This window comes from Macrotis lagotis, chromosome 1, assembly GCF_037893015.1.
Source record: "Macrotis lagotis isolate mMagLag1 chromosome 1, bilby.v1.9.chrom.fasta, whole genome shotgun sequence".
Classification (NCBI taxonomy): domain Eukaryota; kingdom Metazoa; phylum Chordata; class Mammalia; order Peramelemorphia; family Peramelidae; genus Macrotis; species Macrotis lagotis.
This window is the reverse complement of record NC_133658.1, coordinates 423326903-423615260: the sequence shown is the minus strand read 5'-3', so window position 1 is coordinate 423615260 and position 288358 is coordinate 423326903. Positions and strand designations below refer to the sequence as shown.

At 37.9% G+C, this 288358-nt stretch overlaps 1 protein-coding gene across 2 annotated transcripts; it reads left to right on the top strand.

Moving 5' to 3' along the window:
* The first annotated feature begins 123886 nt into the window (after window positions 1-123886).
* On the top strand, window positions 123887-261826 carry BCL11B (BCL11 transcription factor B). Of its 2 annotated transcripts, XM_074213047.1 has the most exons (4): window positions 123887-136260; window positions 136753-137121; window positions 170829-171044; window positions 252145-261826. In XM_074213047.1, the coding sequence occupies exons 2-4, from the start codon at window positions 136881-136883 to the stop codon at window positions 254154-254156; spliced, it is 2469 nt and encodes an 822-aa protein (XP_074069148.1). In that variant the 5' UTR covers window positions 123887-136260; window positions 136753-136880; the 3' UTR covers window positions 254157-261826. The 2 variants fall into 2 exon arrangements, with proteins under 2 accessions (XP_074069148.1, XP_074069149.1); XM_074213048.1 differs by lacking the exon at window positions 170829-171044 and having other exon boundaries at window positions 123887-137121.
* Window positions 261827-288358: the final 26532 nt, after the last annotated feature.

The following is a 288358-nucleotide window of genomic DNA, read 5'->3' as shown; positions in this document are numbered from 1 at the left end:
TAAATAAAATATTATTATATTATTCATATCCTTTGATTCTCTATATACCACTATTAGGCTTGTAGCAAAAGAGATCAAAAGCAGGCTGAAAGGACATATATGTAAAAAAATATTTATAGCAGTAGTTTTAAAGGTTTAATTTTGGTTGTAATGAGAAAAGTAGAATTAAAATGTGTGCTTTTGTTGTTTTTGTTTTGTGAATTAGTTATAGGTTTGGCAATTAATGCTTTTTTTTCTGAGTCTTTCCTATCATTTCTTAGGTCTTAATGTTTGCTTACTCACCTAGCAAAGCTCTTATTGCAATGAGCTCTCTTTTACTTGAGTCTTAAGTATAATCCAATTTCTAGTCACTTCTTGCTTTTTTCCTTTCTTTTCTCTTGTCCCATGCAGCAGACCTGGACTTTTTACTTTCATCCTGTATCTTAACTATCTTATGATCCTCCGATGCTGTAAAAATTCATTTGATTTACTTGATTTGTGATCTAATCCAAGGATTTCATATGTGGTAAAATATCTAGACCTGTTTAGGTCCAAAGAGTCCAACTAGAGGCATTTAGTGGGAGTTACAGGAAAGTACACATTCAGCTCAATACACCGAGTATATCTTAACACAACCATGTGCCAAACAGTGAGAGACACTAAAAGAAGAATAACAAAGAATTTCTTAACAACTTGAATTGTTTATGGACTGATAAGAGCTCCATCTATAGAGGTCTTCAAGAATCTTTTTGGGAGATAGTATAAAGAATGGACTTTCAAACTCTATGATACTATGATTCTAAATAAAATAATTCTCTTCCAACACACACATGCATGTATGCACACATGCATACATGTATCAAGCTTGATTCCACTCATTCTGCTAATGCTCCTTCTATGTTCTCCAAATTTTTTTAACCTTGCTTCTCAATACTTCTATTACTGTGGAAGTGAGGAGGGGAGAAGAAAGAATGCATACTAATGAAAAAAACACTAATGAAAATGTTAGAGTTGTATGGGATCTTAGCTCTCATGTAGTTCAAATGATTTCTAGCCCAAATGTCATCTCTTCCGTTAATTCTTCCCTGATAACCCCTCCCTTCCTGTCCACAAAAAATTAGAAATGATCCCTCAATCTTTAGCTCTTACTCACATATCTATTGTAATCTTTATCACATTCTGCCTAGTATTAACATGATTTCTATATGCCTTCTTTCTTTCTATTAGATCCACTTAATTAAATCAATCATTTTCCAGTCATGTCTGACTCTTTGTGACCCCATTTGAGGTTTTCTTGGCAAAAATAATGGAGTGGTTTGCCATATTCTTCTCAAGCTCATTTAATGATGAGGAAATGGAGGCAAATGGGGTTAAATGACTTGCCCAGAGTCACATAGCTACTAAGAATCTGCTCCATCCATTTAATTAGAAAATGTCAAATTGAAGGGTACTTTGGAATCATTAAGAGTAGACTCATAGAGCTAGAAGAGGCCTTAGGATTTCACAGTTGAAACAACTCAGGTTCCAAGAAGAGTCATATTTTATTCATAGTCTTATAGTGTGATGGTGGCATAGCTGACTTAAACTTCAACTTCCAAGGCAGAACTTTTTGCCACTAGAACAAAGTGCTTCAAATTCTAAGTTAATGAAGCAAGGACAGTATTTTATTTTTGTATCTTTCTCAGAGATAAACATAGTAGATAAAATATACATATGCATAATAGGTAATACATGTATCTACATAGTAGGTAATATAGGCATACACATAATACATGCTTACACATGGTAGATAATACATGCATATACAGTAAGTAATATATGTATATACATAGTAGATAATACATGCATACACATGATAAGTAATATGTGTATACAGATGGTAGACACTATATACATACATATATAAAGTAGGTAGTATATGCACATACATGGTAGGTAAATTTGATTGGGTTGAATTGAAACTTTATAGCAGGGATTTCCTTAGAATTTTGAAGTGGAATTAGCTTTCAGAGGTCTTTGCCCTGGCTTCTATACAGTTACACACCTTTTTTTCCTTTTTTCTTCCTTCCATGGTCCTGTAATACAATTACCTAGAAAAGAGACCCCCACTAGCCACAGCATTTCTGACTCAATAAATAGGTCAAATCTATCACTTAGATGTTAAGAAGTGGTTTGATCACCACTCAAGCCAATCTGTGAAGGAGCTTATTCCTTTTCCTTACTTCCTTTTCTCATGTACAGCTAGGTCCTGATTAGTATGAATCATAAAGCTAATAAATCTTGAATCCAATTAGCAGTCATGGCATTATTTGAATACACACTGAATATTTCCAAAGCCCTGGAACCAATTACCATTCTTTACATAATGTTAACTTAGAATAGTGCTCAGGTATGAATTATTTCTACTAATCAGATCTTAGCCATATTTATCTTTTATTCAGCCCTTGTTATTTCTTGTTATGAATCTCTGCAACCTTAGATAAGCTACCCTTCATCTTGAAGTTTCCATTTTTGCATTGGTCAAAGGAGCTAAGCTTATTTCTAAGGTTCTTTCAAGTTCTGACTAGACCTAGATAGCAAATGACTATAATGTGGGCTGAATAGAACACACACATATATTCTTTCCATGTTTCTGGTTGGGGTTAGTTTCCAGTCCAAGTATAATTAATGATTAAGGATGTTGCTTTGTTAAAAATGAAGAGTCCCCTAGCTGCTTATTATTATTGTTCTCATAGTGACTAGGTAATAGTCTCAGAATAGTAATATCTTTTTTTTTTTTTTTTTTTTGCAAGGCAATGGGGTTAAGTGGCTTGCCCAAGGCCACACAGCTAGGGAATTATTAAGTGTCTGAGGCCGGATTTGAACTCAGGTACTCCTGACTCCAGGGCCGGTGCTCTATCCACTGCGCAACCTAGCCGCCCCCAGAATAGTAATATCTTAAAACGTCAGTTTTATTGTCGAGAATTGTCGAGAATTATTTTCCTTAAACCATTCAATCCCCTTTTTTACTATTTCCTCCAATGATACTTCAGTATGATACAATGATATTTCTTTGAATTAATCCAAGACTTCTTCATTCTCTTATTCTGATTACTATCCTGATCCTTTTCTGGGATAGTTCAAAACTAATCAGAATGATGAGTCTGTAGTGTGAGTTTGAAATAGTTAGGCATCCAATAAGAATGATATAGATAATAATATCTAGCATTTATATATTGCTTTAAAATTTGCCAGGTGATTTACAAATATCATCTCAATATTATCTACCCTGATAGGTAGATAATATTCTTATTGTTATTTTACAGAGGAAGGATCGAAGGTAAATAAATATTAAGCAACTTATCCAGGGAGTCACATATCTAAATTTGAATTCAGGTCCTCCTATTTCTAGCACTCTTATTTACTGAACCACTTGGCTGCCTAAGTATAAAGAGTTTTCAATATGGGACTTTGTTTCTAATTATTATTTTGTAACACGTAGCCAGACAACTATGTGATGCAGTGGATAGAGAATTGGGCTTGGAGTCCGGAAGGTCTGAGTTTAAATCTGTCCTCAGACACTTAGTATCTGTGTGATTTTGGGTTAATCACTTAACCCTGTTTGCCTCAGTTTCCTCATATGTAAAATGAGTTGGAGAAAGAAATGGCAAACCATTCCAGTATCTTTGCAAAAAAACCCCAAACCAAACCCTAATTGGGTTACAAAGAGTCAGACATAATTGACCAACAATATGTAACCCCAAGAGGGAATGGGACATAAAGGAAAAAAAGAGGGGAGGAAGGGGTTCCATGTTTTTCCACACTGGGGAACATCATTCTACATTTTAAATGGTAATAAAAATTTATAGCTTTACTGTGATATTGTTAACAAACACATTCTATTAAGCAAAAATTGATGAAATGCCTATGGTGTCTAAGGCTTTTTGATTTATTTGATCCTGTTTGTTTGGTCAGAATAGAATCCTCGATTATATTGACATGACATGACATAACACAGCATAACATAAATATATTTAAGATTTAAACCTGTAATTTCACCAACATATGTAAACTCCTTCCACCAACTCAGATGAATGATTCTGAAGTTTATACCCTTAGAGACTTGATGGACTAGAGAATTGAAAAGGTTAAGTAACTTGCCTAGGGTCGCAAAGTCAGAATATGTCAGAGGTCTGTCTCCCTGAACCTCTCTATCTACTATGCCATATTTTCTCTCATAAAATAATATTGATCTAATAATCTGATTTGTAGAGATGCTCTTTACAAATGCAATTTCTAGAACACACTGTGGCAAAATGTGAGAACTGTCTGTATGTAATAATCCCTTAGATGCATATGGAATTTTGCAGTGCACAGAAGGTTATCTTAATATTGAATTTAAGCCTCACAACAGTCCTGTGAGATAAGTAGATTGGTACTGATCAGATCATAAACTCTTAGCTCTGGAAGGAATTTTAGGCATTATATACTGCCTCATTTTACATATAAGGAAACTGAGGTGGAGAGAGAGAGAGAGAGAGAGAGAGAGAGAGAGAGAGAGAGAGAGAGAGAGAGAGAGAGAGAGAGGAGGTGCTTTCTAGACATAAAAGACATTATGAATAAGCACAGAGGTGGGGATGGCTAGCAGGTCTTTTTGGTTGAAACATAGAGTGATTGTAAGTACTGTGAAATTGGTCCAGAAAGACAGCTTGGAACTAAATTGTAAATGGTTTTAAATGGTCAAAAGTGGAATTCATATTTACATGATGGGTAAGCAGGACAGGCATTGTGAGGATCAATTTAGAAATTGAGTTTCAGAGAGATTCTCCATTTTCCTCAAGTCACAAAAGTGTTTGGGGTCAAATCCAAGACTCTAACCCAGGAGTCACTGTTATAGTAATGGAAAATGTGGAGGATTTGAATCCTCCATGCAAAGATTCCCAGCTCTAGCTCTGGTCTCCCTCAAGAACTTGAGTTTCATATCTGTAATTGTCTATTGGGTATTTTAAACAGGACTATCTAGCGACATCTTAATCTTTATGTGTCCAAAGCTGAATGCATTATCTTTCTGCCCAAATCCTCCACACTTCTAGACTTCAGTATTTTTGTTATAGGCACTGCTATCTTCCTTGGTTCTCACTCTGGTTATATTGGCATCATCCTCATCTCTTCTCTCCATCCTCCACTCACTCCTCAGTCTCCTCACCCCATATATCCAATCTGTTGCCAAATCGTGCCATTTCTACCCTCACAACATCTCTTACATATGAGTTCTCTGCACTCATACATTTATCATTTTAATTTAGATTCATCATGTCTTGCTTAGATTATTGCAATACCCTCCTTAATGGCTCTCTCTGCCTCAAGTCTCTAATGACTCTAATCCATCCTCCATACCGAGGCCAAAGTTGTTGCCCTTAATTGCAGATCTGACTACATGACTCCTTTATTCAACCATCACCAGTGGTTCCTCATTTCTTCTAGGATCAAATACAACTCCTCCCTTTAGGTTTTAAAGTCCTACAAAACCTGGTCCTGGCCTACCTTTCCAATGTCATTTGGACATTACTTTCCTTTCCACACTCAGCAATCTATCAAAGTTCTTCTCTCTGTTCCTTACACACAACATTCCATTTTTAATCTCTGGGTCTTTATACTGGTTATCCTCCATGTATGTGATGCACTCAGTTATCTCCACCCCATAAGGTTCATTTCTTCCTTTCAGAAAGCATCTTAGAAAGCATCTTTTGATTTTCCTGATCCTGCAATTGCTAGTGTCCTGTATCTGAAAATGCCTTGTATTTAGCCATTTTATACATACTTGTGTGTATATTGTATTTGTTAATATTTATGCTATTTATTTTTATATGTAATTGTTGTCTTCCACGTTAGAATGTAAATTCTAGTGAACAGAAATATTTTCATTCCTTATATATGTAAAGCCAGAGCTTAGTACAGTTCCAAGCACATAGTAATCATTTAACAAATGCTTGCTGATCAATCCCAACCTTGCCAGGATTTTGGACAAATGACTGAATTTTTCTGGGCCTCAGTTTCCTCACATATTATAGAAGGGTATAAACTACATAGTCTCTGAGGTCTAGCCTCAGTCTAAATTTATAATCTACAATTATTTATTTCCTTAATCCCAGACCATATTCCTCTTTACTTTTGCTGCTTATTGACAGAAAAGAATTTGAAAAGTGACAGTGAAGTTCCCATGTTAGGCACTCACAGCTTCCCTATAAGGGTCCAAAGCCATGTCAATAACCTTTCAAAAATTCTTCAGGAAAAGGCCATATCTACAAATTGGGCTCTTTCTACAGCAATGAGCCATGCTCTTACAACTTTTATAGGAATAAAACACGGAGGTGACAAGCAACTTGGATGAGTTGAAATGTCATTGTAACACCCTGGAATCCCATCTCTGTAGAGAATCTGGTGCCAATAAAGGTTGCCCAGAACTATTGGCTGGAAATTAAGGGAGGTTCCTTAATTGGACAGGAAGCCAACACTTCCAGAGAGGCAGCCTGTAAAAGGGGAAAGAACATTAGTTTTAGAGATAGGAGACTTATGTTCCAATCTCAGCTTTTCTATATGCCAACTCTGTGACTTTAGGGAATTCACTCTAACTCTCTGAGACTCAGTTTCCTTATTTCTAAATTGGGGATTAAAAATGACTGCTTTTCTTACCTCATAGGATATACATACACTTCTCTGGCATTTAAAGCCCTTCATTTTCTGGCTTTGATCTACTTTTCCAGACTGATTTTGTAATACTCCCCCTCATACTCATTTTATTTCAGTCAAACAAGCCTATTTGTTCTTCCCTAGAGATGACCTTCCATTTCATACCTCTGGATCTTTGAAGAGGCTGCCCACCACTCTTAGCATGTGCTTCTTCTTCATCTAGACCTTCTGGAATCTTTGGACTTCATCAAGACTAAGCTCAGAGGCTACCTCCTACACAAAGTCTTTCCATTTCCTCAAAATTGTTGGTGTCCTCCTTCAACTCACTTTATTTTTTACTGTATCATGTATTTTGTAGTGACTTATGTCTGGGTATGTTGTTTCTCTTAAATTCCTTGAGAGCAAGGAATTCTTTTTTTTTTCTTTTTTCTTTTGGTCTTTGTAACTCTCCTCCCCACCTCCAATCTAATACATATCTGCATCCCCAGTCAGGGTTTGGAATGCTTGTTGAGTTGGGATTGTTATAAGGAATGCCATCTCTTTTCCTTGAGTTTTTCTTTTCTTGTATTTAAAATCTGGATCACAGAAACTCATTAGCAAACTCTTCAGAGGTCATCTAGACTAACTCAGATCTGACAGTACTCCCCTCTGTGATACACCTCACCACTGGAAGGTTTACCAGACTTGGCTTGGAGTAGACAAGGAATTCATTATTTTCTAAAGGATCCCATTCCTCTTCTAGATACTTTTAGTTGTTATGAAGTTTTTCCTTATGCAATTTGAATATTAAATAGCATTCTGCCATTAAATAGAGAAAACACTGTTATCCTAATATTCCTTGCCCTCTTGACCTTCTGTCATTTGAGACCTGTGAATACCCATCCCTAAATAATTCCCTCCACTTGATTTCTGTGTTTCTGCTCCTGAAATTTAATTTCGCAGAGCTTAATATCACTGGAGAAGTAATGCAATTGATTTGATTTCACCTATTCATGGTACATAACTACAGTCCTGAAAGCTGTTGAACCAGTCATCCCCTCCCCCATAGAAATTCTTATCTACCACTGATCAAATTCTTCATAGCAACTGTTCTAAACCTTTTCTTCTTTCCTCTTTTCTCCTCAATTCCTCATCATTCACATTTATTTCACTGAGAAAAATTGAAGATATCTAAAATAGACCCTCCTAGTTTCCTATTCAGATTCCTCAAACCTATTTAGCATTGTCTTCCCTTCTCTCCTCCTTTCCTAGGACATAAGAGATAAGACCTTTTCTCTCTAGCAAAGTTTTTCCTCTTACCTGTGTCCTCCTTCATATTTCCTCTGATCTTTTTTTCAGAATTTGTCACAATTATCATTCTCTCTCTCTCCCCCCTTATCATTAACTCTTTCCTCTCTGTCTAAAAACATGATTATATTTCCCCAATCTCTTTCAGAAAAGGTTTTCACTGACCTTTATAGCCTAGCTAGGCACCATCATATTTCTCTCTTCCCCTTCAACTTGAAACTTCTTAAAAGAGTTGAAGTATCTCCTCTTCTCAACCTTTTGCAATTAGACTTCTATTTCCACTACTCTAATGAAATAGTGTTATCCAATGTGACCAATATCACAAAATCCAATGAGCTTCCCTCTCCCCACCCTTTATGCAACTTTTGATACTATTGACCACCCAGTACCCATTTACATGGTGTAATGGATAGAATGCTGGACTGGAAATCAGGAAGACAACTTTCTAAAATCAAATCTGACTTTAGCTTGTGCAGATCTTTTATAGATCTTCACTTACTAGCTTGTGATCTTGGGGAAGCCACTTAACCCTGTTTGCCTCAGTTTCCTTATCTGTAAAAGGAAATGGCAAATCACTCCAGTATTTTTGCTAAAAAAACCTCAAATGGAATCATCAAAAGTCTGAAATGACTGAACAACAACCAATGGATACTTTTCCCTTCTTTAATATCTCTTAGTTTTGCTCCTAGCTCTTTAAATCTTGTCCTCTTTTCCTAACTCATTACCTTCTTCTGATTCTTTAATGTAGGTATTTTCCAAGGGTCAATCCTTAGCCCTTTTCTTCTCTTTTGACAACCTCATTCACTCTCAAGACTTCAACTATTATATTAGTGTCTGCCCTCCGAAATTATGTTCAATTATTCTATACTTATTACTTATAGCTACTTTATACTTAGCTATTTGTAAGTTGTCTCCCACATTGAGCTCTTGGAAGGCAAGGAATGAATCCCTCCCCCTCCCTATTTCTTTGTGCTTCCAATGCTTTTACAAGGCTTGGAACATAGGAGATATTTAGTAAATGCTTGTTGACTTGACTCTTAAAATATATCTCTCTAGTTCTGACCTATCTTCTGCTCTCCAGATATTCATTACCAACTAACATACAGAACATTTCCACCTGTCTATCCCATAAAAACATCGAACTCAATATGTCCAAAACAGAACTCATTATCTTTTCTCCTAAATAAGGTCCTCCTTCTGTTTCCATAATTTATGTCTGTGGAAGCACTGATCACCTGTTCTCCCATGTTCATAGCCTTCAGGTTATTTTTGACTCTTCCCTCTCCTTCACCTCTATAACCCATCAATTATCAGGTCTTTTGAATTTCAGCTCTACATCTGTCACATTCATCCCAGCCTCTCTATTCTCACTATCACCACCCTAGGCACTGGTTTCCACCCATGTCAATGAATGGAGTGACCTTATCACATGCTTCTCATCTCTGTTCTCTCCTTCCTCCAAGGCATTCATCACACAATGTTAAAAGGATCTTTCTTGTGTAGTCACAACACTCCTTTGTTCAGGAATTGTTAGTGGCTCCCTATTGCCCAGTGAGAAAAGACCTTTGCCTGGCCTTTGAGACCTTTCACAGCCTACCTTTGTTGTTCAATTTTTTCAGTTGTGTCTGACTCTTTGTGACCCCATTTGAAGTTGTCTTCACAAAAATACTGGAATGGTTTTCTGTTTCTTTCTCCAGCTCGTTTTTCAGATGAGGAAACTTAGGCAGAGTTAATTGATTTGCCAAGTCAGAAAACTAGTAAGTGTTTGAAGCCAGATTTGAATTCAAAATGATGAGTATTTCTGAATGCTCCATTCACTGTTCCAGGTAACTGTCCTCTGGCTCTCTCACCTTCCTAGTTAGGTGTTATCCCATACCACACACTCAACACATTAGATAAGCTGGACCACTTTCTATTCCTCAAATATAGTCTTTATTTTGCTTACATTATTCCCTATGCTCACTCTCCCTTTTGAATCCTCATTCACCCCTTAAGACTCACCACAAAAATCACTATTATCATATAGCTTTCCTTAATTCTCTAGTGGGCAATTCCTTTTTTCTTTTAGCCTTGATTCTCCAACTCTTATCTTCATATTTACACTTCAAAATATACTAGAATGATGTCCCTTCCAACAGACCTAACAACTCACTTCCTATAATCTACTTCTCCATCCACCTCAGTCACATACCAAAATGACCATACTCTTGATCTTGCCATCACCCACAAATGCACCACCCCCATGCTTAAGAATTTTGAAATTTCCTCATCTGACCACTTCTACTGGCTTTCTACTTCTTCTGCCTTTTCTTATATAATCCTCTTTCCACTCCCATTTCACTTACTACTTTCACTGTTCTCAAACACACCTTGTATTTTCCCTTCTCTTTGTCATTTTTCTCAGCTAGAAAGTCGTGATTCCCCTCTCTACCTTCCTGCCCAGCTCCATCTAACCAAATCTTGAAGGGTCAGTTAAAATCTTCCCTCATGTAGGAAGTCTTCCCTAACCTTTCCAGTCCTCACTGTTCTCTATTCTTCATCAGTCCTCATCAATAATGACTGTTATTCATCAGACTTTTATAGTAGATGACAGGTACCTAAGCATGCTATCCTTTTTTGTTGTTGACATTCTATTTAATGTAGATATTTTTCAAATTTTTAACTTATTTTTATCATTTTTTAAATTGAAATTTTATTTTTCCAATTACATGCAAAGGTAGTTTTTCAACATTCATCTATTTACAAATTTATGAGTTCCATACTTTTCTACCACCCTTTCTTCCCTGCCCCTCCCCATGGTGGCAAACAGTTTGGTAAAAGTTGTATATGTACAACAGTGTTTAAAATATTTCTATATTAGTCATGTTGTGAAAGAGGAATTAGAACTAAGGGGAAAGAAAAAAATATGAGAAAGAAAGGAAAAACATAAAAGAAGTTTTAAAAAAGTGAACATAACATACTTTGCTCTGCACCTAGACACAATTGTTTTTTCTCTGGATGTGGATGGCATTGTCCATAGCAGAGCTCTCAATGTTGTCCTTGATCTTTGAGCTGCTGAGAGGAGCTACATCTTTTATAATTGATCATCTCAAAATGTTGTTAATGTATGTAATATTCTCTTATTTTGCTCACTTTACTCAGCATCAGTTCATACAAGTCTTCCCATGCTTCTCTGTAGTTCAACTACTTATGATTTCTTACAAAACAATAGTACTCCTTAACATTCATATATGATAATTTGTTCTGTCATTCCCCAATTGATGAGCATCCTCTCAATTTCCAGTTCTTACTGCTACCAAAAAAGGTACTATAAATACTTTTGAACATGTGAGACTTTCCCCATTTTGTATGATTTCTTTGGGATATATACCTAATATTGGTACTGCTAGATCACAGGGTATGAATAGTTTTAGTGCTCTTTGAGCATAGTTCCAGATTGCTCTCCAGAATGGTTGGATCAGTTCACAACTCCACCAACAGTGCCTTAATGCCCCATTTTCCCCACATATTTATCATTTTCCTTTTTTATCATCTTAGCCAATCTGATAAGTGTGAGGTGGTACCTCATAGTTGTTTTAATTTCCATTTCTCTAATCAATAATCATTTGAAGCATTTTTCATCTGAAAACTGTCTATTTATATCCTTTGACCATTTATCAATTGAAGAATGGTTTTTAATCTTATAAATTTGACTAATTTCCTGTTATATTTTAGAAATTAATCCTTTATCAGAAACACTAGCTGTGAAAATTGTTTAGCTTTCTCTATTCCTTGCAATCTTGGCTGCATTGGTTTTATTTGTGAAAAAAAATTTAATTTAGAATCATCAAAATCATCCATTTTGCAATTTGTAATGTTCTCTATTTCTTGTTGATCATAATTTCTCTCCCTTTCCATAGATCCAACAGATAGAGAATTTCTTGTTCTCTTAATTGATCCATAGTATTACCCTTGATGTCTAAATTCTGTACCCAATTTGGTCATATTTTGGAATATGGTGTGAGATATAGGTCTATGACTAGTTTTTGCCATACTATTTTACAGTTTTCTCAGTAGTTTTTGTTGAACAGTGAGTTCTTATGCCAGAAGATAGTGCCTTTGGGTTTATTAAAAAGTAGATCACTTTAATCATTTGCTACTGTTTCTTTTGTACCTATTCTAATCCACTGATCCATTATTCTATTTCTACCAATAATAGGTAGTTTTGATAATTCCAGCTTTATAATATAGTTTTAGATCTGGTATAGCTGGGCCACCTTTGCATTTTTTCCATCAATATTCTTGGCCTTTTGTTGCTCCATTTTGTTACTATTTTTTTCTAGCTCTGTAAAATATTTTTAGTATTTTGATTGATTTTGCACTGAATAAGTATTTCAATTTGCATAGAATTGTCATTTCATTATATTATCTCAGCCTAATGATGAACAATTGGGGTTTTAAAACTGTAACTAAGGTCTATGTGCTGTCTTCTTGCACATAGATTTTTTCAAATTTTTAATTATTTTTATCATTCAAAATTTGAGTTCCAAATTTTCTCCCTTCTTGCAATAAGAGAAAGAAAACAATATGATATCAGTTATACATATGAAATCATACTAACATATTAACCATGTTGCCAAAAAATGCAAAGTAAAATAAAGTGAAATAAAGTGAAAAAATTATACTTCAACTTGGACTCAAGAGTTCGTCAGTTTTTTCTTTGGAGGTGGATAGAATTTTTCATCATGGGCTCCTTTGGAATTGTCTTGGTCTTGATCAGAGTAGCTAAGTCTTCCACAGTTGATCATTCTTAGAATATAACTGTTACTTTGTATACAGCTTTCTTCAGGTTCTACTCCCTTCACATTGAATGAGTTCTTATGAGTCTTCCGAGGTCTAGAAGCCTTTCTTCTTGGCATTTCTTATAGTACAATAGCATTTCATCACAAAATATAACACAACTTTTTCAGCCATTCCCCAATTGATGTGCATTCCTTCAATTTCCAAATCTTTGCCACCATAAAAAAGTACTCAAAATATTTTTGTATATATAGCACCTTTTCCTTTTTCTTTGATCCCTTTGGGATACAGACTTGGTAGGGGTATTGCTGGGTCAAAGGAATGCAGTTTATAGCCTTTTAAAAAAAATTGTTTCAAAAATCTTTCCAAGAATGGTTGGACTAGTTTACAGTTCTACCAATAGTGTATTAATGCCCCTATATTTTTATATTTCCTCAAGCATTTGTTATTTTTCTTTTCTGTCATGTTAGCCAATCTGATAGATGCAAGGTGGCACTTCAGAGTTGTTTTAATTTGCCTTCCTCTGATCAACAGTGATTTAGAGCATTTAGATAGCTTTGATTCTTTTCTTCTCAATATATCCTGCTTTTATGCTAGACTGTGAACTGTTTGAGAGGAGAGACCCTGTCTTATCTTCTCTCCCTGATGCAATGGAAGTAGAACCTGGCCCAGAGCAGACCCTAGGAGAGAATTTCCAGACTGATATACAAGCCCTAGAATACTTTGGAAAAAAGTTATTCTGCACATTCCTTCTGCTTTAAGAAAGAAACTTCTTTTAGTGAGGTCCTTATCCTAGTGAGTCTCTTGAAATCATACATTTAGAACTAAGGTACATCAAATTCAGCCCTCACATTTTACTATTGAAGAACTGGGTTCCAAAGAAGTAAAGCAATTTGTCTGGGTAGACAGGAATCAAGCTCAGTTTTTCTGAATCTAGATTCTGTGTTCTTTCCATTGCCTCAATGCTACTTCAGAGTACATATGTGTTTTGCAGTGGTCTGTGCTGGGTGGTGTGGTAGAGTGCTGGAACTGGAGGCAAGAAAACTCTTCTTTCTGAGTTCAAATTTGGCTTCTGACACTTACTAGTTGTGTTACCCTGAGCAAGTCATTTAACCCTGTTGGCCTTAGTTGCCTCATCAATAAGATGAGCTGGAGAAGGAAATGGCAAACCACTCCATATCTCTGCCAAGAAAGCCCTGGGGTGATGAAGAGTTGGACATGACTGAAAAACAACTGAACAATAAGAAGTGGTTCTCTGTATATGTATCTGCAAGAATGTCTGTGTGTATCTATGTATGCTTGTTTATATGTCCAAATATTTATATATGTTTACATATGCCTTTGTATGTCACAATATTTATGCATGAATTTTGTTTCTGTAAATGTATGCATGTTGGTGTGTTTGAGCACCTGGGTTCTCTTGTTCTCTTCCCCAGACCCAGATCTGAATGTAGAGAAAGGAACTTAGATAACCTATGAGATCATCTGACTACTATCATAAGGTCTATCTTTGACCTTTAAGGAAAAAAATCTATCGTACTTGAAAGATGGTTGGATCTATGAAATTTTGGACTGGTAAGGCAAAATCTGTGCTGTGTTGTAATGTGAATTGTGAAAATAGTCCAGTTTGAACAAATGATAAAAAAGTTTGATTATAATGAATTTCTAGCTTATGGAGGTATTTACTATAATGATAATAATAACAGCAATGATACTAACATTTATGTCATGCCTATATGCCAGACACTATGCTAAGCACTCTAAAAATATTATTTCATTTGATCCTCCTAACAATCCTACAAGTATTTTTAATATTCCCATATTACAAATGAGGAAACTGAGGGAACAGATTTTAAAGAATTTGCCCAAGATCATGTAACTAGTAAGTATCTATAGTTGAATTTGAACTCAAGTTTTCTTGAATTTAGATTCAGTGCTCTATCCATTGTGACATCAGCTGCCCCTAGTTTTTCTTTAGATTTTATGGTACATATTACTTTAATAAATGTTTCTTGTTATTGATGATGATGGCTATGGGGAACATGTTATAATTTACTAAACCTGATGAAAATTTGGGTGACAAATTTTCCAAGTTTTGGATAGCTTGTTGCCTGGGGTCCACTTGTTTTCTCCCTTTAGCTTGCTGTATGGACCATTTAGCTTCTATTAACCAGAAGGAAAATTATGAAATAGAGGGTCACACTCTAGAATCAGGAATACTTGGATTCACATTTGGTCTTAGTAACTGTGTGTCTATGAGCAAGTTACTTAAGCTTTCTGAATCTCAGTTTACTGATCTATAAAATAGGGTGGTCGTGAGATAATGAAATAATGTGAACTCATGTTCATACTTACGTGAATTATAAAGATATTGGATTTTTAATCAAAGGACATGGGTTTCAAAATTCTGACTCTAACTTTCTCACAGTACAGTATCTCTCAGGTCTCTTACAGTTTGAAATTGTATCCTGCTAGTGTGTTATCTCTCAGGCCTCTTAGAGGGCTAAATTCTATCCTGCCAGTGCATTATCTCTCAAGTCTTTTACAGATCTAAATCCTATCCTGCCAGTGCATTATCTTTAAGATCTTTTACAGATTTAAATCCTATCCTGCCAGTGAATTATCTTTAAGATCTCTTACAGTTTTTAATTGTAGAATTCCTTGCTGTGATAGGGCTGGAGCACTGGGCTTATGATCAGAAAGACCCTAATTCAAATTTGTCTTCAGACACTAATTGTGAGATACTTCAGAATGTCAATCAATCAATAAACATTTATTTAACATTTACTATGTTCCAGGCATTATGCTAATCCCTAAGAATACAAAAGGAAAAAAAGACAGCTCCTGCCCTTAAGAAATTTACAATCTAATGGGAGAGCCAGGTGCAAAAAACATACATATACAAAGTAACCTATATAAGGATAAATAGGAAATAATTAATAGAGGGAAGGAACTGGAATCAAGTGGGCTTGATGAAGGCTTCCTGTAAAAGGTAGAATTTTAGCTGGGATTTCAAAGAAGTCAAGAAAAATCAACAAGTAGAGCAGAGGAGGGAAAGCATTCCAGGCTTGGGGGATAGTCAGAGAAAATGGCCAGGTTGGAGAAATGGAGCATCATGGAATAGACAGGAGATCAGTGTTACTGGATCAAAATGTAAGTTGAAGGGATAGCTGGGTGGTTCAGTGGATAGAGCACCAGCCCTGGAGTCAGGAAGACCTGAGCTCAAATGTGACCTCAGACACTTAATACTTACTAGTTGTGGGACTTTGGGTAAATCACTTAACCCCATTGCCTTGCAAAAACTAAAAAAAAAAATTTTCTTTTAAAAGACTACTTATCAGGGCAAGAAGACTGGAAAGGTAGAAGGGGACTAGATTACATTATAAAGGACTCTGAATGCCTGGCAGAGCGGTTTATTTTTGTTCCCAGAAGCAATGGGAAGCCAATTAACTACTCTGCCTCACTTTCCTCAACTGCTAAATCATAATAACATCTATGTTTCAAGGTCATTGTGAGGATAAACTAAGGTCATAATGTAAAGGAATTAGTGCAATGCCTAGCACTTATCTTAATACATACTTATTTCCTCTCCCCCTTCCCCCACAGCAAATAAAGAATTTAAAGAACTTTGTAATCTGTAATGTAACTTTGTCTTCACTACAAGATCTATTGTCTAACTGTTTTCATAGCAAGATTTTTCTCTTCCCTATTCCCACTAAAATGCAAATATTCTTTGATCCAGCATTATTTCAATATACTCTAAGGAGGTTAGTGACACAGGGAAAAATCCTTTAGATAGAAAAATATTTATTTATTGTTCAGTCATTTTGAACTCTTCTTGAATCCATTGGGAATTTCTTGGCAAAGTTGCTGGAATAGTTTGTCATTTCCTTCTCCAGCTCCTATAGATGAGGAGCTGAGAAACAAAGGGTGAAGTGACTTGTCCAGAGTCAGAGCTAATAAGTGCCTGGGGCCAGATTTGAACTCAAAAAGATGGATCTTTCTGTCTCTAGACCTTGTACTCTAGCCACTTTGCCATCTACCTGCCCCAAAATATTTTTTAGTAACAGTTTTTTGGTTGTTGTTGCAATGATCTGGAGAGAATGTGCATATTCATTAATTGGAGAGTTACTGAATCTTTTTTGCAGAGGTGGGAGATGAGAATTAGAACACTGCACATTCTCTAAGACACATTTGATGTGTTGATATATGGTTTTGCTGACTTGCTTGTTTTCTCTTTCCTTTTTTAATTCTTTGTTATAAGAAATAAATATCCAGGTGGTGAAGTGATGGGAAAAGAAAAGTATTAAATAATTTAAAATTATAATTTAAAACAATTCCACAGTATGGGCACTTGCTTCTCCACTGGTACAAATCTCAACCCCCTGTGCACCTTAGATCATCAAGAGCTGTTGTGGTTGAAAAGTTCCCCTTTTAGGGGTGGCTAGGTGGCGCAGTGGATAAAGCACCAGCCCTGGAGTCAGGAGTACCTGGGTTCAAATGTGGTCTCGGACACTTAATAATTACCTAGCTGTGTGGCCTTGGGCAAGCCACTTAACCCCGTTTGCCTTGCAAAAACCCAAAGAAAAGTTCCTCTTTTGGTGTCCAGTTGCCTGGCAATGAGTCTCTCTGACAGTGACATACTGTTCCTTAGACCACAGACTCTTCATCAAAGCCTTTTGGTATGCCAGGTCTGTCCAGAATTTGTGTTCTGAAGGCACCTTAAGGAGGCCAGTGTATCCGCTGACCACATCATGATGGTCACTGGAGAGGGAAGGCTCCAGAGGACTTCCAAATGTCATATGAGTTCATTCCTACTGAGGTACAAATATTAGAATCTGGAGGCTTGTCCAATCTTCTCATTTTACAAATGAGAAAACTGAGGGTAAAGGACATTATGTGATATTCTTGAGGTCACATCAGAGCCAGGAATTGCACCTGAGATCTGTAACTACAAGAGCTGATAATCTGGTATAGTAGGATGGTAGTAGCAACTTCTCATAAAACATTACAAAAATAGTACAGATTTGTAATACACATACATATATAACACTGGACATACACACACTCACATACACACACACACACACACACACACACACCTACATAGAAAAGTGGTGACAGATCAAATTCCATAAATTCATCTCCTGTCTCCTCAAGTTGCACCTTCATTAAAACCCAGGCACCCCAGATTGAAGCTACCAACATGTTAGTACTTGATTGAAGGCATTAGCCGAGTTCCCCATATAGCCTGGATTCCAGACAAGACTGAAGCCCACTTTATTTATGTCTAGTCCCTGCATAAGATCTTTCCATCACTCAATTGTCTATGTCTAAAAACTAAAGAGAAAGACTCTTTGAAACTGACGGCTGGGTTTTAGGAGCTACAAAAGTAATAATTGCTGGTATGCGTGCCCCTTGCCTCCCCTTCTCCCCCGAGACATTAAAATACCATTTGAAATGTCCTGGAGAGTGGCAAAAAAGCTCTTTGTATAATGAAGATTAGTGGGTTTTTTCCACCATTGGTCTTGGGTATTTAATTTCTTTCTTTCTAGAAAGTGGTGCCTCTGAGAATTCCCAAGAGAAGACTTGGTTCCTTCATTCAGGGAGAAATATGAGGGTGGGGGTAGAAAGGGTCCCTGCTTTAATTCAAAAGATATAGAGCCTAGGTTCAACTCTGCCACAAGTATGCTTTAGTTTCCTTCCCTGTAAAATGAGAGATTTGAACTGAATAAAATTTGGGGTAGCAGGTGGAACTAGACTTGTTATTTCATAAGTGAGGGAAACTCTTCTTCCTAATATGGTCAACGTTTATTCTGCAGCTGACCATCTTAGAAACTTATCTGGGAAACTAAGGGGATGAATGACCTGTCCAGAGTCTCACAACCATTAGGTATTAAAGTTAGATCTTGAAGTCAGATTTCTTGATGTTGATGGCATAATATATTAAGCACTGCACTTCAAGTCAGAGAAATGTGAGTTCATATCCTACCACAGACACTTCCTATCTGTGTGACTCTGGGTAAGTCATTAATCTTCTGCCAGTCTTAGTTTCCTAACCTACAAAGTAGCTATAATCATAGCATCTATTTTAGAGGGTTGTTGCAAAGATCAAATGCAGTTTGTAAAATTCTATGCAAAGCATTACTTGCTTTTTGCTTCTACTGGTATTACTTTACACTACCTCTCAACTCAAACAATACCTTGCGTTTATTAAAAAACCTTTTTAGCTGAAAAAATTCTTGCAGCCCTCCTATAAGGAAGATAGTGCAAATATTATTATATATACTAAAGATGAAGAAATTGAGGCAGGGGAATTGACCTTGCCCAGTTAGCTAATAAGATCTCAAGCCAAGATTCCAGTCCAGAACCCATGATTCCCAATTCTCTGAAAAATGCTGGGATGCATTTTTAGTATATAAAAATTCCCTTCATTTGATTTTTGGAGTTTTATGATTTGGGCATTGAGGGAAATTTCAGTGTCGATCTTAGGTTGCTTTCAGGTTCTAGTTAATGCTCTTATAGTTCACTTCAATATTTTGCCTACTTGTTTTGGTGACACAAAGTTCTATAGAGTAATATTAAGCTTTGTAGCAATCCGCAAAGATAAGTAGAAAGGGTACTCATAATAGAGCATGAAAACCTGGGGTCATGTTCCAGTTCTGTCCCTTGATAACCTATATAACCTTGGTAAAATCACTTAATCCTTCTCTTTCACATATTCTGTTTTCTCACTTGCAAAATAGGGGTAATGATATTGGTTTACCTAACTCACAGGGTTCTTTTGAGGGGAATTACTTCAGCTATCAAGTGCTATTTTAGCTATTACTTACTATCAGCCTGAACGAATTTAAGTGCTCTCTCTCTCTCTCTCTCTCTCTCTCTCTCTCTCTCTTTGTTTCTCTGTCTTTCTGTCTCTCTCTGTCTTTCTGTTTCTGTTTCTCTGTATCTCTCTGACTCTCTGTCTCTGTGTGTCTGTCTCACACATGCATGGGTACACACGCATGTTTGTCCTTCATTCTCGAAGAGGAATGACATCAGGGAGGTGATGCCATGACAAGCATATGAATTGGATTTGAGTGAGGGGGGCTGTGCTAAGTCACCAACCTCACTCTCTCCTCCAGAGCCAATTGGGTCCAGTGGTCAGATAGGAATCAAGAGGACTAGAAATGACCTTAGATGCAGGCCAATCAGGGTAAAGTGACTGGCCAAAGGTCTCTCAGCTAGGAAGTATCAAGTGTCTGAGGTCAGATTTGAACCCCTGTCCTCCTGATTCCAAGGCCAGTGCTCTCTCCATTTCACTAGACACACACACACACACACACACACAAACACAAGGTCATACTGTTAGAAAGCATCAAAGATTATAATCTAGTTCTTCTGACTCCAGAGTCAGTGTTCTTTCCATGTTACCAATTGCCTCCTTCTTCCTCACTTTTCCATTTTTCATTCTTCCACCCTCCCATTTCTGAACATAGCAAAAATATTTGGCTGAAACCTTAGTTTTAGGCTGCTCTCAAGATTAATAGGCTAATCTTGTAATAGCCAGAGAGACTTGGTAAATGTTAATCTTGGGGAATAAAGCAATCAGTTTTTAGTGGGGAATCCTCCCTGGTATTGGTTAGAATAGATACTGTTGAGATTCCTTCCAATTCTAAATGTTGTGCTTCTGTCATTATGCATGTTTTAATGGGGGTGACCCTAAGTGGTAGTAGAAAGAGCAAAGAACAGTGAGATGGAAGGTTCTGGATCATGTGTCAAAAATCTGGAGAATAAAGACTGAATTTAACCTCAGGAAAGATCCTCCCTGATAATCTATTTGCCTTAAACCCTAGGATAATTTTCCTGTCCCTTTTTTCTGCCTATCTTTCTCCAGATTAAACAGCCTCCACCCTTTCCCATGACTCTATATTTCTGGAAACATATGAAAATCTTACATTCAGAAGGCATATTGCATTAACGCCTCATTAGGGTGACAGCTGACCGATGATGCATGTGGGTGATGCATCATGGCACCCTGCCCTGAACTGATGGGATGTGGGTATGATGCACAATCTGGGGAAAATCTGCAAGACCACATCTTTAATGAAAAGAGAGTAGTAAATTCCTTAGAATTAAAATAACCAGGGCAGGTACCAGGGCATTTCAGGAGAGTGGCCTAAGTGCTCCCCTCACAGGCTAAGCCTAAAATGACCAGCTTCCAAGGACTTTAGGAGGGGCATTTCAGAAGTCAGTCAAAATCCAAGCTTCATCTACCGGAAAATTTTCATTGGCATCTGGCACTACAGAAGGGGAAAAGAGAATGGAGGAAGGGGAAGGAAAGGGGGGGGGCATTGCACTTCTTTAGACTTCCAATAGGAAGGACAGCTGTGGGGTTCCATAGTCTTTATCACTCAAACATTTATCCATCCAACAAATAATTATTGAACACCCACTTCCTGCTTGGTGCTCCATGATACATAAAGATGAGTCAAACACAATCCCTGCCCTTGAAGAGATTATAGTCTAGTTGGTGTGTATGAATTGGACAGACATAGTGTAGAAGTGTAGAAGAAGGAGGTGGGAATCAATATTAGCTTTGACTTGGCTAGATGTTAAGTAGTAGAGGGCTTTGGACAGTGGAGGGGATTACAGCCTAGGAGAGCAGAACTGTATAGGAGGGGCAGTGAGACCAGTAATCAGGATGTAGTGTAGATTACATCCAAAGGAAAACAAGGGTGAAAAGGGAGATTGTAGTCAGAATGTGAAGTGATTGAAAGGCAAGATCCAGATTGGGGACTTAATTGAAGTTGAAGCCATTTAAGTATCCAACAATGACCATCTGCCAAGTGATCTCTGTGACTAGCATCTGCCAAGTTCTTCACCTCTTTCTTAGCTCATGGTCTTCCTTTCCAATAATCTTCCCACCATTACCCTGAGTCTGTTTTGTCTTCTCTGTTAGATTGGAAGCTTCTTGGAGGGAGTAACTTTTGCTCTTGTTTGTGTATCCTTAGGTGCCTAAAATAGTGCCATATACAATGTGCTTAGGAAATGTTTCTTGATCAGTTGAGTCCTTGGTGATCTCAGTGAACCAAATGGAACCCCAACTTCATGGTTCTATGATGACTTAAGGGTGCTGGACAATAGAGAGCTTTCCAACCTAAGAAAGTGATGTGAGCAACAACCTTAAAGTACAAACCTTAAAGTGTTAGTTATTATTGCTATTATTATTAAAAAGAAGACAATTCCTGTTTCCTAGAGAATCATCTTCTAATTGGGAAAGAAAACATAAATAGGAGAGTTAAGCTGTGTCTGTGTTGGGGAGAGGGAGGGTAGAAAGACCTCTGAGATCCTAAGGGTAAAAGCTATAGGGTCATTAGTAAGACCCATGATACCTTAAGAAGGGGAGAAGGGGCCCTTAGTGTTCAAATAGTGAGGGAATTGTTGTTCTCTCTCTGGCAAAGGAGAATGAAAATTCAGTTTCTAGTCTGGAGGAGAAAAGGGAGAGAAAAGCTTTTATTCTACCACCAGAGTGGTCACAGCCTAAACCCTATTCTTCCAAATGGTTATACTTCAAATAAATCTTTGCATCAAATACCACTGCTAAAAAATCTGATAATATATATATATATATATATATATATATATATATTATATATATGAATGAAGTTGATGCAAATCAGTGACTAATGACAGGGGGCATCTAGGTGGCATAGTGGATAAAACACCAGTCCTGGAGTCCAGAGCCATTTGATCATGGGCAAGTCACTTAACTCCATTGCCTTAAATAAGTAAAATTTTTTTAAATGACCAATGACCTAAATTTCCCAAAAGATAAATGATTGAAGAATTTGAATAAATAGTTTCAAGAGAAACACTGTTGGGGGCAGCCAACTCAACAATTATGAGATAAAGGAGGCTAAATAAATCCGTTGAAAAAAGCTCTGAGGAGGGGTGGCTAGGTGGAACAGTGGATAGGGCACTATCCCTGAAATCAGGAGTACCTGAGTTCAAATCTGACCTCAGACACTTAATAATTACCTAGCTGTGTGGCCTTGGGCAAGCCACTTAATTCCATTTGCCTTGCAAAATCCCCCCCCCCCCCCAAAAGCTCTGAGGGGCAGCCTCAGACATTTAATAATTGCCTACATATATGACCTTGGATAAGTCACTTATCCCATTGCTATGAATAAAATTTTTTAAAAAGAGAGAAAAGTTGGGGTGGCTAGGTGGCATAGTAGAGGGGCGGCTAGGTGGCGTAGTGGATAAAACACTGGCCCTGGAGTCAGGAGTACCTAGGTTCAAATCCGGTCTCAGACACTTAATAATTACCTAGCTGTGTGGCCTTGGGCAAGCCACTTAACCGCGTTTGCCTTGCAAAAATAAAAAAAAAACCTAAAAAAATATATAGAGAGAAAAGTTGTGATTTTCACTGGCCATATGAAAACAAGTTCCTAAGCACTAATAAGAAAAATGCAAATTAAAACAATTCTGAGGTTTTACCCCATATGTTGTAATTTGGTCAAGGTGATTGAAAGAAATGGAAGTTCACTCAGGTATGACTTTCTCACACTGAAAGACTACAGCCTGAGACTGTAGTCCCTTTCTCCCAGAAGCTCCATGTAAAAGAAAATGTCCATGCCAGGCATATCTTCCTTTCTTACTGGGTTCCATTTTTGATTCTCCATTTTGACACATCTCTTGGCTTTTCAGTTTCTTTTGTTATCTTCCCCCATTAGAATATAAGTCCCTTGATAGCAGGAACTATCTTTTTTTTGTCTGTTTTTTTGCTTAGTACAGGATTTGACATATAATAATTGTTTAACATATATATATATATATATATATATATATATATATATACATATATAAATGTTTGTTGTTGAGCATGTTGTTGGAGGAACTGGACTGAGAGAAAAGGTGTAAGAAATATTGATGAAGTTGTTGACTAACAAATCTATTTAGTCTGGTTGGCTTCAGGCAGAGCTGGCTTCCCATGGGGCTCTGCTTTTCCCTCCCCAACAAAATCCCTAATTTCTCCCTTTTCTTCTCCTGACTAGGAACTGTATTATCATTCCCCTTTGCCAAAGGGGACAAGAATTCCTTCACTACTTGGACACTAAGACCCTTTTACCCTTTTTAAGATATCATGGGTCTTGCCATTATTCAATAACTTTACCCTTAGGACCTCAGGGTCTTTCTATCCCTCCCTACCCCCAACCCACACAACTTAACTCATATATACATACATATATGTGTGTGTGTGTGTGTGTGTGTGTGTGTATGTGTGTGTGTGTACATATATATTTGTTGTCTTCCCCAATTAGAATGTGATTCTCTTGAAAACAGAAAATTTTAATAATAATAATAGCACTTAAAAGTTTGCAAAATACTTTATAAATATTATTTTATTTTATCATTGTAATATCCATGTAATATTTTGATTTTACAGATAAGAAAATGGAGGCAGATAGAAGTTATGTGCCTTGCCAGTGTCACACAGCTAATAATTGTCTGAAGCCAAATTCAAATTCAGGTCTTCCTAAATTCAGGTCCAATGCTATCCACAGTATAACCCAGCATCTCTTATTTATCTTGAGAACTTAACATAATGTTTCACATAGTGGAAGTATTTAATAAATGCTTTTGATTCATCAATTCTGGGGAACAATTTGGATTTATGCAAGAAAAAGGACCAAAACCTGGAATCAGAAAGATCTGAGTTTAAATTTGGTCTCAGACTCTATGATTCTGGGCAAGTCACTTAATTTCTTTCTGCTTCCATTTCCTCATCTGGAACATGTGGATTACAGTAGCTCCCACCTCTTAGGGTTGTTGTGAAGACTGAGATAAAGATCTGACCCATATTTCCTTTCTTTCTTTCTTCCATTATACTCAAGAAAGGCAAGAAAGTTCTAATAAATCCCCAAATGTTCATTGAACTTTTGTGGCATCAAAGAATTGATAACAAAAATTGGGTGCCTATTGATTGGAAAGTAAGTGAACAAACTACTTTATGAATATAATATTATTACATTAATATATATATATATATATTGTTTCAGAGAATTCAAAGAAACAAAAAAGACTTACATGAACTGATGCAGAGTAAAGCAAGCAGAAACAGAATAACATATACAATGATTAAAATAATGTACATTAAAAATCACACTCCAAAAAGAAGCCAAACTGAGTAATTAAAAAAAAAAAACCCCAATATTGGTCCCAGAGTAGAGATAATGAAGTATATTTCTTTCTTTGTCAGAAAGGCAAAAAGTATTATAGGGATAGAATATTGAATACATTTTTATATCCAAGGATTATGTCAGTTATTTTTCCTGAACTCTTTTCCTTTATTATAAAGGATAGTTCAATGCCAGAGATATCATTGGGGCAGAGAGAGATATATCTGGAAATGACTGTCATGTCAAAATCAAAGAGTATCTATCCATAAAAACTTCTTTTTTGCATATTTCCCATATATGGAAGCTTAGGATTCCTCTCTCTGACCACCATCTCCTGTCTTCTACTTCTCTTACTCTTCCCATATATATTCCTTACTCTTATCCAACTGTTCTCTCAGTCTGTTAATCCTATTCTAGATTTATTTTCATCCTTTCCCAGTCTTATTCCACATTTGACCCTTTGATAATTCTCCTTGTCATTCTCAAAAATCTTTGCTCTGTGTTCCCTTAACCCTCTGGAGTTCTTTCATGTTAATCTTTGACCCTGGATAACTCTCGTCCTCTTCCATTATTCATACTCCTTTGATGAATGCTGATAGAGCAAAAGAAACTTGTGTCGACTGGGTCCATGACAGATTCTTGCTGACCTCAATTGGACTTTCTCTGCTGTACAAAGTATTTTTATTCCTCTCTTATTGAGTCTCTATCACATTCCCCACAACAGCTGTTCCAAACCTTCTCTCTCCACAAGCCTGAAACTCCACCTCCCCCTTTCACTGTCAGCAGGCAACCTTATCTCCTATTTTATTGAAAAGATCTGAACTACCACCAATTCTGCTTCCAACTTGGCCCCTGTAGCAATCATCCTGGGGAGCAAATCTTGTGGAGAAGGGCCTGCTATGCCTGCCACCACCAACACAACCAACTGCCACCAAAGGAGCAGGCAAACCAGCCTAATTGAAGCAGGAAGGCATCCTGAAGGAAAGAAAGGAAGAAGCATGTGCTAGTTGGGTCAAACCACTTCCACCATCTTGACTGTCCCCCTTCAGACTTTGATGGAGGCAGCCCAAGTACAAGAGTCCAAGAGTCCTATATTGGTAGAATTCTTCACACCCCTTCTTCCATCTCAGCTGCTGTAGCAACTCTAGAGGGAAGCAAACTTTGTGGAGATTTGACCTGACAACCTCCTCTGTGGATGCTGCAGCCGCTGCCTTCTCAATAGCCACAGCTGGAAAAACCCTGGAAAGGAGTTTTAACCACCAAAGTCCTTGCCACTGTCACATTGCCCAACATCAGAAACAAATATAGTTTTTGCCAATGGAAATGACATTAAAGAAGAGGCATGGATATATGATTGACTGCTATACCTCAACGTTCATTAGATCTTTCCATCTGACTTACTGTTGAAACCTTCTCTGGCTCTCCTTGTGAGAATGTGAATTCCATGAGAACTGGACTGTCTCACTTTTCTATTTTTATCCCCAGAACCTTTGCCCAAAATAAGTTTTCAATATGTACTTTTTCATTTGTTTGGTCATTGTCTTCCTTTACTTCTTTACTCTCTCAGTATCCTCCCCATCCTCTATCCTCTCCAATCTCAGAGCAGGAGGTATCCCTCCTCCTCCACCTTCAGACTCCATCCCATTACCTCCTCTGTGTCTTGCTCCATTATTCATGTATCTTCAATATCTCACTTTACTGACTGCTTTCCTCATCCCATAAACACATTCATGTTTCTCCTTCTGAAAATCAAATTCTTTTCTTGATCCTGAGATTCCTCATTCTCTCTGTCTCTTTCCCTTTGCTGTCTATCTTTTAGAATGGATGTTATAGTCACTATCTCTACTTCTCTACCTGCAATTCACTCACTCCTCAATTTGCTGAAACCTATGTTCTTTCCTTAGCACTCTATGAAAACAACTCCCTCCAAAGTCATTCTTGTGACCTTTCTGCCAATAAGTATCGTTGCCTCTGTGCTACTCTCTTCTTCCTTGATGTTCCAGTTGCCACAATAAATACCCTGGTTCAGGCTATCATCTCTTATTGTCCAGATTATTCAGTCATCCAATTGCTCCTCATCCTATATTTTCCTTCCCCAATCTCTCTTTCATATCACTTATAACGTAATCTTCATTATTCATGTTCAACTAATGTAGCTCCTCTACTCAAATCTCCATAGTCTGAGTCTAACCTTATCTTTTCATACTCTTTTCCTTACTACTTTTCATGTTCTCTACATCCCTGCTAAATAAATCATCCCCCATTCTTATCTTGCCCTTGTCCCTCTCCATGCTTTTTATTTACTATACTTGTAATAGATTTTACACACACATATGCACACAGGTATTTCCTTTAAGATCTAACTTAGACCACATCTCATAACCTTTTCTAAGCTAATGTTCTAAGTAGTGAGAACAATCACTTCCTACTAAAATTTCTCAAAATATATTGACTAGGTCTTTCTTCTGCAACACTAACTATGTGGCATAGTGACCCTGAAGTCAGAAGGACCCAAGTTCAAATCTAGCCAAAGATACTTACTAGCTGTGTGACCTTGGGCAAGTCACTTAACCCTTACTGTCTTGCATCCAGTGCTATCTCCAGTCAGCCTGATTTTCTGGCCACTGGACCCAGATGACTCTGGAGGAGGAAAGTGAGACTAGAGAAGGGAGCACCCCCTCTTTCAAATCCAATTCATGTATATATCTTGACATCATCTCTCTGATGTCATGGTCTTTGAGAATGAAGGACAAACATTATCACTTATTTATGTATTTATTTTCCTCTTATTAGAATATAAACTCACTGAAGTTAACTCTAGCATTATAACTATCTTTGAATCCCTAGAGCCTACTATAGGTATTGAATAAATATTTGTTGAGTAATTGAATGAAGTTCTGTTGAGTGTTTTGAAAAACTCAAAGCTGTGTTTTTGGAAAGTTGATCTGACTGCCTCCCTAGGTGAGGGAGGTTATTTCAGCAATTCAGGCACAAGACAGCAGTCATACACTATTTTCTCAGATTGCCTTGAACAAATTACCTTTCTTTTTCCTACCACAGTTATCTTTTTCATTTTTTTATTTTTCCAATTATATGTAAAGATAATTTTCAGGATTTATTTATGTGAAGTTTTCTCTCTCCCATCCTTCCTTCTTCCCATCCTAGAATGGTAAGTTATCTGATATAGATGACACATGTACAGTTTTGTTACACATATTTCCATATTAGTCATGATATGAAAGAAGAATCAGAACAAAAAGAGAAAAACTATGAGAAAGAAAAGGCAAAACATAAATTTAGAAAGTAAAAATAGCATGTTTTGATCTGTATTCAGATTCCATAGTTTTTCCTCCAAGAGTAGATAGCATTTTCCAATGCAGGTCTTTTAGAAAGGTCTTTGATCACTGCATTACTGAAAAGAGTTAAGTCTGTCATTTTTGATCATCACACAGTGTTGATGTTAAGGTGTTCAATGTTCTCCTTGTTCTGCTTACTTTATTCAGACGTCAGTTCATGAAAGTCTTTCCAGTGTTTTCTGAAATCTGCCAACTCATCATTTCTTATAGAGTAGAAATATTCATTCCATTATTTTCACAACTTGGTCAGTCATTCCCCAATTGATGGATACCCCCTCAAATTTCAATTCTTTGCCAGCACAAAAAAGAGTAGTTATGAATATTCTTGTACATGTGGGTTTTTTCCTATTCATTTGTGATCTCTTTGATTTAGTAGTGGTATGACTGGATCAAAGAGTATGAATAGTTTTATTGCCCTGTGGGCATAGTTCCAAATTGCTTTCCAGAAAGGTAGGATCAATTCACAACTCCACCAACAATGTTTTAGTGTCCCAGTTTTCCCACATTTATCATTTCCTTTTTGTCATATTATGAGGTCTAGGTCCCAATAGAATAAGTTCATGTTCATTTACAATGGTGATGGGGAGAGAAACTCAAGTAAAAGGTCCTGAGGTGAGTAAAGATTAGCATGTTCTTCAAGTTCTCTGGTCAGGATTAGATCAGTACAAAATATGAAAGGGAATATGAGTATCCTTTTTTGAGAAAAATTAAGCCTGGACCATAAACCAATTTACCAGATTAGAGTTCAGAGTTATAGGAGTTATAATTGAAAAATAGGAGAGCAATCTGGGAAGCAGAAGCAGTGCAGAAAGATTCTTACTATTTCTAGAAGATGTTGATTTTCTAATCAGCCTCCCTTCTCCAGTAATGAGCCTCAGTTGGTACTAACATGGTACCTAAAGTCCCACTGCTTAGATTCAGTCTAAGGAGATTTAGATAATCCCATAGTATCAGTCTCATTGATGGTGTTATAGCCACGCTCCAGATTGTTTTAGAATACCCAGCTCCTTCAAGTCTCTCAATGATTGTAGTGTATATGTGCTGTTCTTTCTCTCCATTCTTTGGCTCCATAAGCTCCTTCTCTTTTTGACTGGGTTTGTCACTATTTGAATAGGAATCTATTTAGATTGAAGATCCTGGACTTTTATAGACCTACTTATCTACCTTATGAACTTATCTCTTTCTTCTCCTTATCTAGTATTCTGCCTAATGAGACTGTGGTCTTTACTATTGAGTGAAAATACTCAGTTCATCCTTGAATATGAGCCTTCTCTTTGGTCTTCTTGAAGTGCCATTTCCACATCTTTCCAACTACTCAAATCTTCAAAGCCCTGCTAAAGTTTTACTTCCTATTGGAAACTTCTGACCACTCTATCCCCTTTGATCTCCTTTCTTACCCATGTTGATATCCAGAATGATAAAATTTGAATAGGAAAAGACTTTAGGATTATCTAAAAAAATTCCCTCTGCAACATACACAATGAGTGGTCATCCAGGCTTTCTAGACTGTCTTTTACTGTGGTTTTTTTTTTTTTTTTGTAGTAACCTAATCACTTAGCATAATGCCCAGAACATAGTAGGGGCTTATTAAAGATGTATTAAGTAATTGATTAGTTACTTAAAGAGAAAAAGTGGAATGATAGTATGAAAGGGCTCTGGATCTCAAAATAGATAACCTATTTTCATATCATGACTCTGCTATTTATAGCCTGTATGATCTTAGTCAAGTCACTTATTTTCTACGAGAGTCATCTGTAAAATGAGGCAATATGGGATGGTGGATAAAATGCTGGACCTTGAAAACCTAAGTTCAAATCCTATCTCAATTCCTAAATAGCTATGTGACCATGAACAGATCATCTATACTTTCTGGATTTCAGATTTCTCATCTATAAAATGAAAGGTTTGAACCTGATGGCTTGCAAAGTCACTGCTCTAAATCTATCAACTCATTAATATATATGATCCCCTCTAGGTTTAAATCCAATAATCCTATCACCATAATAAAAAGGCAATTTAGTATGTTATGACAACTCAGACCATTATTAGATAGTACTAGTCCATAGGAAGGTCTTCCTTATGTTAAGCAAAACTCAACTTATTCCCTATAGTTGCCAGCTTTGGCATCATACAATCTAGCCCTTGACCCTATATCTTGTTATGTAATTCTTTAATTCTTGCATATATATATATATATATATATATATATATATATATATATGCTGATTTTCTTCCCTCAGGCAGATTGTAAGCTCATTAAAGGAGTCTTGTATCCCTTGCAATTTCCAAAAGGTACACAATACTCACAGTATAGAACTTTATTGATTCATTGGTAGAGAGGGGTGTGAAACTGGTTTTGGTATCAGAAGATTTGAGTTTCAGCTTCCACACACATTAACATTGTGATAAAGGCAGCAAGTTTACACAGTGGATAGAGTGCTGGGAATTAGGAAGACTCATCTTGCTGTGTTCAAATCTGGTCTAAGACTCTTACTGTTTGTCTCAGTTTTCTCATATGTAAAATAAACTGGAGAAGGAAATGGCAAACCAGCAGCTTTGCCAAAAAAAAAAAAAACCCCCTAAACCCAAATGGGATCAGAAAGAGACAGGTACAATTGAGCAACAACAACAAAGGCATCAAGTTGTACTAAATGTCTCTAAGGCCCTTTCCATAGCAGGTTTCCTGGTTGGGGGCGGGGAGGATTTGGAGCCATAAGTTCAAATACTATCTCTGTCATCCCTTTTAAATCAAATCTTCCCCTCTTCTAGACTTGTCTATTTGTGTTGAATAAGGGATCAGATACTCATCTAATCAGATGTATAGCTTAGGTAATCTCAGAGTAGCCTTATCATCATAGAGTCATACCTGGTTTAAAAACTTATTCTTTTGCCACTGGGGTAGATAGAGACACTGTCAAAGTATCCAAGATATCTTTGGAAGGAAAAATATAGACACACAGATATATTCCCCCAGGTACTACTCTGCCAATCATTTTACTAGTAAAGAGACAATAAGGTACTTCTCAATTCAACAATACTTCCTGGAAAACCAAATCATGAAGTTTTGCCCTCTCCAGAGGCTACCTACCCTGCATCTGATTATCACTTTGTGAATGACCCAAACTGCCTAAAATTCACCCAAGTGTGGTCAGACAATTATCAATTGCCAATTGGCAATAGGCTTTCCTTCTTTGCATATGTCAGCTATACCAATAAATCCAAGTAATGGAGCCAATTTTGTTGGTGACCCTGGCCATGGTGCCAAGTGAGCCCTGTTGGCTGGATCCACAATCTATTCAAACCATGGTGCTGACACTCTCCTCTTGACCTGTCTTGTTTCCAATCAGAATGATTTATTGTTTTGGCCCATGATGCTGATTTTCACTTCATCTCCCAAATTCTGTTGTTGCTCAACCCTCTGACCTACTTTACTGTGATATGTGACTACTCCTTTTTGCTTCTGGCCCTTTCAGTCTTGGTTTGGGCTGGCCCAGTATTAACCACTCTGACACAGGTAGAGGCCTGTTTCCAACAATGCCCCAAGTTACCATCAATCAGCTAGTGTGGAGTCTGGACAGCAATGGTCCTCATTATGCAGACCCATGATGAGAACTCCATAGCTGGGCAAACTGGACAGAACATGCACGAAAAGTAGTAAGCATGGAAAGAAGATAAACCAGTTTTTAAGGAGAGAGAAAATTAATATGGTTGTTTCTCAGATTCCATAGTACAGTCTAAATCTTCTTTTTTAAAGATAGGAAATGTCAAATTCTCCAAGTGAATACTGACATCATTGGGAAAACAGAAGCATTATATTCCATGCCCTTAGAAAAAAACCAAAAACATAAATAAGAGATCACTAAAAGAAATATGAAATTGACCTTTCTTTGGCACTGGCTTTAGTATGCTGGGGAACATTTTCTCCTGACCTCACCTGTCTGGGACTTCATTAAGCGGCATGGGTTTCCAAGGCTTTCTAGAAGGAAAAAGTATTGGCCTGGTTGCCTAGAATTTGACACTCATGAAGCCAATATGATAATCATAAGCCAGTGTGATAATCAGGCAGAAAGAGCTGAGAATGACTAGATTTGGCACCATTAAACTTTTCATTTCACTTTGAAAGTCTGATTCTTTGGAAATCATTGAATGTTAACAGGAAAAAAAAATTCTAATATATTCTTCTTCAAGTTTCTGGTCCTTAAAAGCTGGCCTCAGATGGTGGAATTGTGTGCCAAGGGAAAAAAACACTCAAATTTGGGTAAATAATAGGCCAAACAGGGAAAAGGAATACATAAAAAGTGATCATTGCTCACCTAGTGCTTTTTCTCTTGTCTCTGTGGGTACATGTGTGTTTGTGTATGTTCATGTGTCTGTGAGTATTTGTTAATTGAACTGAAGTATGCAACTTTGTAAACCTTAGATCTTTATATAAAAGTCAGCTCTTCTTAGGGTGGTCTGTCTGTGTTTGCATATGTATTTATATGTATATATGTGTGTATGTGTAGGATATGTATGTTAACCTACAAGAACATGCTTATTTGTATGAAGATAAATTTTTAAATTAAATATGAATCTTTAGTTAAATAGAACATGCATTATCCCCTCCATCCAGGATTGGACTGGGAACACAGTAGGCACTCAATAAATACATATTAGTTGATTTAATTCAAGAAATATTATTGGAATGATTGAATAAATAAATAGTTGAATACCACTAGTGCTATACAATGAATCTTGTCTTATCCTTGTCCTTGGAAACTAAACAGAGCACAGAATTTTTATTAGTGTCAAAGTTAGGATAGTGCATGTAAGTTTGGGTTAGATTATAGAGTAGGAAGTCAAAACAACAATTCTTGTGTGTTTGTCTATGTGTACATGTCTACAATCATATAATGCTAAACCTGAAGAGACATTAGATGTCATCTTCTAAAAATCTTCTTTCTATCTTTCTCTCCCCCCCGCCTACTTGTTTACACATGAGAAAATTAAAGATTGGAGAGGGGACATGACTTACCTTAGATAATATAACCAGTTTGTAGCAGAACTGGGATGTGGACTCTATCTTGTCTCTCAGTTTTGAGTTCAGGTATGTGTATGTCTTCAACTTCAGGCTCTGCATGTCAGGAACGGGGTGGGTGGGGTCCATCTGGGTATAGCAGTGATGAGATTCACATTATGACAATATGCCAACTAATTCTGGATGGATATTCCCATCATTCCTTTGGAATCCTGCTCTCTCTTAGTTGGAAGAAGCCAAGTCATGCTGCTGCATTAATGATTGAAAACGCCTTCCAAAAAGACCTTTAAATGCCTTCGTGGAAAGGAATAAGTCTAATGGTGAAAATTTCAGGCACTAGACAGGTCAGTTTGGGAGGGAAAGGAAGGAAGATCTTTTTCACTGGACAATTCACTTTACATCTCTGAATTCTCTCAATGGTAAGAACCAACATTAATGCAAAATCTGTGATGTTGAAAGATCTTATAAAATGACTTATGTAGTACTCCATGCTCATTTGGTCCCTACCATAACCCTGTGAGGTGTGTGTGTGCATTTAGTAGATGAGTTGGGGGGTGGGGAAGAGCCAAGATGGCAACAGGAGAGGACCTTCTCTCAGTTGCTCTGGAGCAAAACTTATAAACTAAGGACTCTATCCAGTGAGGCAATTCTCCAACCCAAGGTAACCTGGAAAAGAGCAGAAAGGCTCAGCTCTACCGGGTCAGAGGAGTGGCCCAACAGTGGGGTAGCCTGCCAGAGTGAAGGAACTTCAGCCTCCCAGAGGCAGCCCCAGGGCACTGGGAGCTGCAGCTCACAGCAGTGGGGGCAATTTCCTGACCTACACCCCAGGGAGCACAGGCACAACTTGGGGGAACAGTGGGGGTGGGGGAGTGGGACCTCTGCCAGAGAGAGAATGTGAAGCCCAGCCCTCAGGGCACACAGCAAACAGCGTGACCATGGCAGCCCAGATCCAGGAACCAGAAGCAGGGGGAGCCAGTAAGCCAGAGCCCCCAGGGCATGAGCATGCTGAGCCTAGGGAGGAGTGAAGAGAGACTGCTGGACTCTGTCCCTGGAACAAGACTCTGGGGCTCTGACCACATTCAGATCCTGATCACAGTCTAGGCTCCCCCAATAGAAAAGCAGCACCCCCCCACCTCAGCCCTGTGGCAGAAGGGGGGGCGCTTATGGTCATTCACAGACCAGGAGGGAGGACAGAGCTTCACACACTGAGATCCTTGTGAGGGTGTCCCAAAAGCTCAGGAAGCACCCCCAAAACAGGCTCAGGCTTGGAAAATGAGTAAGCAGAGAAAAAAGAGGAACACCATTGAGAAATACTTTTCCTGTGATCCCAAGAAGAATCAAAACACTCAATCCGAAGATGAGGAGGTACAAGCTCCTGCATCTAAAGACTCCTAGAAAAACAGAAATTGGGCTCAGGCCATGACAGAGCTCAAAAAAGACTTTAAAAATCAAGTGAGGGAGATAGAGGAAAAATTGGGAAAAGAAATGAGAGAGATGCAGGAAAAATATGAAAATGAAGTCAGCAGCTTAGTCAAGGAGATCCAAAAAAATGCTGAAGAAAATAACATGTTAAAAACCAGCCTAGGTCAAATGGATAAAACAGTTCAAAAAGTTATTGAGGAGAAGAATGCTTTAAAAAGCAAAATTGGCCAGATGGAAAAAGAGATAAGAAAACTCTCTGAGTAGAACAAATCCTTCAGACAAAGAATAGAATTCAGGGAGATTGAGGAATTTACCAGAAATCAGGAATCAATACTTCAAAACCAAAAAAAATGAAAAAATTAGAAGAAAATGTGAAACATCTGATTGAAAAAACAACTGATATGGAAAACAGATTCAGGAAAGATAATTTAAAAATTATTGGAATACCTGAAAGTCTTGACCAGGAAAAGAGCCTTGACAGCATTTTCAAAGAATTATTACAGGAAAATTGCCCTGATATCCTAGAAGCAGAGGGCAAAATAGAAATGGAGAGAATCCACCAATCTCCCTGAGAAAGAGATCCAAAAAAAGAACCCCCAGGCATATTATAGCCAAGTTCCAGAACTCCCAAGTCAAAGAGAAAATATTACAAGCAGCCAGAAGGACACAATTCAAATACCATGGAGCTGCAATCAGAATCTCACAGGACTTAGAAGCAACTACATTAAAAGCTCATAGGGCTTGGCATATAATATTCCAGAAGGCAAAAGAGCTTAGAATGTAACCGAGAATCAACTACCCAGCAAAACTGAACATCCTCTTCCAGGGAAAAAGATGGACTTTCAATGAACCAGGGGAATTTCAAATGTTCCTGTTGGAATGACCAGAGCTGAACAGAAGGTTTGATCTTCAAATACATCTTCAAATACAGGACTCAGGCGAAGCATAGAGAGTGGAGGAGAGGAAAATATGAGGGACTTAATGATGATGAACTGCATGTATTCCTGTATAGAAAAAATGATACTGATAATACTCATATGAACCTTCTCATTTAATAGAGCAGATAGAAGGAGCTTTTATAGATGAAGCACAGGAGAAAACTGAATTTGAAGATATATTGTGGTATAAAAATGGAGTCAATAGATAAAAGGGAAGTGTAATGGGAGAAAGAAAAAGGAGAGGAGGAATAGGCTAGGATATTTCATATAATAAGATTTTTCTTTATTGCAATGAGCTATTGCAATGATATGGAAGGGGGGAAGGTAAGGGGGAATGAGGGAATCTTTGCCCTCATCAGAGGTGGCTAGGAGAGGAAACAGAATATATATATATATATAAATATATATATATATATATATATATATTTATATATATATATATATATTCAATAGGGTATAGACATCTGTAGTAAGAAGGAGAGAAGGGGGACAGGGGAAGGAGGAGTATGTGAGTGATGGAGGAGAGGATGGACCATGGTGGGAGAGTGGTCAGATATAACACATTTTCTTTTTTACTTCTTACAAGGGGCTGGGATTGGATGACCTGTCTGGGACCATAGGGCTGGGTGGATGCTGGGTAAGGGGTGGTATGTGGGTTTGGGGCCTTTTGACCCCAGGGCTGGGGATCTGTCTGCTGCACTATTCAACTATCCAACAGCAGGGACAGAGTGAAAGGAGAGAGAAAATATAGTTCATGGTAGTAGAGAAGTAGGAATGGAGGGAGTTGCGATCAGCAATGGCAATGGTGGAAAAATATGGAAGTAACTCTTGTGATGGACTTATCCTAAAGAATGTGATCCACCCATGACAGAGCTGGTGGTGTTGGAACACAGACTGAAGCACATTTTTATTATTATTATTTTTCTGGGGGGTGTTGCAGGGCAAATGGGGCTGGGTGGCCTGCCTGGGGCCACACAGCTGGGTGATCATTGGGTGTCTGAGGTTGGATTTGGACCTGGGTGCTCCTGGCTCAAGGGCCAGTGATCTGTTTGCCACCCAGTCACCCCTACTATTATAATTACTATTTTATTTTATTTTTGGTCTTTTTTGGGGGTTTTGTAGGGTAATGGGGTTGGGGTGGCTTGCATGGGGTCACACAACTGGGTGATTGCTGGGTGTCTGGGGTCGGATTTGGGTTTGGGTGCTCCTGGTTCCAGGGCCGGTGCTCCATCTACTGTGCCACCTGGCCATACCTACTACTACTACTACTACTATTATTATTATTATTTAATTTTAATTTTAATTTTTTTCTCTCCCCTTTACTTTATCACTTATGTGGGTCTATACTTTCTTGGGGGAGGGGGCATTATGTTTACTTTAAACAAGAATATTTTAGTAATGTATAAAAACATTATTTGTACCAAATAAGAATAAATAAATAAATTAATAAATTAAAAATACAATAAAATAGATGAGTTTAATTAACAGATTCAGGAAAGTTCAGTGACATAGTAAGACTCCTGACTAGATCCAGACTTTTGACTTCTTGTCCTGTTCTGTTTTCACTGCACTATACCATTAGCTAATAAGTAGGAAAGTTCTTTAAAAACTTGAAATTAGAATGATGCTGACATCATTCTTCCCTCCTTCCCCTTTCTCAGATTTTTTCCCTTATGTGATCAGGACTTGTGTTCTTGATAATATTTAATACTTAAAAGATCTATGATGTACCACAGTAATTACACTAATGAAGATCTCTGTGCCTTGGTAGATAGCTCTTCATGAGTTGTTGTGGTCCCCAAATTTGTCCTTCCAATGGCCAATCATCTGGCAATGATCCTCTCCAAACCAAGTTGAACTGGCACAGTATCTATCCCTGGAACTTACTCAGAGCTGTACATAACATCTCAGATGTGGTCTGAGACCAGGGAAGATAAAACAGAATTATAATTTTCCATATATCTTTCTGGGCTGTGATTTTTTTTTAACACAGACTGGGATTGCATTTGTCTTTTTGATTTTAACATTCATATTTTTTCAAATTACATGTAAAGATAGTTTTCAGTATTAGTTTTTGTAAAATTTTTAAATTCCACATTTTTTCTCCCTTCCTGCTTTCCCTCTCTACTCCCCAAGACAGCAAGCAATCTGATATAAGCTTTACATGTACAATCATGTTAAACATATTTCCACAATTATGCTTCTTTTAATGTTGTTTAAGACCATGCTTGATTTCTTGATTGACACACCATGTTGTTGACAAATAATGAGCTTGTAGTCCACTAAAACCCCAGATCTTCTTTCAGATAAACTACTGTCTAGCCATGCCTCTTCCACCCAATAATTAAGGTTGATTTTTTTAGCCCAATTATAAGATTTTACATTTATCTCCATTCAGTTTCATCTTATTAAAGTCAGTCTGATGTTCTAGTCTGTCAAGATCTTTTTGAATTCTGACTCTATTTAATCTAGTTAGCTGTAATTCCCAGCTTGGTGTCATCTATAAATCTGATAAACATACAATCTATGCTTTTGTCCAAGTCACTAGTAAAAAAAAAGTTAGATGACACAGGGTCAAGCACAGTTCTCTGAGACCCTCCATTAGGGATTTCATTTCAATTTGGCATTGATTTATCATCAACTAGGCTGTAAGTTTAGCCTTTCAAAGGGCTTCAAAGCCACCTGGTTGTATCTATCATAAAAAAAATATTATAGATTTTGTTAAGTGCATTTGTTAGAGTTCAAATTTAGTATGTTTATGGCATTTCCTTTCTCTACCAATTAAATAACCCTATCAATAAAGGAAATCGGGTTAATATGGCATGATATGTTCTTGGCCATAACATGCTGGGTCTTTGTGATTGCTGTTCCGTTTTCTAGGTTCACTAACCATCCCTTTCATAGTATGTTATAAACTTTTTCCAGAAATTGAAGTTCAGCTAATTGTCTTAGAATTCACAAGAATTCTCTTCCATTCTGTGAAAATAGGACATTTGACTTTCTCCAATAGGACTACCTCTTTAGCTCTTTGTGAATTTTTTCAAGACTTGATAACTGAAGATCAGCTGTTACATCTGCATCCTTACAGTATAGCCACAACCTATGATGTATTTTCTTTGTATTATGTAGCTAATTTATTCTATTTGGATAGAACATAGGGTACTGGAAATAGAACTGAACTTTAAAAGAATCAGAAGAACTATGTTCAAGAATCAGAGAATCTGAAAGCTGCAAGAGATATCAATGTCTCTAACACTAACTCAGTGTGTGATCTTGGGTAAGTCACTGAAAGTGTTTGTGTTAATATTTCTTTATGAAAAGTGATGTTTGAACTGGGTGATCTGCTAAGGTCCCTGGAAACTCTGAAATTTTATATTTTCCTGTTTCACAGCTTTCTCAGAATGTTATGATTCTAGAAGAGAAAGGAGTCACATTCTATCTTCTCACTTATGTTGAATATCAATTTCCAACTACTTTATTCTCTTCTCTTCAGTTCAAAGACAAAGAAGACAGAAACAAAATGAGAATTCAGTTTCTTTCATTCTTTATTATTATTATTATTATTATTATTATTATTATTATTATTATTATTAGACTATCCACCTCAAGGAGTTCACCTATTCTTTATATCATATTTTCTACTAAAATATTTTTCCCTTAAAAACTCAAGTTTTGTTATGAGTTTTTATCTTCCACCAAGATTAGCCCATTATGGGCTAAGACTCCTGACCCTATTCTTATACCAGAGTATTGAATTTCTCCTGTTACCTGTCTTTGGCTCCCTCTTCTCTACATTAAAAAAAATTCTTAATGAGTAGTTGAGTTTACTATACATCCACATCAGTATCTTTAGTCTAGAACTCATTTTATTCCTTTTCAGAATCGTTTGTGTCTTGAAGACCTCCCCACTAATCGAAATCCACTATCCATTAAAAGGACTATTTTCAATGAATAGTGTCATAGGTGCTTATTTAGGTGAGGGCACTGGGCTCATATGTCAACAGGGGCAGTGCCTTAGGCTGTGTCTCTAGGAGTGGGATTGAGTTTGAAAAGAGACACCTACCTTCTCTAATCCCGTTCCCCACTGTGGTCAGTTGTAAACAGTGTAAAAAGTCTCCTTAGAGAAGGAGGCACTGTTAGTGACTAAAATCTAGTGAAACTATGAACCAGTTTGAAGGTAACTGAAAGGCCTCAAACCCACTGGTGAGTTAGGGGGATGTCTGTTCAATGGGTGGATGAGAACAATTTGTTCCAATGGCCATGAAGGCAGTTGAAGCAGACAGGTACTGTGGATTGCCTAAAGCTTTGTCAGGCGTTGAAGACACCACAGTCATCTACTATATCCCAAGGTATCCTGGCCTGACTTTTGTCCTGCCACTAGAATGTGATGATTCTAGAAGAGAAAATGAGGCTGACAATTTTGTGCAACTCTGGCTCATTGAAATTCAATTCACACAGAAGTCAAAATAGCACCCTGTGATGTCATTGTTCCTTTTTGAAAACAAGGTAAAGGTAACTGATTCAGACAAGGTCTGAGATAGTAACATATTAATTATTCTTTTTATTCTTCTGAGTCAGTCATCTCCTGAAGAGAGAAGTGAAATCTCTGTTCTGGACTTAGCCATAACCTATGGTGTATTTTCTTTGTATTATGTAGCTAATTTATTCTATTTGGATAGAACATAGGGTACTGGAAATAGAACTGAACTTTAAAAGAATCAGAAGAACTATGTTCAAGAATCAGAGAATCTGAAAGCTGCAAGAGATATCAATGTCTCTAACACTAACTCAGTGTGTGATCTTGGGTAAGTCACTGAAAGTGTTTGTGTTAATATTTCTTTATGAAAAGTGATAAGTTTGAACTGGGTGATCTGCTAAGGTCCCTGGCAACTCTGAAATTTTATATTTTCCTGTTTCTCAGCTCATTTGATTTATGTTATAAAATTCTCTGCTCTAAATTCTATGATTCTCAGTTCCCTTCCTGCCCTAGCATTCCATGTGCAATGATATTAAAATCTCTTCCAGCTCTGACAATTTATGGTCCCTCTCAATTCTGTTTTGATACTGGATTTTTTCCTTTTAGTTATAAGCGCATCTTTAATTGTATCTCTATTTATTGGGTGAATAAATTGAACCACACAGAACTGATATTCTCAAAGTTACAGAAGTAGCAAGTAGAAAATTTAGACTATAAGTGCTCTTTCCTCTAAAATGGCACTTGAGAACTTGCCCATATCGACTCCATCAGCAATATTTTTCTTTAGCATAGAGTCATTGGTTTTCAATAAGGGATGAGGTGCAGCAGAACATTTTTTTTTAATATATCACACCTATCCATTAGTGTAGATTGCTCTCCAACCCCTACTTTCTCATTTTATTAAGTTCTTATGCATGTTTTACTATGGGACACTCCTAGACCATCTGTCCAATGCACTAAGGATCTTCCTTTGTTCTTCTGATAGTCTGTGAAGCATTCAGCCTTTCCCCACTAATTATCTCTCATTCTCCAATATGAACAGCCCACCCCCTTTTTTCCCTCATCATATATTTCTGTGCCACCTAGGCTGTGATTTTTCTGTAATTATCCTCCAGTGTTCCATTGAGTGGTGATTCTGGGGCTGTGGTGTGTGATTCTAAGGTTGTAGAAGACTGACATACGGTATACTTGATAGTTTTAGGCATCTTAGTGCATGAGGGTTAAAGATATGGCTTAGGGAGTGTCAACAGGAAGAGAGGATAAAGTAATGAAAATACATGGGAATGGAAACATCTCTTGCTACTTCATAATTCCTTCAAGGTTCCATGTCAGGAATACTGTTTTATCTTTTCCTGGCTACTAGGAAATAAATAAGTCATCTTCAAACCGACCTGAAACTTATGACCAATAGGGAGGAAAGGAAAAGTAGCCTAGTCTCTCCCTTTCTTTCTGTTTTTTGCCTCTCAGGAGTTGTAGCTTCCAATAATGTATAGATTTTGTTGGGAAGAGAAGAAAAAGAAAAGTCAGATTTGACATATTTTGGAAGTCGATGTTGCACCCTGTAGGTTGGAGGCAGATCCAGCAAAATACTTGTTCACTTTAGAGCACATTTCCTCTGAGTCTTCATTAGCATTTAACATTTGAATCAAATTATAGATTCAGAGTCCAATTCATTGAAATAAATCCTCGTTCTGTCTCGGCCGGTACAACATTTGGCACAAACTCCAGATAGGAAGTCAGACATTACAAGGATGGGAAATCAGTTATTACATGGAGAGAACAGACGCAGCTGGGACTTAGGGTGGGGTGTCCGGAGGGGTTGGGGGGGGGCGGCAGAGAAAGAGTTAGAGAATAAAAGAGTGGGAGAACTGGAACAGATCATCTAGCCCAGGCTCTTCATTTTGTAAATGAGGAAATTGGGCTTCAGAAAGGGAAGGTGTTGTACCCAAGGTCATACAGCTAAAAAGTGACAGTCCTTGGATGTGAACTTGGGTCTTTGACTTCAAGTTCAAATGTTGATGTGGTCCAAATTCCCATTTGAAAGAGCAGGAAAAGGATAATATTGCTAAGTTCACAGAGATTTTACCCAGGATTATGATTAGGGGTGGGGGTAGGGTGGAGAATGAAAAGAAAGGGAAGCATTTGCTCAAATGATAAATATTCAGAAAACTGCACTTTGTTGAGTTTTGGTATTGAGAGTAAGGAAATAAATTACTTTTAGTAAGGAGAGGATTCATTTTTCAATTGACAGACAATGACAGGAGACCCCCATGCAGAGGTAACACTCACATATCCTTGTCATCTGCAAATTTGATCCATATTTTCATCCAAGTCTTTGATGAAAGTTTGAATAAAATAGAGTCAGTGATGGAATTTTTGGGCCATCAGATCTATGGTGATAGAACAGCTCTTTGAAGCTAAACTAGTTCAACCACCTCATTTTGCAAATGAGGAAGCCGAGACCAAGAGATGTAAGTGACTTGTTCGAGGTCATATAGGTAGTAAATTTCAGAGCCATCATTCAAACTCAAATTCTGTGACTCCAGAACCAGGGCTTTTTTCATTATATCTCACTATGCTAATTGATAGGGAATTTTCTCCTTGTGTAGAATTAAGCAATGCTCTCATTTGCAGAAGGGAACTCAGAAATGGGGAAATCCATTTCCAAAGTAGCTAGGAAATTCATGAGATGAATCCAAATATTTTCAAAGTTTTAGAAGGAAGAAAACAGACAGTTCCAGGACAGTGCCAAACCAAAAGTTAAACCTTCAAATTAATGAAAGGTGAGTGGAAAAGAAAATGCAACATATGGGAAAAGAAACATTTTACTTATTTCACAGAGCTGCCAAATACCACCAGACCTTTTCTGAGAGAATATCAGAGGCCTGAGCATTAATTGTGGGGGAGTCATTTCCTCAAATCTTTTTCTTGTGCTCAATCTTCTCAAGATATAACTCCTATAAAATGTAATCATAGGATCACATAATATATGCAGATTTGGAAAGGATATTAAAGTGATCTGGTCCAGTCTCCTACACAAGGAATGACTTCCTTCTGTAGCAACCAGAATAGGTATTTCTCCAACCTCTAAATGAACCCTTCCAAATGAAAGGTCACTTTTTTTATGTGACATATTCCACTGTGAGACAGTTAGTTCTATATGCTAAAAGGTTCTTTCCCGTACTAAACCAAGCAATTTCTCTATTACTACTAATCCTTACTTCTAATTTCATCCACTAGAGTCACACACTTACTATTCCTATCCCACAACAGCCCTTCAGATTTTTGAAGACACTACTTTTTTTGTCTTAAAATTATTAGTAACTCCCTGTTGCCCTCTGGGTAAAGTTCAAGTTTCTTTACTTAGTCCTATTTTACTCTAGCTCTAATATAATCTAGTAGCATCATATCATTCCAATATTTTCTCATCTTATTCCCCTCCTTGAGCTTTATATGTTAGCTATTGAACTGCTCTCTATCCCCTGAACATATCCCATACTCTTGTTTTTATGCTTTTATTCACTCTGTTCCTATTTCCTCTCCTTTGGATACTCTACTGATATGAGAAGGCAGACATGGCTCCAGATTCTCTTTGGACCTGGCTCCAGAGAAGAGATAGCAAAAGACTCTCTTTAAGGAAGGATGAAGAATATGTCTCCTCCCTTAAGTCAACTCTGTCCGTTTTCCTACAGGCATGTAGTCATCAATTAGAATAGTTTAATGAAAATGCTCTAGGACTGACCAGGAAGCTGGGGTAAAGATGAAATGTTGCTTGCTCTTTGTTCTCGAAGAGGACCAGAACATCAGGGAGAAGACACCATATCAAGCAAGTGAATTGATTTTAAGTGAGGAAACATTGTACAAAAGTTACCAGCCTCCCTCTCTCCTCTTTAGCCATCTGGATCCAATGCCCAGACAAGGATCAGGTCAACTGCAGATGGCCCTGGATACAGTGGAAGACCTTGGTCTTTTTTAAGTCAACGTCTTTAATAGGTCTCAATTTCACTGAGGCAACACCCATTCAGTGATCAAGGTTAGCAAAGAATGGCCTCTTTTACCTAGTCTGAAAAAAGCAAAATGCAAAAATGAGATAAAGGCAATTCGGTAAGGGAAGGCATTAACATCTGGAAGAAGAAGGGAAAGCCTTTTGCAAAAGATGGGATTTGAGTTGAGTCTTGAAAATAGCCAGAGAAATTCAGTGGTGGAGGTGGGGGGGGCATTCATGTAGGACACTAGTGCAAAGACTTAGAGATGTATTTGCTAAACAATAAAATAAGTATGTGGAGGGAAATTAGGTACAAGAAAAGAAGGAAAGGAAGAAAGGGACTAGGTCAAGAAGAACTTTTAAGTGTTCATGGACTTTTTTATTTGATTCTGAAGATAATAGAGACCGTGGAACTCATTGAAATGAGAGGAGTAAGGTGATATGGCCAGAGTTGCTCTTAAGAATATTCATGTTGGCAGCTGAGTGGATGGGAGATTAAAACAGGGATAGCCATGGAGCAGGAAAAAAGTTTAAAAAACCATTGCAGTAGTCCAGACAAGAGGTGACTATTAATCAAACAAATTGGGGTACATGAATGTGATGGAATATCACTGTGCTGTAAGAAACCATGGAAATAAAGAATACAGAGAATCTTAGAAGAGCTATATAAACTGGTAAAGCAAATAGAACCAAGAAAATAATATACACAAAAGTTATTACAATGTAAATGGAAATAAGAAAAAGAACAAAATCCAAATTGAATGTTATATAGTTATAATGAATAGCTTCACCCAAAGAAGAAATGAGAAAATGTACTTTCTTCTCTTCTTTACATAGGTGGAAGACAATGATTGTGAAATATTGCATCTACTATTGAGCTGTTTTGCATCTTCTCTTTTCCTTTTTTTATTCTTTGATACTAGGGATGACTCCATGGTATGGAGAAAGGGTAGTACTAACTGCAGAGCCTCTTCCATAGAGAGGTACTAGATCTTTAAAAAACTATAGAATCTTGAGAGACTGAAAGTTTTGTGGACAACCTGAAGAGACTATTAATTGTGATGACTGAAGAGAAACCATGAGAAAAAAGAAAAAAATAATGAAGAAACTTCTTTTCCTGAGAGAACTGATTTTACCCCTTAAATCATTAATAAGTAAGATTATTCTTCAGAGATGCCATCTTGAGAGTTCAGTGGTAGGATTGTGTTCCAGAAATGACGTCAAGAAAAAAGGTTATGGTTAGTTATCTTTCTCACAGCTAAAATATTGTAAATAATTACCATTGCATTACTTTATGTTACATTATTAATAAATTGCCAGTACTGTGGATGCTCATTTAAGCCTAGAAGATTAGGGATTTTGATAGAGAGATGAGCAACTGCTTATGGCAAAATAAATAGCATTTAATAAATTGAGTTGATGTCTTTAGAAGAAACTGATTAATTAATGGGAAAGGTTGCATTTTTTAGTAATTAATAAGGAACCATCCAAACATAGCCTGAAATACTTTAGAACTCAGGATGATGAAAATGTATATGATAATAAGTCAACTAGCAGACTGAAGGATAACTACCCCATGTAGGTAACATAAGAGAATAATTGACTATCAAACCCTGCTTCAATTATTTTCCATGAATTATTTTAAAAATCTCTTTCTTTTTTATTCTTTATTATAGGAGTGACTTTCCCAGTAAGAAAAGAGATACATTTGTAAGTGACAGTAATAGATATCTATACCTATCTATCTGTCCATCTGTCTGTCTATCTGCCTGCCTACTTACCTACCTACCTACATATCAACCTCTCCACCTCTCTCTCTCTCTCTCTCTCTCTCTCTCTCTCTCTCTCTCTCTCTCTCCCCTCATCTACTCCTGCCTGGAACCCCTTGTTTTTCAAAAATTTTCTATGTTTAGAATATTCCTTACTAAAAACTTACCCCCTTTGCATTCTAGCCAACTGGCAATTCCTTGCTTCTGATATCAGAGATAGGAAACCAGTGAGACATAATTGGACAAAACCTTGCTTTTACCTATAAAATTGGTCCTGATCTATTCTGTAGTGTTGGTCTATTGTCTAGGGTATGTCCCAAGTGTCATCAATGCAATCCAAAAGGATTGATGGGATTTTGAAGAAGGCCTAGTACCAGGTAAGAAAGTACTAGATGCAGGGAAAGAGTGAGGGATTTAGAGTCAGAGCACCTAAGCCCAAGCCTCCACTTTTCTGGATCTCAGTGTCTTTCTTAGTATAAATCATGGGGTTGAACTAGATGACTTATAATATCCTTTCCAATTCTAGTTTTGATCTTAAGACTCTTTGATCCTCTTCCTCCTCTAACTGTGACTTAGAAATTGTCTCACCTGAAGTTGGGTGTTGCCCCATACTGACTCAAAGGAAGATATAGCCTGTTTCCTTTAGCAGCTCTGATTCACTTATATGCTTGTCTCTCCACAGTCTATGATCCATGAGGAATCTTTACCCTGACCCTTTTCTCTTTAAGCTCTTATTCTTCCAAGATATCTCCAGTTAGGCCTTACATGAATTAAAGTGGACCTGTAATAAAAGACCTTAGAATTTCTGACTAGTCTGACTCTTCTTTGAAAAATGTTTACTCAAATATACTACAATAGACTAAAAAAAGAGCATTACCTCAGATTTTTATTTCTGATAACCTCTTACCCCTCTGCAGAAATGAGAAAGAAAACCAATCATCCATCATTTAGCAAATTCACATTGAGCACCTCCTGTGTTCAAGAACCTGAACAATGGGGGAACATAAGTACAAGGCCCAGTCCTTGCCTTCAGGGAGATCACTAAAAATATAACATACTGAGTAATGAGGGCCAGAGGTTGCAGACTCACTAGCCTGGAGTTCTCACACTACACCCAAAGCTCCAGTTTGGCCAGATTGTAGAGGACATGTGTGAGAAAAGACTGAAAAGATGGTCTGAGGTCAGATTGTGAAAAGTCTTGAAGATCAGGTTGAAGCGTCCAAACTTTATTCATTAGTATATGGGGAACTTCTAAAGATTTCTGAATAGATTAGAGAAAGGCCTTGGGTGGATTAGTCTAGCGGTGATGTGAAAGGGAAGGAGGACAATTGAGGAATATATTAGTCAAAGAAAGGTGAGATGGCTTAAAGCAAGGCAGAAGCAAGAGAAGGAAAGAAAAGTGGAGAGAGAGAGAGAGAGAGAAAGACAGAGACAGAGACACAGAACCAAACAAAGAGACAGACACAGACACAGACAGACACACATACACAGAGACAGAGAGAAATTTTGTCATTTTCCAAGCCTGGAATGGGATTCAGTAACTTGGTCAGTCTTAAATGTTGTCACTTATGACTAGTCCCTGAGATGAATCATCCTGGCCAGGGGACTGTGATTCCTGTCACTTAAGTCTGTGGGCCTGAAGGTATTCACCTGGGCATTTTAGGAAAGTGAATTTTCAGAAGGTAGTGTTGAACTACCTATTCAATACACAAGGAAGGAGGTGGTAGTTTAATTGTACATTGCTCTTCTCAGACAATAACAGGACCGTTCTCTTCATTTCAAGGGAATACATTTTTAGGAAACCACAGTGACAAATGGAAGCACATATTGTTTTCCTACAAGGAAAGTATTCCAGTGAGAAGACTGTAGACAATATCTTAGGAGAATTGACTGACCAAGTATTGTGGCACATGCCCTGGAGATTCCTGTTACTGGAGCGCTGAAGCTGGTTAGATTGAACTTCTGAAGGGAGAAATTAAGAACCTGCATGAAGTCTGATCCCAAGTTATGAGTCCTGGGGAGTGGAGAAACACAAGGCAGTCTAAGGAAAAATGAAAAAGTCCAAGGAGGGGAAAGAAATGAATGGAGTAAGTTGAAGCTTTTGTGCCAATAAGCACTGGAATCAGATTGGCCACTGTACTTTCTAGCCTAGGCAAGATAGATATACTCAATCTTGGGGAAGAAAAAGAACAAAAGAAGGTTTGGTTGAAAGAACTGGGGATGTTTCACTTGGAGAAAAAAAGACTTTAGAAGGATATGATATTTGCTTCCAAGTGTTTGAGGAGCTGATAAGTTGAATAATGGTAGTATCTCACATTTATGATGATATAAAAATACTCCTTAGGCAGCTAGTCAGAGCCCAAAGTAAGATCTGAGTTTAAATTGGGCCTCAGACACTTATAGTTATGTAACCCTGGGCAAGTCACTTAACTTGTTTACATTGGTTTCCTCATCTGTAAAATGAACTGAAGAAGGAAATGGCAAACATCTTTGCCAAGAAAACTCATGGGGTCATGAAGAATCAGACAAACTGAAATGACTAAACAAACATAAAATCCTCTTTGTATAACTATCCTGAAAATAATTGAAATTATTTTATCACGTCCATTTTGCCATTAAAGGTTCATAGAGGTTAAAGTCTCAAAGCTATAAGTAAAAGAAACAAGATTCAAATCCAGGTATCTGATAACTCCAATAACAACTGCCACAATAAGTATCATCCTCATCATCATTATCATCATTACAATAACAGTGAGCACTTTAAGGTTTGCAAAGTGCTTTATATAGGTCATCTCATTAGGTCCTAACAGCAACCTTGTGAGGTAAGGGTCACATAGTTACCTGGTTTTCTCCATTTGACAGACAAGAACATGAGATAAATGATTTCTCCAACATTATAGAGCTAGGAATTCTCTTAACCGGCCTCCAAACAGAAATCTAATTCCAAGTCTAGCACTATGTATTCCTCACAGTGTTTCTTGTTTTCTTAATTTCACTAAGTCCTACTCAAATTTTATCGATGATGAATCCAAAACCTGCAGAGTGGAGATGACTTGCTTAAGGTCCCTTTTGTATAAATTTAAGAAACAAAAAAAAAAAGAATCCTCTTTTTGAAAATTTGGTGCTCACTCTGTACTCTGTTTCATCTTACTCTTAAACTTCAGTTTCCTCATCTGTAAAATTTGGAGATTAATACTTTTAATACTTATTGTGTTGTTTGAAGGAAAGCAATTTGTAAATAATAAAATTCAACATTTTATGTGATTTATTCTTGAGTAAATATTTTTCAAATTGATTTGAATTGGACCGAAGGGATTTTCCAAGTTCAAACTATCTTCTCTTAGTGAAGTATATGTACCTTTCTTTATCTTTCTAGGAGGCTCTCTTTCTGCTTCCTGGAGTCCCTGCACTCGGTTTTTTCCAGGAGTTCCCAGATCAGATGACTACAGGTAAGCATCCCTCTCATCTCCCCCCAAACCAGCCTCCTCAGCTTGCCTGGAGTAGAAAAGTCAACTCTTGTCATTTGCAGAACTCTGCAATGTCAGAAGATGGCAGCAGTTCATTCATGCATGAAGCAAAACCTGCTCATATCCTAAAAAAGGTCCTTCTGGAAAAGTGAGGCTTGTTCAGAAAACAAATGAAGCTCTGGGCCAGTCTCTTCCCCATTTCATGACGTGAGGCTTCTGGGTGTTTTGACAGAATGAAAAGCCCTTTCTTCCCCCATCTTTTATAGCTGTTTCTTCTTTGTCATTGCAGTGGTGACGACATCTCTGAGGACAAAGAGAAAAGTGCCATTTGGAGCTGTTTAAAAACAAGCTCTTTCAGGCCAAGGAATGAATGTCCCCCAAGGACTTCAGTCTTTTCTGAGGTGCTTTTCAAACACTTTGATGCTTTATATGACAATTTACAGAACAATGGTATGTTAAAGCTGAAAGAATTAGCAAAGGAAGGTTGTTCAAATACTCGAGCTGAGAGAGGTTAGAGAATATACTCAAGAAATGTTCAAGCTGGAAGAGACCTTGGAGGTTTTTTAGACTCCTTACTTTTACAGAATAAGGAACAATTGCCTAGAAAGGGCAGGTGACTTGTCCAGGTCTCAGTTTTCTTGTCTGCCAGGGCTAGCAAGATGTTTTTTACACCACATCATGATGGTAGATAGAAGAGTTTGGAGACCGGTTAATGGTATTTCAGTTGTCTGGAAGAAGGAGGAGGAGTGCATTGTGGACAGAGGAGGGTCTTCTTCAAATCCTTAAAATCACACATTAGATCACTTTCTAAATGGGTAGACAACATACTATGTATATACAAGATATACAATATAATTTTTGTTTGTTTTTTTTTCAGAGGACTAGTGCCTCTGATGTGAGGACTTGCTTAACCTTTTCCACATCTGCTCATCCACCTTTGGTGTCTACCTGTCACCCAGCTCTCACCTGTGGCATCAAAAAAGTGTACCATGTGAAGTGATCATACTGTGGTAAAACCATTGCGACAGATGGGTTAAGCCAAGTTCAGGATAATTGACAGGCCTCAGACAGGAAAACTGAGACTAATACCCATTCTCCCATTGCTTTGAGACCTGGACGAGTCACCTGCCCTTTCTCTTGAACTTATACACAAGTTTATTTTTCTATATGAGTTAGGAGGATATGAAGACATCCCCCAGTAGAACAGGCAGATGAGGACAATTTTTTTCCCTAACAGCCATGAAGGTGGCTGAAGCAGGTGCTGTGGAGTTAGAGTTTGGTCAGACTTTGAAGACTCCAAGGATATCCACCGCATCCCAGGCCCCTGACAATGTCTGGACTTTTGTATTACCACTGGACTTTAATGACTCTGGAAAAGAGGCTGCCAACTTGGTGCTGTTTCACTTTAATCCAATTCACAAGCAAGTCAAGACATCACCCCATGAAATCATTGGTCCTCTTTGAAAAATGAAGGATGAACAACAATAGCAACAATGTAAGTGGGAATTTATCTTAGAGAGAATGGGCTATTTTGGCAGGGAGTGAGGGGGAGAGATCTGGAAAGGCCTCTACTAAAAGACTACCAATGGCTCCCTATTTCTTGTTGAATACATTTCAAGACCCTTTATAATTCCTACCTTTCCAGTCTATCTCATATTACCTTGGATCATCTGGAGTTAATCATGTGTATAAATATGTGTGTGTGTGTGTGTGTGTGTGTGTGTGTGTGTGTTTTCCTTGTTCTCTTGGTACCTTTACCAAAGGCACTCCCAAGCCTGAAATGTCCTCTTCCTCTCCACCACCATACTTGTTGACATTCTACCTACTTCAAAGTCCGTTCAGGTATTACCTCCTTCTTGGAACTTTGCCTGATCCTTACTTCTGAAAATGAATATCTTGCCTTGGTAGTTTTAGATCATTTTAATTCATTGAACATTTGTTAAGTTCATTACTACATTTCTGTTTTATATTTTTGCACAAATTCTTGTGGATGAAAAGATAGAAATCAATATGGTCCCAATCTCAAGGAACTTGTAATCTAATAGTTTAATCACATAAATTTTGTTCCCTACTTTCTCATATATTTATTACGCTCCACACTGATCTATCAGAGAAATATTAGAATGTAAGCTCTAGGATGACATTATATATGTTATCTTTGTAGGAATTCTGGTGCCTAACCACGAGACTGTAATGCATTCCACATTAAAAGACTTGGACTCTTTTCCAGTCTTTGCAGATGAGCCACTTAATTTCTATGTTTGTTTCTTCATCTGTAAAATGGGGATAATAGTGCATGTACTACCTCCCTCATGGGGCTATTGTGAGATTTATGAATATGAAAGTGCTTTCTAATCTATAAACTGTATAAACATAAGAGCTTCTTACTTGTCTATCTACCTGTAAGGTTGGCTCTGTCTAGACAGGTGAGTGACATTGACATCGAATGCTCCACTCTCCTTCCAATTGACATTGGTAATAACACCATATTTCCCTAGGTTCTAGGAAATGGAATGAGACAGCCCAATTAGAATAATTCTGAGGCCTAATTAGAAGCCAGGTATTGCTTGACAGTTGGAAGCTTCCTAGATCTGCTCCCTGGATTGATTACCTACATGATTGATTGATAGGGAAGTGCCAGCCGGCTCCCAGGAATGCTCTCTCAGAGAGTACTTGATGTCAGGTGAACAAAGATAATGATAGACTCACAAACAATGCCAGAAGCTCAGAGTGTGAATGAAGAATGATGATTGTGAGGAAAGGCTTTGGCACTTCTCAAGCTGACTTGCCAGCAGTGGCATTTCAAGAATGCCACCCAGGGTAAGATGCTCTTGACGGAAATTGGAGATTGCTGCTGGGATGCCATTTTCTGGGCTGTGTGTGGAAAGTTAGGACAGCAAAAACAGATCCCAGTTTGTGAATGGTAGATTAGGACTAGAACCCAGATCTGTTGACTTGCTCCAATCCTCATTTTCCACTGCAGTAAATGAATTGGTTAAAATAGCTGCTTTTCCATAAGGCTGGTGTTTGGAACAATTGTGGGCTCTGGATAGGAACACAGACTCGAGCTTGATTGTTAAGTTTCTGTAAAGTTCATAAATTAAAAAAAATTGAGGCATCTTCATCTCCATCTTCATTATTAACCATCTAGATCATTCTATTTGAACTCATATACAAGTTTATTTTTCCATATTTCTCAGATTTTTCTTTCTTTCTTTTATCCTTTCTTTTTCTGACTGCCTCTGCCCACCTTCCTCTTCCCTATATTGCAGAGCCCTGGGCCTGGAGTCAGGTAGTTCAAATCTGGCCTCTAACATTTACCAGCTGTGTGACCTTGGCCAATTCACTTAACCTCTGTTTATCTTAGTTTCCTCAACTGTAAAATGGGGATGATAATGATAACATTGACCTTCTAGGGTTGTTGTAAAGATCAGATGAAATGATTTCTGTAAAGATTTAGCACATTTCTTGGTCCATAAGTACCAATTAAATCCTTGTTGTTATCCAGTCATTTCAGTAATAGTTGACTCTTCATGATCCCATCTGGAGTTTTCTTGACAAAGACACTAGAATAGTTTTCTTTCTCCAGCTTATTTTATAAATGAGGAAATTGAGGCAAACAGGGATAAGTGACTTGCCCAGAGAGACACAGCTAGTGAGTGTCTGGTATCAGATTTGAACTCAGGTCAGACCCAGTTACTCTATCCACTGTACCATGTAAATGCTCTGCTACATATAAATATTAGCTATTATTATCCCCATATCTCATGACCTGAGGAAGGGATTGGGTCCTTATTAGCAGGGAATAGAAATATTTGATCATCTTTAAGACTCTTATTAGAGTCCAATTACAGGAGATGATTATAGCTATGGACTCTATCAGTTAGAAGGGGTCATAGAGACAATTGAGTTTAATCCCTTCATCTAACAGATGGAGAAACAGAGGTCTAGAGAAAGGGAGTAAGTCACCCAAGTCCAAGGTGGAGGTGGAACAAGAATTCAGGTCTACTGCCTCTTAGTCCAAAGCACATGGTTAGTCCCCCACAAGCTCTGATAACCAGCTTCCTGGTCCATCCTATCTTGCTGGTCTTTGATCTGCTTCTCCTCCCCCTTTTCTCCTCTGAACAAAAAGGAATGTACTGTGGTCAGAGAAAAGTAAAAAGATTTAGTAAAGTCCCTTCTGATTTACTTCATTCCTCTGAGCATTTTTCCAAGTGTCAAACAGTGGTTTGGGAGGTAGGAGATTCAAGTTGTGGTCATTACCTCACTATGTAACCCTGGATAACTCATCTCTCTGGGGTTTAGTTTCTTTACCTGTCATATCAAGGGTGTGAAATAATTCAGGGATTCTTAACCTGGGCTATGTGAACTTAGATGGGAAGATAGTACCTTTATCTTCACTAAGTTCTAACTGAAATTAGTCATTTCCTTCAATTATTTAAAAACTTTTTTTGAGAAAGGATCATTGGACTTTACCATGACATTCACAAAAAAGAAAAGATCCCATGGACTAAATGATTTTTAATTGTATTTCCAAGCCACATTCTGAATTCTACAATTCTCAGATGGCATCCAGTTCTGAAATTTTACAGTTCTGAAATTCCAAGGTCCTTTCTTGATCTGATGTTCCAATGTTCTAATATTGTCTGCTTCTAAGAATCCTCCTCACTCTGATACTCTGAGTCTATAATTCTAGAACTCTTTTCTTGACCATTCATAAGTTGATTTCCTGTCACAGTTTACTTCCAAAGATCTCTTCAAATAAGAGGATTTTCTACTGTCCTTGGCTAGGGAATGTGGTTGATTGGTCACCAGTTTGATTTCCTCTTGTTGATGGAGGCAGGTGAAATGACTACAACTTATATTAATTTCTTTCCCCTAAGGAAAAAAAAAACTTAAGAAAAAAACTGTCCCACTAGTGGATACATAGAAGTTAAAAATGAGTAATCTTTAACATCTGACACTCCAGCCTGTGGTGTTATATAGAGAACCAGCATGGTATGGCAGAAAGGACCTAAGGTTTGTAGTCAGAGTTCCTAGTCTTGAATCCCAAGTTTTACCTAGGCAATTTTGGGCTATTTCTCTAATCTCTCACAGAATTATTGTAAAATAAAGTGAGTGGACTATATCAGGGGTGAGGAACTTCCAGTCTGGGGGCCATAGTGTTCTGGTGTTGCCAAGGCAACCAGAGGCAGGACTCAAAATTCAATAAATCTAGTACCTTCTTAGGGGTGAATTAAATGTTTGACTAAATATAGCTTACAAATGTTTTAAAAATTCAAATGCCCCTTGGCAGAAAAATGGTTCCTCATCCCTGGACTAGATAATCTCTAAGTTACCTTCAAAATCTAAATTCTGTGAATCTATGTACTCCTTACATTGGAAAGCCATCCCTACCCATCTTTGTTTTCTGAAATCCTACTCTTCCTTAATGCCTTGTTTGTAAAATCTGAGTCTCTGGGTTGTTGTGAGGTTCAAATAAGTTAAAGCATGTTGTCATGGTAAAGATTCCTATAAATAGAAACTATTGTTATTCACCTTTTTATTTCCCTTGCTCGGTCCCTGGCATCATTTGTCTCTTCAAAGAGAAAAATCGGAAACTCAAATAGATTCATATACAATCAGAAATTTTCGAGAATAGAATGTCATATCTGAAAGGATAATAGCTGCAAAGTATCTTATAAGCTATTCAAGCCCCTCACTTTACAAATGAGGAAATGAAAACCATGCAGGTTAAGTGACCAGCCAAAGGTCACCTAAGAAGTAAGCATCAGAAATGAGTTTTGAACTCAGGTTCTGTGTTTCCAGAGTTAGTCTTTCCCCCCTCAACTACCTAGAACAATGGAATAATGTTGAAAGGGACCTTGGAGATTACCTAGACGAACCACAATAAATGGTGCCCTAGTTGTGTGATATATCTGTGTATTTGCATGTCATGGAGAATGAAGAGGCATGTGAGGTCAGGACCCTGGTGGTCTACAAAGTGGCGAGAAAGCCTTCTTCGGGATTCTTCCATCTTCAATTTACAGCTTTACCCTTTCATTGCATAACAAAGAGATGGAAACTGTGCTGGGGAAGGAGAAAAGACATTTAATGAATAGCTTACAGCTCAAAACTTAGCCATTGGCAGTGAGTGAAGATGTCACATAATAGAAAGTGTCGGCTTTTTTTCCCCCTTCTTCATGAATCAGACCCATGAACTTGAAAGTGACAGAGGCTGACTAGCTATTAGCAACGTTCCCCTGGATTCTGCATGAATATAATTATTGTTAAATAAATGCCTATTGTATCAAGGTGCTGGGGATAGGGAACATGAACTTTTTTTTACAAATTTCTGCAGTTTAAGGATGTTGCGAAAAAACAAGAATAGGAAATAACTGGCTGAATCCAGCCCAGGTGAAGCTGAGTCATTAAGTTTTAATGCTGGGCCCTCTGTTTGCTTTGTATTCCCCATTTTAGTTCTTTGGCCATCTGAGGTTAAAGATTACTGACAATAAATGTGTCTGACATCATGACCTTTGGCCGGGCATTAGAAGTCATAGAGATCACATTTTATATGACATCCTGTGATGGTGAAAGTGACTAGGGTGGGAACAAAGGTGGACGCCCTGTTTTATTAATATTAAGAGGGACAGTCGCTCTTGCCATGGTAATTAGGCCAAAGGGGAAAAAAATTATCTTTTATCAGGAACCTGGGCTTCAATGTGGCATTGTTGTCAGTCGACCTGCCTCTCGGATGTTTCCAAGTCAAAGGCCTTGGTGTGGATGGAGAGTGGACCTGGGGAGTGAGTCAGCATGGCAGAGCAAACACTTCCAACTTCTGTTGCACTTTTCAGATGGGATAAAAATCAACATTTTATTTTCCTCTGAAAAGTAATTTGAATTTTTTTTGGTGAGTGAGAGTCAGCAAAGGAAACTCAGTGGATTGATTGAAGACCTCTCTCTACTTTTCTGAGCAAAAATAGTATTGTTTTCTTCAAACAGTTTGGAAATGTTCCTTTTTTTAAAGGGTAATAATTTGTCCTGGTCCTTTGATTTGTTTAGCATTGAAGACACCAGTGAAGACTGGAAAAATCCTGAGACATGGAGTCAAGAGACAAGGACTTGAGGATCCACTAATTTACTGGGTCATCTTCAGTGAGTCATGTTCCTTTCTTGGGCCTCAGTTTCTTTTTCTGCAACATGAGGAATTGGATTAGATGATGTTAATGGTATCTTCCCACTCTAATATTCTATGATAAAGATCAATGAAAAGTCTTAAGTCTGGTTAGTCTGGAAAAGAGAAGATTCAAGGGAGAAGCATGATAGATATGTCCAAACATTTGATGAGAACAAAGGTGGAATTGGATAGCAAAATATCTCCCATTCAGATATCAAGAACATCCTGTGGAGGGGGGCAGCTAGGTGGCTCAGCAGATAGAGCACCAGCCCTGGAGTCAGGAGGACCTGAGTTCAAATCTGACCTCAGACAAGTAATAATTACCTAGTTGTATGACCTTGGTCAAGTCACTTAACTCCATTGACTTGAAAAAAATTAAAAAAAACTATCCAGGAATCCTTGAAGAATATAACCACAGAAATAATTCATTGGAAGGGTGTGTGAGTGGATAATGAATTCTTCTACATTTTGGAGTCTAGATACTTGTGTTTGGGGGAGGGAAGGGGAATCATATTGATTACATCAAGTCCTAAGATATTACCTCCTGGATAAGCTCTATAATTACTTTAAAAAGTTTTGTATGTCCATTCACACAAGAAGGATCATGAATGAAGAATGTCTATTGTCCCAATTTCAACATGCATTTGGATGGATACCTCATAGAACTTGTCCAATAGTGTAAATAGCTAGGATACAAATGGACAATGAGATTAGCTTGGAGTTGAAAATAAGGAGAGAGAACTGGAATGCTTTTAGGAAAGCACAAAGCTCTTTAACTCATCTTGTGTTTCATGAAAACAGAAGTCAATTTTTTAATGCTAACATTTCATTGGTTAACAATCTGGCAATTAGATATAGAACACCATTGACTCTGAAGAACTAAAGATGAGTATAAGGAGATATGAACAGGCAGCAAAATATAACCAATAAGAAACTTGAAAGAATAAGAATATGTCATCATAAAAGGATACCATCAAGGAATTGTATGGTAAGAGAAAGGTAAGCCTCCAGCATGGTGGGTAGACCCACTGTGTTGGGAAAATATGAAAAAGTCACAATGAGCAATATGAGGTTGCTGTCTATAACACTAATAGGAACTCCCAAATCATGGAGAAGATCAATTGGATTTATTCTGCTTGGCCCCAGGGATCAGTACTAGTACTAAGAGATAGAGCATGTAAGACAAACTTCCTAACAATTAAAGCCATCCCAAAGTGAAATGGGCTGCCTCTAGAAGTGAGGGATTTTTTTTTATCACTGGATTTGTAGACTGCTTGTCAAGAATTAAAGTTCAAGTATTCAGTAGATTGTAGTGCAGTGGGTAGAGGGATTGTTCTGGAGTCAGGAGTTCAAATCCAGCCTCAGACACTTACTAACTGTGACTCTGGGCAAGTCACTTGTACCTATTTGCCTCAGTTTCCTCATCTGTAAAATGAGAAGGAAATGGAAAATCTCCCCATTTATCTATGCCAAGAAATCCCAAAATGAGGTCATAAAGAGTGAGACACAACTAAAAAATGACTGAATAGTGACAAAAATTTGGTAATTTAGATTATTCTTTAAAATTTCAAATTTCATGATTCTTAGGTCTTTTTTTATTTAGTTCTAAAACATGATGGGTCTCTAATTATAAGATACTTTTCAGATTTGCTATTTAACAATCCATTTACCATTCTATATTCTAAGGGCTCTTGGTATATTGCTTTCTGGCTGAATGACCTTGGGCAAGTAACTTAACTTCTAGAGTTTAAGAATAAAAATGGTCTTTTTTTTATCACAAAGGATAGCTGTGAGAATCAAAAAGAAAGTCAGCATGGCATAGAGGTAAGCACATTGATTTGTAGTATTTTCCTAACTCAATGGCAGCTGTTTGGCTCAGTGGATAGAGTTAACTCCTAGAGTTCAAATCTGGCCTCATATTTGGCCCTGGGCTCACTTAAACCTGTTCATCTCAGTTTTCTCATATGTAGAAGGAAACCACTCCAGTATCTTTGCAAAACCAAACCAAACCCAAAACCAAATGGGCTCATGAAAAGTCAGCTACAATTGAAAAATAGCATGTACTTTGGAATCTATATGCACACAAATGTGTATATATATGTATAAACCATAGAATACATTTTTTACATATGTATCAGATAGAAAACTGATAAATGTGGAAGTCCTTTCAGAATTAGCTTTTGGTATATAATCAATCCATTAACTAGCTTTAGTGAAGTTAAAAATCAAAACTCATTTTTTAAAGAGTAGAAAACATTTCATACAGTTAAAGAAGGTTCTGAAAACTGGGAAATGGATAAAGTAAAGACATTGGTTTTGATCTTGATTTTACTATTATTAGAGCAAAGTACCTTTTTGGCTATATTTTTCAGAATGGTTGGACCAATTAACAGCCTCAACCAATAATGCTTAAAGGCAGTGTTCTTGTCTTCTTATAGTCCTGACAGCTGTCATTTTTATCTTTTCTAATTTTTGCCATATGTGAGATGGAATCTTGGAGTTGTTTTCATTTGAATCTAAGTATTTGTGATTTGGAGCATTTTTTTCAAATGTGGTTGATAGCATTTTTTTAAATTTACCAACTGCCTCTTCCTATTTTATTATTTATCTATTGGGGGATCTATAAAATCTTCATAAGACTGATCTGTGAATATCTCAGTGGCATCTTTGAGGAAAATATGATAAGGGAATACTCTCACAAATTATTTTCTATGACAGATTTTACACTGACAGTCAAAAAACCCTGTCTTTTAACATCAGTATTTTTTAAAATGAGGCAGCATGGCAAAGTGATTAGAAGAAGGATGAAGAAAATCCTGGGTTCAAATGCTGTTTCAAACACATACTAGCTCTAGGAATTAGGGAACTTGCAGAACAATATATAGAGTTGGAAAGGTTGGACAAAGGATCTGACTTGATTCCAGCTATAGTAGTGACTCCTGCCTGAAACCAGTTAGATGTTAATTTTCAACACCTGTGCAAACAGGTAGCAGATGCACCACCTGATCAGCCAGGTAGTTACTGAAACTTGAACATGGAAAGGCAGTTGATCTCCCTTATTTCTAATTACCTCTCTGACCTATATTATTGCTAAGGGTGCATATCTCATTGTAGTCTAAATAAGAGGGACTGTCCTATTGCTCTTGGGGAAGCTTTCATCCTAATCAAGACCACAATACTGAAAGTCTCTTGTACAACTGGTCTACTTTACAAGGACTTTGCTGGATTTTCCTTTTTCTAGAGACTTGGATTCCCTCCTCCCTGCCTTTAATTTTTTCCTTCTATAACTTTTAATAAAAATTATTTTTGCTGTTGTTGTTCATCCTTTGTTCTCAAAGAGGACCAATGACAACAGGAAGGGAATGTGCTGACTTCCAAGTAAATTGGATTTAAGTGAAGTAAAGCTAACATTTCTTTTTTACTATCTTATAGTGTGTCCCTTGTTGTCCTGGGGCTTCCACAGTTTGAACCCAAACACTTTATGGGCAGCATAACCGACTGAAAAACTAGGCACATAATCTCTCATTGCTCCCAGAGAACACTTCCAGACATGAGTTCTTAATCTCCAATAACAATAGTGAAGGAAGTTGATTTGGGTCCACATCTCTTCCTCCCCCCCCTGCAAAAGATTCTTCCAATAATGTTATAGAGATAAATGTATAAATGGACATTAAATTGGACTCAGACTTAAACAGAAGGAGGAGAGTGGGCTGGATTCTTGTCATTGAATTTCAAAGTCCCTCTAATGACAGTATACTTTAGTGTCCCAGAAACAATGATCCATTTTTTAAAATGCCAACCTTTTATCTATATTGTTATATGTAAGACAGAAAAAATAATTTCTGAAGAACTGAAATTAATATCACACACAGGGCAAAGGGAAGATGCATGGCTTGCATGAACTGGCTGTAACATAAAACTAATTTTAAGGAATGGGAGCAAAGATGTCTTCAAGGAAATTAAAGTTAGGAAGAAAAGATGGGCTGGCCAGTCATATTGCAAGTGCACTCTTATGATGCCAGGAAATAGTGAGGAAAACCTCCAGCACACTGAGTGGACTCCATGTGGTAAACTTATAGGAGGATATTGATAAGAATCATACAAAATGGGAAGGCATGGATGGGTTGAGGTCTGTTTTTTGGAAAAAAGCATCCAAATCAATAGAATCACAGATTCATTTGAATGTGAGTTGAATAATTAAGATGGATGCTTCATGCCAACATATTGAAGAATATTTGTGAATGCCCTGATTTTTGTTTGTTTAGAAAGCAAGAAAACAAGAAAGCAAAAAAAGAAAGAGAGAGAGAGAGAGAGAGAGAGAGAGAGAGAGAGAGAGAGAGAGAGAAAGGGGAGGAAGGAAGGGAGGAAGGGAGGAAGGGAAGAAGGGAAGGAGAAAGGAAAGCAAGAAAGGGAGGAAAGGAGGAAAGGGAGGAAGGAAGGGAGGAGGGGCGAAGGAAGGAAGGGAGGGAGGGAGGAAGCAAGGAAGGAAGGAAGGAAGGAAGGAAGGAAGGAAGGAAGGAAGGGAACAGACTGTTGTCCTTAGGACTGTGACCCTCACTTAGTGAACATTTGAAAAAGAAATCAGTGATTTTAAGGGACCAGCATTATTTCCTTAAGAACATGCCATGCTGACTAACCTCATTTCTTTTTTTGATGGGTTATCTAGCAGGAGAGTGCTGTAGATATAATTTACATTAATATATTATATTAGTCATCATTTGACTAACTGTCTTTTGCTATTCTCATGGACAAAATAAAGAGATGAAGACAAAAGTACAATTCAGTTATTTGGAACTAGTTTAATGGCTGCATGGAAAGAGTAGACTTAATGCTTTTGGTGTCAAATTGGAAGGATATTTTTGGTGGAGTGGCTCAGGGATCTGTATGTAGCCCTAGACTGCCTATGGCATTTTATTAATTTTATAGATGATACAAAGTTGGGTGGAATAGCAAACATCGAGAATGCCATGATAAGTCAGGATTCAAAATGATCTTGACAGGCTAGAACATTGGGTTAAATTGAAAAACATGGAATTTAATAAGAACCAGGTTTTATACTTGAATTTAAAAAAAACCAGCTTAATAATTATGAGATAAAGGAGGCTGGATAATTCAGTTGAAAAAGATCTGAGGTTTTTAGTGGATTGCAAACTCAATATTTGTCAACAGTTTGCTGCGTGGAAGCTAATAAATCAACATATGAATCAAAAGGCTAATACAATCTTAAACTATATTTAACAAAAAAGTCATAGTATCTGGAACTAGGAAAATGACAACCTCAATGTACTCTGCCATAGTAGAACTACAGCTAGAGTATTTATTTCTTTTTAAGCTCCACATTTTAGTAAGGTCACTTATAAGCTGGAGGGGGTCAAGAAGAGCACAGTCAAAATGAAGAAAAATCTTAAGTTCATGCTAAATGAAAATCATTTGAAGGAACTGGTATTGTTTAGCATGAAAAAGAAATCCAGAGTGGGACATGTTACATGTGTGGAAAGGGAGTTTGACTTGTTCTGGTTGAATCTTGAGGAAATGAACTAGGAACAATGGGGAGAAGTTGGAAAAAAAAGTAAATTTAAGTAAATTTAAGAGTTGAAGTTAGGAAAACTTCTTAATAAGTGATTCAAAAGTGGAGGAGGAAACCTTGGAAGATAGTGGGTTCTTTCTCCTTGACGAGCTTTACAGAAGCCAATAAAAACAACAAAAGCTAAATGTTGATTTGACAGTTATAAGGACAGTTAGGTGACACCATAGTGCATAGAAGGTCATATGATACTGCAGGAGTCCCAAGGAGCAATGGAAAGGTTTATAGTGGGTCTAAGTAGGCTGCACAATATTTTCAACAATGACTTGCTCTTAAGAAGAGGCATAAAAGACATGATTGAGGAATCTGTTTCTGAAGAAAGGGTCGAATGGGTCATATGCTGAGCACAAGAGCTGGACAGCCTGAATATTGTGTTGGTATAGTCATCTCAAGTGCCCCAGGTTTTAGGGGCCACTTGGAGGATCATAAGCCTCCCATGCAACAGGTTGCTTTTGCTCTAGACAGGCTCACTCCTCCTGCCACTCTTGATCCCTTTTTCCTGGAATCTTTCATTTCCCAACACGTGATTTTGCCAGTTAATTCCTGCTGTTGCTATGCTAGGAGATATCAGTCAAATACATCGGATATGAACTGAAAGAGTCATACCTCCACTACCTATTACCTGGGTGACCTGGGGCAAGTCTCTTAACTTCTCTGGACCTCAGTTTTCTCATTTTTAAAATGAGAGAGGATGCTAACCTTTTCAAGCTCTAGATCTTATTAGCCTGAATGAAACCCTGCCCCTTTCTTTAAAACTCTGTCCCTCCTCTGTGTTGCTGAGCTGACCTACTATGTTAAGCACAAAGGATCCAGTTGTCCCCATACAGAATTAATATTATTTTAATATTATTTTGTCCTTCATTCTCGAAGAATATAATCAGGGAGGTGATTCATGAAAAGTTCATAAACTGGAAAAGAGTGGGGGGGGGGGGGGCTGTGCTAAGACACCAGCCTCACGTCCTCCTCTAGAGCCAATGGTGTCCAGATATGAATCGGGACTACTGGTGATGTGAGGTAATTAGGGTTAAGTGACTTACCCAAGCTAGCAAATGTCAAGTGTCTAAGGTTGGATTTGAACTCAGGTCCTCCTGATTCCAGGGTCAGTGCTCTATCCACTGTGCCACCTGATGTACCACATGATGAGAGCTTGGCATCACCAGATTATTCTAGATTCTAAGAGTTACCTTCAGCAGGATCATGAACTCCCTTCTTCCTACATAACCTGAAGATGATTTCCATCCATTTGAAGGAATAAGCATGTGGTAACCACCCTGTTGAACTCTGTCTCTATCTCCTTTCTACTCTGTCTTTGATTGGTCTTGACCTTGGTTAGCTTTGATGGCCTCTGCTCACCCTTAGACATCTCATTTTGAGTTGCAAGACTTTCCTTGTGTGAGTTAAAGTGTCCTTAGAATAAGCATCTACTGCTTCTTCTACTGCCAATCTGTTTCTTCTGAAGAAAAAGCTCTGTGTCTCCAAAGAAGCTACAAATGTTAAAGATCCCTGGTTTCTTGAAGAGAGTAAAGAAGTTGAAGAATATATTACCAGGATCTTGGGTAAGTTCTCAATGAATGACTTTTTTGGAGGGAGATAGTCAAAAATGGCTCAAAAGGGCTTTGGTTAAATGGGCTACTATTGGGCTAGCCTACTCAGATGAGATCATGAATCCACTAAAATATCCACAGAAAGGTGGGTATTTTATTGTTATAACTATGTTGACTTTTGCCAGTTATGAAATAAAGAAGTCACTTGGGCACCACATTAATAGGAAAATATGAACTTTTAATTTTTATTTAATATTTAATTTTTTATTTAATATTTATTCTCATTTTGTACAATTAATGTTATTTTTACATTAGTAAAATATTCTTGTTTAAGAGTAAACAAGATACCCCCTCCCCCCCATAAATATAGACTTGCTTCAGCAATAAAGTAAAGGGGAGAGAAAAAAATGAAAATAAAAAAATACTAGTAATAATTGTAGGTATGGCCACGTGGCGCGATGGACGGAGCACCAGCCCTGGAGCCACGAGCACCTGAACCCCACTGCCCTGCAGAAACCACAAAAAAGAAAAAAAATGACCCAAAATAAAATAAAATAGTAATAATAGTAGGGGTGGCTGGGTGGTGGACAGAGCATTGGCCCTTGAGCCAGGAGCACCCGGGTCCCAATCTGGCCTCAGACACCCAAGGATCACTCTGCTATGTGGCCCCAGGCAGGTCACCCAGCCCCATTTGCCCTGCACCCCCCCAAAAAATAATAATAATAAAAAATGTGCTTCAGTCTTTGTTCCAACACCAACAACTCTGTCATGCATGGATCACATTCTTTATGATTAGTCCATGGCAAAAGTTACTTCCATATTTTTGCAACGTTGCCATTGCTGATCGCAACTCCCTCCTTTGGTATTTCTCTACTACCATGTACTTTATTTTCTCTCTCCTTTCACTATGACTCTGCTGTAGGGTTGCTGAGTGGCACAGCAGACAGATCCCTGGCCCTGGGGCCAAGAAGCCCTGAGTCCCCATACCACCCCTTAGGCCCAGAATCCACCTGGCCCTGTGGTCCTGGACAGGCCATCCAATCCCAGCCCCTTTCAATAAGTAAAAAAGAAAATGTGTTACATCTGACCACTCTCCCCCCATGGTCCATCCTCTCCTCCATCACTCACATCCCCCCCTTCCCCCTGTCACCCCTTCTCCTTACTCCGAATGCCTATACCCCATTGAGTATATATATGCTGTTTCCTCTCCTAGCCACCTCTGATGAGAGCGAAGTTTCCCTCATTCCCCCTTGCCTTCCCCCCTTCCATATCATTGCAATAGCTCATTATAATAAAGAAAAGTCTTATTATATGAAATATCTTGGCCTCATTACATTTCCCTTTTTTTCTATTAACTCCATTTTTACACCATATTTTATCTTTGAATTCAGCTTTCTCCTGTGCTTCAACTATAAAAACTCCCTCTAACTGAGAAGGTTCATATGAGTATTATCAGTGTCATTTTTCTATACAGGAATACATGCAGTTCATCATCATTAAGTCCCTCATATTTTCCCCTTCTCCTCCAATCTCTATGCTTCACCTGAGTCCTGTATCTGAAGATCAAACCTTCTGTTCAGCTCTGGCCATTCCAACAGGAACATTTGAAATTCCCCTGGTTCATTGAAAGCCTATCTTTTTCCCTGGAAGAGGACATTCAGCCTTGCTGGGTAGTTGATTCTCGGTTGCATTCCAAGCTCTTTTGCCTTCCGGTATATTATACTCCAAGCCCTATGAGCTTCCAATGTAGCTGCTGCTAAGTCCTGTGTGATCCTGACTGCAGCTCCATGATATTTGAACTGTGTCCTTCTGGCTGCTTGTAATATTTTCTCTTTGACTTGGGAGTTCTGGAACTTGGCTATGATATTCCTAGGGGTTGGTTTTTTGGGATCTCTTTCTTGGGGGGAATCAGTGGATTCTCTCCATTTCTATTTTGCCCTCTGCTTCTAGAATATCAGGGCAATTTTCCTGTAGTAATTCTTTGAAAATGATGTCAAGGCTCTTTTCCTGATCATGACTTTCAGGTATTCCAATAATTTTTAAATTATCTTTCCTAAGTCTGTTTTCCATATCAGTTGTTTTTTCAATGAGGTATTTCACATTTTCTTCTAATTTTTCATTTTTTTGGTTTTGAAGTATTGATTCCTGATTTCTGGCAAATTCATCTATCTCCCTGAATTCTATTCTTTGTCTGAAGGATTTGTTCTCCTCAGAGAGTTTTCTTATCTCTTTTTCCATCTGGCCCATTCTACTTTTTAAAGCATTCTTCTCCTCAATAACTTCTTGAACTGTTTTATCCATTTGACCTAAGCTGGTTTTTAGCATGCTATTTTCTTCAGCATTTTGTTTTATTTCCTTGACTAGGCTGCTGACTTCATTTTCATGTTTTTTCCTGCATCTCTCTCATTTCTTTTCCCAGTTTTACTTCTAACTCCCTCATTTGATTTTCAAAGTCTTTTTTAATCTCTGTCATAGCCTGAGCCCAATTTCTGTTTTTCTTGGAGTCTTTAGATGTAGGAGCTTGTGCTTCCTCATCTTCAGACTGAGTATTTTGATCCTTCTTGGGCTCATTTGCAAAATATTTCTCAATTGTGTTCCTCTTTTTTCTCTGCTTGCTCATTTTTCCCAGCCTGTGCCTGTTTTGGGGTGCTTCCTGATCTTTTGGGACACTCCCACAAGGGTCTCAGTGTGTGAAGCTCTGTCCTCCCTCCTGGTCTGTGAATGACCATATGCGCCCTCCTCTGCCAAGTGGCTGCAGTGTGGGGGGGCCCTGCTGCTCTTCTGGGGGGGCCTAGACTGTGATCAGGATCTAATGTGGTCAGAGCCCCAGAGTCCTGTTCCTGGGGCTGAGGACAGAGCTCTGCAGTCTCTCTTCACTCCCCTCCCTAGGTTCAATGGGCTCATGCCCTGGGGGTTCCAGCTTACTGGCTCCACCTGCTTCTGTTCCTGAATCAGGGCGGCAGAAAGACCTTGCTGTGTGCCCTGAGGGATGGGCTCCATGTGCTCGCTCTGGCAGAGGTCCCCCGCTGTTCCCCCACTTTGTGCCTGGTGCTCCCCAGGGCGTAGATCAGGAGACTCTCCCGCTGCTGTGAGCCCCGGCTCCCAGCGCCTTGGGGCTGCCTCTGGGAGGCTAGAGTTCTTTCCCTCTGGTGGGCCACCCCTCTGGCGGGCCACCCCTCCGACCCCGGGAAGCAGAGCCTTTCTGCTCTTTTCCAGGTTACCTTGAGTAGGAGAACTGCCTCATTGGGTCCCTCTGTGGGTTCTGTCTCTGGAAAGTTTAGTTAGAGTCCTTAGCTTATGAGTTTTATCAGAGAGCGCCTAAGACTCGATCCTTTCTTGTCACATCTTGGCTCTGCCCTGAAAATATGAACTTTTAGAAGGACATTATCAATTCCAGAAGAACTGTAAGGAAACAAATAGATCTTGAATTAGAGGAAAACTGAACTTTTTCATATAATTGAATGTAAAGCAGGCCCTTGAAAGTGAACAGTGTAGTCTGCCTATACATTAGTATCTCTCAATAGAAAGTGCTCTTAGCATAGAATTGATAGTGCTATGGAGTTGATGGGTCCCCTCAATGTGTAGTCTGACCCACTCATCAGAGTCTTTATAATGCAGAATTTCTCAGGATAAGGAACTGGGGGAATACTAGATAGAGGCTTTTCAACCAAGTCAGATTCTTAGAAGGATGCTGAAAGGGTAGGATGTCCTCAGTTCAAATACAGTCTCAAAAACTTACTAGCTGTTGTGACCCTCAATAAGTCACTTAAACTCATTTTCTCATCTGTAAATTGGAGATAATATTAGTACCACTTAGAATCTTGTGAGACTCAGTGAAATAATCATTGAAAAAGCATTTTGGCAGTGTTTAGCACACAAAAAAGTTCTAAGTAAATGTTACTGTTGTTATTGTTATTATCATCATAGCTCATACACGATGTTACTGGGGGGGGTCTGGTCTTGCAGAAGGTTATGAATAAGTGTGATATTATAGTAATCCCTCCTTAGGTTTGTATTTCTAAAAAAGTATAAAATTCATGAAGAGCTAACTAGGTAAGCTAGGAAATGCAGAGGGTAGAGCACTGTATTTGAAGTCTAGAAAGTTCAAATACAGCCTCAGATCCTTCCCAACTGTATGTCCTTGGGCAAGTTACTTAATCTCTTTCTGCCTCAGTTTCCACATCTGTAAAATGAGAATAATAATAATAATAATAGCATCTTCCTCCTAGGGTGGTTGTGATGTGAAAATGGAATATTTGTAAAGTGCTTAGCAAGTCTTCAAGTTTCCCCTTTAGATGGCATTCTGGCGAGTCTCCATCAATTGATACTGCTCTTAGCAGATACAGGATACTCACATTTCTAAGTCTGGGGAATACAGGAATCTGCCCAGTCTTGACCCAGGAGGAGGAAGATGGCTGAGATCCCAGTGGTTTTTTAATGGTTCTAATTAAAGACATTTATAAAATAATTCTGATTGGTGATCAACTCTCTAAGTTTATAATAAAAGGAAGTATCAATCAAAACTTTAGTTTCCTAATAGTTTCTTCTGCTGTTGAACTTCTTTGGACATCTCCATCATGCCTTCTTCAGGAAACTTATCACTGGAAAATCTCATTGTCCTGCAAGATTGAATCTTTCTGTATTTATACTCATATCTCTTCAGTACTCTTAGACCGCATCCTGGCCTCTAAGAAAAGGGCTCAGTACAGTCTTTTCCTCATTTCCCATCAGTTACATTACTTTTAGATTTCTTTGAACATCTTCATCATTCCCTTCTTCTCCCCCTCCCCTTTCAGTTTCCTTTTTATTTTTGTTTTCCCTCATTATATTTTAAGAACTTTGAGGGCAGGAACTGTCTTTGCTTTTATTTGTATCCTGGCACTTACCCCACTGCCTAGGATGTAGTAGGTGCTTAAAAATGTTTAAATTTATCAAATTGGTGGTTAGGTAGCCTGATGGGTAGAGTGCTGGGCTTAGAATCAGGAAGACTCATCTTTCTGAGTTCAAATCTGACACCAGATTCTTACTAGCTATGTGACTCTGGGCAAGTCACTTAAACTTGTTGCCTCAGTTTCATCATCTGTAAAATAAGTTAGAGAAGGAAATGGCAAACTACTCCTTTGTCAAGAAATACCTTTGCCAAGAAATCCCCAAATAGGTTGCAAAGAGTCTGATATGGTTAAACCACAACAAATTTATCATATATGAAACACATATCTCATTAGAAGTTACTTAACATCCATTTGATGAAATGAGGATGTGGTAACCACCTTGTTGAACACTATCTCTATCTCTCTTTACCAAATTTGGGAGACTCATGGATCATTGCCAAATTATAACTCAAATAACTACTTAGTCACAAATTAGAGGCTTAAAACAAAATGAAGTTGCTCAACCTAAATTAACATACTTATTCCTACTTGGAGATCCACTATGGAAAATCTCAAATATCCTTTGATCTGTCTCTGCCCAAGAAGAGTTCAGGTAGCATTTTAAAGAATCTTGAAAGAGAAATGATATCTTAAAATACATTCTGAGTTAGCATTGTAAAATTTGTTGATTAAGCAAATTGTTTTCTCATTCCTTCTAGGCCTTTCTGAGGGAAACAACTGGCCCATCCAGAGGTATCTCTATATCAGGAATCTCTTGAGTGAAAGAGTACTTTTTAGGGATAGACCCTAGTCTAATTTCATGCAGATAAAAATGGTAGATTGACCTTTAATCCATTTACCTAATGAAAATCTTTTTTGTGCTTAAATCTATTACCTACCTTTCCAGGGGACTTTTTCCAGGAGTTTGAAAAGGACTTTAGGTGAAAAGAATTCCTTAATATGTCTAGAGAAATAAAAAATTAGTAACATGGTAGTAGCAGTAGCAGTGACAGTAGTAGTAGTAGTAGTAGTAGTAGTAGTAGTAGAAGTAGTAGTAGTAATAGTAGTAGTAGTAGTAGTAGTAGTAGTAGAAATAGCAAGCAGAAAGATCTGTTGTTATGTCATCTTTGTTGTTGTTTTTTAATAGTGAATCTCAGATGATAATTGCCATTTCATGAGGTGTATCAGCCATGCTCCCCTCACTTTAATCTCACATCATCTACATTGCTCCACTTCTCATTTCCCAAAAGCCTTAGCCTTGCAAAAACCTCCTACCTCTTGTAGCTTCCACTTGCTCCCTTCAATCCATCACACAGCTACCAGAATAAGTTTTTTAAAGGACCTCACTTGAGCTGTGAGCTAATCCAAATATTCTGGAGAGTAATTTGGAATTATGCCCAAAGGGCAACAAAAATGTGCATACCCTTTGATCCAGCAATGCCACTACTGGGTCTATACCCTGAAAAGACCATGAAAAAGGGTAAAAACATCACTTGTACAAAAAATATTCATAGCAGCTCTGTGGTGGTAAAGAACTGGAAATTGAGTGAATGTTCAACAATTGGGGAATGGCTTAATAAACTGTGGTATGTGTATATGATGGAACATTATTGTTCTCTTAGAAATCAGGAGGGATGGGAATTCAGGGAAGCCTGGAAAGATTTGCGTGAACTAATGTTGAGTGAGATGGGCAGAACCAGAAGAACATTGTACACCCTAACAGCAACCTGGGGGTGATAATCAACCTTAGTGGACTTGCTCATTCCATCAGTGCAACAATCAGGCACAATTTTGGGATATCTGTGATAGAAAAATACTATCTGTATCCAGAGAAAGAATTGTGGAGTTTGAACAAAGACCAAAGATTATTACTTTTGATTTAAAAAAAACTCATCTTATTATGTAATTTTGCTATCTCTTATACTTTATCTTTTCCCTTAAGGATATGATTTCTCTCTCATCACATTCAACTTAGGTCAATGTCTGCCATGGAAACAATGTAAAGACTAACAGACTACCTTCTGTGCAGCGGTGGGGGTGGGGTGGGAAGCAAGATTAGGGGAAAAATTGTAAAATTCAAATTAAATAAAGAAATATTTTAAAAATAAGTACCTCACTCTCCTCCCAAAAACCTTCAATGGCTCCCATGCACTACTCAGTAAAGTGTTAAGTCATAATGCTAGCATTCACATCCCTTCACTATTTGTCTCAAACTTTCTTTACTAATCTTACAGAATACAATTTTCCTTTGTATTCTATACAGACAAATTGAGCTGCTTACCATCCCCTAATATCATTCTTCCCTCTGAAGCTTCTGTTCTTTTTGCACATAATTTCCTCTTACCTGAGACTCCTCATCTCCCATCTCCACCTGTTGAAAACCCTAGTTCCTTCTAAAGCTCAATTTAAGTACTATAAGGCTTTCATGAAGGCATTGCTCAATTCCCCTGCTAGGAAACAGTATTTTTCTCCTCTGACCCTTCAAAGTAACCTCTTATGGACATTTCATCTGCCTCTTACTATACTTATGAGAGTACTTTTCTTGTTTCTCTTCTTAGACCAGAAACTTCTTGAAATCAAGTAAGTACTACATCATTTATATTGTATACCTATAATTGAGGACCTTGTACATTTGACCTTGATTCAAATTAAACAATTATTAGGTGTATATTTATTGAATTTAAATTAATTGAGTTTAAAAATACAGAAAATGATGGTTCAAGAGAGATCAAACCAAGGATGAATGATTGGGAATCCTGCTTCTTGTTATTTCAAATACTGTGACTTCTAATACATGCAACTACTTCACTATTCATTATTCCATCAACTGAACCAGTCAAGATCCAACTGTATTTCATTTTATTCTCATAAGAACCTTGGAAGGTGGGGGGGTTATTGTTATCCTCATTTTAAGTTGAGTAAACTGAAATTAAATGACTAATCCAAGATCATATAGTTAGTAAGTGTTTGAGGATACATTTGAATTCAGCACTCCCTCACTTCATGATCAATCCTTTAGCTATTATACCACCTAGCTGCAGAAACATATAAACAACAATCTCACTAAATGAGAAGGTATGGAAAGGTTGGTGACTTGCACTACAAGAGGAAACATTCATCTTCATGAAATCATGGCTCCATTGTAGTATTATAAGGTAAAAGTGTATGGTTCCTTTTGAAGTAATCAGTTTCCCAACACCAGAGGTCTTCAAGTGGAAGAGCACCATGTTTAGTCCTTTACAAATATTATTTCATTTGATCTTGATGATAATCTGGCAAGTTAGATGCTATTATTATCCTCATATGACATTTGAGGAAACTGAGGCAATCAGAGGTCACAGAGTCACAAAGCTACTAATTGCCTAAATGATTTTCTAGCTCTAAGATTCCAAGACTCTGTGGAGGGTTCAGTGCCTGGATCAAAAATGGTTTTGTCTACCTCCCTCTGCTCCCTCCCCACCACCTATGCTATGGCATGGTTTCCAGTTGGAACCTATGGGGCTTGTTAGTTCTACACATTCTTCCAATTATAAAACTCATTGGATTCGGTACTCTTATATTCCTGTTCCTCCAGGCTACATCCCAGTCTCCTGACTCTTTTAGTTCTATTATTCACCATTATTCCCCAAGCCAAAAGCCCCTTCCCCATTAGCCTCTGCCATACTTTCATCTCCATCCAACCCTTCCCCTCCACACTCTCCCAACTCCTGTCTGCCCCACTACTAACCCCTTTCACTGAGTGCTTTGATAGTCAGGCTTTATTGCAATCAAATAACCCAAATATCATTCCCTTTTCTCCAAGAGTGCCACTGCTTCCTTGCTTTAACCAAAATTTGGTATTCCTAACAGCGTCATTTCCTTTCTACTCCAATGGAATTTTTTATTTCTCCATAATTTATGAGGGAATAACTTAATCCTTTTTTCCTCTCCAGTACTACTTTTAGATTATAGTTCTTCCGGTCATCTCTGAGCAATCTCTCTCTCTCTCTCTCTCTCTCTCTCTCTCTCTCTCTCTCTCTCTCTCTCTCTCTCTCCTTTCTTCCAGGACTTGAAACCTCTCTATCTTTTGGTCATAGTCCTTCCTTTTTTTTTTTTTTTTGAGAAAGGATGGTTGTAGATATTAGAACTGAAAGGAAACTTTGAGAAAATCTAATCTACTCCCTTCTCCCTCTTTATATGGAAAGAACCTGAGGTTCATAGAGATTAAGTGATTTTTCTCAGGGTCACACAATTAGTAAATTTAAGAGGTAAGATTTCAACCCTGGTTTTTCCTTGCTCCAAGTCCAAGGCTGTCAAGCATGCTCGACTGCCTTTGTGAGAGGCCCTCCTACTTTTCAGAATTATCATTCTACTTGTGTTCTTGATACTCTATCTTGTGAAGAAAACTCACTTTCAACCATTTAATTCAGCTGGTCCCAGATCTTACTTTATATTTCTAGTTATCTATGAGGAAAGCAGAGCCTGCTCTAAACCTCCCTCACAATTACTGTCACTACCTGGACTAAAACTTCCCTGATCACCACTCCACCTGAGGGCATGTTTAATTAAAATTACTGATAATTTCTATCCCTGCTGGCTAGCAGAGTGTCTGGCTCATAATAAAAACTTAATAAATGCTGCTTGCTCATTGATTGCTTCTTACTTCTTGGGCCTTGCTATATCAATCATCTCATATATTGTATACAATCTTCAGTCTCTCCCCTTTGTTAGTCTAGAGCACCTGGATTCAAATTCTGCATCAATGTTTATTGTTGAGAAGCCTTTGGGCATATTATTTGCCTCTCTCAGCTTTAATTTCCTCTTCTTTCAAAGGAAGAGACAGCTTTTGAGATTCCTTCCAGATTAAGATCTATGATCTTCAAAAACCTCAAAATGCATAGGAATTGCAGAGTTGAAAAACCACAAATTCAACCTTCCTTTGGCCCTGCTGTCTCTTTGAGTTTATACTCCATCTCTTTCTTTCCTTCAATGGATCAAGGATCTAGAATGAAGGGTCTAGATCAAAGATGTAGAAAGAGCTTTCTACTCTGTCTCACTCTATTTTCTTCTCCCCCCCCCATCCCTTACTATTAAACTTTCTTCCCATCCTTCTATTGAATCTGCTATCTCAAAGGCTATCTTTGACTTACTAATTCCCAAATCCAATTACATTTTACCTGACCTTAGCCTGTGATCTTTGTGTATTTGACATTACTAACCACCTCACAGGCTGCTAGGTGGGGCATCAGGTCTGGAGTCAGAAAGAACAGAGCTCAAATTCAGCCTCAGATGCTTATTAACTGTGAGATCCTGGGAAAGTCACTTACCCCTGTTTGCCTTGGTTTCCTTATCTGAAAATGAGTTGGAGGATGAATGGCAACCACTTAAGTATCTTCTGAGAAAACCCAAAAGGGGAGACAAAAGTTGAACATGACTGAAAACGTCTAAATAACAACAATAAACCATTTAAAACTGCTTTCTGACTTCTAACAACATTGTTCTGGTTCTCCCTTTTATTTTCTGAATGTTCTTTCTCTTTTCCATTCCATTCTATGAATGTAAGCATTCCTTAATGCTCTATTATGGTTTCTGTTCTGTTCTCATCCTACACTAGCACTTTCTTTCTCATCTCTATGGATTTGCTTACCTTTAATTTTTTTCTTTTTCTAATCCATCCTGCGTGGTCAGATTAAGTCCTCTAATACATAACTGATCATATGACTTCTGTGGTCAAAAATCTTCAGCATCTTTCCCCTGTCTTTAGAATAAAGTCCAAACTTCTAAGTATGCCATTCAAAGCTGCCTCTGCCCTTACCCTGAATCATATATACTCTTTCAAACATACAACTTATTTCCTTTCTTTAGTTTTGCTAGAGTAATGGAGTCTTTCCTCTAACCTATTTTCCATTTTTCTGTTATATATTTGTTCTTCTTGTTATCTTTGCTCACAGCATGAAGTAGTAGCAAACACCCTGGATTTGGAGACTGAGGGCCAAGATTCAAATGTTTGATGGAAATGCTTTTGTCTTTTTTTTTTTTCTTGTATTTTTGCAAGGCAATAGGGTTAAGTGACTTGCCCAAGGTCACACAGCTAGGTAATTATCATGTGTCTAAGGCCAATTATTGTGTCAGGACCTCCTGCCTCCAGGGTTGGTACTCTATCCACTGGGTCATCTAGCTGCCCCTAATATTTTGTCTTTTAGTTGAAAATTAACATCCAGAGGAATGGGTTAGGAATAGAGATTTAGATTTGGAAATAAATTTAACAAACATTTATTAAGCTTCTGTATAAGTGAAGCATTCTGTTAAGCTCTGGCAGTTCAAAGAAATTCAAGAAGATAGTCCTTGCCCTCAAGGAGTTTATAGTCTAATATGAAAGATAATTGCAAACAACTAAGTACAAAGTGTATGTAGGATAAACTGAAAATAATTGCAGAAAGAAGGTACTAACGTTAAAATATTTTCCCCTGATGCCTAGCTACAGATTTATTGAAATTCCCATCTATAATTTCTTCATCCAAGAATTGGGGGAGAAAATTTTTTTTAAAGATTTTATTTATTTTGAGTTTTATAATTTTCCCCCTGATCTTACTTCCCTCCTCCCAACCCCCCACAGAAGGCAATTTGTCAGTCTTTACATTGTTTCCATGGTATACATTCATTCAAATTGAATGTGATGAGGGAGAAATCATATTCATAAGGAAGAAACATAAAGTATAAGAGATAGCAAGGTCAGACAATAAGACATCATTTCCCCCCCCTAAATTAAAGGTAATAGTCCTTGGTCTTTGTTCAAACTACACAGTTGTTTCTCTGGATACAGATGGCACTCTCCTTTGCAGACAGCCCCAAATTGTCCCTGGTTGTTGCACTGATGGAATGAGCGAGTCCATCAAGGTTGATCATCGCCCCCAAGTTGCTGTTAGGGTGTATAGTGTTTGAGAAAAAATTTTTTTAAAGTATCTTTATTATACAAGGTACTGTAGTAACCACTGGAGATACAAACATAAAAATGAAGGAGTCCCTGTCCTCAACTAAGCTTATAGTGTACTAGAAAAAAAACCAAAATGAATACAGAAGGGCAGAGTCAAGATGACAGAGTAAGAAGAAAATTTTTACTCAGCTCTATCAACACACCTCCTTGATTAACAACCTAGAAAATTCACCAAACTAAATTCTAATTTGGAAAATCAAGAAAAAGTCTTAGGAAAATATGACAGAAAGGTCTTTGGACATTGTTGGGAAGGAGGACCAGGACTTCTACTCGGTGACAACAGAGTGGGACCAAAAATATTCCAGCTACTAGAATTAGAAAGGGAAGGGAGATAGAGCACCAGACTAGGAAGCACTGAGGCTTAGTGCTTAGGATCAGGATTGGGAGCCTTCTGATAGCTCTATTAGCCATTACCCAGTTCTGAGGTTCAAATCCAGGGTAGAAAGGGGCAGCCATGACCAAATATGGGTCCCTAGTAGAGTTCTGAGTATAATTCAGAACATCAGTGTGACTAATCACAAGAACAGAGCAGTGACTTAGGACTGACTTTTAACCCAAACACAAACCTGCAGTGGAAAAATCAGGGGAGGAGACCAAGACCAAGAGGCACCCAAGCAGGTCAGTGACTGGAGTTCAACAACAGTCTCCTGAAATGCAACTATGTAAAAGCCAGCAGATCCAAACTGGGTCAGGAACTTAGAGAGTTCAAATCAAGAGGGCAATGACCAAATTTCTTCCCAGATCATGACACTTTGAAGCACTGAAGACTGAGTTGTGAAAGCAATAGAAACTCAAGTCAGAAAATCCTTCCCCGCCTTCCTACAATCAGAGTCTGAGAATTGTGCAGAACCCAAACAAAAATAAAGTCCAGAGTCAAGAAATGAACTGGAAGAACAAACAAACAAACAAAAAGAACCAGAAAATAAAGTGCTACTGTGATAACAGGAAAACTCAGAAGAATACAATGATGCGAAAACATCTGTGAACAAAATCTCAAAAAAATTTTATGGTCTATGTATGTGATGGAACACTATTATTCTATTAGAAACAGGAGGGATGGGAATTCAGGGAAGCCTAGAAGGATTTGTATGAACTGATGCTGAACGAGATGAGCAGAACCAGAAGAACATTCTACACCCTAACAGCAACATGAGGGTGATGATCAACCTTAATGGATTTGCTCATTCCATCAGTGCAACAATCAGGGACAATTTTGGGGTATCTGTGATAGAGAATACCATCTGTATCCAGAGAAAGAATTGTGGAGTTTGAACAAAGACCAAAGACTATTACCTTTAATTAAAAAAAAAAATCTATTAGCTCAAAAAAAAAATAAAATAAAAATAAAAAGGACTTAAGTCCAAAAAGAATTCCCAGTAGATTTAAAGCAAGAGCTAAAGAAAAAGAAAAAAGAACAAAAAAATTAAGCTCAATAATAGTGGTAGAAGAAAAAATGGGGGAAGAAATGAAAGTTTTTCAAGAAAGTTATGAAAAGAGATGAACAATTTGGCAAAAAAAGGTACAAAATCTTACAGAAGAAAATAAATCCTTAAAAATTGGAATTGATTGGGGTGGCTAGGTGACACAGTGGATAGAGCACTGGCCCTGGAGTCAGGAGGACCTGAGTTCAAATCTGGCCTCAGACACTTAATAATTACTGTGTGACCTTGGGCAAGCCACTTAACTACATTGCCTTGCAAAAAAAGAATTGGAATTGATTGAACAGAAACTAATGATTCCAGGAGACATCAAGAAATAACAAAACAAAAACAAAAGGCTGGAAAAGAAGAAGAAAATATGGAATATCTGTTAGGTAAAACAACTGATCTGGAAAATAGCTTATGAAAATATATTTTAAGATTAATTTAAAAAATCTAGACATCAAATTAAAAAAAAATTATAATGACAAACTGCCCAGATATCTTAGAATCAGAGGGCAAAGTAGAATTTGAAAGAATGTCTTGTTACTTCCTAAAAGGAAGTCCAAAAATGAAAACTCCCAGGAATATTATAGCCAAAATCTAGACTACCAGATCAAAAAGAATATACAAAAGTAGTCAGAAATATAGAATTCAAATATTAAAGAGATACAGTCAGGATCACAGAAACTTTAGCAACCATAACTATAAAGAAATAGAAGGTCTAGAATATGATATTCCAAAAGGTAAAAAGATCTAGAAGCACAACCTAGAGATATCTGCCCACCAAAATTGTTTATAATCCTACTAGAGGGAAATGAATATTATGAAATAAGACTTCCAATAATTCCTTAAAAAGACAACATATGGGGGCTGCTAGGTGGCACAGTTGATAGAGCACCGGCCTTGGAGTCAGGTGTACCTGAGTTCAAATCCGGTCTCAAACACTTAATAATTACCTAGCTGTGTGGCCTTGGGCAAGCTACTTAACTCCATTTGCCTTGCAAAAACCTTAAAACAAAACAAAACAAAACAAAACAAAACATAGTTGGATGGAAAATCTTATATTCAAACACAAGACTAAAGAGAAGAATAAAAAAGTAAATATGAGTGAGATATCATAAGGGACTAAAAAAGGTTAAACTGCTTAAATTATTATTTAGGGAGATTAAAATTTTATTATCATCAGAAATTTTAGAGGGAGTCTAATTAGACTGAGAGCCTGGGTATTCTGTTTGATTTCAAAAGAAGAATTAGAGGAATGCACTGAGAGAGGGGGAAAGAGTGAAGAAGAATGGGAAAAGTTTTCTCACATTAATGGGTGTTCAAGCAAGAGTTCATACAATGAAGAGGGTTGTGAGGAGGGAGCTAGCTCATTTTCATCTGATCTGGTTCAAGGAGGGAAAAATATACACAGATGGGTATTGAAATACATCTTACCCAACAGAGAAGTACAATTGAAGGACTTAAGAGAAAGGAGGAGGGAGAGTAAAAAGAAAGGTAGATTAAGAGAGGTAGTGGTGAGAAACAAGACAGACTCTTAAAGAGTTAATGATAAAAAAATGAAGCATAAAAGAATATAACAGAGTGAAATATAGTTAGTAATCATCTGTCAATGTGAATGGGAAAAATTTAACCCCTTTTCTTCCCCCCCCAAAAAAGAATAGGATAATATAATGGATTAAAAACCAAAATCCAGCAAGATGTAGTTTATAAGAAATATATTTGAAACTTAAGATATACATAAAGTTGAAATAAAGAGCTGAAGTCAATTTATTATGCTTTGTCCAAGGTAAAAATGCAGAAGTGTCAATCATAATCTCAGACAAATGAAAAGCAAAAAGAGTCAAAGATACCATAGACAATTAATTAATATCAATACTATACATATTCACCATATGGCATAACAACTAAATTCTTTTTTTGGGGTTTTTTTTTTTTGCAAGGCAAATGGGGTTAAGTGGCTTGCCCAAGGCCACACAGCTAGGTAATTATTAAGTGTCTGAGACTGGATTTGGACCCAGGTACCCCTGACTCCAGGGCTGGTGCTTTATCCACTGTGCCACCTAGCCTCCCAACAACTAAATTCTTAAGGAAAAGTTAAATGAGTTATAGAAGAAAATAGACAATAGAACTATTATCTCAGGGGACTTCAATTTACCCCTCTCAGACCTAGATGAATTTAATCATAGAGGAAGCAAGAAAACAATTAAGGGGATGGAATTTTAGCAAAGTTAGCTATAATAGACCACTGAAGAGTACTGATTAGAAATAGAAAGAAGCATAACTATTTTTCAAATGTGAATGGGACTGTCTCAAAAACTGACCATGTAAGGTATTAAAAACTTCACAAACATATATAAAAAAACAGAAATAGCAAATACATCATTTTCTAATCATAATGCAATTAAAATTATATTTAATAAAGGACCTCTGAAGCAAAGATTAAAAATTAATTAAAAATCTAGTTAAAATTATTTGAAAAATCTAAATAACAATACTAAAATTTGGGTAGGTCAAAGAATAAATCATAGAAACAATAATTCCATTAAAGAGATTGTCAATGAGGCCACATACTTAGAGGAAAATGTGTCTCTAAATGCTTATATCAATAAGAGGAATGAAGGAAGGAGAGAGACAGGCAGACTAAGAGTCAGAGAGAAAAAAAATCAATGAAATAGGTATATAATTATAAAAATTGAAAACTAACAAATTAAAAAGCTTTAGTTAAACATCAAAATAGGAATCCTAAAAACCGAAGGAGAGATTAACAAAATTGAAAGATAAAAAAGAATAAAACTAGAAGTTATTTTTAAAAGTCTGAATAAAATCAATAAATTATTGACTAACCTGATTTTTTTTAAGGAAGAAGAGAACAAAATTACCAACAATAAACTGAAAATGCTAATTCACAACCAATGAAGGTGAAATAAAAGCAATTAGAAGTTATAATATATATAATAAAAATATCAAAAATCATGTGATTATATCAATACATGCAGAAAAAGCCACTGAGAAATTGCAACATGCATTCTTGTTTTTAAAAAAAATTAGAAAGCACAGGGATAAATGGATCTTTCCTTAAAATAGTAAGTGATAGCTTTCTAATGCCAAGAGCAATTATTATGTGCAATGTGGATAAGCTAGAAGTTGAGATCAGAAGTGAAGCAAAGCTGTACATTATCACCATTATTCAGTATTGTATTAGAATTGCTAGCTATAGCAATAAGACAAATGAAAGATATTAAAGAAAAAATATAGGCAACAAGAAAATAAAACTATCACTCTTTGCAGATGATTACTTAGAGAACAAGGGATAGTCAACTAAAAAAACTAATTGAAATAATGAACAACTTCAGCTAATTTGCAGTATATAAAATAAACTGACATAAATGACATAAATTTCTATGTATTACCAACAAAACCTATCAGGAAGAAGTGGAGAGATTTCATTTAAAATAATTACAGATAGGAGAAAGTACTTGGGAATCTACCTACCAAGACATACACAAGAACTATATGAACACAATTCACAAAACATTCTTCACACATATCTAAAATAACTGTAGAAATGAAAATTCCACCTAAATTATTTTAGTTATTCATACAATATCAATCAAATTACCAAAGGATTACTTATACTTGTAGAGCAAGAAAAAAATAACAAAATTTTTCTGAAGAAAAGAATATCAAAGGAATCAGTGAGAAAAATGGAAAAGGGATTTAGCAATATCAGATCTTTACTACAAAGCTGTAATCATCAAAACAATTTGGTGCTGGGCAAGAAATAGGGATCAATGGTATCAGTTAGGTTTATAATATACAGAAGCAAATGAACACAAAAACCTAGTGTTTATAAAGCAAAAGATCTCATCTTTTGGGACAAGAACTCACCACTTGACAAAAACTGTTCAGAAAACTACAAAGTAATCCAGTAGAAACAGGCATAGATCAACATAGACTAACATGAGCTCAATCATATTAACAAAAAATGATAACAAAATGAACCCATAAAGACATAAGCAAATTAACCATAGAAGGAATTGCCTGTCAGATCTATGCATAGGGAAAGCATTCATGACAAAACAAGAGATAAAGAGATTCAAAGAAATAAAATGGATGATTTTAATTATATAAAATTAGTCTTTGACAAACAAAACCAATATAGCCAAATTTAAAAGAAAAGTAGTTAAATGGGGAGAAAAATCTTTGCAGTAAGTTACTGTGAGAAAGATCTAATTTCTAAAATATATAGGGAACTGAATCAAATTTACAAGAATAAGAGATACTTCCCAACTGATAAATAGTCAAAGGAATAGGTAGTGTTTAGAGAAATAAATCAAAGCAATCAATAGCAATGTGAAAAATTCTAAATCACTAACAATTAGAGAAATGCAAATTAAAGGAATTCAGAGGTACCATCCCATACCCATCAGACTGGTTAAGATGACCAAAAAATTAGCAATGTGGATATGGGAAAATAGATAAACCAGCACACTGTTAGCTGTGAACTAGTCTAATCATTCTGGAAAATTGTAAATACCTTTTGATCCGACATTACCAATAGTAGATCTATGCTACAAAGAGATCAAAGAAAAAGAGAAAGGTACACATGCACAAAAATACTATAGCAACTCTTTTTGCATTAGCAAAAAAAAAATCAGGAAATGAGGGCATACCCATCAATTGAGAAATGACTGAACAAGTTATGATATATAAATATGATAGAATGCAACTGTTCTATAAGAAATGATGAATGAGATGGTTTCAGAAAAACTTGGGAAAACTTTTATGAATTGATGTAAAGTGAAGTGAGCAGAACCAAGAAAAGAATTTATACAGTAACAGTAGTATTGTAAAGATAATGAACACTGAAAGACTTACAGTAATTAATATAATTGTCAACTATGATTCCAAAGAACTCATGATGAAGCATACTTTCTAATTCCAAACAGAGAATGGATGGACTCAACACATATTGAAGCTTATTTTCATTTTGATTCTTTTTTTTGCTAGAACATTGATAGTCTGGAAATTTTTTTGCCTAAGTATATATTTGTGATGAGTTTAATTTTTATTACCTTTTCAATGAATGGAGGAGATGGGGAGAGAATTCGAAATTAAAAATTAAATTAAATTTTTAAAAAAATTATTGAAAAATTAAAAATAAAATGAATACAAATAATTATAATATAGAGTAGGGAGCAAAAAGAGCAGAAGAGAGAGCAGATCATATGCTCCAAAAGTATTTGAAGCACAAAAAAGCACTAAAAATTGCAAGGTTCAGAAAAGGCTTCATGAAGGAATGGCTACTGGGTTGAGTCTGATGAAATTTAAGGATTTGAAAAGTGGAGTTGTGGAGAGTGAACTTTAGCTGCTGGAAGAGCATACCTTGGAAAAATTTATAATATATTTGTCTTGTGCACATGTTAAACTTCAACAGAGCTCATCAAGGGATTGTGTTAGAATCTTTGAATTCAAACAAATCATTTCCTGTCCTTGGGCTTCAGTTTCTATTGTTGGAATAAGTGATCTCTCAAATATCTTTCAGCTCTTAATATACTGTAGTTTTAAGGGCACCTTCTAGCCAGGAGTGTGCTAGTAAACATATAATAATTCTCCTCTTCCTCCAAAATAAATAAAAATACCCAAGACACTTTAAATTTAATCTGCATTAAATTGCATTAAAGTGGTTCAAGTACACCGCTGCTTCTAGCCCTAATATTTTTTGTTCAGCAATTCTAAGGTCACATATGGTGTGGATTGCTCCTAGGGAAGCTGAGGCTAATGGGTCTAGAGTTGGGGAGTTCTGATCTTCCATAGGTAAAGCCAATTTGAATATGCATGTTTGGTATCAAAATAGTGATCCCCCGCTGAAGTGAGGGTGTCACGTCATAGTGGAGCAGCTAGGATAGAGCACCTGCCCCGGAGTCAGGAGGACCTGAGTTCAAATGTGACCTCAGATACTTATTATTTACTTAGTCATGTGACCTTCAGCAAATCACTTAATCCCATTACCTTGCAAAAAAAAAGGAATAAATGTATCCAGATTAAAAAAAAAACAGATTGAAACTCATGTGCCAATCAATAGTGGGATAAGTTTCTGGCAGTTTTCTTCCATCATGGACAAGTAGGGAGATGCACTCTTCAGAACAAAATAACACTAAATGCCTTCTTGCATTCTATGACTTTACTTTTGGGGAGAAAGTTTAAAATGGAGTAACCAGATCTGGGAGATCTGGAATTTAGTAAGGAAACCCCCTCTAGTATATGTAAGGAATTTAGTATATGTCAGCGGTGGTCCTTGAATCAGCCTATTCCTAACTTAGATACCTTTTGTGAATGATTCTCTGAATTATTGGGTATATTATGCTAATGTATGAGTTGTAGCCCTAGAATCAGAAAACCTGGTCCTATGTCTGGCTCTGATGCAAACCCTGTGTGTAAGACATTGGGTAAATCCTTCTGGTAGCCTATCGCATTCAATTGCCTCATCTGTAAAATAAGAACTCATTATGACATTTGTAGCTCTAGGATCCCATAATTGAATGTATCCACACTTTCACTGACCATCCTAAAGACAGGACATAAGTATCTTGGGAATAGTGTTCAAAGAAGGAAAAAAGGGTAGTAGGAACCTTATTGTTATGGAGCATCACCTGGAGCCCTTCTTTGAACATGTTTGAGCTTCTTAAAAAACCCAACAGATCCAAAATGGAAGCATCATTATGACTTCATTTTATTTATACTTTGTCACCAGAAAAAGATGAAGATTTCTCTCTCTGGGGATTTTTTTCTTTAGCTAAATGATGATTTTTCTTAGTTAATATTCCTTGGGCAAGTTTCCATTGTCTCTCTAGGAATTTCCTTACCCTCTAAGTTTTTTTGCGCTCTTATCAGATTTCAGAGTGTATGAGCTAATTATGTTTTCTAGTGTCTCTTAAGCTTATTTACACCTTAGAGGTTAGAATTAATATAAGACAATTTGTGCAAAATACCTGTAGAGGATAGGAGGCAGGCCATATGTTTTTGACAGAGAAGAAAGCTCATAGCAGTCATCAGTCAATCCATCATCTGCCTTTTTTCTCCAACTTCACTCCATGAAGAGCAGTGGGATGCTCTGAGCAGACTGGTCATACCGGAAAACCATTAGGAGCCTGAGGCAAGAGGACTGGGTTTGGAGCCAAAGATTCTGAGTAAAAATTTTGAGGTAAGGCACTTCTCTCTTAACCTCAGTTTTATTAGCAAACTAATTAAAAGGGGATCCCCATTGATAATATGAGGGATGTACCTAGAAGGAAACTGGCAAGACCCTCTCTAATCTTGTGCTTCCTGAATGAGGTGGTGAGTCCTGGACAAAGTTAGCTCTTTAATAAGGCAGGAACTCACTCCCCTTTAGAACCAGATTGTGGATGATTGATTGATTTAATCCTCTAGTTCATACTTACTAGTAATGACACCTGGTCTATCCACTTGGAATTAGACTTTAAAAGGGAAGGAAGAGACAGATGAGGTGCTGAAAAGTTAGGGACAGACCAGAGACTCATACTCAAGACTTTTTTAGGCAACCACATGGTTGCAGATTTAGACCATAGCAAAGTTACACTTGAAGTTTTAGGATTCAATCTGGGAATTATAGAAGAGAGCATTTATTTGTTAAATGTTTGCAAAACACTGCTCATGTTATCACATTTGATTCTCACTGAGAGGTTGGTGTGTTATTCTTCTCATTTTCCAGGTGGGGAAACTAAGGGGTTAAGTGAATAGTGCAGAGTTTCATGGATAATAGGTGGGATTTGAATTTTGGTCTTCTCTATCTGGTTGTGACAAAGTGATAGAAGGGCTTCTAGATTAACTATAATACCAGTAAAGGAGCTCCTGGATTTTGTTGAATTCCTCCATTTAGAGAAGAGTAGGAGAAACTAACATAGACGTTCATACCACAATTGCTTCATCTTCCTTTCTTTATCTTTTTGAACAAATGGAAGTTGAAATTAATAAGTAGTTGCTGAGCATTTAGTCTTGATCTATGCATATCATGGAAACAAATGTAAAGACTATCAGACTGCCTTCTGTTGGGGAGGGGGAGGGGGAAGGGGAGGGGGAAATTGTAAAATTCAAAACCATACAAAAAAAAGATTGATAGAAACTACTATTGTATATAATTGGAAAACAAATAAAATATTTATATAAAAATAAAAAATAAATGGCTGTTGACAAAGTCTCAGTGTTGGCAAATCTGATTTGTTCCCTGATATTGAGTTATGTGTACTGTACAGGACTGGGAGGCAGGTTAAGTCTCTAGAAATCCTGAATGCTTTCTAGGTGTGGGGAGACTTAAGTATAGATAGTATTTTAGAATTTATTATAGTGGTATTATTAATATTAGTATGTTAGTATTGTCTTAGTTTATAACACTGAGGAATATATGGGTTTGTAGCTAAGATGAACTTCATTGGAGGATTTTCTAAGTACTTGTCCCTTGAAGGACTAGAGGAGGGACAGTTAAAAATTAATGGTAATACTGTGAATCTAAAAAACTGTATAGGTCAATGAGGAGCTAGAGGCTCACTAGAGAAGACAGAAGAGTTATTCACACTATTCATTGACTCTAGTGTGAGTTATTTGTATTTGGGGAAAGTATAAATAAAACTTGCCCAATATTTAATGTTTTGTTAGCCTAAATACTTGCATAGTCACTGAAGGCCCTTCACCTTTTCTGTAACAATCTATGGGACAGTTAGGTGGTACAGTGAATAAAGCACTGGCCTTGTATTCAAATTCAGCTTCAAACACTAGACACTTGACTTACTAGCTGTGTGACCTTGGACAAGTCACTTAACCCTGATTGCCTCACACCCAGGACCACCCTCAGTCATCCTGATCCATATCTGGCCACTGCACCCAGATAGTTCAGGAGGAGAAAGTGAGGCTGGTGACTTAGCATAGCATCCCCCTCACTCAAATCCAATTCACATGTTTGTCATGGCATCACCTCCCTGATATCATGGTCTTCCTAGAAACTGAAGGACAAACATTAGCAACCTATGGGACAGTTAGGTAGTGCAGTGAATAGAGTACTGACCTTGGAGTTCAAATCCAGTCTCAGATACTTGACACGACTTACTAGCTGTGTGACTTGGTCAAGTCATTTAATCTGCTTGCCTGGCATCCAGCGCTATCTCCAGTCATCCTGATTCATATTTGGCCACTGGACCTAGATGACTCTGGAGGAGAAGGTAAGGCTGGTGACTCAGAATCAAATCCCATTCACAAGTTTGTCATGACATCACTCCCTAATGTCATAGTCTTCTTCAAGAAACATCATCAGCCATCTAGCTAAACTGTGATGTTTCTAGGAGAAATTTTGGGAGAAACACAAGGCAAGGAGATTGTGAGAAACAATAGTCCCTTCTTTCAATTGAACTCAACTGTGTAACTGATACATTTTTGGGGGATTTTCAGGCAGAATGGTTTTACTAAACTTCTGCATCCAAGGAATATGTAGACATGTAGAATGTGTAGTATTTGCAGCAAGGCATTTGATAATCTCACATGTTACCTGTTGATGTGGAAAATATGGGAACCCTGAGGAGTCACATGGAATAGGAAAAGGGTTTTGACAGTCATTGCACTGCCATTTTGGCATGCTAAAATGTCATTGAGCTGGAATATTTAAGCAAAAAGAGGATGACTATTACCCAAAATATAAGAATAGATGCAATCCTGTTGCTTTTTGGGATAAATTGGCTTATGGAGGGGGGCAAGAGAAACTTAAATCTTTTGAGTTCAAGGACAGGAACAGCTGTAGCTGTGTGGGTAATGCAAGGACTTTCCTTCCTTCGTCATTTTTTGCACTTCAGTGGTGTGATGATTTGCTAGTAAAGAAGAGGAAGCAATTATGGTATGACTGTTTTAGTTTTTCCTATTTCACATGTCCTAGATAATGTGACTATGTTTTGGTATTTGTCCCAGAGGAGCAGCATACCGTGGAAGGACAAATATACATTGATAAAATAATTTTAAAATCTTTAAAATTTAAATAGAATAAGTAGGTTGCAAATGAAAATGATTTTAATTGTCTTTGCATCTCTGAATCTTAGCAGAGGGCCTTGGGTAGAGAAATATATTTCATAGAAAAAAATGAAGAGAGGGAAAGATGTTTAGGGATATGGAGAGAATAAGAGAGGATGTAGTAAGGGTGGGATTAGTCAAAAGCAAAACAATTTCTTAGAGAGGGGCCAGAAAGAAAAAAGTAAGAAGAGTATAAGAGAACAGGAAGGAGAGAAATACACAATTAATAACCATTACTAGGAATGTGAATGGGTTGAACTTTCCCATAATATGGAAAAGGATGGAAGAATGGATTAGAAATCATAATGCAACAGCATATTTTTTTATAAGAAACAAACATGAAGTCAAAAGATATGTACTATAAGGGCCTGGAGCAGAACTTATTATATATTGCAGTTGAAATAAAAAAGGTAACCATCATAATCTCAGACAAAACAATAACAAAAATAGACCTAATTAGAAAAAACAAACAAGGAAACTGTATTTTGCTTAAAGGTAGATATAGACAATGAATTGATACCAATACTGAACATATGTGCACCAAATAACATAGCATTTACAGTTTTAAAATAACAGTTAAATGAATTACAGGGAGAAATAGATAGTAAAACTATAATAATGGGAGAACTCAATATACCCCCCAGATAAATCTAACCCAAAAGATAAACAAAAAAAAAAATCAAAGATCTGAAAAGAATTTTAGAAAAGTTACATATAACAGGCTTCTGGAGCATATTGAATGGGAGTAGAAAGAAATACGCTCATTCTCATCTGTGCAAGGTATATTCATAAAAATTGACCATATTTATGAGGACATAGCAATGTGACAAACAAATGTAGAAAAGTAGGAATATTAAATGTTGTTTTACCAACCATAATGCACTAAAATTACTTTCAATAAAGAATCTTAGAAGCAAAGATTAAAAATTAACTTGAAACTATATAACTTAAAACTAAGTGGATCAGAGAACAAGTAATAGAAATCATTAATAATTTCATTTTAAAAAATGCCAACAATGAGACAATGTACCAAAATTTTTGAGAAAGTCAAAACAGTGCTTAGGAAAACACTTATCGTCACTAAATGAAAGAAAGTATAGATAAATAAATTGGACATGCAACTTAAAAAAAAAATCCAAGAATTCTAACCAATTAAAATTTAAAAGATCAAAGTAGTACCTAATAATGACTAACCACAATTCCAAAGAACTAAAGATAAAACAGGCTTCCCCTCTCCTGATAGATAGCGAATATTGAGATTTTTTTTATATCTAGTCATTTTCAATGGGATTTATTTTACTTGATATACAAGGTTCTGTTTTTCTTGCTTTCATAGTGGAGTGGGAGAGGAAGTAGGGAGAGATGGCAGATCTTCATGAAAATAAAACAAAATTGTATTTTAAAAAATAAAGTTATATGATCACAGATGAACACATTAATATTCCCTTGTTATGTAGAATAAACAAAGGGAAAATGATAACTAGATTTTTTTGTTTTATTCAAGGTATGCCTTTTATGTGTATGTGTTATGTGCAAGTATGATACAGCAATACTCAAAAGTTATTTAAATGAAATATTTAGGGGATTTTAAAAAAGAAAATCTTCACAGAATCACAAAATCATAGAATTTGAGAGTCAGAAGGAACCTCAGCAATCACATACAAAAGAAATCTCTACTGTATCATATCAGACAAGTAGTATAATATATACTGAAAAGAGGTCAATCGACTCCAATTGAAGATTCATAGTAATAAGAAACCCACTGTTTCAGAAAGTAGACTGTTCTATTTGTTAGAAAGTCCCCCTTATATTTTATTACTATGGCATGTCAGAGCTGGAAGGAAGCTTGAAGTCAAAATTATGGACTTCTAGTCATCCAATCCCTCATTTTTCCAAACTGAGGCTTAGAGAGAAGAAATGAAAAGTAAATATCATACAATATGTCAATGGTATAGCTAAAATTAGAATTTAGATCTCCTAATTTTTTGTTCAATATTCCTTCCATTCCAACATGCTAGAAATACACAGAATCACTGAATCTTGGAGTTGTAAAAGTAAGTCAGAGATTTTCTAGTCCAATTCACAGATGTATTCAAATCCTCTCCATAACACCCTGTCCTCCCCCCAAGGGCAGTCATCCAGGCTCCACTGTCTTTGAAGGCAGCCTATTCCATTAATTAATTAATCAATAAACATTTATTAAGTGCCTACTATGTGCCAGGCTCTCATTAGAAAAATTTCCCTTCATTTAAACCAATATTTGTCTCTCTGACACTTCCCCCTCATTGCTCCTTGTTCTGCCCTCTGGAGTAAGTGAAAGTAAATCAAATCCCTCTTCCACAAGGCAATGCTCTAAATATTCAATGATGGTAATTAGATACTCCTTAAGATTTCTCTTCTGGCTTACTATCCTCAGTTTCCACAACTTATTCTGTAATAGTATGATGAATAGTCCACAAGATCCAGTATGAAACTTTAAGGATTTACTTAGGTAGAGGGTAAAAAAGAGATGTTCTTGGCAGGAGAATCAGAAAAACCAAAAACAGAGATCAAAATCAGCATGGCATGAGGAATGAGACAAGGAGGCTTGATGAGCAAATGCTTGCTGCTGAGGAGTAGGGAAGGATGGTTTGACTAGGTATAGAAGGGCAAGATTACAGATTACTGAAATCTAGGTAGAAGATGACTGCGTTTTTCACTTAAAGAAAGTATTTCTGCTATGGAAGCAAGATTTAACTGTCTTCTGATTTCCTTTTAGATTCTCTTAAGGCTATGTAACTCTGAGTTTGAGGTTTTATGCAACAGGAAATAAGGATTCAAAGAGGGAAAGGGAGGGAGGGGGAAATTATAAAATTCAAAGCTTTGCAAAAAAATGTTTGATAGAAACTACAATCATGTATCATTGGAAAACAAACACAATATTTATATAATTTAAAAAGCAAAAAAAGAAATAAGGATCCATTGTAGTATTTTGAGAGGAGAAAATAGCAGGATGGAATCTTTAGGGAAGACATGGCTAGCAGCTGACTGAAAAATATTTTGTATAGGGGAAGGTATTAGAAAGAGGGAGACCTATTGGTTTATTTCAAAATCTAGGCAGGAAATAAAGAGGTTAAATAAAATTCCTGGCTGGTGGACATGTAGAGGAAAGAGCAGTAGGGATAGATCACCAAAGTCCATTGTAGGTGCTTTGAGAGACTGCCACAGAAGACTCAAACCAGTCATTGGTGCTAAAACAAAACAAAAAACCCAAGACAAGCCTACAAATAAAAGCAAGAGGCCTTGGGGGTGGTGGGGTGGAGGAGGCACATTTTAACACATAAAGTTTTTTGAGGTTTCATTTGTCATACTCAGGAACAAAGGAAAGGAAGGAGAGATAAGTTTATATTGGGATAAGTTACCTGAGACAGAAGACTATGACCATAGTGGGAAGAAAGAGGATAAATAGCCATGTGGGAGACTTGCCTTGGATATTACACACAGGTTATGTCAGACACTGTCCCTTATCCCAGTTCCATTCAAAATATATAGGTTGACCCACATAACCATATAGTTCAGGATATAGAAGAGAATAATGTATTCTCTAGAGAGAGATGAGATCTCTCTCAGGCCCATTTGTTTGGTATCCCAACTCTGATGTTAAAATCAGGCAAGTGGCCATTAGCTAGGAAGCTGGAAGTTCCTAAAAAGAGAAAAAAGGGGGAAGTGAAGGTGAGGAGAGGGGGGAATCAATGAGGGTACAAGCCTGGAAGGAAAAGGAAACACCTAGAGTAGTGATAAGATTGATACAGGTTTTTAACCTACCGAAGAAATAATCCAGAGGAAGAATGTATAGAACTTGGGCATCTGGAATTGAGGAGAGTGAAAAGTCAAAGAAAACTTCAATGTTTCAAACATGAGAAAAATGCAAGTGATGTGAAAAGAAGCAAGGTTACTGGGAAAGTTGGTTAATCTGGGACTGTGCATGTGTTGAGGAAAATGATTTTTGGACATGGTGAATTAGAGGTAACAGCAAGACATGCAAGTGGAAAGGCCCAGCAGGTAATTAGAAATGCAACAATGGAGTTTAGAAAAGAGGTCAGAACTGGATGTGGCAAATGGATAGAGCTATTGTACCGTGTCCCCTAGCAGCTTCCCTTTTTCTCCTGGCTCCATTGGAGGTTAATGACTTAATTCAAATGGTAGAATTTTAGGCAGACCATTGGAGGAGATTTGTGAAGTTAAGAAAGCTTTTTTCAAGTACCTCTAAAAATCATACCAGGTAGGCTTTGCTCATGTGTAAAATGCTGTAACTGCATATATATATATATATATATATATATATATATATATATATATATACATATATATATGTATATATGTAAAATCACAAAATTTCTAAGATGATATCTCAGAGGCACCTAGTCCAAATGAGAACCTGAAGTTCAAATCTCTTCTACATTTGTACATTTGAAGTTCAGTAAACCTCGTTTTCCTAAGGCTTCTTGTTCATATGCTGTTGGATAGCTCTAATTGTCAGGAGGTTCTTGCTTATCTTGAATCAAAATTTGCCATCCTGTAACTTCTATCCATTAGCTTAAATTCTTCTCTTTGGAGTAATTTGTAATAAATACATTCACTTTTGCACATGAAAGCAGGGCAAGAAGTAGCATTGAACATGTCAATTATTTGACAAAAGATGAGTCACTAGATGATAATGATAATAATGACTAGCATTTATACACCTGGATGCTATGTTTGTCCTCACTGAAGGCTTCTGATAACATGACTGAAAACATCATAGTAAAAAGCATGGAGCAAGCACACAACCTTGTTTCACTCCATTGGTGACTGGGAAAGCATGAGAGCATTGTCCATTATCTAGAACCTGGACAAACATACCATCGTAAAATTGATGTACAACATTGAAGAACTTCTCCAGGTAATCAAATTTTGACATAATTTTTCAAAGGTTCTCATGACTGACAGTTTCAAAGGTCTTGGTTAGATCTACAAATATTGAATATAGATCTCTGTTCTGCTCCTGGCATTTCTCTTGGACTTATCAGGCAGCAAATACCATATCAACTGTTCCTTGACCCTTTCTGAAACCACACTGGCTCTCAGGTAGGTGACCATCTATCAAGTGAAGGATCAGCTTATTAAGGAGGATTCTGGTAAGAATCTTGCCCACAAGGACTAAGATAGAGGACTGCTGTGCCCCTCCACTCCACCCCATGATTGTCACAAGACAATCTTTTCCCTTTATTTTTATAGATATGGACAATGGAGACATCTCTGAACTCCTGGGAGAGTTCTTGTCATATAACCTGGAAAATTTCAGTCATCTTTTGTAGGAGCAATAGACTCCCTCGCCTTATAAATCGCAGTTTGAATAAAATTAGTAACAGAGGTTTTGCCACTTAAAAGAAGCTTAATAATATAATAAAAACTTCTTCCTCGGGTATAAGTTCAGCTAGGGAGGGATTTTCTTTAACCTGAGGAAAACAATCAATGGCTTCAGCATTAATTGATCATAATCTGTTGAGAACACTATATGAAAGTATTTTGTCCATCTCATTTATCAAGTCCTTCTCACTTATCAATGTGGCTCCATTAGCTCTGAGTAGTTGAGATGCACCAGAGATGCCTTCAGGGCATCATAAAAGTGCTTTGGATTGTTACTGTCAGCATAAAACTGAATTTCAACTGCCTTCTTACTGAATCAAGAATCCTATATCTCTTAAAGTTTTTCTTGTATTTTCCTTTTGATGGAATTAAATGCTGCTTTCTTAGAAATGAATGAACTATCCTTCTGATTTAAAGCCTGAATGGTTCTTGTTTTTGATTTAGCAGCTTATGCATTTCCCCATCATTTTTATTAAACCTGTCTTGATGTTTCTGACCAAGCTGAACAAATACAGGGCTGTAACACCAAATCTCTGAAAGCTGCCCACATCTTTTGTGCTCTACTGTCTCCAACTGTATCTTGGATCAACTTTCCCTCCAAGTTAGCAACAAACTGTTTCTGATCAGAGAAGCCACTCTAATCTCCTGACATTAATTCTTTTGGTAGTTATTTTACCTTGGGGATGCCACTTTTGTTGAATGAAAATACTGAGCTTGGAGAAGATGAATCTATGATCAGTCCAGCACTCTGCAACACACAGTACATTCATCACTATTGCATCTCTTCTCCTTATAATTACATAGTCTATTAGATACCAATGTTTGCTACAAGTGTGCATGCATGATTTGTTTGCCATTTGGTAAGCGGAAGACTGTTTATGTTAAGAAAGTCATGAGATTCATAAGTCTTTAGTAGGTAAGCAACCATTGTTAATGTTTCCAAATCCATTCCTCCCAAGGACTCCCTTTCATGTCTGATAGTCTGAGCCTACTCCAGAAAAACATGCATCAGTAAGCTAGGCTTCATTTGCCCTCCTTGTTTTTATCAGTGCTGCTATTTGGATATGATACCTGCTGAATTTTCATGCAACAAAAGCTCTTTGTCCTTCAGGTCTATTGGATCTTGTGCTATCTATGAGTGTGTGTACATTCTTTGTGCCAATGGTGAGTGGAAGCTTCTTTAAAGAAGTTTTTGTACGTTTTTTAATGTGTTTTGATCTTGGGGTGGGATCCCTGCTTGTCATGGTAATCAGGTCAGGGTTGAGTAAGCAGACAATTTTTAGGGCACCTTTTCTAGCCCCCTTCTCACAACAGGAGGCAAGCAATATGATCTTTAAAAGGCTGCTCAGGGCAACCAGGGAGCTGTTGCTTCTAGTGAGAAGATGACCCTATGGCCTGGGTGGTCTGTGTGAAGGTACAGCTCCCTGTGTTTCCATACCTGTTGCTTTGTCACTTGCCTGTAATCACAGGATTTTGAGATAAAAATGGTAAAATGGTATGTATGATGTCTTTTGATTCATGTGAAAATTGGATTTAATTGAAGGCAGGGTTGCACAAAGTTGTAGACCTCATTCTTTCTTCCAAAGTCATCACAGTCCAATGACAAGACAGAATCAAGACAATGAAGGCTCAAGGTGAGTGGATGACTTTGGCTTCTTCAATGTCTAACTAAGTTCTAAGTGCTTCATAGAGCCTGCTTCAGCTGCCTTCATTACTGTTGGAACAATTAGTTCTCATCTGCCCACTCCACCAGGGGAAGTCTTCACATGTGATAGATATCCCTCTAACTCACCAATGTCATTAGACCTACTCAGTTACCCTGAAGCTGGTTAGTCTGTCTGCCAAAATGTGTGTGGCTTCCATACATCCTACAGTTTCTTGGAGCCACAGGTAAGAGTTTGGTGGATCAGGTGGACTCCCAAGGTTGAAAGTAACCCTGAAAAGAACTCAGGTAGTCCTCATACCAAAGCTACTAGTCTTTTCTGATTTCATACTATCCTTCTCCCCCACCAAGTACTCAATAATAATAGGATGTTGGAGCCCAGATCTCCTAGATAGAGATAGAATTAGCTTCTTTATCCCCCTATCATGTTGTATGGTGTGATCTTTTTTGATTGATAGCAGGAACAGGCCTAAACTGCCCAAATGGGAAACTTTCTTTCTCTGCATAGTCCAGAAAGGAGGAAGGTCCTCAGCCTGAGGATAAGTGCCATGAACTCATGAGTTTGTCCCTCCACCTTTTACTCTGTGACCCAGAAAAACAGTGTTGGAGTTTCATTTTGGTCTGTTTAGGTTCATTTGTCCTTTTTAGTTCAGGTACATGTAGAAGAAACCCCACACAATCCAGAATTAAGGCATGGGGATTTCAGTTTGGAATTACAGCCAAGTAGACCATCATGGGAGCCCTGAGAAACCAGGGTACCTGAATCAAGACTCAGGAGGACTGTGGACTTAGAACTTGGTGATGACTGGACTCTAAAGAACTGAATTAAGCTATGAACCTGTTGCCAGAAAATGTGGCCGGCTTAGGTTTCAGGGGTTCAAGTGAACATGAATTCACTTAAAAGATCAACTGTGACCCAGAAGAATTTAGGGAGAAAAAAGTTTTATTACATGTTTCTGTGAGGCAGTTGGAATCCACTGATGACCTAAGGAGATTGACAACAGCAACAGGATCAGGAGCCACCATCTTGGGATAAGCAGTAAAGAAAGATATAGAGACATGAGAGATTATCTGGGGTATCATTCTCCCCAAGAGCAGACTAGCCTCCCAAAGTGAGACTGCCCTTCAAGTGAAGAGTAAGCTTTTAAAGGGATAGGAAGATGAAGTAATTAGGTATACATTGATGGAGGCAGGGATTTACCTAGTCCTTGCTGGGGAGGGGCAAGGTACTTTACTAAAAAGTTCATTGACTTCATCTCAATGAGATGGGGGGGTCATATTAATGTAAGACTAGATCAAATCATTGTTTTATCAGCTCAGAGGGAACAGATTAGTTATAGAACATATTTCTTTGTCCAATGTTTACTCCACTACAAATTTAATCCCTTTCTCTAACCCCTTGAAAGATCTGAAATAAGAGGGAATTATATCGACAGATTGTTGCGTGTTTACTTTTGCTATATCTTTGAAGTAAAAATCCTTTTGTAACTCCTAATCTGACTATTAGGTGGCAAAATAGAACTGGGATGTAAGGGAGTCCTAAAATTGGGGAAACATCATGAGTGGAGGCCAGAACTAAATGGAAGAGAGACTAAGCATCTCCAAATCCTCTTAGGGTACTGGGATCTCTGAGGCAAATTATAAGACACTTTTTCTTCAGATGGTAAGTGCTGGTCTATAAGTCCTATTTTACAGGGAAGGAAACCAAGGCTAAGAGAGCACATACTCAACTAGTAAGTGTATCAGGAAGGATTCTAACTCAGGTCTTTGGACACAGACTCCAACAGGTTCTCTGACATTATTGAACCTCAGTTTCTTCATCTATATAATGGGTACAATGGATAAAAATATTTGCCTTACTCAATTCCCTGTGTTCCAAGGAAAGAACTTTGAGAATCTCAGAGTACTATAGAAATTGAACACTGGGTTTTTTTTGTTTGTTTGTGTTTTTTGCTCCATGTGAACTCTCTTCAGTTATTTAAAGATAGCAATCTTGTCCCTCTCTTAAATCTTCTCTTCAAGTTACTGTAGGCATTCCCCTGGTTCCTGACACAGCCAAAATTGAAAATCCGAACTTGGATTGGGAAGTCATTCCATCCCCCTTCTGTGAAGATCTGTATTCCTTTATCTCCAGGAGTAGTCGATTTATAACCCAGAGTTAAGGACAGTCCAGAGCCTATAGACTTGTGTTTATTCAGAGGCCATAAAACATTCTCAGCTCTACACCAATCTTCAGAAGGGTCAATAGAGCCCCAACAGCTGTCTATAGATTAACCTGGGAGGCCTGCTTTAATCTATGCAGATTCATTGACAAGAATTATTCTTAAGAGGAGAGATGCCACTAATTCTGAAAGCTACAGAGAAAGGCAGAGGAAGAGAATGTCATCTGAGCTGCCTTAATCAGCCATGATTTCAGGGGAAGGGAAAAAAAAAAACCCAATTCTTGTGTCATTTCCCAGTACTTGTTAGGGAGCCAGACACTCAGAAACTCACATTTGCCCTGACAGTGAAGAATAACAATAAGCAGAATCTGAATACATACATAAAGAATGTTTGGGAATGTTTTGCCTTGTAATACCAGGGTGGCAAAATCGGAATGTTGATCCACAGCTGTGGTATGGCCTGCTACCCCCTCCTTTCCCCCCACCCCAGGAGACCTCATTTGCGGGGAGTACTGGGGATTGAGTTGTGCCAGCAGCGCTCCCATCTCCAACTACGAACGAAGCCTGTGGCGTCCTTGTAACTGACAGGGTGCAGATTGACAAGCCCTGAATGGAACCTGGGCAGCCCCAGAAAGGCCAGGCCCAGTGGGTGGCACACTGGCCAGGAGAGGGAGAGTCCATGGAATGCCCTTGATTTTTACTTCTCTCTGAAGACTTATCTTAAAGATATGGGGCCCCTCCCCACTCAGGGTGTGCCCTGGGTTCCCAAAGGGAAAGGGAAAAAGGCCCAGAGAAGATGGAGCAGGCTTGCTTCTCAGAGGACCAAAATATATGCATAATTCAAAATCCTACTCAGAAACTTCCCCAGAAAGTTGGATTTGGGCATGTAGCTCATTTATGCATTGATGAGTCTCCATGGCAAAAGTTCCAGCTGGGAGATTTCTCCAAGGCCTCTTGCTTGTGTAAGACTGTTCCTGAGCCCTGGAGGAATCACACAGGATATCTTCCCTCTGTTAGGTGTTTGGCATAAAAAAAAAAATTGAACCAGCAAACAAAGCGACCTTCCAAGGACTAGGAGCATCCTTAGGAAATCAGGAGGTTATAGAAGGTAGAGGTCGAGGATTTTCCAGTGAGGAGTAAATTACTGGACAGATAATAGAGCTGAAGAACTTCATTTTTCACCACAGAGACGTTTTTTGGGGAAAAAATTTGTTCCTTTTAACAAACATTATATCTCTATTATGAGCATGGCAAAATATAAATTGCAGAGGATCCTCTTTTCAATAGGCAAGTGAAGCATTCTTCTTAAAGGAAGATAGCTATGGATCTTTTGAGGAAGCAATTATTTTATAAGCACCTAATAAGCACTTCAGTTTCCTCTTGCTTGTTTAAGCCTGAATTTTCACATAGTGGATTTGTTTAAAGTGGGACTCACCATTAAGACAATGAATTTATTATCTGAACTTTGCATATTAAAGAAAAATTGTCAATTTTTTTAAAGTCTCTGTAGAATGGGTAAATGATTCCTCATTTCCCCCAATGAAAGAGGTTAATTGGGCAATGGCATATGACAAGAGCAATCAGAATAATTTAATTTAATGATAATAATTTAATAATGCTAATAGCAATATTATATCTGAAAGCTACCAAAATCAAAGAAAAGATCAGATGACAATAAAAAAATTTAGTCCCTACCAAACAAATACCTTTCAAGACATGACTGATGGCTAAAATTATGTCAGAAGCTTCCAGTCTTTCAGAGACTGATAGATGGGAAATCCTCATACCACTATAAGGTATCCTTAAGAATGCAGACAATAAACTGTACTGGACCAGACTATTATCAAAGACCCAACTGTTGCCCATAATTACCCTGATATAACACTTATCCATAAAATCTTAAGAACAATATTTTTAAACATACACACACACACACACACACACACACACACACACACACACACACATATATATAATATATATATATATCTCGCCATTCCAAATCCTCATCATCTCTAAGCTATGTATAACTATAAAAAACCATTTGAAATATAGACCTAGAAAAATAAAATGAACTAGGAATAGGATGAAATCCATACCATTCCCTTTATCCTGGCTGCCACTTGAGTTGTGCTGAGAATGCTTTTAGTATACCCACAGAATATAACAATACAACAACAATACTTTAAGTCAACCACAAATAACAATTATTTTATTCACTTGTCCATAAAATTGTCCATAAAAGAGGAGAGTCATAATCTGTCTCAAGATAATAATTTCTATCCAAATTTCATCAAATCAGATGAGAAAGATGATTTTTAAAAAAATAATATTAATAACTGCTGTTTTTTAAGTGGCATAAGAATAGTTTTCAATTTTTCAATGTAATGATGCTTTGAACTCCTAGTTGTGGAAAAAATACATGTTAAACATATTTGCTGGCTAGAATTAGGCATTAATATAATTAAAAACTTTCATTTTTATTGTTTTTTTGAGCAATTAAAAAAACTTTTGCATGGCATATATTGTTTTATTTACTCTTTATAGCAACTCTAGAGGTAGACACCAAAAATACTATTAGCCCCAATTTCTGGATGTGGAAATCAAAGGCTCAAATGACCATTTGTGTGAGGTCATAAAACTAATAAGTATCACAGGTGAAATTCCTATGTGGACACCTTCTGATTCTGTAAATCTTTCTGCTAAACCATGCTGCCTCCCTTCTTGCTATCTAGAGTCATAGAATTTCAGTTAATCCAACCTCTAATCCTTTACAATAATACTATCCAATAATAGAAAATAACATTTTCATAACTAGCTTAATAAGTGCCATTCTTACTACAATATTGTGAGATAATGTGTTTATTGGTGTGTCTGTCTTATAGTTTAAGAAACTCAGACCCAAGAGATGAAGTGACATATTGCAAGGTCACAGGTAAGGTCGAGAGAGAGAGAGAGAGAGAGAGAGAGAGAGAGAGAGAGAGAGAGAGAGAAAGAGAGAGAGATCTGAAACCAATCTAAAACCTGATTCCCAGGCCAGTGGTCTTTCCATTGCATTATTACTGCCACTCAGCGTGCTTCCTTCCATCATCTCTGACTAGTGATTATAGAACTATTGCCTTAACACCTCTAGTGACTAGTGATTCACTATGTCCCAAGGCAGCTCAGCCTATTGTTAGATAGTTCTACTTTTTTAGCTTCTCTTCCTAGTGAGAAGGTGAAATTTGCCCCCTACCAAGTGCCCCACCCAGTTCTCTCTGTTCTTTTAGCAAAATGTTTGCTTCCTCTTTCCCAAGACAGCCCTTTCCATATTTGAGGACTGAAAGCTAATCTTTTGTAAGTCCACTTAAATTTCTCAAAGAGCGTCATAAAATTCTCAAATCTCAAAACCAAATGCAGCTTAATTTTTGCTTTGGTTTAATAAAGTCTGGGCAATATGTAGCACAAACTAAATGTGGCTATACAAATAAAAATGGGAATAGATGTAAATGGAATGACAAATATGCAAATCTATTTTGTAACTTTTACCATAAGGTGAGGGAGAGGTCTGCATAAAAGAAAGACACAGGTGGATCAAAGTGAATTTCAGTAGATTCTAATTATACCAAATTCTGTTGTTAGTTACCAAATGGTTCTGACAAAGTTTGACAAAGGTCTCTTAATGCAAAAAAACCCCCAAAAAACATTTTCAAACTTGAGCCCAGTCTGGCCCAGAGAAAGGATCAGAACTAGAAAGGAGGGTATTGGACTGGAAAAATGTGAGCTTTCATTTACTTAGGAAAACTGGATTGAAAGAATTAAGGGACTCCTGGTCCTTTAAAGCCTGGCTCTAAATTAAGTCTCTGTTGAGGTCAGTTCCTCTTCTATAAAATGATTAGACTTGGAATCAAAGAAGAGATTTTTATTATAATTTTCAATCATAGAAATTAAAAAAAAACACCCTAACATGGCCCAGATTGTTTTCATAGACTCTTTGGTTTTCAAAGACTCTATGCCTGTTGTATAATATGACCCTGCCTCAGTTTATTCATTTCTAAAATGAGAGAGTTGTTCTAGATAATCACAAAAGGTCCTTACCACGGTTTTAATATCTTTAATTTTATAATTCAAAGGATTTTCCAGTTAATGGTATTCTGTGTTAGAACATGTTTCCTTAGGGTCCAAGGACCTCATTGACTCTCACATTCTGTTCTTGAGTTTTGAACTTTTAGAAATGAGAACAGTATAGCTTTTTGGGCAGATCTTGAAAATTTTTCTTTTTCTCCATGGTAAGGAAGAGTGAGAGGCCATTGTTTTCTCCTTTTGTTTTCCCCTAGTTTGGTAACTCAGTTTATTTCAATTTTCATTTACTTTACAATGTTAAAGTGCTTTAAAAAATCATGCAAACAAAATTTTAATTATGTTCTAGTCATATTTGCATGACATTTCTCTATATAACCAAGTCTTTAGGTCAGATATAGAGTTGACTGTCACAGAGGGAAATATTTGTATGAAATGAATATAAACTTGGTTATGGACCCAATACCTTTATCTTTTCATTCTTTATTTTATTTCAATCCAATTTACATTCAATTCAGAATCATACTATGTGAATCCAATATTGCTCCTGATAGGGTAAGCTACTCATTTAAAGTTCAATGATAACTTCTTGACTAATTGGATTTTTTCATTGCCAAACAGTTCAAACAATAGATTTCCTTTAATTTACTTAGGAAGAAGTTCCATGTACCAGAATACAAATTCCCAGGGGGAACACTGCATAATGGGAAAAGCCCCATTGGATTTAGGCTCAAAAGTCTGAGATTTTAAACTTGGCACTGCCCATTTACTTACCTGAGTAGCCTTGACCAATTATTTAACTTCTTAGGAATCTTATTTTATTATTACATAAAATGGAGATAGAAATCTTGCTTTGCCTATCTTGCATATCCATTATGAAGATCAAATAAGAAATATTATTAATAAGTTTTATAAGGCTAAATCCTTATAAAGGATGTAAAGATGTGTTCTCAGACTTTTGCTATAGAATGACTAGTACCCAAGGGTTATATATACTTATACTTAATTATCTGTTCAAGATAGCAGTCCATTCCAAATTATGTATTGTCATACAAACTCTATGTATAGATGGAATAGATCCACCAGGAACTAATGATTAAGTAATATTTAGCTAGTGGGGGGGGGTGTTTAGGGTTACCTCCTTTAATCCCATCTTTTCCTGCTAATCTGGGTTCTGCTAATCCTAAATTCTTCTGGTTTCAGTGATGGGTCCTCTTCTCTTGGTAATCTCATCAATTCCTATGGATTTAAATCTGGGATGGAAAGACCCTCAGGATTTTTTGGTCAAAACAGAATTAATTGCTATTTAAACTACTCTGAGCTATCAGAGCCCAAACAAGACCAAGTGAGGCTTGGGTTGGGAACTATTGTAGGCCAATCAATGAGAGCCAGAGTGACTTGGGTTTAAGGCATGTTCCTTACAAAAGAAATTTAGCCCAGAAACCCTAAGATAGCTTGTGAGGTTTTAAATAAAAATTTATATTCCTTTAGGCAGAGCACTTACAAATAAAGGTATGATTCCTTATGTGGACAGAGGGAAAGGAGAGGAAGAGAAAGAGGAAAGGAAAGAAAAATGGAGGAAGGAAGGAAGGAAGGAAGGAAAGAAGGACATCTTAATTTTAACATGTCCAAAACTGAACCATTATCTTTTTTCTTAGCCCTCCCCTCCTATCTTCTCTATTAATATACTAGGCAACACTATTCTTCTAATCCTCTAGGTTTGCAACCTAGAAGTTATTCTGGAATCCTCACTATCTCTAACTGCCATTCCTAACCCCCATATCCCATATGTTGTTAAGGCCCATTGATTTTTTTACAGAATACTGAGTATTCTCCTCAGCCATGACCTTGCAATGAATTACTTTATTATCTCCTAATTATATTTCCTTATTAGTTCTTTATATTTATTCTCTAGCTTCACTCCTAAAATTAGGGAATGTTTTTGAGTTTGTAATTAAAAAATCTCAAAATACTTTTCAAGTAACATATCCTACCTATCTTTTTAGTATATTGATCCGTGATGGTTATAACTCAAATATACAATAAAGTAGAAAGCAAGGCATGAAATATTACATCAAAATAATGTAACAAAATAATGCATTTTGTAAGTAAACAATGAAACAAACATAGAAATTAGAAGCAATGACAAGAACAACATTCAATTTCAATACTAATAAGAATTTAGTGTTACAATTAGTATCATTTAATACAGTGTCAATCGATAAACATTTATTAAACACCTACTTTTTACCTGAAATGGACTGAGGGTTGAAATGTAACCTGCTGAGTTTAGGTTTTCAAATATAAATTCACATAGGAATTGAACAGATTGAGTCCAATGGAGATCACTAAACATGTATAACTAGAAACCAAAATACCAAACTAAAGAAAGTCAAAAAGAGAAGCAGCATTTTTTTTAAATTAGGCTACAAAATTTCAATTGGAAAGGATCAAAAATATATTTTAAAAAGAAAACAAAGTTGCATGTCAAAAATTATAAAATTCAACAGGCAAAATTTCATCCCAATAGTAGAAAGATTATTAGGCTAAAATAATCTCCAAAATCAAAGCATCCAAGAATTGAAACAGAATAGAAACCAATAAAGTATAAAAATTAAAAATAAAATGTTCAGAGTGGGGGGGGTATCTACAATGCTTGTAGAAGTTATGTTGGAAAATCTTGCTTAAAAGATTCAAGAGAGAAGCAGCTAGCAAATTATTAGAAATTTTTTTTTAATTCCTAGACAATTTCACATTTTGTGCTTCTAGTAAAATGTGTTATGAAAGAGGAAACTATAGTCAGTAGGAATGGTCAAGTAGTTACCCACTCCTGGCTGACCCTCATTCTCTGCCCCAATGTCTCCTTCCCAAATCTTCTTTTCAGATTACTTGCCTTCTAATTATAACTCTCAGGCATTACCCCTGGGTGAAGGTCTCTTTGTGAAACCTACCAAGGAAGGATCCAAAGAAATCAGAAGCATCCAAAGAAACCTCCATGGAGAGAGCTGGCCTGAGTTCTCTTTTCCTTCTTCCATCATGATTGTTAGAAGTAGACTTATTAACTCTAATTATTGGTTCAGATTCACTTCCCATTTCTCTGTTTTTGGAAACTTATCAAATAAAGAATAAATAAAATCTCTTGTTCATTTCAAGCCCCCAACAGAAAAAGCCTAGCAAATAGAAAGAGAATCTCTATCTCTCTATCTCTCTGTCTCTGTCTCTCTTCTCTCTCTCTCTCTCTCTCTCTCTCTCTGTCTCCCTCTCTTTATATTAGTGCCTATATAGGCCAGCCACTGAGCTAAGTACATTACATATGTTATCTTATTTGAGATCCTTACAACAACCCTGAAGAATAAGTGCTCTTATTATTTCTATTTACAATTGAAGAAACTGAGGCAAACAGAAGTTAAGTGAAATTACCCAGGGTTACATAGTTAATAAGCTCCAGAGGCTAGATTTGAACTCATGTCTTCCTGAGTTCTATCCATTGTAATTCCCTACATTAATATGGGTATATATGTATATATGTATATACATATATATATATATATATTGAAATACATCTCTCACTCTCTGTCTCTCTGTCTCTGTGTCTCTGTGTCTCTCTGTGTCTCTCTCCGTCTCTGTCTCTCTCTCTCTCTCTCTCCTACATTTAATCCCTTAAAGGACACTGAAAACAATGAATGATATCTGATATATCTTAGAAGGATTAGTTTCTTTTTAAAATGGAACACAGAAAGAGTATGCACACTTAGACAACAAGAATTGTACAATCAAATTTATTTCTTATAGAAATAGGAAAGGTATAAGAAAAACAAAGGACTCAATGGAAATCCCTAGTGCTATTCCCAGCAAGCAATGGGTATGGCCCTCCCCAAGCAACCTTTGTTATTCTGTTATTTTGATGTCTTAAACTCCTCTTCTCCTGATCCAGACCAGTGCTTCTTTTGGGGGCATTGGTGGGCACTGGTGGAACTGCCCTTCCCATTGCCATAGCTTCTCCTGCAGTACTGGCACTGCAAGGCTTACAAAAATCAAAGAGTTCAAAGAAAGAGGAGAAGGACCCATTTGTACAAAGATATTGGTGGCCCTACTTTTTATTATAGTAAAGAACAAGAAACAAAATGGATCTTTCAATTGGAGAATGACTGGCAAATTGTGGTATACACAAAAATGAATGTAATGGTATTATACAATGAGAGATGACAAAAAGGACAGATTCAGGAAAAAAACTGGGAAGATTCATACAAACTGATGCAGTGATATGGACAGAATCAAGAAAACCATTTATGCAATAACTAGAACAACATAAAAGAAAACAACTTTGAAAGATGTAAGAATCCCTATTAATGAAATGACAAATCTCAATTCCGGAAGATGAATGATGAAGCAGGTTTCCCAGCTCTTGACAGAAAGATGAGGAACTAGAGGTACAAGATGAACCTTATATTTTTTGACAAACTCGGTGTGTTCATTTGTTCTGTTTGACTACACTTGTTTGTTACAAAGGGAAGCTTTTATTTGGGGAGAAATAGTTGTGCAAAGAAATTGGTGGATAGTGAAAATAATGTAAAAAGGAGAAAAGAAAATCAAGTGCTGATGAAATAAGAAAAAATATATAGCAATTATATATATGTATATATAAAACAATAACAATTATAAGTTTAAAATACCCAAATTAACTATAAAGGACATATAAAGAAAGATGTATCCAAATAAACAGATGTCTAGAATAGATATCTGATAAAAAGACGCATAGAATAATTTTAATATACACACATATGCGCACACATGTGTCACCATACACATGTATATATATGTGTGTGTATATATACATATATATATATATACATATATATATATATACATATATATATGTGTGTGTGTATATATATATATATATGTATATATATATATATATATACATATATATATATATATATATATATTTGTGTATATATATAGCCATCTCTAGGGCAAGGAGGAGAGAGAAAAAAGAAATCCATATGATAACTTTGTTGTACATTTTAAAGTAATAGCAAACTACATAGATTTATAGTATCATGTACAATCATCTTTTATATTATACTATATTATAGAAATGCTTTTTATTCCATAAATTAAAAGTAATATAAAATTTTAAAAAATAACAATAGTCAAAGGAAAGGACATAGGCAAATAGGTCAGTATTGATACTATTCTGTTAAATTGAATATATATCTGCTTATAATCAAGATAATGAAGAATTCTCTTTTGCTGTTCTTTGTATTTGGAAATGTGTATATTAAATTCATGCTTAAAACATTTAAGGAATGTAAACACTTTGATGACAGAGACCTTTTTTGTTTTTGTTTTTGTATCAAGAATGCCTTAACAGTGCACTTATTAAATATTTGGTAGTTAATTTGCCTTATACATGTCAGGTGCTTATTACATGTCAATTAAACAGAAATGATTATCATAAAGGGACTTGTGCTAGAGGGTCGGGGATTATATTCCTTCTCATCCCCCCCCCCCCCCAGGAAAAGTGAGCAGAGATCTGATATTTTCTATGTTAGGGTCAACTCATCTTTAGGACACAGCCATACACAAAGACTTGCATAGCCTTTGTCAATGGGAAATGTGGAGTTGCCCTTTTAGGGAAGTTTCATTCCTTGGGAACTTTCAGTGTTTAGAGTCAAGAGTTGTCTTCAGAGAGACGGGTAGGTGGTGCAGTAGATAGAGCAGTCAGGAGTACCTGAGTTCAAATCTAGCCTCAGACACTTAATAATTACCTAGCTGTGTGGCCTTGGGCAAGCCACTTAACCCCACTGCCTTGCAAAAACCTAAAAAAAAAAAGAGTTGTCTTCAGAGCTTGGTTAACTACTTAGAACATGAGATGTGGCACCTTTGAAGGTAAGTATTAGTTATGATCAGTGCTACTGAATACATGGATCATTTTCCCTAGGTCTGGAATGAGGAGATTTGGTTAGAAATTTTTAAGAACGGTTTGCAGTTTCAAGACCATTTGGTGAAGTACCGTGCTCCAGATTACCAGACAAAATTTACCGTAATGCCCATCCAGACTATTGATATAGTGCTTGCCACGGGAAAAGAGGGTGCAAAGGAGGCAGTGTGGCGTTGTGGGAGGAAGGCCAGACTTGGATACAGGCATTAGGGTTGAATGACATTGAATTAGGTTGAATTCTCTCCCTTTGAGAAATAGCTTAATTTTTCTGGGCTTCTGTCTTCTCATATTTCAAATGAAGGTCTAGGACTAGCTGACCTTTAAAATCCCTTCCAGTTCCAACTCTTTGATCCTATGAATCTGGACAAAGTGAAGTGGAGGTTATTATTGGCCTGTTACTGAAATAGCCTCATTCTTGTGCTTCCAGGAACTCTATCCAGGCCATCCTTCCTTCACACTATTGTGTGTTCTTTTAAGGGGAGCCCTTATTAAAACTACATCTAGAGATTTCTCAGTAATTCTATGCTGAATTTGTGCCATTATAGTCAGAGAGTATATGAAAAACTTGGATCCTTTAGAGTCAGATCACTTCCAGGAGGAATCTGGGATCCATGTCAATCTGGAGCATGTCACTTTGTTGGGAGGTCCCTTTCTCAATTTTTTCTTTTGTTTTTCAAAAAGGTATTGATCATTTGTTGTTATCTTCATTTTCAAATATATTGTTTCCCTCTCCTTATCCTCTATGCATTGAGCCAGGCCTTATAACAAAAAAAATCTATTTAAAATAAGGGGGGGGGAGAAGCCTTTCGGCAAAACAAACACTGTACCACACTCACAATTCTTCCTTCTCTATAGGAAAGGGAGGGAGGTTCATTTTATCTTTTCTTCTCTTGGGTTGGTCTTGGTCATTATTTATTATGTAATATATTTTATATTTTTGTTCTTTTGATTTATATTGTTGTGGTCATTATGTATATTGTATTCCTGCTTCTGCTTACTCCAGTCTGTATCCATTCATATAAGTCTTGAATTAATTTCTACACAGCATTTTACCATATGTCTCTCTGCACATCCCCATAATCCACTTTTTTTTGTAGTTATGTTGCAAAAAGAATCCAACCTGCTGTCTTTTTGTCCTTATAAATCCATGGGCTCCCTGTTCATGATTGCCTATCTTCTGTAGGCTTGTCGATTTTCTTGCACTGCTTGTCACATTATTTTTCTGAATGTTTATGTCAAGGTTTGGGAGGACAGAGGTAGACGAAGTGGGGAGAGACATTAGTTCTTAGAATCACTCCTCTGCTTCTTCCCGTGTTTTGAATATTTACTACATGTTTGCTGTTTTCTCATCACCTAGGATCTACTCTGGTGACCAGGATTTCGTAAAAATAATTATAAACGGTTCAGTAAGTACATTAGTCATTTCTCTTAATTCCCTAAGCTGGATACTTATCACCCGGAGTGGCTGCTTTCTTGGATTTACACGGTTCCCAAATGTTATAATCACTATGCCTGAACTTCATCAAGAGCTATTTTCAACAGATTCTTTCTATTTCCAAATTTCTCAAATTACTTTCCTCGTCAAAAATGATTTTTTATAAGGTGAAATTTTGTGGGAATGGTATTGTGGAACAGATGCTGGAATGGGAATTGGGAGAGCTGAATTCTTGTCCCATGTCTATTTTAAGCAGTCCTGGACCCTGCACCATACATACAACCTGGACCCTTGACCATTCACTTTTCTTTTCATGTCTTGATTTTTCAGATCTATAAAACAAAGACCCAGAAAGGCAACCAGGTAGTCCAAGAATACTAGACTTCAAGCCAGCAGAGAATTTATTCAAATCTTGACTCACTTACCACCTGTTTGAGCATGGACAGTCACACTTTATAAGCCTCACTTTCCTCATCTGTAATATGGGTATAATAATATGTGCACAACTTAGGGTTTGTGGTAAACCTTAAATGAAGTACTATACATAAAGAACATTTTTTTAAACTGAAAATAAATCAAAGTAAGGATGGGATGATCAGAACGTTTAATTCTAAGTCTAACATTTCATTATTTTAAAGTCTCTCCCTATGCTGACATTCTACTTTATTTTTCTAGGATTCCTTATTTACAGAGGTCTGTGGAAACTCATTTTAAGTGGCTGTCTATAGCTGATTGTTTAATTTTCAGTGTGTGCATTTGCTTGAAAATCATCACAACAAAACTAATCATTGTTGTTTTGTTCATTGTTGAACCTTAATACTAATAATGCAACTTAATCTTAAAGGTATCCCTTGAATAAATTTTGGTTAGAATTCTATTTTATTTTATTTTTCCTATTACATGTTGTTGTTTTTTTTGCAAGGCAAACGGGGTTAAGTGGCTTGCCCAAGGCCACATGGCTAGGTAATTATTAAGTGTCTGAGACCGGATTTGAACCCAGGTACTTCTGACTCCAGGGCTGTTGCTTTATCCACTATGCCACCTAGCTGCCCCCAATTACATGTTATGAAAGTTTTTTCAACATTCATCCATTTTCCTATTTTTAAGTTACACAATTTTCTTCCACTCTTCCTTCCCCCCACCTCCCCTCATTGGAAAACAGTCTAGTGGATGTTGGACATGTATATTTGTGTTTAACATGTTTACATATAAGTCATTTTATGTATGATGAATTAGGATAAAAGAAAAAGAAAGAAAATCATGGAATAGGAAGGAAAAAACATAAGAGAAATTATAAAAAAGAGAACATTATGTTCATTCAGATTCTTAGGCTTTTTGATTTGTTTTTTTTTTTCATCTGGATATGAATGACTGGCATTTTTCATAGCAGGTCTCCCTGGGTTATCCTAGCTCTCTGAACTACTAAGAGAAGCTGCATTCATCACAGTTGATTAACTCCCAATATTGTTGTGGTTTTGTTTTTGTTTTTGTAAGGCGATGGGACTAAGTTACTTGCCCAAGGTCACACAGCTAGGTAATTATTGTGTCTAAGGTAGAATTTGAACTCAGATCTTCCTGATTCCAGGGTCAGTGCTTTATCTACTGCGCCGGCTAGTTGCCCCCTCAATATTGTTGTTAATGTGTACAAATATTCTCCTGGTTCTGCTCCCTTCTCTCAGCATCAGTTTATGTAATTCTTTCCATGCTTCTCTGGAGTCCAACTATTCATAGTTTCTTATAGAACAATAGTACTCCATAACATTCATATAACATAACTTGTTCAGTCATTCCCCATTTGATGGGTATCCTATCAACTTCCAATTCTTTGCCATACAAAAAGAGTTGCCACAATTATTTTGGAACTTATGGGACTTTTTCCATTTTTTATTATTTCTTCTGGATAGAGACCTAGTATTGATATTACTGGGTCAAAGGGTATGATCAGTTTTATTGCTCTTTGGGCATAGTTCCATATTTTTCTCCAACACTGATTATTTTCCCTTTTTGTCATCATAGTCAATCTAATAGGTGTAAGGTGGCAATTTGCATTTCTCTAATCAACAATGATTTGAACCATTTTTTCATATAATTACAAATAACTTTAATTTCTTCTTTGGCAAACTTCCTGTTCATATCCTTTGGCCATTTATCAATTAGAGAATGACTTGTAATCTTATAAATTTGATACAGTTCTCTATATATCTTAGAAACCAGACCTTTATCAAATTCCTAGCTGTGAAATTTTTTCCCCAGCTTTCTGTTTTCCTTCTAATCTTGTCAGCATTGGTTTTATTAGTGAAAAAACTTTTTAATTAGATATAGTCAAAATCATCCATTTTGCAATTTATAATGAATAATTTTTTGAGAGCTGATTGTTAAACATTTATCAGCACACTGTTTCTTCTAGCTTTCAGATTCTGTGATTAATATGCCTCTAAGAAATATACGGTGAACAGAAATACAAAATAAGGAAAGAGAAGCTCACACAAACATACAAGAGTGTGTCAGAAGAGAGATGCTAGTCAATCTAGCCTGAGGCTAGATTGATCTTACTTGAGAAGTTAGCACTAGGGAGAAAGGGAATAAGGTTTTTCATTGATCTTATCAATGATATATTCACTTGTTTTGAATTATTGGGTTTGGAGTGGGGAGAGACTGTTTCTTTACTACACTTGTCAGAAATCACAGGATTCTAGAGTTATAAAGTTCAGCAGTCATTCAACCTAACCCATACATGAAAGGAATTCCCACTATACAATAGCCTAGAAGTTTTTCCCTATTGCTGTTTTTTTTTTTGTTGTTCAGTTGTTTTTTTTAGTTGCATCCACCTCTTCATGACCCCATTTGAGGTTTCTTGGTAAATATACTGCAGTAGTTTGACATTTCTTTTCTAGCTCATTTTACAGATGAGGAAACTGAGGCAAACAGTTAAGTGGTTTGTCTAGGATCACACAGCTAATAAGTGTCTGAGACCAGATTTGAATTTAAGAAGATGAATCTTCCTGACTCCACTGGCACTCTATGCCTGTGGAATCACCTAGCCAACATCAAGTCTAAATTTGCCTTTTGTGTCCCTTCTACCCATTGCTTCTGGTTCCATCCTCTTGGGACAAACAAATTAATCCCTTCTTCACATGACTCACTTTCAAATACCTGAACAGCTCTCTTAATACCCTGAGTCTTCTCCAACCAAATCATCCATATTTTCTCTAACCAATTCTCAAAACCAGTTGCCATACTGACTGCCTTTCTCTAGACACTCTTGAACTCATCAATGTCCTTACTAAATTGTGATATCTAGGATTGAACATAGTGATCTAGATGGGGTCTATTAAGGGCGAAGGCAGTAAATCTTTGACTCCCTCCCCCATTCTTGGAAGCCATGCCTCTCTTAATGCAGTCTAAGATTGAGGTAGTTTCTTGACTGCCACTGCTGACTCATGTTGAGTTTGTGGTCCAGATCATTTTTGAAACACATTCTAACTTTGAAGCTGAAGTTATTAAGTACTTTGGGCTTTACAAATATTATTTCATTTGAGGGAGTTGTTATTATGATCCCCAGTGTACAGTGTATAGACAGAGGTTAAGTGACTTGCCCAGAGTCCCACAGTTACTGAGTATGAGCAACTGGATTTGAACTCAGATCTTCCTACCTCCAGGCCCAGCATTCTGTCCACTGCACCACCCAGCTGCCTTACTAAGTAAGACTTTACATTTATCCTTTCTGAAGTTCATCTTATTAGAGTCAACCTAATACTCTTGAATTTCAGGAATTTTTTAGATTCTATCCATTATGCAATGTGTTAGTTGTCATCTTAAGTTTTGAGCTGGAGAAGGAAATGGCAAACCACTCCAATATCTTTGCCAAGAAAACCCAAATGGTGTCACAGAAAGTTGGACATAACTGAAATGATTCAATGATAACAAAAAAGCATTTATATAGAGTTTTGAGTTTGTAAAGCATTTTACAAATTTTAAGTCATTTGACCCTCACATTAACCCTAGGAGGTAGGTGTCATTAAGATGCCCATTTTATATATTAAAAAATAGGGACATCAGTTAATCAACTTGCCCACAGTCACACAGTTAGCAAGTGTGTAAAGTTTTTCTGATTGTGCTCTATCAGCACCATCTTTATTGTTCATAGTTTTCCTTCATCAGCTTCAATTCATTCTGAGCTTGAGAATTCCCTACACTATTTTTACAAGAGTATGCCTGGCTTTTATTATTCACCCTCTTGTTCTATCTCCTATTTTCTACACATTCCTTTTTTTTTTAATGTAAGTTAGGTGTTGAGTTCCCTTTGTATTCACATTGGTCTTTTTAGATAAATCTTTTTATTTTGGTCTTCTCATTGTTGAAATCATTTGCCTTTGTGTCTTCAGAATTTCATTCTCCCATCTCTCATTTCTTCTGGGCCGACTTCCTTTTTAACACGGAAACTCTAGTTATTTTCCCCAAAATTCTTTGAAAACTGTTTTCCCAAAATTTAGGTTACATATCAGACTATCATTAGTTTTCCTTTACTATAACAAACTCTAGGAGGGGGCAATTATTACCTCCCAGTCAGTTATTAGGATTTATTTCTACTTTGACTACAGTTTCTTATATGAATAAGATTCAGGATAGAATTTCCCCTTGTTGGTTCCTCTACCTTTTGAAAGATGAAATTATGGTCAACAACTCCACTATACCCTCACCCTTTCACCATGCCTCCTATCTGTTCATCAATTTGATCTCCTCCATCAATTTGCTTTACTCTCTAATTATTCCACTTACATTTTCTTACTTATCTTTCCTTGTCTTGCCAAATATCTTCTTCTTTTAACTCAGAGGGCTATTGTAGAAGAGATTCATCTTTTTTTTGTAAATGCAATAGATGGACTCTGAAGTCTCTTTTAACTCTGAGATTCTCTGAATTTGAGGAGGGTCTATCTCTCTGTTTTGTGGATGATGAAATCCAGATTTAGAAAGGTAAAATTATTTTCCTTTGGTCACACAGATGGTGTCTGTCACAGACAGTAGTTGAGCTGAGGTCTACCAACTCCAACTCCATTCCAATGGAACATATACCCTGATCTTCAGAATTCTGCCAAGGGTCTACTTGTAGCATTCTCAGCTCTTAGAACAAGTTTTATAGTCAAGTTCTTCTCAGTATTAATAATGAATAACCTTGGCTTACAATAACATTTCCAGGTGATGCCAGTTCAGGCAGGCAGGAAGGGGAAAAATAACCTACTGTAATACAAAAGTGAATTCCTGGGAAGAGTAGGTAGGTAGAATAAAATCAATTCTGAAGTCTCCGTCTATTCCAGGAGTATCCATTGAATGCATAATTAAGTCATCTGTAATTATCAGTTTGAAGCTGCCTTGGATACCAGGGCCCCAACTCCTTAGTTTACTTTACAAATGTAAAGTTAGAATTGTCAGTATTCTGTAAATGTTGCATAAATGCATCATATGTGAAAGTGACTGAAGATGGGAAAGAAGGGGAAGGAGATTGAAGAGGCATTTATTTTTCATTGAGAGTATGTAAAAGTAGCATACTCTTGTGACCTATGGGTCAGGCCCTGACCCCTGACTTGGCAAACTAGGGTTAATTACAGGGGCCTCTCTTTCATGTCCCAACCCAAGAGTTTTCCCAAGAACATCAGAATCTGGCTCATTTTACTTCTTCACAAAAGGCCCTACCTGCCCCCACAATATTTTGAAATAATGTTAGACATGGCAACAACAATGATAATGACAATGATGACTAGAAGAACAATAATGATAATGATAATTATGATATCACTTTAAGATTTGCAAATTGCTTTATAGATATTGTCATTTGAATCTCATAAGAAACCAGGGAGACATGTGCTATTATTTTTTGAAGATTAGGAAACTGAGGCAGCAGAGATTAAAGTGACATGCCAAGAGTCACACAACTAGTAAGTGTCTAAGGCAGGACTTACCCCCAGATATATCTGACCCCTGCATACTTTCTACTGGGCCTGTCCCAGGATACAAGAAGTCCTTCTAATCTAAACCTTAGAACCCTTCCCAGAGGTTCAGTTCAATCAAAATCCCTGAAAATTCACAGTATCAGTTCATGAAGTTCCTGCATTGTAAATATAATCGAGACTAAGTTACTAGTCTAGAGTCAGCCGTTTTCTTCTGTCTCTGGTATGTCAGTGCAAATCCAAAGACCTGCTCCCATGTTTCTCCTGCTCCAGTGTCCTATAAGGGCCTTAGTTAATTTGGTACCAACTGACTAAAGCTCATTCTCTTCAGTCCAAACCCAACCTCATTTCTATCCTCTTTGGGCATGGCTTCCATCAGATGCATGGGTGCCTCCATTTCTAAGGTAAAATGGTTGGTCTTAGAGTCAGAAAACCCAGATTCAAATCTTAGCTCTGATCCTTAGAAGTGGGACAAATTTGGTTTTCATTCAAACTTTCTTAGCCTGATGATAAATAATAATAATAATATTTATTTGACAGGGTGGTTATGAGGACCAAAAGAGAGAGAGAGAGAGACAGAAAGACACAGAGAGAGACAGATACAGAGAGAGACAGAGAGAGAGAGGGAGAGAGAGAGAGAGAGAGAGAGAGAGAGAGAGAGAGAGAGAGAGAGAGAGAGAGAGAGAGAGAGAATATGCAAAGAGCAATGAAAACTTTAAAGTGTAATTAAGGTCATCTATTATTTATTGTCCTTAACTTTCTCACACGATATTTCTAGTTGTTTTGGCCTCTTTCTTACATGATCACTGATTTAGAAGAAATTCAATTAACATGTAAAAAAATATAGAAATACACACACATGCATAGTCTCCTGATTCAGTGATCCAAGCTTTCATTTGGTGTACACACACACACACACACACACACACACACACACACACACAAACACAAATACAAGCACACGAATATGTATATGCTATCTATCATCTATCTATCCATCCATTCATCTTTCTATCTATCTTACTATCTACCTATCTATACATCTATCACTCCATCTTTATCTATCTGTCTGTCTGTCTATCTCTATCTATCATCCATATTATCAGTAGATAATATATTTTTATGTGTAGGTATACCTATGTATTTGTCTGCATATAGATGTAGACAGACATACTACCACATTATGCATAACTCACACTTGTGCATATACATACACAGAAAGACCAGTGCACACAATGCATTATACACGCATCATGTTCACAATATGTCATTTCACACATGCAACATACATATCACAATGTACAATGCAGGTGTACATAAATAATCACTTTAACAACACATTTATATGTACAGTATTTGTGTGCATGCCTATATAGACATATATATCCATATATACACAGAAACATTATTAATATACACACATTGTTCAAGTCTAGACACAATACATAATATAAAATCACATATCTATATAGTATATATTTCATACATATATTTATACAAAATTATATATTACATAGTATACATGCCATATACAGACATAAACATATAAACAGACATATGCAACACAATATATACAAATGTATGAATATACACATGCATATATTACATTTGTTATGTATGATAGTTTGAAGTACATGACTTAACAACCCAACTTTATTCAAGCTTTCTCTCTTCCTTAGCTGGGGCTGATTTTTTCATAACCAACTAGTACTCACATTGTCAAGTCAGGGTACTTCCTTAAAGGAACTGCTAAATGACTACAAATCACTCTCAATGAATTAAAAGTAACCCTGATATGGGGAAAATACATGTCAACATTCATGACTACAGCTCCTAAGCTCCTACTAGTGTGCTTCCAATATACACAAATAATTCACAATGACAACATTAATTCTTGAACATGAAGTATTCACTAGACAAGAAGGAAAAATAAGAAAAATTGCAATATAATATTTGCTAATTAGAAAGTAAAAACAGGAATAACAGAAATATGAAATTCTACTCATAATCCAGGATCACATTCTCAGGATCTAGAGGGCACAGGGAACTTACAAAAATTCAGCCTCAAGGAACATGAGTAAGGAAACCCATATGCTCAAGGAAACTCAAGTCCTGACTGCTGACCTATAAGTCTATGTTCTTTTCAGGAGACTGTCTGTATCTCTCATCACCAGCTGAGTGAGATCACTCCTTTTCTGAGTCTTTCTGCTAATTTGTTATTCAAATAAATTACATTAGAGAAGGGTAGCTTTTATTCAGGTTCTTTTAGTACGCTTTTCTGAGGGTCTTATTATTATTATTATTATTTGGATCCTTGGAATTGTCTATGCTACTCTTTGACCAGTGTTTTTCTGTGTTTCCTACAACAATGGCTGGCTATTCTCTGCCTTTCTCATTAAACTAAAGGTCCACATAAGAAAGAGACATTATCACATATAGGGGTCTGTACGTATATACATGCGAATACACCATCAGACAATTTATATGTAGTACAAGTATATATAGAAATGCATTTTTGCATAAAGATATATATAGAGAGAGACAGTATAGCACAGTTGACAGAAGATTGACCTTAGAGTTAAGAAGACCTGAGTTTAAATCCCACTTATGACACATATTGACCATATGGTCCCAGACAAGTCACTGAGTCTTAAAGTATGTGTAGCCTGAGGTACCAAGAGGTGACTTTTACTGAGAAAGTGTTGTTCTGCATTAGTTGGGAGAGTTTCCTCACTAGAGTTCCCTTGATGATTGAAATAAGAAACTCATCATACTTGCCTTTCAAGAATTTTTTAGTCTCTCCCATCGAACTTGATACCTATTTCTTCCAGCCTCATGTCACTAGAAATTTAATAAGCATACCTTCTATGATTTTATCCAAGTCACTGATAAAATGTTGGCCATGACAAGGACAAGGACAAGGACAAATCTCTCGGGTACTTGTCTTGGACTTTTGCAACCAATCCACAATCTACCTAACTATATTATTACTTAGCCCATGTCTTGTTCACAATGATTGTGATCTTTGTCAAACACTTCACTAAAAATTCAAATATCCTATAATCTTCAGCATTTTCCTGATGGACCAATCTGTTATTTTCTGAAAAAAAGGAAATGAGGATAGTGTGTAACTGTTGGATTTTGATGGACTCATGCTGGCTTTTAGTGATTACCATTTCCTATTCTAAGTGCTCATTAATAATTCTGTTAATAATATGTTCTAGAACTTTGCCAGGAATAGAAGTCAAGTTTACTTGCCTATGATTTACAGTCTCTACCCTCATCCTATTATTTAGAACTGTGTCTTTTCCTCTTCCCCTAAACTTATCTCTCCTGTATGTCACATTTTTGAAATCAGCAACATATATTTAATCAGTCGAAGTTATAGTTTATTTACCTTAATTTACTAACTTAAAATCATTGAACACATCTAAATGTTGCTTGACTATCTTCACTTATTTTGAGTATCTACTTTCTGTCAATTCTTTTTGTTCTATTCTTTGTAGTTTAATGATAATCCTCCTTGGAAGAAGTGGAATCAAAATAAGATTTAAGTTGATTTTCTTGTCCATTATTATCACTCTATTCACTCTGAGTAGGGGTCTCAACCTTCCTTTATAAACTTCTTGTACAGTATGTTCAGTTGTCAGGAAGAAATAGTTCATGTGATCATTTGGGAGAGAAATGACTCTAAATTTATTTATTTCATTTTTTTCAAGCTACTCCAATTCTGTTTTACTCACAGATCATAGTGTCTTCTTTGAGGTGGGCATACCATGCTGGACAATTCTGTGCCCATGTTTTCCATGTCTCACAATCAATACCAAAGTTCTTCAGAGAGACCCTGAAAGGGTAGACGTCCCTGAAAAGGACAAATATGGAGGAGATGTTGGAAAATTGAGACACTAGTGCATTATCGATGGAGTTGTGAACTGATTCAACCATTAGGTAGAACAATTTAGAACTGGGTCCAAATATTTTTGGCAGCTCTCTTCTGGTGGCAAAGAACTGAATATTGAAGGGATGCCCAGCAATTATAAAATGGCTAAACAATCAATGGTATATAATTTGTGATGAAATAATATTGTTACATAAGAAATGAGAAGTTAGATTCTCTCAGGAAAACTTGGAAAGGCTTATATTAACCAATATGAACCAATACAAAGTGAAATGAATACCACCAGAACATTGTACTCAGTAACAGCAATATTGTAAGATGATCAACTTGTATGACTTAGCTATTCTCAGCAATAGAGAACCAAGGCAACACTAAAGGATTTATAATGAACAATGCTATTTGTCCCCAGAGAAAGAACTGATGGAGTCTGAATACAGATTGAAGTATATATTTTTTTACATCCTTTGTTTTTCATGGGGATTTATTTTGGTCCTTGTTTTCTTTGTAACAGGACCAATAATAATGTTTTGCATGACTACACATGTATAATCTATATCAAATTGCTTACCTTCTCAGTGAGGGGGATGGAAATGGAGGGAGAGAATTTGGAACTCAATTTTCAAAGATAATGTTGAAAATTATTTTTACATGAGATTGGTGAAAAATAAGATACTAAATTTAAAAAAAAAAAGAAGTATTCTTGCTTTACTTTTTCTGACCTTAGTGTGAGTCCTTGCCTTGAGTGAGTTCTCTGTAAAATTGTCTTTTGGGCAAATATATATTTGGCATTCAAACAATGAGGTCAGCCTATTGAAGTAGCATTATCTGCAGTAGGGTTTGAATGCTTCTCAGTTCAACTCAAGAAAGGACAGGAGTGATCTTTCTTGTCAGTACCTTATCTTGTCAGGTGATCTTCAGAATCTTCTTAAGACAATCCAAATGGAAGCATTTTAATTTTCTGGCATGGTGCTAGCAGATTGTCCAGGTTCCACAGGCATACAATGAGCTCAGCACAAGGGTTTTGTAGGTAGCTTAATAGTTCTTTTCTTCAGAATCATCAATGGGTGCATCAACCTCATCATCTATATGGACACCCTGGAAAGTATGCTGCCAAGATAAGTAACTTTATCTACAACATTCAAAATGATATATTGTATACAAAAATATACAATATATAATGTATATTATGTATAACATATTTTATGTGTAAGTTTATATGGATACATTTATATACACACATACTCATACACACACACACACACACACACACACACACACACACACAAACACACAAACATATATACTAACTGGCCCTTATGTACTTTCCATCCCTAATTAATTGTCCATTTTTCTGTAAGTTAATTTAGGTTACAAATCAAACTCTTGTTCTCAGATGGCATTTTCTTAGCCACTCTACTCCACCCCCCCCCAGCAGTCTACCTTTCTCTTCTAATTCCTCTACCTTCAGTTTGTAGTATTGATCAAAAGACCTGTTGCACCTAAACTGCGTCTTTAGCAATACTCCTTGGGTCTATTCTAGGATCATTTGTCTCCACCAATAGTGGATTGGGATTATCAATTTTGATAAAGCTCAAGTAGCTATCACGTCTCCTGAGGTGTCCCTATAAGACAGTAAATGTCAGTCCATCAAATTGCCACTTTGAGATCATTCAGGAGGAAATCAACAACCACTGCTATACCTCAGACCTATGCTGAGGATGACCTCTTATCTCCTGGCTCTGGTGGATTATATCAAGGTTTCTTAAGACCTAAGAAAGTTCTTTTTCCAGAGATGGCTCACTTCTCCCTTCTGCCAGAAGATCTTCATATCTGCTTAACTCTGTATGTCCAGTGGTCCTTTTTCTTTCCTATTTTCCTTTGTCATATTTTTACCTCCACTCTCAACATCTAATAAAGATAAAAATTCCCCTCTGTTTCACATTAAGCTTTTTCTTCTTTGTCAGCTTCTTGAAGTATTTCTTCCATATTTTCAAGGAAGTTTCATTCTCCCTAATAACCTATAGAGGAGATATTCCATTGTTCATCCCTTTCAATTCTCCATTAGAATGGAAACCAACATGACCTCTGGGCATACATAGATGTTATTGGATATCAACAAGCATAGAAATAGCATACACATTCTTACACCATTACAAAATTCTCTTTGTCTTCCATACTTGCTTGAAGCATATCCTTAGTCTTTATAGTGCCGGGGATTTTTCCCAATAGCTTCTTGGCTCACCCCTATGGCTAAGTATGGTAGCAAATTGCCTATTTACTACATTTGCATATTCTTCTGAGAACTGAATCACTAGGGTCTACAGAATAAGTCATTTATATATTTAAAGGTGATTCCTACATTTTCTGGTCAGTGTGATCTTCCCATCAGTTTTTAACCAACAGTTACTCATTCCTGCCATTCCCTAAGGCAAACAGAAGCTAGTCTTCAAGCAGAAATCTAATTATTTAATTAGATCTATCCAGAGATATGACTAGTACAGTATAATGGGGCTGTACCTCAATGCATCAACATTTGGTGGGAGGGAACACTTCCTCCCCATAGCAGCTGTGGTTCCTGTAGCACACATTGGGGTCTTTTAGCAGTTTGAGATACCACCTGCTCCTCTCCTTCCCCCAACATAGGGAGAACTTTTTCCAAGGGTCTACTTATTCCATAAGTATTATTCCATAATACACAGAAGTTATGCTTTTCCCCTTTCCCAAAGCTATTTCCCTTTTAAAACTTCTTTTCTGCAACCTGTAATATGTAACCTCCTATCCTTATCCTAATGAATTTACATTAGGTACAGTTATAGATAGGTATGATTCTGGAAATAACCACCTTGATTTTCCTTTCAGCTGATTTCCAGATTCTATTCTTCCCTAGTCACAAGGCCCTATGTACCTGCCAAGGGGTAAGGGGACAGTGAGGTTGAAGACATTTAGAAAGCAACTAACACAAGACACCAAACCATGACATACATGACATGACATAAACATAACAAAGCAAACATAATCTTATTGAGGTAAAAATAAAATTATCTAATTAATCCTGCCTAATTTTTTTCTTTTTGTTTTCTTTTCCTTTTTTTGCACCTTGTAAAAGGATCCTTGGCCACAACGTTATCTTTATCCAGTGGGAAGTGGGCAAAATTAGATTACCAAAATAGATTTATTTACTGAAAAAACAAATAGGATCACCATGATATAAACAATTATGACAAAGAGACAAGTTAAAATCCAGTTATCTAAGGAGATTTAGATTCCTTGTTTTACATTTGGTACTGATATACAGATATCTCAGAAACTTCCCTGCCTCATCCACTGGGTTCAGGTGAAGTTTAATTTAAATAGAAGACAGAAGCAGGCACAAGATGCAAGAACAAAAGATTGATTTGTGTGTATTTTGGTTTACTCATATTTTTTAAAGTTTGCTCCTGATTTCCAATGTTTTTCTATACTTCTTTGATCACTAGATTCTCAGTCCCCTCTTAGGTAAAAGGGGGGCAGATTTAGATTATTTAGCAAAAAGGAGTATAAATAAGAACCTAAGAATTAACTACAAAGAATACAAAGACACATGACTAAATCAAATAATCTAATTAGATTTATGTCTTTAAAAATAAATAACTTTCCACTGATCTTTAGCTACTTATCTCTAATTCCCTGACTATTAGATTCTCTGTCCTTGCTTGGTGGTCAATATTGGTGCTGGGATGTGGTTGTGACTTGATTTACTTAGCAGACAGAAGTTGATACAAACACATACATAATATAGAATCATGTACGAAAGTTGGAAGGAATCTTAGAATTCAAGTAATCCACTCATTTTATAGATGAAGAAACTGAGACAAGAGACATTAAATGACCTTACTTAGAGTGACAAAATTAGTAAGGTGTTTGAATCCAGGTCCAAGTACACTTTAGTGTACCATACTGCCCTTCAAGGTATTTGATCTAAGGATGCAAAAGTAAATATAATTATGCAAGGAGATAACATAATTTTTTTTTTTACTTTGCTACTGATATCCAGATATCTTCCCCTACTTTTCTGGATCCCAAAACTCTCAAAGTTGATCCCACAATTAATCCCATCTTAAATGAAGTTATAGTTTCCATATTTTTTCCAGTCCAATGCACTCCTGATCAAAATCTTCCTTATGTCAAAATTCTCTCTTGTTGCATTTAAACTCATTTACAAAACAATAGGTTAATGTATTCATAAATCTATTCTCTCTCTCTCTCTGTTCTTTAATCTTTCTTTCTATGACCTTCTCCCCTTTCCTAATGACTTTGTTTTCCTTGCCATATACATATTTCTGACTTTCCCCCTTATGTCAAGTACAAATTATTCATATAAACTTTACGTATTTGTCACTAATGTTTTTCTCTCTTAGTTTATATTTTCCCCTTAATTTTTTTCTTATTAAAATATTAAATTTTTTACACATATTTATTATCTTTTCCTTTCATTCCTCCTTTCCAGAAAAATTTAACCCCTCCTCCCCCTTAATAAAGATGTATACTACAGCAAAACAAATTCACATGTTGGTCACATTCAAAAATGTATTTCTTCTGCATTTTAAGTACATCACTTCTCTGGCAGGGGGTGGTAGTGTGCTTCTTCTTCAGTTCCCTGGAATTATGCTTCACCTCTTTTATCACTCAATTCATGACCAAATCTAACATCAATTTCACCTCTAAAATCCTAATTCTACTCCTTTCTCATCCTGTCTACTGAAGGTTTTCAGTGGGTCTTAAAAGTTAAGATACAGCTTAGGTTGTTGCACTCCCAAGAGCCCTCATAGGCCTACAAAAATCCCCTCTATATCATCAGTCTTGGCAAATTAGATTAGCAGAGAGAATCCCCAGTAGCACAGGGTTTTGGGGAAACTGTGAAAAAAAATGAGGCTAGAGAAAGTGAAATATGACTTTTTTTTTAACTTGAGAAGAATTTGGAATAAAGATGGATTTAGGATAGCCTTAGGCTTGGATGCTCTTTGGCAGAAGTGACAAATATTCAGGCAACAATCCTATGTGCTACTGAACCATATGAAAATGTAATTGGAATCTATTTAACAAAATAAATACAAATAAAATAGAACATCAATAATGTTAATATGTGGTTTTCTAAGTCAATATGCAGCCTGCAGGGTTCCTTTTGTAGTGTTTAGTGACCCCTTTCTTGTTAGAGTTTGACAGACCTGCTGCTGCTTATTCTAGCTTTACCATTTTTACTTAATTGTTCAGTCATTTGAAACAAAGATAGCTTACTATTCAAATATACTCAATTAATTCAAGACTATGGAAAGGACCTTAATCTGGAGTGTCAAGACCTAACTCAATAACTGTATGAGCATAGGCAAGCCAGTTAACCTCTAGTTTCTCTTTCCTATACCATAAAAGAGAGAGAAAAGTTAGGGATAGGCATGTACAGAAACTATTCCATAAGGTCATTGGGAAAACCTTAAACCTTCATAGAAATTCAATTCTTTATTGATTTTTAAATTTTTTCTTTTTATTTAAGGTAATGAGGTTAAATGACTTCCCCAAGGTCATGCAGTTGGGTAATTATTAAGTGTCTGATGTTGGATTTGAACTCAAGTCCTCCTGACTCCACTCCAGGACTGGTGCTCTATCCACTGCACCACCTAGCTGCCCCTCTTTAGTGCCTTTCAACCCAAAGGTGAGTCACATCTCAAAAGTGGTGCCACAGGATTCTGATCCCTATTCTTCTGCAATGTCTATAATGGTGGAAAGTAGGATGAGGAAGAGAGGGGTAAAGAACATCTGTGTTCTAATCAATATTTAACAACCAGTCTGTTATATTTTAAAAAAATTTAAATAAATAAATAAATATATAAATATATATGGGGTCTTTCCCTCCCCTGAAAACCAAGAATAGAAGCCATCAGCTAGGAGCTTTGGGTGTTGCGATCTCTTCTTTGTTACGGAGAGAAATTTGTAAGAATTTTAGTGGATTATTTTTTGAAGGGGGGTATGGGGGGGAACAGATTTAGGTTGTGTTCGGCTTTAAAGTGAGATGACTTTTTGGAGGGAAGGGAAGAAAGCTCACTTTAATTTTGCATCCTCCCCATCTTTGTGGGAACATAAATGAAGATTCAACCTTTGGTTAAATTATTATTTAAAGGGAAAAAATTGTTTTACAACCAGATTTGAGCTTAATTTATTTTCTTTTCTTAAAAATAAAGGTACTTTAGGGTAATTGACATTTTCTTCTTTTACCAAGGAGTAACAATCACAATGTCTCCCCCTTTTTTTCGGGGGGGAGGGAGTTGAAAAACGTCTACCGGTAGACATCAATCTAATTTCAAGAGAATTCTATCCCCCCCCCAAGTATTTTCTTTATGATTGCTTAGGTTGTTTTTTTGGGGAGGGGGAAAGGTGGGGGGAGTTGTGGAGGGGTGGTGGTGGGGATAATATGGCTTGTGGTGGAGAAAAGCTCGCCTGCATTTGTGTGTAAGGGGGAAACATTTGAAGGAAGAAGCAGGTAGGTTTGCTCTCAATTTCATCTCTCTTCTTGATCGCATTTCTGAAAAGTAGTAAGAAAGCAGAAGGGGAAGCCGAGTTACTAAGCTTACAGTGATGGTTGTTTGAAGGCTGGGGGAGGAATAGAGGGCAGGACACCTCCAATTCGTTCCCCCCCCAACTCCCTCATCCACCCATCCATCCACCCATCCATCCACCCATCCATCCATCCATCCATCCATCCATCCATCCATCCATCCATCCATCCATCCATCCATCCATTCATCCATCCATCCATTTATACATGCATCTGTATTGCTATCTATTTATCTATCTGTCTATATCTCTCTAAAACTGAGGGCGGTAGTGGGGGAAGAGTTTGGGAAGCAATGTATGGAATGGAGAGAGAGAAGATCAGATGTAAGGGGTGGGAGAGTCAAAGGTGGAGGAAAGGAAGCAATGTAAGGCTTTTCTATCGAATCTTCAACAGAGAACAGAATTATCTGCAGACTTTTCTGAGGGGTGTTTCAGGGGGGAGAGAGTAGTCGAACCAGTTTTCTGGAAGGTTATTTATTATTAAATAGCAGCCAGTCTCTGAGTCCTGGGCTCACAAGGGAGCTGGGAGAGAGAAGGGCAGGGGGAAAACGGCATGAATCTGATACTGTTTTCTGGGCTCTGCATCATTTCATGTTCAGCTGTGGCTCTTTGACATCTGAAGGGAGAGAGAATTGCATTCAGGGTGCAGCAGTTTCTGCCAGGCAAAGGCTCTGTTGTCACTGCTCCACCGAAGTTTATTAGTTTCCATGCTATGGGGGTTCAAAGAAACATTTAGATCTTCTTTGTGAAACAAACAACTGAAATTGTAGTTCGTTTTTATCTGTTAACTTGAATGATTATTTATAAGCTAGAAACTCATTGGCCTATGTGGGCAGTCACCAGGCTCTCCATAATGATGCAACCTTGGATAAATGAGAATAACTGTAAAAATAAGAAGGGGACAGTAACTTAAATAGCATCTCTAGTCTTTGCCCAGAAGTTATTACAGTGAAAGGTTCTATAATGAGCTAGTTAAATTTATAGTCAGTGAGAAAAGGTATGATAGAAGAGAGAGGGTTGTGTGAGACGCTATTTACCAAAACATTAAATTCTAGTTTGTTTTAAAATGTTTAACTCAGATGAATATTCTTCTGAAGGCAGAGGGCTTTAAAAAAGAAAACACCATGAAATACCAGTAACAATAGAGAAAGCCAACAACCAATGAGGTATTTTAACAGTTGTGGGGGTAGATCAAAGAAGGATCTGTGTGATTCCTTCTGCCAAGAATGTCCAGCAATAAAGTGAAATTTCTTGAAGTAAAGAAAATAGCTTTGGTGCCTCATGAAGAAACTAGAATGCTTATGGAAAAATTATATAATCTATAGTGGGAATTTTTTAGCCACCAACTAATAGGTTTCCTTGGAAAGATGGATCATTATCCTCATGAATTATCATTCATCCAAAATAGTTATACATTGAAAAACCTGGGATTTGAAGCCCCAGAAAGGCAAGTTGTTATAAGTATATGACTATATATAAATATAACAGCAACAATAATAATTATATGCTGCAGCTCAGAGATGATCATGTTAACAATTGTTTTCTACCCATAAGCATATCTCTGTTTAGTCTATTCATAAGCCTTTCCAGAATAGCACATGCTTTTGAAGAATTTCTCATACTGGATTTTAGGAGAAAGGAAGTTTTTACAATTTTCCTATAGTCTTGCAGAAGGGAACTCCTATGTGGTTAAGGACATGATTTTTAAAATAGTATAAAGTAATAAAATATGTTCATATAGGGCACTATTCGGGGAAGAATTTTTTCCCCCCTTTTAATTCATACCTGAGAGGTAGGAAACATACTTGGGAAGTTTCTAATGTTATTAAAGGGCATTTTATCAGTGAGTGAAAGGAACAGAGTTTTTCTCATAACTCCATAGTTTTCAAGGCAATTGATCTCTAAAATATTTAACATTGAATAGTTTTTTCACCCAAGAAATGCAGATTTTCCATGATACCTATTAGGTTTACCTAGAAATTCCTAGGGGAATGTAAGATTTTTGAATCAAAATTATGTCTAGAGTGATGGCTTATCGACACTTTATGGTGTTGGACAAAGCCAACTTTGGATGCATTTCATAATAATTATCTCTTAACATGATTGATCCTTGTTAAATGGTACAAATTACAGGTATCAGTTACTGCCTTCCAATGACACCTAATCTGAACTCCTTACCAGAATTTTGTTTTTAAGCTCATGGATATTTTAGATTTGAAAAAATGTCTCGGACTAAGCCTCTGTGTCCCTTTCACATTTCTCATCTCGATCGCTTTGCATTATGTATTGCCTGTGATCAAATACTTACCAAAATAAACTTTACAGGCTTTTCCATAGTTGAATTGCCAACCCAAGACTCAACTATGCCCTGTGGCTCTAACTGACGGGCAATGACAACTAGGGGGAGCTCATAGCCTGTCTCATGGTAGAAGATGGTGAAATAGAGCTTGGTGTATTGGTGGTTAGGATACAATAGAATTGAAAATAATGGCTATATCGGAGGCAGTTTGCATTGCTGCAGAATGTCTTAAGTGTAAAGTTGTAATATTGATTTCCATGCAGAGATCTGTGTGGGCAAAATGAGAGTATAAGTTTGAGAAATCTATTTTCAAACAATCATTGATTTGCAAGACTGTGCTCACAGATGAGCTTAAAAACAATTAAGATTATTATTATTTTTGATAGCATGTTTCCCTAACAACCTCACAATTTATATCCTAAAAATTCCATAATCCTATTAAATAATCAGACTAACAATAATCATTAATCATTGTCTGGTCGGGGTGTAGTAAATAAATCTCTCAACTACAGAGGCATACTATACATCCATGTTTGTCTGCTATACATAGCACAAACATACTGGAGAGGAAAGCATTCCAGTGTTCAGTAGTCAGAAACTCAGAGTAACTTACTGAATTGGAAATTCCCTTTATATCAAATTTTATAGTATGTATGTTTTCACTTCTAGTCACTATGCAGTGATTCTGTCCTATGGAGGACAAGATGACCAATTCCCAAAAGATATAAAATGCAAAGTCATATAATATACAAAAGTTTCTATGGAATAAGGTATAGAAGTTGCTTAGTCCATAGAGGACTGCTGTTCAGTATATGGGGCCACCTTTGCAGCATGGCACTATTTCTTGCCTAAACATATAATTTTGGGCTTTGATCTCTGGTTTTCTGGATACATAATGCTTTCTTCTTGGAATCCAAGAAATCCATCAGAAAACAGCAATCCTTAGTTTTCTGTTAGAGCTCAATATACGGGCAGGGGAGGTTATACTGTCACAGGAAGGAGTGCTTTATTCTAACCTGAAAGAGAAATAAATTAGGTCAGACAAAAGACTAGGGCTGTCATCAACTGTAGAAAGAGCCTTCACTCTTGAGTACAGAGGGCTAGCAATTTATCTGATGATTTCTCTACTTCATTTACTGTTTGAAGTAGGGTGATTGTAAGCATATAGAGAGACAGCAGTCACGAGTCCAGAAATGAAGATGTACAGTCCCCCCAAATCCTGAAGAGATCTGTGTCCCACAGGCTCTCAAAAAGCGTTTTCTTTGCAGAAATCCCAAACCTCTCCCCTGTGGTCTGTCTCATTTCCACAGCATTTAACTTTTCCCAGGAGAAGCCATGAAAACACAGAACTAGGCAAAGACCCCTGAGATGGAAATATGGTTTTTAAGAATCCTATTGAGGGACACTGAAAAAGGAAGGCGGGGGCAGAGGGGAACTGTGTCCGTGGCCTGGTCGAATTTCTACTTAGAGGAAGAATAGCTTGTCACTGTTAAATGAGCATCATGGAATTTTTAAAGCTGGAAGAGGTCCTAGTATCCTCTAATCTCAGAGCCGGAAGGGACCATAGAATCAGAGAATACATATGATTCAAATAGGTAGGGGCCTTAGCATCATTGAACCCACAGAATAATTATAACTTGGTGGCGACTTAGAATTATCGGATGTGAAAGCTGAACAATATCTTAGAACACGGACTCTCAGAGCCAGAAAGTATCTTAGAGATCATTGAATTCAACGGCATTTACTTATGGGCCTGGAGTGGTCAAGTTACTTCACAGTATCATGACCAACTTAGTAGGAGATCTGGGATGCCATTCCAAATTCTCTTTTTATTATAATGTACCATGTCCATAAGAGCTCTCTGTGCTGGCTCTTCGACCTCACCTTCATCCAGAACTGTCTGAGGAGCTTGGTCTCTGGAGGTTAACAGTAGTGTCACCTATAGGCAGGAAAAGAGGAAAATAAATGATCTTTGGGGACTGCCTCATACCACCCGGTAAAGTTATTGATGCAATAAGAGTACCTTATAGGGTCTGTGTTGCTATGTGGTGTTAGATGTGGATACAGTTATATATTTTTAATGAGGAGGAGGAAAGACATCAATAACCGTCTGCAGTATTGATAAATGTATGATTCATTCAGCTGCTATTATTATGGCATCTTCATCTCTCAACATCGTTTATTTACTCTCATAAAAGGAGTCTGGGCCACAGGTAACTCAGCTGCTACTGTAAAGCTCTACCTCCCTTTGTGGGTTCAAAATATGCTGCAGCCTGTGAACCTCAGTGAGGTTTGGTTATTCTGGGCTCCCCATCTTCCCATCCCACCCCCCAGAAATGCTGTGGACCATCTACTCTGAGCAGCAGCTTTTCCCAAGGCACCTATAAAAAGTGCGGAGAGCAGACTATTAGAAAACAAATGGAAGCTGAGGGACACACTTCATGTGTCTCATGCACGTGTCAGTGAGGGGGGTTAGAAGAATATCGTCATTTTACTGGCAAAAGTGACACCAGATCGGGGATTTGATTAATGATGGCACATTCATAGGGACTTAGTTCTATATTTTTGACATATGCAAGGCTTTTGTGGAGTTGCTACAATGCAAGAAATTCATGTTGGATTTTTTCTTATTTTCTTTTTCTTTCCCCTCTGAATTGGCTGATGATTTTGCCTATGTGGCTTGAACATACTCAAGATAATTTGCAGCATAATATTAAGGCACTTCAAGGTGGGGGTGATGGTGGAGAGAAAATAAACCCCTCTCTGTTTTACCTAACATTTTAATGACCCCAACCACCAAAGCCACAGAAATACAAATACATTTGATTAATGTACTAATGTATTCCTCAGTAAGGCAGCATCCTTTAAGGGAAAAAAAAAATGACTCAAGAAAAGTTGAATGCCAGCGTTCACATAATTAGCCCGGGCTTTGGAAGTCGTTTTCACTTTTAAGAAAGAGGCCCCTTCGAAGAGCAGTAATGTTTAAATCCACTCTGGAGATCAGAGGCTTAAAACAGGTCACCCTATACAGGGCTGACTTCTCTGGCAGTGGAGAGAGGTCGGGACTTGGGATCTTGTACCAGGAGGGCTTGCCTGCCGCTACAGTCACTGCTGCTGTGGCTGAGTTTCTTTTTTAAAAGAATAGCATTAAATAAAACAAATCTAATTCATTTGGCAACAAAGGATGCTTTTATATCACATCATCGAAAGCTCTGCTGTGGCTCTGAAGATTTAGAGCTACTTTAGTTTTACAAGACCTGCAGAATGTATTTAAAGGCTTCCTCAGTAGTAAATCTCTCTCTCTCTCTCTCTCTCTCTCTCTCTCTCTCTCTCTCTCTCTCTCTCTCTCTCTCTCTCTCTCTCCCCTCCCCTCAAAAGCAACTAGTATATTTATCAAAACATAGGTCACACCTCTCTGATGCTTTGTTCTTACAATTTTATTAAGTAGCATTTCAGTAATGGATTCATTAATATACCTTTTCAGTCTTTCTGTGTTTCTCCCCTTCCTTGAATTTGTTGAGACTCTTACTCTTCTTCAATTTCTGAAAAGAGGGTGGTTTGGGGCATGAAGGGAGGCTGGGTCCCCAAAACCTTGGGGAGATTTGGGGGGTGATTCTCAAGAGGGAGCTTTTAATGTACCAACTTCAAACTAGAATTGGAGGAGACATTTATTTGTAGGATCTATCTCACCCTTACCACTCTCTCCTCCCATTTCTCTCTTGTCAGTGATGTTTTAAATTTAGTACATAAAAAGGACTACTTGAAATAAGTTTTAGACCCCTGACCCCAGGTCCTTCTTAATCAACTTACAAACTGACCAAGATTGCCTCTGTTCAAAGGGTTCCCACTCTGTCAAAATAATCATTTGATTTGACTGCTTTCGGGGGTGGGTGGGGGGAAACAACAAACCAGAACAACAAAAAAAAAATCAATTAGCCAAACTCTTTGGTGCTGAGCCTCTCTCCTGGATGGCTGCCCCAGTTTAACAATTTTTTTGAATTTTCAGTTTTCAGAAGTCTGTCTTGTTTCATGGGTGTTCTTTGCCTAGGGCCTGAGTGGAAAGGCCTTGAATCCAGTCTGTTGTGAGGGCTGAGGTGTGAGGAGCTTCCTTGGAAGTGTCTCAGTGTGGGAAGAAGCTTGTCTCCACTTCCAATGGATCAGGGCCATGGGTGTGGGTGCCAGGCCTCTATCTTTTCATAGGGCACCCAAGGAGATGGCTAGGAGGGAGGGGTTGGCAGGGCCAGAGAGCAGATAAGGTACAGAGCAATGTCTTTTGCCCTAACTCCTGTGGTTACAACTGTCCTTCTCCTCTCTGTCCCACTCCTCCCCCCCACTTTCAGAAATAATTGAACCCTTGCACCAATCAATAAGATGCCTCACCCAGGCCTTCTGCTTTTGAACCTGGCCTGTTAAATGTGTGGTTAACCACACTGGGTGGACAGCTCTGTGACCAAACAACTGCAGCAAGGCTGACTGGTCGAGGCTAGGCTGTGGCTAAGGAGGACTTAGATCTTTTGGTTGGATACTTTGAGTTTTAAGACTTCTGTAATGATGTAAGAAATGCTCTAAATATACATTTGTTTTGTGTTTCTTGCTCTCCCTCTGTCTGTCTCCATGCGAGCCAGTTATTTGCACTGTTAAGACAACTTTATAAAAATCTGCCGTCACTTTTTGAGTCATTGATTCAGAAATTATTCCCACCACACACATATACACGCTCACTTACAAAAAAAAAAATTGATTCTTCCCCCCCATCCGCTGTGATGTTCTCTTGGATACAATGAAATTAAAAATTGATGGCATGAGCTTAGAAAGTGTTGTGCTCAGTTGAATGTGAGACTGATATGGCTTAGGTACCTGATATTATTCTGACCCAATGAATTTTCCCTTTAGAGAAAAAAGAAGGAAAAAAATCAGCTCCCCAATTCTTGGTAAACATGGGTTGTTGGGTTGATGGGAGCTTTCAGAGTCTTAGAATGCCTTTTCGTAGGAAGCAGGTGTGAAATCTTTTCCTTTAGAGTTTGCTGGCTTAGCATTGCCCAGCCCAGGCCAACCTGGCCCAGCTTAGTCTGTAGACAGAGGCAGGCCAGCTCCGCTCTTCTGTGAACAGGATGACACATTACAATGATGATGACATTGGGGGCCACTCATTTTAGCAATCTATGGGTAGCCAGTATCCCCTACCTACCAAAAAAATTAATTTATGTGCACATTTTCTCTGGATTGTGTTTTACCCATTAATGATGGGAATTTGGATTTGAATCAAAGCAGAAGAAGAAAGCTATCAGGGTAGCAAAACAGAGCTGCTGCTCGCTATGTAGTGAGTAGGTAGTGCTGGCCGAAAGCAGGGCTTTGAACAGAGGACAGTCTTTGAAGTCCCACTTTCTGAGGTAGGATCTCTGTGGATGGATGCAGAGGCAATTCAGAGATGGATCAGACCTGAAGTCCGGAGAATACTAACTGAATAGGCAGGGCAGAGGAGAGACTGTGGCATATGATGGTGCTTCCCGGGATTGCTTGTGTCCATGTTGCACAATGTTGGGGTGGGGTGCTCCCAGACCTCTCTAACCTGGGCTATTTATTCTCAGTTGCCTAAAATTCATTTTAGGATAGATCAAACCTGACATTGGGAAGTTCTATCTTAGAATCACACATTTGCTATTTTTCTTTTTCATAAAGTTTATGGTCTTTGTTTTTGAATTCTCATAATATTCAAACTTATTCATAGATTTTTTTACCATTTTGGAGGGGGTCAAGGTTGTCTTTGTACCCCAAAAGGGCACATCAAAGACCTAGCTTTGTTGTAACTTGGACTTTTGCCCATTCAGATCTCTTGAAGATTTTCAGGTCTTAGAAGTCTCTTTTTTCTTCCCCACTACCACTCCCATGCCCATATTTTTATATCATATTGATTTAATTTTTAAATAATGTTCACAATATATATTTTTATTATTACTGTTAATAATATGAAGTCCTGAATAGCAAGTTATTGTGTTGGACTGAATTTTAGGGACCTGGAAAACAATTTTTAAAAAAAGGAAACCTCATTTTTCCTCCTTATTTCCAAAAAAGCAAGGGGGTTGAAACTTTTACTGGATTCAGCAGCATTAATGTCCAGGGGTATCTTGGTACCGGTGCATACTCCTGAAAAGGGGGTTTCTGTCAAAAACCGTGAACAGGTCAAAACATGCCCAGATAGAAAAGACCCATATTCATTTCAGTTTTTTTTCTTTTTCTGTGGTCTTCTGCTAGCCCTGTGATTATGGGCTGACAGGGAGTGAAGCTGTTGGAGTCTAAATCATGCACCTGGACTTTGAGGAATAGTAAGATGGGTTTTGATCAATTATAGACCTCCAAGTATCAGGCAATGAGTGAAAAGGGGTTCCCTCTTTCTTAGGAACTATTGGATTTTGCTTGGCCTTTGCTAAGGGATTGGAAAGTATTGTTTTTTCTTTTCTTTCCTTCCCCCCCTTCCCTTCTATTATGAAAAGCATTCACACACACACACACACACACACACACACACACACACACACACACAGACACCCCAAGACATCTAATACAACAATCAACAGCCAAAGGAAATGAAACCATAGGGTGTCTATATTGAGAGTGTCTTAAAAATTTTTTTTTTTCAAGTTAGAGCTCTTAGGCCTAAACCAACGTCCTGCCTTTACCTGTTAGTTTACATGGATCTTTCGAGTTTGATGAGGGGGTCGTTGAGATGGGTCCATATCTGGCTGTGTCCCATGGGAATGATATGTGCAATAGGACCTCAGAACATAACCCATGTGGCCTTGGATTCAGAAACTCTTTCCTCTTTCAGGTGAAAACCTGACCCGTAATGTCATACTAACATAGTTGATGATGTATACAGGGTTTCGCTTTGCAACTTAAAAGTTTTTCATCTGTTTTCTTACCAATAAACACACATCTAAAAAAACCCCAAAATTTTTGTCTCCCCTTCTACAGTCTCTCCCACCTTACCCTCCCACCTGTGACCAAAAAACCCTGAAATTTTGGATTCTGTTTTCTGTGCCCTAGGTTGTGAATCTTCCTTCAAACTTTGACTTTTATCTATGGAACTGAGAGAGATTAGAGATATAGATAGCATATTCTTTACAAGGCCAGACTAGATACTTGCTGACTTGAAGCAAAAATTAGAGTATAATATAGTTAAAAATCTTTTGACGCTTTCAGACTCATTTACTTCGGATCTTAAGAACTTACTGCATGAAGAAAGTGAAAAGCTGATTTTCTGAAAGGCAAAGGCTGCCCAAAAATGAAAGAATACCAGATGTTTCTACTCCCCGAGCCCCCTCCCTCCCCAAAAGTGCCGTTACCATGTCCTTAGCAAAAGAGGAGAGGAATATTTTTGAATAGGCATATGTGAACTCTGCTAATTTTTAAATTAGCCTGTGTTTTTCATGAATTAAAAAATGAATTTGAAATCATTTAGCTGAATCTCTTAGCAGGAACTTAAATCTGTTAGGAATTTTTGGTACTTCTAATCTAAATAATAAATTGTGAAATGGGAAAAAAAGTTAATGAAAACATTTCTCACACCCAGATGAGATGATGAAATCAAGAGAAAATTTTAGTTTAGGTCGGAGAGAGGCCTAAGAATCATAGCTTAAAAGACATACATATATTTAAGCTTCGATTGCTTCCCACAGAGGTGGCATTTAAACCTGTGGCAGGGTTTTTTTTTTCCCTGCTACCTCTCTTAACCTTATAGTTTATCGTTTTTCTCCTTTTGACTCTCCATTTCATTTTGTCCTTTTTAGCTTTTTATTTTTTTAGTTCATCTCTTTGTGCTAAAAAAATATTTTGACATCCTCCTCCTATCTATTAGGGATCCTTCTCTAGAAATAGTGCACAATACATCCTTATATTTCTAAAGAACTGTTTTCACAGTACTCTCCTTTGGCTCTGAAATTATGTATATGTAATTGGTAATTAAAGGTGCGAGCTTTTCAATATAAACAATATTGCTCAATGTTAGATCGTTAAAGGGAGCAGAGGCACTAAATAATTACCTTTTACATTCTGACAAACTGTTCACAGAAATCTACTCTCCCTAGCATCACTATTCAGCAGAAGGGTTATGATTACATTTTCAGTATGGCAAAGCATCTTTTCATAAAATAAATTGGTAAATTAATTATGTAGTATTGTCTTCATACTCCCTTTAAAGTAAACTCTGATTTTTTTTAAGGCGTAATTAATGGTTTCTAGAATGTGTATTGTGTTTGCTGTTTAGTTACCTTGTAGATTTTCTTTGTTACAACTCTGCAGACAGCAACCTTTTGGTATGGATTTCTTTGCCTATATGATATTTTTGTATTTTCACATTTCTAATGCATTTCTCTATTTATCTCATTGAGATCTTAGCTCAGGCTTCTCTTTGCTTCTATTCAGCAGAATCTTGAATTATACTTTTCTTCTTGCTATAAGACACACACACACACACAACCCACACTCACAAAAAACCATTTATCTCCTGTTTGTGATACACATACACATTACACACGTAGATGTGGACTGTTGGGGAAGCTTCCCTGAGGAAGCTTGTGCTGCTATCAAGGGAAATAACAGGCCCGTGATTTATTTGGAGGATGGGAGATGCCACAGAAATTTTTCCTTGAATTATCTGTTCCTTGGCTCTGACCATTTAATAACTTCACAGCCACGGAATGCATTTTTGCCATCATCTCTTTTCCCTACTCTTTCGTGGTTTCCATTCTTCTTTGCTAAATACTGAATGGTTTAAAATTTACCTTGCTTCTCTGGTTTCAGACCTTTGTGTAGTTACCCCGGCTGTCAGAACTCATACACCTTTTATTCTAATAGAATGCTAATATTTGCATTTCTAAAATTCCAACAAAATCTCAGATCCTGAGGGGATTATAAAACCTTTTTGTGTCCCCTTTGTTTCGATATGAAATTTTAGGCTGCAAAGTTTAAACATCTTCCTTAGGTGGCTTGTTACCTTTTTAAGATCTTCATTATCTTCAAACTACTTTTTTCTCCCTTCCCCCAATCATCTAAGAAGCATACATAGATGAATAAGGCAGAATAAAAATGCATTTTTTTAATTCAACAGATATTGATAATATATACCTACTATTTGTGGCCTAGAAACATGGCCTTCTGTATTAGAAAATAAAACCAACTTAGGAAAAATAATTCAGTAGCAAGCTGGTAATGGTTGGGACAAACCAGTTAGGGAAATAAAACTCTGACCAATAATTTGCAAGCAATCCAACCCCCCCACACACTTTTTTTTTTTTTTTTTGGCAAACATCTTGTAATTGTTCTTGCTGCCCTCTGAGCTCTGTCGACCTATCAGAGTAGTCTGGCCATTCTGCTTCTGTTTTCTGTGTGACAGCCTGTCCTTAGGTAGGGAATTTTGGGAAAGGTGTAGGGGATGGTAAATTAAATCAATTTCCTCATCTGTAAAATAAAGATAAATAGTAAATACCCCTCCCTACCAAGAGTTGTTTGGGAAGTATATCCTTTGTAAATCTTGAAGCAATGAAATAATAGGCATAGGATCTGGATCTGGGATTTCATTAACACTGGGGACTCTCGGTGAGGAAATTTCCTTCACCATTGTAGAACGTCATTTTCTCTGCAACCACTACTCTTAGAAGGCTGCCTAGAGCCCTGAGTGGTTAAGTGACTTGTCCTGGGTCATGGGCTATTCTTTGCCAGAGGTAGAATTTTAATCTTGCTTTTCCTGGCTTTAAGGCCAGTTCTCTCTCCATTCTATCATACTAATTAAGAATAATAATTGTTAAGATTTATATAGAACTTACTATGTGCCAGTTACTGTGCATATAATATCTTTACAGATATTATCTTATTTGGTTCTCATAACAACTCTGGGAAGTAGATATTATCATCCCCATTTTACAGATGAGGAAACTAAGGCAGACAGAGAGGTAAGTGATTTGCCCAGAATCATACAGTTTAATAAGTGTCTGAGACTCAGGTCTCCCTGATTTCAGAACTGGTCCTTTATCCAATGTGCCTCTCCAGGAAGAATAATAGGGATTTAATTATGAATATCAAGAAGGCCAAAACAAGTGGAGGCTACTGGAGACCCAAACCTGATAAAATATCCCTGGGCTTAAATAGGTTTACAGGATTGCCAGAGCCTTTTGAGAAGAAGCCAGGGTTAACCAGGGCACTGTAACATTTTAGGAGGATGGCCATCCTTTTCTAAGCAGTTTTGTTAGTTGGGGCGGTGTCTGAATTGGGGATGGAAATAAAAGGGAAAATAAAGGGAGAGGAGAAGCAAGCCTTAAGATCCACACTTGTGAGCTTCCACTTTTCCTAGTTTGATTGTTCAAATGTGTTCGAGCTCTTAAGCCCATCTTTTTTCTTTCTGCCCCCCCTCCTCCCTTTTCCCCCTTTCTCTTCTCCATGTTAAGCAGAGGCTGACCATGTGGAAGCCACCATTGTCGACGAAGATGAAGGTCTTGAGATAGAGGAGCCGAGTGGCCTCGGGCTGACCACAGGTGGGACAGATCCAGACTTGCTGACCTGTGGACAGTGTCAGATGAACTTCCCCTTGAGAGACATCCTGGTGTTTATAGAGCACAAGAAGAAACAGTGTAGTGGGAGCCTTGGTGTTTGCTATGAGAAGAGCCTGGATAAAAGCAGTCCCCCCCCTTCGTCACGCTCCGAGCTCAGGAAAGTGTCAGAGCCAGTGGAAATCGGGATCCAAGTCACCCCGGATGAAGAAGATCGTCTACTGACGCCCACAAAAGGAATTTGTCCGAAGCAGGAAAATATTGCAGGTATGGCATGCTCCCTTTTCCCATCCTCTGTTAAGTACATGTTCAAAGGGCACTCTCCCTATAATACATGTACCATGAAGTAGAAGCAGCCCCCCCCCCCCCACCAAAGTCTATGAGGGCCACAGTACCGGTGCTTCATGTCTGCGGTGGTTTTGTCTGACTGGGTCAGCGACCTATGAGAAGAACTTCCAGGAGCTTTGGAGTTGGTCTGTTAAGGAGCACCACGAGAGTACCAGGTGTTTCAACATAATTACCCGGAAACTTCCAGGGACTCTTGTTTTCTGAGGCGTCCACTCTCTGCATTGAGCCCTCAGGAAATGATGGGCATAGGGTTCAGAGGAGATAATTAATCTTATTATTTTTTTGGTGAGTGGCTTTCTCTTTGTATTATAATCTAGTTGACCCCATCACAGCTGCCAGAAGTAAAAGATGGAGTGGGAAGGGCAGCATGGAAATGGGAGTAATGGAACTGGTCCCAGCTTTTCCATAAACTTGCTTAGGCAAGTCATTTCTTCACCTTGGGACTCAGTTACCTTCTCTAAAAAATAGTTGGTTTCAATCAGGAGGTGATGTCATGTAATGGGAAGAGCTCACAGGTTCATGTCTCTACTCTGTCCCTCAGTAGCTTTGGGTTAAGTCAAACAGCCTCTGTCAATCTCAGTTTACCCATCTGTAAAATTAAGGAGAAGTCTATCTCTAAAATTCCTGGACTTCCACCATGGTTCAGGAAAGTGGGATGTACTACCCTTTTACCCCTTGCCATCTTGGAGGCCCACCTGTATGGTTTTCCCTGTGTATACTCTACTATATATAGCTTCAGTATATGCTTACCTTCTTTTTGGCCTGCTTCCTCTCAAAAGTGTGGTTTTTGTGAGAAGTGCCTCTTTCTCTGTTAGCTTGCTACTTCCTTCCGAGCATCGAGACGCTCCATTCAAAGCAATAGATCCTTTTTTTGAATGCTCCTATCTCTCTTTGGTGGAGTCTATAAAAAAAATCCCATTTACTAGAGCAAACACTAGCTGTGACCTGGTGGGAAGAACCCCAGATGGGGAGTTCAGGGGTCTCTTGCTGTTTACTCTGCATGTCACCATGGGCAAGTCACTTTTCCTCACCAGGGGCCTCAGTTTCTTCATTTTTAAAACAGAGGACATTTTAATAGTTCCCTTCAAGCTCTAAAGTTCATGCTCTTATCAATTGTATTTTCATTATTACAGTGAATAGAAGAAGATTGGGGATAGATAAGAGCCCACCATTTTTTTTTCCATTGCTATGTCTACACTGAACCTAGAAACAGAAAAAAATTTTCTTTTACCTTCTCATGCCTTCTTCATGTGCTTCTCTTGGATTGGTATTTTCTGTACTAGTCACTGATCAAGGGTAATCATACTCTGTACCTGACTATCCACTTGTGTGACCCTAGGCAAGTCTTTTCCCTCCCTCCCTTCTCTGGACTTTATTTTCTTCTTCTACGGAATGAAGCAGGTGGACAAGATGACAACTCTAAGGGTGGCTTCCCCTGCTGACATCCTATAATTATGGGTTCCTTCTAGCTCTAGGTGCTGGGACTAGATGAACTTGCTGGCCCTGCTTTTCTCCAAAAGATAGAGGTCTAGAGGATATAAACTTCTGGGTTCATTCCACCAGTCTAGAGTTTTTCAGAGAGAATGCTTGGACCACATTGCACTAATAAGGGCATAAGATAGAGATGGTGACCTGATTTCTTCCTCCAGTGACTCCCTGAGGTACAGAGGCTGTTCTTGAAAGTCGGAGAGCAGCCAGTGGTAATTTTACTCTTTGGTGGAACCACTACTTCCTTTGTCTAGTATTCTGTTAATTCTGTGCCTAGTCAGTCAAAGGGGATTCAAGAGCCACTATTTGCCGAGGTCAGAATTCAATGTTTGTTTATTTTCTAAAAAGTTCTTTGGATGTTTTGAGATAACTTTTTGCCACTAATTTACCTGTTCTTTCATGTGGTGTGGTGAAAAGTTGCTGGAATAGTAATCAAGAGACCTGGTGTTCTGTTCCTAGCTTTGGGACTTTGTTTTTCTGGGCCTCTATTTATTCAGTAATCACTGGACCAGATGCTTATCCAAAGTTCCTTTCAGCTAATAAATCTCAGATCTTCTTGAGGGTGGGGTGAGGACATCAGAATAGTGGGGGCACAGAATTTACTGTCCTAGGATGAGAAAGACCAATGAGAGAGCTCTCACCCTTTTCCCAACTCTATAGAGATCAAAAGGAAATTTTTATGAGAGGCACTTAAAATACAAAAATAAAAAGTTATTTTGGGTAGACTTCCTGAACATGATATGCAGATAGGAATATCTGTGCAAATGTGGCAGTGTCTTCTTAATTAAGGACCAAACTGTTAGATGAAAAAGGTGGGGTGGCTTTTTGGTTTTCCTGTTTCCCCCCTTCCTTTTCTGCACTTAAAAAATCAGAGGAATAGTTATCAACAGAAGTACAGAATGCTTTACACTGTAGCCAGGCAAGGCAGTCATGAAATGTCACAAGAAGTCTTTCCTTAGAAAGACTTTAGTGGGATCTACCTAGACACAGATTTATCTCTCAATAGAGAGGTTTTCTGCATTTGCTAGAAAAATTAGAACCTAAATTTAACACTAAAGGTATTTCTCAGTGAGAAGTCATAGATCATTAATGTTAGATTTGTATAAAAAATTACCTAAATATGTTTTCATAAAAGAAAACGATAATTTCTAAAGAAGCTTTATCCCAGCCCTTAATTTTTTTTTGTTTTAATATTGCAGCACTTTACAATGCTTTATGAACGGCAACAGATATTGTTGGCCTTTCTGCACTGCAACAGGGCGAATGGATTTCTTTATTCCCAAAGAAATATGTAAAATAATCCCTTAGAAGTATAAAGGGAGATATGTTTGTTCAAAGCATTTAAAATGTTCGTTTAATCAAAAGCACCAAATACAGTACATGCTGTGGCAGCCGAGGAAGACCGTTACATTGAAATAGCAAATTCTGGTCTTTCTCTCTCTCCTTTTCCCTTTTCCCTTTTCCCTTCACACTTTTGGAACCAACTAATTTTTTTATTTATTTAACAAAAAGGAAAGATTAAAGAATAAAACTTCAGTGGCTCAAATGTATAAAGTAATTTAATATGGTGGAAGCATTAATTATTTTAGCTTAATTGAATTCTGAGGACTGCAGTAGTTGCATTTTTGTAGACAAGCCCTGTTTATTATTTCTCTGTGTAGATTAACAGTAAAGGAAACACAGATAACTTTCAGTTATTTATTGTCAAATAAATGTGTCAATTCATGTGTAAAGCAAGCTGTTCAAAGATAATTGAGTCTTTATATTTTAAGAGGGAGACTGGAAATCATAGGCGATGGGCTGCTTTGGCTTCTGGAAATACACACAGCTGCTGCCCAGGCCAGGCGGTGGCTGCCCATGGTGCTGCTGGCTGCCCCCTACCCTTCTTGAATTTCTGTGAAGTTTTCATTTGTTGTACTGTGACCTTGGGAAAGTATGTCCTCTTCCTCAGTCTCAGTTTCCTCATCTGTAAAATGTATAAGTTGAACTCGGTGATCTTTAAAGACCTCTTCTGGCTTTCACATTCTGTTCTCTGATTGTAAGGGCCATTACTAACAGTCTGTGATTTTCCTATTCCTTTGGCTCGACAGAGGTATAATAATATGAAGCCACCCAAACTTCTGGTAATGGTCTCAGCTACCTAGAACCTGTATCATCCTAAGACCTCCTGGTGGCAAAAAATCCCTTGGACCTGGCAAAAACTCTTTGGAGCTGGCAACTCACAGCTGGTATTATGAAAAAGTGCCAAAGAATAGTTCCTCCAAGAGAATCTGGGGTGCTGAAATTATGCTGTTAGAGATATAAGGGGCTTCTTTGAAAGTGAAAATATCTCTTTGGATAACAGACATTTTACTGCTACAAGACATCCCACTTAAGTATGAGTATGTCCATTGCAAATAATAGCTGAGAGCTGGGCACTAAAGAAATGGGAACTTTGATGGGAGTGTATAGTGGGAAGGACCCAGTAGGAAAAGCTATCGTTTTGGAGTGTTGGAAGTTGTCTGGGTGGCAATTTGAAACTGGTGAATACCTGGAGTGGCAGGGGTTGTACACATGCTGAAGATGATGGAAAGCACTGAAGATGGAGTTTGCCATCTTCTTAGTTTTTCCCAGGTGCAGTCTATCATTTTGGGGTCTTTGGAAAAGATCCACAATTAGTCCTGTCTCTGGAATCTCATTTTGTCGAATGAATGAATTTGCTATTCCACAAGGATCATTTTTGTGGGGAACTAAGCATCCTGTTTAAGGGATTCCAATCTAAAAATTGTTGATATAATTATTATCATACTTGGCCACTGCAGTACCTTCAATCCATGTTTTCTTTAAAAGCAGCATTTGAAATGCATATTAGATTGGCCGTTGGGGAATCTGGGTTTGAATCCCAACTCAGCCATTTAGGAGCAATAGACAGGATCATGGATTAGAGCTGGAAGAAATCTTGGAAAGCATCTAGTTCCACCTGTTCATCTTACCTATACATATCACTTAACTTTTTTGAGCCTCATTTTCCTTATCAGTAAAATAGGGATAATAATTGTGGCATATTACTGTGAAGAAAGTACTTTGTAAGGAGTTCTAGGTATGATGGAAATGTGGGATCATCATTATTATTTTGCCCTGAAAATTATTTTCTGAGAAAGTCGAATGGGAATATCTATGACCTCTTTCCCTTGATCCAACCTCTCTCTGAAGTCCTGATCTTATTGACTGTGCTTGAAGCTATCTCACTATCTATTGGCTCTCCATTTTTAGAGGAGGACCGATTAGATCTCAGGTTTTGAAAGAAAATGTGCATCTATGAGATGAGCTTTGACTTTCATAAGAAGGACGTAGTTTGGGATTCAGTGTTGGCTTTGGAGGACTTGCTCCTGTGATTTTTCTAACTCAGGTAATTCCTAGTCTTCACTTATTAAAATGTACAGGTCTCATTGACTGAGCATATTACCAATATCTGTGTTGGAGACTGAAATTTATTTTACATTTATCCAGCTCTTTTGAGAGACGACCACCATTTTGGTTTTCCCCCTCTCTGGAACTCATCTCTAAACAGAAGGGATTGGACTAGATTCATAGATCTTTTCCAGCTCTATTCTCCATTTCTATGAGTCTTTGCATTAGTCCCAGGGCAGGACCACTCCACTCCCTCCACTTCCAGTTCTGTCTTATTATTACTACTATTATTACAATAACATGTGATACTGGTTTAGTGAAGTTTAAAGTTGGTGGCATGGTTAAAGCTTACAACAGTTCTAAGACTTTTGGGACAACCTGGTACATAGAGGACATGGAAGGGGAGTGATATTTAGGTTCTAATTCCAGGTCTGTTGCTAACTGGTTGTATACGTGCTGCTTCATTTCTGTGGGCCTTAGTTTCCCCAAATCATAAATGAGAGAATTGGACCAGACAAATTTTAAACTCCTTTCCAACTCTAATGTTCTATAATTCTGTAGGTTCTGTTAATATTCTGGGGAGTTTTTCTCTCTATAAAACTTAACTTTGGGTCCTTGAAGAAAAATCTCTTTTTAGTTATTACCCCTAAGACATATTTCCTGAAGTTTCACATTATACAGTCACCCTAGGGAATACTCTTGATCATGGGTAATTTTTTTTTTTGCCTGGTATCATTCATTCCATAACCAAATGAAGCTATAATGGCATGAATTAGCCAGCAACTGTCAATCACGGTTTTGACTTCCTCCCCCCCCAGAAATGTCAGTTAACTTGGGGATGTGCCGGAGACTCAAAAGTGACAGGAGGCTGCTTCTCCACCATAGGCCAGAGGTGGAAGTGTTCTTCTGTGTCCTTTTCTCAGTGTTCCAGACTTCTAAATAAGTCTTCACTTGGAACTGGGGTGAGCAGTTCTGGGGAGTATTATGGAAGCCATTCTTAGAGAATGTAGAGTGACTTTAGATGTCCACCAGCAAGTGGGATTCTGTGCTATAGACACTAGAATCTGCTGTCATTGAACTCAGTGTGTTTGAAGAGAAAGATTTCCTGTTAGCCGTAGGATTTAAATGCTATAACCCTAGCTCTGTGAATGCTCATTTTGGGTCTTAAAGAAATTTTTTTTTTTTTTAAACTAAAACCTGCCAGTGAGAAGAACTAAATTGCATGTGCTGCAAACTAGAAATACACACTACTTCAGGTTGCCTTGAAATAAATGAATTTGATATATTTAGAATTGTTATTTCCCCTCCAAATTAAGATTAGTTAAATCCATGTGTGTTGTACAGTTGATTGTTAACTCCATGGCGTGGGTTATCGTTTTCTTTTTTTTTCCCTCTTCCCCCAAATCATGACAACTAATTATTTTTGCTGCCTGCACTGAGGCATTTATGTATACTCTGTGTTCCACCTAACAAACTTGCTGCTCTTATTTAACTTTGGGGTGCTCGTGGCCAACATGGGTGACCCTCTATCGCAAAGAGAAAGAAAGACATAAAAAAGAGAAATCAGAGGACCATGGATCTAAAGCTGGAAGGACCTCGGAGGCCATTTGAGAGAGGAGGAAACTGAGGATCAGGACTTTAGGGCTACATAAATAGTAAGGATCAAAGTTTGAGGTAAGGTCCTTGTTTGATTCATCAGATTATCAAGTGAGGTTAGGGATAGGAGTCCTTGGATACCATTGCTCTGAAAAATAATGCATTCTCGTTGGGTATGCTTTGCTTCAAGAAAGTCATCCACATGGCACAAGATGGTCCTAGGTGTCCAAACTAATAAAAATCTTTGCTGAGCATCTCTGCATTTTTTTTTTAAAAAGAATGCCTTAGAAGTTGAAAGTGTCCATCTTAGAACAGGCTTTCACCTCAGAAGGGAATTCTGTCCACAAAATCCCTGATGGGTAGGCGGTAATAATAACAAAAGTGTTTGAAACTGTACCTTGCCCTTTCTATAAGTTACCTCATTTGAGTCTCCTAGAAGGTACCAATTACCCTTTTTTCAGGGACCAAAACTAGGAGGTCAAATAGTTTGCCTGTGGCCAGATTCCAACCAGACTCAGGACATTCTTTCCCTATGCCACATAGTCTTCACTTGAACACCTTCAGTGAAAGGAACTCCCAAGGTTGCCCATTCCTTCATAGGACAGCTGGCTTCCTTGTAATCTGCACAGGATAGCATGAGATCTGCTTCAGTGGGCCAGCGGGCAGTCTGTGAAGAAGTGTGACACTGGAGCAGTGGGTTATAGTTTCTATTTTTATTAGAAACATTTCCCTTGGCCACAACATGATTTCGATTAGGCATTGTGCCCGCTGCCTCTGCTAATGTGCATGGGTGGTATAAAAACTTCCAACAGTCATTCAGCAAAGAAGGAGCAGAAGCATGGGCAGGATAGAAGGCAGACAACGGGGCACCCAGGGAGAAGTAAACTTGCAATTCTTTCTCATCTCTTAGCAAAAGGTTAGTAGTTGACTTGCAGTCTTTATTAGCTGTTTGACAGTTACCTTTTACTAATTTTCATGCCTGACTAATGCAAACCAACCTGCTTGGAATTGAGGAAGAGTGGGCTCCTAGTGCGTTGGTGGGGCCTGCAATTAACAGAGCAGCTTGTCACCTCTGCACACCTGGATTGAACTCTTCTCTCAGATCACTGGGGGAAAAATTAATCTAGGGAGTTTGTATTTTTAATATTAGCTTGAATTTGGATACTTTTTTGCAGGCACTTTTCCCTTCTGTTAACTCATTCCATCCATGTAAAAATCTAGTGTTGTGTAGCCCAAGTAGGTATGATGACAACATTTATAGATAAAGAAATGGAGGCAAGTATTTCCTCATGTATTCCTCAAAGTATTCTACAAGGATACTGAACAGCATCACATAGGGGAAGTGTGCTAGACCTAGTGTCAGAAAGACCTGGGTTCAAATCCACTTTCAGCACTTATTATTGTTGATTAATTGTGAGGGCAAATCACTTCATCACCCTGTTAAAGCCTATAAGCACCAAGACTGCAAGGCTTAAAATCCTTAGAGGGCCATGAGAAGGTCAATTATTATTATTATTATCATTATCATTATCATCATCATCATCATTATTATTATTATATTGATGAGAGAAGAGGAAACTGAGGCTCAGAGAGATCATATAAAAGTCTGTAAAAGAAGTGGTATCTGGGACAACTAGGTGGCCCAATGGATAGATCACTGACCTTGGATTTAGGAGGACCTGAGTTCAAAACAGGCCTCAGACACTTGATATTGACTAACTGCATGACCTTGGTCAAGTCCCTCATTGTCTGTCCAAAAAAAAAAGTGATACCAAGTTCAAATGAGTTAATGGATAGGAAACTATCCTGGTCACACAAATATAATTATAAAAATTAACTCAAATTGCTAGGTTTGATGGGAGTTGGGAGAATGAAGAAGTTGTTGGGGAATGAAATATTTGGAAAAAGATATCCTGAAAGTAAGTTTTAAAAAAAATGAAATAAAAATTGACTTCTTTGGCTTTTTTTTTTTTTTAGTTCCACAACCTTATCAAGAGTCTCCTGAATTAAAAAGAATCACATGCAGGCTTTGAACTCAGGTTTTTGCTGACTTCTATGTCCAACACTCCCAATTGCAGCCTGCACCAAATTAAAATACAATTGGGAAATGATTAACAAAAAAAATAAAACATAGATATTATTGTACTTTAAAACTAAGTCAGTATGCAGACTGTAAAAATGCCTATCCTTACCTATTAGCAGTGCCCATTTCTATCTGAGTTTGGCCCTACTGGTGTGTAGTAGAAAGAACAGTGGCTGAAGAAGTAGTAGACATGGGCTTTAGTTACTCATGTCCTTAGCAAATTACGTGCTTTTTTTTCTGGGCCTTGTTTGTAAAATGAAAGGGTTGGAGTAGATGATTTCTAACATCACTTTCAGCTCAAAAATTCTTAAAAATAATGTTAAAATAAAGCTGGGAGAGGGAATTCTGAATCTTCCAAGCTTCAAAACAGTTGAGATTTCCAGGAACAATCGGTGATCATTCAACTTGCTGGTTTATTTCAGCTCCTTTCTGAAACTTTCTCCAGAGGTCTCAGTTATGATAAGACCTGGCACCAGGAAGACCTGAGTTCAAATCTTACCTTAGACACATACTAACTGTGTGACCCTTAGTTGAGTCACTTAGCCTCATTTTCCAAAATGTGAGTAGTATTAGAATCTATATAGAGGGCTGTTGGGAGGATCAAGGGAGATGACATTTGTTGAGTGCTTTGCAATCCTTAGAGTGATATGATTATCATTATTATTGTTGTTGTTAATTGTTTTTTAATTCCTTTAGCTGTGCACTCAGAGTAGAAACATACTTTGATGGGAGACTCTTAGTTGAGGTTCATGAAATAAATGCCTTGGACACTTGGAGAGATTAGATTGAAGTAAAAACACTTGAGAAGAAAGAATACCAACTGGTCTAGTGATGCTATGTTGATGGAGTATTTACTGGGGAGACTAGTGCACCAAAAAGGGTTTGATTACAAGAGGCTAGAGTAGCAACTACTTCCTTATTTTTCCTCTTTGTCACCTAAGACCCAGCCCAATGTGTAGAACTTGCTAGGCATTCAATAATTGCTTACCACCCATAAGGAAGGAAGCAATTTGAGAGAAATACAAGATGGTAGAAAGTCAGGTTTTCAACAGGCTGGGCAAGTCTGATGGGAGTTCAGAAAATGAAGAGGTTAGTGGATTTAGGAAAGGCATATTAAAGAAGGAAGGACTGAAGCCTCATTAAGAAATCCAAATTTAAAAAAGAGACTGCTTTAATGACCTATATTGATTGAATTGAGGCTAGCAGCTTGTTTCTGGGTTCATGTCTCATCTCCTGGCTTGCTCAGCAGTCATGATTTTAAGCACTCGAGAATAGTTGTGTCTTTAGGCACCAGGGAACTGGTGAAATAGCTCTCTGTTCAAGAACAAATAAATAATGCCCCTCAACTTGGTGAGTGGTTGACTTTGCCATGGCTAGAAGCTACAGCTTTGTTGACTCCTGTCTGTTTCCAACCCCTATCATGAGGTGGTTCTTACAGTGGGGGACTCTGGGAGAAAGGAATCATTTGTATAGTGAGAAATACAAACTTGAGATGGAGTGGAGGGGATGTTTGTATATTCACAGACTTTGTGTCCACTTATTCACCCCTTCAATAAACATCTATTAAATGATTTCCAGGATCATAAATTTAGAGCTAAAAGGTCATCTAGTCTCCATACAAATACAAGAAGCGAGAGGCAGAGAGTTTATAAGGGACTTGTCCAATGCATTGTCCTGTGAGGTAAGATAATTTAGGAATGAAAATCACAATGTCCTGTGAGGTAAGAGAATTTAGGAATGAAAATTGCAAATGGTCTCTACCTTCAAGGAGCATAATGTCGAATAGGGATAATAGGAGAAATGCATATGCTACTGATTAGAATATGAGAAATGTCTAAGACCAAAATGTTGTAGGATCAAAAGAGATGACACTTCCCTCTTGGGAGGGAGGTGGGGTGTGATGAAGGCTTCATGGGATAGGTTCTATGTGTGATATAGTGGAAAATCAGGGCAATTATTCAGTAATCAGATGAATTGGACTCAGCTCTCCTTCCCCCCCTCCCCAATAAAACACTTTGGCCAAAATAGCCGGAAAATTGTTTATGCAAAAGTAATTATTTTAAATGAACCACCTGGATAATTGCCTCCCATTCTCTGTTCCACATTGCAGGTGTGGACACAAGTCTGCAAGCTCTCTCCTCTTCAGTCTCTCATTCTCTCTCCCCCTTTCACACACACACACACACACACACACACACAGATACACATGTATGTATATATATATAATATATAATATATATATACACACATATATATGCATATCCTGGGAGGAAAATGAGCAAGTATGGAAACTACCAAATACAAACACAAGAATAAAGAGTGTCCAGAGACTTCTAATATGTGTACTGGGCCTTGGGACTTTTTATAAAAGAAAGTGAGGACATTTGTCCAACTCAACTGGAGGGTATTGAAATATTTTTTTCCCTCCTGATTTTTCAATGCTTAAAGTATTCAAAGCAAACAGTAAAAGGACCCTGGAAAGAGGAGGTGAAAGCTGACTATGATAAAAGTTTTTTTTTTTTCTTTTTCATTCCATCTTACTCCTCTCTTCCCTCAGCTCCACTTCAGGGGTAACTGTGGCTTTTTTTAGCAGAGTTCCTTTGGATGACCGTGTGTTCTTCATAGTATTTTAGATCTCTGAGTCTTCATTGCTAACTTCTTGGATTATTCCCCCCTCCCCCGCCATCTTCTAAACAGTTAGGGTGTTAAAGTCAGGAGGGAAGTGTTAGGGAATTCTTCACAATTAGGCTTGGAAATTGTTCCTATTCTCCTTCCCAAATTAACATATATACATTAATAAACAATTAAATGTTCTTTTCTGCACATTGATGATGTCATGTAACTCATACAACTTTGAACTGAAGTAAAAATTTCTTTAGTCAGTAAAAAAGTAATATATCCTTTCCTCACCTGACTTTTGATACGGGGGAAAAAAAGATCTTTATGCTTTAGAAACAAATAAGCATCCAATAATTCCACTTTAGGAACTTAATTTAGTTTTTTTCAGAGAGGACTAAATTTTATTGGTTAGTCTTTTCATCCAGAAGATTGAAAATGAAGTTGTTTGAGTGTAGGAAAATAAATATACTATAAAGTTTATATTTGGGGGATATTGTGACATTTTTTGGTGAAACTGCATTTTAAATGTGGTATCCCTGTGAGTACATGGGTGAAAAGTCATTGCTAAAATATCATTAGAATAAGTGAGATTCCTTCCAAGGGGTTGGGGCGCTCTTCTTGTTCTGGTGAAAGTGACAGCTTACAAATCAAACTGGGACCTTTCTTGGGATAGAAATAACAAAACAGATCCCAAGTCTCCTTAGTGGTGGAATGGCCCCTGAGGTGAATTTTCTCTTGCTCTATTACTTTGGACAAGTCATTTATAATTTCTGGCTTAAGTATCCATTCAGTTAAACGCTGTACAAAATCCAGGGTTTTTTAGAATTGAGTTTTTTTGATCTGTTCAGTTTTTGCATAAAATAACACACAAAGAATTTTTTAAAAAAGCTCTTTAATAACCCCACCGACTAAAAGATTTTCAAGATCACTTTCCAGGCCTGGTATTCCACTTTCATATTATTTTATAATTATATCTCCCCCCCCCCCCCCCATGATAGTGACCCTGGGCAAGTCACTTAAATCACTAGTTAGTCACTCAGGGGTCAGGGTAATTCTCAGATTATAAATTGTTTAGGTGCCCATCTACAGAGGGGGCTCCCTGTCCAAAAAGTTAAAAAAAAGATTTTGTAAATCTATGAATTTGATAAATCTAATCTCTTCTGGTGAGGGGAATCCTAATTTGCTAGAGCCAGTGTAAGGAAATCTTCATGGAAAAAGGTAAAAATACTCTGGGGAATTAAAAGCCACTAATTGGGGAGACAGCTTTTGCCCGCCCAACTTTAACCCCTGGACCACCACAGCGGCCAGAAGAAAAGTGGCTGTCTTTATCTCAGCTGCAAAAGAAACCCAATAATAACTAAGGATTTAGGGGCCTCTAGGGGAGCCTGGAAGTTCTCTGCTCTGGCAGGGAGAAGGTGGAGGGAAGAGAGTATAATGTTGTCTTACAACCTAGGGGCCTCCACCCAGGAAACCTGGGCAGGCGTTTTTTTTCTTTTTCTTTTTTTTCTTTTGGGGGGGGGTGGTACCTGCCTTCGGGAAAGCGCCTTGCAAAGCACAGCTCCCACCAGTTAAATGGTGGATTGTTGGTGGCTCGGCCTTAAAAGGAAGAAGGGGTGAGGGGTAGGGGGAAAAGTAATAATAAGAAAGAAAAGGGAAAGAGGGGGGAAAGGTGGGTGGGGTATCTGGGGATTTGGTGTCTTAAGCTAAGGAGCTAAACCGGAAATCCCAGAGATGTAATGAAAACAAAACGGACTTTTCACTCCGGCGGTGGCATCCTGGCAAGGAGAAGGCTTTCCAGAGCCAATGTTTTCATTGTAGGTTTTTCTCGAGAGAAGTGGTGGAGACAAAGCCTTAACCCCTTCGCAGGAAACTCTGGCTGGGGCAGGAGGTGGGCAAGGGGGACTGGCTTTCTCCCAAACCCCCCCGTCCCGTACCCCCCCAACCTGGAGTATTCATTGCCGCCCCTCCCCCCCGCCCCCGACTATGGGAGACAGGGATGCAGAGGGAAACCCTTTCAGAAAATGCTCTTTGGCGGGGGGGGGTCTTAAGGAGAGGAGAGATGGATCCAAGGAACAAAAAATAACTTCTTGTTAGGACAAGGTAAATATGCTCTGGTCCTGCAGGGCATTCAAATAAAAACCCGCGCAGAGGACAAACTCCTGGAACTTTCCTTGGGGGTAGGAAGGGGCAGGAGAGGCTCCCCATCTCCACCGCTTGACCGGGTAGATTTTTATTTTCTTATTTCCCCCTCACCTTTTGATCATGGCAAGCACTTAGCATCACGCGCCTCCCTGGCGCTCTCTCATTAGGGGCTTTTATCTGCAGTATGTCCCCAGTCCCTGGCACTGTCCCCTCCCCCTCTCCTCACGCCAAGGGCAGTATCGCCTTTCTATCCAGAAAGCATCTAAATCTAGCCTTTAGAAACACAGGAGCAATTAAAATCATTAGACACCTCCTTCCTGAGGTCCTAGAATCTCAGGTCCAGCCCAGCCAGTTTTTTTTTCCTTGGGGTTGGGGGGGGGAGAGAAGGATTTCAATTCCATGCATAATCTGGGGACATAATTGGCCAGCTGCTGTAGGGTCTGCCTGTCTTGCAGCTGACCTTGGTCCTTGCGTCTGGCCTCTGAATGAATGTTTGCCTTCTTTCTCCCTTTGACAGCTTCCCGCCCCCCTCCCCTCCCCGCCACCTCCCCCTCCCCGGGCCCACGCCTTTCTCGCTCTTCCCTTTGCACCGTTCCTCCTTTTCTCCAGGGGGGAGGCGGGGGCTAAGCGTTTTTCCCTCGCTCCACTCCCTCCCCCCCTTTTCTCTTGCTACATTTGTTTGGGAGGTGGGGGGAGAAGAATTTATTTTTTTTTTAGAAATTATTTCACCCAGGATTTGCTGGATCACAAAACAAAATCACCAAGTCTCTATTGGGAAGGGGAAACAGGATTACAAAATGTTGCCACTACACATACACACATATATCATATACATGTATGGATGTTTATTTACAATATATTTAAATACTTCTACTGATAGAAAAAAGAGAAGTAAAAGGAGGAGGAGGAGGAGGAGGAGGAGGAGGAGGAGGAGGAGGAGGAGAAATATGGCCAGATTGGGGAAAACTGGAAGAAAGGAGAGCAGTCCTGAGAGCCATGTGGCTCCAGTCCTGGCTAAGTGTCTCTTTCTCTCCTTGAGCCCCCATGGAGGGGAGGGGAGGGGGCGGAGGGTCTCGGTCCAGCAGAGAGGGTCTAAAGAGAAGTTTTCTCTGAGCAGTTTACAGCCCTCCTCCCCAAAGTCTCTTTCTTTACAGCTCCACCCCCTCTTTTCTTCCCCTCACCCCAACCCTTTCCACCTCCTTCCTCGGGCAATCTCACTCCTGGCTCAGGGCCAGACCCTTCCCTTCTCCTCCTCCCCCCCCCCCCCCCCCCCAGTCCTGGGTCTCTTGGGAAAGGGGTTGGGGAGGGGAGAGGAGGGACCTGCAGACAGCCGGCAGAGATGGATTGAGTCGGAGTCGCAAGTTCAAGGGCAGGCCGATGGCTGGGGGCCTCTTCCCCGGCCCCCCCACCCGCATCCGTCTCCTCCACTCCTGCACACCCAGCCTTCTTTCATCCATAAGCAATTCTCGGGTTTAACTAGAATTTGAAGACTTTCTGATAACTTTGCAAGTGTCTCCCCCAAGTCCTCCAGTAGTCGTCCTCATCCTCATATACACATCACACACGCATATTCGTATACACCCATGTAGATAGGTAAAAGATGTCCACTTTAATTTCTGGTAGCGATATTTCCCTGGGGATGCACCTGGGGAGAGGCCAGGTGCTTCCCTCCTGCCCAAGGGACAAAGAGAGGCCAAAGTTAAAAGCTAGAATTGTACCTAGTTTCACCACACCCCCTCAAAGCCAGCAAGGCATAGCTTCGCCACAGCCCCTGCTCACAGCTCTTCCCCCACCCCCTCCATCTTTTAACCTTAATAACTTCCTTCCGAAGCCAGGTGAGGGGACCTGGGAATAGTGGTTGTGATCTCTGTCTTCGGTATGTTGTCCGGGGCGGGGGAAACGGTAAAATGACTTGGTTTTTTTTTTTCCTACTCCTCACGCCCCAAATTAAAAAGGGAGTGAGGTGGAGAGGAGTCTGAATTTCTGGAGGGAAATTCTGATGCTAGGATTTTAAAATACTCAAGGACAAAAGTGTTTCCCCAATTGTGTGGGGATTGAACCCTCCAAAAGAATTTGACAAAAGGCACTGTGGAATTACAGGGAATTAATGTCAGTTTCTCCCCCCCCCTTCAATTCTTATTTCTCTTACAATCACCTCCCAAAGAGAGAATTTGTATGCAAATGGTCACCTTGCTAGGAGTTTCTTTATATTTTTTGCTTCCTAAAGATCTGCCTCAAATTGTTGTTTAAAGGCTCAAATAGGTCCTTAAAGACCAGAGAAACAGTGGTTGTCTGCCTCCTCCAGCTCTCAATGTGTCTACCACAAAGCTCTTAATTTCTTGTTCAAACATTTCTCCAAAGCTGTTACTCAGGAAATAAAAATGTATGCTGTTTGCCTATAGAAGATTAAAAGTTTACCTTCACTGTGACAGCTTTTCTAGGCTGGGGTTAGAACCATGTCTCTATTTTCTTTTATTGAGAAACAGGTCTGAACCAAACAGAATGGATTTGGATTTTTTGTTGTTGTTTTTTCCAAAGAGGTGTGGGGTGCCAAGGTAGTTTTAAAAAATAGGTATATGATTCAGAGGAGAAGCAATATCTTCATGCTTTTATGCTCCCGTCTGAAGTATGCATAAATAAAAAAGCATTTACATGCATTGAGATAGAATTGGCAGAAAAGAAATTATTTATCAAAATGGAACTTTTGGTGACCTGCAGAGAAATTTAAAGATTGATATTTTTTTTGGTGCCCTCTTTTTTAAGGCCACACACAGCAAAAGTAATTTCAGCCTAAGAAGCTTCCAAATGTTTATGTGTGCCCAAAGAAGGTTTTCACATCTTCCTCTGGCTGTGCATGGATTCCCTAGGGTTTCATTTATAACAATCTAACAAGATAGAATCTGCCTTTGAATATCTGTAAATATGGCTAAAGATCACAAAACTCTACTCATAATTGTTTAAGACTAAAAGGCAGAATTTAGTGTTTGATTAATGTTTATGTTACAACATTCCTTTACAGAAAAGGAGATGGAATGGTATTTTTTTTTCTTAAGGAGCACTGTCATAGGTTTCTTGACTTTAATATTGAGAGAGATGAGTAATTTTAGATTTTTGGAGACTATGGCAGGGAGGAATCCTAATGGTTCACCTTTTGATTGAAAGATAGGTATTGTGCACTTAGTTGATTTAATGGATATTGTATTGATGATGAAGACAACCTATCCCTGGTTTTTAATTTTGATTGCTTCAACAGAGATAAAAAATCTACTCATAACTGTTTCCTCTGGATTAGGGTTAAGGAATGCTGAAAAAATAGTAGAAAGATGTTTTTTGGATCTGTTTGGGCCTAATTTGGGAAGAACTAATGGAGAGCCATTAGGGCATTAGATTCATTTATGCAAGAACAGATCTTGGTGTTCTAAGGGATTGGTTAAGAGAAGCTCCTGAAAATGTCAAATAGACCCTCTTCCCGGATGTGTGTGGTTCTGACAGACTGAAGAGTCAGGAAGTCAATTCAGGATTACCTTGCTTTCATGCACCAGATGTATTTCAGAAAAGTTGTGGGCAAATCGGGGTTTTGTCAACTGAACCACGTTGAAATGTGCTTAGAAGCTTCACTTTTTAAACTAAAGAAACATGAAGAGAATCCTTTTTTGGCCAGGTGAAGAAACCTTCAGACAAACCTGAATTTTATATTAGGGGGGCCTCCCTGAAAGGGTACTTCTTCACTTTAGCAGAAGACTGTTGTATTTTAATCTGGATTATAGAGGTAGGGAGGAAGAAGGCTGGGAGTGGGAGTGGGCAGACACATTAGAAATTGAGGTATTGATGCCAATGGACAGCTATCGGCTGTCCTCCTGTCTCCTCTGTTGTGGTATTATGATAGAAGCTAGCCTAAGGCAAGTGACTTTGTCTTCCCCCACCCAATTTCTTCATCTACAAAGTAGGGACATGACTGTGTTTACTTCTAGTAACCACACAGATAGGAAAATAAACCAGTCTGTAATAATGAAAGGATTGCTCATTTGAAAGGCATCATATATAAATATAAGCTATTATTGTATTCTTCACACCAGGGAAAGTGTGTGTGTGTATATGTGTGTGTGTGGGGGGGATGTAGTTTTTTCCAAGGTGAAGGGAATCATATTACCTTGTAAGGAATGTCATATCGAAATGCAAGCTGTATTAATTTTAAAACCACATATTTGCAGGAGTTGAAAGGACTTGGGTTTTCCAATATCTATGCTTTATAGAAACCTAAGCTACTGCCCGTACTAAGAGGAAATACTCTTTTCTCCTTTAGTAATACGGCTTTTCCTCTTTTGGTTAAATTTCACTTACCTTAAAGAAATGGGAGAGAATGAAATGCTGAAATAGATGGAACTCTGGATTTAGAGGAATCACTTAAACCTTTCTGGCCCTCACTTTGTTCATCTGCAAATAGAGATGATAGATCCACATCAGTGGTGTCAACCTCACATTAAAATAGGGGCCACTACTAACCTGTACAGAAGAATCCCTGAGCATTGACTTGGAAAACCACACATATTTTTCTGTTTTTAAATCAATCTATCAATGCATTAACATCAGATAGAAACTACATTTTAATTTAGGGATGACCTCTAAGGTCCTCGCTTATATGAAAACAAGCCAGCATAGTGGAAAGAAAAGGGGACTTTTAGATTTAAATCTCACCTCTGATACAGAACTCAGTTTCCTCATTTGCAAAATAAGGTAGCTAGATTAGATGGCCTTTGAGTTCCCTTCCAGCTCTCTCAGTTTATAATCACTATGATTACTTGTTCTAAAACATGAGCTCATCAACCCCTTTAAGGACACACAAAACCTAGCAGTAAGTTTGAATTGTCATCAAAGGGACTTTGCCTTACCAGTGATCATTAACAGTGGTATTTTTCTTTTCCTCATTCTGAAAATACCAAACAGAGAATCAACTTATATTTTGTATTCCTTTTGTTACCTGAAGAAAGGCATATTGGAAAAAGAATTTGGTCTTATGGTAGAGATATTAATTTATTCACCTAAATATTTTAGTGTATGAGCCATCCACAATCTGTCTCCAACCTACTTTCCAATCTTATTTCATATTACCCCTCTTCATGTAATCTGTAGGGGTCTGTTCTTTCTTTCTTTTCTTTTTTTTTTCTATCTCATCATCTCTCAGATATAAGCAGATTTCTAGGAGATACACGTTAGATAAATACTGGTATATTTAACTCTTCTCCAAACCCAGAATTCCATATCCTTCCTTTCACTTTTGCAGTGTCCCCAGGCCTGAAATGCAGTCCTTGTTTTTTGCCTCTTAAATTTTCATTTTTTTCAAGGCTCTGCTCTGTGCTTTCTACCTGAAATCTAATTCCTTCATTTCTTTCTTCCTCTCTCTCTTCCCAAATTAACTTTTATGAATTTTTCTTTATCTTTCCATCCCCAGGTCCTCGACAATTTCATACCAATAATAGATTCTTAATAAATATTTCTCATGCTGAATTGAAGCAAAACCTATTCTGTAAGCTAGAGAACAGAGCTGAAGACTTAGGAAATTTTATATATTTTTTTGTCTTCCCCTATGCCCCTTACCCCTACCCCAACAGAAGTTATTTATCAGGGTACAGGCATCACATCTGGCTAGTATGAAAGACTTTTTGCAGTAGAAGTCCATAATGTAATGTTGAATCCCAGTGGCCTACCTTTAAAAGAAAAATGAAGAACTATTCATTGAGACTGACTTTGCAGACCATAAATGCTTCGGGTTTTTTGCCGTATGTTTTATACATAGATTCACTTATAGTTGTTATGAAATAAGACTGTTTTCTTAGCCAGTTGCTATTCTTCTAGCAATATAGGTCTATTGGGACTGAAACCTCAGGTTGGAATTTAGGTAATTTTTTTTCTTTTTCTCTTTCTTTCTCTTCTTTTTATTCTTCTCCAAGCCCCTCCAACTGTCTGTGCTTAGGAGGGGCCTGCTTCAAGTAAGATACCCATATACCCAGTCTCTGTGCTGCCACTTTGTAGTTTCCTCTGTGGGCACAAAGCCAATACACATCTCCTGCTACTTAATTGAATACGGATCTAAGTAAATTTCACTTGTGAACATGTGACTAGCTAAGGAAGGCAAAGGAATATTTCATCTTCCTCTGTATTTATGATTTTGGGGGACTTGTAACCTTCAACCTAACTAGCCAGACTTCTGATCAGGATGCCGGTACTGTACCTCCGCCTAAATCACGTGTTACAAAACACACACACACACACACACACACACACACACACACACACACATCAACTGAACTATGGCAAAACCATGTACCGCCCATGTAAATATTGTTTGTATGAACTGGGTCTTCTGTCTTTTGTTAGTGGCAGATCAGTAATTAACACCAGATTAGTGCAGCTTTCTTCTGATACGTGAATTCATTTTAGGTTCAAAAATACTTGCGTTCTCTAAAGCCGTGTGCCCGAATACTTCAGAATTTACCTGAATTTTTGATCTATAGTATATTTTTTCTTCCTTGTTCCTGTCCACATTTTCCCCAAATGTAAGCAGGTTTCTGCAGCCCTAGTGCAGGAGAACCACGTTAAACACAGCTAAATAAATCATGTTTACTCTTGGCGTTCTTAGTAGTGAAAAAATCTGTTGGCTGTTTTTACTTCCTTATTTCTCAGCATTTGCTTCCTACCTGTTTTTGAGCACATGCCCAGAAATAGCAGTTTTGTCAAATGAGGGGATTATGCCAACCAGCCGTTCTCTCTGCCAAGGGAACTGCTGGATTGCAAAACAATGACGTTTTTTTTTTTTTTTTAGTGACACTGATATATATTTTTTCCCAAAGAAATTAGGATATAGAATAAGGGTATTAAATGTGCTTTAAAGAAGATCCTGCAGGACAGGGACATAGAATGAGACGTGACATTTCCCAAAGGCAGGTTTTCAATAATGTGACCTGCTTTGTGGCACTTGAAAAAATTATTTTTTTTTTCTGTTATGAGGGCTGAAAGTCAGCTAACATCACCCAGGATGAAGAGGAGTCCCCTTGGTGGTATCTGCTGGCTGATCTTACAAGTCTTTGGTCTGAATGTGGTTCTCCTGACACCCATATGAGGGAGACCTAGGTCAGGGTCCATTTGAGTTTAGCCTCAAGGTCTGCCTTCCCAGAATTGATATTTGGGGTGATTTTAGATGACGATAGATATTTTTTTGTTTGTCTATTTAGTTTTCTGAGGCTTGCAGTGTTGATCCTGTTTTGAGGCTGAATTCCGCTCCAGATTGAGAGAAAGAGTTGAATTGTTCCATATTGTTTATAGGGTTTGTTTTCTTTTAAAAAGGCATGTACTATTTTGAATGCACAGGGCCTGTTCAGCTGCCTTTCTGTGACCTAAAAACTTGATTCTCTCATTGAGCCAGGTCCTTACAACCAATTTCTAAAATAAAAATATTTCTTGGATGTTGGTGCTACTTGAATGCAACTGTTTTTGAAACCTGTTTTAGGAACAACATGCTCTGGTATTACATTATAACTTCCATCTCTGTGGCAAGGAGGTAGTGAGTGGGTCCTTATCAGCGAAGTCTTTCACAGCTCTTAGACTGAATCCATTTCTTTGCAGGCTTGGGGACCTTAGTTCCAAGCTTCGTTTCATAGGAAGAAGAGGCCAAAAAAAAAAAAAAAATTAAAGCAAAATCAAAGTCAGCGTGTTATGATTCCCTCACATTTCTAAGGGGAATACTCTGGAATAGGAATGATATTTCCATTGAGGTTTGCACCGCCAGTTGCTTTAATTACATTAAATAGTGGTGTAAACCTCAGCTGAATGTAAACGGACTTCAGCAGGAGTCGTTAGCATAACCATCCTGAATCGCAAGGAATAATGTTACTAGTGTTAATGTGCTAACAATCTTTATTAAATTAATCCTGTGAAGTGTTAATTTTTACAAATTTTGTTGTGTGCACATTGTAAGTCACCAGTGCTATGTGGAAATGATTGGAAATGCATTGAGGTATTGTGAAAAAAGTGAGAGAGAAGGTGGCTTGCCTCCTGTCTGCATTAAAGGAAGTTGGGGATTTTTGCAGTCAGATTCTACCCATGCTGAAAAGAGACTCATGATATGGATATTAAATGCCATCGAAATCCAGAAAACTGGGGTTAAAAGGACTACTTTGTTGAAAGTAATTACAGGTCTGTTCACTTTTTTCTTTTTTTTTTTTTAGTCAGTGACATTTCAATCTTGACTTGAGAAGTAAGAGGCCATAGAAAGATTTTGTTCCTGTGTGATATAAAACAGTGAGCCCCAGCTAGACTCTCCACACTTCCATCAAAAAAACACTGGCATTTATTTTACTACAGTACAAAAGGTAAATTGATTATAATGCCCTGACGAAGGCATCTCTCTCTCTCTCTCTCTCTCTCTCTCTCTCTCTCCCCCGCCTCTCTACCCCTTTCTATCTTCCCCTCCATCTCTTTCCTCTTTTCTTCTCCTTTTCTCTTCCTTTTCTCCTCTCTTCTCCTCTTCTCTTTTCTCCTCTCTATATCTTTTTCTCTCATTTCTTTTTATTAACCAATGGTCCACTACTCTTCTTGCCTTCTTGAAACCAAGTTCATTTCTATTACTTCCATTACAAGAAACCCTGCTGGCCTCCTTGATTGAGATTTCTTTTACTGCCCAGGTAGACTCAGAGGGCCTAGCCCCATAAAGGCTTGATGACACCAGGTTCCTAAAATCGGCACTTCCATCTGCACCTGAATTTTTGATCTTTTCTTGGTTGTTTCATGCCTGAGTTGTTGCAATAACCTCTGTGCCTGGGTATTCTTCCTCTTTTTATACTCCTTTTATTGTACTGTGCCGAATCATTTCCAGCTCTTCATTTTCCAACAGCTTTTTATTTATTTAATTACTTTCATCATAGACCCCCTTCACCCCCCCACCCCCCACTAGATATTTCATGGTCTTGGATTGGATTCCCTGAGTCCTCAGAATGGCGACACCTTTCCATTCATTCATTGGTTGATTTTTTTCCATATCCCTCTTTGATGACCCAAAGGTATAGGTAGTTAGGGATCAAATTAATTATTCCTTGACACACTTTATTATTTTGATAGCTCATAATCAAGGTGCAGCTTCTTACACTTAGTAGCTGACAGAAAAAAATAATAGCTGACATTCATTTAGGGCTTTAAGGTTTACAAAGAGCTTTACATAAATTATTTAATTTGAGCCTCAAACCAATTTTGTGAAGTTAAGGGTACTATAGATGTTTTCATCTTCATTTTATGGATAAGGAAATAGAGATGCAGAGAGGTAAAAGACACTTGTACCAGTTAATAAGTGTCTGAGACAGGATTCAAATTCAAGTCTCTCCTGACTCCAGGTTGTTACTGGTTCCCTTTCTTCTTTTTTTTTCCTCTTTTTTTTTTCTGGATAAGAGCCAATAATAAAAAATATCCTCTGTTAAAAATCCAATTTTGTTGTTGAATCAATCAGTTAATCAATGTGGAAGAAGCTCTTTTATTTCATATGTGTTACTGTTTCTTGTGACTCCAGACTTTTAATCCTGTCATGTTGTCTGAATTAGGCAGTCTATATAATCAAGGAAATCATTTAATCAACATTTTCTCAGTTTACATGTCAAACTAGTCTTGAATTCTGCTGAAAAAATATAAGTGGCCTACAGGATCTTGGTCTCTGTGTTATTTTTCAATTCTCCTCCACTAAACTCCTAAAGTTTCACTGACTTATCCTATTGTCTCTGACTATTTAGTCTATCTAGTTTGCAGATTAAATTTTTAATCCAACTATGACCACTTTAAAAATATGAATATTACATACATGAAATATTATATGTTAAGAAACAATGCAATATCCTTGAAATTCATGGAGAAAGGACCCTAGTGTTGTTGGTCTCATGGAAAAACCTTGGACTGGAAATCAGGATGTTGGATTCTAAAGTCTGGTTTTGATTGTAACTAGGTTGTGTGATCCCGGACAAATCACTTCTCTTTGCTAAATCTTATTTTCCTCATTTGTAAAACAAAATGGGACTGGATTAATTTATCTCTTAAGGGCCATGAAGAGAGTACTGGGCCTAGAGTTCAGATCCATCTTCAGATACTTTAGATTCACAGATAGGTTCCTCATCTATAAGATAGACCCTGCCTCTAGAGTTATTTGTAAAATGTTTAACAGTATCTAGCATCTGGTCAAATGTTTATTTCCTTTCCTTGTTCCTTCCCTTCTTAATCTAATATGCTTTGCCCTGAGACTCCAATATTTAATAAGTCTTATGATGGGTATTAGGGAAGGAACTGTAATTTTTTGGGTTTTTGTTATATCAGTTTTGTCTGTGCTGATCAGATTGCTAATATATCTTCTCTGTCTCCTGAAAGGAGTACATAATGGTATTAAATTTGAAAATATTTTTCACATCTGAATTTTAGGGATTTTTTAGTTTCCTCCATGATTATAGTTGTTTCGTAGGCAACTTCTTCTGAAGCCTCAGCCCTGTACTGTGTCAGGGTGGTGGGCACCACTTTTGGGGCCCAGATTGCCTTAATGTGGATTCCTATTTTCCCCATCCATCTCCCAGTCTGTAACCAGGCCTTACATTTTCAGGCAGGTGGAAGAGTGGTTCTGGTGTATTTAATCGTCTCTGTTGAGTCAGCTCTTGTGCTAGGGACTTCCCCAGGAGATGGCAAAGTGCTCCCTTTTAGGGGTCCTGGTAGGTTGAAGTTGTCCCTGAAAGGAAATTATCTTAATTTTCCTTTTCAGATTTGAGGTCTGAAAGGTCTGACACAAATATGAGAGTGCAGCTCCTCTTATCACTTTTCAGTTCACTGGATTTGAAAGCCCCCTTAGTTTAAAGTGTTCCTCCAAATACAGGCATCACTCTCTCTGATTTTAATTCTCCTTTTGCCATTGTCAACCTGAAGAAATGTAGATTTTGATGATTTTTAGGATGTCAACCGACTGTATTCTTTAGATGACCTAAAAAAAAAAGACCAAATATACCAAAGAGGCTCCAGAAGATTTATACTTTTTGTGTCTAAAAAAAATCTGGAGACAGCTGCGATGAAAACCAGTCCTATTAAAGCCCAGCGACAGGGTGCACTAGTGAGCCTTTAATTTCAGGAGGCACTTTCCTTGCAAAACCCCCAATGGTGGAAATAAAAATGTTTTTGCATAGTATTGTCATATGCACACTTTTGAATTGGGATATTTTCCTTCTTGCTCTCTTTTTTTTGATGCATTAAATGTGCAGTTAGAATGCAGAAATATTTTTAAATGTGATCCATTTGGACAGATTTAGGAAATAAGAGGTTTGGGGGAGACAGTCTCATGATAGTAACCAAACTGAACCTCTAGAAAAGTTCAGTGTCAAATCCAAATCCTAGGGCAATATCTTCCAGCTTCCAGGGCATGGCAAGCTGCTGAATCTTTTGCCTGAGTCAAGCAGCTGATGTTTCAAAATGTGATTTTCAAGAGCCTTTGGACTAGATGTCAGAAGATCAGTTTTTTTTAATCTTGGATTTCTCAATAACTCCAGGTTAATTTTTTTTGTGGTCTCTTTTTTCCCAAGTCTCAGTTTTTCTGTTGTGTAAAATGGGGACAACAGCAGATGTCTTATCTACTATGCAGGGTTCTTGTATCACAGGACCATGTACTCAGTATTTTAAAAAATTCTTCAGCATCAGACACGTGTAAAGTATCATAATTGTTAATAATTGTTTATTATGAAATTAATAAGAATAATATTTGTTTTGTTGAATAATGATAATGATGATAATAGCCTGATCTCGAGGCCCAGATAATTACCCATCTTCATTCTAAGATAAGGTACTTCCTTGCTAAAGTGCTAGCAGAGTTGCCTTTTTAATGGTCCCTGACCTCTTCCTGCTAACCAAACAAAAAGGAGTGACTTCAGTGTAGGTCGCTCAGGTGAACCTATGAGGTTTAGCAGGTGATTTTCCAAAGGAGCCTATTGTTAACCCATCCTGGTAATCTGAGAGGGTTGTTGTTACTTCTTTTAATGGACAAAGACCATACCTTTTACAAATAGCTATGAGTAAATTTTTAACGAGGTTTTAAAATATGTTTTCATATCTAAAACATGACCCCAAAGGAAATCTTTACAGTCAGCTATGTAAATCTCTTGCGGCCCATCTAATTTTTTTCATTGCTATCTTTACAAGAAGCATGTGCTCAACACCCCTCAACCTACCAAAACACAACAAGGAAGCAATTCTAATTCCGAAACACACACACACACACACACACACACACACACACACTCACAGACACCGATGTTTAATAGTATTCAGGAAGTGTAAAGTTCAATTCAACATTTTCTCTCATTTTGTAGCTCTGAGACTGTAGCAATAGAGGTTATCTAATACAACTTCTGAGGACCAGATATGTAGGGAGATGAGGTGAGACATGTTGGAAAAAGAAATAGAGGACTGAATTAAGGATATGTACACAGTTGTACCTTCTAGGGTAATGGCTAGGGGGAAGGAGGAAGAGGTAAGAATTGAGAATTTTTTAGTGGCTTTTTTAGAATGTGACTGGAACAGTATTGCTATAGCCTGTTTCTATCTGTCTTACCAATTCTACTCTATATCTTAGTGGAAGATTTACTTCTTTAAAAATTCTCTGATTACTCATTCATCAAATATTTAAGTACCTACTAGGGTACAACCCAGTTCTTAGTCTGGGGATTACACATATATATTTTGAATTTTTCTCATCTCCATGTTTTTATTTCTGTTCTTTTTTTTAAAAAATGCTCAAATCATGGCAAAACAAGGGTCACTCTTTGTTAGTACCCAGAGCCATGATGTTAATTAAAAAAAAAGTTAAAAGAGATGAAGTGATGTCTTAATGGTGAAGGTAAAGGATTGTATATATTTAAAGAGTCAAGTCTGCAATAGCTCTGAGATTCAGCAACAAAGAAGTCAGATGAAGCATCCACCCTCCCTTCCCCATGAAAAGAGAGATAGAGAGAGAAAAAGGCAAATGATTTGAAGAGCTGGGTCTTGTCTGAGAAGGAGGTGCCCAGTGCCTGTCTTATTTTAAGGTAACACTCAACTTTTTTTTTCCACATAGGAAATTGCCAAAATGGATGTCATCAGTTGCTAATTAGATGTATTTTAACTACAGGATCATTTTACCAGCTAATACTGTTATTATGTGCTTCAATGTGAATCCTTAGTGGAGCTATTAAGATAGGAAAGTGTGAACTTATCAGACATTTGGTGAAGGTTCCTGGGTTGGTATAAGTACAGTTCTAGAATTCTAAGAGGGACCTCCAGTTTCACCTCCTCCACTCCACTCCCCCTTCCCCCCCTCACCTGGAGGAGAATGAGTTCCTTGAATCAACCCTATAAGCCCTTTAGAACTTGGTCATCTTGGGTATTTCCCTTCCTTTCTTTCCTTCCTATTCCAGACTTCTAACCTCATGATGGTGCAAGCCCTTTACTTGTTTGCAGTTTTCTTGTCTTTATAGATTAAGGAAAAGCCAGATATGAGGGTGGTGGGTAAGAAGAGGAGGGGCTTATAGCATCAAGGGACCCCAAAGCTAGAGCTAAACAGTGGCATGATCATTCAGTTTCTCTGCCCTCAGAAAAGTTTTATTTCCAAAGTATTTGCAATTCATTTCTAGACTGTTCTCTGCAGGCCGGCGGAAAGTTTCGAGTATCTGCTTCTCTAACTGGGGACCGACTGTGATCATCAGTGTCAAACTAGTGATCAGTGAGATGGATAGTAAAGATTAAGAGATTCAAAGATCCATTCTCTCTCTCTCTCTCTCTCTCTCTCTCTCTCTCTCTCTCTCTCTCTCTCTCTCTCTCTCTCTCTCTCCCTCTTCCTCTCCCTCTCCCTCTCCCTCTCCCTCTCCCTCTCCCTCTCCCTCTCTCTCCCTCTCTCTCCTAACCATCCTCCATCAGGAGCCAGGGCCTACAATCTCTTATCTTCATCAACCCAGGGAAATGGCCTTTATTTCTTTCCCATTGGGGGAAAAAATCCGGAATCCTTCCTCCATGCGATCTGTACATTGTATCCTTCAAACTCCTCCCCCCCTACCCACCACCCATCCTCACCTCAGTTTTAGTGCATGGTATTTTTATCATCTTTAAAACAAAGTGGCTGGCAAAATATTTAACGGATTAGAAAGAAATGTTTTTATTTTCTCGAATTTGAATTGGGTTATCTGCCTATCTTGTTTATGAAATTTTGTGCAGTTTTTCCCTGCACAGACTGTGTGACTCTCAAATCTTCCCCAGCTCCATTTCCATATTTCTGCGTGCTTGTTCTTTGTTAATCACTTGGCAAGCGCTTATTTGAATATTAAAAATTTCTTTAATCATCAAAGGCAGGAGCACAGCTTCATGAATATTCATATTTCTTCTCCTCAGACTGGATTCTAGTTCATTACCCTGCAGTAAAGCCAAACAGTCATCAATCCCGCTCATTACAGCCGCTGGCGTTTTGATTGGCTGCCTGCTGCTGGTAGCTTTCCCCTTTTTTTTTCCCCTATGAGCTGTCGTGTACCTGCCAACAACAAAAAAAATATCAACAATGCAAGAATAAATTTCTCTGGTTGAAAAACAACTTTGCAAACTTGTCAAATAGTCCTCATTGCTTCCCCCCTCCAAAAAAAACCCCCCTAAATAAATAAATAAATAAATAAGAGAGAAACTTGAGCTTTAGAGATGAATATTTGTCAAGAGAGTTGACGTAAGTTTCATTTGCATAATGACTTTGTACTTCTGCATTAATAAAATTTGCATATGAAGCCATGTTAATTACTCCTGATCATGCTTTTTGCATTCATGCATAGTAATTTTCTCCGACTTGTGAGAATTAATGTCTTGGCATGGGGGGAGGGGGCTGAGAGGACTGTCAAGTTTCAGTACCAGGGTCCTTTGCTTACTCTTTTTCTCCCTCACAGTATCTCTTTCCCTGATCTCGGATTCATTTATGCAATATCAGGAGGAATCCTCAGTTTTAAATATGTTTCAATTTAAAGGTAACTTATGGCAAGAAAGATATATAATACATATAAAAATATATGTTAAGAGCTTAATTTTGAACACATGTGAACCCTACATCACATCCTTTTCACCCCTGCCTCTCTCAATCTCTCCTCACATCCCTATCACCTTCCTTCTTCCTTCTTCCTCCCCTCTCCCCCCCCCCACCTCCGACTCTCTAGATGAGAAAACATGATCCGGGAAGACAGAAGATAATTCAGTAGGAAAAACCTGAACATTCAGCTAAGGGAAATTACTGTGCTGAGTTTTCCCAAATCCTATCAAGCAATTGTCTGTTATGTGTGTTTCTATGTATGTGCATCCACGCTTGCATCTGTAGTTGTGGGAGTGAATGAATGAATTGTTATATACGTGTCTGTAATATCCTGGTAAGAAGGGAAACAGACTACTTCTTGTAGTTGAAACAGGTGAATTTCTTTTAAAAATAAATTCTTACACTTTCCCATTTTAAAGTTCAACTGTTGTTGCTTGTATTAGTTGTGTTGATACCTAAACATGATGAAGAGAATGGAATAAAAATGATTGGAGAAGAAATAAGACCAAGAAGGGGAAAAACAAATGCAAAGCTAAAATGAAATCGAGTCTCTGTATCCTATCCTGTTACTGTCTCTGGCACAGATTTCTGATGACCCATAGGATAAGCAAAGCAAGCTCGCACATACAGTGGGAGGAACTGGTAGAGATATACAGAATTCTAAAATTGATTTTTTGGGGGGTGTACCATTAGCCATAATGCTAGTTAAAATAAATTATATATATATATATATATATTTCCTAATATATTAATATTAGATGTGTTTGAAAAGAAAATCACTGCCTTCTCAGATCAAGTCTAGAATTGACAAGTCCATTGGCATAACTGGCATGAAGATTCAGAGTGAAGGCAAAAATCCCACTTCTTATCTCATGGTGGTCTGAGATTATATTCTTTTCCTTGTTCATGGAGCATGGAAGGAAATACAATGATCCAGGGATTCTCCTCCAGTTAAGTGTTGTCACAACTAACATCAGTGAGAATGGTCCTTTCCAACCTTAAGAGGGTCCAATTCAGATAGTTAAGGGACTCTTCTTGTCTGGCTTTCTCTCTTACTCAGTGATCTTAGGTGAGGGATTTAACCTTGTTTTGAGATTCAGTTTCCTTCTCAGTAAAATGGAGTGTGACTCTAAGATCTCTGAACGTCCTTCCAGTCTTTTCATTCTCTGGGTCTGTAATTCGAAGGTCCCTTACATTTCAGCTCCAACCTTCCATGTACCGTGATAATTCTAAAGCCCAATTGTTCTATGATCCTCTGGGGCTTGGTGTGAACCCACATCAGAAGGGGAGTACTTTCTTTGTATTTGTATCCCTAGTACTGTAGCATAATGATAGGGATATAGTTGACATTTAATAAATGTTGATTGATTGATTAATCATTTTCAGTTCAAATGAGAAAAAGAGAACTTTGGCAATCGATGAATATTGGAATAAGGTTGAGAAATGATCTCAGTTGTATTGCTGTTTCACTGGAATCTAACACAAGTCCAAGGAAGTGCAAACTGATCTGGCAATATCATTCATAAAGCATTAAAGTGTTTTTATCATCATTATTACAGGTGATTGTTATATGTGTTTTAGCTTGTGTCAGATAGCAGAATAATCTCTTGTCATTTCAAAAATGAAAAAGGAACAATTTAATTTATTTCTAACCTCCATGCTCACTTGCCTCTAGTAATTCTTTTCCTGATAGAAACTTATTTTTAGTTCACTTTGCATTTGTGAAAATTGTCCACCAAGGTTGGAGATGGTTCAGTAACTATTGATTTTTTCAGTTATTAACAATGATCAAAGAGACAGTGACAAAGAAAGCCATCACCTGGCCTCTAAATGGATGGGGGCATTGATGGTGGTACCCAGAGAGGGGGGGAGGAATTGAAGCTCAGACTGCTAGCTCTACAGGGGCTAAGCATTGTAGGGAATAGCCAATCCCCTTTTGGTTTTCTGGGTATTTGCTGCCTTCCCTGGGGCTCAGGCCTGGCTTTCACTTTCAGATATGGTTCTATGTTCTATTTTGCTCTTTCGGGCTTGGCTACTGTTCAGCAGGTCCCTCCCAAATTCTGACAGCTTGCCTGGCAACACCCACCCGTCCACAGCCCAAACCCTAGCTGTCCCTTTTGTAGCATACTGGATGAGCCTCCATTGCCTGTGCAGTCATCTCAGTATTAAGGTTGCAGCTCATCAAACTTCCTTCAATTCAGGAGATTGTTTGTCAGACGCTCCAGAAGGAAGTCTTCACCGAGCACCTACTATTTGCACGAATGAAGATAATGTGCTCTCAAGTACTCAAAAGACCTTATAGTCTTTAGGAGGATTTGGATTCAAAAGTGTGATCTTGAACCTTTATGGACCTTGGTCCTTAAATGTATGAGAGGCTTTGATCTAGAGGAAGACTCTAAGATCTTGCTCAGGACTACCGTTCCATATCTTCTGTGATGGTTCTATGACAGATCTTAGATTCATGCAACTATTTAAGATATAATAAAATATTGGAGAAACAAAACCACACTGGACCAGACCATAGGGCAAGTCACTAAATTTGTTGGGACTCAGGAGTTGGACTCTATGACTCTTAAAATCCCTTCCAGGTCTATATCTGTGCTACTATAATCATGATTACATGTGAGTTCAATGTGATTCCAGGTGCTATGACTGTTCAGAGGAGAGTGAGATTTATGTGAGCTCTAAGAGATCTTGGAAGGCTTCATGGAGGAGGTTATGCTTTGGACAAAAACTTTGCAGTTTAGGCTGAGGTTAAATAATTCCACTTTTCTGTTGGCCCAAATTCTGGTTGCTGTTGGCCAAGAACACCCTGTACAGGACAGTTCTTTGGTTAAAATATGGGGACTCCGGGGTGTTGGTGGTGAAAGGGAGGAATCATATAGTGTTTTTATCTTCATGTGTACCTGAGAGGCCCCAGAACATTACTCATTCTTACCTAGGTTACAATGCCAAACAAGTTCCCTTTTGGCAAGGTGGAGTAGTAGAAAAAACAATGGATTGAGTATCAGAAAAGCTGAATTCAAAGTCTGGTTCTACTTCTAGTGACTCAGTCAAGTCATTTGTATCATTCTGGGTGTCACTTTTCTTATTTAGAAAATGTAGGGGTTGGACTAGATTATTTCTTAAAATTCTTTCAAACTCTAACATACTATGGCATTTTAGGATCCTTCCAACTGTAACATCCTGTAACATGATTGTATTATACTTCTAGAAGGGGACCCCAGAATACCATTTTATAGAGGTCAGTGTGATATCTTGGGAAGAACTTTAAGTTGGAATCTGGGTTATGACAATTATTCCTTATGTGACTCTGGGCCAGCTACTTGACCTCTTTGGGTCTCAGTTTCTTCATTTGCAAAATGACGGTACTGAACCAGGGAGCCTTTTAGTTCCTTTCATCTCTAAGTCCATGATCTGTCAGTAAGACCCTACATCTTCATGTTCACCACAGTTTCTAGTCACCAGACTTTGTGGCAGCTGGTCTGGGTCGAGTTTGGTGGCACTCACCGGATCCTACAGTGTGTTCTTAGAGAGGAGCTAGGAGCCAGACTAACATTTTGGGAAACATTTGATTTCTGTTTGCCTGGCATGGGGTTGTGCCCAAAATATAATGTGGATTTGGTGTCAGGGACAAGGATCTCTACCTGTTTGTGTAGTGAGATCATACCATTGCACATCATCCCAGGAACCACAAAGGGATGACTTCTCTTTAAAAAGGGGACCTTGGCCAAATGGTCCTAGTTCCAGCCTCCCCTCCCCACCCCCCAGTCTTCCCCTGGCCCACACTTCCATGATACTCTGGAGCTCAAGTTGTTCCTCACATAGGGAATTGGGACTCTTCACTTGTGGTTTTGGCAAAAGCTTCACACAAACATTTTGCCCTGGTGGTCTCCTAGCCATTTAAGATAAATGACAAAATCAAATGCAGTCTTTGCAGAGTAGAGAAAATTTTGGATGTCAGACCATGGATAAAGCATCACCCATTTGTTCCCCACACATAGCTGTCAATTCAACACATACTTCTAGTTCTTTGGAACTGGGACTTTTGAGAAGGGGAGAGGCTACATTGACTAATTTTGATTAGATCAGAATTAGAATTTTGCTGATTTTAATGGGACTGGGCTTTGGGGGTGGTCTGGACATGGTTCTTAGAAGGACTATAAATTTTGTCATCTGGGTGATTCTGGGTCTGTTTCTTCACCAGCTTTGTGGGGATGAGAAGACTATGGAGAGTTTGTCCCCCCACCCCCCCAGGCTAATGTACAGGTGGATGGTGGAGGAGTCACAGCTTTGAGGTTCTTTGAAGGGGGGGGGTTTGCCAGTCTTTTTAAAGGTTTTCTTAGGAAAGCAAAACCCATAAAATGAGGCATGCAAAATGCCTGGCTGGAGTCAAACACAATGGGCCACCAAGGCTTGATTCTGGGCAGTTGGGTTTCAGCACCTCTGGGGAGCCTGTCAAATGGCAAGGGCTTCCATTTTCTCTGTGCGGGTATGTGAGGTCTGTTGTTGGTTGGCAGCCCTGCCTGAGGAAAGTCAGCCAGCCAGCCCAGTTTGGTGTCAGTTAAAGGCATTAACACAGCCATAAAATGAAAATTCCCTTTAGATTTGGCCTTTCCAAACCTTTCTGATAGCTCCAGTTTTCAACAGCAGTGTCTCACTCTCAGCAATTATAAGTAGCTTCCTTGGTCCTTTTTCATACAATCTTCCCCCACCCCAACCACTCCCCAACCCCCTCACTTCTTAGACTTTTCACAGAATGCTTCAATTTTAGCTCTGTCACTAAATAGTTGTATGACTTGAACAAGTCATTTTCCTCTCCAGCCTCAGTTTCCTTATACTTTCTAGCTCTAAAATCTGATGATCTTCCATACCAGATTCCCTCAAGAGCCACTTGGGGCTCCCCCTTTTCTCTTCTCCCTACCCACTGACCCTGCAGAAATACATTCATTTCTTCTGGGTAGGTGTGCCCATTTCTGCCCCTCCTTTTCTCTTTTCCCTACCCACTGGCCTCTGCAGAAATGTATTCATTTCTTCTGGATAGATGTGCCCATTTCTGCTCCCCCTTTTCTCCCTACCCACTGGTCCCTGCAGAAATGCATTCATTTCATCAGGGTAGGTGTGCCTATTTCTGCCAACCCCGTTCCCATACCCCAATCCATGTAAAAAAGAAGGTCCCTGACTGACCAGTTTTTTTCCTATTGTTTTTTTCTCCAGGGCCTTCCAGGCCTGCCAAGCTGCCGGCAGCTCCCATAACTGCCTCCTCCCACCCTCACACATCTGTGATTACGCCACCTCTCCGCACCCTGGCCTCTCTCCCACCCTGCTTTAGCCTGCCCTGCTGTGCTGGCCATTCAGTCTCAGTTGGTGGGACTCAGGCTGAGAGTCAGACTGAGACTTCAGGCACATTTGGATGCCATTGTCAGTTGTCAGGTAATATAGAACAAACATTTTTTTCTGGTGGGGGTGGGTGGGGAGAGGGTGGAGTTGGGGATGGGGAGGTGGACAGTGGCGCTCCTACTCAAACTTCCATGATTGATGCCACACACATACAGTGGGAAGATTTGAGGTCTTCTCTGAGGTGTGTTGGGGGCAAGGGTGGAGCCAGGAGTAGGTGAAGCACCCCAAAATTCTGTGCTGGAGCCGAGAAAATGGGCAGCAAAGCCATGCAAGCTAGTGAACTGACACTTCCCTCCCTGATGCTCTCAGACATCATCCATGTGCACCTTGAGTACCTAAGCCTGAGAAGCCTCCCTTGATTGAAAGGATATCCTAGGGTTTCTCTGAGCTGTCTAGTGTTCAATTTTGTTTCAACATTTATGGAGCACTTACTACATACAAGTTGGATTGTTGGATAGTTTTCATAACCAGAGATCTTCTTTTTGTCCATTCCCCTGGATGCCCCAGCCCTTCTCCCTGTGGTCTTCAATGTTATTGGCATTAAAGGTTGTCTTTGAGTCTCTTTTTGAGCACATTTAAATACTACTTGCTAGCTGTGTAGCCTTGGGTAAGCCACTCTCCCACATCCTGGACTCATTTTACTCATCTGTAAAATGAGGTAGGTTAAACCAGATCATCCCCGGAGTTGCTTCTAGCTTTGACAGTCTATGAATAAATGAATTGAAAGTTTTTGTTTTGTAGAATGCATCGCACATTTGCTTTGGTATCAAAGTTTCTTTAGAGAAAGATGGCATAGAAAATAACCAGACCAAAAGGTGAATGGTGATAGCTATTAGGTCATCCATTGTGTGGCATCTCCCTTTCCCAGGTCCCAGTTGACCATTAATGGAAATCAGTTTGTATTTGAGAGCAGATCAGCCAAGTGTCCCAGGTCTGGGAGGCTCAAACTAGAATAAGATATAAATGAATCTCTTTTCATCAGCATCTGGACTGTTTTGTTGCAGTGTCTGTGTCTTTATGGCAGTGTGAAATAAAGGTAGCCCCATCCAGGAGCAAAGGGGTGGACACTGTCACTTCCCCACTTAGCATCTCTTTGCCTTTTGACAGTAGCACAAGCATAGAACCCAGTGGGTAGGAGAGCCCTGAGAGAAAGGGGAAGATTTAGTAGGTTTTAGAAATGACTGATGATAGTCAATGAACCTTCTCCTCTATCTCCAGAGAATGTCACATTGTGAAGGAGCTTGAGGTGCATTTGAGAAGAAAGGTCTAGCTTTGAATCCTGACTTTCTCCTTTTAGAGTTTTTTCCTGCAATGGAAAGAGAGAGTGGTAGATTTGAAGCCAGAAGGCCTAGGTCCAAATGCTTTTATTACTTGACCTTGGGCATGTCGTTTAACTTTTCCTTGCCTCAGTTTTTTCATCTGTATCAAAAAAAGGTTAGATTAAATGACTACTATATTATATGACTTAAGTAGTGCAGATGTAAATCTTAACTACTAGGTGGAGAGAATATGGGAATTGAAGTCAAGAAAACCTGAGTTCAAATCCTGCCTAAGACTGCTAGCTGTGTGACTCTGTCCTCATTCATTCTTATCTATGAAATAGAGATAATAATAACAGCACCTACCTTCCAGAGATGTTGTGAGGATCAAATGAATGAATATATGTGGAGAGCTTTGTAAATCTTAAAATGTTATATAAATACTATTATTAGTAGTATTATTCATTTTTTTGGACCTCAATTTTCTCAAATCTAAAATGAGGAATTGAACTAGTTGTTTTCTAAGTCCTCTTCCAACTGTAAACAATTCAATGAGTTCATGAATTAAAAAAAAAATTTCCAGGTAAAGATTTCTTTCACTATATACATCTTTCCTTCTTTCTTTCTTCCTCACTGTCTCTTTTTCCTTTTCTTTTTTCCCTCACTTCTTTCCTTTTTTTCGCTCTCTCCTTCCTTTTTGCTTTTTTCCTTTCTCTTTCTTTATTTTTATTCTCTCTGTTTCCTTCTTTTTCCTTCTTTCCTTCCTTTCTCCCTTCCTTCTTTCTTTTTTCTTTCCTTTTTTCTTTTTGCCTTCCTTTTTTCCTTTGTTTCTTTCTTATTTTTATTTATTTCTTTCCTTCCTTTTTCCTTCTTTCTTGCCTTTCTTCTTTCATTCTTTCTATTTTCTTTCCTTCTTTCTTTCCTGCTTTTTCCACTTTTCTCCTTTGCTTCTTTTTCTTTCTTTTTCCTTCTTTCCTTCCTTTGTTTTGTCCTTCTTTCTCTTCTTTTTTTCCTTTTCCTCCTTCCTTCCTTCCTCCCTCCCTATCACTAACTGCATGTTTGCCACAATGGATGGAAACCATTTAAACTTACCCAGTATTTCAATGGAAAATAGAACTTTCAGATTTCTAAGGCATTTGTCAGGGAGTTCTGGAGGCTATGATCTCTGTTTTGTAAGAGCTTTGGAACAGATTACCTCATGTTTTTATTTTTCTTAATTAGAGAAACAGCCCTATCAAAGTCCTGATTTTTCTCTTTTTTCTTCTGACATATTGGTGTGATAGACAGTGGATGGAGAAAAGGTGAAAGTAAAGACTAGAAATAGTCAAGGAAGAAAAGTCTTAAAAATTTTTTAAATTTTTATTTTTTTAAATTAAGTCTTTAAAGAGAATGTTAGTAATGACTCACAATTATGTAATGATTTGAAGATGAACCTATTATTATCCCCATAAGAAAAAACTAATGATCAGAGAGATTTGGTTGTTTCTTGTACTTCATTATCAAAGAAGTGCAAAATGATATCACTGGGTTAGAGAATTTTTTTTTTTTAGGTTTTTGCAAGGCAAACGGGGTAAAGTGGCTTGCCCGAGGCCACACAGCTAGGTAATTATTAAGTGTCTGAGACCAGATTTGAACCCAGGTACTCCTGACTCCAGGGCTGGTGCTTTATCCACTGCGCCACCTAGTTGCCCATGTTAGAGAATTTCTTATAGAGTTTAGAAAGAGCTGGCATCAGAAGTGATCTTCTCTGATCCATTAGAGTGGAAGCTCCTTGAGGGCAGGGACTGTCCTTTGCCTTTTTTTTCGTATCCCCATGGCTGTTGATACATTGACTCAAGTCCAGAGCTCTTCCCTCGGCAGCCTACTGCTTCAGCTCAGGGTGATCTGTGGTGTAGGTGCATTCATTTTTAACTTTCTGGTTTTATCCACTCAATTTGGGGAATGCTCTGTTTACCAAGTGGGTGATGCCAGCTCTGTGAGCGAGAAAGATCTGTTATGATGACTTCCTATAATTATTGCTGCCGTCTATGCTACTTAGAGAATAGACTGTATCAAAGTGTTCTCTAACTGTTTATGACAGGAGTTGGTCAAGTTCTGCTCAAAAGGAACACGATCTCCCTTTGGAAAGAAGGCTTGCATATACTTAACCTTGTGTTGTCTTCCATCTCTGTTTGAAAGCAGACCGCCTGCTGTTGGGGAGCAACAGAGTCTAGCATCCGGCCAGTACCTCTGCTCTTGGTGGAGCTTGCACCCCACCTGGGCCAGCCAATGTCAACAATACCCAACTGATGTGGTTTTAGCTTGGGAGTTTTACTCAGTTCACATCAGAAAAGACCTTAGTTCACTTTCCTCCACTGGCTTCTTAAACCTTGTTTCTTTCTCAGCCAGGTTTGAGATTTCTCAGAAAGCTAGTCCTTTTTAAAGCAAGACCACCAAACAGTTACCCTGCCTAACTGTGGATGTTGGGGAAAGGGTAGAGTAAGAGACCTGAATTTAAGGCAGATGTCTTGTGTTCAAAGACTGGCTGTTCCTTAACTAGTTTTATAAATTTAAAAGGGCCAACTAAGCATCTGCTATTATTATTATTAGCTGTGTGACCTCACCTTATTTCTCAGGGCCTCACTTTTCTCATCTTTAAGAAGAGATGGTTGGTCCAGGTCATCCGTAATTTTCCCTCTAGCTCTTATGAACTTCCCAATGCTGTTTAGCTTCCCTGATATCATTAGTATTTAAGGCTTAGTATTTAAGTCAACTTGTGCAACACCCTACCAAGACCTGAAAGCTGAGCAAGTAAAGTTATCTACAATCTTTGAGGCTTTTGCTAGTTACTCCCCAGGACGGGAAATTGTCACAGTCACAGTAAGGAGGGATCCAGGATGCGGCTGCTATAAGCTTTATTGGACCGCTGCCTTTCCTCCTCATTTCTGTTTTTAATTGATTGCTGGGCTGCTTCAATAGTTTAGTATAATTAGCTTTCCTCCCTCCTTTTGTTTTCCTTTAAGTCAGCCTGGGACAGAGTGCTGCTGGGCGATATTTTTTTTTTTTGATCAATTTAAATACCTGAAAATATTCTATTCCAGTGGTTTTTGTCCCTTTGTGATTTCTGTCACTTGAATTGGGCTGTTTGCTTAAGTGTTTTTAGTGCCTGTGTAATTAGTAGTTGGAATAGAGTCATTAAATTTCTAGTAACCCCTGTTCAGGATATGCAGTCTGGTGTAAAAAGAGAAGGGGGCCACTGTATTTGCATCCTTCGCCCCTTTTCTTATCAGGATGCATTGAACCTCTCTCTTCAAATTAATATAGAAAACCCCAGTGTAAAAAATGCTTCACATAGGTTAATTGCATACCCATGAAATGTAAGCAGTTATTTATAGAAGGGTATGATTTTATGGGAGAGAGCAACATAGGTATGAGTGTACATTTAGCCTGCCATTGGAACATTTTCTCAGTCCCCCAAAACAAACCTTTTTATGGTGAAAGGGGGGTTTTACCTTTTGAAATATTTCATTCTAAACAAAAATTTGTAAAAACAATTTGGAACCTGAATTGATTCTCCTTCCTTGGGAAACAAATTTTGCCTCGATGGGCTGTGGGAGTGAGAGAGAGAATAAGAGACCACATTTTATCATAGATATCCTTTGTAATCCAGGCAGGGTTTGTCCTCTTCTGGATTTGTGTTTCCTCATCTATCAAACTGTGGATAATAGGATCATGGATTTAAAAGTAGCCTTAGGCAGAATCTAATCCAGCAATTTTATTTCATGGATGAGGAAACTGAGGCTCAGGTTAAGTGACTTGCTCAAGGTCATGTGGGTGCTAAGTAGCTGAACAAGGGAATGACCTTGGAGGACCTCGAAGTTCAGGTGGCATCTTTTCTGATTTGAGGTTCACTTTCAGGCCTGGCATTTTGTGTATTGTGAGTCTGAGGCACCATTCAGCTCAGAAGGCCTTATAAAAGTCCTGGAATTCTATGTCCTATGATTCTAAGATCCTTTCTAGCTCTGACATTTTATATTCTGTGATTTTTAGGTTCCTTCCTCCTCTGACATTATAGGTTCTGGTATTCTTAGAGCCTTTCCAGCCTTGACAGTCTCTATTCTATGAATCAAAGTAATTTTCTAGCTCTAACATTCTAGATTCCATGGTTTTTTTTCAAATTTTATATTTTAGGATCCTTCTCATCTCTAAAAATTCTAATTAATGTTTGTTCTCAGTGTATATGGTTTATAATATACAAACATGAATCTGTCTTGCTATGTATCACATGAACAGTGCTATATGGAAAAATTTCTTATTATTCACATTTTTAAAACTACCTCTGAGTTCTGTGTTTTTGGTTGTTAGGAGATGATAAAAGAAATTGTGAAACTTCATTGTATTTTTTAAAATCAGCAAATGGTCATCAGCCAAAGTGATTAATAGATAGGGCTATGAACTTTAAGGTCTAATACAAGAACACACAGGATTCTAGCTCAAGCAAGCAGACGTGTTTGCATTTAATAGTAGGAGCCAGTTTTAGTCATTAGTATATACTAAAATCACAGAGCAATCTTGTAAAGTTAAATTCAATTTACTTTTCTACTGAAATTGTGCTTACTGTATTATTTAACTAGTCTGGGGTTTCTTGGCATGAGTTGAAGCAACAATAAAGATAAAAGAATACCTGTAAGTAAATAGTAGGGTTTAACAGTAGAATATAGTTTTTTCCTCCTTCAATTATATCCCAGTGTTCATTTTGTGTTGGTTTTATAACCAGAGCCATCCAATGGGAAGCAGTGGATTAGACCACCCTTGATGTGAAAGCTTGATGCAATTAATACAGTCTGTCTCGAAAGCGGCATTATTTCAGAAAGTTCTGTGTTAATGATATGGTGTGTGTTTTGAGCATTTCATGCTAGAAGTGAGTTGGAGTTTCATTTCGGACTGGGTTTGATTAACACTGGAGGATCAATGGAAAGCAAACCGGGGATGTGAGTGGAGATTGCAGACTCCTCCAGACCCAATGGCCTCACTCATCAAGTCCCTGGACAATGCCTTGTCTTTGCTTCTCTCAAGACGGATGTCAGATCCACCCAGATTGGGCTTTAGATCCTCCTTTGAGTCATAGGGAGAGGGGGGGAGATGTGTGTGTGGGGGGAGAAAATATGTGCATGTTTAAAGACAAAAGAAATACATCAGCATTGAGATCATGGCTAATTATTTTTTTCTTTTTAGCGTCTTGCAAAATAATTTTTGTTGAAGGATCTCTCTATTGAAATGATTATTTGAAACTATGACATTTCATGAATTCATTTGAGAAATATTTCCTGAGTGCCTACTATGTATAAGACCTTTGTCTCCTTATCATGGGATATGCAAAGATGGTCCCTGCCATCAAAGGGTTGTACCCTTTGGCAGGGGAGAGAAAACAACAAACATAAGTAATTATAAGGGAAAATTTGGAAGTGAACTAAGAGAAGTACAGAATGCTGGGGAAATTCAAGAGGAGGATAAATCTCTTCTGGTTTAGTAAAGGATAAAAGAGGCAAAGGAGGAACCTGTATATCAGAGAATGCTTCATGAATGAAGTGGCATTTAACCTGGCCCTTAATAGTTTTCTAACATTTACTTACTCAGTTAATAGAAAGGTAAGGAGTGTGTGTGTGTGTGTGTGTGTGTGTGTGTGTGTGTGTGTGTGTGTGTGTTTGTGTGTGTGTGTATCTGTGTTTCAGTGTGTGCATTGTGCTAATTATGTATGGTATTAATAAAATACATACATACATACTTATACATATTGTCATGTGTGTGTGTGTCTACCTTTCTATCAAGTAAATAAATATTAGGTTGGGTAAGACCCAACTTAAATGTTACCTTCTTTATGAAGTCTCCTTAGATCAGGGGTGGGGAACTTTTTTCTGCCATGGGCCAAAACTTAAAAATTAACCTGCTATATTTGGTCAAATATTTAATTAATTTACCCCTAAAACGATCCTAGGTTTATATAATTTCAAATCCTGCCTACAGTTACCCTGACAGCACCATGCCACATGACTGGATGGTCCCCTACCCTGCCTTAGACAGATAAACTTTTAGCTGCATATGTATGTATGTATTTGTATTAGTGTATATTCTATTAATTGAATAAATAAATGTTAGAAAACTATTAAGACTCAGCTTAAAATTTCTTTTTCTTTTATGCACACAATACTATATTAAAAGTTGCCTGATCAAGGATGCTTCAAGAAGTAACAAATTTACTCTTCAAAAACAATTGAGTATAGTTCAGTTCAAATCAGTTAACATGGGCACAGTGCTAGTGGAAGGCAGAGATAAAAGTTTAATTAATATATAGTCCTTGCACTCATGGAGTTCACAATCACCAGACAGAATTAAATCTAGTACAAAATCATGCACAAGCAGTAGCACATAAGCATTCATTAATTATTATTAATTATTATATCAATTCCTATGTTGAGTGCTGAGAATAACAGGTCAAAAAAATAACAAAAAAGCAAAAATCCAAGGTCCTGTCTGCAAGCAGTTTACATCCTAATGGTGGAGACAATTCATAAAAAAAAAAAAAAAGAAAAACCCGACATATATGAAAGATAGTTACAGGATATTAAAGATGTGTAAAAGAAAGTGTTTTATGAAATGTATGAAATAAGTCATTTCTAATGATGGGAGATCAGGAAGACTTCTTGGAAGAGGAATTATTCAAGTTTAGCTTTCAGAATTAAGCAATAATTCAGCAAGCAATATTATAAGATGCAAATATTCCAGACATTAGGAGCAATGACAACAAAAGGAATAGTGAGTAGTCCACATGCTTATAGTATAGGGAGGAATTCTATGAGACAAAACTTGGAAAGGTTGGGTGTTATCAGATTGTGGAGGGCCTTGAGAGACAGGCTGAGGAATGAAAACTTTTTGAGTAAAAAAATAATAATAATATCTAAAATGTATCATAGTATTGGCAATGTGACAGGTCATATGCTGTGCTTTCTAATTATTTTCTCATTTGATTTTCATAACAACCTAGGAGATCAGTACTTTAAAAAATTTTTTTTCATTTTTCATTTTATTTAAGGCAATGGGTTAAGTGACTTACCCAAGGTCACACAGCTAGGTATTTATTTAAGTCTTTGAGTCTGGATTTGAACTCAGGTCCTCCTGATTCCAGGGCCAGTGCTCTATCCACTGTGTCACCTAGCTGCCCCAAACGGTGCTATATTTAGCCTCATTTTACAGTTGTGGAAACTGAGACATATAGTAGAGGTGAAGTGACTTGCTCAGACCAGCTAATAAGTGGTTGAGGTCAGATTTGAACTTGAGTCTTTCTGACTGTAGCCTCAGGAGTGTATCTGCTGAAACATCTACCTTGTCAATGACTTAGCAAGATCATTGCATAAAGAATGTGAGGATGTGGGGCAGCTGGTGGCACAGTGAATAGAGTATGAGCCCTGGAGGTAGGAAGACCTGAGTTCAAATCTAACTTCAGACACTTAATACTTATCTAGCTCTGTGACTCTGGGCAAGTCACTTAACCCCATTGCCTTGCAAAAAAAAAAGCAAAAAAAAAAGGAGAAAAATGTTAGGATGATATGAAGGCTATGAAGGGAGAGCCACAGGAAGGAGAGAGAGTGGGAATGATTTTGAAGACCTCATAAGAGGACTCCTGAATTAATCCAAAGGCATTTTTGCTAATGAAGGTCTATCCTAAAATGGTCGCATTGGGGTGAGGAGGACAGAGATGCAAAAGAAAGAATATAGAATGTATTCTTTTCTAACTCCCCTTGCTTCTTGAAATCACAGGCTGCCACCAATCATGCACCAGACCGATTTTCTTCAGGTGTTCTTTTCCTTGATTCATGAAGCAACCATAGATGGGCTGTAGGATGCATACAAGGGGATTGTCATGTATAATAAAATCAACTTCACAGGGTGATTTTAGGTGACTGGCAGAACAAATGAGGAAGACCCAGGCATGGGAGCAATAAGAGATAGATATCAGATTTTCAAAAGGACATTAATAAACTAGAGAGATGAAGAGAGGGCAAGCAAGATAATAATAGTGTTAATGATAATGTTAGCAAAAATAGTAATAGCTAGAATTTATATAGCATTTTAAAGTTTGCCAACTGCTTAACAAATATCTCCGGAGAGCGAATATTATGCCATATGAAATTTTGGTTCAATGAATTGGTGTGACCTCACCTGGAGAAGGGAAAATTTAGGAGGACTTACTAGCTATCTTCAAATGTTTTTGTTAAGAAAAGAGAGTAGATTTTCTTTACTTGATTCTGGGAGACAGAACTAGAAGGATTAGACAAGAAGTAGAAAGAGGCAATTAAATGTTGACCAATTAACCAATAAGCATTGATCTCCTTTGTGGGGCAAGAACTGTGCTAAGTGCTAGTGATATAAAGAAAGACAAAAGACAGTACCTGCTCTCAAGGAATTCCCAAATGTAGACTTGATCTAAAGAAGAACTTACAGTTACAGATATCTGAAAGTAAAATGAGTGATCTCTCTTATTGGTGGGTTCTTCCTTACTAGAAATCTCAAAAGGGAAAGATACATTTAAGCTATGTTAAGAGGGAATTCTTGATTAGGTATGGGTGAAACTAAATAACCTTTCAATATCATATGATATTATATGATTAGGAAAATAGAATATTCAAGATTTAGAATTTGGAAGATGCTTCAGAAATCCAACCAAGTCATTAGCATGCTGAGGTCTAGGAAGCTTGAAAGACTTGTGCAGAATTTCAGAGGTTAGTAAATTAGCAGATTCAGGATTTGAACTTGGTTCCCCAAACTCTAAATCTAGAATTCTTTCCCCTTCCCATAGTACCTCTCATTTGGAAAAAAGATGTGTGCGTTTTAAGGAGGCAATATGGTATAGCCCAAAGGCTTGGGAAGTTGGAGGCAAAGTTTTGAGGTCCAACACTTCTCTAATAAATCGAATTTATTATGTTAAAAATTATTTAGCTTCCCTGAATCTTAGTTTCTTTGAGTGTAAAGTGAGAGTTGGGGGGATATTGGATGGGAAGATTTCTAAGGCCCCTTCCAGATGGATCTGGTATCATGTATGGTACCAAAGTCCTTTCCACATTTCACATTCTGTGTTCTCTAAGTCTTAAGCCCAGCTCTGATATCCTATGGACCTCCATTCATTTCTCAAAGTCAGATTCTCCTATCTTATGACTCCGACATTTCTAAAAATGGAGATGGTTGGCCAGAAATCACTGCCACATATAGAGAGTTAACTCGATTTAATTTCACTATTCTGAGGCTAGACCCTTCAAACATTCCAAGTGCAGGGCAGAATCAAAGAATTCTGTTTCAAATACATACAAGATGTTGCTGTTTTTCTCCTCTGACAGGAGAAGCATTTGGAAATGCAGTTTTTTTTATAGCTGTCTTAAAAAGGAGTTTGGATGTTTAGCACAGCTGGTGCTCATTACATTATGCACTATCAATAAAGTAGCATGTGTAATTAATTTTTAATGCAGTGCTATATGCAGTGCTTTAAAACAGTTACTGGATGGGGAAAAGCAGCAATGGTCACCGGCAGCAGAGATGGTGAATTGTTGCATGTCGCCTCTCTAAAGGAGAGCAGAAAGTGATGGACAAGTAGGGTGGATATCCCTTCATCAGAAACCTGCTTCTTCAACCCTCACTTCTCTCTGGAGTTTGAGGCCCTACCTTGCCAGCTGCCTCCTGGAGGTTTCCACGTGGCTGAAAATCAACTTGTCTCAAACTACACTTCACCATCTTTCTTCTAAACCAACTTTGTTGATGGCTTGTTATTATTCCCCATTTCTGTCACACCACCGATTCAGTATCCTGTGTTCAAAGCCTCTGGGTTATCTTTGATTCTCCTCTCTCTCTCACCTCTAATAGGCAATCAGTCCCCAAGCTCTGTCAATTCTACCTCTGAACTATCTTTTCCATCTGTCCCTCCTCTCCATTCTCACAGCTACCAACCTGGCTTTAGTTTTCATTCCATCTTGCCCATTCTGTTGGAATAGTCTTTTAACCAGAATCTGTCCCTCAAGTCTCTGACTCCCTAAATCACCACATTTCATATTTATATAGCCTGTCAGGAAGCTATTCCTCTGCAAAGTTCTTCTTCAAAAGAACTTTAAATGTAATTGTATACACCCATACATATAAATATTCATTCATTCAATTTACTTATTTTATTTCATTTATTCATTTACTTATTCATTTAGTCTTATAATGCAATTCAAACCCCTTTTCTTTTTCCATGATGATTTCTTTGAGCTTAGGTGGGAATGATCTTTCTCATCAGAACATCACATTAACATTTTGTTGAACCTCTGTCACAACTCCACCATTGGCCTAGAAGACAAGAACTTTGGCCCTCAGTTCCTCAGCTTCACCATACCTTATAATAATGATTCCTATTCTTTTGGGACTTCTGAAATCCTGTGGTTGAATTGATTTCATGACACCTGTACACCTGCTGGAGCCAGCTCTAGTCTTTTGGGGATAAGTTGGCTGTTAAATTTTCAGTCTGAGCATTTGAGGTAGGAAATAGAAAAATGCTACACATGTGGATTACCTAGACTTAAGAAAGTGATAAAGTGTTAATAAACATAAAAGTATGTCATAGAGACCTTTTTGGAGAAGGGAGGAGATCTGGTTATTTAATAATTGAACAGAATACTCCTACCTTCATTTCTAGATCTTAAGATGCACAGCATTATAATTTTTTTACTTTTCTAACCAAAAAGAGAGAGAGAGGATGACTTATATTCATCATATATATATATATATATATATATATGCATACATATACACAAATGAGTCAAGTGAAATGTTGAGAGCCCATGTCATATGTTATTGAATTGATTGTTGTCAGCCAGATAGGTCTTGCATTACATAATAAGGTAATAGATTTGAACCCAGATCATATGATTTTTAGCTCTAGCACTCTTTCCTCTATACCCTTCATCAGGAGAAGATCTAAATGATGTTAAGAATCCAAAGTCAGATGGTGGAGAGAAGAGTTTCTGGAACAGAGGAACAGAAGGTAGAGACTTGGGTACAAGGATGTTATCTTCTCTGCAGGTTTCAGCCAGTTGTAACCAAGGGTCTGACATTCCCACATCTCTGATCTTTTGGTCTTTGGGTCAGAAGTCAGTGTAGAGTTTCTACTTGGTTTGCAAATCATGCAACATATTGACAGGATTGTGCTTTAAGATCAAAGAAACCATTACATCATATCATGATCCTCTGATGAATCAAGTTCTCAGTCACTGGGAACTCTTTCCATTATAGTTCATCACAGTCCAATCCAAAAGTCTCTCTTTGGTAGTCAAAGCCCCTTACAACCTACCCCCAAGTTTGCCACTTCCACTTTTCCAGTCCTCTACCTAATATCCCACCCCATTCACTCTGCCATCCAGTGACACTGCTTCCACACTGTTCAGTGAACAAGAGACACCATCTCTAGGTCCTGACCATCTTCACTGGCTGTCACCCCATTCCTGAAACTCTTATCTTCTCATCTCCATTCTCTGGCATCCTTTAAGTCCCAGCAAAATCTAACCCTCTAGAGGAAGCCTTTCTCAATCTCCCTGATGATTTTGAAAATTTATCCTGTTTATTTCTTGTTTGCGTGATATCAATTTCATTAAATAGCAAGCCTCTTAAAGGAAAGGATTTTCTTTTGCCTCTCTTTGTATCTCTGGCCTTCCTCCTCCAAGCATTTAGCACTCTCTGGCAAATAGTAGGTACTTAATAAATGTTCATTGACTGACTGTCAATCCCATGGTTTCTTCTTATCCTGTATAATTCTTATATATGTCTTTTCTTAAGCCCTAAATAAAGGATCTACTCAGCTCAGTATGGCATCTTTGATTCCAGGGAAACACTTGATGTCTAATTGATGTCTTGTATTTTCTCCATAAACAGCCCTCGCTGCTGTATGAAATAAATGTTTGATTTTTTAAAAAATAATAATAGCATTTATATAGCACTTTAAAGTTTCCAAGGCAGTTTTATAAATACCATCTCATTTTATGGTCACAACAGCCTTGGAAGTTAGATGCTATTATCCCCATTTTACACAAGAAATTGGGACAGATAGAGGTTGTGACTTGTGACAGAAGTTAAATGACTTACCTCGAGTCTCACAGCCAGTAAATGTCCGAGACAGGATTTGAACTCAGATTTTCCTTACCCCAGATCCAGGGCTCAATCCACTGCGCCATCTTCTTCCCTCCAGCTGATAAAATCAATTTTACTTAAAGGTTAAGGGGGAGAATATTCTAGCACTCCTTGATATCATTGGAGATGCCTCAAGGGTATTGCCAGACCGTTTTTGGTAAGATGTCCCAGTTAACCCATGAATCTAAAGTATTTCAAGTCTCTGTTTCATTCATATTTCTGTAATTCCAAGATTGACTTGTTAATGGATTGGGCTCTCCTTGAGATAATTTTGACTTTGAGGCATCTTATCATTAATTTTTGTACTGGGGCTACTCGATGAAAATAGTAACAGTCAATGGTTGTTTCTGGTCCAAAGGCTATTCTAAATAATCAATATGGAACAAGGACCCTCTGGTAAGAGCAATAGGATATATTTTAGCAAGAAACACAAATAACTGAAATTATATTATCTATAAATATATATATATATATGTATATATATATGTATCAGTCCATATTGAGAGTTTTGTGTTTTTTCTCCTCTAATGGTACAGACTTATTTTTGACTTTACAATTATTTCACTGAATTCATCTGAGAGGTACATACATATGGTCTTATGGACACCCATATGTCCATAAGAGACAGATGTATTTTCCTCAAATTTGCATACCTTGCTCAGAGAGGAAGTGGAAGAATTGCAGCATTGAACATGCCATCGTTCACTCAGAGTAGGAACAGATGTGGCAACACATATTCTTTCTGAGAGAGAGCTGAGTGAAGAGGTCAGTAGGCTAAAAGAAGATAGAATTGGCGCAAGAGATAGGAATAGAGCCAGGAATCCATCTTAAAATAGTTGGGTGACCTTCAGCAAGTTAGCTCAACTTTGAGGCTTCAATTTCTTCATCTTTCAAGTTGGGGAGTGGAGATTAGATTTGACTTTCTTGGTCCCTTTCATTTCTAAGATGGTAATTAGGAAGATGCACAGCATGGTTTCTTCTCCTATGTAGACAAAGTCAAGAGAAAGCTAATGGTGTAACTTTTGACAAGTCACTGGAACAAAGTCTTCCTCATTGTAAGGTGTAGGGTTTTGACTAAGTGATCTCTGAGGTACCATCTAGCCCTAAATCCTATGATCATTGCCTCTTTTATCTAAAACAAAACCTCTTCTTAGTTTCAGTCATTACAAAGGAGAACCTTGGTATTAATGAACATAAACCCTTAGGCAAATGTGTCATTTTCATCCAGAAATCACAAATCAAAGGATCTTAGAGACCACCTGGTTCCCTTTATAGTATCCCTAGTAAATAGTCTATCCACCTTTGTTCAAAGGCATCTAATGAGAGGGAACCTGTTCCATGGGCTCTAGAATTTCTTTTTTTCATTAAAGTAAAAAGCTTCCTTTCTTCAACTCCCACCTATTAATCTTAGTTCTTTCCTCTAAGCCAGATAGAAGAAATATAATTCATTTTCTAGTCAGACCTTTAAATGATTGACCACTCCACTTCCATCAGGTCTTCCTCAAATTGCCTGTTATTGAGGTCCCTCATCATCATGTTTAGCTCTCTGGAATACTCTCTAGTTTTATCAATGACCTTTCCAAAATGTGCCACCTAAAATGAACATAGTATTCCAGTTATAAGACCAGTCACAGCTTAAAGACTCATTCATTCTGTACATAATTTCTTTATTTTTGTAGCTTATCAAACTGTCTATGCCTGTTGAGTTTACAATTCGTTATAATCACCAGATTTTTTTCACAGAAGCTAGTGATTGGCCCTGCTTTATTTTTGTGAAAGTTATTTTTTTAAACAAAGTCTCATCTGTTTCCTCCTTCTGTCTAAGTGGTTTGTAGTCAACAAGGCTGCCTCAGTGTCTCCATTCATTCATCTTCATCCAGCTTTCCTCCACATTACTTCTCATCTTATTTAGTCCATATCTTATGTATTTGTTTATAAAAGTTTCTGGATTTTGTCTTCCCTGAATTACTGTGCATTTCTGTTGCCATTTGCCCTATGTTTTACCAATTGTTCCTCTGAGGTATCTAGCTTGATAGTTATGTGGGTACATATCTGACAATGCATATCCAATTTTTATGTCTTTGCACTGGTCATTCTACAAGCTTAAAATATGCTTCCCTCTTCCTACCACATAATCCCTCTCTTTCTATAAGACAACTCAAATAGCATCTTCTTCTACATGATAACCCCCCAGTACTTGTGACTTCCCTTTCAAACTACCATTTTGCATGTATTTTTTAATATTTATATCTGTGTCTCATATTTTGATATATATATCTGTGTGTATGTCTGCATATATATATATATATATATATATATATATAAAACACATATTTATATGTGAGATATAAATACTTGTCTCCTTCTTTAAAAAGTAAATTCTTGGGAGCACTTTGGTGGCACAGTGGATAGAGCTCTGGCCCTGGAGTCAGGAGGACCTAAGTTCAAATCTGACCTCAGACACTTAATAATTACCTAGCTGTGTGACTTGGGCAAGTCACTTAACCCCATTATTTTTTTTTTTTTAGGTTTTTTTGCAAGGCAAATGGGGTTAAGTGGCTTGCCCAAGGCCACACAGCTAGGTAATTATTAAGTGTCTGAGACCGGATTTGAACCCAGGTACTCCTGACTCCAAGGCCGGTGCTTTATCCACTACACCACCTAGCCGTCCGCTTTAACCCCATTATCTTAAAAAAATAATTTTTAAGAAAGTAAATTCCTTTCAGGTAAGGATTTTTTTCATTCTTTGCACCCCCCCCCCCAAGAGATTAGTTTGGTATCTTCCATATAGTAGACACAATCAATGTTTATTGATTGCTTGATTTTATTTTTTCCACTCATTTTAGTTTGAAACATTTTATTCAGATTTGCAAAACTCTATATTTTAAGCAACAGTCTAAAAATACAAATCCTATTTCAGACTTAACTTCTTAAACTTTTATAAAATTCCAAATATGCTGCAAATGGACAGCAGTGATAAAAATAACACCTGTATCCCTAAGGTATTAAGTTTTTTTCCCAGGACTTCAAAATCCCTCTCAGGATTTTCAAGACCTCTTCTTTTCCCTAAATGGATTGTGAACATTATATAATAGACAAAACTTGCCCTCATCACAATCCCAAAAGCCTATCATTTCAAGATTGGAAGAGTATATTTTCCCTTTTTTTAAAATTTTCTTCAGTAAAATGTATGCTTTCCTTGAGGGCAGGGTCTAGATTTTTTTTGTCTTTGTGTTCCCAGTATTCTAGTATAGTTTCCAAGATCAGTGCTTAATAAAAGTTGTTTGGTTAATTGGATGCAGACTTAGTTTGTAATTGGGTGAAGCAGGCCCCGCCTAGGAGTACACAAATAATCCCTTAGGCTTCTCTAACCTTTGAAAGTTTATAGAGGGCTTTCCTAAACATTATCTAACCTGATCCTCAATGCATTTAGTAGAACTATATTCATAAATGAGTTTCTACTGTTTTGTAGAGAAACTGAGGCTTAGATAAAGAGACTATCAATAGTAGTCAGGGCAGCTCAAGGACTCAGATCCAGGTCTCCTAATTCTAGAGGCAACACTGACCCAGGTTTTCTCCACCAGTCTGCTGAGGATTTCCTTCAATAGTTTGGTTTTCATGTAGGCTGGGGGTCTTTTGGAGGAGGGTAGGAAAACCCAAAGAGAACCAAAACTTATTTTCTTATATTGTATCATAACATGTAGTAATTAATTATCTTATTAATAGTTAGTTAATCAGTGGATAAAGGAAATTTTACTTGTGAATAAGAGAGAGAGAGAGAGAGAGAGAGAGAGAGAGAGAGAGAGAGAGAGAGAAGGAAGAAGTGAGAGAATAAAAAAGAAAAAGAAAGAATATGATATTTGATATACATTTTGATGCTGAATTTTTTTTAAAGACCATTATCACTATGATCCTTGACTTATGAGTGCCTGATGATATTAATTCACAGTAGAAGGGCTGGTATGGGAAAAGGATTTAATTATCAAATAAGTTCTGAATCAAGTTTTATGTGGGCTGTGTGTCATAAGAGTTTTTTTAAGGATCATTTGGAGCACCGGCCCTGGAGTCAGAAGTACCTGTGTTCAAATCTGGCCTCAGACACTTAATAATTACCTAGCGGTGTGGCCTTGGGCATGCCACTTTACCCCATTGCCTTGAAAAATCTAAAAAAGAAAAAAGAAAAAGAAAAAACGGATCGTTTGGAAGATTTTTTGTTTATTGGACCATTTTATTTAGGGTTCATATGGAAAATTCACTGAATGTTGACGATTTTCATTATCTTATTATTTATTAGCACCTCTGGTATTAATGATAACAATAGTAGTTTACCTTTACAATTTATAAAATGTGAAGTAGATGGTTCAAGTATATTCACAGATGAAAAAAACTGAGGCTTATTGAGATGATGGCAAGCCACCAGGATGGTGAAGACTATGAAAATCAAGGCAAATAAGGATAACTTGAAGGAAATGGGGATGTTTAGTTTTTGGAAAAGGGAAGGGTTGGGGATGAACTCACATAAGCATAGGCTGTCATTCTCTGTTTGTAGGTATTCCATATAGCATTAAACTTGGTCAGCTTGACTACCATGGACAAAACTTGGAGTAAAGGCAATTTTAGACTTGATATAAGGAAATGTGTCCCAGTAATTAGAGTCATTCCCAAAGTGGAATGGGCTGCTTTGAGTGGGGTATTCCCCCTCTCTTTTCAAACCCTCCATAACCTAGTCCCTTCCTACTTTTCTAGTTGTCTTCTATCTTCCCCCTACTCCCTGCCCAGTCATACTGGTCTCTTTGATCTTCCTTAAATTCAATACTCTTATCTTTCATCTCTTATTGTTCAGTCATTATCACCACATCTGACTTTTCATGACCCTATTTAGGGTTTTCTTAGCTAAAGATATTGGTTTTACCATTTCCTTCTCTATCTAATTATACAGGTGAGAAAACTGAGGCAAATAGGATTAAGTGACTTGTCTAGAGTCACACAACCAGTGAGTATCTGAGGCTAGATTTGAACTCATGATGATGAGTTTTGCTGACTTCAAGTCTGACACTCCATTCATTGTGCCCCCTAGCTGCCCCCTCCCAGCTTTGCCCATTTTGAATAGTTGCTCTTCATGCTGGAACTCTCCATTCTCATTTGTACCTCCATGCATCCCTGGCTCGGCTAAAGTCTCACCTTCTACAGGATGCCTTTTGTGATCTTCCTTAATGCCTTCCCTGTATTGATTGTCTACAACTTATCCTGCCTGTATGTTGTTTATATAGAGTTGTTTGCCTATTGCCTCTGTTGCTAGACTCTGAGGTCCTTGAGGGTAAGGACTGTCTTTGGCTTTTCTTTGTATATTCAACACTTGACTCAATGTCTAACTCATGGTAGGTACTTTATAAATATTGATAGGCATTCACAAATACTTAATAAGTCCTTTTTAGCATTTTTTAAGACTGCCTGATTGTTTGACTATTTGTTGGGGATGTTTATATAACCTGGAAATTCCTTCCCACTCTGAGATTTTGTGCTTCTATAAAATGAGCCGTTCACAGTCACCCAGTTAACAAGTGCCAACTTCTTAGAGTTGGAATTTGAGCTCAGACTTTTGTCTCCCAAGCACAATGCTGTTTCCTTTATATCTTTTCAATAATTTAAATTATCCTATAGCTTTACTTTTTCTCCACTTGAGAAATAATTTTCATGTCTTTGAAAATCTTAGATGTTCTATTTATTTATTTGTTTGTTTGTTTGTTTGTTTTGGTAGGGCCTTTTTTAAAGCAACAAAACATATTTGACTTTTCAGTTCCAGTAGTGTGGGATTAAGTGTGGAAGAGTTGGTGTGTGGTACATATTTTGCAATCAAATCCAAGTAGTCTAAACCATGAAATATATTTTATCCAAACATAATCAAGGATGGTCCATTTCACCCATAAATGATGAGAGAAGACTGTGAGAAACAGAGACAGACAGAGTTCCTTTATTTTAAAATATCTATACATTCACTTGTTACTGATACCTTGTATCTTTGGGGAGGGGTATGATCATGGGTTTTGGATTGTACAGTCTGTGACTCATGAAAATACAAACTATATAGATTTTTTTTTTTACTTTGACCTGTTTGTTTTCCTGTTCATTACCTCCATTTAATGTGCTGAACCAGAGCTACAACCCTGGATGATTGTACTCCCCTTTGGGTGCCCTCTACCAAATTATCCTTTATTTTTCTGATACAGGTGGGAATTAATGCAGGAAAGAACAGAGCAGATTATGTAGTGAAAAGAATATCAGGTTTGAAGTCCAAGGAACTGCATTTTATTCACAACTCTGCTACTAAACAACTGTGTGACTTTGGGCAAATCTCTTAACCTCTCTGGTCCTCAGCTTCCTTAGATGTAAAATGAAGGGTTTGGAATATATATATATATATATATATATATATATAAAACCTTCCAGTCATAAATCTGTGATCCTTTGAACACAAGAGAACTGGCCAAAGATCCTTGAAACAAAAGCTTCCATTTAAAAAATTCAGCCAAAGGAGGCAGAAATCTTACGATTTAAAGAAAAAGGTTAATGCAGTAACTACATCACATATCCGTCTGAGACAAGGGCATTTGGAATCTTTCCATGAAGCTGTACTTTAAAAATTATTGTCTTTGCTAATAAGAAGCCAAGGCTGGACAGAAATTATCCTATTTGGTGTCCCAAGTCCTCATTTTTTAAACAATGTGTGTGGGGATTTTTATTTGTTTTGTTTTTGTCTAGGCAGTGATTTCATCTGGAAAGAGAACCCCCAGTGTGGAAACTCCTTCTACAAATGTAGATAAACAATTCACCAGGAAGTTTATAGACTTAGAGCATTGTCTGTGACTGAAAAGCTAAAGTGTCATTCCTAAGGAAAACACCAAGGTGTTGTTAAAGAATTTCAACCCAGGTATTCCTGATTCAAGGTTGATTATATTACCTTTATTACTGTGGTAATTTCCAAGTTGGAGGGGACCTCAAAAGTCATCCAGTCCAAGTCTTAGCTGAAGCTCAAATCTCCTTTTCAAGACCCCCCCCCCCCCCCATGCCTGTCCAGATTCTGAAGACTCCTGTTGATCAAGAACTTACCACCTACCATGTAGCTTGGTCTATCTCTGGCTATTTGGTTTTTAATGTATAAATCTACTTCCTTTTGGTTCTCTAATACTGATGGATCTAATCTCCACAAATATCTGAAATTTGTTCACAACTATTTCAGTTTAGTTGCTTTTGTATATTGCATTCACTTTCCATGTATGTTGTCCTACAGCCAAAGAAGACTATTTTCCCCACAAAACATACTTTCCTAACTGTCTTTACTCACTCTCTTTTTAATTCCTACCCGTTCAGGTGAGGACACGGGATATACTTGCAAAAAATGACATTAAAAATAAAAGATAAAATTTAAATTTAAAAATAAAATTTATAAAAATCTCAGTCTTTAAAACTTATCTTAGATACCCCCTTTTTTATGAAGCCCTCCCTGATGTCCCTTATTGGTGATAATCTCCCCTTTCTCCTAAATCTGTCTCATGTGACATTTTGTTTAGCACTTCTCTGAAATAATCACTAATTCTATAATTGTATACTTTATACTTATGTGTCTTGTTCCCTTACTGGACTCTTAAATTCCGTGAAGGCAGGGGTTGATTTAGCTTAATTTCGTATCCAAATGAGTACATTGCTTTGTATACAGCAACTACTTAATAAATATATTTAATTTAATTTAATTGAAAATAACTCTGTGAGCCTTCTTGCTTTGGCATATTGTGATTGGAAGGACTTCCTAAACCTCTGACCGGTGAGCAAAAAAGCATGACTGGTATTGTTAGATTGGAGAGGGCAGGGTCTTCTTCATTAGCCCCAAGTTAGAACATTGTTATATATTAAGGATGGAGGGTGTCTATTTCTCAAGTGTCTGCTGTGAGTAATATAAGAAGAAATTAACAGTTGAATAGGGGCTAAAAATAGCAGGACACATACTTGCCTATAATCCTCTTTTTCATTTTTTTGTAAACCAGCTTTGAAAGGCTAGTAGTATTTTTAGCTTGCAACTTCCAGGACATCTTGTTTCTTTTCAGGAAGAACAGGGCTGTGCAAATCGAAGCTTATTGTCAGTGAAGCTGGTGATCTGAATTTAGTAAGAAGAACGCTGAAATTAGACCCCAGGGGTTTGGGGTTACAGATGAATGAGTCCAATTCCTTTATAACATTTTGCAAAGTGTGTATTTGCTTTCAAGGGAGTTGACATTGTGGAGGGAGGGACATTGAGGTGTGGTTGTCCTCAGAATTGGTGACATTGGGATTTCCTTGCTCTGGTATTTAGGCTAGAGAAATCAAAATATTAAAAGTCACTCCTTGGGGTGTGAATATTGTCTAGGCAGCAGAAAGGTGATTTTCTTGTTAGTAATGATATAACTTAATCAGAAATCTAGGACTGGAAGGAATTTAAAGTTGATCTGGTTGAACATTTTATAGATGAGGAGATTAAAGCCTAGAAATGACTTGCCTAAAATCACACATGGACTTAGGGTTAGGGTTGGGATTTGATTTAAGGACTCTAAATGAAGAGAAAACAACAAACTTTTCCAAGATGCTAATGTTCCTTTGAGATACAAATGTAAGGTTCAAGGCTCAAGCATCATGGGTAGGTGAGGACAGTTTCAGGATTGTATAAGCTGTAATAACGTGGCATTACGTGAACTTGTAAGAAATTAGAGTCTTAGGGGAAAACCTCCACTGGGATTAAATGTTGTCCCACAGAATTTTCTCCCCAGTCTTTCCCATTGTCTCTGACAAGGTCATCTAACATGAACCTGAGAGGGTGAGGGGTCCAACGTGTTACATGTGAGGGGGTGAGAGGAGGGCAGAGCTGAGTAAAATGAGCAGGAAAGGCCAGTCCAATCCAGAGTGTTATGGCAGGGAAGCTTCTGAGGTTTTCTCCCTTCCTCCCCCCCATTCTTCTTTCTAACTCTTCCTGGATTCCAGTGTTTAAACATTGAGGCCTGTTGGAATTGTTGGAGGGTAGCCGCCCTATGAATTACCCTGTTCTTAAGATCACTTACCCTGCCCCCCAACAACATTCCTGGGAAGAATGGACTATATTGTACTCACACTCACACTCATACTCACACTCACTCTCTCTCTCTCTCTCTCTCTCTCTCTCTCTCTCTCTCTCACACACACACACACACACACACACACACACACACACACACACACACACAAAACATAGTTGGTCAGAGAGCTGACTACATCAAGTCCTTGACTTCCAATGGGACATGTTGTTCCTCTAGGGCCCATCTCTTTTTTTGCATTTTTTTCCTCCCATCCCCAACACATCCACCTTTCTTTCTCCGCATCAGATGAGTGTTTTCTAAGAATCCATATCTTTCCCCCTCTGGCCCCGTCTCCCTTCCACATTATTCTCTTTCATCTCATGACTGCTGTTCATTTTTCAGGGAAGTTTGAGCTGGCCCCTCCTTCATAATTGCTCTAATGAACACACTATTTTCAGAACCACTGCACTAAAAGTCAAGTGCAAAGTGATTGTTTTAATTTGTATTTTTTTTTATAAGGCAGGATCAGCTGAAACAAAACAGCTAATAACCCATGGATTTATTGAACCAGCGTGAGCCTGCTTAATAAGATCTTTTACCTGGAAGAAGTGCACTGTCCCTTTAAACACAGACTCCAACTTTCCTGGGTATTTTACAGTGCCTGGTTTCATTTATGCTGGAGCCAGACTTACTGTGTGAGAGCCATCCGCATGCTGGAATTAGTCTTAAGCTTGCTTCTGTGGTGTTGCCAAATTCCATGTTTGTGTTTTATTTAGAATTCTTTTCACGGCCAGTCGAATCTGTTCAGGCACACATAGGCGCTCTTGCGCCCCACGGAGAAAATAAGCAAGCTTGCGTTTTCTTTGGCAGGGGCCACGGCCACAAAAGACTGCGGTCTAAAAAACATTTTTTAAAAGCTATTTTAACCCATAACAGATGTATAAAGTAGGCACATGCATGCCAGTTTTCTTAGTTTTAATTAAAAAATAATTACAGCCTAATGGGATGTTAGTGACAAATTTGGATGAATGGTGGGTGACATTATCTCAAGGCTTGCCTCAACTTATAAATTAGTGTATCTTTCTTGGCTGACTCTGGCAATGAAATTAAGTGCAAAGGCAGATTAATACATATCTATGTGTGTGTGTTTGTGTGTATGTGTGTGCGTGTAGAGGTTAAGTCCCTTTATGTTTTTGCATTGGATGGGAGGCCTCACGGTGCAGAGGCAGCAGGGTGTGTGAACTGAGGGTCAAGAGACTGATGTCCTAGCCCTGGCCTTGCTGTGTCCTGGATATGAGGATAACCTTGGGGAAGTCCCTCACTTTCAGCATGCTTTCTACTGACCAGCTTGAACATTTCATGTTCTTTGATCCAGAGCTCCCCTTTGGCTCTGATATGCCTGTATTCTGTGATTTTACAATCTGTGTTCTACGCTTTTCAGTTCCGATACCCTTTGTTCTATGACCTTACATCCCATGTTGATGATTTTGAGGTTCCTTTCAGCTCTGAGATCATGTTCCATGTTCCAATGCTGTTCTAGGCCCCATCTAACTCTAATATTTTTGAATCCAAGTTCATTCCTTGCTCTTATTTATTATTTCTTTGAACTAACACTCTGGTTCTCACATTGCTTCCAACTCTAGCATATTGTCATTGAGGTGCTGCAAGATGTGAGGGAAGGAGATCCTTTGATGACTGACCAGTTTGGTATTGGGCTATACATTGCAAAGTGTACCTATAAGGTAGCCCTGATGCCCAATTATTGTGATTAATGTCAGAAGGTGACTCTACTTATAACTCCAACTCCTTCTCCAGGACAGTGCATCCAAGCTAGGAATGTTCCAATATTTAATTTTATCTACTACTTTATTATTGCATCAATGATCTCATACCAATTCTTTTTAAAATCCTTTGATTACTTTTTCTCTTATTTTCAATTTTGGGCTCTTTAGAGACTACCAATAATCCTCAAATAAATCAGTGTTTTAGACCTATGATGTATAGCATCTAAATAAAAAAAAAATAAGGCAAGAGAGGGAAAAAGAAGGTGGAAAAACAAACACTCTTTAAATCGCAATTGTTATAAAGAGGTTTGTAGTAAGTTGTTATACTGCGTTCAATTTTTATGTAAAGCTAGTAAGTAGGGGCGGCTAGGTGGCATAGTGGATAAAGCACTGGCCTTGGAGTCAGGAGTACCTGGGTTCAAATCCGGTCTCAGACACTTAATAATTATCTAGCCATGTGGCCTTGGGCAAGCCACTTAACCCCATTTGCCTTGCAAAAATCTAAAAAAAAAAAAAGCTAGTAAGTTATTTAAATAAAGTCATAGCCACTGTGGGTTGAGATGCTGAGGTTGAAACCAGGAGGGAATTTATTTTGGGTGCTGTTTGGACAGAGAAAAGTCAGGTAAGGAGGAAAGACTTTTAGCTCATTGGCTCAAAGGGCCACCCTGAGCACTATTCCTTGATGTGGAGACTTGGGGGATGGGAGCTCCATTTCAGACTGATCAGTACCTAGAACCAAATTTTCTTTTATAACCTTCAAATCTTTAGTTCTTGTGCATAAGGCAGAATCAAAGATTATCTCAATAACTCAAGTGAATGCAGTCTACTCCACTGGAACCAAAGAAACTGTTCCCAGTAGAACATGTAAAGAACACTCTGCCCACTGTTTTGCACTGGAAGAAACTTCAGAGGTCACTTTGTTGAATAAGAACAGCTGACCAGAAATCACTTAGAGTCCATCCCTGCCAATTGGACTTCCAACTCCTTCTGGAAGATGGAGAACACACTACATCCAAATTCATTTTATTCTACATGGGGGCTTTTTTTTAACTATTAAGAACTTTTCCCTTAAATCAAGCCTCTGCAACTTTTTAATAGTTAAAACTGCACCTGGTTATGCCCTCAGGGATCAAGTCAAATAAGTCTAATCTGTGACAGCCCTTCAAATACTAGAAGGCAATGAAGATGTTCTCTGTCATTCTTAGGACAATCTTTAGAATGTGCCCTCTAGTTGGTCTTTCTTTTGTGTCTTCCGAATTAGAAAATGAGCATCTTGAGAGGAGATGTCTTGCTTTTTTTTCTCTCTGCTCAACTTTGAGCAGCATTCTTGATGCATAGCAAATACTTAATACTTTTTTTTAATTGACTAATTGATTCATTCACCATCCCTAGTAACTGTTCTTCATGTGGGTTGGTTTTTATCAACAGTGATGCATCGCAACCAGAAAATAATTATTGAAATTTTAGACTTCATTAAAAGACATAGATATGGTCCAGAGCAAAGGAGTGAGAGAGGTCATAATATTCTGTCATATTAATAATATTACCTTTAGGGGCAGCTTGGCAGAACAGTGGATAGGGCACTGAAGTTAGGAGGACCTAAGTTCAAATCCAGCCTCAGATACTTGATACTTACTAGCTGTATGACCTTGGGTAAGTCACTTAACCTCTGCCCACAAAAAAACAACCAAAAAAAAGAATACTGCCTTTGGAATAAAATGGAGAACATTGAGGAGACTGACCAAATGGCAAATGGGATAAATCCTTTTCAGTCTCAATGACTTAATTGGCATCCTTACTCCATAACTATGGGTGTCCCCCAAAGTTCAGTGCTGAGATTTTGTTCTTTTTTCAACCTCTTCCTTGCTGATCTCCTTAATTTCCATAAATTCCTTTCTTAAACATATGCAATTGATTCCCAGGTTGCCTAATGGAGAAAATACTGGATTTGGAATCAGGAATACTGGACTTTAAATCCTATTTCAGACATCACTAGCCCTGGGATACTGGATAATTCACTCAAAATTTTGTGCTTCAATTTCTTTATCTGTAAAAAGTTGGGGTGAGACTTGATGACTTCTTAAGTCCATGCCAACTTTAAATATATGATCCCATGATCTCTACCTTAATCTCTTTTCTAATCTCTAGTTTCATGTTACCAATTGACTGAAGGCCATCATCACTTAGTTATCACATAGGCAGCTCATCATAAGTTCATGTTATCCAATTTCTATTGGGCCCCCACTGTAGCAAGAAAATCTTCTTATTCCTCCCTAATTGATTCCTACAGAAGCTATTCCATACTTCCCTCCTCAAGCCTCTCACACCTCCCTTTCCACTTCCCTTTTGACTGAAGACCTTATTTTTAATTTACTGAAATAATTTAACAGGAGTTTCTAGTTTTCCCCTTTTCCTTAATCTCAAAAATTCTTGACATTATCTACTACTTTCTCTTTCTTTCCCTCATTCTTTGACAAAGGGTTAGCTCTTCTCCCACCAAAACTGATTCCTCATTATGTACCCTTCATCCTATCCTCTCCTGTCTTCTCCAGCAGATTTCAACTTCTACCATTCTCTACCTTTATCTAATCTTCAATTTTTCAATTTTCTTCAATTTCTCAATTTTTTTTTCAATTTCTTCTGACTCCTTCCCTACCACTTTGGGTCTCTCCTATCTTTAAAAAATCTTTCACTACTTCCTACTATCCCCTCAAACTAGTAGTTTATCTTCTTTCTCAATTTCTTAATTCAAAAACTAGAAAATCTGTCTACAGACTCAAGTGCCTTAACTTCCTCTTCCCTCTTACCAATGGTCTCTTAATTGCCAAAGATGATGGTCTTTCTCAATCCCATGAGTTCCATTATCATCTTTAATCAGATCACTTAAGATGTAGCTATCTAGTCCAGTTTCTCCCCTGAACTTCATGGAACCATTACCTGTTGCTTCTTGGACATTTCATACTGGATAACTCAGAGGTATCACAGACTCAAACTGTTTGAAACAACACATCTCTCTCTCCTATCTCCCCAAACTTAGTCCTCTTCTAAACCTCCAAATTACTATTGAAGGTACTATCAATATTTTACTTGCCCCTATTATTAGCATCTATTCCTCATTCTCTCTTATCTCATTTACCAATCTTGCTCTCTTACATTTTACTCCCTTTCCCTATTCACACTGTCATCAATTTAGTTCAGACTTCCATCACTTCCTGCCTACATTATCACAATAGCTTTTTTAAAGTATTCTTTCTAGTCTCTCCTCCTCCAAGATAACATGTTGTACACCCAGTTGCCAAAGTGTGAAACCTAATCTGAAAACATATTTCTGACCGTGTCACCCATCCATTCCACCCTTTACAAAATTACATCAGCTCCCTTTTGCTTCTGGGATAAACTTTACACTCCTCTGATATTTAAAGGTCTACTCTTTTTGATTGCAGCTTATCTCTGTAGACTTATTTGCTATTATCACCTGTTACTGTTCTATATTCCAGGCAAACTAACCTATTTGCTGTTCCTCAAATACACCATTTCATCTCCCATCTTCCATGTTATTTCATATCATAATTCCATACCTATAATACTCTCTCCTGCTACATCTTCTTCCTAGAATTCCTAGATTTTTTTTCTCAGTTACAGTATTGTATTTTTCCTATTTCATATAAAGATAGTTTTTCAGCATTCATTTTTGTAAGATTTTGAGCTCCAAATTATTCTCCTTACTTTCTCTTCCTCTCCCCTCAAAGACAGTAACCAATCTAATATAGGTCATACATGTACAATCATCTAAAATATATTTTCATATTAGTCATATTGTGAAAGAAGAATCAGAATAAAAGGGAAAAATCATGAGAAAGAAAAACCAAAAAACAAATAAAAAAGTGTAAATGACATGCTTTTGGAATTGTCTTTGATAACTGTATTGCTGAGAAAAGCTAAGTCTATCATAGCTGATCATTGCATAATGTTCCTGTTCATGTATACAGTGTTCTGGTTCTGCTCCCTTCATTCAACATCAGTTCATGTAAATCTTTCCAAGTTTCTCTGAAATTCACCTGCTCATGATTTCTTATAGAACAATAATATTTAATTACACTCATATAATACAATATGTTCCATTATTCCCCAACTGATGGGCATTCCCTCAAATTCTAATTTTTGTCATCACAAATAGAGTTACTATTTTATATGTAGATCCTTTCTCCTTTTTTATGATCTTTTTGTTGGGTCACAGTTCTATAGTCTCCAGGAGTTAGCTCCAAACTGCTCTTCAGAATGGTTCCATCAGTTTGCAACTTCACCAACAGTGGAATTCTTAGCTTTTACAGCTCATCCTATACCATGATACCTTTCCTGATCCTCCTGCCCCTTTGGTTGTTAGTGTCTGACACAAAGAAAAATTATGTGTGTATATATATATATATATATATATATATATATATATATATATATATATATTTGTGTATTGTGTTTTTACTCATGTTTACATGTTGTTTATCCTAATAGAATGTAAACTTCTTGAGGGAAAGTGTTGTTTCTTTTTTGTCTTTATCTTTTAAAAATCTTTTTTTCTGTATCTTTAAATTTTTTTGCCTACCTCTTAAAAAATAGTAGATGGTTTAATAAGTGCTTCTTGATTGATTAGTTAGTTGAGCTTTAATTCAGTTAACTATGTTATCCTGAGGCATTGATAAAAATTTTAAATAAAATTGGGCCAAGTAGAGAGTACAAGTACTCTGGGATATCCCTTTAGGGACTTCCCTCCAAATAGTCATGAATTCATTAAATTGCCTTTTTTTTTTTTTTTTTTTTGAGTCTTGTTACTCAGCCATCAGTAAAGCTTGTCTTATCAGGAAAGTCAGGTTTATTTCTTGGATCTAGAGATGTCTCAGTTTCTTTGGACTATACAATGTTGTCATTAGACTTTGGACACTTAGGACAGAGCATTGAATTTATTGAATCCAGTCTCTCTACTCTTCAGAAAAGAGCCAGAAAAATGAAGTGATTTGCTCAGCCCTCCAGCAAGTTCGTATCAGAACTAGGACCACAGCCACGTGTCTCCCTGTTCATTTTGTTTCCATCTTGTTTAGTTTCCCACATCTGGACTACCAAGCCCCATTCCTTTTTCTTCCTGAAAGAGAGCCAATCCAGACCTTCCAAAAAAGAGTTTTTTCAGAAAAAAAAGCCGACTTTGGAAAGAAAGAGGGGGGGGGGGCTTGGGGTGTTTGGGTGGTGGTTATTTTTGTCAGGAAAGCAGGATGCGTATTCTTACTTAGGCAATGTTTCCCTGAGCCCAAATTCCTCAGAAGTAAAAATTAAGTTCCTCTATTAAAAACATGAGTCATAGCAACCCAGATGAGAGTCATTTTAGCGTTCCTAGAATTTTTGGAAGGGAAACATTACATTCATGTTAATCCTTTCAATTATACCTTATTGCTAAAATAATCCACGATGCATTTGCCAGTGGAGCCCTTTGCTATGTGATTACAGTTTAGGCTTTGAAAATAACACCTGAAAGTTTTCAGACTCCCAAGACCCAGAGTCTTAATTTTCCTTTTATGTTGCTACCCCTAGAATAGTCCGGTAAATTTTTTATTTACCTTGTAGGGCTTTTCCTTATAAATATGGCTAATTTGATTCATTCTGATATGTCTCAAGTATCTTATTGCTGCTTTGCAAGTGATTAACGTCCAGTATAAAAGAGTCCATGTCTGTAAATGAGAATTGGGAGCAGATGTTAGTTTGAAAGTGTGTTCCCCACCCCTTGTCTGTCCTGCCCTCTGTACAGAGTAGTCTGCTAGTCTGGAACTAGGTCTTTGTGTAGGTTTGTACTCACTGAAATATAGTCTCTCTATTGTCCTTTTTGACCAGTGGGCTGAGAGAAATAATAGAGTCAGGACAGGGTTGTTGTCTCAGAAGTTGAGATAACTGGAGGCATTTTGGAGCAGAGAAAGGCCCTAGGTTTGGAGTCAAGGGATCTTGCCAATTTCAGCTTGGCTACTCACCTGGCTGATGTTGGACAACTCATTTTCCAGGCCTTCATCTCTGAAGTGAGGGGGTTGGTTCAGATGGCTTCTGGGGTCCCTTCTAAATTTATGAGACTGGGATTTACATTTGGAAGACTACAAATGCATGTAAGGAACCTTTATTATTTGAGAGTTTATGATGACCATTGAATTACAGAATGAAAAGGTACCTTAGAGATAAGCTAGTCCAGCTCATTTCTGAAGAACTATCCTGGTAGACTTGGGCTTTGCATCCTAAAAGAAACCAAATATCAATTTTAGAATCATAAACCCAACAGAACTAAGAGGGAACTTAGGACTGTGTAATGTCAGAGCTGGAAGAGATCCATCCTTTTATAGAGGAGGAAACTGAGGCCTAGGAAGAAGTGACATTTTTATTGCTACTGTTATAAACTAGAGGAAAGAAAAGGACCAAAGATAAGATAGATATATTTCTCTGGGTGAGATAGAACAATGATCATAGAAAACGAGAGAATGTGGAGCTGCTGAACTCTCAGTTTTTGCTTGTTTTTCCTACTAAGGAAAATGGTTTTTGGATTTAAAAAAAGAGAACAAAGCTGGATAATAAGAAGTTGAAACAGAATAAATAGAGGAGGAGTTTTCACTTATTTTTCCTTCCAAGGAGAATGGTTTTTGGACTAAAAAAAGGGAACAAAATTGGGTAATAAGGAGTTGAAACAGAATAAATAGGGAAGATATTTTTTCTTGATGAATTGAAGTCACCAGGTCTTGATGAGTCACATCCCAGTGTAACCAAAGTACTGGCAATTATGATTGCCGAGTCACTATTAGTAATATTTGAATGATCAAAATTAAAAAAAAAAGAAGAAAAAAGTTTTAAAAATTAAGAAAAAATCCACAAAGCAAAAATGAGGCATTACAGGACTATGGAGGTGACTGTATTCTGATTTACAAAAAAAATGTAGAAGAGAGTAGAATCTGCAAATTATAGATATATTAGTTTGACTTGGATTCCTGGCAAAATTCCAGAATATATTATTAAAGAGTTGGTTAATGAATATCTAGAAAAGGAAGCAGTGATTGCAAAATGCCAACATGGCTCCAACAAGAACAGGACATGCCAAACTAGCCTCATTTCCTTTTTTGATAGGGTCACTAGATGGGTAGGTCATAGGAATGTGACAGTTGATAATTGTTAAGATTTTAGCTGAGCTTTTTACAAAGCCTTTCACACTATTCCTTTGTAAAATAACATGTTTATTGATACCTTTTGTGTTTACATCATCTACATTTCCCATTGTATCCCTCCCACTTCTCTTCTTTTTTTCAGGGAGCTATCCTTTATAATAAAGAAAAAAGGGGGGGGTAAAGTCAGTAAAAGCTAACACATTGAAAAAGTCTGATATTTTTTGCATTACAGCATATTCATTGACATTCCTCTGCCCCTCCCCTTGTAAGATATGGTTAGAACTTTTGTGCTATTCTTATGGACAAAATAGATAGATTGTAACTAAAACAATATTCTAATTAGATGAATTTTAAAATTTTGATGTCACTAGACACTCAATGCCTTAGTTGACTTTAGATTTTTAATGACTTTTATCAATAGCTTTGAAAAAGATATTTATTGCCTGCTTATCTAACTTGCAGATAACAAATTGGGAAGAATAATTAATTAACTTACAAATATTAGGTAACATTCAGGATTCTCCAGAAATTTAGTAGACCAGAATATTGGAATGAAACAATTAAAATAATATTGAATAGAAATAAAAGTTATGTTTTATACTTAGACTTTGAAACAATCAGTCTCACAAGGGCAATGAGAAAGGGTTGGTGAGACTGCCTCTGCAGAGAAAAAGATTTGGGGGTCCTAGTGGATTTCAAGGTCAACACAAGTGAATAATTTGATATGGCATCTAGACACAATAAAGGAGGCAATATTTTTGTTGTCCTTTACTCAGTTCAGAGCACACTTGACATATTTTATTCAGCTGTAGGTATCAGATTTGAGGAAGAACATTAATAAACTTGGGAATATCTGGAGGAGGGAAACTAGTTTGGTGGACAACCTTGAGATCATGGGAAATGAAGAACAAATGAAGCCCTTGGGAATGTTAACTTAGAGCAAAGAGATATAATAGCTGTCCTCAAGTACTGGAGGAGATGAGGGAGAGGGATTAAGTTTTATTAGAGGGTGGAACCAGGATCTCTGGGTGGACTTACAAATAATCAAATTTATCCAGACAGCAAGTGCCTTCCATATGCCAGTTAACTTTCTAGCCCTGGGCATCATAATCTCTGTTTCCCTTAAGGAACTCATGTTCTAATGGGAGAGATCAAATGGCACTTATATACAAGATATTTGATGAAAATGGAAGGTATTGTTGTAAGGAAAAAATTGCTAATAATTGAAGTTAATTCAAAATTCAATATGTTGCCTTAGAAAATAGTGAGTTTCTCCTCACTAAAGGTCTTCAAGCAAAGGATAGATATGTTATGATGTGGATTATTTAGATAAATATTAAATTACAAGGCATTTTAGGCCCTTTCTTACTCTTAGAGTTGATTTGCCCAATGCCACATAGCAAGTTAAGAACAGAGCCAAGATTAGGCTGTAGACCTCCTGACCTAAAGATCCTGGCTGCTTCCACTTAAACAAGTTACTTGCCCTGGCTTAACATTGTATAATAGTCAGAGAACAACTCTAATTCTTCCTTCCAACAATGCATGTTTTAGGACTCTTTTTAGAAAAGACAGATAGCCTGGGTAGCTGTAGTGTAAGCATAGTTCACACACATAGTTCACTTTTGACTTGTCTGTGGAAAAACTCCAGCTCCCACTGGGAAGATGAAGAAATATTTTATGAAGAAAGAACAGATACCAATGGGTAGACCCACCCCAGCTGGCCAATAAACAAGATACCCATTTGCTACAGAACCAACTGTCATATCTAAGCATTGACTGAACTTACATATTGGAATTTAGTTTAATTTATAAGAGTATATATGATGTTGTGTTAGGTCATGAGGGATATCTGGGGATTGTAGCCTCTTGCATCCAAAACTGCAAATGACTTCAGTGACAATCTAGTTGAATCTATTCGTTTGGCAGTTAAAGCCCAGAAACATGAAGTTATTTGTCTATGTGCACGAAGGTAGGTGGAATGTGAGCCTAGGCCTTGTGACTTCAGACAATGTTCTATCTACTAGATCTAACTGTGCTCTTCCCATGAAGCCCTTTCTGACTCTGTCCCTTCCCCCACCCCAACTCATGTTTTGTATATCTCCCCTTCTCTCCATTCACATAACCACCACTCTGATAAAGAGTGCATCAAACCTAGACAGTTACAGTAACTAACTCATTACATTAAGGTCCTTCCCCACTCCAGTCCTTCTTCAACTCAGCTGCCAAGGGACAGTCCTTCTGTCTGGTTCTCATCTCTTCTCCAGTTCCTCTCCAGTTGGCTCCATATTACTCCCAATATCAAATTTAAAATCTTGTACTTGACTTTTGAAGCCTCTCACAGCCACACTTCTTTCTAACTTTCCAGTCTTCTTACACTTACATTCTCTCTGATATGGTGACCCTGACCTTCTTCCATGTGTTGTTGTTATTATATTGTTTCAATCATGTACAACTCTTTGTGATCCCCATTTGGGGTTTTCTTAGCAAAGATACTGGAATGGTTTGCCATTTCTTTCTCTAGATCATTTTACAGATGGGGACACTAAGGTAAACAGGGTTAAATGACTTGCCTTGGTAGTTACACAGCTAAGTATCTGAGACCTGTTTTGAACCCAATTGCCTCCAATTATTGTGCCATCTAGCTACCCCTCTTCCATATAGATGAAGTTATAAAGATGAAGACTTCATGACTTTTAACTGACTTATTCCTCAGGCCTAGTATACTAACCTTGTATCTTACTATGTTTGTTCATACTATAGTTGTTTGAATGCTTTCTCCCCATTAGAATGGGGTCCATATTTTTTGTTTTTCTTTGTATTCCCAGAGCCTAGTATGGTGCCTTGTACATAGTAAAGGCATAATAAATGCTTTGTTGTCTGTCTGACCAATATCACCTCATTCTCCTCGGTGTTAGTTGTTGCTCTATATAAAAAGCTAATCTTTATATGGTTTACACATATCTGGTTGAAAGTTCTTCATGGCCAGATAATCTTTGATTTTTCCTGGTTATCTAGGGCCTGGTCATGGCTGACCAGGAATAAACCTTTTGTGAAATGTTTGAATGGAGGACTGCTCTTGCTCAGGGGTCTGGACCCGGGGTGATTGTTGGGGAGGTGACTCAGCAGTAGTATGCCATCACATGTCCTCCGTGGTCTCTGTAGGTTTCTACCACAGAGCCATGTCCTGCTCTCAGATGGCCTGAGAACTCCCCATTGATGTCAATAGGGCTGGTGTGTTTTGATCAACACCGTGGTGCTTCATAGAATCTGAAGGTCAGAAAGCACAACAAGGACCTTCCTTCCCTCCCTCCCTCCCTCCCTTTCCCTTCTCTTGAACTTGATATAGTCTGGAAGAAGCAGATTCTCATTTCTGTTATTCAGCTGCCACCTGGACCTTTTCCCCTTCACTCCTCCCACAAACTGAATTTGTCATAGTTTTCCCATCTTTGCTCTACTTTGCTTACAAAACATCCAGACCAGGACTTTCCCAATACACTTATTATTCTTCACCAAAATATCCTTGGTCTTTTTAAATCAGATGCCTTAGGACATTGAACTCTGACAGATAAAAATGGAAGACACTGTAATACAGTGAATAGAGAGTGGCTTTGAAACCAAGAAGACCTGAGTTCTAATCTCATCCCTGACATATTCTGGTTACGACACTGAGCAAATCCACTAAATGGATAGTTTTCTAATAGAATTAGTTGCATAGTCTAAATAAATCACAGATCATCTTGATGCCTTAATATTTGGATTTAGTTAGTAACTTTTCTTGTATTGTATTGTACATTGGAATTCTATTTTAACAAGGCATAAGAAACATGTTATACAAAATCCTTGTGCTTGATGATGAGGAAATAGAATTATTTTGTTATTCTCTCATGCTTTCTACTCTCATGGTATTTATCTCTAATTGGGGAGATATTACATGCAAACCAAATTATTCTACAGATTGGAATATGGTCAAATATGGAGTGCTATGAGATTTGAAGAGGGACATAGAGTAGAGTATATCCATCAGGGAAAACTCCCTGGAGAAGCTGGCATCTGGACTGACCTGGAGGAATTTTTGTGGTTGCGGTGGAGTGAGATCTTTCCAGGTCTGAGAAAAAGAATGGGATCCAGATAAGATTGACACATTACCTTTTCCAATGCCTGTTTTTATTTTGCTGTTTTGTTTTTTTTTAAAGAAACCTGTCTCCCCAAACCAACAGGAGCCAACAAGCTCATTTCTCTCTCTTTAAAAATAGCCCTGTGGTGTTGTCTTGCTTCACTTAGTTTTCTCGTCTGAAACTCAAAGAAATGGCTCTTTTATTACTTTAAAGCTTCAGGAGACCTTGGGAAAAGCAAGGTGTAAATATAAGAGGCTGGCAACATGTAGTGGCAGTGTCTGCCTAATAAACTGCTAATAAATAACTTGGTGATTAGCTAGTAATGGCAAGCCCCTTTAACTCAGTGCTGACTGGATCCAGGTTTTCCCTCTCCACACCTTCGTATACCAGAACAAATGCCTTGAAGACATTTAATCCCTGGAAGTTTCTTCCTCGAAGGAAATAAGATCAGATTCTGGGAGCAGCTGACATTGTAAGATGCTCTTGCTAGAATGTGGGATAGAGACTTGAGAAAGGACTGGGGCAGGGTGTGTGTGGATAATGCCAGTTGACATATATTGGCAAGGGCTGAGATGGGTTTACCAAAGTGGTTTCTCTTTGGCTGAAGCAATGCCACCAAAAAGTTATATTATGTTAACTTATTGGGAGGAGGGGGTAATGATTTCTTTATCTTTATGGCTTCCTCTGAGGCCTCATTGTCTTGAGGAAGTGATCCCGGGATCTTGAATGCCCTATGGGAACCTCTGGTGGGTCCTATGAATCTGGAAAGGCTTCCATGGATGGGCTCAGTGACCTTTCCTCTGTGTCTCTAGGGAGTGGTTTAACTGTTTTTGAGAAGCTTCTACCAGAGTCTTGGCCACCACAGGAGGAATGTTTTCATCAGCAGTTTCTCATGAAGACTATCTGATGAGGATGGAGAAGAGCATCCACTGAGAGTGTAACCTCATAGATGAAATCATAGATCTTTGGAATGCCTCCTCCAGAGTTCACTACCTTCTTTCATGTGCATTTGTGTCCCCAGAGAAGGAAATGATGAAGGAGACCAACCAAGGACTCTAGGACCTTAGAGCTAGTTAGAAGGGATCTTGGAAGTCATGGATGAAGGCCTCCCTTTCACTTTATACATGCAGAAATGGATTGAAATAACTTATCCAAGGTCACCTAGGTTGTAAAATGTTAGAATTGGGATTTCCCCCCCCCCAGGGCCTTTTAACCCAAGTTCATTTGCTCTGCTCTGCCACCCTCTTGACCCCCCTTTTGGGGTGAGCATTCCAGAGTCCATCAGTGTCCTGGATTGAGCATACCAACTTTTACCAGATCTTTTGTCTGCCATTGTTTAAAGTAGATCTCCCCCACTCCCCAATCTACCATGCTTCCCTGGGGAAGATTTACTGCCTTAGGAGTAACTCCCTTCTGTACAGTAAGCAGGGATGGAGAAATGCTAATTAGCAGAGTGAAATTGTGTCATATTCCCCAAGTAGCAGAACTCATAAAGGAAGGAGCAAAAAACATCATGATGCTCTCTAACAGGAATAATGTTTCTTTATATCACGTTGTCCCTTTTACAGTCATTGATCTTAGCTTACTGATTGGTTTTTGTAAATGAAAGCTAATTTTCTTAATACATTGGGGTGTTTTTATAATTTCCTTGTGAAACTCCACGACGTACGAGAATCATAGTGAACAAATAAATGGGTTCCCCTCCCCAACTCTCCCACTTCTGACTGTCAGAAATGATAAGCAGGAATTAAGGAGTTTTGCCTGTTTTTTGTACTTGTTCAAATTGTGTCTTTTGCCTCTTAGAAATATTTGACTTTAAGTGGGGGGAAACTACAACTTGCTAATATGTTGTCTGCTAAATGTGCATCCATTGGACTGCAGCATGAATAGAAATCTGGTGTCCAGAGAGAGAGAGGTAATAGTCTCATTATCATCCCCTGCCCTCTACAGACCCCATCAGGGCTATTGTGTTCAGTTCTGTGTATTGCATTTTTAAAGAATATTGATAAACTGGAGAGAGTCCAGGGGAGGTTATCTCAGATGGTGCAGGAATCAGATATCATGCCAGAAGATCAATTAAAGGAACTGGGAATCTTTGGCCTGGAGAAGAGAAGACTTAGGGGAAAACATAATAGCTGCCTTCAAATAATTGAAGAACTGTTATATGAAAAAAGAGAAAACGTGTATAATGAGAGAATTGTACTAGATGACCTCTAGATACTCTTTCAACTTCATCATAGGCAATTCTTTGATTATTTTGCTCAAACTCTGGAGTAAAACTGGGATGTATGGTTGGAAATTATAGAGAAGTAGATTTTGGTTTAGTATAATGAATATCTTCCTAAAAATCAGAGCTATCCAATAGTAGAATCGACTAGTAGGGGAAGTAGTCATTTCCCTTCCCTGGGGGTGTTCAGAGACTGGAAGACTCAAACAGAATCAAAGAAGTAACTGCATTGGCTCAGAAGTTAATCTAGACCTCTAGATCCCTCCCAATTAAGATTCTTTATAGTGCACTGGGGAAATAGAGCTTAGAGATATATAAATGGACAGAAAGACAGACATATAGAGATACATTTAAATCTATATCTCTTTGTATACATATATATATTAAATTTGTATATAGACACTTATACATATATTTTTATTTGTAATATACACATCACATATGCATACATACTATATATTTATATTATAGTGCTTAAAGTACCTAGCACATAGCTAATGCTCAATAAATGTTAATTGATTGGCTGATTGATTGTTATTTGATAAGAGGAAATAGAAAAAGGCAAAGTAAAAGCTTTCAGTGAAGGTCTGTCTAACCAGAATGTGAATTAACTCCACCAAGCTGTTGGAATCTTCTATTTGTTTAACTCATTGGTCCATTTTGAGGCAAATGATTTCACCTTTCAGGGAGTAAAAGTGATTCATATTGAGGTTGTGCTGTTAGGACCAGGCTGGGCAATATATGGATCAAAAGATCCCAGAAACCCAGAGCTGGAAGGGCCTTGAGAGTCCATCCTGCGCAACCCTTCCCTGAGCAGAAATCCTTTCTTTCACATATCCAACAAGTGGTCATCCAGCCTTTATTTAAAGATTTCTAACAAGTGGGAACTGCCTTCCATGACAGCTCATTCCACGTTTAAACAAATGAGCTCATTAGAAAGTATTTCCTCACATCAAGCTAAACTCTTCCCCTCTGCAACTTCCACCATTTTACTTCAGTTTTGCCCTCGAGGGCTAAGTAGAAGAAGGGTAATTTCTCTTCCACTAGACAGACCTTCAAATATGTCATTTGAAGACAGTGATCACGTCCTCCCTAAATCTTTTCTGCTCTAGGCTCAACATCCCTAGTTCTTTCAACTGATCCATATATGTCATGACTTCAAGCTCTTTCACCACCCTGCCTGCCAGCCTGGACACCCTTGAGCTTATCATTGTTTTTTTCCCCTAGAACTAAACACAGTAGTCTAGAGATGATTAGGAACAGGGTAAATGCAGGGCTATCATTTTCCCGATCCTGTATATGGTGCATCCCTTGAAGCATCACATAGATTTTATGACCACCATAATCTCACTTTAACTCATACTGAGATTATAGTCCATTAAAACCCCCTTCTCTTCCCTCCTCTCAATGAACTACTATCCTTGCCTCCTTAATCTTTTATTTGTGCAGTTTATTTTTTGAGCCCATATGTAAAACTGCATTTATTTTTTTAATCAAGTTTCACTTAGTAAGTTCATCCAAACATTCTAGTCTATTGCAATCTTTTAGAATCTTAACTTTGTCGGGCAATATTAGTTATCTCTCCCAGATTTGCGTCATCTGCAAATTTGATAAGCATGCTATCTTGACCTTTATTGAAGCCATTAAAACAAAAGATTCACCATCATAGTGTCAAGTCCAGATCCCTAGGTATCTCACTACAGGCCTCCTTCTAAGCTGACTTAAAAGTTATTAGTAATGACTGGTGGTGTGGTGAGCTGGTCCTGCCATCAGCTCTGAAATCTCTGACTGTAATATCACCTAACCTACATATTTCCCATCCTTTGAACCAGGATAACTTTGTCACATGCTTCAACCATAGCATTCCCCTCATGGACTAGTCTGCTAACTTGGCCAAAGAGGAGTTGAAATTAGTCTTTCATAACCTGTCCATGATGAAGATAGATGCTCATTAACTATCCCTTTAATAATATTTTCTAGAGTTGATTTTTATTTTTAGAGGGATAGAGTTCCTTGAATTTTTCTACCCCTCCAGAAATTTAAGTCAGATTAACCAATTTAGACTTTGCAGATAGAAACCTTTTCTTACCTTTTTTGAAAAGAGAAGTATTTACCTTTCTCCTTCCTAGTAGTGCATTTTCTGTTCTCTATAGTCTTTCAAAGATGACTGATCATGGCTCAATCAATATATGCCAACTCTATATCTTGGGGAACTACTGCTAGTTCATGTGGTCCAAGAACTCCTTAAGGATAGCCAGGAATTCTCTTACAATATCTCTGTTTACCCTGGGTTTAAGCTTACTTTTCAGTCTAAAGATCATGCTTCTTTGTTTGAGAGGAGCCAGTGATAGTGGTTGTCCTTACCCTCTTTTATTCCTTTGGCATTTTGGTATGTAATTTGTCTGAGACTAGCACTTATCTTAGTTTGTTGGCTCTTATTTTTATTTCTTAAAATAAGAATTAAGCTCACCTTTGAATTTCAACAGTGTTTATTAGGGATTATATGTCTATCTATATATGTATATATCTGTGCATGTGTCTATGTATATACCTATATATCTACATATGTATATCTCACAAAAATGATGGACCAACTTAGAGCTTTAAAAGTCATGTCCTGAAAATTAAAGCAAGGGAATATAACAGAAAGATGATTTTTTTTTAAATGTGGCATTGTTTTGTAAATTTTCAGGAGTTACAAATCCATAAACTGAAACATATAAGGAATAAGAAGGATAAAGAGATGGATGCTTTTTTTCCCTTTAAGCTCTCCTGATAAAAAAAAAAAAAGAATATCAAAGAAGGGATAAAACCACTGCTCATTGTGGATAGAATAATGCTAAACAATAATGGAAAGAAAGGAGAACTGTACTCTGATTTTACTTCTTTTTTTCTGTCAAATGGAGATCTTTGGTCTGGAAATGACAAAGCAAATTGGGCTAATAGACTTGGAACCCTCATGATAAGTTAGATGATGATAAAAATAATTAGACACCCTTCAGGAGTTCAAGTATTTGTACATTTATAGTATATATACTATGTGCTCCTCACATACCTTTAACTGTTCTTGTATTTAGAACATGGATATATTCCATTTAATCATTGCTGCCCAGATTTTTCTTCTCCTCAATTATCTAATGCAGCTTCATCCACTCTCACCTAGCAAGTTGATTTCTCTGGTGTAATTGGAGAAGGTCTTAAAGGAGACAGGATTGCTTGTGAGAAATATTATACAGAGTATCCCAAAGACTTAGTGTAGTTTTAAGTTATTTAAACTATTATCCAGTCAATCAGTAAACATTTATTAAATCCCTACTATGTTCTAGCACTCTGCTATACCCTGGGAGACAAGAGACAGTTCTTGCCCCCATGGAGATTATAGTTTAATGAAGAAGACACCTGCAAACAAATGCACACAAAGCAAGCTATATACAGGATGAATAAGAAATAATTAAAAGAGGAAAAGTATCAGGTTTAAGAGAGAAGGTAGTTGTTCTACTAAGAAGAATTAGGGAAGACTTCTTATGGAAGGTGGAGTTTTAGCTGGAACTTAAAGGAAGCCAAAGGAGGGTCAGTAGTCAGAGTGGAGAAGAGAGAGCCTTCCAGTCATCTGAGAAAATGTCCAGAAAATGTCCAGAAAATAAATATCCTATTAAAGCTTAAAACACCATTTGTATACATGTATGAGTTTATATGTCTTTGTAAATATTATTGTTGTTCAGTCATTTCAGTCATGTCCATTCTTCAAGACCCTGTTTGAGATTTTCTTGGCCAAGATACTGGAGTGATCTGTCATTTCCTTCTCTAGCTCATTTTACAAATGAGGAAACTGAGGCAAATAGGTTAAGTGACTTGCCCAGAGTCACAAAGCTAATATGTATCTATAGATAGTATGTGTTTATATGTACAGAAGAGGAAATTGAAACACAAAAATGAATATCTTACCCCTCTTACAGATGTGTCAAGACTGAGATTTGGAACCATTTTTATTAACCATATCTAAAGTTTTCCTACCTCATTAGTACTGGAGTATTATATGGATTTTGCCACACAGAGAAGTTTTATTCGCTATGGAATTACAGCATGTATGTCTTGTGCAGTTGGTTTTTTTCCTTGTGTCATTTCTATCTAGAAGATATTAGAACCCTAGGCACAGTGTTAGATGTTTCATTCAATGGAAGAACACTCTTATTCCTACTGATACTTAAAGAAATATCTCAACGGTCAAGTGAGATCTTTTTATCTTTTTGTCCTGGGGATACGCGTGCATAATTCCTAATAACAGCAGAAGGATTTACACACACAAAAAGGAGGAAAGGGGAGTTCTTAATTTTTTGCTTCCTTAATAATAATAATGGGCCTGTTTCTTGTCTTTTCTCCATCCCCCCATGGAGTTTCCTTTGAAGTCAGCATGAGCTTAGATCAGTTCTGCCCAATGCAGGGCTGCAAGAGGGAAGGGAAAAGATTGCAAAAAGATAAAGATCTGACCCCCCATAGTCATGAAAATAATAGTGTTATTTATTATGGGACCCTTATCTACAGAGCTCACAATAATAATCATGGGAGATCTGAAATTCATTAAATTTTTGAAGAAGGAAATGAAAACCATCCATGCCAATCATTTAATCAGTTATTCATTCAACAAACAGTAGCCACCGAGAAAAACTACAGATTCAATCAGGGCTGTTTATTGAGTGTCTACTGGGTGTCCTTGTCTTCTCTGCTCACTTCTTTTAGCAGTTGTTTGGTATGGTGAAATCCAGAAATCTCAGTTCTAGTTTCAGGTCTGCGCCACTCTCACTGAGACCTTAGATAAGTCACTTCCCTTCTCACCAAAGTCCTTATGAAGACTGTTGTATGTATTACATCACTGTCCCCAGGGAATGTTTTTAATGAAGTGTTTAAAAAGGGAAGCCTGTTATCTCAGCTTTGGTGCCACATTGGCCAATTTCCAAACTATTTTTTGTAACACAAAGCAAAGCTTTCTGTTGTCTAAAGCCAATAGAAAAGTTGAAAAGATTTTGGAAAATATTGACCAGGGAAAATTCAGATCATAATGCTGATTTTTGGGAATGAACCACATTATTCAAGATAGAGTTGTTTGGGCAGTCACTGTTGACTAGACAGGATTAACCACCGGATTATGGCTTTAAGAGACCTGGACTCTCAATCTGTCTCAGTTACTGTGGACAGGTAACTTCTCTGGTGGATAAGGGGCTTGGTTTATCTGAGGACCATTATCTGGGAGTCAGCAATGTTCAAATTTCTCAGTTAATTGTGCATCTTTCTGATGTGCTTTGACCATAGACTGGCCCCACTGACCAGACTGTGTGAAGAAAATGGACTCCCCAGGTGGGGAGTAGAAAATCCTGAAGGTATTTGGAGGGTGGAAAGGCAAGCACTTTAGAGGAAAAGTTCATTAGCAAATATACCCCCCCCCTTTTTTAATTACTCTACTTTGGACTAGAGTTATTTTTGAGGAAACAAAGTGAAGCATCAGTTGTGTATCACAGTCTAGTGGTTTTCACTAAAGTTTGGTGTAATGACAAAACCACCTGTTTTATTATGACTTGGAATCAGAAGCCTTGATTACCATGTTCTAAAGCTTATCAGCCATGTGATAACCTAGAGTGTTTCTCCATCTGTAAAATAGGGGAAAAAAAAAACCTAGTACCTACCTATGGGTTTCCCATGAGGAACGGATTTATAATCCTTAAAAGTACAATTGGAATCTGAGCTATTTTTATTTTAAAATCAGGTGATCAAGTAGCTGGTATTAGACTTGGAGACAGAAAGACTTGGCTTCAAATCCTACTTTAACACACACTAATTATCTGACCCTAGGCAAGCCATTTAACTCTGAGAACCTCAGTTTCCTTTTCTGTAAAATGATAATAACAATAACATCACTTATCTCATGGGGTTATTGTGAAAGACCATGAGATAACACATTATTAAATACTTTGTAAACCTTAAAGTGCTACATAACTATAATAGCTTTTATCATCATCATCATTATTATTAAATTATATATGAAATGGAAGTAGGGACTTAGGAGAGGGAATAATTCCTTTGGTAGAGGACTCTGCTTGAGGAAACATTCTCTCAATACAGGTCAGCACCTTTCCTCCATCTCAAAGTTTTTAAAAAGTTTTGCCTCAAACACAAAAGGGCTAAGTTCCTTGACCAGGGTTATACAGCCAGTGTATATTAAAGGTAGGACTTGATCTCAGTTGTTACCTGTTGAAAGTATAGCTCTACTATTCCATACCATTTTAGAAACTCAATGTTGAACATAAGTACACTTACTTAAATTTGCTTTGCAATTATTTATATTTAAATTAACTTCATTGCAAATAATAATTTTACTGTCACTCCCACTGTCTCTGCCAAGATTCTTTGTCCACTCATTCTCATTTGCTTTTTCCCTTATATGGCTCTCTTATATATATTCTGCCCTTTTGGGGGGGCACATTTGAGATTTCCTTATATTCAAAAAATTTTCCAGGTTGCAACAGTATTCCATTATATTAATACCCCACAATTAATTTAACTATTCCCTTATGCCAAACATTTTGGTTGCTTCCTTTTTTTTTTTTTGCTATTTCCAATAATACCACTGGGAAAGTGTTTGAACAGATAGGTGAGCTAATGCTATTGAGTAATTAAGATTTTTTTTTTTTAAATAAGAGGTCATGATTTTTTAGCAGAAGTCAGTGCCTATATTATGTAGACATAATTGTATAAGATGGGTTGGCTTCCTCTTATAGGAAAACAGTCACTGTGTGGTTTTGATTCTTGTTTCAGGAAAATTCTCGGAACCTGGAAAGTTAGAATAATGTATGTCCAACCAATGAAAGACACAGACACTCCCAGCTTCTCAGATGCATGTACCATAAAACACATACTTCTCTGGAGGAATGCATATTTTGCCCCAAAATACTAAATCTTTTTCTATGTTACTGTCTTGAATGAATAACAACCCACCTTTTGTAGATGAATTGGTACCTTCTCTATCAGTTTGGAAGCTGGTAGTTTTAGAGCCCCCTCACCATGTTTCTCCTGGAAAAGTAATTTGTTCCCCTCTCCTTTTCTATATATCTCTATCTCTATCTCCATATCTTTATCTATATCTATATTTAAGTCTCTTTTAACTCTTACATTCTTTTGTACTCTGTCTCTGTGTGTGTGTGTGTGTGTGGGGCGGTTAGGCATGCATTCAGTTCTGTAACATTCCACCTGCATACACTTCTGTTCTAAATGAATGAAAAAGTATCTCCATCATTTTTTATTTTAATGAAGTTTCTTCCCTGATTATACTTGATTGAGCTATATCTCAAAGCAAAACTCCCTGAATAGTAGTTCTCAAACTTTTTTTTACCTGTAAGATTAAAAGGTTAGAGATAGCATTTACCAAGGAAGTTTTTTGATACAAGTCAAAGCAGAAGGAACTTTCCTAATCAGTCTAAGCCAATCAATCTCCATGATGCCAGGTCACAAGGCCAAGTTTGATATTTACAATTCTCTCTGTTGCATTTGAGGAGTACAAAAAAGTATAGTTTCACCTCAATTTGCACACATACCCTACTGTGATAGCCTCTCCAGTCACTGATCTCTCCCTCCTCCAATCTCCTATTGAATAAATGCAGTTATCAATTAATAATATTTTATTTGCCTTTTTATATATTTGCTTATCTCATTCCTCCCAGTTAGACTGTGAGCTTGAAGGGCAAGGACTCTATTCCATTTTCTTTCTGTCTTTCATAGCACCAAACATGGGATCTTGGACATAATCTGCTCAGGAAATATCTTACCTCAACAAGTTTAATTCAATAAATATTTATCAAGGACCTTCTGTGCCTGGTAAATGGGAGAGAGACAAGATTTAGACAAAAGATATTCTCTGCCCTCATGAAGCTTCCAGTTGAAGATATGTAAAATGAATTGTGCTTCCCAGAATTTCTATGACATAGGAGTTGTGGGAGGGAGTTATATGTGGAGCTCTTCTGGCTACCTTTAAACTCATTGTCCAGATAAGGTACTCTGTCCAATGGATATATACAGGTGTAGGCAATAGATTTCACTCACCTGGAAAACTTTCTCCAGCATCCCTAAGGTCAGCTATACACAGATCTTGATCAAAACCTGGAAACCATTTAGCTTCCTTGTTCCTATAACCTGGCAATTTCCCCCTCTTTGGAGTCTGCCCCCACAGAGAGGTGAACCCTATGAGGAGAGAGCTACCAGTGTATGAATGCTTCTTAATACTACTTCCTCACCAAAGTCAGCACTCTGTGTGTGAGTGGCTGTGTAGGTGCGCATGTGAGTGGATACATGTGCTTGTCCCCTCATGGTTCCCTTTAGTTTTATTCTTGTCTTAGCTGCAAGGACCCTGGAGCTACCCCTTAGGTGATTTAAAAAGGGATAATAAAAGGCAAGGACCAGTTGTGTAGCCCAACCCTTCTTAGTCTTCCCACAATGACTGGCTCCTTTCTCCGTTTACCTACACAGGCATGTGGTACCAAGTTTTGATTTCTGTGCTAGAGAAAGCCTACTTAGCCCTGTCTGATGAGGAAATCTAACAATAGAACCAAAAAGTCAAAATATTCATGTGGTGGGTCTAATTACATTTTCTCCTTTGTTCACAGTGAGTGTTATTATCACTGAAAAGAGAGAAATAGAGACAGAGAGGGAGAAAGGAAGGAAGGAAGGAAAAATTTCCCCTCAGTGCATTTTAAGTAAATTTGAAAGCAGACAGCTAAGGAAGTGAGGGGGAGCTCTTCCACAACAAATATCCTTGCATGTTGTGGGATTTGGGAAGCAAGACCTTCTCTCCCTCTCTCCTACCCCCCCCTTCCCATGCACTCTTGATTATTAAGATACTCAGTCTTATAAGGGGTGTTGGATAATTAATCCTGTGGAGAGACACCATCAACAAATGCTAGAATCTATTTAAATAATGAAGAACTTCTTTTAATGTCTACATGAAAAATAACTGGGCTGGTGGCCCGGAAGAGAAAGAGTCCATATTTATTGAAAAGTACTTTTCCCTTCAGAGGATGGGTATTTTTCTTTTGCCTAAACACACACACACACACACACACACACACACACAAACACACACAAACACAGACACCACAGCATGTTCAGCGTCTCCTTTCAGTTGAAAAGAAATCAATTATGTTTCATGGTTGCCTTCCAAAAACCACTTTTGATTGTATGATTTTGTTTCAGTTTAGAGTGCTTCAATCAGTCCCTTAGAAAAAAAAAAAAAGGAGGAAAAAAATTCTGTAAGCAAATATCTGGGCTTGAGTGTAGATTCTAAGCCATTCTCTATATTGACAGCAATCAGGATTCAGAGGCTGCTGAAACTTCCCCTCTAATTGAACTGGGAAAGGTAAACCCAGTTTCAGTGCTCTGCACGCCGTAATTGCAATAATTTAATTTAGCTATTTAACCTGTAATTCAGTGGTATTTATTAAAGAGCATGGGAGAAAATGAGGCCATTAGGAGCCAGAGATGAATACATTGAAATGAAAATGAACACTTCTAACTGCTAGTTGACCTTCGTTTTGTAGCAGTTTTTATTAGACTGGTCACGGTAATTACCGGGATGTGAATCATGGAGAAAAGTGAATAATTCTGTAATGAACATTTTTATTCATTATCTCACATTTTCAGAAACCAGGCAAGTTATCGGGGAGAAGTATCTGCAATGTTCCCCCTTGTTTGTTTTTCAACAAATAATGGTTTGTGGACAATAGCCCTGGTGTACACCATCTTTCCAATCGGTGGTAAATTTGTGTCCCCGGGAGTTGATGTGTTGCTGCATCACACGAGCAGCCAGAAGGAGACTGCACGTTGATTTTCCTGATGTACTTAGGGGAGACACAGGCATTTCTAAATTGAACTAGAAAAAGTAACAGTATCCTGAGAAGGCAAGTGGCATCTACTCCAGCCAGACTGGGGACAGTTGCTTTAAATTATTGAGCACATTAAAAGTTTTAGTAACTCACCAAATGAGCAGAGCAGTGTGTAGCCTAACAATCCCAGCCAGACCTGTGCGTCCATCGCCATTCATGTCATTTCATTAGTCTCTCCCTGCATCCTTGCAAATTATTCAGGCCCTTAGATTAAATGGGGATGAAAAGGGAAGAGGGTTTTGTCAGTTTCAGAATGATTTATAGCTGCTCTTCCGAATCGTGGTGGCAGACTGTTTTTTATAATTTGGGGTGAAATGTTTATTAGATTTGTTTCCATATTGTTTTTAGTCTTCCTAGTGGTGCTGACTGGGGGAGTCAGGTCCTTCCCACCTAAAACCCCTCATAAAGGTAAGAGTATAGGATCACTTGATGAAATTTAGTAAGGCAAGAGCTATCTTAACTAGAAAGCAGATAAATTGCTAAAAGTCCTGGGAGTCCAAAGATTTGGTTTCAAATCATGGCTCTACTACTTGCTAGCTAGGTAACCTTGGTCAAGTTAATTGTAGCTGGTTGGACATCAGTTTTTCTAGATCTGTTGAAGAAAACTATTTTTCTAAAATTTCTTTCAACACTTAATACTCTGACCTCTCTTCTAGTCACCAATCTGTGGCCAAGATAGAGATGTAAAAATAAAAACTGCCTAGTTTATTCTGAGAGAGAGAGAGAGAGAGAGAGAGAGAGAGAGAGAGAGAGAGAGAGAGTTAGTCTTCTTAGTGTTGTCAATGAAACCTTATTAGAGACAATGATGATATATATCCTCAGCTGTGTCAGGGTCTTCATTTCCTGCTTTCTCTTTTCTCTGCAGAGGGCCACTGAGATCATCCTTTGACCTCAGAAAGAATAGGGATGTGGGTTTGCTCTGTGTGTGTGTATGTCTTTCTAAAATTCAATTTTCTAGGTTCACTCATTCTCTTTATTAAGTGCATTATGGTATCTCGGAAGAAAAAAATGATAGATATGCTATGAATGTAAAATGTCGAGTCACTGCTTTACACTATTCTGGCTGGCTTTCATTTGGGAGGACTTCTGGGATTTGAAAAGCAAGTCTCTTTAAACAGAGACTCAAACCAGTTTTCTTGTTTCTCCTGATCTCTGTATTTGTTAATAGCATCTTCTTACTAGTGTTGGTCAATTCTCATTCTAAAAAAAATTTCCTGATGTGAAATTAATATTTCCAAAAGATTTTTGATGACAAGCTATATTGTCATCAATATAGCTTGATTTTACACCTTGATTTTATTTTTAAAAACAATTTAACAGGGGTGGCTAGGTGGCACAGTGGACAGAGCACCAGCTCTGAAGTCAGGAGTACATGAGTTCAAATCCAGCCTCAGACACTTAATAATTACCTAGCTATGTGGCTTTGGGGGCAAGCCATTTAACCCCATTGCCTTGAAAAAAAATCTAAAAAAAACCAATTTAACACCTTCATTTTTATTGTCATCTTTTGTTTTTACATCACTTTATTTGCACCTAGATAGCTCCCACCCAACACCACTCAGCCAACTATCCCTAAGAATGCATTTTTAAAAGAGAAAAATATCACTTCAGCAAAATCAACTAGCCCTTCAAATTTTCTGAAAGCATATGCAATATTCCATACCCACCAGCCTCTACCTTTCCAAAGATGAAAGGGAGACATTTTCAAAGTGTATTCCTGGTATCTTAGTGTTCAGCAGCTTATTGATCAGAAATAGTTAAAATTGAACTATATTCAATGTCTGTCTTCCATTCTGATCACTAAGTAACTCTTCAGAAAATGTCTAGATTGCATTACTCTAGGAGCAGCTTGATAGAGACTTACATTCCTAACTAGTCTGAATTTTTCTCCTAAGCTATAATGGTCAGAGACCCACAACAACCTCTGAACCTGGGTGATCATAGTTGACTTTTCTCACTTGTGTTATTCCCAATAAGTAAAAAACTGGGGCTCCTTTGGGGGTACAATGAGCTAGCCTGTGGCCTCCTGGATCCCCCAGTGGAGGGGGCTGTTGTAATGAGAACAGAACTGGTGTATTTTTTATAATCCATTGAAATAATGCAATATTTTGAAATGAGGTGGAACTATTTAAGCAAATTGATCAGGGACACTAATGCTGAGAATATTCTGATGGTCAAGGTCAGCCACTGTGGAATGGGCTCAGACTAGCAAAATTTCACTAAATCGAGTAGATTCTGTTACACTTCCACAGCTGGCTGGTACAGATCATGTGGCATCCCTGCTTTGTTGATGGGAGTCCTTGGTCTGAACTCAGTAAGGAAGAAATATGGTAAAGAACATAAACACGATAGAGAAAAAAATGCTATACACACACACACACACACACACACACACACACACATACACACCTCTTTTGAAGAAAAAAATTGAAAGTAGTTGGAGGGGTTAGTGGGAGAGAAAATGTTCCTATTTTAGGCTTGGAAAAGCAGGTACCCATCATTGGAGCCAGCTACTGAAATGATCAGAAGCCACTGTACACCATCATGTACTGGAACTTTGAAACCTCTCATCTGCTTGGTTGCTTGGTTACAAGATCATTTGTCATGTATTCCGGGAGAAGGGGGCTCAGGGTGGGGAGGGGGAAGAGCCAAGAGGAGGGGGGGAAGTAGGAAGATTACATGTGCTGTTGAAAATGCAATGAGCATATCCGATCATATCTAATTCCCATTTATATTACTGTGGACATCCCTACTGCCCAGCTGCCCTCTCAAAGACTTGGAGCTGTGGGATTTTTTTGATGCATGAATGAAGACTGGGAAGTGGGCCAGGGCTCTGTTCATGGGCTTCTTCATCATTTATTAGCTTCTAGTTTTAATTGTTTTCCTGCTACTTTCCAGATATTTATCTAGGAAGAATTGTAGTTTCTCACTGTGCCATGTGGATGCATGGATGGGAACCAGCTACAGAATTTTAACTAGTTCATAAGAATCTGACAAAAATCAATGGTTGTTGAATGATACATCTTGCAGAAAAAGGTCTGAAAGCCTATGTCTTTCATAAAATACACATAACAATGACCCAGAACTATATAAATGTTCTATATTAGAACATGTCATAAATTGACTTTTTCTGTGAAACTCTCACTGAATCCCCCCCCCCCCCATTCAGTATCTTGTATAGTATTTTGTTTTATGTCTCCTGAATGCAGTTTCCTTGGACTAAGGGATTCCTAAGATACCCTTCTGGGGAAGGTAGGTAGAGAAGTGGATAGTGTACTGGGCAAGAAGTCAGGAAAACTCCTCTGCAAGAAGTTTAAATCTGGCCTCAGACACTTATTGGTTGTGTGATCTTTGACAAGTCACTTACCTGTGCCCATTTCCTCATCTATACAATGAACTAGAGAAGGAAGTCACAAACAAGTCCTGTATCTTTGTCAAGAAATTCCCAAATGGGGTCATTGAAAAGACAGGACTGGGGAGGCTAGGTGGTACAGTGGATAGAGTACGGGCCCTGGAGTCAGGAGTCCCTGAGTTCAAATCTGATCTCAGACACTTAATAATTACCTAGCTGTGTGGCCTTGGGCAAACCACTTAACCCCATTTGCCTTGCAAAAATAAAAATAAAAAAAAGGAAAGACAGGACTGAATAAGGTACCTTCTATGTATCATTTTGTATTATAGTTACCTGTTTTTGTCTTATCCCTTACAAGACTCCCTACTAATATCAACCTAAACCTTTGTATATAGTAGATGCTTAATAAATTTTTTTTGAATTGAATTACAAAAATACTTTTTTTTCCACAACCTTGTAAGATTAGTGAGATATGTATTTTCACCCACATTTTACAGAGAAAAACCAAGGCTCAGAGTGGGACAAAGACTTGCCCAGAGCCATATGACTATTTTAGTGATGAAACTGAGATTCAAGCTTATACTTCAAGACCCATTTTCCATCACCCCAAACTATAAACTTCCCAAGCCTTATTCCCTTGAGATGTCCTTGCTAAAGAAAAGGCACAATGCTAGCTGCCACTGCTTCTTGAACTGTTTGGCCTTTCCAAGGGTTAGTTTAGTCCATCTGTAGTATTCAATTCAGCATCAGCAACCAAAGTATTAGTGAGCTGGGTAGGTCTATAGTGGAGAAGTTAGGTGGTGCAGTGGATAGAGTCCAGGCCTGGAAATCTGGAAGACCTGAGTTCAAATGCGATCTCAGACACTCCCAAGTAGTGTGACCATGGGCAATTCACTCAACCCTTCTTGCTTCAGTTTCCTTATCTATAAAACAAACTGGAGAAGGAAATGGTAAACCACTCCAGTATCTTTGCCAAGAAAATGTAGAGTTAGACATGAGTGAATAACAACAACAAAGGTCTACAGTGGCTGGAAGATTCAGTTGTCCCAGGAGCACAATTAGAAGACAAAAAAATGAAAAAACAAACAAAAAAAGGCCATCTGGCCAAGTCCGAGAAAGTAAGAGCAATCTTTGAGTCTGCCCCTCTGACTTAAAAATTGGAAAACTAAGGGTATAGTAGATGTATTACCACTCCTGCATAACAACAAGAAGCAGTGGTATCTTTTTTTATTCCTCTTAAAAGAGGAGTATTTGGTAAAGTCGGTCTTCTTTGAGAATGAAAGACAAACATCATCATCATCAGTTTGGTAAAGTGAAGGCAAGTTAAACTGATAACTATCTGAAATTCATTTTGGAGGTAAGGATTCAGAAACTGAGCTTAAAGGACCTGAGTTTTGATTTAGAGTTTCATTGACCTCACCTGAATTATTGTCATCAGGGCCTTAATGTTCTAAACTTCTTGGCCACTGCCCATTTGGATCCACTTTTCTAGAAAAAAAATTGATCATATGTTACACAGGAAGGAATATATAGAGCCTCTATAAGCCATGTCATGATTGCAATTAATAGATGACTTAAGGGAAGGTCATTAGATCCTGGAATGGAAAGGTTGAAGGAACCTTAAGCATCATTTATTGAACCCCCAGTATTCTATGAAGCCCTGAGTAATGAGTAGACCTGTATCTTACCAAGCATTAATGTGTAACCTTTTTCTCTTAACATAGGTCTTACAACCAACCAAATTCTATCATTGAGATCCAAGAACCATATAGGAACCACATTATCTACTGTCTATGATGAGACTTCTAGGTAGTTCCATGGTAAGAGTGTTAGATTAGGAGTAAGGGAAGATCTGAGTTCAAATTCAGACTCAGACACTATCCATGTGACTCTGGGCAAATTACTTAACTCCTGATTCAGTTTCCTCTTCTGTAAAGGAGGATCATACTTCACAGGGTTGCTGTAAAGATCTAAAGAGGTAACATTTGTAAAGAACTTAGGACAAAAGCATATAGTGGGTACTTAATAAACGCTTATTCCCTTCCCTCCCCTGTATTTTTTTTTTTGTCTTTTTGTGAGGTAATGGGTTAAGTGACTTACCCAAAGTCACACAGTTAGCATCAAGTGTCTGAAGCAGAATTTGAACTCAGGTCTTACTGACACTTGGGCTGGTGCTCTATCCATTGGCCCACCTAACTACACCCCTATAATTCTAATAATGCAAATTTTCTGCTTTCTGATGCATTTTTCTTACATTAACCCTATGGAGTAGACTGGACCAAAATGATTAACCCCATTTTTCAGAGGAAAAGTAAAGAAGCCCAGCTAATGTCACAGGGGCTAATAAGAAATTTTATTGGAACACATTTTGACCCCAAGGTGCCTACATTACCTACCTCACACATTGCTGCCTGGCTCCTTCTGCTGGTCACAAGATCCTACAGACATCCAGTGCATAGATAGTGATGACCATACCTACAGGTTTTCTTTCTGGAAGATTGGGTTCTTTTGGGGGGCAGCCTGCTAGTTCTGTCTAAAGCAAGTTTTGGTTCTTGATGAAGTCAGCCTCATTAGACAAATAAGGAAACACATAAAGGATATAACTTGATATCTGCCTACTTGCTGAGGTGAATACAGGGGGTAAGAGCATGCCATTCTGCTGTGTTTCTAATTTTTAAAATTACCACATAATGACTGGGAAAAGACAAAGACTGGTGGCTGTGACAAGACCCTCTCACATGCCTGTGGTCCTTTCCAGCTGACAAAATCCTTCCTCTGCAAGATCCTGTGGCATGGTCATGAGTGGAGGAGGAGTGGATCCCAGGATCCCTAACTCTCCTGGTTACAACAATTTGCCTCTCAGTAGAAGGAAATATGTAGAATGTTTTCTCATCCACCTCCCATTTTATTCTAATTACAGCCTCACAACATAACTGCTTCCTGTTAACAAAAGTGCCGTGATCTTACTTACTGCTCAGAAGAAGTCTCAGTTCAAACTACAAATTTGTTCTCTTTTCTCCAGTTATGTAATTTAAAACCCCATTTTCCTCTAGTCCTACTTCCTAAAATATGAAGAAGACCCAAAGGGACATGATATCTATTGTCTTATTAGGTCAGGCAACATGGTAAGAACCCTGTTTCTGGAGGCAAAAGACCTGGGTTCAAATCCTGTTTCTGAACTACCCAGGTGACCTTGGGTCAACAGTTTGTTTCTCTGTGCCTCAGTTTCCTCCTTTGTAAAATAAGGGGCTAGAGTTAGATAGACTCTAAAGCCCCTTCCTAGCTCTGGACCTATAATACTGAGAGTCTGGATTAGCTATTTTTTAATAGCTTCATCCTCACCTCTATTTGGGTCCTACCTTTTTAGAACAGATCAGATTCCATTCTTCCTGGATGGTTATACCCCAACAATCCCCGTTCCCATTTACTTCAGTGATTTATTATTGGGAAAGAGGCCTAGCATCCTTGCAGAAAATAAAAATGATGAATATAATTAATAATAATAGTATTTTATGATACTTAAAAGTTTGTAATGGGCTTTCCAAATATATCACTTATCATCATAATAACAATACCTATTATCAACCCCATTTTACAAATAAAGAAACTGGGATGGGGAGAAGGTAAGTCACTTGTCCTGGGTCATGCAGTCAGTAAATATATGAGGACAGGATTTGAACTCAGGTGTTTCTGATTCTCTCTATTGTACCATCTGGCTGCAAACAATGATAGGCAGAGTAGGTCTGGTTACTTTGTTCTGACTTTCCATAGTGTAGCCAAGTATGGACATTCCTGTCTTTCAGAATCTTTATAATAGATTTAGAGAAATTTTGTAAATAATACATTGCTATAAGAAATATGAATTATTACTTTCAGAAATTCAGAAATCCATGATTCTTAAGTTATTACTTGAATAATTCAAGAATCCACCAGACATGTGAGCTCTCTTCAAATATCTGAAGGACTGTAATGTGGAAGAGGACTGAACTCTGTTTTGCTGACCCAAGAGGGCAGAATTAAAAGTACTAGATAGAAATTTCAGAAAGGCAGATTCATCCAACTTGGTATCAGGATACACTTTTTCTTTCTCAGAGCTGTCCCAGTGTAGAATGGCTAACTTGGCAGATGGTGGGTTTCACAATCCCAAAAGTCTTCAAACCAGGGTATATTGGAGATTGCTCAGATCTATTGGAGAAGAAAATTTTTTTCAGGCTTTTTGTGATTTTGTTTGTATAGATTCTTCCCCTAGGGATCCTGATCACAGACCCACTGCATCTTAAGATAGTCTTTATAAACTTCTGTGTCTGAATAAATTTATTATGTAGTTGGGGGTCAATCCTTTGGTGATGATAGCAAGCAGATTCTTAATAATAATAATATACAAAAATAGTAATGTTTATATAATGCTTTCAAGTTTGCAAAGCATTTTGCATATCATATCTCATTTAATGCCTACAACAATCTTGTGAGGTTGGTCATATTATCATTCCCTCATTGTAGAGAAGAGGAAACCAAAACTCAGGAAGGCTGGCTTACCTAGGATCACTCAATTTTTAAGTGTTTGGGTGGGATTAAAAACCAGATCTTCCTTTCTAGTGTTCAATACATGATATCTCATTGCCTCCATCTTCAGGTTTAGCTTCCTAGACTTTCCAGGCAGACCTGCTTGCATTGCATTGTCAGAGCTATAAAGAGCCAGGTCTCCATGTGATGATGAGAATGTCAGTTGAGAGAGTGGTCACTGAAACCTTGAGTGACCTCTCTGAGGCAGGGCCTAGACAGGATCTGGCTGGTTCTATGAATCAAGGACTTGGATTGAGATCCTCTCAAGGCCTCCATGAACCTTTAACTTCTCTTTTCATCCTCCATATTATTTTCATATCTAGCCCTAATCCTACAATCACCTTCATCAGTTATCTCTTCCTCCTTCCTCATTCCCTCCATACTATGTACTCTGGCAGACTCATCTTTCCAAAGCAGAGATCTCATTTTACTTCCCCATCACTCATGAGGGTGATGGATTACCCATCTCAGCAGGGATAAACTTCAGATTCCTATCCTGCCATTCAAGACCCTCAACAAAATGGCCTCAATTTATCCTTTCAGTTTTATCTCACCTTTTCTTCCATTATGTGCTCTACACTCCAGCAAAACTAAACTACTCCATCACTTAAACATATCTCATCTTTTTTTTTTTTTTGGTTTGTTTTTGCATGGCAATAGGGTTAAGTGCCCAAAGTCAACTAGCTAATAAGTATCAAGTATTTGAACTCAGGTCCTCCTCACTCTGGGCCCAGACTCTATTCACTGTGCCACCTGGACACCTTATCTCATATTTTCTAATCCCCATGGTTTTTCTTACTCTGTTCCTTCCACTTAAAATAGCCTTTCCTCTTCAACTGCCTCTATTGAACAATTAGGGGGCTGTTCAAATATCACCTCTTCTAGGAAGCCCCCCAGATATCCCCCCTGTCTCCTTCCCAGTATCTCTAGAGTGCTTTATACTTGATATCACCTAACACATTCTGCCTTTTATCACTATTACTTGCATATCTGTCTTTCTATATTTGAAGCTCAAGAAGACAGTTGCATGTTCTTTCTATTTTTTTGTATTCCCATATTCACAGAGCCAGCACAGGTCACTGGACCTTTTAAGCACTGAATAAAAATAAAATTTCAATGAACACATTGAATAAATACCTACTATGTGTAGAAGTAGCTTGAATTTATTCTTTTATGCATCTGCCCTCATTGTGTTTAGAGAATAGTTATTACAAAGTCTTTGTGCAGCCTCTTGAGTTGCTTATAGAGAAAAGTCTCAAATCTCAAATAAGTTTACACCAAGGCTAAAAATGATTCGATTAGATCAAACTGGACTTTGAACTGAAGCATATTTCCTTTATTAAAAGAACTAAAGCAGTATCTAGTGAATGAACATCAGAGATGAATTATTTTAGTTGTAGTATAAATATGGAAAAGAACATGGGCCTAGGCATCAGGAGAATGATCCTCAAACCCCCTCCCAGCTCAGTTCTAACATTCAATGGTTCTACAGTTCTATGGCTCTGTTCGAGTCCAACTTATGGTATTCTGCAAAGAGAATAAACATTTAAATAATGCTACCTATCCTGTGGCAGTAATTGGGGCAAGCACTTAACCTTTATTTCATTTATTTCTCCAACACCCTGTGAGTTTGATTCTGTTATTATTCCCATTTTATGGTTGAAGAAACATGGCAGCAGATAAAGTGACTGGTCCAATCTTGCTCGACTAGTGTCTGAGATGGGATTTGAACTCCTGGAGTTTGCCCCACTCATTATCCTTTGCATCTTCAGATGCCTCTATGACTCCATGATTCTAAAATCCTGTGTTTGTTCGAAAAATAGCAGTACCACCAGTTTGGAAAATTAAAATGGACAGATTTATGGCAATTTAAAAGTGTTAGTTTTCATCTTTCCTTTTTTTTGTCAGTGTTGTCATCTTCTACTTGGAGGCAGAAGAGTAAAATTGAAACTACACTGGATTTTGAGTCATAGGTTTGAATCCTGACTGTGAGCAAGTGACTCAACCTCTACCTGCTTCTGTTTCTTTTTTTTTTTTTTGTCTCTGTTTCTTCTTTAAAATGGGGATGTGTTAGGGAGTCACTCAACCAGGGTTGTTATGAGATATAATATGTAAAATGCTCCAAAAACTTAAGCTGTTATCTAAACATTAGCTATTATTAATGCCATTATAGAGCTTCAGAGGTCTTCTCAAGATCTTAACTCTATGTATGTCTCTATGATCCAAAATCTATAAATCTTCATTGCTTATTCTGCTTACATTATTCCAGAAATATTTCCCCCCACCCACCCAAGGAGGAGAAAATTCTAGGCATGTGGGATGATGGAGCTGCTGAAGATTTCTTTTCTTAGCATTTCTTCAGCACAAATCACACCCCGGCTTCCATGCTAAAGCTGGCATCGGACTGAGCTTTGTTCATTTGTGTGACTAGTTGCCAGTGGAAAGGGACTGAGCTGCCCCTGGAGAAGGGATTCTTGCACTGGGGAGGGCTGTTGACCTTTCAGGACCCTTTGAACTTGGGGATGATGAGTCATTTTAAGACTGTCCAATACTGTGATCCAGTACTGTGCAGCTCCTGTAGCTAGTGTGCTTAGCCATATGTTACAACAAAGACCGCACCACCAGCACAAGGACGGGTGAGGTAATCTAATGCCCGCTTCTTCTAGCTCTGATTTCCATGGTTATTTGAAAACCACACTCGACTCCATCAAGGCAAGTATGGGAAACACTAATATCGAAATCTCTCCCCATGTACTTTCCCATGCCAGTTATATCTGAGTCTGTGAGCTCTTTGGGCCTGATAGAATATAAATGGAATTTTAACCTTGCAAATCTTATTACCTCAATTGCCAATGAATCTACTGGGATTTCAGGTGCTCAGAGGTCTTGCTTTGTGATGTAGATACAGGGAAAGCAAAGAGGGCCCTTCCATGGAAGCTTCCCCTGCCTTGCACTAAGTGATTTCATTTGTTTCTGGTTATGTTTAGAAGACTTGGGGAGAAACCCAAGATGTTTTTTTCAAGGACACACTTGTTATGCAATCTCCTGCTTACTTCAATAAATGGTGTCATGGGATCACAGGATTTAGAGCTGGAAGGGACCTCAGAGATCCTCTAATTCAACCCTTTTGTTGCCCAGAGCAGGAAACCTTGGCCCAGAGAGGTGTCTTCCCCAAGATCGCACCAGCACTTGAGAACCCTGTTACCTGGAATTCAAATTTAGGCCTTCTTACTCTAAATCTAGGACCCAAGTGACCTGGTTGTTTATCTCTTAGCTTTCCCCCCTCTTTTTCTTTTCTTTTCTCTCTCTCTTTTTTAAGGTCCCTAGATGGGTAGAGACCATTAAGACCTCAGTAAAATGATAGAGCAAATAAAAATGCCTTGAATTTGATGGAATAAAAATTTGGTTATTGGGAGAAAAGAATTTAAAAAAAAATCCTGGGTTGTCAACTTGTGCCCTTGAGTTTGAGGCAAAGGAACCATTGCTAGGCTGTGGAAATTTTAGACAGACAAGTCCTGAATCTCTGCCAAGAGAGATTTACAGTGAAAACATTGCTGACCGTTAACTGAAGTGGCACTAATGGACCCTCTCTGATTGGCCATACTTGAGAACCTTCATGAAGTGTCTATGTGACAGATTTTTTTAAATTCAATTTTACTTATTTTTTATCCTCTAAAGTTTAGATCTAATCTATCATTTACTTGGTGAAAGGGGGAAAATACCGCACAAATGAACAGGAAAAGGACCCTTTGAAACAGTGGGAGGAGAACCAGGAGGTCAGCTCACAACAGCTGAAATCTGATGTTCTTCAGCTTGTTGTTTGGAGTTGATGGTTATTATTCCCCAAGAAAATAGCGTCCTTTTTTATTTGCTTTTAACATCCTGCCCTTGGCATCTGTTCCATCCATTGTAGACTAACCTAAACCGTGTTCTGACAGTGGGTTAAAGCGAGCACTTATTGAAAAGCATTCTCTACTTAATTACATTTCCTTCTTCTGGAAGCTATTTTAATTTTTTTTATAATCACATGTTAATTGTGTATTAGCAGGGCCTTTCTGATTAGTTGAAAACATAATGAAACCTTTGTAAACAACACAGAGAGAAAGAAAGAGAAAAGTGTGAAGTGAAGACAGTGTTGATGAGGGAGTTTTAAAAGGCTGAAATAACTACATTTCTAGATGCCAGAGAGAAATGTAAATTGTACCTGGGAATCTGTTCTCTTGAGTGACAACTTTCTGTGGAGGCATAATCGGTCCACTGAATAAGAGACAAAACCAGCGTACGGGTTGGGATGCAAAGGTTGTCCAAATCTCCGAAGCCTTTGTGGAAAATGTAGTAGTTGCCATAGAGTAGCCTGACCTTGATGGTGGCTAACAAGTTGGTGCTATTTGCAAACCCACCATGAAGTGCTTATCCCTCCCTCCCCTACAAATCCTTCCTCCCACCCTTGCAAGCAACCTCATGCCAAGAGGCAGCCCAGGGATGGAGTGCTTCCAATTGTTGTGTTTGTTTGTTTGAAAAGTCTAGATTTCTTGATATGGCATCAGACCTGGAACAGGTTTAGAAGTATTTGCTTCCTTTTTTTTTTTTTTAAGGCATGGGTTGAGGAGCAGTGGATGAGGGGTTAGAAGACCTGAGTTCTAGTTCCATCTTTATTACATTTGTGAACTTGGACAATCAATTTTCCCAATATAGATGTCAGTTTTCTCACCTGTAAATTTAGAGGGGACAGGCCAAAGGATCTTGAAGGCTTCAATGACCCTTTCAGTGCATGTTGAATGTTAACACAATTCCACTTACAGTCTTCCATGAATAGTCTCTTCCTGCTCTAATGTTCTGTGTTCTGAGTATTCTGTGTATTCTGTGGTTCTAGGAGATTTGTGTGTGTGTGTGTGTGTGTGTGTGTGTGTGTGTGTATGTGTGTGTGTACACGTGCGCATGCACATTCACAGGAGAAGGGAACCACGCTCCTAGAACGTGCCTATATTGTTTCCTCTTCCAGCACGCCACTCTTTTAACGAGATTCACATATTTTTATTAAAAGCACCAGCCCCAGTTTACAGTCCTCATTGTTGAAGGGGGCAGAAAGCCCTCCTCCATTACAGCTTTAAAGAGCTGTGCTTATAGGGATTTTTCAGTTCGCAGTGTGTTATTAGAAAAGCGTGGCTGGGGCGGTTAAAATGAAAGTGCTACTGTATGCAAGAGTGAGATCCACTGTAAGCTATCCAAGGAAACTCTGCCAAGGCAGTATGTGAACAGCAGCCAAACAAAACACAGGCTTCTTTCCAGTGAACCCAGCTCACTTCTGCAAATAGAGGAAAAATTGACTTTCTGATTTAGAGTGTTTCTACAACTAAGAAGAATTACTACAGTGATTGTTCTAAAAATATTTTAGAGGCAGCACATTCTCAAAGGGTTTGGGATTCTTTGCATTCTTTTCATTGTATTTCTTATGTAATCTCACTGGATCCTGGAAGGGGTTGGGGGTAGGGAATGGAAGCTTGCGTGGTCATTTCTTGGCCCCCTGCTGTGTTGTGGCAGCATAACGAGTGGTGTTTAAGAAGCAGAAATTGCATTTTTATCTTTCTCACTTCAGGAAATAAATTTGGGTTTTAATCTCCTGCAGCCGCCGCTTGCATAGATCAGATCTTAACTGTTGAATCTAGGGCAGCCCCTGAGATCTCTGCTTCTTCTATAACTGATGTTTTGGTAAGGTAGAACACATTTTTATAATTCTCTTCCTTTCTCTTTCTTTCTTTCTTTCTTTCTTTCTTTCTTTCTTTCTTTCTTTCTTTCTTTCTTTCTTTCTTTCTTTCTTCCTTCCTTCCTTCCTTCCTTTCTTTCTTTCTTTCTCTTTCTTTCTTTCTTTCTTTCTTTCTTTCTTTCTTTCTTTCTTTCTTTCTTTCTTTCTTTCTTCTCTTTTTTTTCCTTTCATTTGGCTCCCCCTTTACTCCTTCATTGCTCATCCAGAGTTAGATTTTCCTTTACAGGACCCAGAGCTCTGTAGGAGCTTCCATAAGCTACAGCTCTAGCCAACTCTGGAATTCAAATGATTTCCATAATGATGGAAATTGACTGGGATTCCACAAGTTTGTTTATTGCCAAGAATAAATAATACATGAGTTCTCTCCCCTCTTCCTTTTCTCCTCTTTCTTTCCTCTCTTCTTTCCCACTCTCTCCCTTTACCTCTTTTCTTCTTTTCCAAATCAACCAATCAACAAGTATAATTTATTATTTATTCCCACCTCCCCGCCCCCCCCCCCCCCCAGTTGTCTCTTTCTTCCTTGTTTGTTAGACTCAACTATATTTTCTTAAGGAAAGCATATCCAAATTAAAGAGATGAAGCCTATTTATCTAACCTGGGCATAAGGAAAAAAGGCAATATACCTAGAGAATATTAGCATCTATTTTCAAACAAACACCAATAGTAACAGAGTAGAAAATGGAGTTTAGAAAATTGAAAAGTAATTTCCAGTATTTTTTCCCAAAGGCAATTAAAAGTGATGTAGCAATAAGAGCCAAAGTTAAAAGATAACTGGATAGTGATGTAGATGGGATGACTCCTGAATTCAGTGGGAATCTGATGATGATGTTGATTATTTGATGATGAGGATCGTGATAATATTACAACTGAAAGGAACTAAAATAGTAGTACCAGTATTCTAGAGGTGTTAATATTTTTAATTATCAAATAATTTATCCAAATAAATTCTCATTTAGAGCTTGTGAAATAAGTGTTAAAAATCAAGTGGTAATAAGTCCAAAAGAAAATGGGAAATGCTGAGAATCTTGTTCTATTTCTTTCAGCTACAGTTCTTCAAATGCTTATTTCATATGAGAATATTCCAAGAGATATTAAAATGAAGATCTTCCCTTTTTTCTTTTTTCTTTTATTTCTTTCATCAATGCATAGATCAGTAGAGCTTGAAGAGATCTTAGAATCAAGCAATCAATAAACAAACATATATTAAACATATACTACTGTGCCTGGCATTGTGCTGTCATCTATTCCAAAACCAGTAAGAAAAAAAAAAACAAAACTAGACCCAGAAAAGCCTGATGACTTGCCTGAGATTGTATCTAGTTAGCAGCAGATTGACTCAAAATCAGGGCTACTGTTTCACAATCCAATAATTCTTCCAATCATGTTCCTTTTCATTCACTTTCATTTTCTTTTTCTGGTCTGCCATTTTGATAAAGGAATGCCACTTAGTTTGCTCTAAGGTAAACAGGTAATTTGTGGAATGTACCTTATAACCAGTTCTAAGCTTTGTGTGTGTGGTTTTAAATTTTAACATAATTTAGGAACAAAATATGATCAGGTATTGACTGTTTATCCAAGCCCATCTTTCAATCAATCTAAATTAAGATCGTGATATCAGAGATTAAGAGCTATAAGAAACCTTAGAATTAAATCTGACTCCTCTGTCATTTTACAGATGAGGAAATAGAAGCACAGAGAAGCCAGTTAACTTGACTAGGATCACACAGTAAATGAGATTTGAAACCATGTCCTCCTGACTCCAAATCCAACAGTAGATCCACTATATCCTATTGCCTCTCTTAGCTTTAGATGATTAGGCTATGATTCAACATCATCATCATCATCATTTTAATTTTTAAAATATGTATTTATTTATTCAAATGTTTAGATGGATAGAATATGATTATCTTACTCTACCACCCTCTATCCCCCCTCAGTCTCTCACCCAATTTGCTATACTTAGTAGGGTCTTGATGTGGGAGCATCATTTGGAAAAGTAAAATCTTTATGGTTTAGATTCAAGTAGCTTTCTCCTTTTGACTTTGCAAAATTCAAATCTATTATAATAGGCCATTGTATCCCAACATATTTTGAGATCTACAGTTTGATCTTGTCACCATCATTCCCTCCACAGATATACCACATGTACCTACCACTCCCCAGCATCAAATTTCTTTGGTTTAAAATGAATTATACAACATGACCCTTAAGTATCCACTTGGTTTTTAATATTCTTTCTTTTTGCAATTCTAAGGTCTCTTCCAACTTTGATATTCTACATTCTATAATCCTTAAAAAAAAACCCTTCAGCTTTCATATTCTGTGTTCCTTGACCTGAGGTTCTTCCAGGTTCTAACATTCCACTCTTTCAAGATCATTTCCAACATTTATAGTGCTGTGTATTTTCCTAAATAGACACTCTTGGTGTCTATTATTCTAACTTCCACAACTCATTGTGCATATAAGCATTTCTTTGTCTATACTTTGCTTAGTCTAGGCTGGTTAGATGCTATAACATCCATTCTGTGAGTCATCAGAAAGGATGACTGTCTCCATGAGAGTCCAGAAGTAGCTTAATGTTGGTTGCGGGTAGGCAAGTAGTATTGATCAACATAAAATGATTATTTGATTTAGACATCCATATATCAGCATTTGTCTTCTAAATGAAAGAAGCCACAAACCTAGAAAGCATTGGTTGCTTTTGTCAGTGATCTACTGTGATTGTTGATTAAATTGCTGTAGTGAATATTTTTTTAATACCTTATATGTCGCAAATGGATTAACTTTTGTCTCTGGGTGTGCCTGTACTTCAGTTTGTGTGTGCATGTGTGTGTGTGTGTGTGTGTGTGTGTGTGTATCTATGGATCTCAGTTTTACCTTTCTTTGTATTCCCACTGCTTAGCATAGTGCCTACCATATAAGTATTTAAAAATATTGGTTGACTATGTGTGATATACTGGATTTCGTGTGAACTCTCCTAGGTGTACCCCTTATTACCACTTACTATATGTGTGCTCTTCATCTACCCAGTTCCCCATTTTAGCCTCAGTTTCCTCATATGTAAAATGAGAGGGTTGGATCAGATGACCTCTAAGATCCCTTCCAGCTCCAGATCTGTGGGATCCTTAGCTGTGTACATCTCTGTGCCAAAGACAACACTAGACACTTATTATGCACCTGCTGGGTACCAAGTTAACTGTTGGGAATACAAAGAGAAGCAAGAGCAGTTTCTGCCCCCAGAATGTCAGTGTCTCTGGGTGACACGCTCATGTGTCTCTATGTTTCCGTGCCTGCGAGTTCCCGAGTGTGCCCGTGCTTTTGTGGGAGCTTCCATGCCTGCATGTTCCTGCCATTGTGTGTGTGTGCATGCATGCATGCATGTATGTATGCGTGCTGGGCCGAGGCCCAGTCCCACCTCCCGGAGTGCCTGGTGTGTCTCTGCATTTTGGGGAATGATTTGCTAATTGCACCGGCAGATCCGCTTTAAATGCAGGCAAGGCTGAAACTTTGAAACTGTAACATTGTGACTGGCGAGAATGACCAGCCTTCGCCCCTCCTTTGCAGGGAGCTCTGGTTGAAGGAAGCTGGCATTGTCGCCGAGTGACGGCTCTGCCGAAGTGCCGCAGGTTTTCATATGGAAATGTGAAATAATGGGGTGATTAAATAGAGCTGTATATTAAAGTACATCTGACATTAGAATTAGCATAATGTGCTCTAGCCTTAGGCTGAGTACTTTATTTGCCATCTGCGTCGGACCAAAATCCCCTGGGGAAGCGCTAAAATATTCTGAATAAACTCAGCCCGGGTTCTTATTGAGAGTAAAATACCATTTGTGGCACGTCGTATTGATTCGTCTTAATTGCGGTGCAGAAAAGAACATTCACTCGCTGATGACTTTTGTACTCGGTGACAAGTCGGCTGGAGTTATTCTAACGCAGTTGGTTAACCTGAACAGACTGTCGCACTGCTCCGGGAAGGAGCCCGCCTTATCTGCAGCCTCCTCCGCCGCGCCGCCGCGCGTCCTGCATCCTCTTCTCCATCCCCAGTTCCCCTCCCCACTCTTTCCCGGGGGGCGAGGTGGGGCTGGGGGGAGGGGAGGGGAGGGGAGGGGCGGGGGGAGGAAAAAGTGACCCATGCCGGGAAATTCTCTCTTCCCTCCCTCCCTCATCATTCTCCTGCCCCCTCAAAGACAGCTCCCTAGGGTTGGGGGGGGGGGGGGGCGGAGCATCCCACCCTTGAGGATCTCTCTACGGGGCCGTCAGAGCACAGGAGGTGCGCGGCGGAACCCCGCTCCCAAGGACTCCCGAGCCCGGCGGCTTGGCCGGGGCCGCGGGGTGCTCCGGGGCACCGGCGAGGCGCGCCGCACACCTTAGGGGAACCGGCTCGGCAGAAAGCGCCGAAGAGAAATAGATTTCCTGGAGGAAAATGCTTTGATGCTCGGCGCGACGCAAAGTCCAGTTTCTACCCCATAATTGCTTATCATTAGACACAATTTAAATATTCAAACATCCTCCACAAACCTTAGCCTAGCATGTTTTTATTACAAATTCAGAACAAGGGAATAACCTTTAACTTCAGAGACAAATGAAACAAATTTACAAGTGCACGTCTGCTGTTTTCTTGTGTTTTATAAATCCCTGCGGACCTGAACACTTTTGCTATAACGCCACTCAGAACAATATACATATATTACTGCTTGTTTGTAGTGCTTCCGTAATGAGTCCCCTTTGTATTAGATAACCTATATAATTCAGCATCGAAGCTCTCCATAACGTCAATTATCTCCTCATAGCTAAATGTACATTCTATTAAAATGAGATTTACAGCCCTTACAATACTTCTTAGGGTGGAACTGGGAGATTTTGTGGATTTAAAGAAGCAACACTGTTAAAGAATTAAAGCAAAAAGAGTATTTCATCCATTAACTATGATGAGGCACCTTCTTTGGTTCTTAGGAGGCAGTTCAAATAAAACACTGTACAGAGACTGTCTACATAGGCGCAGGCCATCCTCTCCTCCTTTCCCAAGAAAAGCTATCCTTTGACTGATTATTTAATAATTCACTCCTCATTTTCCCATCAGATAAAGAAAATTGGTAGCATTTATAATTTAAAACACTTTACAAATATTATCTCATTTGATCCTCATTGTTCTGTGGGGCATGTCCTTTATAATTCCCATTTTGCAGATGAAGAAATAACTTGCTCAGGGTCTACTCAGGGTCTGAAGTTGGATCTGAATTCAGGTCTTCCCGACTCCAGATTCAGCACTCTATCCATCATGCCTACTAGATGACAAACACAGTCGTCACCTTCTTTACTAAATTTCTATCTTTATTGTCATATCAGAAGGTCATAAGGACACATGAACACTATTGGAGAAGTATTGACCTATCAGATTTTAGGGGGATATGATTGTCATTGCTGGACTTTGAGTGAGAAAGACCTGGCTCAAATTCTGTTTCTGATATCAACTGTGTGGCTACTGACAAATCATTAAGTTCTCTAAAGCGCAGTTTCCTCATCTCTATTTTAAAAAAATCATAATATCCAACTCAGGACGCTGGGAATCAAGTGAAATCATTCAATCAATCAATCAGTATTATGTAAGTGCCAGTAATTATTATAGCATCTTCTGATCTACACAGGACTTCCCTCACCACAACCGAGTGTCAGAGGTAATGAAAGTTTTACTATTTATTTTACAGATGAAAAATTGAGATTTTGAGAGGTAGCTGGTAGTATGTGATAGAAGAGCACTCTGTCTAGAGTTTAGAAGGCCTTAGTTGAAATCAGACCCCAAATGCTTATTAGCCATGTGACCTTGGACAAATCATTTTTCTTTTGTTTCCTCAACTATAGAAACAGGATAATAATTATAGTAACTGCCTCCCATAGTTGTTGTAAGAATCAAATGAGGTAATAATTGTACAAGTTACTTAGCACAGTACCTAAGACACATAAATGAATATTCCTTTCCCATTTAGTCCTAGAAGGTACCTCAAAAGTTATCATGTTAACCTTCATTTTACAGATAAGGAAACTGAGGCCTAGAGAGGGTAAGTGACTTTGCACAGGTCATTTAGATCATAGATAACAGAGTCAGGAGATGATTCCAGGACCTTTCTCCCTCTAAATCAAATGCCTTTTCTTTTGCATGTGCTAATTAGAGTGACCTTCACAGTCACTTTATTATTTATCTATTAAGTTTCAGAATCCAAACTCAGATCTAGATCTTCTGATTTCAAAGCAAGTGCACTCCATCCCACTGCCTCTTCCAGTGTTTGATCTATTTCAGAATAAAGCAGCATTATTTCCAATGCATTTGTAAAGAAAAGAAATTGAAAGATATCTATCTTTTAAGAATGTATAGGACTTTTAATGAGTACTCCAAATGGGATGCTGCATATAAGAACATTGTAGGGTTGATGGAGGCTCTTTTCATCCTGGTAAAGGAGGCAACCTGTGTAGAGATGCTTGACTGTGCCCAAGATTTCTACTTCCTCTATAGGTCAAGGTTGTAATGCTTCACCACCCCGTGGCTAAACCCTGTCTTACTTCAGCAGAAAGTGATTTCACAGGCTCAAAGTGTTTAGATGACAAACGTGTGGAATTAATTGAAACTCTTGTCACAGAGAGGGTAATTTAGAAGTCAGCTCATATGTTATCGATTCTTCAATATTGGATTTTTTTTCACTCCTTTACTTCCGTTTGACCCCTCCCTGTGCTCTACTTTATACTTCTTTGGGGTTTTGTAGTCTGACATCAGTTAGCAAAGCACAGGTCATATCTGGGCTAAAAAAAACCCCAACAACTTCCTAAGTGGCCATTCATCTAATCAGTATAGGGTTCTAATCTGTGAGCCTCATGGAAGCAGGGATCATGTCTTATATAAACATTGCATTCTCCCCCTCGTCCTGGCCCCCTCCCTCAGTCATATTATTGTGTGAAAGTATAACATTAGGTACTGAATACATGTTTGTTGAGTTGATTTGTAGGGCTTAGAGCTGAAAGGAACTTTTGAGATCATTTTACAGATGAAGAAACAAAAGGTTCAGAAATTTCAAGAGATTTGCTTTAAAGTCAAACAAATATTAAGTAAATAGCAGATCCAGTCTGAGGTCCTCTGACTGCACTACACTGTGCCAAATTGAATTAAAAAGAGTTGGATTGAATTGTGGCAATTCTCATCATTTTAAATGTTATATGGTATGAGTGGGTCATCAGATAAGGTTTGTATATATGGCCTGTGTCTTTAAGTATACCTTAAATAAAGGCTATCATCAACATTACATTAAGTCACATTAATGTATAATGTTGATGCAAGATAAATGTCAAGTCAGTCCCTTGGCCTGAGTTGTCAAATGGCTTCCATTTTTAAAGTCTTTTCTTTTCCTGTGTAAAAGGACTAAAACTCTCCTTATACTGGGAATCTGAATGAAGAAGGACATTCTATTGCTGTTAAAAAAATTAAGCACCTTGGAAGGTAGTAGACCAGTTGTCTAATCCCTTTGTCTTGGAAAATCAGTGCATTCTTATTGAAGTCCTATCTGAAGCTGAATAGAGTAGATACCAATCAATCAACAAAATTTATTAAGAATCTACCATGTGCCAGTCAGTGTAGTAAGTATTAGGAATACAAAGAGTAGATAGTTACCCCAGTCAAAAATAATGCATAAATAAGACAGCAGCAAAAATCGCCCAGTTGGCAGTCTCTGCTTGGGAGAAGGCCCTTCAGTCAGGAGCAAGAATATTACAGATTAAATTTGAAGTACACCTTCATTTTGATTATTATTATAGTGCTTTACTTTTTAAAAAACAATGATATAGGTCATGTGTAATATTGTTACCCTTCTTTACAGATGAAAGAAGCTGAATGAAGCTGAGGGAGATAGAGGCATTTCTCCAACATAATATGGGTAGTAGAGGATGGAATCAAGGCTTGATGTCCAAGTTATTTTTCCATTTCATATATCACTAATAGGGACAGGAAAATCATTTTCACCAACCTTGATTTTCATTCTTCACTTTACTCACTAATTGGTTTAGGGCAAAACCTGCGACTTTTTTTTATTTGTATTACAGGGAATTCTCAGAAGAAAAAATTCCTTCTACAAATGCAGGTTGTGGTAACTTAGTTTAGATTTAAAGTAATTTAGTCTTAGCCTAGAAGTTAAATGATTTGCATAGGGTCACATGATATCAGCCAACGGCTATACTTGAAGTAAGATTTCCTTGCTTTAAAGGCAAATCTCTAACTGATGTGGCACTCACAGACATTCTACTAAATTCAAACTTAAGGAAATCATAATTAAACAATGTTTATATGCTCTACAAAAAAGAATCATCTCAGGCTTCCTTTAAATAGAGATCTTCCCTAATTAGACCTCAGTTTCTTCATTTATAGGATACTAGCATTGGATTAGATGATTTCTAGGGTCCTTCAAGTTCTTGCATTTTATGTTAAAAAATTGAGATTCTATGATTATAAGGTCCCTCATAGCTTTGATATAAATACACTAGAAACCTGGATTCAGATCTTACCTTTGATACCTTATTAACTTTGTGGACAGGCCTCAGTTTCTCTGCAAAATAGGGTTAATAATAACTCGCAGGATTTTTGAGAGCAATGTATATTAAAAAATTTATAAATGCCAGCTGTTTTATTATTAGAATTCTAAAACTCCTTCACTTTTTAAGATTTTGTTTTCTTATATATGCTTTCATTCATTTTGTATTTTCAAAGATTCTTCTGTGCATGACTTTACACTTTGCCCTTTGAAGGATTAAAAGAAATGAAAAAGATAGTTTTGCCCTCAAAAAATTGGCATGCCAGTAGATAACATAGACAAATAATTATAATAGATTATAGACCAAATATGTACCAGGGGGATAAATACAATGCTGTGAATGTTATTGGAAGACAAAGATCATTTCTGATATGATTAGATTGCCCACATGTAACTGCTTCTTCTTTTGCATAAAGGGTGTCACACCAGCAAAAGGAACAGATTCCTAAATGAATCTGGGACTTTCCTCAGACCTGATCATTTCATTTTTGGGGAAAAGAAATATCCATGCTTAATCTCTTAACTTAAATTAGTTCTTTTTTTCTCTTAACCTAAATAAAGCTCTTTGCAATATAAAAATGTAGTGTTTATACAGGACCCAGGATAAATTCATGATTGTAAATGGTAGAAACATAAGAGCCTTTGTAGATCTTTTTGGTGCTTTTTGTTAAAACATATGGAGGGTCATTGACAAAATATAACAAAGTTTTCTCTGATTTTAAACCTGAATGTGAAGCAGCATGTAGTGAAGAGAAACCTAAAATGGTATTTAAAATTTCTAGGTTTACGTCCTAGTTATGATAACTTACTTTGCAAGTCATTTCTTTTTTCTGAACCTCAGTTTCCTCCTGTGTAAATTGAGGATAATAATATGACCTACTTCATAATTTGATATGAGTGAGGTACTTTGTGAATTGTAAAGTGTTTTAGAATTATCATTTTCATTACTTGGTTAATTTTATTCCACTGGGAATGCTACAAAGACTAAGACACAGTACCTGCCCTTATGGAGGGGAATTATTGACTGAAAGGGATAAGACAAGTTTACAGGTGGATATGTTTTAAAATAGAATTCAAGGGTGCAATAAGAGAAGTATCAACAAAGTGCTATAGAGTTAATGGAAGGAGAGGATAGTGTTCCTAACAGGAGGCATAATGGAAGTGGTACCTCCTGAATTAGGCCTTGGAGAAAGATTTCAGTCAGTGAAGGTGAAAGGGAATGGCTTTCCACATGTAGAGGCACACAGAACAGGCAAAGGTATAGAGGTGAGAAAGCATGGCCCAAGTTGGGATTACAATGACTGAGGCACTGGATGCATGAAGTGAGTAGTAGGAGATTAACCAACAACCAGAATGGAAAGAGAGATCATGAAGCAAGGAGGTTTTGTACTTAGATGGGTGGGAGATACTTAAGTGTCAGAGGGGAAGCCCATGGTCTACAAAGTTTAATTTATATAGTGGTCCCTTTATTTACAATCATTTTAGGATTAAAGCTGGAACAAACAGGCAGACTCACCCTCTGTCCATCATCATCATCTAGATCCAGGGAAGAAAGGCCCTCACTTGAAATCACACAGCAAATTAAGCAGCAAAGGTGGAATTAGTCCAACTTCAATGGGCAGCTAGGTGGCAGAGCGGTCAGATGGTCTGAAGTTGAAATCTGGCCTCAGACACCTGACTCTTGGTAAGTGTGTGACCTTGGGCAAGTCACTTAACCCTGATTGCCTCACATCCAGGGTCATCTCCAGCCATCCTAATTCATATCTGACCACTGAACCTGGATGGTTCTGGATGCAACATCCCCCTCATTGAAATCCAGTTCATGTGCTTGTCATGGCATCACCTCCTTGATATCATGGTTTTCTTTGATAAAGAAAGACAAACATCATCTTTTCCCAGGGATATTAGAGGAAAGGTTGTAGATATGAAAGGTTCATATTTTTTTGGCCAGTTGCATTGGCAAAATGGTAATGGTCTCTTCTCTGGAACTCATTTCCCTAGCCCCTCTATCAAAAATAACCTTATATTTCCAATCCTTCCTTGACAGTGTGAATGGTGAAGCCTAAGTTCATTGAATCGAAAGAAAAGTGCTGCTTGTCATCCCTCTAAGACTGTGCTCACATATAATGGCTTGGTATTTCTAAAGAACTATCATTTTATTATTTCCTCTTAATGCTCAGTTCAATACTGATCTTTTAATAGGAGCAAATTCACTTCTAAATTTCGTTGAGACAGAGACAGGAGTGTATGTATGTGTATAAGAAATGACTGGAAACAAGAAATTGGATCTAATATCTTCGATTCTAACCTTGCTCTTGGACTTGAAGCTATACTTTTAGTTAACACAGTTTTGAACATTTATGCAGGTTTCTTTTCCTTAGCTTCTCTAAATTTTTCATCCATATTTTCTGCTATGTCCCTACACATCCTTCTACTTTAACCAGTGTCTGTTCCCTATAATCACAAACATGCCTCATGTACTTATAACTGAAATTCCCTACCTTCCTCCTACCTTCCCCCTGCTTTTCTGAATGTTCTCTCTTTTGTCCCTATTGTTATCTGACCCATCAAATCTTAGCCTCCTCATTGAAGCTATTCTTTGTGTTGCTTGTATTCCCAATTATCTGTCCTTTAAAAAAATTGCATATATTATAATTTTATATTATTTTATAATTTATATATAATAAAATATTTTATTATATGTTTATATATGATATATAAAGTATATTTATTTTGTAATAAATATATATTTATATTCTTAAAATAAATATTAGTTTTAAAAATTAGTTATGAATTCTCTCTATGAATTCTCCCATTGAGAAGGCAAGAAATGTAATATCAATTATACATGTGAAATCATGCAAAACATATTTCCATAATCTCCTTTTAACTTCATAACTTGTATCATTCATCTGGAATATTTTGTGGTATCTTTTATTATTGCTTTTCTCATTTTTATATGAAAGTATACATGTATGTATACCAACCATTCAGACTAGAGGTCAGCAAACCATTGCCTTGGCCAAATCTGACCAAGGAGTGAAAAGTGGTCTTTACATCTTTAAAAACAGTAAAATCTAGATTCTAGACTATAAACCTCCTGAGGATCTATTTTCTTCTCTTCTTTCACCTCTAATCTTAGTATGCTGCATATAAAATAGTCTTTCAATGAATATTTGTAGAAGATAAAGAGTATACAGTGATTACTATCCATGGCATGAGAAAATAATTAGCACATTATGCCCTCAGTTTGGACTGAACCTGGATTCTTATTGGAAAACTTAAATATATTTATGAAAATTAATTTATTTATGAGAACTCATGGCAATATAATAATAATAATAGTTCACTTTTCTGTAGGTTTACTTTTTTAAATTTAGGGTACTTTTTTCAAAATAACCCTGTAATTTAGATTGTAGAAGTATTATTAAAAATAAGAATTCACCTTTCTATAGCAGTGTTTTATAACAGTCCTTTGAGGTATGTATATGAGGCAGAAATTATAATCCCTACTTTGCCTATGATATTTACAATTTAGTGGGGAATAAGGAGCCATCTGAATTTCCTTTGTACCATGAGGGCTTCTAGGGCCTTTCCATTCATCATCCTGTGACCAAATTCTTACACTGAGCATCTCATAATTCTTGGTGCAGTTGTAAATCTTATTTGCTTTTAATTCAATTTTAATTTAAGCCTCAGAAGCTTAAAAATCCTCTAAGATTTTTGGGATAGTTTGTATATGTTATCTCCCCTAATTTTTGAGCTCCTTAAGATCAGAAACTGTCTTGACTTTTCTATATACCTTCCCAGAATTTTGCACAGTGGTTGGCAATAGTAAAAGATTGATAAAGGTTTTTTCATTAATACATTAATTCATTCATTATATCAACTATTACTCAGATTAGTAAATATAAACTAATTGAAGGAGAGAAACAGCTACCTTCAGAACAATATCTTTATGTAGGAACTGGTCCCTGAACTGAGTTTTGAATAAAGTGAAATATTCAGGGATGCAGAAACATGTTGGAGAGAGCATTCCAAGAATGGAAAAAGTGTGTGAAGGACTGTCCCTAGGTGGGAGATGGAAAATGGATGTCAAAGAATGGATGGGAGTATAGAAAGATTGGTTGGAACCCAATGAAAGAAGATATCCTTCTGCTAAATGGGATTTTCCAACCCTTGTCCCATTCTGGAGCTTCAATATCAGGTGCCCCACCCCCACCCCCACCCCCACCCCAACTTAAATGACACCGGTTTTTCTTAGTGTTTTTCCCCTTCTCTGAAATCACTTTGAATATATTTTCTGTAGAATGGAATGTAAATCCCTTGAGGGCAGGCACTGGTTTTTGTTTTTTCATCCCCATGGCTTTAGCATTGTAGATTAGTAGATGCTTCTTAAGCTTACAGAGACAAATTAAATTCCTGGACACTTTCCCTCTAACAAAAGATTGATTTGCATGAAAATGGTCTATATGTTGTGAGTTGGGAAGAATGTTTCCAAGTGGTTTCTTTTTTAGCAGATGGTCTGCTGAGAGGAAGACAGGTGACAAAGGTCATTAGGTGGCATCTGTGAGTGTAGGGACAATGACCCCACACTCTAAGGGCCCATTCTAGTGATTAGAACAAGATTCTCCCTTAAATGAAGCAGACATTCTGATCCCTTCAGCCCCTGTGTGGCTCACCGCCCCCCCCCCCCCCATTCCCTGTAATTCACTAAATCTTCACCTGGCTTGAAATGCCCTTAGCTGGTCTTGTGAGAACACTTGTTAACCAGTGCTCTCAATTACGGGGTTTTAATTTAATAATAATTCAGTTAAAGGTGTGTTTTTTATTGAGCATCAAGGATACCTTTATTGGTATTATTAGAGTAACTAGCATAATAAGGAGGAGTAATTGTTTAAATGCTCATTAAAAATGGAGTGGCTTTGAGAAAGTAGCGTGGGGGCGGGGAGGGGAGAGTGTCTGTAAGGAAGCCAGCCAACGAAGGCCTGCTCCTGAAAATGACGCTGTGAAGGGAGCCATTGCTTTCTTTAAGTGTGCCAGTCTCCACATTGGTGGAGCTTTGGAAACCGCAGACAGAGGATGCCTTAAGATTCCTTCAAAGTTGTACTCGATATACCGCCAGGCTATTACAGCTACATCTCTTGGAGCGATAGTGGCAAGGTTAGCATTTGTGGGGAAGGGATAAGGGAATCCCCCATAGCTAATAAAGTGAAGAAAAATAACTAGAATTCAATGGGGTGAAAGAAGCCAGAATCTTAGCTTGAAAAGGGAAATTTAGAAATCATGCAATCTAATTCCCATATTTCCTTGAAGAAGAAACTGAGTCTAAGAGACTCGGAATTATCCAAGCCATCCCATTTGTCATTAGAGTAAAGACTAGAATATGTAACTAAACTAGGAACAAGATTTAAAAAAAAAGTAGCACCACCCCCAAACTACATCTAACTCACACCCTGTATCTGGAATAACTTCTATCCATATTTTTCTCCTTTTGAAGTTCAATCCATTTTTTACAGTCTAAATGCTGCCTCTTCCCTGTAACCTTCAGAATTCCTCTCATTTGTAATAATTTCTCCCTTATACTTCCTTGGTGTAGATTTTACTTTGGTGATACACATTATCTCCTTGTGTTATGTAGTTAATCTACATGTATGTCTGCTTATCAGATTGTAAACTACATGAAGGCAGGGACTTGTCTCATTGAAACTTTATATTTCTCTTACTACATAGCACAGAGTCCTACACATGCAGTCATTGGTTAATCTGTTTATGGGATCTATTTGTAAAGCAAAAAATCACTTGCTTGTTAAAGAGTGGTAGGGGATGACTGCAATCTCTCCTGTTGGTGTGCCTGAGGCTAGTGATCTCTTGAGCTCAGAAGTTCTAAACTTCAGGAGGCTAATACAAATTGGGTGTCCACACTAAGTCCAACACCAATGGGATGAGCTCTTGGAAATGGGAGATGGGTGTGGTTAGGGTGCGGTACAGTGTCCATCAGGCTAAGGAGAACAAACATGGAACAGGTCAAAGCTTGTTTTCGGATCAGTATACAAGGATTGAGTTCCTTGTGGAGTTCATTGCACTTCCAGCTTTGGTAAGATAGGGAGATCCAAACTCTCTTTTAAAAAAAAGAAGGAAAAAAAGAGTGGTGGGAAAACCTAACTGTACGTGTCTCATTGCTCTTTTTACCTAAGGATGAAAAGTTAGAGAATTACAAGTGTCCTGGCAGAGAGGACTCAGTGACACTAAGATAGGCCTTTTATTTTCTTGTCCATACCCAGATTACCCTTACATTGTCAATATCTGGGTAGAAGATTTGCCTACCCCGTTATTAAAATTTTGGCCTAAAATGGTGAATTCTGCTTATTGGAAGCAGTTTGGGAAATAAATGATCTGATTTTTACAAACCTGTGAATTCAACTCAGTGAAAGAGTTTTCTGGGTTATCACGTCTGCAGATTTATACTCTGATCTCTGGGTTTAGCAGAACTAAAACGAAATGTTTTAACATAGCTCTTTGATAACAATAATTCTTCTAGTAAGTTGAACCTCAGTTTACTGCAATTACCTTACCCCTTTATTTGATCGAATCTAAACTCTGAGAGTAAGGATGCTTTTATTTGTTTTGCTTTTTATTTTGCATCAATACTGTCCAGCCCCTGATAGGCCCTTTATAATTACTTCTTGATTGCTATGGGGTAGAGGTAGAAAGGTGGTATAATAGAAAACATTTAGTGACTAGAGCAGAGTAGACATTTCTAAGGCATTTCTAGGTTTTCAGGGCAGGATTTGACTTTGTTTTGTACAGTCATTAAAAAATAAGCTCATAATTGGCTTGTCAGTCAGAATAAAACCCAGGCAGTCACAGTATGGGAAACCATCCAGGTCTGGCAAAGCCTGAATTTTGCTCTGCTAAGGGGTAATGCCCATAACGATCTTTCTACGGTGCCCCTTGGGAGAGGAAGCCATGGAAGTGAGTGGCATAGATCGGGAAGCTGGAAATCAACTTCCTGGGGGCCTTTGACTGAAGAAGAGTTCTAGAGGCCTGGCATCCTACATTATTAAAGAGAAGGCTTACTTTTGAGCAATACATGACTGTTCATAGGCATGTTTAAAATATTTAGCAAGTTTTAGAATATAAAAATGATCGTAGTGAATCTTCAAAGACTTTCTGACATTGTTCTCTTCTTAAAAGTGAGCATCTACACTGCTTAAGGCAATTTCTAGGCAAGATAACCATGAAGTGATAATATGGAAATGAACATTTTAATAAAAAAAAAAAGAGGGAAGAGCGAGGGGAGTTTAGAGAGAGCCTTTAAGGGTTGTGAAAGTGTTTTTTTTTTTTAATGAAGTTGTCAGATCTTCGATAGCCGAATGGCCTACAGTGAATGTCTGCCATTTGTGGTGGGGGTCTTCAGAATTGGCAGGTTTAGGGGCATAGAAATGACAAAGATGAAAGAGCCAATATTGGTCCTATAAAGATAGGTAGCTCAGAAACCTGATTTCACTAATAAAAGCAGCCTTCCTCAAGCTCACAATGCATGTAGACATGGCTATTTGCTTCGTTGTTTCTTAAGAAGAAAAAGTTTAAATGTTTGGGGGGGGTGAAGATGAAGGCTCTTAGTTTTTCAAAACAAGCGGTTACAAGTCCTCTCACCAGCTGCCATTTTGAAGTTACTTTTTTTTTTAAATCAGCTATTTCAACTTTAGATTGGCCTTAGTCCCCAGCATTCTGGGGAATTCTACATGTTCTTATAATTTAGACATTCCTCATGAGGACAGATCTTAGAAAAATGCTTGACAGCCTGGGGGAGTAGATAGGGTGGGGGACTGGGTGAGGAGAGGAGGAGGAGGAGGGAGGGGGATAACAAGAGCCAAGGAGTATCATCTGACTTAAGAAAAATGAAGAAATAGAACAACTGCCTATATATAATAAATCGATTAATTAGAGTGGTTAAAATGAAGGTGAAGGAGGTAGGACCCTTTTTAATTTGAAGATATATGACCTTGTAAGATGCTGCCTGTCATCTGTCATATTAACTCTCCCTTCAGAACAGTCTTTATTAAGCTCTGCTCCCAGGTAAGCTGAGGTAAAAATGTACTGTTCCCGAAACGAAAAAATAAATCAGCTGCTGGCAGGAAACGTTCTCTACTTTAGCCCTGCTTTGATGATTCCTGTCACTTTTTATACTGTAGGTGCAGGGTGTGCACTGGTAGAAATATAGGTATTTTCAAAGATTACAATGCTAGGTCTCCGGACATCATGGAAGGTGGGAGTGGGGGGTGGGGTTTGCACTCCAATCCACACCCAGAATCCCACAAATCTGTCCTGGTGAGTTAGGTTGTGAGAGGTAATGAATGTTTTTCTAGTCCTCAAATAAGGTTCACTGTTAGCATGTGAATTATACAGGAATTTTGGGGAAGAAGCCCAGCCCAAAGTACTTAACATAAGCTATTTTGAAAGATTAATTATAAAAGTTGAGGCTTAACTATTCTATGTTATAATCTGCCCCCTCCTTCCCCCCCTCCCCCACCCCCAGAGGTAAGCAATTCTTTAATACTTGATGTTTCATGGTGGCATGGTAGGAAAGGGACTCTGGGTTCTCCAAGGCGGTGTCAGGGTCATGCAAGCACTGGCTTGCTGGTCATGCAAGTTCTGCCATGCTGGAAAGGCCCAAACATAGCCAGGTGTTAGATGGCGCTCCTGTCTTCTGGCTGAACTGAGAACAGCCATGCTGGCTACTGGAGGCTGGCCACAGATGTAGAATTTTGTCTTCCACAACTCATGAAGGTCATCCCTGTCCAAAAGCACCAGAGTTGTCATCTGGGTTGATGGAGGGGAAGTCCCTTACCGATGGACTCTCAAATTCAAGCAAGACAACAGATAATTTTTCAAAACTTTAGGCATTTTATTTCTATTAGTCCCCCCCCCCCCCCCAAATATTATTCTATTAAGTCTTTTCATCCTTTATCTTTCTACAACATTCTGGCTGGTGTTTGAAGGTGAGTTTTCTGCCAAGTATGTCCTCACTTCTCGGATTTTCGGAGCTGGAACCATGTGATGACTGTAGTCAAACTATATTGGTGTCAATCATTCAGGTTTTTTTTTTTCCTTTTTTCCTTTAGTGCTGTGTTCTGGCTTTAGGGTGCTCAGTTCCTCTGAGTCATACAGTTTTAAAGACATTTTCAAAAGTACAGTTTATGTGCCTATAAACATTCTGCTACAGGGTGCCTGAAAGACAGGTTTCTACACAACTTGAAGTCTTCCAGCCTTATTTATTTATAGATTAACTCATTCTCCTCTCCCCCATCCCACTTTCATTTCTGAAATACTGTCATGGGTAGTTGATTTCAAAAAGAGAATTGTGGGTTGTCACTGCCCTTGCCTCCTGGCTGTTGCTTTCCAAGTTCTTCTATTTCTCTTAAATATGTAAGAGTAATTAGCACATTTATTTTGTTCGTGTTTGACTGAGTCCACCATGCATTGATTGGAGTTAAAAAAAAATAAGCAACAGAAAAACCACCAAACCCATATGGAGGCAGGCAGACTGGGGTGAAGAAAAAAGGAGGTTTGGGAGGACATTCCTTCTCTCAAATCTGTAACACTGAGGATCATAAGATACTTTCTCACAATGATGACTGAATTATACTTACCCCATTTTACAGATAAGGAACACATAGGTAAAAAAAAAATACTTACCTAGGTTGGCAGAATCTGAGCATCAGAGTGAGGATCCAAGTTTAGGTCTCCCTACAGTCAGGGAGGGTCAGGCACTAGAAATAAAAACACACACAAAAAAATCACAACTTTCCTGTTTTATTAGGGAAGACAGAGGGGTGTGTGTGTGTGTGTGTGTGTGTGTGTGTGTGTGTGTTCTCATGTGCTAACAAAATAAATATAGCAGGGATAAGAGCTGGGCTTTGTTTTTTGTTTTTTTAAGTTACTGAATATGATGACAGAAACCAAGGTCTTTCCATACTGTCTTTTTTTCCTCTTTCTGTAATGCATAATAAGAGTTACAGACTAAAACTGAATAGTTTTAAATTCAGTTTGAAGAGAGATCAGAAAAGACAAATAGCAAATGAAAGTTGCAACTTCAGTTCTCTTGGTTGTCTGAATGACAGGCAGATGAAGGAACTGAATGTTCTTGACCCCATTCAACCAGTGGCCATAAATATCTCTTGGTGATGTTACCAAACAAAGCAAATTTCTAACAAAGCAACATTTGTTACAGTTCATTACAACCACCCTGTCAGATTTGATTATCATTTATTCTTCTACATACTCACTTGGTGTTTTGGCAGAGGAAATAGGAGGGGTGAAGGGGAAGATTTCCTATAGGGGCATTTTTTCCAAGGGTTCTTAGACTTTGATGGTGGCAAAATTCCATTGTATTCTTAGTATCTTTATTGTATAGTCTGAATGAACTCTGGCGAATAAAGATATAATATTAAATATAAATGTACCCCCCCAAACCATGCAAACCCATAACAGAAAGTCATTTTTCTAGGGAAATTCCTTAAAGCAAGTATCACTTAATTAGGTACACGTAAGAGACAAGATCTATGTGTTTTCTAGGTACCTTCATTCAGACTTTATCTTGTTCAGCACCTTCATTTTACTGATGAGGAAACTGAGGCCTAGAGAGATTTCATTACTTTAGTTAGACAGTGATGGGGTTAGGATCCATCGTTTCCCTTGGAGGACAAAAGAGACTTTGTTATCATTTAGGAGGTGATGTTTTCAACAGTGCAGGCCAAATGTAGGCCTTTCTAGCAGTGATTTTATTGCCACTTAAAATGTAAGGAATTTATTTGGATCTTCCTGGGTAATTTGCCTAACTTTTTTTTTTTCTTGTTTAGGTTTTTGCAAGGCAAATGGGGTTCATTATTAAATGTCTGAGGTCAAATTTGAACTCAGGTCCTCTTGATTCCAGGGCTGGTGCTCTATCTACTGCACCACCTAGCTGGCATCCTCCCCTAACTTTCTTTTAATAAAGGATGCCTTGGGGAGGGGGGCTGAGGATGGGGAGGGAATTGTAAGGAAAATAAGAAAAATATAGTATGGGTCAGTGGCACTTGGGTTCTCTCATCGGTATGATTTTTGAGTGTTTTTTTCTGCTTTTTTTTTTAATAGGTAAAGATGAGCCTTCAAGCTATATTTGCACAACTTGCAAGCAACCTTTTAACAGCGCCTGGTTCTTGCTTCAACATGCCCAAAACACACATGGATTCCGCATCTATTTGGAAACAAGCCCTTCAAACAGTTCCCTCACTCCACGGATCACCATCCCTCCTCCTCTGGGACCAGAGGCTGTTGCACAGTCCCCGCTGATGAACTTCCTGGGAGATAACAACCCTTTTAGTCTCTTACGAATGACAGGCCCCATCCTGCGTGACCACCCCGGCTTCGGCGAGGGCCGGCTCCCCAACACTCCCCCACTTTTCAGCCCACCGCCCCGTCACCACCTGGACCCACATCGCCTTAGTGCCGAAGAAATGGGGTTAGTCGCCCAGCATCCCAGTGCCTTTGACAGAGTCATGCGTCTGAACCCCATGGCGATCGACTCGCCAGCGATGGATTTCTCCAGGAGGCTCCGCGAGCTGGCGGGGAACAACTCGACCCCTCCTCCGGTCTCACCGAACCGCAGCAACCCTATGCATCGCTTATTGAACCCCTTTCAGCCAAGCCCTAAGTCACCCTTTTTGAGCACGCCTCCACTGCCCCCCATGCCTCCCAGCAGCACCACCCCTCCCCAACCTCAGGCGAAGAGTAAATCCTGTGAATTCTGTGGGAAAACGTTCAAGTTTCAAAGTAATCTCATCGTGCACCGCCGCAGCCACACGGGCGAGAAGCCCTACAAGTGTCAGCTCTGCGACCACGCCTGCTCCCAGGCCAGCAAGCTCAAGCGGCACATGAAGACCCACATGCACAAGGCCGGCTCCCTGACCGGCAGGTCGGACGACGGCCTCTCGGCCACCAGCTCCCCGGAGCCCGGCACCAGCGAGCTGGCCGGCGAGGGCCTGAAGGCCGGCGAGGTGGACTTCAGGAACGAGAGCGACCCCTCCCTGGGCCACGACAACGAGGAGGAGGAGGAGGAAGAGGAGGAGGAGGAGGAGCTGGAGAACGAGAGCAGGCCCGAGTCCAGCTTCAGCATGGACTCGGAGCTGAGTCGCAACCGAGAGAACGGCTCCAAGTCGCTCCCGGACGAGAAGTCCCTGGTCCTGGGGAAAGTCATCGAGAACGTGGGCCTGGGAGCCATCCAGCAGTACAGCGACATGCTGGCCGAGAAGCAGAAGCGGGCCGGCTTCCTGAAGAGGGGCTCCGAGCCGCGGGACCTGTGCGCGCGGGACCTCTGCCAGAGGGACACGGGCGACGAAGACTCCGTGGCCGGCGAGCTGGAGCGCGCCGAGGAGGGCACCGTCAACGGACGCAGCTTCGGGCCCGGCGAGCCCTTCCCGGGCCTGTTCCCGCGCAAGCCCACGCCCATCACCAGCCCCGGCTTAAACAACGCCTCCAAGAGGATCAAGATCGAGAAGGACCTGGACTTGCCGCCGGCGGCCATCATCCCCTCGGAAAACGTCTACTCCCAGTGGCTGGTGGGCTACGCGGCCTCGAGGCACTTCATGAAGGATCCCTTTCTGGGGTTCACAGACTCGCGCCAGTCGCCCTTCGCCACCTCCTCGGAGCACTCCTCGGAGAACGGGAGCCTGCGCTTCTCCACGCCGCCGGGGGACATGTTGGACGGGGGCCTCTCGGGCCGCAGCGGCACGGCCAGCGGCGGCAGCACGCCCCACATCAGCGGGCCCGGGCCCGGCCGGCCCAGCTCCAAGGAAGGGCGCCGCAGCGACACCTGCGAGTACTGCGGCAAGGTGTTTAAGAACTGCAGCAACCTGACGGTGCACCGGCGGAGCCACACGGGAGAGAGGCCTTACAAATGTGAGCTCTGCAACTACGCCTGCGCCCAGAGCAGCAAGCTGACCCGCCACATGAAGACCCACGGCCAGATAGGAAAAGAGGTCTACCGCTGTGATATTTGCCAGATGCCATTCAGCGTTTATAGCACCCTGGAAAAACACATGAAAAAATGGCACGGAGAACACTTGCTGACAAACGATGTGAAAATAGAGCAGGCCGAAAGAAGCTAAAGGCCCCCACACCTCCTCCCCTCCCCTCCCACTGTCCCCTTCCCCCCCCCCCCCCCAGCATCCCCTTCCTTCCTCCTTCCCAACTGGGTTAAATCAGGGGTCTAGGTAACATTTAATTTGTACAGTTTAACAATTGCCAACTGAGAAAATGCTGACTTAATTTTGCCTCCATAAACATAACTTAGCATAACTATGGTAGGTGCCAGGAAATGGCACTCAAATTTAACCTGTGTCTACAAAGTTCTATTAAACCTGAGGGTTGATTAAGGCAGTAAAAATTGTGGAGCCTTTTAACTGTGCAATAATTTCTGTATTTATTGGGTTTTTGTAATTTTTTTTGGCATGTGCAGGTACTTTTTTTTATTATTATTCTTTCTGTTTAAATTTCTTTTCAAATTTTGTTGGGTATCTCTTATTAATTTTACCCAGTAGTAGCCTGAGATTACTTGCATTGTAGGGGAGAAGCCTATCTTTTAAATTATAATTTTTGGGCCGCTGCTTTTTTGAAATTTAAGCTACGCATGTGTAATTTCTTGTGAAGAAGCCGACACTTAAATAACTTTTAAAGTTGTTTTTTCCCCCTTTCCTCCCCCAAAGACACACACACACACACACACACACACACACACACACACACACACACAGAAACACACACACACACAGACACACACGCACACATACGAAAGAAAAAAAGAAAAGCAAGTGGGGTATGGGGGGTGGGGAGTACAGCGGATAACAATCTTTAAAATTGTAGCACTTTCTTTCGGAATTGGATCTGAAATGTAGCACTGATGAAGTCATGTGTGACTGAGGCCTTTTTTTTGGGTTTGTTTTCAAATAGTTTTCAACATTCACGTTTTGTAACTGGAAAAAAAAAAGACAAACCGAAACAAAAAATAATCAGCCCCACAAAATCATCCCAGTGAGTGAGATAAAGCAAGTTTTGTTTAAAGGCAGCCAGGGTCAGTAGCATCCTTCAATTGTGCATTATTGGCAGATAACATGACTTCATTGGACTATTGGTGATGCCCTGAGCTGCAGAATGGATGTCACTTGTCTTAGAATAGCCAACCTGGCCTAGGTAGAAGGACCCATCTAGATGTGATGAGTGTTACTGTATTCACATGGAAGGAAGGAAATGATAAATCGTCTACTAGCTTAGGCTGTCTTTCTATAGTGTTAGAGCTACTGAAATCATTAGGTAGATGCTTCTTGAAGGGCTGTTAGGTTCTAAACCAGGAAAGAGTCAAGTATTGGTACCCTGAGGATCTGAACAAGCTGGGGTTGTCTCTAGTAATGCACAATGGTGCTATTGTTAAGGAGAGAAAACATATATAAATTTTTTTCTGGTCCAGATTAGTGATGGAAAAATTAGGATAAAAGGTACCTTCCCATTCTTTTTCCCCCCTGTCCCATTAGGACAAATGGTACTGAGCTGAGAACAGTTAAGGTTAGACATTTTAATTATGTTGACCTGCACTTTAAAACTTTTGTTTGCATTTAAATTAAATGGCTTCTAAACAAGAAATTGCAGCATATTTTACTTGGCCCAGAGGTGGGTTAAACTGTAAGGGGACAGCTGAGAGATTAAGTGTCAGTGTTGCTAAGCATGGCATTCACAATACTGGCACTATAAAGAAAAAAGATAAAATAATAATTTATTGGACAGTTTTTCTACTGCCATTCAATTTGACGTGAGTGCCTTGAAAACTGATCTTCCTATTTGAGTCTCTTGAGACAAATGCAAAACTTTTTTTTTGTGAAATGAAAAGACTTTTGCAAAAGAGTAAAAACCAGAAAAGTACATTCTTTACAAACAAACATACAAAAAAAGCCACATTTACTTTAAAAAAAGAAAAAAAAATCCTGGTTGAAGATAGAGGACATGAAAAATGCCATAAGACCCAATCCAATGAAGATGTATACCCAGCACAACTTCGGACATCCATTGGCTGAATTATTCTCAGCTTGGTTTTTTTTTTCCAGGACAACGCTGCTTAGGAAATGGAATGGAGGTGACTTACTGCTGAATTTAAACTCAAGTGACACACGTTACAAGTTGTTATCGTTGAATGAAAAAAAACAATTCAGGAACAACGGCTAATTTTTTTTTAAAAGTTAAATTTAGTGCACTCTGTCTTAAAATACGTTTACAGTATTGGATACATACAAGGGTAAAAAAAAATTGTGTGTATGTGTGTTGAGCGATCATTTTTTTTTCAAAGTTTGCTTAATAGGTTATAAAAGAAATGCCGTGATGGCCATGTGTATATTGTTTTCTTTTGGTGACGGGGTTTTAGTATATATTATATATATTAAAATTTCTTGATTACTGTAAAAGTGGACCAGTATTTGTAATAATGGAGAATGCCTGGGCATTTTACAAAACCAGGAAAAAAAAACCCTTTTCTTTTTCCTTGAAAATGTTGCAGTAAAATTTAAATGGTGGGTCTATAAATTTGTTCTTGTCACTGTAACTGTAAAGTCTGAGTTTTAGTAAATTTTTTTCTGCCTTGGGTGTTGAATTTTTATTTCAAAAAATGTATAGAAACTTGTATTTGGGGATTAAAAGGGGATTGCTACACCATGTAGAAAAAGTATGTAGAAAAAAGTGCTTAATATTGTTATTGCTTTGCAGAAAAAAAAATCACATTTCTGACCTGTACTTATTTTTTCTCTCTCCCCACCCTTCTTTCTCTTCCTTCCCTGCCCTCTCCAGAATGGACATTGATATTGGTTGGTTCATATGATGTAGGCACTCATTGTATTTCTATTGGAGCTTGTAATTTTTTAACTGTACGCTTGTCCTTTTAAAGGGATTTCATGTACCTTTTTGTTAGTGAATTTGGAAATAAAAAAGAAAGACAAACAGGCTGCCATAATATATTTTTTAATTTGGCAGGATAAAATATTGCAAAAAAAAAATTTGTATGTTAAGACCTATTGTAAAAGAGAAAGGGTTGTTTGACAACCTTTGAGTAAAAGAAACAAAGTGACATTGTTAAATGCTTTTGTTCACAAATCACTTTTGTTGTCTATATTTTTATCAGAGTTGGCCTACAAAAAGTACTGTTCCCATGGGGCTTCTCACTCAGAGCACCCTGGACCTTGCATCAAGGCTTCCCCGGGTCTGGCCACATCAGACTGGATGGTAATTCCCCTTTCATGTTGAGTGGAAAAATCAGTTTTTGTAAAGATGTTCAAGTAAGTAACATTCCATAAAGTGTCCCTGACACCATCCCCCTTTCTCTGCAAAGTCTAAGATGTGGAGAAAGAGAGAACTTCCTTCCCTATCATCACCGACCGATCACCATCTCTCCCACCCTCAAGAAGAACAATTTTTAAATGACCTTTACCCTTTCCAAAGAGAGCCGTGGTTTCTGCTAGACACAGGGGAAATGGTCTCCTATTGAGATGATTGCAAATTAAACTTTTGGATACAAATGGTTTGGGCCCAATTCCCTTTTCTGTCAGAACAGGGCCTTTTCCTTGTACAGGTCTTGCCAGTCTGTTTATGATCCGCTTTGCCGCTGTTCTCTCCTAATTGTACATTCCATCAATTTCTGAATGTTTGAGGGACTGGGATGAAATTTGGTGCCTTTTGATATCTCTCTCCTCCCTCCTGCTTCCTTCCACTTTTTCTGTCTGTCTGACTGTCTGTCTTTCTCTCTCTCTCTCTCTCTCTCTCTCCTCTTTCTGCCCCACCCCCACTCCCACCTCCACCCCAAGTAGCTTTTAAGAAGATACAGTGATATTTTCTTTTTGTTTGTTTGTTTTGTTTTGTTTCTTCCCGGGGAGGGGGTAACAGTTTTTAAGATGCCAATTTCAGGAAACTATGATTTCAGGAAAAGGAAGTTAAAAACCTAGCATCTTTGTGGGTAATTCCTCACCAAATACAGATAACCTTTCTCTTTTGATGGGTGTCTGGAGTGTCTGATTGACATGCCACTCCCCAAGCCACTTAGCTTGACCTTGTTTGAAAATTTAACAAACAAACAAACAAAAAAACTGATGCAACTTTTAGGCTTCCTATCTGGCTGAACCCTTGAAACCCAGAAACTTAACATTTCATTTGGATATACCGTTAAGTTGCCTTGGAACCCAAGCCAACCTTACGGCTGTCCCATAATTGAGATAGCTCTCACCAGCAGTTGTTCAGTGGCCTAAGAGAAGTCACCCTAAAGCCAAGAATAAGTCATCTGAAAGCACAAGGATTGTGTTTCCTACTGCCTGCAGCAAAAATTGGAATTTCTTTTCCTTCTCAAAAAAATAAATAAAAAAAAAAGCCAGTGGCCAAGCACAATGGGACATGGCCAACATCAAGCAAGCTCCCTCGTCCTTGCTGCTGGATCTCTGAAGATGATGCTGAAGCTCACATGGTCATTTTGGGGGACATCTTCCTAACTTGGAATTTGCCACTTCCTGTCTGAGGGTCTTTTGGGGGAGGGAGGGGGAGAGGAGACTGAATTAACTTAAGAGAAAGGTTTAAAAAAAACAGAAAAGAAAAGAAATTAGTATTTCATCCCAGTCCTGAGTGAAAGACTGTCCAAGGTTTTGTTTCTCACAGGCAAACTCATGTCTATGGTGCTCTTTGTATTTCAGAACTGCAAAGCAAAGTAACATTGGTTTCAGTTGTTTGCATTTGTACCGGCAAGGCAAAATATTTTTATTACCTTTTTCTATTACTTATTGTATGAGCTTTTGTTGTTTACTTGGAAGTTTTGTCTTTTACTACAAGTTTGGAACTATTTATTATTGCTTGGTATTTGTGCTCTGTTTAAAAAACGAGCACTTTTTTTTTATTATGGATAAAATGTTGAGATGACAGGAGGTCGTTTCAATATGGCTTAGTGAAATATTTATTGTTCCTTTTATTCTCTGTACGAGATTTTTGGCCTCTTTTCTCCCTTAACGTCACAATGTTGAGTTCAGCATGTGTCTGCCATCTCATTTGTACGCTCGTTCGAAACAGTTTGTTCCAGTTTCAAGTTATAAAAATAAATTGGACATTTACTTGATCTCCAAACCTTGTCTTTCCTATGTCTTTTCAAGAATGATTAGCAAACTGGCCAACTTCGGATAATCATTTGAGTTTTTCTACCATTTTCCCCACTGACTCATTAAATTAATATGGGGGTGGGAGGAGTGAGGCTTAAATAATGATACAGAAAGCCTACCAATTTAATCTAGAGAAGTCATAACATGAAATTGGATTGGCCTCTAGAAAGCAACAAGGTCTGGGAAAGTGCCCTGGACTTACAGACTTGAATTCCATATCTCACTCTGCTATTAATGATTTCTATGACCTTGGACAAATCATTTCCCCGTACCTCATTCTCATTCATTTCAGAACTATTTGGACCGGATCATCTCTAAAGACTGTTTCCATTCTGAAGTTCTTCAACTATATATTTCAGTACTTCCTTTAACATAGAGACAAGATATTTATATATTCCATCTTTCTGAATCCAATATATTTTTATAGCTACAAAGAAGCCTTCAATGGGCCTAATAGTGGATAGACAAAAGTTGGGAGGGCAGCTAGGTGACACAGTGGATTGAACACTGGGCTTGGAGTCAAGAAGACCCAGTTCATCTCTAACCATCTAGCTAGAAATGTTCTGTCCCATCACTTTGTGGACCCAAAATACCTTTCCCTTTTCTGAATAATATAAAGAGTGGCATCAGGAAGTACAAATTAACAAAAAAAGAAAACTTTCCTACACCCAGGCTTAGGGCTGTAGATCCTTCTCCTTGCTTCTTTTTTATGATGTATTCATTATTTGTGGGAGTTGAATGACATCTAGAAAGAAGGAATCTTCTCAATGATGCTTTGCAGATTAAAAAAAGAAAGTACCAGATCAAAAAGATGTTTTGTTACAGGTTATGAGACATAGGAATGAGATACAGATTATTCTTTTTTCCAAACTATTCAGTTTGCATAAATTGTGCTCTCTGAGTAAATAGTCTAATTTGCAAGGTCCTTTTTTAATGATAGGGTGGAGAAGGAAGAGTTGGAATTTAAGAAGTAATCACAGGGAATTGGAGCCACATTAAGGAAAACACCACCTCTTTTTGTACTTTCAGTATTTTTGCAGTGAATTTTTAAGCTAGTGTCCCAAAGAAAGGAAATTCCCCTCTCCCCCCCCCCCTTTTTTTTTGCCATCAGACCTTGGCTCAAACTCTGCCCAGTGGTTTCTTAAAAGCACAGGTGCTCTTAGTCTTTTATGTCTTAACCACACAATATGCTGTAGATCTGAAATCTTCAGTTGCTTTGTGGTCTGGAATACTAAAAGAAAAAAAGAAAAAACCCCCAAAACAACCCATCTCCATCAGTAGGAGAAAACCTTTTAACAACCTAACATGGGATGGGCAAACTCAGAACTAACAGAAGCCATGGGGCCAAAGCACTCCTTGAGTCTTACAAAAACAGAAAATATTATTCCTGGGTAAAGTCTGCCAATCACACTCTGGTCTCCTTTTCTTAGAAGGATAAGCCTTAGGCAGTGCTAGGCTTGGGAGAGACAGCAAAGCCTTTAAAAAAAAAACAACAACCCTGAAATGTCCTCTGATGATGTCAGAAATACTACCTCCTTTCATCCCACCCCCACCCCCAGTCCCTTTAACCACCTCAGTTAAATGAAATTAAGATAAAAGCAGTCATCTCTGACTGACTGAAACTCATGCAATTACTGCCTATGACTTATTTTTAGTCTGTTTTTTAAAATTTCAGACAACTCACCCATCATCTGAATTTCTCACAATCAATCTAACTTCAGTTTAAATAACCTGACTCAAGGATTTGCAGCAGAGTTTAATATCTTCCACTTGGGTTCTAGGTTCAGCAATAAAAACTGGAAAACAATTTCCCCTTCTGTTGGAAAGACAAGAGTCTACAAATAGAAAGTGTCCCCCCCCCCACCTTAGGGTGATTAAAATACATAGTTAAACCTATGTAACTTTCAATTTCATTGAGAAAGACCTACATTTCCCTCATATAGATAGAAAATATTATGTGATTATAAACATTATAATCATTTGAGAATAAATCCAGGAGGATTAAGCTTTCAAATTGTTTAGGCCAGACCAAAAGAAATATGTAGAGGAATGCCAGTAGAGAAGGAAGGACAGAATTGTAGAGATGGAGGGGACCTCAGAGGCCATAGAGTTCATGCATCTCATAGATGCATTTTTTACTTTGTATAACCCTAAAACAAAATGGAGAAACTTACAACCTAAAAATTTACTTTACTAGTTTCTATAGACCATGTGAAGGAGAAGAAAGGAAAAGGAGTGGAAATTGCAGGATTTATATAGTTCCTATTATATATCACGAACTGTGGGAAGCACTTAAAGATCTCATTGAATCTCATTTGACATGAAGTGTGGTTCTCTCTAAGTATACTCCTTCAGATGCTTCAAAAGAAAATTGATTATTGTATTTCTCTGAGAACCCTTATCAATTAATTAGAGCCTATTATGTGTCAGATACCAACTGATGGAGGTTGCAACCATTCTAGTACATGAGTTACTGTGGCAAAAAAAAAAAAGCCCAACCCAGAAACCTTTATCACCTGGTTGCCTATCTGTTGGTGGTGCCTCTCCATACTTAGCTAGACTTATCCTTGAATGACAGGCATTGTCCATTGCCTGGCCTGGCCAGAAAGCCTTTCCAGAGTGGCAGGATCTGCTAAAACTTGAATTTCACTGGCCTAGCCTTTGAAAGCCTAGGATCACTGCTGTGTTGAAGCTAATATTTCAATAATCCATGACTTTATCAATGTGAGGTTTGGGACCTGCCTACACCAATGGCTTAGACAATGGGGAACTTCCAACAGAAATGGATCTCTGTGAGTAGCATATTGATTTAGAAAACCACAAATTGCCATTATCTATGTTGCATTGGATTTTTTTCCGTCTTGTTAAATATTTCTGAATTACATTTTAATCTGGTTCATCTGAGAGTTGGGAGGGCATATTTGGCCAGCAGCCTGACTTTGATACCTCTCTCTGTGGAGCTCTTCCTTCCATGAGACTCTTTTTTGATGTGGGTTACAAGCTAAGACCTGCAAAGGTATAACAGATAACCTGGAACTCGTTGTCCATCGGCATTCAAGGAAAAAGAGCAAAGGACCCTGTTAGGGTGATTAAAATACGTAGTTAAACCTATGTAATTTTCAATTTCATTGAATTTCTTCAGTGGGCACTGCCACAGATATCATCCCATGGGAAAGAGAAATTAGCAGGCAAAAGTATAAAATAAGGCAAAATGCTGTTGGCACCTGCAGGAAGAATCTTGCTGTTTATCTTTTGATTTATTTTAATTTATCTTTGATCTATTTATTTATCTTTGATTTATTTTATTTATCTTTGATAAACTTAGTTAAGACTTTCCAATATTACATATATTGTCTCCTTTCATGGGCCATCACCAGCATGTCAAGGCAATCAGCTCGTCCTCTTATACCAACCCAAAGGAAGTGGAGCAGAGGAAGGAGGGTTTTTACTTTAAATTGAATTCTGAAGTGACTAATGTGGTCATTTTTTGCTTGGGGTCATTTCTTATATTGCCTTTCATGCTATGCAATGTAGAGAGTAAGGCTTTATTTGTATAGATGCATTGTCTTACTGGGTTCAAACTTGGAACACTTTTACTGAAAACATTTCTTGGCTTAAGATACAGTATTGCTCCTAATGGGGTAATTATGTGGCAGTGAGTTTATAGCATCCCCTCTAACTCCCTTCCCACCTGGACTTAGGAAGATATGAGTTCAAATGTGGCCTCAGACACTTACTGAGCAAGTCGTTTAGCCTCAGTTTCCTCATCTGTAAAATAAACTGGAGAAGGAAATGGCAAACCACTCCAGTTTCTTTGCCAAGAAAACCCCAAATGGAGTCATAAAACATCGGACACAGTTGAAACATCTGAACAACAACAACATTGTCTCTAATGTATAGAGCTATCTGGAATGGAATTGTCTGCTTCATTAAATAATGGTAAATTTCTTTTACTTCAAGTTCAAGATTAGATAACTGGTCAGGAATATTATAACCAAGATCAATGGGTTTTTAATTTTTTTAATCCATATTCACATGTATATTTTTAAGTTAAAAAATTTTGGGGTGGCTAGGTGGTGCAATGGATAGAGCACCAGCCTTGGAATCAGGAGTACCTGAGTTCAAGTCAGGCCTCAGACGCTTAATAATTACCTAGTTGTGTGGCCTTGGGCAAGTCACTTAACCCCATTGCCTTGAAAAAAAAACCTAAAAAAGAATTTCCTTCCATCCTCCCTTTTCACCCCCCTCCCCTTAGCAGTGAACAGTCAGGTTAGCAATGAATAAACATAGTTTTGTTAAATATGTTTACAGCTTAGTCATTTTTGGTGTGAGGAATTAGGATTAAGGGAAAGAGATATATGAGATAATTTTTATAAAGTGTTCATCCAATTCTGAAGGGTTGTATTTTTTTGTTTTTGTTTTTGTTTTTGTTTTGTTTTGTTATTCTTCCTCTGGATGGGGATAATATTGTCAATAACTGGTCTAATATGGTTGTCCTAGTTCTCTGGTCTACTGAGAGGAGTTGCTTCCATCAAGGTTGATTTCTCACAATGTTGTTAATGTGTACCTTGTTCTCTTTGTTCTGCTCCCTATACTCAGCATCAGAGGATCAGTGTTTAAGTAGGGCTTTAAATATCTTTCCAGGTTCTTCCAATTTGGCATTCTATGTTCTATGGTTCTAAGGCGCCTTCTTGCTCTGACCTTCCATGATCTGGGGGCTAGCATCTCCAGTTCTGCAGCAAATGGTTCTGCATTTTTCAGTTGTTTTTTTATGGGCAAAAGGATTTCAGTTTGTGCTTTTAAAGATTGTACCTACTCCTGCCTACAATTTCCTCACCATAGCCATTCTCTTTCATGCATGTATGGTTTGGTCCCACAATGTTTTATCTTGAATAAATCTTTTCCTGCAATGTGGAGTCAGGGAAATTTTTTGTTAGTTTGTTTATTTATTTTTTTGGTTTTTTTGCAAGGCAGTGGGACTAAGTGATTTGTCCAAGGTCAAACAGAGTCATGGATTTTTAACTCTATTGGCTTCACTATGTGAATAATAGAATTAAAAGGATGTAGCTTTTTTGTTTGTTGGAGAACAGTGACATTTGGAAGGCTTATTTCAACCTTAGTATGTCCTTAGCTACATATGTGGGTCTCTGTCTGCACAGCACAAAACCATCATTTAGTTGAATTTCTCATACATGGCTCAGAAAAATATAAGAACTAATATAGGGAATCCTAAAAGTCTTAGCTCAATTTTAATCTATTGAAGTTGAAAAGCTGTGTAAAGCTACCAACATTTAAATTTGCATTTACACTCCATTCACTCTTATTTGTAAGGTTGTTGAGACAAAGACCTGTTTTTTTTTAATGTTCCTTAGATCATAAGATGTAGAGCTGGGAATGACCTTAGGGCATATAGCTATATAATACCTTTATTTTACAGGTGAGGAAACTGAGGAACAGAGATCAAAAATTACTTGGCCAAGATCTTAAAGATAACAATAAATAGCTGAGATGAGATTCCAGCCAGGTATTTTGACTCCAAATAGGGCCCTTGTTCCATTGCACCATAAGGAAGAATAAGTGGCATTTCTATGAAACAATCACATGTTTCATTTCCAGACAGTAGGAAATGGTTTCCCAGGTGCCAGGTAGTGATGTATAATCATTGCAGACAAGGTAGAAGAGTCCAGGTGGAAATGGAGACAAGAGGTCTTATCCTGTCAGCTTTTCTGAGATCACAGACCTCCATTCTTAAGGATAGAAATTTCAGAGGGGACGGCTGGTTAGGGCTGGATTTCTGTACTTTCTAGTTTATGATTCTATAGTAATTTAAAGTTTAAAGTGTTTTTCTTGAAAAATATCATGGGGTAAGTATCATAAGTATTATTATCCAGATTTTATAGTCAATGGAATAATAGATTAGTTCTTCCAAAGATCTCAGAGAACAACTAATTAAACCTCCTCATTTTACAGATGAAGAAACTGAGGCTTAGAAGGGTAAAGTTGCTCTCAATCACAAAGCTGTTAAGAGAATAAATCAAGTTCTTCCAATTCTTAAATTGAGGGTGTTTTCCTTTCTTCAACAGAATATCTATTCAATATATTCCCTATTAGCTGTCATTTGGTCATTTTTCAGTCATGTCTGATTCTTTGTGATCCCTTTTGTGGTTTTCTTGGCAAAGATACTAGAGTGGTTTGCTGTTTCTTTCTCCATCTCATTTTACAGATGAGGAAATTGAGGCAAGCGGGTAAAGTGACTTGCCCAGGATCACATAGCTAGTAAATGAATTTCAATTTAGGTCTTCATGACTCCCCCAGCACTCTCCACCTTAACTGCTCAATAACCCCCATTATTTTAATATTAGTTCAAATTTATATTTGAACCCCTTCATTGCTCTTTTTGGAAGTGGCTTAGCACATTACTTTTGTGGGATGACCAGGATCCTGAATTCCAGCCCTCAAAAACTCAATATCTATGAAGTAATCGTGGCTGCCTTGGGATTCCCATGAAGATGGGGACTGGAATTGAGGGCTTTGAAGATCAGTTGGCCAAATGCCTTCTTACAGGTGAGGATACTGAGCCTCAGAGATATTAAGTGACTAGTCCAAGTTCACACAGGTAGTACAATCAGCCAGACTTTAAGTCTGAGTTCCCTGACTGCCAATCCAGTTCTTGTTCCATTATACTACTCAAGTTGGGCAGCCACATCTGCTCTCTATTATAGGAACAGATTTAAATATCAGACTTCAGAATTACTACTTCTTGTATACCTCTAAGGTGTGTGACTATTTGGAAAAGATCAAGGCTTTTCCAAGGAATAAAATTTAAAAGTCCTTATCCAGTATACACAGAAAGATTTATTTCCTAGATGAGTCACTTGGTCTACTTTGTCATTGTAAGTATAATGTTACCAATCTAGTCTTTTCATTTCTCTATAAGGATGGTCAAGGGTCACATAGGCAAGGTGGGGGTGATGATGATTATGATGATGATGTCAATGATGATGATGTCTATCATTCGATCTCAAAGAAGACCATGGCATCATCTGATGTCATGACAAGCACATGGATTTGATTTGACTGAAGAGATGCTGTGCTAAATCACCAGTCTCACTTTTTCCTCCAGAGTCATCTGTATCCAGTGGCCAAATATGAATCAGGATGACTGGAGCTGGCCCTGGATGCAAGGGAATCAGGACTAAGTGACTTGCCCAAGGTCACAGCTAGTAAGTGGCAAGTGTCTGAGACCACATTCAAACTCCCATCCCCCTGACTCCAGGACCAGGGTTCTATACACTGCACTACCTAGCTGCTCTTAGACAAGGTGGGAAGGCATTTGGGTGGTGGGACAGTGTTTTCTTCCAGTGTTGCCTTTATAATTCCAACAAGAAACAATAGAAGGAGATAATTTATAATCCCAATTAAGGCCAGTGGAAAGAAAGGAAAATGGTATCCTGAAGTACTCAGAGAGAAACAGTGAAATTTTATGGCAGCATTTTTCCCTTGCGATAATGAAGGGAGAAGGGAAAAAAAGATGAAAAAGATGAGAACAAAATGAAAGCCTCACGGTGTTTGTTATACTAAATAAATTTCATTAGAAAAATTCATTCCTTCTCCTGACCCTCCATCCCCAAAGTAATACCCAAATCCAATCCACTTACCCATTGCCTAGACATAGTCCCTATGAAGAGTGTTGCTAATTAACTTATTTAGATATTTTAATGGATACATAATCTCATCAGTGTCAGTCTTTGCTCTACAGCTACAGATCTTAACTCCTCCAAGCTTTCTTATCCTGTAGTTCTTATCTATTTCTTTCTGGAAATCCTCCATAGAGATTTCACACAACTCACTGGTAGCCCCTGATTCTAAGTCACAAGATTCGTAAAAAACAATTGAAGAATGATTTGGTACATTTCAGTAGGTTTCAAGGCTGCCAATTTTTGTAGATTAACCCTTTATACCATATCTATAAGAAGCTGCCTCATTCATTCATTCATTCATTCAATCTTTTAACAAATACTGAACATCGCCAGGACTTGGGGAACTTTCCACTGTACCATTTGTTATTTTTATTGTAGTTCAGGTATTTCAGTTATGTATGACTCTTTGTGATATCATTTGGAGTTTTTTTTTTTGGTAGAAGTGTTGGAGTGGTTTGCCATTTCCTTCTCCAACTCATTTTACAGATGAGGAAACCAAGGAAAAGAGAGATAAGTGATTTATCCAGGTAAAACATATCTGAGGTCAGAGTTGAACTCTGCAAGATGAGTCTTTTTAACTTATCTCAGACACTCTATCTGCTGCGCCACCCACTGTACCATACTGCCTCTCTAAGCTGACATACCTGTTTCACAAAGCTAGCAGTGATATCTCTCTCTTTTAATATCATATCATCTAATCTCTCATGCCCATAGTTTATTTTGTCAACTTATTTTTGTACATGTCTTATTATTTCTATAAGTTCCTGAAAAGCTTATCCATAATTATTTTCCCCCATGTAGTTGGAACAGTCTAACTTGTAATAGACCCTTAAAATATTCCTTGAGAATGCTTGTATAACTCAATAAATGAATGAATATTTGTTGCCGCTAATAATAGAAAAATATAATACAATGTGATCCAAATACTACATTATTCTGGGATAGCTGAATTCAAGAACATAAATTTTACATGCACTGGATGCAGAACCATGAGCAAATAACATGACAAATAATAGAACAGAAAATACATATTGTAGGTAATGTCTAGGTGATACAAAGGTAGAGGGACCTGGAGTTCAAGAAGTCCTGAATTTAAATCCAACTTACTACCTTTGTGTATTTGGCTAAATCACTAAACTCCCCCCACCCCCCCACCATTTTCCTCAACTATGAGAATAGTAATAATAATAATAATAATTATTATTATTATCATCATTATAATGATAGACCTATCCTCCAAGACTGTGGTGAGGATCAAATGGGATAATATTTATTTAAGTGCTTATTAAGCACTTGTATTGCATGCTAGTTTCTTTTCTCTATCTGTTCTCCATTAAAAAATGTTTGCAGAACACACTTTTCTCTCTAGTCTGCATTATTAACATTATCTTCTTCACTTTCTAAAGTCTAGACAACAAACAAAAAATATATCAAATCTAATTTGTAACTTGCTGGTTTCTAAGTTGAAAGTTCTCATACTGAAAATTTAAGTCAACTCTCCTGAGCCTATCCAAGCCAGTTCTAGCACAGTACCCCTGCTAACACCAGGACTCTGCATTAATTACTGAAGAATGATTTGATGACAGACCTTCCAATAACTCACAGTATAAAAGGGGTTTTAGGAACTTCTTCACACTCTTTCTCCACAAGATTATACAGATCCTGGGTGCAAGCCTTATCTCACACACTGAATAGCATTGGCCTTCTCAATAAATTCTTGAGGCAAGAGCCAATCAAGTGGACAGGTTGCTCTTCTGATTTCCCAGCCTCAAAAAAGATGTGGCTGTAGGTCACTTTGCATTACAGTCAGAAGTGAATTATATAAGTTGAATGAGAGAAGAGAAAAGAAGAAAATTCATCTTGAAGGACGAAATCTAGACGAGTCTTGAGAGATCTAATCTGCAATATAGCTATATAATGAGAAAGTCTAAACTTGAAAAGAACTTCTGATTGACCTGTTCTCACAAGTTAAAAACAGGGACAAATATATCTTCTTACCTACTACAAGTTCCTACACAGAGGAACTGAAGTGATCAAATGAAATAACATTTATGAACACATTTTGAGAAATGTGATGTACTCTACACATATAAAGTATCAATGTATAATTAAAATTAAGAATCCTAGGAAGTTAATTGGAAGGGAGCTCAGATCTACAGTGCCACAGAACATTAGATGTAGAAAGGATCATAGATTTAGGTCTAAGGCCCTGGTGTTACACTTGAGAAACTGAGATGAGGGGGGAGAGAGAGAGAGAGAGAGAGAGAGAGAGAGAGAGAGAGAGAGAGAGAGAGAGAGAGAGAGAGAGAAGGAGAGAGAGACTGAGAGAGAGACTGAGAGAGACAGACAGAAAGACAGACATACACACAAAGAGACAGAGACAGAGACAGAAAGAGACAAGAGCCAGACTCAGATATACATGCACAGAGAGACAGAGACACAGACATATACACAGAGAGAGACAGAGAGGAAGAGAGAGACAGATGGAAAGACAGATAGACAGACAGACACAAACACAAACACAGAAACAGAGACAGAGAACAAAAACAGAGACTTGTATAAGACAAACTTGTAGTTTGGTCTGAAGGGAAGACTAAGTGTTGTAATAGAAAGTACTGAGTTTAAATTCAAAGAATTAAATCCCAGCTCTTCTTCTTCAGGTCTCAGTTTCCTAATCTTGTAAGGGAATTGGATTAGATGGACTCTAAGGTCATTCTACTTGAAATTTTTGATCCCAGTGTCCTAAGGATTTAGACTTCCTCAGAAGGAAAACAATGTGGGGAGTAGGACAGGCTCCTTTGCTGTACAATATGAAACTCATGGTAGTAGATAAGGGTTTCTTTTCTTTCTTTCTTTCTTTCTTTTTTTTTTTTAATGAATCAATTCCTTGGTGTCCCTATAACCCTATGGCCATATATTTGATCCTGAAATCCACTTTGTTCCATTAAGGAGGCTGGCCTATGAATTCATATCCTTCTTGGTTTCTGTGGTTGAGAAACCTTGCCACTGCATGGGCTGCAAGATCTCTCACATTTATTGGTGAGAGCACATAAAATGGTAATGTATCTCTGTACATGATCTACCAAGACTGCTAGGTGGATAATGGGAGAGATGCACTCTACTTCTACTCTAAGGACCACTCTAAGTTCTGCTAAAGTTAGCTTTTTGCTAGAATTCTTTCTTTCTAGCTATCAGAAAAATTCCCTGCTTCTCCACATTTTTTCTTTTTTTTCTTATGATCTTAACAATGATCAATAAGCACAAACATTTCAGCATACAAAGAAGAGAATAGATGATTGTGCATGAATCCAGGAACATCTGTTACATAGTTTGTTTTTTAAAGTGGATGTTATATTTTACAAGGTAGTAACAAAATTGCCCTGTCTGAGCCCCTTTCTGAATTTCTTGTTTTCTTCTGTTTATTTTTAATTTTTTATGTCCTTTTCTTTAATTTTATATCTCCTGTCACTATCTATAAACTCATTCCCTTCTTAACGTAGTGAGTACATCATATAGTCATAGTCTCTCAGAGCAAAGTCATCTACATTTCTTCTTCAGAATTCTAGTGGTATTCCTAAGTCATTGAGATATGTATTCTCTAATGTCATTGGCTCAAGACCTCTTTCTGGGTGGATCTTCCAGTTTTAGATGCCAGTGATTAACATTACTTCCATTTAACCAATTAACATTAATTAGCTTTTATGGGGGCTATTAACTCTGAAGATATGACAAGAATAGGAATATATACACTACCTATCTCTATTGCCTTTGGAACATAACCTCCTATGCTACCTCCTTTGGTCTCTGAGAAGAATAGACTCAGACTTAATGAAGTCTTTACATAGTATTGGTTCTATTAGTTTCAAGTCCAACTGAGGCATTGCTACTGGATGAGTCTTTATCTTGGGAACACCTGGACTGTGACCCTTTGGGTTGGATTTAGAAGGACACCCTATAATCCTCCCCAGGGCATCACTGCTGATGTGGTTCAACTGGACCTTGGGTGGCTTCTGAAATTCATCAGGTTGTAATCAACAGATCAATTTTCTTCACCTAAAAACAAAGGAAAAATGCCAAAGCCAGTCACATGGTCACTGGAGGGAGAGAGTCTAAGGCCTTTCCCCTCACAGTGTTGTCTCTCATTGGACACTGCCAGTCAAAAGAAGAGAAGACCCCAAGCTATGAGTGATGAGTGGCTTTTGAAATTATTCTGAACCAATCATAAAGGCTCCTCCTTACCACATCTTTAGCAGTCTAGGATCAGGTATATAATTTCTCTTCAAGGTACTAGCATTCTATATCATGATTCGCTCAAAAGAAACTTTCCTTGATGCTTTCATATAGCACTCTGAATATGCTTATGAGGCTAGTCCAGGTCCAATGGTCAGTCTTTTGATAGACCTGTAACAAATAAATATAGTCAGTGAAAACAATTGGACACATTTGCCATGTATGGAAATGTATACTTTATTCTGTAGTTGTTATTATGCCAGACTATTCCTGACCCCATTTAGGGTATTCTTACTAGAGTGGTTTGTTATTTCCTTCTTCAATTCATTTTAGTAGATGAGGAACTGAGGCAAACATTGCTAAGTGACTTGCTTAGAGTCAACAGCTAGTTAGTAACTGAGACTGGATTTGGACTCATGAAACTGAGTCTTCCTCAACTCTTGATAAGTTCCATAAATTCCTGTCTCTCTGTAATTTCATCAATTTGTTCAGGTTCCCTGGTGCTTTCTCTTCATTAAATACATGTTAGGAAAAAAGTTGATTTTTATGAGGCATCTCCACCTGTAAGCTAATGCTGGAGGAGTTAAAAACAACCTCAAATGCCAAAAATGAAATAAAAGAGAGCTTCAATAAAAATTCATCGTGCTAGTATAAAATCAACAGAGAAGATTCTAAAACATGAAGGAAAATTGAGTAATACCTTAAAGAGAATGCAAAGTTGTTTTAAATATCACAATATGATAAAAAGTGAATCAGTATAAAGGAAACTTTGAATATTTCCACAGAATTTTGAAGAACAATGATAACCTCCAGAAGAGTACAGAAGAAAAAATGCAATCCATAAAAGAAGAAATTCAGAATGAATGTATGTCACAAAATTCTCAGTATAAATTTTTAAAAAAATTAACACATTAGCTTTGGATTCATGATGGAGAATATCTTCAAAAAAGTGAGAGAGTTTAGAACACTAAAAAATGGAGGGAATTTTGACAGATGACAAACAAAAAGCAACAATGTGCTTTAAACAACAACAACAACAAAATACAAGTTCTATATAAGTTAAAGGGACTGACCTTGAAGATATGATGGTCAGAGACAACTTCAGGATCATAGGAATTCCTGGCAAATAAAAAACCCTGAATATCATGGCTCAGGAAATAATAAAAGAAAACTATCCAAAACTTATGAATACAGATAACAATTTACTGATCAAGGGAATCCGTAGATTGCTACCATGAAAAAGATATCAACTTCTTAGGCAGGTGGCAGTTAAATTGAATGATTTCAGTGACAAATTTTGCAAGCAACTAAAAAAACCACCTTCATATTAGAAGGAAAATAAATGTGATTAATTAATAATAATAACTTTATTTCATACCACTAGAAAATACAGAAAGGAATATCTTGGATATCTTAAAAAGCAAAGATGAACTAGCTGAAATACCAAATGACATATCCTACAAACATGAACCTTATCACTGATGGGAAAAAAAAAGTGGATTTTCAACCAAAAAAGTATTTGATTTTTATTAGGCATCTCCACCTGTAGATAATGATGGAGGAGTTAAAAACAGGCTCAACACCAAAAATAAAATAAAAGATAAACTAAATAAAAATTTATCATCCTAGCATAAAATCAACAGAGAAGACCCTGAAACTAGAAGGAAAATTGACTAATATCTTAAAGAGAATACAAAGTTGTTTTAGTTATCATAATCTGATAAAAAGTGAATCAGTTTAAAGGAAGAGGGGAAGCAGAAATGGGCAGAATACTTAACTTTCAAATAATTCCAAATAGCAGAAATATAAGAAAGGTAAATAAATGCAAATATCAAGGAAAGGAAAAGCAATGAAATCACTTATGTCAAATTTAGAGTTATAGCTTTAAAAGTAAGATTCACCTATAGGGCAAAGAAAGAGAAAGAACAAAGAATGATAATCAAAAAATTAAAAAAAAAGAAGTCCAAGGATAAAGTCTTAAAAGTATCTTAAAGAAGCAAAAAGGATCAAAGGAGTAAACCTTCTGACCACCACACCCCCTATTCATATGTATCAGTGTCTTTGTGGGAAAGAATCACAGATTAGGAGGTTTCATGGAGCAAAGGGAAGTGGAGCACTGAGGTCATTGAGTGACATTCCTACCAAATCAACAGGTGATGGCCTGATGGTCTTTTCTATAGTTTTTTGGCAAGGAGGTGAAAGGAGCAAAAATGAGAAAGGAAACATATTATCAAATTCCTTTTCTAAGATAAAGTCCTAATACCTAAACTTAGGAAGGATAAAGCAAAAAAAGAAAATTATGTAGGTGAAATTAATGAAACCTCATTTAAAAAGTTAAGTAAAATGCTGGTGAAAAGAAGACAATATATCCCTTCCCAGATACCTTTCTTACCATATTTCTTACCCCTCACTTATGTGAGTGTTCAGTCAAGTTCTTGGAGATCTGATCAGCTGAGGCCTGTCTGAACCAGGTAATACAAACAAACTTAAAGAATGAGCTTGAGTGTTCTTGTGTTTGGAGCATGAACAAACTGTTGCAACCTACTGTCATCACAGAACCATGGAGGATGAGAGCCCCAGTAATCTGATACTTCCTCATTCTATCAGTAGCGAACTCTCTACTTTTTCTGATCTGGTCACCATTTCCCAAAATGAAACCCCCTTTTTCTTTGTTATCACTTTTTGCTTTCCCATGCCATTTCCCCAGTGTCTGTACTATGGAACCACTGTGTTATCTATCATTAACTCCCCTCATTCTAAACTTTTCCCTCTACATTCTTCTTTCTGTTCTCAAAGACACTTAATAATAATCATAACTGGCATTTAAATAGTGCTTAAATGTTTAAAAAGTACTTTACAAATATTATCTCATTTTATCTTTACTACAGCCCTGATAGGTAGATGCTATTATTAATCCCAGTTTATAGAGGAAGAAACTGGACAGTGATTAAATGACTTTCCCAGTTGGTAAGTGTCTAAGACATGATTTGAACCCAGGTCTTCCTTACCCCAGGTTCAACTCTCTATTGACAGGAGGTACTCTTAATCTATATAATCTCTTAGTTGAACTCTTTTATAGTCCCTTTTACATATCGGATGAGGAATGGGTTAATATAATCCCTACTCTTCCTATTGAAACTTCTAGACATTTCCTTTGCCACCATCACTCATTAGTCTCTCCTCCTTTGAGGTTCAATCTATCCATCCTGCTTCAAAGTTGAGTCCTCACAGCCATCATCCAGAGAGACAACTCCTGTGACAAAAGGGTTTTTGTAATCATCAATCACAAAACAGACAAGCAGTTAGGTACCTCAAGGAGAGATAGGAGGCAATAACACATTGGGCAGGTCAGGTAGCCATCTCCCCTCAAACACTGACCTTGAACTCAAGAACCTTGGAAATGACAATGCTTTTAACCCAGTCTCCAGTTATCATTCTGGAAAGCAGCTCCAGTGGACATGCAGCCTTCCTGGAAGTATTAGAGACATATCTCTTAGAGACCCAGAAAAGAAGTTAATGTCAAAGTCTCTGGCGCTTAAAACAATATCAGTCGACACTGTCAACAATTCAATATCAGAAATAAATATGATTTTATTAGTGGTAATGGCATCAAGGAAGAGGATTATCATCTACTTTGCTATCACACCCTAAGGACTATTGAACTTTTCCATCTGATTTACAACTAAAACTTTCTGTTAGTGTTGTGTCCAGAGTTAGAACATAAGCTCCTTAGGAGCAGAAACTATTTTACTTTTATATTTATATTTAATATTTAATATAGTGTTTTGGATATAGTTAGTTCTTTCTTTATAGTATATTATACTTTATTTTATCTTATCATAATATAATATTAATTTTAGGAATATACACCATATAGAAAACACCATTCAGTCATTCACCGGCCTGGTTATCAGGGTCACAAAAGCCTATAGTAACTACAAAGAGAAGTGGATTTAAAGATTTTGAGATGTGCTCTTTGAATCCCACTGGCTGTTTCCTGTTAGTTTTTTTTGAATTATAAAGATTTTATTTATTTTGAGTTTTAAATTTTTTCTCCTAATCTTACTTCCCTCCCCCCACTACCCAAAGAAGCCAATTTGCCAGTCTTTACATTGTTTCCATGGTATACATTGATCCAAATTGAATGTGATAGAGAGAAATCATATCCTTAAGGAAGAAACATAAAGTATAAGAGATAGCAAGATCAGACAATAAGATATCAGTTATTTTTTTCTAAATTTAAGGTAATAGGCCTTGGTCTTTGTTCAAATTCCACAGTTCTTTCTCTGGATACAGATGGTATTCTCCATGGCAGACAGCCCCAAATTGTCCTTGATTGTTCCACTGATGGAATGATCAAGTCCATCAATGTTGATTATTGCCCCCATGTTGCTGTTAGGGTATACAATGTTTTTCTGGTTCTGCTCATCTCATTCAGCATCAGTTCATGCATATCCCTCTAGACTTCCCTGAATTCCCATCCCTCCTGGTTTCTAATACAACAATAGTGTTCCATGACATACATATACCACAGTTTGTTAAGCCATTCCCCAATTGAAGGACATTTACTTTATTTCTAATTCTTTGTCACCCCAAATAGGGCAACTATGATTATTTTTGTACAAGTGATGTTTTTACCCTTTTTCATCATCTCATCAGGGTATAGACCCAGTAGTGGTATTGTTGGATAAAAGGGTATGCACATTTTTATTGCCCTTTGGGCATAGTTCCAAATTACTCTCCAGAAAGGTTGGATGAGTTCACAGCTCCACCAACAATGTAATAATGTCCCAGATTTCCCACAACCTTTCCAACAATGATCATTATCCTTTCTGCTCATATTGGCCAGTTTGAGAAGTGTGAGGTGGTACCTCAGAGAAGTTTGAATTTGCATTTCTCTAATAAGTAATGATTTAGAGCAATTTTTCATATGACTATGGATTGCTTTGATCTCCTCATCTGTAAATTGCCTTTGCATATTCTTTGACCATTTGTCAATTGGGGAATGGCTGTTTGTTTTTAATTTGACTCAGTTCTCTGTATATTTTAGAAATGAGTCCTTTGTCAGAAACATTAGTTGTAAAGATTGTTTCCCAGTTTACTACATTTCTTTTGATCTTGGTTACAGTGGTTTTGTCTATGCAAAATTTCTTAATTTAATGTAATCAAAATCATCTAGTCTGTTTTTAGTGATGTTCTCCATCTCTTCCTTAGTCATAAACTGCTTCCCTTTCCATAGATCTGACAGTTCTTGACAACTAATCCTTGGCCTTCTGGTTTGCTTCTAATATTGTTTTTTATGTCTAAATCCTGTATGTATTTGGATTTTATCTTGCTATAGGGTGTGAGGTGTTGGTCTAATCTAAGTTTCTTCCATACTAACTTCCAATTTTCCCAGCAGTTTTTATCAAAGAGAGAGTTTATCCCAATGGACTCTTTGGGTTTATCAAACAGCAGGTTACTATAATCATTTCCTACTATTGCATCTAGTCTATTCCACTGGTCCACCACTCTATTTCTTAGCCAATACCAGACACTTTTGATGACTGATGCTTTATAATATAATTTTAGATCAGGTAGGGATAAACCACCTTCTTTTGCACTTTTTTTATTGAATCCCTAGAAATTCTTGACTTTTTATTTCTCCACATGAATTTACTTACAACTTTTTCTAACTTATTAAAGTAATTTTTTGGAATTTTGATTGGTAGGGCACTAAACAGGTGATTTTAGTTTTCATAGAATTGTCATTTTTATTATATTAGCTTGAGCTACCCATGAGCAATTGATGTTTGCCCAGTTATTTAAATCTGATTTAATTTGTGTGAGAAGTGTTTTGTAATTGTTTTCAAAAAGTTTCTGAGTCTGCCTTGGCAAATAGACTCCCAGGTATTTTATATTGTCTAAGGGTACTTTGAATGGGATTTCTCTTTCTAGCTCTTCCTGCTGTATCTTGCTAGTCATATATAGAAAAGTTGAGGATTTATGATGGTTTATTTTATATCCTGCAACTTTGCTATAATTGCTAATTGTTTCCAGTAGCTTTTTGGATGATTTCTGGGGATTCTCTAGGTATACCATCATGTCATCTGCAAAGAGTGCGAATTTTGTCTCTTCTTTCTCAATTCTAATTTGTTCAATTTCTTTTTCTTCTCTAATTGCTGAAGCTAACATTTCTGACATGATATTGAATAGAAATGGTGATAACAGGCATCCTTGTTTCACCCCGATCTTATTGGGAATGCCTCTAGCCTCTCCCCATTGAATATAATGTTTGTTGATGGTTTCAGATAGATACTGCTTATTATTCTAAGGAACAATCCATTTATTCCTATGCTCTCTAATGTTTTCAGTAGGAATGGGTACTGTATTTTGTCAAAAGCTTTTTCAATATCTATTAATATAATCATATAATTTCTAATAGCTTTGTTGTTGATATAATTAATTATACTAACAGTTTTCCTAATATAGAACCCTGAATTCCTGGAGTAAATCCTGAATGGTCATAGTCTATTATCCTAGTAATAACTTGCTGTAATTGCTTTGCTAAGATTTTATTTAAGATTTTTGCATCTATATTCATCAGAGAGATAGGTCTATAATTTTCTTTCTCTGTTTTAAGTCTACCTGGTTTAGGTATTAGCACCATATTGGTGTCATAGAAAGAGTTAGGCAAAGTTCCATCTTCCCCTATTTTTCCAAAGAGTTTATATAGAATTGGAACTAGTTGTTTCTTAAATGTTTGGTAGAATTTACTTGTAAATCCATCAGGCCCTGGAGATTTTTTTTCTTAGGGAGTTCAATAATGGCTTGTTGAATTTCTTTTTCTGAGATAGGCTTGTTTAGGTATTTAATCTCCTCTTCATTTAACCTGGGCAATTTGTATTTTTGTAAATATTAATCCATTTCACTTAGATTGTCAAATTGGCATAGAGTTGGGCAAAATAATTCTGAATTATTACTTTAATTTCCTCCTCATTGGTGGTGAGTTCACTTTTTCATTTATGATACTAGCAATTTGGTTTTCTTCTTCATTTTTTTAAATCAAATTGACCAGAGGTTTATCAATTTTATTTGTTTTTTTCATGAAACCAACTCTTGTTTTTATTTATTAATTCAATAGTATTTTCTTTTGCTTTTATTAATTTCTCCTTTAACTTTCAGAATTTCTAATTTAGTATTTAATTGGGGGTTTTTAATTTGTTTTTTCCTCTAATTTTTTTAGTTGAACATTTACTTCATTTATTTCCTTTATCTCTAATTTATTCATGTAAGCATTTAAAGATATAATATATTCCCTGACAGTTGCTTTGAGTGAATCCCATAGATTTGGTATGTTGTTTCATTGTTGCCATTATCTAGCATAAAATAAATAATTCTTTCTATAATTTGTTGTTTGATCCACTTATTCTTTAAAATGAGGTTATTCAGTTTCCAATTAGTTCTAGGTCTATATCTCCCTGGCCCAATATTGCATAAGATTTTTATTGCATTGTGATCTGAGAAAGATGTCTTCAGTATTTCTGCCTTTCTGCAATTTATTATTAGGTTTTTATGCCCTAGTACATGGTCAATCTTTTGCAAAGAAAATGGTATATTCCTTTCTATACCCATTCAATTTCCTCCGTAGTTCTATCATATCTAGGTCTTCTAACAATTCCTTTACCTCCTTAACTTCTTGTTTATTTTATGATTCAATTTATCTAAATCTGAGAGTGGGAGGTTGATGTCTCCCACTAGTAGAATTTTACTGTCTATGTCTTCCTGTAGTTCTTTCAGTTTCTTCTCTAAGAATTTGGATACTAGGGGTGGCTAGGTGACACAGTGGATAAAAGCACTGGCCTTGAGTCAAGAGTACCTGAGTTCAAATCCAACACTTAATAATTACCTAGCCATGTGGCCTTGGGCAAGCCACTTAAACCCATTGCCTTGGAAAATCTAAAAAAAAAAAGAATTTGGATACTATCCCATTGGGTGCATACATATTCAGTACCAAAATTACTTTATTGTCTATGGTACCTTTTAGGAGGATATAGTTTCCTTCCTTAACTCTTTTAACACTATCTATTTTTGCAGATGCTTTGTCTGAGATTAGGATTGCTACCCCTGCTTTTTTTCACTTCAGTTGAAGCAAAATATATTTTGCTCCAACCTTTTTACCTTTACTTTATATGTATCTCTCTGCTTCAAATGAATTTCTTGTAAGCAGCATATTGTAAGATTCTGGTTTTTAATCCACTCTGCTATTTGCTTATGTTTTTAGGGAGAGTTCATCCCATTCACATTCCAAGTTATAATTAGTAACTCTTTATTGCCCTCTATGCTATCTTCCCTCTGTTTGTATTCCCCCCCTTCTTTCCCCTTTCCCTTTTTCCTTTTTCCTTCCCTTCCTTCTGTTAGTTCTCCTTTTTCTACCCCTCCCTGTATCCATCCCCTTCCTCCCCTTTTTCCTGGTGTTACTCATCTCCTGCCTTCTTCCCCTCTATTACCATAGGCCTTATGTACCTCTTAATGTAATGAGATTTACCCCATTCAATCCCATCCCTCCTCCCATCTCCTTCCTGTCCCCCTTTTTTAAGGAGGAAGTGTTTTTAAATCATTCTATCTGAGTCTCAGAAAATCCTGAGTATCCATCACTTCTGGCTAAGTATATTCTCTCTAATAGAGTTACAATTCTTGAGAGTTATTAGAGTCTTTCTCCCAAGTAGGGATATAGCCAGTTTCATCCTTTTGGGTAGCAGTCTCATGGATAAGTCATTAGTGTCCATCACTTCTGGCTAAGTATATTTTCTCTGATAGTTACAATTCTTAAGAGTTATGAGACTCTTTCCCCCATGCTGGAATATAGCCAGTTTCATCTTATTGGATAGCAGTTTTTTTCTTTACCTCCCTCCCCCCTTTTTAACCTTTTCATGTGTCTCTTGAACCTCCTGTTTGATGTCCAAATTTTCTATTTAGCTCTGGTTTTTTCCACCAGGAATTGTTGGAAGTCTTCCATTTCATTAAATGTCCATCTTTTCCCCTGAAAGAGAAGACTCAGCTTTTCTGGATAGTGGATTCTTGGCTGCATTCCAGGCTCCCTTGCTCTTGGGAATATCTTGTTCCAGGCCCTTTGATCCCTTATGTTGTTGCAGCGAAGTCCTGTGTAATCCTTGGTATCTAAATTGTTTCTTTCTGGCTGCTTGCAGGATTTTCTCTTTTATCTGGTAGTTCTGGAATTTGGCCACAACATTTCTTGGTGTTTTCATTTTAGGATCTCTTTCTTGAGGGGGAGCAACGTATTCTTTCAATAACTATATTGTTCTCTGGTTCCATGATATCAGGGCGATTTTCCATCACTAAATCCTGTAATATTAAGTCTAGGCTTTTTTTCTCTTCAATGTTTTCAGGAAGACCTATAATTTTCAGGTTGTCCCTTCTCAATCTATTCTTGAGGTCAGTAGTTTTGCTGATGAGGTATTTTATATTTTCTTCTATTTTTCCTATTTTTTATTTTTGTTTAGCAGGCTCTTGCTGTCTCATGAAGTCATCAGTTTCCATAGACTCCATTCTTTTTTTTTTTTTAGAGGAGAGTTTTCTTCATTTACCTTTTGCAACTCCTTTTCCAATTGGTCAATTCTATTTTTGAAAGAGCTTTCCATTTGACCAATTGAGGTTTTGAGAGAATTTTTTCCTTTTTGCATTTGCCCAATTGAGGATCTAAGAGAATTATTCTCATTTATGTATTTGTCCAATTGTATTTTCCAATAATTTGTTTTCTTGTTGCAATATGTTAATCTTCTCGTGGGTTTCTTTTCCCAAATTTTCCAATTGATTTTTAAACTCCTTCCTTATTTCTTCAAGGAAGTCTTTCTGTGCTGGAGACTAGATCATATTCTCCTCAGAGTTTCTAGGTTTCACTGAGTTAGGATCTTTTCCTTCCAAGAATTTTTCTATGGACCTTTTTGCTGGTCTTTCTTCATTTTACTAAGATCTTGAGTTGGGGAGGGGCTGGTTCAAAGAGGTTTGGGGTCAGGATCCCTAGAGGCTTTACTCACTGAGTGTAATATCTCCAGTTGGTTAGTAGGGGTTGCTGGTTGCTTTCTCTGGCATGTCTGTGACCTTGATTGAGGCCCTCACCCTTGGCCTGGAGGGAGTGATTGAAGCTGTTAAATACTTTTGTCTTTGATCAATGGTGGGCTCTACCCTGGGGTGAGGTGATCACTCCCTCTATTGTCAGCTGGGGTGCTTCTGATGCTCACACACATGCCCCTGGGGCAGAGGTAGTCTGAAAAGAGGCTTCAGCTGAAATGGTGGTGTGGACTCTGAATTCCTCCTGACCAAAGGAGCCCAGGGATCAATGTCTGCAGCTCTCTCTCACTGGAACTCTCCCCCAAGCCCTGCCGGCAAGCTCCCTAGGGTCAGCACCAGCTCTAATGCCTCTGCTCCCTAGGTGACCCACACCCCCACAGTGGACCAGGCTCTAGCTCCACAGCTGATCAAGCTGATCAGGTTCTCCGGCCCTCAGGCTCCTGGATTTCAGCCCCACAGCTAATCAGGCTAATCTGAGGCTAATCCCCCCAGTCTCTCCCAGGTCCTGTGCTCCTGGCAGAGTCTGCCCTCTGGGCCCAGAGTCACCCACTATTGCAGAAGACAAATCCTGAGGTAGATTTTTTTCTCCTGGCTTTTCTTTCTGGGTTTTGTTGATTGGATTTCTGTTAAGAGGTTTGTTTCATATCATATATAGGAAAAGATCAGGAAATTTTAGAACTGTGCCTGTCTTCCCTCTTCCATCTTGGCCACAAGTCCTATGGTAAATTCTTAATAAATGCTTCTTAATTCATTCATTCATTCATTCATTCATTCATTCATTCATTCATTCATTTATATAACCACATATTTTTTGCATCTTCTTCTGAGCCAAAGATTCCTTCTTTCTCCAGGAACCAAGTACCTGGTTTTTCCTTTTCCTTCTTTCCAAGTCCCTATCCTCATTCAAGTCAATTTAACAAACATTTATTATGTGCCTATTCTTTGGAAGGAGCTAAGCTTACAGAAATAAAAATTAAACTCCATGGAATAATACAATGTAATTTGAAGAGAGGAAGAGCGTCAACAATGCAGGATCAGAATATGCTTCAGGTAGTAGGTAACTGAAACTTAGGGATGCTAAGAGGGAGAGGTGAGGAAGAAGGGAATTTCAGACATATGGGACAACCTGTGGGCCAAAAGTATAGAGGTCAAGTTAAGGGAACAACTAGCTAGTAGCTAGGTGGTCAGATTGACAAAATATGTTCGAAGGGGAATTAGGTGAAATTTCACTCACAGTATTTTAAGCTCCTTGTTGTTAGGAAATATTTCATTCTTGTTTCTGTATCCTTTTTATATAGAATAGTGCCTAGGACACAGTGGGTGCTTTAGTAAATGGTTGTTCCAATGAATTGAAAGGACTTGTTATCATATAGAAGGTATGACGATGAATAGCAATGTGGGGAAAATGTTCTCAGGTTGAACTTTTCAGTCATGTTATGAAGAACAGTCAATTCATTCAATAGCAAAGAAACCAGTGATAATCTAGAATTTTTAATGAATGAAGAATATGACTGGTTGAAGAAAACTTGCCAAGAGCAATTTCCTAAGGGTGATGCTAACTGGGTTACTGGATCTAGTTTTATAGAACCTTAGATTTGGAAGGAAGCTTAAAGATTTTCTTAGTTCAACGTCCCATCTGGATGCAGTACATCATCCCTAATGGGAATCATTAAACCTTTTCTTGAACATTTTCCAGTCATAGAGAGAGAGCATTTCTTACAATGGGAGAAAATCAACTGACTTTTGGGACAACATTGATGATTAAAAAGAGGCAACTAGACCACACACTAGATAGAGCATTGGACCTTGCATCAGGAAGTTTGGTCATTTTAAAGTCATGTCTGATTCTTTGTGACCCTATTTGGGATTTTCTTGGCAAAGTTACTGGAGTGGTTTGCTATTTCCTTCTCCATTTAATTTTACAGATGAAGAAACTGAGTCACAGAATTAAATGACTTGCTTATGGTCAAACAGCTAGTAGGGATCTCAGATTGATTTTGAACTCAGAAAATTGAGTGTAATCTGTGCCACCTATCCAGGTCAAGAAGACCTGAATCCAAACCTTACCTCATTCACTTATTAGCTGTGTGATCCTGAGCAAGTTACTGAACCTGCCTGCTGTTTTCCTCATCTGTAATATGAGAATAATAATTATCCTTGCCTGTCAAATTTATTATGAGGATCAAATGAGATAATATTTATGAAGTGCTTTGCAAACCTTAAAGTGGCATACAAATTATTATTAAAAAAATTCTTGCTTCTGTTGTGATCAAATTTGGCTCTTTTAAATTATATCAATTGCTTCCAATTGTACTCATTTTAGACATTTGAATATAGTGATCATATTCCCCTAGTTTTTTCTTCTCTCCGGGATGAATGTCCCCAGGTCATAGAATCAGAGAACAAAGACTATCAGAACTGAAAGGGACCTTTGAGTCATAGCAGCAAAAATTGTTAGTTCTGGAAGGCATCTTGATAACTTAGCTGATCATTCAGCTCCTAAAGCAAAGACCCTAAATCATACAGTAAATAGCAGAATCAAGACCCAGACCCAGGCTTTCAAAGTCCCTGTCCCTGGATCTTTCTAGTGTGTGGGATTGCCTTAGTGATTTCTACAGCCATTCTTCATAGGATCTTTTTATGCTTGCTACTCTCTTCTGAATAGTCCTTCTTTTGTCAGTACCCATCTTAAACTGTCTCCCCAGTGATTCAAGGAATGTGATATGCCTCCGTGTTTTAGATCATGAAAGTCAGAATTCTGGAAAAGAGATGGAGATACTTTTGTGGGAATGATAATACTCCTAGAGTATCCAGCTCCAGGAGGACATAGGAAAGGTTTGGATTAAGGGTCTAGGCAGAGAAACTGGCCTTATCAAGAAGAAGGATCAGTTCTTTATCAGAGAAAATGGATAAGATTGAGAATTTTGAGTTTTGATTTTGAGAGAGTTCATGATTAATGACCTCTTAGCAAAAACCTCTGCTGAGAGAAACTCCCTTCCTTTCATATTTAGCCTTCTTTTCACTATACCTTTCTGTGAGTCCTTTCTATACCCATCTCAACAGGGTGGATAGGTTATCTCAGGAGAATACATATTTTAGAACTGGAAGCTAATAGACATAAATTAAGATTAAAATCCCTCACATAGTCTGTGTGTGTGTGTGTGTGTGTGTGTGTGTGTGTGTAGCTCAGCCTAGGATTGCTAGCTTACATTGTCACAGAGATACTTACTTTTTGCTAGGTCTCTGAACTCTATTCCCTCTGGACATTTGGGAAGGAGGTGACTGACTTGTGGGTGACAGGGATGGGGAAGAGCCCCAGTGTTGAACTAGGCTACATGGCTCTGTTTCTGGTGGTAGGGAGGATTGAAAGCATCTGGCAGATGGAAGCTCATATAAGTTTTTGTTTTTTTCCCTAACCTTTCTAATCTGTCTTCTTCTTTTCCAAATCCTTCCTTCTCCCTGTCCCACATACTCATACCTGGGTATGGAAATGTCTCACAGAAAATCCAGTTACCCCAATTGAAAGCAGAAAGGTATAATGAAACTTCTCAGAGCTCATAGGGAATTCTGTTTGAAAACCAATGAAAAGTATTCATCAGCAAAGATTGTCGGAGCAGTGCCACCTCGCCCACATGGCACAGATGCCATACAGTCTACATAATGATAGAAGTCTGGTATGCTGAATTTAGACATTCTTGTGGTAGGCTTTTTGACATAAACTAGTAGAGCATCCACATTGCTCACTGACATGGGGTATCCAGGTATCATAATGGAGGTAGTGGTTAGAGAGCTACTATACTTGGAGTCAGGAGGATCAGAGTTCAAATTCTGTTTCAAACATTTCCTAAGTGATCCAAGTGACTTAATTCAGTTCCATCATCTGTAACATGAAAAGATTAGATTTGTTGACAATTAAATTCCCTTATAACTCTAAGTCTGTGATCCTACATAGCTGTGGGATATAGCTGGACTCATAATAGGCTCATAATTGAATTCTGAACAAGGAAAGGAAGGTGACAAGGTATATTGTAAAGAGTAAGGAACTTGGAATCAGGACTTGAATCTTAATTCTAGTTCTGTCACTAATTAATTATCCATGTGAACACGGATTAATTCTTTATTTTTTCCAAGGCATCATTTTCCCAATCAATAAAATGAAGAGAGGAGGGTTAACTGAATGTTTTGTTAAAGACCTTTTTGACTTGCAAATTCGTTGATTCTAAGTGGATGGGTATACATAAAGTCTTTAGGTCACACCTCATGTTCCTGGAAAGCTGATATTTCTGTAAGTTATTAAGTGTGACAACTATCAGAACCTAGTAATATGGGCTGACTATGCTTTATCCTCATATTCTTGTAACTCATGGTCCAAGGTCCCCAAAAGGCTCTAGGCTCACATGGACCAGGCCCAGTCATGAGGACTTGCCTCAAATAGAGTCCTTATCTTGGTCTTTTTTTTTTCCCTCTTGTGGTGTTGCTCTAGGATATACTCTTGTCATATTTCCTATCTAGATTTCTCTAAATATGGGTAAAAGTGGTTCCTATTCCCTTTACAAGCATTACAAGCCTATCCTGTGTGGAACCACTTTTATTTCAACACTCAAAAAAATAGAGAAAATGCAAAGGAATACATGAACCCATTATGAAATATTCTAATAACCCATCAGTTCTCCTAGAAGGGAGTAGAATTTGGGGTGGCTATGAGGGCAATCCTTCAACATTTTCACAGAATTGTAGATTCTTTTCAAGATTCATAGTATTATTTTATGGTTTAAACTCCCCCTGGAAGCTAAACATACTTTGAAGGCAACTGAGCAAGCAATTGACTTTCCATTTGGATCTTTACTTGCCTTTTAACTAACTGGTTTTAGGATAATAGATTTAGAACTGGAAGAAGGCATGGAGGTCATCTAGTCCAAGCTCCCTTATTTTACAGATGAAGAATTTACTTGTTACCTAAATAGGAGGCTGTACAAAAATTATAAAAGAACATACTACACCAGGAAATTTTCACTCTAAAAGGCCTAGTCTCAAAAATTTTTGAACTTAGAAATTCTTTTATTTGACATTATCCACATGTCACTGAATAGAAAATCTCCTCTCAGAGAAATATGGAACTATATCCAAAGGGCAATAAAACTGTACATATTTTTTGATACAGCAATACTACTGCTAGGTCTGTATCCCAAAGAGATCACAAAAAAGAGTAAAAAACCCACATTATAGAAATATTTGTAGTTGCTTTTTTTTTGTAGTGGCAAAGAATTGGAAATTGAGGGGATGCCAATCAATTGGGGAATGACTGGACAAGTTATAGTATATGAATATGATGAAGTGCTATTGATCTGTAAGAAATCATGAGGGGCAGGACTTTAGAAAAGCCTGGAAAGATTTGCATGAACTGATGCTGAGTTAAGTGAACAGAACTAGGAGAACATTATACACATTAATGGCAACATAGTGTGATGATTACTTATTATGAACTTGCTTAGCAGTATAATGATCAGTGACAATCCTGAAGGACTTGTGATGGAAAATACCAACTACATTCGTAGTAGTAATTATGTGGTCTGAATGCACACTAAAGCTCACTATTTTCAATTTTTAAAATTAGTTTTATTTTTCCCCTCTCATGTTTTTCACTTTTTGTTCTGATATTTCACAAGATTAATAATCTTTCATATATGATTAATATGGAAATATGTTTAAACATATTATACATGTTTAATCTATATTATATTGCTTTCAGTCAGGGGAGGGGGAAGAAAGGGAGAAAAATGTGAAACTCAGAATCTTACAAAAAATAAATATTGAAAACTATCTTTACATGTAATTGAAAAAAGAAACAAATAAAAAATTTTAATTTTTTTTAAAAAAGAAAGAAAATCTGCCCTCTGTGGCCAGAATTAAAGACTTCAGGTTCATATGGCTTAGGGAAATCAAAATTTTTCCTCTTTCTCATAGGAGTTGGGGTTCATGAATATTTTCTAAGAGCTAGGCTTCTTGGACTTGGTGACCAGTTATCTGTCTGATTCTTCTTCCATTTCTCAACCTTTTGTAATATTGATTCAAACTTCATTAAAGTTAAACTGCTTTTGACACTACTAATTACTTTCTCCTCATGGGTGCTTCCTTTTCTCTGGGTTTTTGTGACTCTGTTCCTTCTTATTCTCTTTTGGTGGTTCACCATCCCTATCACATCCCCATAGGTCTACTCCAAGACTTTGTCCTAGGTTCTCTTCTCGCTGTACAATTTTTCATTTGGAAACTTCATAAACTCCCATAGGTTTAATCATGATCTCTATGCAGATGACTCCCATTTCTATGTATAGCTTTTGGGTCTACTTCCTCAGTTCACATTGGTCATCTGATTTACCAGAACATGACTGACTACTATATTCCTTCAGGTTTTAGGGGGTAACCCTGAGGTGTGGGAGTTTCTAGAATTGCAACTCATGAGTCCCACTACAGTTCTTTGTAAAGATGACAATTTAGCAAGACTTCAATTAGTTTTTAGGAAGGGTGTTTACTAAAGTAGAACAGTTGGTACAAAATTTCCCCCAAAAGTCTGGGGCACACTCTTATACAAGCAGGCAAAGGTACAAGAGGTTAATTCTAACAGTAGAGAACATTTTATCTAAAGTATAAATACACAACTCTAGGTTATTGGCAGTCTTTTCTTGATTCTGTATTACAATCTTTCTCACTGGTTCAAAGGGGTCACAAAGCTTGAAGATTCTGCCTCTCCTTGGGGAGTCAATTCCCTTCCTTATCCATATGTATCTGCATTTGTCTGTACTTCGGGGTGTATCTCTAGGGATCAATCTCTTTGATGGAATGGTCAATAATTGGGGGATCCCTCTGGGATCAACCCCTTACCTTGTAGCCTTTAAAAAGGCCTTCATTCTTAAAGGATTACTGAGCCTAACTTGACTGTCATGCTACTAGATTCAGTCAATTACTGAAATTCTCCCATTATTTAAAATCCCCCCAAAGAGAAGTAAGTTAGGTGAGGCAGTAGATAGAGCATGGGTCCTGGAGTCAGGAGGACCTGAGTTCAAATCCAGACTCAGACACTCAGTAATTGTCTAGCTATATGACCTTGGGCAAGTTGCTTAACCCTATTGCTTTAAATAAATAAAA

Bases quoted from the DNA above. Each gene is read 5' to 3' on its own strand.
- BCL11B (XM_074213047.1), top strand. From the start codon at position 136,881: ATGAACTTCCCCTTGAGAGACATCCTGGTGTTTATAGAGCACAAGAAG. The intron at 137,122-170,828 runs GTATGGCATGCT...TTTTTTCTCCAG, and splicing joins GAAGCAGGAAAATATTGCAG to GGCCTTCCAGGCCTGCCAAG. The intron at 171,045-252,144 runs GTAATATAGAAC...TTTTTTTAATAG, and splicing joins ATGCCATTGTCAGTTGTCAG to GTAAAGATGAGCCTTCAAGC.